The sequence below is a fragment of the Dendrobates tinctorius genome, unplaced genomic scaffold, assembly GCF_039654945.1.
Source record: "Dendrobates tinctorius isolate UK_male_01 unplaced genomic scaffold, ASM3965494v1 ptg000070l, whole genome shotgun sequence".
Taxonomy (NCBI): domain Eukaryota; kingdom Metazoa; phylum Chordata; class Amphibia; order Anura; family Dendrobatidae; genus Dendrobates; species Dendrobates tinctorius.
In genome coordinates, this window is record NW_027361738.1 from 17,522,502 (window position 1) to 17,810,859 (window position 288,358).

The window sequence follows — 288,358 nt, forward strand, 5'->3', positions numbered from 1 at the left end:
ATTTCTCAGCAACAAGGCAACTGTTATGAGACACACAGGAGTTACTGTTTTCAGCAACCTGTATGCCCATAATAATACTTTAGATAAAGGGTATCAGTCACCACATTTGACCTAAGATGTAATTAAGTGATGGGTCCAGCACATGGGCAGGTAGAGGCAGCATCATCTTCTGTTTTGCTGCATCTTCTTTCCATTTTCAGTGCCGACACAGAAGAGGGAGGTAGTGATGGGGATAAGTAATAATGTTCGTTGCGTAATTGTGGTGGTTCTGTATAATGCTCTGGATGTCCTGCACAGTGGCACACGGCTTTTTTGCTTCTCTCTGAGTGATCTTGCTTTTAGGCCGGTTTCACACGTCAGTGTCTCCGGGACGTTTGGTGACACTTACACACGTAAACTCATTCAAATGAATGGGTCTATGTACATGTCCGCATGTTATTATTATTATTATTATTATTTTTTATTGTTATAGCGCCATTTATTCCATGGCGCTTTACATGTAAGGAGGAGTATACATAAAAACAAGTACAATAATCTTAAACAATACAAGTCACGGACAATGTTTTCACGGACTTTGTGTCCATGTGCAATACACGCTGACATGTCCATTTTTGAGTAACAGCACGAATCACACAGACCCATACAAGTCAATGGGTCCGTGTAAACACGTACCGCACACGGATGGTGTCTATGTGCCGTCCATGTGCGTTTTAAAAGTCATAGGGTTAATGTTGAAACAAATTGTTTCAATACACGGACAGCATACGAACAGCACACGGATCACACACGGATGGTACACACAGACACACGGATGCCACACGAATGTGACAAATTGATACACAGACACACGGACATCTCCGGTACCGGTTTTTCCGTTTGTGAAACCAGCCTTAGATTTCCTTCTCCCACAGTTTCGATTACCTGTCTTCTCCTTCCCTCTTCCTTTTTGGCAGTTGATATGTTTCTTCTTTAATACACAGCTAAATGCCGCCCTCTGCAGACAAGAGAGGAATTCTGCAGCACTTTGTTACATTTAATATTGGCTTTGTAGTTACTGCTTTGTTGAGAAGTTGTCGTCACAGTGAAGTTTTCTGCCAAAGCCACAAAAAAAGCACCTTACAGCACTGGAGCTTTATTGCGATCGCTGCATGCAAAACCACACACTGCGGCCACCATGTGAATACAGGCTAATAAATGTAAAGTCTAGTATCTTTGTTATCTTACATATTTTGTTGCTCATTTTATTTTTAGTGACTTTTCACCCTGCAGAGCAGAGAAATAATTCTACTGCAAAATTTCAGGCAACCTTCTGAATCTTTTTAGAGTCATCATATTTTTAGATTCAATACGATTTCAGCACAGCAGATTGTATGTTAAAGAGATTTTCTCACAATGGACACAGGATTGCCAACCTTACAGAAATTCCTGGACTGTTCATAAAAAAATAGGGCACTTTTTTTGCCCTGTCTGTGAAAACAAAAATGAGGCATACATGATGTTTTTTTTAAGCAGAAGAAACGTATTCAAATTATTTTGACTAATTATGATCATGCTACCATTTACAGTGAATGCATCTGATGTCCTCATATTACAATTATGGGCTGTAGACACATTTAACTTAGAATTTTTATGATTACGGTTTTCCAATGTGTTCCTTAAAAAATATTAACTGTCAGTGAGTTTTGGATAAGCTCTCCATAAAAAATAAAAAGCCAAGTTGAGAGCCCCGAATGGACATGTTTGACCACTGGGTCCCATTACAGACATGCTTGATCACTGGGCCCCATTACAGACATGCCTGATCACTGGGCCCCATTACAGACATGCCTGATCACTGTGTCCCATTACAGACATGCCTGATCACTGGGCCCCATTACAGAAATGCCTGATCACTGTGTCCCATTACAGACATGCCTGATCACTGTGTCCCATTACAGACATGCCTGATCACTGGGCCCCATTACAGAAATGCCTGATCACTGGGTCCCATTACAGACATGCCTGATCACTGGGTCCCATTACAGACATGCCTGATCACTGGGTCCCATTACAGACATGCCTGATCACTGGGTCCCATTACAGATATGCCTGATCACCGGGTCCCATTACAGACATGCCTGATCACTGTGTCCCATTACAGACATGCCTGATCACCGGGTCCCATTACAGACATGCCTGATCACCGGGTCCCATTACAGACATGCCTGATCACTGGATCCCATTACAGACATGCCTGATCACTGTGTCCCATTACAGACATACCTGATCACCGTGTCCCATTACAGATATGCCTGATCACCGGGTCCCATTACAGACATGCCTGATCACTGGATCCCATTACAGACATGCCTGATCACTGTGTCCCATTACAGACATGCCTGATCACTGTGTCCCATTACAGACATGCCTGATCACTGTGTCCCATTACAGACATGCCTGATCACTGTGTCCCATTACAGACATGCCTGATCACTGTGTCCCATTACAGATATGCCTGATCACCGGGTCCCATTACAGACATGCCTGATCACCGGGTCCCATTACAGACATGCCTGATCACTGTGTCCCATTACAGACATGCCTGATCACTGTGTCCCATTACAGACATGCATGATCACTGTGTCCCATTACAGACATGCCTGATCACTGGGTCCCATTACAGACATGCCTGATCACTGGGTCCCATTACAGATATGCCTGATCACCGTGTCCCATTACAGATATGCCTGATCACCGGGTCCCATTACAGACATGCCTGATCACTGGATCCCATTACAGACATGCCTGATCACTGTGTCCCATTACAGACATGCATGATCAATGTGTCCCATTACAGACAGGCCTGATCAATGTGTCCCATTACAGACATGCATGATCACTGTGTCCCATTACAGACATGCCTGATCACTGGGTCCCATTACAGACATGCCTGATCACTGGGTCCCATTACAGATATGCCTGATCACCGTGTCCCATTACAGATATGCCTGATCACCGGGTCCCATTACAGACATGCCTGATCACTGGATCCCATTACAGACATGCCTGATCACTGTGTCCCATTACAGACATGCATGATCACTGGGCCCCATTACAGACATGCATGATCACTGTGTCCCATTACAGACAGGCCTGATCAATGTGTCCCATTACAGACAGGCCTGATCACTGGGCCCCATTACAGACATGCCTGATCACTGGGTCCCATTACAGACATGCCTGATCACTGGGTCCCATTACAGACATGCCTGGTCACTGGGTCCTATTACAGACATGCCTGATCACTGGGTCCCATTACAGACATGCCTGGTCACTGGGTCCCATTACAGACATGCATGATCACTGGGTCCTTTACAGACATGCATGATCACTTACAGATATGCCTGATCACTGGGTCCCATTACAGACATGCCTGATCACTGTGTCCCATTACAGACATGACTGATCACTGGGCCCCATTAAAGACATGCCTGATCACTGTGTCCCATTACAGACATGCCTGATCACTGTGTCCCATTACAGACATGCCTGATCACTGGATCCCATTACAGACATGCCTGATCACTGGGTCCCATTACAGACATGCCTGATCACTGGATCCCATTACAGACATGCCTGATCACTGTGTCCCATTACAGACATGCCTGATCAATGTGTCCCATTACAGACATGCCTGATCACTGTGTCCCATTACAGACATGCCTGATCACCGTGTCCCATTACAGACATGCCTGATCACCGTGTCCCATTACAGACATGCCTGATCACTGTGTCCCATTACAGACATGCCTGATCACTGGGTCCCATTACAGACATGCCTGATCACTGGGTCCCATTACAGACATGCCTGATCAATGTGTCCCATTACAGACATGCCTGATCACTGTGTCCCATTACAGACATGCCTGATTACTGTGTCCCATTACAGACATGCCTGATCACTGTGTCCCATTACAGACATGCCTGATCACTGGATCCCATTACAGATATGCCTGATCACTGTGTCCCATTACAGACATGCCTGATCAATGTGTCCCATTACAGACATGCCTGATCACTGTGTCCCATTACAGACATGCCTGATTACTGTGTCCCATTACAGACATGCCTGATCACTGTGTCCCATTACAGACATGCCTGATCACTGTGTCCCATTACAGACATGCCTGATCACCGGGTCCCATTACAGACATGCCTGATCACCGGGTCCCATTACAGATATGCCTGATCACCATGTCCCATTACAGATATGCCTGATCACCGGGTCCCATTACAGACATGCCTGATCACTGGATCCCATTACAGACATGCCTGATCACTGTGTCCCATTACAGACATGCCTGATCACTGTGTCCCATTACAGACATGCCTGATCACTGTGTCCCATTACAGACATGCCTGATCACTGTGTCCCATTACAGACATGCATGATCACTTTGTCCCATTACAGATATGCCTGATCACCGTGTCCCATTACAGATATGCCTGATCACCGGGTCCCATTACAGACATGCCTGATCACTGGATCCCATTACAGACATGCCTGATCACTGTGTCCCATTACAGACATGCCTGATCACTGTGTCCCATTACAGACATGCCTGATCACTGTGTCCCATTACAGACATGCATGATCACTGGGTCCCATTACAGATATGCCTGATCACCGTGTCCCATTACAGATATGCCTGATCACCGGGTCCCATTACAGACATGCATGATCACTGTGTCCCATTACAGACAGGCCTGATCAATGTGTCCCATTACAGACATGCCTGATCACTGGGCCCCATTACAGACATGCCTGATCACTGGGTCCCATTACAGACATGCCTGATCACTGGGTCCCATTACAGACATGCCTGGTCACTGGGTCCTATTACAGACATGCCTGATCACTGGGTCCCATTACAGACATGCCTGATCACTGGGTCCCATTACAGACATGCCTGATCACTGGGTCCCATTACAGACATGCGTGATCACTGGGCCCCATTACAGACATGCCTGATCACTGGGTCCCATTACAGACATGCCTGATCACTGGGTCCCATTACAGACATGCCTGGTCACTGGGTCCCATTACAGACATGCATGATCACTGGGTCTTTTACAGACATGCATGATCACTTACAGATATGCCTGATCACTGGGTCCCATTACAGACATGCCTGATCACTGTGTCCCATTACAGACATGACTGATCACTGGGCCCCATTAAAGACATGCCTGATCACTGTGTCCCATTACAGACATGCCTGATCACTGTGTCCCATTACAGACATGCCTGATCACTGGATCCCATTACAGACATGCCTGATCACTGGGTCCCATTACAGACATGCCTGATCACTGGATCCCATTACAGACATGCCTGATCACTGTGTCCCATTACAGACATGCCTGATCACTGTGTCCCATTACAGACATGCCTGATCACTGTGTCCCATTACAGACATGCCTGATCACTGGATCCCATTACAGACATGCCTGATCACTGTGTCCCATTACAGACATGCCTGATCACTGGGCCCCATTAAAGACATGCCTGATCACTGTGTCCCATTACAGACATGCATGACCAATGTGTCCCATTACAGACATGCCTGATCACTGGGCCCCATTACAGACATGCCTGATCACTGTGTCCCATTACAGACATGCCTGATCACTGTGTCCCATTACAGACATGCCTGATCACTTGGTCCCATTACAGACATGCCTGATCATTGGGTCCCATTACAGATTTGCCTGATCACTGGGTCCCATTACAGACATGCCTGATCACTGTGTCCCATTACAGACATGCCTGATCACTGGGTCCCATTACAGACATGCATGATCACTGGGTCCCATTACAGACATGCATGATCACTGGGTCCCATAACAGACATGCATGATCACTGTGTCCCATTACAGACATGCATGATCACCGTGTCCCATTACAGACATGCCTGATCACTGTGTCCTATTACAGACATGCATGATCACTGTGTCCTATTAAAGACATGCCTGATCACTGTGTCCCATTACAGACATGCATGATCATTGGGTCCCATTACAGATATGCCTGATCACTGGGTCCCATTACAGACATGCCTGATCACTGGTTCCCATTACAGACATGCATGATCACTGGTTCCCATTACAGACATGCATGATCACTGTGTCCCATTACAGACATGCCTGATCACTGGGCCCCATTAAAGACATGCCTGATCACTGTGTCCCATTACAGACATGCCTGATCACTGGGTCCCATTACAGACATGCCTGATCACTGTGTCCCATTACAGACATGCCTGATCACTGTGTCCTATTACAGACATGCATGATCACTGTGTCCTATTACAGACATGCCTGATCACTGTGTCCCATTACAGACATGCCTGATCACTGGGCCCCATTAAAGACATGCCTGATCACTGGGTCCCATTACAGACATGCATGATCACTGTGTCCCTTTACAGACATGCCTGATCACTGTGCCCCAATAAAGACATGCATGATCACTGTGTCCTATTACAGACATGCATGATCACTGTGTCCTATTACAGACATGCATGATCACTTACAGATATGCCTGATCACTGTGTCCCATTACAGACATGCCTGATCACTGGGTCCCATTACAGACATGCCTGATCACTGGGTCCCATTACAGACATGCCTGATCACTGTGTCCCTTTACAGACATGCCTGATCACTGTGCCCCATTACAGACATGCCTGATCACTGGGTCCCATTGCAGACATGCCTGATCACTGGGTCCCATTACAGACATGCCTGATCACTGGGTCCCATTACAGACATGCCTGATCACTGTGTCCCTTTACAGACATGCCTGATCACTGGGTCCCATTACAGACATGCCTGATCACTGGGTCCCATTACAGACATGCCTGATCACTGGGTCTCTTTACAGACATGCCTGATCACTGGGTCCCTTTACAGACATGCCTGATCACTGGGTCCCATTAAAGACATGCCTGATCACTGTGTCCCATTACAGACATGCCTGATCACTGTGTCCCATTACAGACATGCCTGATCACTGTGTCCCATTACAGACATGCCTGATCACTTGGTCCCATTACAGACATGCCTGATCATTGGGTCCCATTACAGATTTGCCTGATCACTGGGTCCCATTACAGACATGCCTGATCACTGTGTCCCATTACAGACATGCCTGATCACTGGGTCCCATTACAGACATGCATGATCACTGGGTCCCATAACAGACATGCATGATCACTGTGTCCCATTACAGACATGCATGATCACTGTGTCCCATTACAGACATGCCTGATCACTGTGTCCTATTACAGACATGCATGATCACTGTGTCCTATTAAAGACATGCCTGATCACTGTGTCCCATTACAGACATGCATGATCACTGGGTCCCATTACAGATATGCCTGATCACTGGGTCCCATTACAGACATGCCTGATCACTGGGTCCCATTACAGACATGCCTGATCACTGGGTCCCATTACAGACATGCCTGATCACTGGTTCCCATTACAGACATGCATGATCACTGTGTCCCATTACAGACATGCCTGATCACTGGGCCCCATTAAAGACATGCCTGATCACTGTGTCCCATTACAGACATGCCTGATCACTGGGTCCCATTACAGACATGCCTGATCACTGTGTCCCATTACAGACATGCATGATCACTGTGTCCCATTACAGACATGCCTGATCACTGTGTCCTATTACAGACATGCATGATCACTGTGTCCTATTACAGACATGCCTGATCACTGTGTCCCATTACAGACATGCCTGATCACTGGGCCCCATTAAAGACATGCCTGATCACTGGGTCCCATTACAGACATGCATGATCACTGTGTCCCTTTACAGACATGCCTGATCACTGTGCCCCAATAAAGACATGCATGATCACTGTGTCCTATTACAGACATGCATGATCACTGTGTCCTATTACAGACATGCATGATCACTTACAGATATGCCTGATCACTGTGTCCCATTACAGACATGCCTGATCACTGGGTCCCATTACAGACATGCCTGATCACTGGGTCCCATTACAGACATGCCTGATCACTGTGTCCCTTTACAGACATGCCTGATCACTGTGCCCCATTACAGACATGCCTGATCACTGGGTCCCATTGCAGACATGCCTGATCACTGGGTCCCATTACAGACATGCCTGATCACTGGGTCCCATTACAGACATGCCTGATCACTGTGTCCCTTTACAGACATGCCTGATCACTGGGTCCCATTACAGACATGCCTGATCACTGGGTCCCATTACAGACATGCCTGATCACTGGGTCCCATTACAGACATGCCTGATCACTGGGTCTCTTTACAGACATGCCTGATCACTGGGTCCCTTTACAGACATGCCTGATCACTGGGTCCCATTACAGACATGCCTGATCACTGGGTCCCATTACAGACATGCCTGATCACTGGGTCCCATTACAGACATGCCTGATCACTGTGTCCCATTACAGACATGCCTGATCACTGGGCCCCATTAAAGACATGCCTGATCACTGGGTCCCATTACAGACATGCCTGATCACTGGGTCCCATTACAGACATGCCTGGTCACTGGGTCCCATTACAGACATGCATGATCACTGGGTCCTATTACAGACATGCATGATCATTGGGTCCCATTACAGATATGCCTGGTCACTGGGTCCCATTACAGACATGCATGATCACTGTGTCCCATTACAGACATGCATGATCATTGGGTCCCATTACAGATATGCCTGATCACTGGGCCCCATTAAAGACATGCCTGATCACTGTGTCCCATTACAGACATGCCTGATCACTGGGTCCCATTACAGACATGCCTGATCACTGTGTCCCATTACAGACATGCATGATCACTGTGTCCCATTACAGACATGCCTGATCACTGTGTCCTATTACAGACATGCATGATCACTGTGTCCTATTACAGACATGCCTGATCACTGTGTCCCATTACAGACATGCCTGATCACTGGGCCCCATTAAAGACATGCCTGATCACTGGGTCCCATTACAGACATGCATGATCACTGTGTCCCTTTACAGACATGCCTGATCACTGTGCCCCAATAAAGACATGCATGATCACTGTGTCCTATTACAGACATGCATGATCACTGTGTCCTATTACAGACATGCATGATCACTTACAGATATGCCTGATCACTGTGTCCCATTACAGACATGCCTGATCACTGTGTCCCATTACATATATGCCTGATCACTGGGTCCCATTACAGACATGCCTGATCACTGGATCCCATTACAGACATGCCTGATGTAATGGACCCAGGCAACTATAGGCCGGTGAGTCTGACTTCTATACCAGGAAAGATCTTTGAACAAATTATTAAACAACATGTATGTCAATACCTGGATAAGAATGAAGTGATTAAACAGAGTCAGCATGGGACTGTAACTAATAAGTCATGTCAGACTAACTTAATTTCCTTCTATGACGGTATCACTGATTGGGTGGATCAAGGAAATGCTGTAGATATAGTATATCTTGACTTCAGCAAAGCATTTGACAAAGTCTCTCATACGATCCTTATTGAAAAAATGACTAAGTATGGAATGGACAAGGCAACTGTTAGGTGGATTCATAACTGGCTTAGTGATCGGACCCAAAGAGTGGTCGTAAATGGCTGCACATCCAGTTGGAAGAATGTCTCAAGTGGGGTACCACAGGGTTCTGTCCTGGGCCCTGTATTGTTCAACATCTTTATCAATGATTTAGATGAAGGAATTGAGGGTAAACTGATTAAATTTGCTGATGACACAAAGCTAGGAGGGATAGCTAATACTAGAGACGAGAGAGAGGATTCAAAAAGATTTAAATAAACTGGAGAAGTGGGCAGCAACTAACAGAATGGTTTTTAACAGGGAGAAATGCAAAGTACTACATCTGGGCAATAAAAATGAAAAAAGCATATATAGAATGGGAGGAATAGGGCTAAGTGACAGCACATGTGAAAAAGACTTGGGTATACTAATAGATCACAGACTGAATATGAGTCAATAGTGTAATGCAGCAGCAAAAAAGGCAAATGCAATTCTAGGATGTATTAACAGAAGCATACAGTCTAGATCACGTGAAGTCATTATTTCCCTCTACTCCTCTTTGGTCAGACCTCATCTGGAATATTGTGTCCAGTTTTGGGCACCACATTTTAAAAAAGACATCAACAAACTGGAGCAAGTTCAGAAAAGAGCGACCAGAATGGTGACCAGTCTGCAAACCCTGTCTTATGAGGAAAGGTTGCAGGATTTGGGAATGTTTAGTTTGCAAAAGAGAAGACTGAGAGGAGACTTAATAGCTGTCTACAAATATCTAAAGGGCTGTCACATTGTAGAAGGATCAACTTTATTTTCATTTGCACAAGGAAAGACTAGAAGCAATGGGATGAAACTGAATGGGAGGAGACACAAATTAGATATTAGAAAAAACTTTTTGACAGTTAGAGTGATCAATGAGTGGAACAGGCTGCCACGAGAAGTGGTGAGTTCTCCTTCAATGGAAGTCTTCAAACAGGCTGGACAGACATCTGACTGGGATGATTTAGCGAATCCTGCTTTGAGCAGGGGGTTGGACCAGATGGCCCAGGAGGTCCCTTCCAACTCTACGATTCTATGATTCTATGATCACTGTGTCCCATTACAGACATGCCTGATCACTGTGTCCCATTACAGACATGCCTGATCACTGTGTCCCATTACAGACATGCATGATCACTGTGTCCCATTACAGACATGCATGATCACTGTGTCCAATTACAGAAATGCCTGATCACTGGGTCCCATTACAGACATGCCTGATCATTGGGTCCCATTACAGACATGCATGATCACTGGGTCCCATTACAGACATGCATGATCACTGTGTCCCATTACAGACATGCCTGATCATTGGGTTCCATTACAGATATGCCTGATCACTGGGTCCCATTACAGACATGCCTGATCACTGTGTCCAATTACAGAAATGCCTGATCACTGGGTCTCATTACAGACATGCCTGATCACTGGGTCCCATTACAGACATGCATGATCACTGGGTCCCATTACAGACATGCATGATCACTGTGTCCCATTACAGACATGCCTGATCATTGGGTTCCATTACAGATATGCCTGATCACTGGGTCCCATTACAGACATGCCTGATCACTGTGTCCCATTACAGACATTCCTGATCATTGGGTTCCATTACAGAAATGCCTGATCACTGGGTCCCATTACAGACATTCCTGATCATTGGGTTCCATTACAGACATGCCTGATCACTGTGTCCCATTACAGACAGGCCTGATCACTGTGTCCCATTACAGACAGGCCTGATCACTGTGTCCCATTACAGACATGCCTGATCACTGTGTCCCATTACAGACATGCCTGATCACTGTGTCCCATTACAGACATGCCTGATCACTGTGTCCCATTACAGACAGGCCTGATCACTGTGTCCCATTACAGACAGGCCTGATCACTGTGTCCCATTACAGACAGGCCTGATCACTGTGTCCCATTACAGACATGCCTGATCACTGTGTCCCATTACAGACATGCCTGATCACTGTGTCCCATTACAGACATGCCTGATCACTGTGTCCCATTACAGACATGCATGATCACTGTGTCCCATTACAGACATGCATGATCACTGTGTCCAATTACAGAAATGCCTGATCACTGGGTCCCATTACAGACATGCCTGATCATTGGGTCCCATTACAGACATGCATGATCACTGGGTCCCATTACAGACATGCATGATCACTGTGTCCCATTACAGACATGCCTGATCATTGGGTTCCATTACAGATATGCCTGATCACTGGGTCCCATTACAGACATGCCTGATCACTGTGTCCAATTACAGAAATGCCTGATCACTGGGTCTCATTACAGACATGCCTGATCACTGGGTCCCATTACAGACATGCATGATCACTGGGTCCCATTACAGACATGCATGATCACTGTGTCCCATTACAGACATGCCTGATCATTGGGTTCCATTACAGATATGCCTGATCACTGGGTCCCATTACAGACATGCCTGATCACTGTGTCCCATTACAGACATGCCTGATCACTGTGTCCCATTACAGACATTCCTGATCATTGGGTTCCATTACAGAAATGCCTGATCACTGGGTCCCATTACAGACATTCCTGATCATTGGGTTCCATTACAGACATTCCTGATCATTGGGTTCCATTACAGACATGCCTGATCACTGTGTCCCATTACAGACAGGCCTGATCACTGTGTCCCATTACAGACAGGCCTGATCACTGTGTCCCATTACAGACAGGCCTGATCACTGTGTCCCATTACAGACATGCCTGATCACTGTGTCCCATTACAGACATGCATGATCACTGTGTCCCATTACAGACATGCATGATCACTGTGTCCAATTACAGAAATGCCTGATCACTGGGTCCCATTACAGACATGCCTGATCATTGGGTTCCATTACAGATATGCCTGATCACTGTGTCCCATTACAGACATGCCTGATCACTGTGTCCCATTACAGACATGCATGATCACTGTGTCCAATTACAGAAATGCCTGATCACTGGGTCCCATTACAGACATGCCTGATCATTGGGTTCCATTACAGACATGCCTGATCACTGGGTCCCATTACAGACATGCCTGATCACTGTGTCCCATTACAGACATGCCTGATCACTGTGTCCCATTACAGACATGCCTGATCACTGTGTCTCATTACAGACAGGCCTTATCACTGGGTCCCATTACAGACAGGCCTGATCACTGTGTCCTGTGTCCTATTACAGATATGCCTGATCACTGTGTCCTATTACAGACATGCCTGATCACTGGGTCCCATTACAGACATGCCTGATCACTGTGTCCTATTACAGACATGCCTGATCACTGGGTCCCATTACAGACATGCCTGATCATTGGGTCCCATTACAGATATGCCTGATCACTGGGTCCCATTATGGACATGCCTGATCACTGGGTCCCATTAAAGATATGTCTGGGAGTTTGGGGATATTGAGACACCATTTCTAGGGATGTCCGTATTGACCAGTACTCACATGAAGTAATTTCATAGCTTTAACTTGACAGCAGAACCATGAGTGAAGATTCCAGAAGTATATTTTCAAGTTGAATTCTTGTATTATGGACAATAATAACAGCAGCAGCAGTAATTGTGTAATCAGGTACGCGGACCCAACAGCACAGAGGATGCGGACATAGGGGTAACTTAACCAACAAATATTTATTTGATTAACACAAGTATAAGTGGTGCCTATGGCACAATTTAAAGAGTAAAGCAAAAGGTAGAAGGACTGTAAGTTGTGGAATAGAATGCAGCAATTCAACTATACAGATGAATCACTTTGAAACCAAGAAAATACCCCGGAAATTGGACAAAACGCAAAATAGGACAGAAAGCTAGTCACTTTGCAGACTCGTTAGGCTGGCCATCTTAATCCCCTGAAGCACCGCCATGGTCACCTGTGTACAGTACGTCTACACTGGAAGTCACAGCTAACACGAACATGCGTCTTCAACGGCCTGGTCATCTTTCTCAGCTCTGGCTCTGCTCCCACGGAAGTCTAAGCTTTGGTCTCTCGTCTCCAGTTCCGGCTATCGAATTCTGGTCCCTCATCCCCAATTCTGATGACTCAACTCTTCACTGGGGTTAAGTCATTAGATTCTTCACTCAAGTCTAGTCACTCGATTCTTCAGTCTGGTCTGGTCACTCAAAATGGTGGCCATAAGCCAACTTTGTGGTACCACGCATCTGTTCTGCTACAGGTTCAGGCGCTGACTTCCCCCCTTCTCTGCCCTCCTGGGCCTTTTATAATTATTAACTGTGCCACAGCTGTCACCTGACCTGGTGTCTCTTCAAATCTCATCCCCTCAGGAATCAGGCTCTTCATTATGCAGTTCCTGCTGATGCAATCATTTCCACTTTTTCTTTTTCTACATTCTTTGGCCAGTACAGTAGATGGTGATTCTGACTTGTCGATATTTAGTTATAAGTTAAAGGGAACCAGTTACCAGAAATAATGCTATTAACCTGCAGAAAAGCGCTAATGCTGTTATGCTGCCTGGCATCTGCATATAGCCTAACGGTGAAGGGAGAAAATTAACTTTATTCTCCCCGCCAGCATTTGGTTTCAGTCATGGAAGCGGCGCTGGTTCAGTCACTGCTCTGAGTATAGCCGGCCCTGATTGACAGTTGGCTGCGATACAGAGCTTGTGTCAGTCAGGACCAGGGGCATGGTTACAGCCACCAAGTGGTAACTGAACCGGCTTGAGCGCCACCCCCATGACTGAAACTGAATGCTGGTGGGGAGAGTAATGTTCATTACTCCTCACTGCATTCAGCTACGTGCAGGCACAGGGCAGCATAATAATGATATTAACCTGCAGATTAACCCCATATCTGCAGTATTCGTTCTGGTGACAAGTTCCCTTTAAGGCCGGAGTCACACTACCGTATAACACGGTCGAGTGCTGTGCATTAAAACATCCCATAGCATTCAGCCTAGTGTTATACTATGGGGCAGATCACATCTGCGATTATTTTCTCTTACAGATTTGGAATGAGAGAGCAATCACAGCACGTTGTGGTTGACAACGAGACTCAGCTCACACGCACCCATACAAGTCTACGGGTGCAAGTGAAACATCAGACTGCTCTCGGATGTCATCCCAATGCAGTCTGATATACGGTGAGTCAGGCCACGGAGGAGATGATGAAATTACTTTCTCTGACTCCTCCGCACCTGTACTGCAATTCTCTTATTCGAAAGGATCGGAGCACAGTAGCACTTACATTCGGATCACGCTCACAGCAGTGCTGGAGCCGAGGGTCATTAGAATATTGCATCGGATTCCATACGCTGGTGTGATTCCTGCCTGTGAAAATGTCCCCTTTGTCCATCTCTTTACAGTTGCAGTAGTTAAAAAGGCTATTCTGAACTGGGGATGTATATGTCACGGGGTTCCCGTGACAGAGAGGAGCCAGGAGACGGCAGCATCTGGTGGCTCCTACTCTGCCACTGAGAAGAAGCACTTCTCCAGTGTATTAAACATGTTTATTTCTTCCAGCAGCACAGGCAATGTTGGATATTACTGCATTCAGCTGTGCTCGGTTAGCCACTCCTTTTCCCTATAAAATCTGGGCTCGATTACCAAGTCCTCGTCTGAGTTAGCAATTGCTGAAAAGTCATAGCAGTGGGAGAAGGTGGTTTTGAGAAAGAGCTGGAGGAGTTTATTAGCGACTGTTGTCTGGTTTGTATGCTTGGTAATTCCTTAACCTTCCCTGTTTTGTTTTCTTCCCACTCCCTACACACCCTGGTGAATACCTCTGTTATATGTGAGGTGTCTTCGCCATCTGAAGTATCCCGGGGAACAGGGCGCCCCCTAGTGTTTGGGCCAGGAAAGGTGCCCTTGGTGCCAGGTCACTCGCCAGTCGAATCGCGGCAGAATAGTATCTTCAGACGAAGATGGCTGAAAAAACTGAGCACCGGAGGAAGACGGGAGGGATTACTGACATCAGAGCTAGACTACAAGGAAAGTGACAGGACAAACTTTAAAATGTTAAACTGCCTGCACAGCAGTATAACAAAATAATAAGAATACAATACTATATAATTCCCAAATTGTGGGACATGGCAGTACATGTCTGATCACTGGGTTCCACAATGTACATGTCAGATCACTGTAAATTCCTGTCACTACTCTTTTCAGTACTTTCTCTCTCAGCTCTGATCAGAAGTGACATCTCTTGCGGGAACGGCACTTGCCACTGCTCACTCTTTCTTTACTTACACTGTGCAATGACAGTGCGCTCTGTTGCTGGCTCATTACTTCTGGTCAGAGCCAGCGAAAGAGCGCATTGTCACAGTGCACTGAGAACAGTAGTGCAGAGTAACAGGAATCTATTGATCATCCGACAGAATTGGCAAACAACGCATGCTTAATAGAGCATGATCTAGCGCAGCACCTAAAACAGAGGTCACTGATGAAAGGCAGGGGTCAGCAGCTGCAGCAGTGACCACAGCCTCTGCCCCCTGACGACCTTTGTTTCAATATTCCAATCAATTCTGATACCACGCAGAATCCCAATCCATGCACCGTGAGTACACTAGGGGGATTCTTAAGTCTGCAGTCATACAAAGTGGCTGCAGACTTATCAATTTGGACCGGACAACCCCTTTGACCCTTTTCTGACATTGGGCTCCAGCGGTGAGCCCACATCTTTCCGGGCACATGTCAGCTGTTTTAAACAGCTGACAAGTGCCGGGAACAGCCACAGGTAGAATCTCGATCCACCTGCTGCTGTTAACCCGTTAAATGCCACTGTCAAACTCTGACAGTGGCATGTAACATGCGCTTCCAGCAATTGCAACAGAAATCCGCCCACCGGTGACATCCATCACATGATCGTGGGTCACCGATGGGGGTTGGCATGACAACTGGAGGTCTCCTGGAGACCTCTATGGTTGTCACTGCTGGCTTGCTTTGAGCGCCGCCCTGTGGACGGCACTCATAGCAAGTGAGAAATTCTACTACACAAAGGCAATGTGATCATCGCCTGTATGTAGCAGAGCTGATCGGGTTATGGCAGCTTCTAGTCTCCCAAAGAGACTATTGAAGCATGCCAAAAGCCCCCCTTTTTCCCCATTCAAAAAAAGCAAAAAAAAAAAAAATCAAATATACACATTTGGTATCGCCAGGTTCAGAATTGCCCGATCAATAAGAAATATGATTAACCTGATCGCTGAATGGTGTAGTGAGAAAAAAAAGTAAAAACGCCAGAATTACGTTTTTTTGGTCGCCACGACATTGCAGTAAAATGTAATAATGGGCGATCAAAAGAACGTATCTGCACCAAAATAGTATCATTAAAAACGTCAGCTCAGCAAGCAAAAAATAAGCCCTCGCCCAACCTGAGATCATGAAAAATGGAGACACTACGAGTATCGGAAAATGGCGCAATTTTCTTTTTTAGCAACGTTTGGAATTTTTGTTCACCACTTAGATAAAAAAAGAACCTAGACATGTTTGGTGTCTATGAACTAGTAATGACCTGGAGAATCATAATGGCAGGTCAGTTTTAGCGTTTAGTGAACCTAGTAAAAAAGCTAAACAAAAACAAGTGTGGGATTGCACTCTTTTTGCAATTTCACCGCACTTGGAAATTTTTTTCCCTGTTTTCTAGTACAAGACATGGTAAAACCAATGGTGTCGTTAAAAAGTACAACTCGTCCTGCAAAAATAAGCCCTCACATGGCCATATTGACGGAAAAATAAAAAAAAGTTATGGCTCTGAGAAGAAGTTGAGCGAAAAACGAAAATGCAAAACCGAAAAAACTCCGGGGTTAAGGGGTTAAAATTAAAATTTTTAAAAATTGTGACAGACATTTGTATACAATCCTCGGTAGTCTAAAACCACAAAGTAAAATCTTGAGTGACCTGGTAGTAGAACTGACGGATGTGGTGTTACGAGACCAATTAGTGACCGAGATGAGAAATGCGTTGCTTAAGCAGGCCCAGTGAGAACGTTTGAGCATGAACCCACATATGACCTTTGCAGAGGTGGAAAGCGAGGCACATGCAAGTTAACAGGAGCAGGGGGTGACAGTCCCGGCGGCGAAGGTCCGGAGTGGAGAGGCGGCCGTGAGTGCAGCTGCTGAACCAGGATCGGTGGAAGATTTACAGAAAGAGATCCAATCCATGAGGGAGGATCTGACCAAAACTAAAAGGAAGGTGACCTTGTTACGTACCCCGGAAGCAAAACCCTCTCCGAATCACGACGGGGTAGAAGAGGATCTCATCGAGAAGAGCCCCCAACGTGTTACCTCTGTGGAGAATCAGGACATATGCCCCGAGTCTGCCTGCAATGTGGGCGGCCACTACAGTGTCACCCGTTAAACTAAGGGGCTCCGAGGCTGTGGGATGCCGTCTGGAGCCAGAACAGCCCGAAAGGAGCACCAATAGTCCCACAAATTTAGTGTCAGTGAGTCCATTAGTATGGACCGAAATCGATGGACGGGCTGTACAAGAATAGAGGGAACACCACAACATTTTTTCTTTTATATGTTTCTTTAATAAATACATGTACAGTAAGCTACAAACTCATTGCGATAATTATCTCACTGATATATTTATTGCTATGGACAAGCGCTGGCTGGTGAATACTCTCATCAGCCACGCCTGCTCTCGCTGCTATCAGTGAGACCAGTCAGAGGATGGTGAGAATAGTACTTTTATCTGATGACACTTGTGACCAGCGGTAACGTTTTCACCCGCAGTCACAGCTGCTGGCTCACTTGCTGCGTGACAGCGTGAGAACCGCAGCGCTCTGACCAGCTTTAACGTCAAAGGTTACTGCTGATCAGAGCTGGTGTATCTCGTGCTATCACACAGATAACACTGTGGGAAATGCCAAATGTTTGGACCCCTCATTCATTTGAATGGGGTTCGGGTACTATTCTGGTACCCGAACCAAACTTTTTTTTTTTAAAGGTTTGGAAGAACCCGACAGACCAGAACATTCACGGGTCCACCCATCACTAGTGAGCAGTTGTTTGTTGGGTACTCCCAATAGAGAAATGCTTTACTGCTAGAGTGGAGCGACTTTGGTCGGATCAATTTCGTGAAACCCGACTGAAACAAAATTTGAATCGGAAGAAACTGGTCTGACTAGGGCAAAAAAAAAAGTCGGAGTTTCGTCCGAAACCCGACCCCAATGCAAGTCAATGGGGAATAAAAGTCGGCATTGAGCGGATGACATTCATCCACTCAATGCCGACTTTTATTCCCCATTGACTTAAGGTACTGTCACACTTAGCGATGCACCAGCGATCCCGACCAGCGATATGACACAGTCAGGATCGCTGGTGCATCGCTAAGTGGTCGCTAGTGAGCTGCCACACATGCAGATCTCACCAGCGACATCGCAGGGGTCGGGGGTCGCTACTTACCTGTCAGACACGGCGGTCCTGATGTCCTCCCGCCCGCGTCCACGCGTCACTCGTCTCCACAGCAGGAAGCTCAGCAGGAAGCTGACGACGAGAAACGGTCCAGGACGTTCTCACGCGATCAGCGATAACCAGCGGGGGAGCGGTCGGAGGTAAGTATCAGACATAGCGATACCGCTAGCAATATCACTATAACGTCACAAAAACCAGTGACGTTATAGCGATATTGCTAGCGATATCGCTTAGTGTGACAGGCCCTTTACATTGGGGTCGGGTTTCGGACAAAACTGACTTTTTTTTTGCCCTAGTCAGACCAGTTTCATCCGACTCAAATTTTGTTTGTCGGGCTTCACGAAACCCGATCCGACCAAAGTCGCTCAACTCTATTTACTGCATATGTTGCTGCTTTTGATTTTGAAGAAACAGATGTCACAGTGAATTTATTTTCCTTTTACATAGCAAAAAAGAGGCAAAAATTCCTTAATTTTTCAGGGTTACTAATTTGTGGGCAACTGGAATAGAATAACAGAAAAATCTAACATTTAATAGCTTGCTGTTCTGTAAAGGTTGAGCAAGAGCTAGTGAAAACGAGTGTGTAGGCTGTATGGTGGGATTACCAGCTATTTTTGATGGTAATTGTTTGTTTGAAAATAGCAGTAATGATGGCTTTGCATTTGTTAGGTAATTAGTCACTTACAAAAGAAAAAGCAGCCAAGCAATTAAATAAGGGCAATTATTTCAACAATATATAATTTCAAGTCTAAAAAGATGAGAAATACTGCCTGGGAAACAATACACTTTTCAAGTTTTGAAAGCAGAGTGACTTTATTACAGAAAGACCAAAACATCCCAGGTGCAAAAATTAAAGATGTGTCTGACAGGATATCAGGACTCTTCAGACCTACAGATGACTACCCATTCCTGCTACTACATGTGGGGACAAATGACACCGCAAGAAACGACCTGGAAACCATCTGCAGAGACTTTGAAGACTTAGGCAAGAAAGTGAAAGAACTGGGAGCGCAGGTGGTCTTCTCTTCCATCCTCCCAGTGGATGGCCATGGAACAAGGAGGTGGAATAAGATTCTTCAGGTGAACAACTGGCTACGTCGATGGTGCCGTCAGCAACGATTTGGATTTCTGGATCACGGAGTGAACTACTTATACGATGGACTACTTGCTAGAGATGGGGTGCACCTTACGAAGACTGGAAAGCATGTATTTGGAAGTCGCCTTGCTACACTTGTAAGGAGAGCTTTAAACTAGAACAACATGGGAAGGGAAGCAAAAGACCAGAAAAAGCCATACACCTGACAAATGCTATTGAGAACTCTGCTATTAGAAGTGGAAAGGAAGAACAAAGACGAAAGAATCTAATTAATAAAAATATTGGAGAAAGAGAAACCAATCACAAACTAAAATGTTTCTATACTAATGCACAAAGCATGGGCAACAAACAAGGAGAATTGGAACTACTAACACAGGAACAGAAATATGATGTCATTGGAATCACTGAAACTTGGTGGGACAATACACATGATTGGAATACAAGACTAGAAGGATACAACTTATTTGCAAGAAACAGACTTGATAAACAAGGAGGGGGTGTCGCATTGTATGTTCGAAACGCGTATATCTGCACAGAGATTGAAGCTTCAGAGACTGGGAGTTCTGTGGAAACTGTTTGGGTAAGAATACAAGGACAGAACAATGGAAAGGACACCATTGTAGGCATTTACTACAGGCCGCCTGTGCAAGCCGAAGATATAGATGAACTCTTTATGCATCAGATGGCCAAGTTCTCCAAAAAATATGACATAGTTGTCATGGGAGATTTCAACTATCCAGACATTTGTTGGGAATCTCACTCAGGCAAAACTAACAGGTCAAGGAAATTCTTATCCTCTCTTGCTGACAACTTTATCTTCCAAAAGGTAGGGGAGAAAACAAGGGGAACTGCTACCTTGGATCTAATCCTTATAAACAGGGAGGAAATGGTTGAGGAGGTAAAAGTGGCTGGGACCCTAGGAGGTAGCGACCATGCTATTTTAGAATTTTGGATTACTAGAGGTGGAAGACCTGTGAAGACTCAGACGTCAAGGTTAGATTTCAGAAAGGCAGATTTTAAGGGATTCAGAAAGAGAATTGGAGGGATCCAATGGCTGGATATCCTTAAAGACAAAAATGTCCAGGAAGGATGGGAAATCTTGAAAAATGAAATTCTCAAAGCACAGTTGTTAACAATTCCGAAAAGAGGGAAGAATAGGAAGCATTTAAGGAAACCAGGATGGATGAACACAGAACTTAAGCACATGCTAAAAAGGAAGAAAAAAATGTTTATAAAATGGAAAGAGGGAGGCATATCTAAAGAAGAATATAATGCTGTCTGCAGAACCTGCAGGGCACAAATCAGATTAGCTAAAGCTGAAAATGAACTGAGGCTTGCAAGAGATGTCAAAAGCAATAATAAAGGATTTTGGGGATATGTCAAAAGTAAAAGAAAAGTCAAAGATGCTATAGGATTTTTACAGGATGAAAATGATGAAATGGTAAGACAGGATGTTGAGAAGGCTGAACTTTTAAATTCCTATTTTGCATCTGTTTTCTCTCAGAAAGGAAATGCAACATCAACTGTTATTCACTGTCCCATTAAGGGAATAGAAGAATCCAGGATATCTATAAACAGAAAGATAGTGAGGAAACACTTAGCTAACCTAAATGAATTCAAGTCTCCAGGTCCCGATGAATTACACCCCAGAGTACTGAAGGAGATAGCAGAAGAAATTTTTGAACCCCTCTCCATAATCTTTGAAAATTCTTGGAGAACAGGAGAAGTGCCAGAAGACTGGAGAAGAGCAAATGTTGTTCCTATCTTCAAAAAGGGGAAGAAGGTGGACCCAGGCAACTATAGGCCGGTGAGTCTGACTTCTATACCAGGAAAGATCTTTGAACAAATTATTAAACAACATGTATGTCAATACCTGGATAAGAATGAAGTGATTAAACAGAGTCAGCATGGGTTTCTAACTAATAAGTCATGTCAGACTAACTTAATTTCCTTCTATGACGGTATCACTGATTGGGTGGATCAAGGAAATGCTGTAGATATAGTATATCTTGACTTCAGCAAAGCATTTGACAAAGTCTCTCATACAATCCTTATTGAAAAAATGACTAAGTATGGAATGGACAAGGCAACTGTTAGGTGGATTCATAACTGGCTTAGTGATCGGACCCAAAGAGTGGTCGTAAATGGCTGCACATCCAGTTGGAAGAATGTCTCAAGTGGGGTACCACAGGGCTCTGTCCTGGGCCCTGTATTGTTCAACATCTTTATCAACGATTTAGATGAAGGAATTGAGGGTAAACTGATTAAATTTGCTGATGACACAAAGCTAGGAGGGATAGCTAATACTAGAGAAGAGAGAGAGAGGATTCAAAAAGATTTAAATAAACTGGAGAAGTGGGCAGCAACTAACAGAATGGTTTTTAACAGGGAGAAATGCAAAGTACTACATCTGGGCAATAAAAATGAAAAAAGCATATATAGAATGGGAGGAATAGGGCTAAGTGACAGCACATGTGAAAAAGACTTGGGTATACTAATAGATCACAGACTGAATATGAGTCAACAGTGTGATGCAGCAGCAAAAAAGGCAAATGCAATTCTAGGATGTATTAACAGAAGCATACAGTCTAGATCACGTGAAGTCATTATTTCCCTCTACTCCTCTTTGGTCAGACCTCATCTGGAATATTGTGTCCAGTTTTGGGCACCACATTTTAAAAAAGACATCAACAAACTGGAGCAAGTTCAGAAAAGAGCGACCAGAATGGTGACCGGTCTGCAAACCCTGTCTTATGAGGAAAGGTTGCAGGATTTGGGAATGTTTAGTTTGCAAAAGAGAAGACTGAGAGGAGACTTAATAGCTGTCTACAAATATCTAAAGGGCTGTCACATTGTAGAAGGATCAACTTTATTCTCATTTGCACAAGGAAAGACTAGAAGCAATGGGATGAAACTGAATGGGAAGAGACACAGATTAGATATTAGAAAAAACTTTTTGACAGTTAGAGTGATCAATGAGTGGAACAGGCTGCCACGAGAAGTGGTGAGTTCTCCTTCAATGGAAGTCTTCAAACAGAGGCTGGACAGACATCTGACTGGGATGATTTAGCGAATCCTGCTTTGAGCAGGGGGTTGGACCAGATGGCCCAGGAGGTCCCTTCCAACTCTACGATTCTATGATTCTATGATTCTATGATTCTATGATCCCGACATTCCATCACACAAATGGTTTCCTCTCAGATTTTTCTCCTTGGAGCTCGTTTGTGTTTGATCTCATTAAACCGTATGCACATCTAATGACCTAATATTGTGCACCGAATCCCAAAACATGCAACGGGAGCAAAAGAAACATAAAACTGAACAAAAACGGGCAACGTAGGTAGGGTAATATTGTACAGGGTGGTAATAAATAGACCGCAACCAGGGCAGGTGCCCACCTTATGCGAGAGTCGCAACAACTGAAGCTGCTTGATGTAATTTCGGGTAAACTGCAGCAAGTGCCTTCGGGGAGATCTCCTCCATATAGAGAGAGACTCTGAGCGCTGTACAAATACTACCTCCTACCCAAAGATATTAGTAGGCGGTGTGGTAACCTCAATAAGTACTCCTCACTCTATGTGACTGCAGATATGAGAATCCTCACAAGACGCACATTGCCTGTTGTCAAGATTGTCCGGTGCTGGCTGCAAGGCCAAACGGTCACGTCACAGCAAGTATGCCACATTCCTACTGGATGCTGGAATTACGTCTTCCTACCTTTCCTTTGTGAATACTCATGTTGTATTTTAGTTTTTATAAAATTTTGATAAAACTAAGAGACCTGTGAATAAATGTTAAATGAGCCACATTATTTCCAAATATTCTTAGCCTTATAGTGAATGTAGTAATAGTCCAATAGTCTATGTTAGGGCTGAAGTCTGAAGATATCTGAAGTCTGGAGGTAATGAAGATAATAATTCAGTTTTTGGAAGGAATTTAATACAAATTAATGCTGTCAACAAAATTGCTGGGAACTTCTTTGACTTTTCCCAAAAGAATATCATTAGGAAGTAACAGAGAGAAGTTTTTCCTATAATTTATTTTTCTTGTGCCACAAAGTATATATTTTTTACTCATAATATTAACATCATTCCAGTTTTCCATATGAAACATATTAAACAGTGAAACCAAGATATTATTATTATCATCATCGTGATATGGAAAACTTAGACTAAGATTATCAGCGGGGTAACCACACTTAAAATAAGCAGTATGGGGAGTAGTTGAGTAAATAATATTGGTCACCAAAAATTGTATTTCTCAACCTAAACTAATAAAATTACAACTTGGTCATGTCAACAAAAATAGATCCTGCACAACCAAAGAGATGGACGATTCTGGTGAAATTTAAATTCTGCACAGTTGCTCACATTCGGATGGGAAATTCGAATTGCATTGAATGTATTTTATGCAAAAAGAATGTGCCTCGATTGCCATTAAAAAAGTTATTATGTTCTGCAGTCTCACAACTCATGCTAGATGGATGTACTAGGAAGGGGTTAAGAAATAAAACATCATGCTTATCTTGTCTCTCACCTTTCCTTGCCACTTGCTCCCTAAACCCCGACTATGTTTTTTTCTTCACTCTTCTCTAGATTCCAGAATTTACTCGGTCCTGATGTACGTTATTATGTGCGTCACAACATGCATTCGCATCAAGATCCTTTCAGTGCCAGAAGACTGGAGCTTAGGGACAAGTGAAGAATCGTCAAGGAGCTGCGGCAACAGGAACAGATGAGTGGCAAAGTGAGGCTGATGTTTTATCATTTTTAAGCCCTTTCCAGCCTATGAATACAGCATAATTGTGGTGGACTGGCAATCATTTTGCTAGATGTGCACAAATCGAATCACAAAAAATTTGGTCTCACTAAAATCTGACTTTTGGTAAATTCTAAAGGAATTTAATTAATTTTGAATCACTTTGCTGATCCTTAGTGCCAAAGTCACCTGTTTATATAGGATGCAAAATAAAAGTACTGCAGTATAAGAACATACAAGTGCTTCACACTAAATTAAAATAGCATCAAAAAGTTAATTTATTTTAGTTCTTCAATACAAAAAGTGAATCTCATATAGAGTCATTACAAGTCAGAGTGATCTATTTCAAGTGTTTATTTCTGTTAATGTTGATGATTATGGCTTACAGCCAATGAAAACCCAGAAGTCATTATCTCAGTAAATTAGAATACTTTATAACACCAGGTTGAAAAATGATTTTAAAATCTGAAATGTTGGCCTACTGAAATGCATGTTCAGTAAATGCACTCAATACTTGGTCGGGGCTCCTTTGGCATCAATTACTGCATCAATGTGGCGTGGCATGGAGGCAATCAGCCTGTGGCACTGCTGAGGTGCCTTCAGCTCACCTGCATAGTTGGGTCTGGTGTCTCTCATCTTCCTCTTGACAATACCCCATAGATTCTCTATGGGGTTAAGGTCAGGTGAGTTTGCTGGCCAATCAAGCACAGTGACACTGTTGTATTTAAACCAGGTATTGGTACTTTTGGCAGTGTGGACAGGTGCCAAGTCCTGCTGGTGAATGAAATTGCCATCTCCCAAAAGCTTGTTGGCAAAAATTTCCTGGTATATGACTGCCCTGACTTTGGTCTTTATAAAACACAGTGGGCCTACACCAGCAGATGACATGGCTCCCCAAACCATCACACTAGACCTCAAGCTGTTTGGATTGTGTGTCTCTCCACTCTTCCTCCTGACTCTGGGACCTTGATTTCCAAACGAAATGCAAAATTTACTTAAATCTGAAAACACCTTGGACCACTGAGCAACAGTCCTATTCTTTTTCTCCTTGGCCCAGGTAAGACACTTCTGGCGTTGTCTATTGGTCATGAGTGGCTTGACACAAGGAATGCAACACTTGTAGCCCATATCCTGGACACTTCTGTGTTTGCTTGCTCTTGAAGCAATGACTCCAGCAGCAGTCCACTCCTTGTGAATCTCTCCAGAATTTTTGAATGGCCTTTTCTTGGATGCAGCACTCTGAACAGCCAACTTCCTTAGCAATGACCTTTTATGGCTTACCCTCCTTGTGGAGTGTGTCAATGACTGCCTTCTGGACATCTGTCAAATCAGCAGTCTTCCCCATGATTGTGGAGCCTACTGAAACAGACTAAGGGACCTTTTTAAATGCTTAGGAAGCCTTTGCATGTGTTTTTTGTTAATTATTCTAATTTAATGAGAAAATGACTTTTGGGTTTTCATTGGCTGTAAGCCATAATATCATAAACAGAAATAAACCCTTGAAATAAAATAACTTTTTGACGATGTTCTAATTTTGTGAGACGCACCTGTATATATCATGATTGGGCCCAGGATAAGGGATATACAGAATCATATGAAAGTATTCACCTGCCTCTCCCTTGCATTGTTCATATTTTGCTACCTCGCAACCTAGAATTTCACTGTTTTCTTTTAGGTTTTGCATCAGTTCATGTAAAGAACATGCCTACAACTGTGAACATTTGTTTTTCTTTTTATTGTGAAGCAACAAATAAGACAAAATAACTGAAAACTTCAGTGTGCATACCTATTCAACCCCCTAAAGTCAGTACTTTGTAGAACCTCCTTTTGCGGCAATTACAGCTGTAAGTCATTTTGGATAAGTCTCTATGAGTTTTCCACATCTTGCCAATGGGATTTTTGCCCATTCCTAAAGGTAAAACTGCTCCAGCAAATTCAAGTTAGATGGTTGCCTCTGGTGAACAGCAATCTTCAAGTCTGATCACAAATTTTCAATTGGATTAAGGTCTGGGCTTTGACTAGACCACTTCAAAGCATTTACACATGTCCCCTTAAACCACTTGAGTGTTGCTTTAGCTGTTCCCTTTGGGTCATTGCCTTGTTGGAAGGTGAATCACCGCCCCAGTCTCAAATCACTGACAAACAGCTTTTGCTCAAGAATATCCCTGTATTTCGCACCATCCATCTTCCCCTCGACGAGGGCCATTTTCCCTATACCATCTGCCAAAACACTTCCTCACAGCATGATGCTACCACCACCATGTTTGTTTCTATGTGGGGATGGTGTTCTTGGGGTGATGAGCTGTGTTGGTTTGGCGCCAGACATAGCGTTTACTTTAGTGGCCAAAAAGTTCAATTTTGGTCTCATCTGACCACATCAGCTTCCTCCATACATTTTGCGAGTCTCCCACATGTCTGTTGGAAAACTCAAAACTAGCCTTACAATTTTTTGGGTGTAAGTAAAGGCTTGTTTTCTACCCACTCTTCCACTCTATGGAGTGTTTGACTTATTGTGGTCGTATGGACAGATACTCCAGTCTTTGCTTGGGAACTCAGCAGCTCCTTCAGGGCTACCTTTGGTCTCTGTGCTGCCTCTCTGCCCTCCTTGCCCGGTCTGAGAGTTTTACTGGGTGGCCCTCTCTTGGCAAGTTTGTTGTGGTACCATGTTCTTTGCCTATATTTTTCGCACTTCACCAACTTAGACTATTTAGTGCTGATGCTTCACACACAAGTCGGATTCCAAAAATATAGGTTGTAATGTAACAAAATAGGTAAAAATCCAAGGGGGGAGGGGGTGGTGAATACTTTTAAAAGCCACTGCATACCAGGATGGGGCCGCGATGAGGGACATATATATCAAGATGGGGAAGCCAGGTCCAAATCTTGCATTGGGTCCCATCAGACTCTAGTTACGCCACTGTGTTAGGGGTTCCATAATTTTGGCTAGGTCAGTTTCATTTTTTTTTTTTTTTTTTTCTGTTGAACCATACTTCAAAAGCAATGTCTGATTTTCATTAGTTGATATTCAGTAAATTTTAATTCAAAAATGCTTTTATAATTTTCTAGTTATTTCAATGACCATTGTGGATTTTTCTTACTTTAATAGGAGGGCGCTAAAAATATTTTTCCATGTCTGTAAGTGTTAAACTAACATGTAAAAACGTAATCCATTAATGGGATTTAAAAATGAAATTAAACAGTAAATAGTTAACCAAGTCTTTTATATAAAAACTATTATTTAGTGAAATTAACTGATAACTCTAAACAGGATTTTCAGTGTGTTAATTATAACTAAAAGCGAAATGTAGGTCTTTTTACACAAAGCAACATAATTATATGAATTCCGCAGAAATCTATTTGTACACTCAAACAGCACTAAACAAAAAAACACAAATTCTCCCCCCCCATACTGAGTGAAAAAAACTTATGGCTGCTGAAATGGAAGGAGGTAAAGATGAAAAAAAATGGCAATGAAAGCAACAAAATGTTTTAATGTACTCTAAACTTGCCACTAGGTGGCAATGTTACTCCTGAAATATCATTAATTGGAAACTAGAATTTTTTGGTTTTGTTCAGATTTTTCTGTCCTGAAAATAAAATCCAAGCATTAATGTGCAGCAACGTAATCATATAGCTCATAAAAAGCAGGAATAAAAAATAAAATTAACCTTTTAAATATACTATCTTGTGCAAAGAAATATCTGTACACTTAAAAGATATAGAATCGCGCGTAAAAAAAAACCATGAAAAATCTAAGAAAATATTGATGCTTGTGAAGAAGATCGCGCTTCTGCTGTAATGCATTAAAGGGAATCTGTCGCCCTTTTTTTCGGCTTGCAGCTGCCGGCATAGACATCGGGGGCTTACCGTATCTTCAGCATTCTGTAATGCTGTAGATATGCCTCCAAAACCTGACCTGTAACCTGAAAGAGAAGAAAAACACGTTATATTATACTCACCGGGGTGGGCGGTCCGGTCTGGTGGGCGTTGCGGTCTGGTCCGACGCCTCCCTTCTTCATGCGTTAACGTCCTCTTCTCCCGTCCTGTAATGGCTGCGGCGCAAGCGCACTGCTCTGCCCTGTTCCAGCATCATCACCTTGGCCAATGCAGATTTGCGATTCATCCCTGAATATGACTTCCATCCAGTCACCCACAGTCCACAATTGCTTTTCCTTAGCCTATTGTAAGGCTAGTTTCACACTAGCGTTTATTCCACGCAGCGCATGGCGCCGCTAAGCCCCGCCCCCTGCCAGCTCCCTGCCCGCCCCATCCGGTCATCGCCGCCTACAATCATACATGGACGCTTGCGATCTGCGCACCCTATCTTTAGCATAGGGTGCGCACATCGTGCGCTGGCCGTGCGCTAGTAGGATTTTGGCGTGCGCTGCGCATTTTTGAAGGTGCACCGAAATGCAACATGCTGCGTTCGGCGCACACGGGCGCACCTTCAAAAGTGCGCAGCGCACGCCAAAATCATACTAGCGCACGGCCAGCGCACGATCTGCACACCCTATGCTAAAGATAGGATGTGCAGATCGCAAGCGTCCATGTGCGATAGTAGGCGGCGATGACCGGATGGGGTGGGCAGGGAGCCGGCAGGGGGCAGGGCTTAGCGGCGCTGTGTGGAATAAACACTAGTGTGAAACTAGCCTAACCTTGTTTTTTTCTGTTTAGGTGTTAATGATAGCTTTTCTGTATGTAAATCCCACTTCCTTTAGGCAGTTTCTTACAGTTCGGTCACAGACGTTCACTCCAGTTTCCTCCCATTCACTCCTCTTTTGTTGTGCATTTCCAGTTTTGGAGACATATTGCTTTAAGTTTCAGGTCTTGACGCTTTGATGTCTTTCTTGGTCTACCAGTATGTTCGCCTTTAACAACCTTCCCATGTTGTTTGTATTTGGTCCAGATTTTAGATACAGCTGACTGTGAACAACCAACATCTTTTGCAACATTGTGTGATGATTTACCCTCTTTTAAGAGTTTGATAATCCTCTCCTTTGTTTCAATTGACATCTCCCATGTCAGAGCCATGATTCATGTCAGTCCACTTGGTGCAACAGCTCTCCAAGGTCTGCTCACTCCTTTTTAGATGCAGACTAACGAGCAGATCTAATTTGATGCAGGTGTTAGTTTTGGGAATGAAAATCTACAGGGTGATTCCATAATTATTTCCTCAGAATTGAGTGATTCCATAATTTTTCCTCTATGCTTAGTGTAAAAAAGTAACCATTACTACCACATTTTTTGTTCTTGATTTATTTTAGTGTTTCTTAAAGCCAGAAAGTTGCCATTTGAAATGACTTATGTTTTGTGCCATGTCTGTGATCTGTTTTTTTACAAAATTAAACAACTGAATGAACATCCTCCAAGGCCGGTGATTCCATAATTTTTGCCAGGTGTTGTATATACAGCACACACAGTAAGATGAGCGATTGCCGCTCGCCAGTATTTTCATAGCACATATTCAAAAGCAACAGTAACATGGAGGGCATTATTCAGCAGTACTGAACAGTGTAGCTGTGAATGCAGCTCTGGGGTGAGATAAACACTCAACAAATGCAGCAATGTGGAACACACTTTATAGCAATACCAAGCAGTGTAGGTTTAATTCCATAACAGGGGTAAGACAAAAAAATTATTAAAAATAGAAAATGCATAATGGACATTATATAGCAGTACTGAGAATTGTAAGGCTGTGTGCACACGTTGCAGATTTAGATGTGGAACCGCAGCGTTTTTGGCTGCACGGATTCACATAAAATCCGCAGTGTAGTGCACAGCCAAGCCAATGTTAATCTATGGGAAATGGAGGGAAATGGAGATTTGTTGTGCACATGCTGCGGAAAAATCCGAAAAGATTTGCAGAGTTTATTTTTCCGCAGCATGTCAATTCTTCTTGCAGATATGCAGCATTTCTGCACCCTTTGACTTCCATTGAGTCAGGCACATCCACAGCAAAACTGCAGATGTATGAAAGATCTGCAGATGTGGGTGCTAGAAACGCTGCAGATCGGGAGGAGGGAAGTATGTGGGCAGAGTGTGGGTGGAGACTGGGTGTGTGTCTCTGTGTGTAGGGGTCTGCTTGCATGTATGTGTGTGTCCTTGCGTGTGTCCCTGTGTGAGCGGGTCTGTGTCAGCAGCGATTGTCTGATGGGACTACTGCTCCCATCCAGCTATGAATGCTCACAGTGATAGCATTGCCAATGATGGGAAAGTAGTCGCATCAGACAATGCATGTGTTCAGTAGTAAAAAATAAAACATACAGTACATACTTATACACATACAGTACATACAACATATAACAGTACATACTCACCAATCAGCTAGTCCCCGAAGCCCTTGATCTCCTGTAATAAAAATAATAAACCAACCTATACTTACCTTTCCATCATACTCCAGTTAATAACGAGTGTCCCACGATGATCTTCCGTGTAGAACACTGACATGGGGTGATGTCAGTGCTCTACAGGGGCTCCCGCGATGAACTGACAGGCAGAGGTAATCCTCCGCATTGTATCCCTCCGCAGCCGGGAGAGGTCCCCTAACCCTAGTTCTTATGCAGCATTGCCGTTAAGTTAGAGGACGAACTCAGGTAATCTCTTCAGTGATGCACTGCAGGAGCCATTGCCTCCTGTCAGTGTGTCACTGGACTCCCTGTAGAGAGGTCACATCTCCTGATGTGACAACTCTATAGGGGAGATCATTGTGGGACACGTTATTAAATGGATTATATCGGAACAGGGAGTATTTGTTTATTTTTTTTTCAGGAGATCGATGGATTAGGCGTTTATTAAATATGGCAAATCTGTGTAGTGTTTTATTTCATTAAATGACTTTTTTCTGGCTGTGTGTGTGTGTTTATTTCACCCTTAACAACTATAGGATTCGTAATGGATAGGTGTCTTATTGACACCTCTCCATTACTAACCGGGCTTGATGTCACCTTACAATATAAAGGTGACATTAACCCCTTATCACCCCATATGCCACTGCTACAGGGCAGTGGGAAGAGAGAGGCTAAGTGCCGGAATTGGCGCATCTTACAGATGCGCCATTTCTGGGGCGACAGGGGTTTGTAACCGGTGGGGGGGCAACCAATAACCATTGTTCCTTCCTAGGCTATGAATATCTGCCCTCAGTTGTCGGATTTCTCTCTCTGGCGCAGAAAATTGCGTGGGAGCCCATGCCATTTTTTCCCCGTTTTTTGAAAAGAATTAAACATATTGTTCTTTAATAAACATCGGCCTTGGTATTATCTATCTATAGATCTATCTATATACAGATCTACTGTATCTACCGTATTTTTCACTTTATAAGACACACCTAAGATTTTGAGGTGAAAAATAGGAAAAAAAAACTTTTTTTAATAAGAAGGTGGTGCTTCTTATAATCCATGCGTCTTATTGCTTACCGGGGGTTGGCTGCGGTGAAGCCGGGTCCCAGGGTTGCTGCTGGAGGAAGCAGGAGTGGAATGTTGCCGCAGGCTGGGATGAGGGGGTGTTCCGATGTGCGGCGCGCCGCTGCGGGTGTCCAATGCTGCCCCTGTGCTCTGTCCCCGATGTTGCCAGGTTTTGCTGTCACCATTCTCTGTCCCCCGTGCTGCCGGGTGCTACCGCCGCGCTGTCCCTGGTGCTGCCTCCGTGCTCTGTCCCCCGATGCTTGCCGCCGCCACCGCTCTCTGTCCTGGGTGCTGTCTCCGCGCTCTGTCCCGTGCTACATGGGGGGCTCTGCTGTTCCATCCATGCTTTCCTGTGCGTGTGCGGTGGATTCCTTCCGGGAAAATAGACGCCGGGAGGCGGCGCATGCGCAGATGGAGATCTCGGCACTGAAATCTCGGGAGATGAGATTTCAGCTCTGAAATCTCATCTCCCGATATTTCTGTGCCGAGACCTCCATCTGCGCATGCGCCGCCTTCTGATGGCCATTCTCCCGGAAGAAGAGGTCAACATATTCCACAGCACTTTGCAATTAAGCTTGATGTACTAATGTTTTGGCACCGGCTGTGCTGAGATTCAACAGGCTCTTTCACCTCCCTATTTCACCATTTTATTCAACTGTATCCACATCCTGAAAAAGCATATACTGTTAAAAACGAAAAGCTGAGTAGGGGGAAGAGGTGGTCAGTGCCATTTTACACATTACCCACAACTCAAGCACGATAATGGCCGTATATTCTGCCATCATATACAAATCGCATACTTTTGCTTACATGACGGTCCACTCTTGCCACCGACAAGGGAAAATCCTAAAAGTGTGCAATCAATACGTAGTGAGAATTCAGAAGCCTGCAGTCACATAGAGTAACTGCAGACTTTCATCTCAGTCCTGGACAAGCCCTTTAATTCTAAAATGAAGCCCTGTAGCAAATCCTAACAGAGCGTAATATCCTCACTGTCAGGATTCAGCTCTGCTCGCTGGTTTCAGCAGTCATTACATGACCACTTCAGTCGTATGAGATTTTCATACTTGGGGTCTCAAGACAACAAGCTTCTGTTCCTGCTCTCTGTTTTTTTACTGAACATCGAGAGAGAATTAGAGAGAGTAGCTCCTCAGCACATGACAGTGTGCGAATCACATATGTGATTGGGGGTGCAAACTGAATTCTTGACCGTTGTGCGAGAAAACCTTGATACACCTCTGATTAGTTGGTCTCCGTGCCAGAGGAGAAGTATAACAGCTTATCTCATAGCCACAAGATGACAGCAGAAAGACATTGTAAACAGACCAGGGCCCCTGACCCTGTCAATTTGGGTGCCAGACAGTCTTGTGTGCTCTAGTATGATGTCTTTGTGTAAATCCAGACGTGGGAAACAGAACAGGCAATAGGGTGATAGCCTAGGGAGGGAGAGTAGGAGATTGCTGGTTTCGTTCACCTGATGGGGTTGTGACATGCGCAATTCCTATGTAGGTATGAAGTAGCCCTGTGGCTGGTGGATAAATCCTCCAGGAAATATTGGATCCAGTTGGATGAACATGTTGGTTGGCTGAGCTGCTGGAGAAAATCAATTCTTCAGAAATGACGATGAGGAAACGGCTTTTTAGTCCCAACACGTTTCAACACCATACCGGCGTCTTTTTCAAGTGAAAAAAGGCAAATTTTTATTTTTAACTTGAAAAAGATGCCGGTATGGCTTTGAAAAGTGAATAAAAAGCCTTTTCCTCATCATCATTTCTGAAGAATTGAATAGGTTCACCAGCGGAGCCCACTGACATGTTCATCCGACTGGATCCAGTATGGCGTCTTTGTAGAAATTAAATGCATAATGACAATGTGCGCAAACTGTAAAGCGCTGCGGAATATGTTAGCGCTATATAAAGATAAAGATTACTATTATTATAATGGGAACACAATGCTACAAAGGTACAGTAAATTACCAAAGAAGTCTACCTGAAGCTTATAAAAACAATCATATGCTCATGTGAACAAATAATTTCCAAAATCTATCTACTAGCTACACAAACTGGTTGCTTTTTATGTGCAGACCGAAGATTAACAACAAACCTCAAACTACAAAAGTGGAATAATATACCAAAGAACCCAGATATTTGCACAAAGGAAAGTGCAAGTCCATGAAAACAAAAAATATGTGCAAAGTACAAGAGTCTGTCTCCTTCTTGGGATTGTCCTCAAGGTGCTAAAACTTTTGCTTGTATGAATTTATGTAGCTGGATACTTGAACTCCAGATCAAAGGATCCTTCCATAGTGTGCTCTACGGTAACAACGAATTGTTTGCTGAACCAGAATGTGGAGTCTTTAGAGGGTGACAGAATGAAATGGAAGGCAAGTGACAAAGAACGGGGCAGAGCAGCTGTACAACATAATGGTTGTAACACTTAGCTCATTCTTATGATGTTCACCAAGTCTTTGTGTGACCCTTATCATTGACTGTGAGGAATTATTACATTATTGGCAAGTGGGAGAATGCAATAATAGGCTATTTTTTTGCATAATGTTCCCATGGCATTGAAGGGTTAATCTTGGAAAGATTTAGTTTAAAGAGCTATACACAGCTAAAATAATTGAACATATGCTGCCCGCTCACTGACGCCTACATGAGGACTCGTTTAATAAGATTGTCTAATAGGGAACAATCCCAGCGCAACAATGTTATAGGCAACAAGGCCATGATTTTTGCTAGTTTTGACAAATAATGGCCATTGCATAAGTGTTAAAAAGTAGCAGAAAATCATGGCGAGAATTCTGCCGTCATCCTTTGATGAATTGCACAGATTATCATAGTTATACCTTATATATTGGGTGAACAAAATCTTGGCAGATTTTGATTTAACCCCTTAGTGACAATTTGGTACTTAATGACCAAGCCAATTTTTAAAATTATGAACCGCTGGAGGAGGTTATAGCTCTGGAAAGCTTCAACGTGAGTTTGGGGGGTCAATATGACAGAAAATACCCAAAAGTGACACCATGCTAAAAACTGCACCGCTCAAGGTGCACAAAACCACATTCAAGAAGTTTATTAATCCTTCACTTGCTTCACGAGAACTAAAGCAATGTGGAAGGAAAAAATGAACATTTTACTTTTTTCAAGAAAAATTTACTTTGGAACCAAACTTTTTTATTTTCATAAGGGTAACAAGACAAAATGGACCACAATGTGGTACAAATGTTGTGAAATTTCTCCCGAGTACGCGGATAACCCGTATGTGGGGGAAAGCCACTGTTTGGGCGCATGGCAGGGCTCAGAGTGGAGCGAGCACCTTTTGAACGCAAAAAAAAATTGGCTGGAATCAATGGCGAGCGCCATTTCGCAGTTTGGAGACCCCTCGATGTACCTAAACAGTGGAAACTCCCCAATTCTAACTCCAGTCATGAAAACTAATATTGCTTAACTGAAATGGGGGCTGTTTGGTTTCAATTAAAAGGGGTGCAGCATTTGGCAGATACCCCTATGGAAGCTAAACAGACCCCATTTATAAAGAGATATGCACAGTGATTTTTATACCTGTCATGTAACATATACAGTTTGCAACAAAACTGATGGTGGTTCTGATGCCATATTCCTGTATGAATAGTGGTTCTGGGGATGTATTCATGCATTGATGGTGGTTCTAGTCTCATAATCCTGTACTGATGATGGCTGTGGTGACATTTTCATGTATTGAGGGCTGTTCTGGTGTATTCATAGATTGATGGCTCTGATGATGTATTCATGTTGTGATGATGGTTCTGTATGCATCACCAGAACCATCATCAGTACATGAACACAAAACCAAAATCAACATCAATACATGAAATACATCACCAGAGCCATCAACAGTACATAAAAACAGCAGCAGAAGCATAATCAGTAAATTAATAGGTCATTAGAGCTACCAACAGTAGATGAATACATCACCAGAACCACCATTGGTACATTAATGCATCCATGAGTACATGAATACATCACAAGAACCACTGACAGTAAAAACTCCATTACCATCATCAGTACATGAATACATCTCCAAACTTGGTACAGTAATCAACTGTAATGTCAGTTGAGTCAGTCACATATACATTTATATCTCCTGAACCTACAACTCCCAGTATGTCCTTAACAATAATAAGGAAATACTTGGAGTTGTTGTTATCAGTCATTATCAGATTGTGGACCATACAGGATCCACAGTACTGATGAGAGTTAGTCAGTATCAAGTAAACATTTACATACAGGTACCTTATAGGTGACTTCTTTTCTGATTGAGTAGTTTCTTTTTCGTCTTCATCTTGTCCAAATACCATGGCAATGTTTCACATCCACAGCTCTTCTCTGTAGACTACCCTCTTCTTTGGTCTTCTACAGCACATCACGAAACAGTGCCCTTAAAAATAAAGTGTTATTGAAATGCCCTATGCATAAAAATATCTGCCTAGATTATGACATAAATAAGCCTCCCCTTAATAGCTACACCTGCCACACTGTCAGCCTCAACGAGGTATAACTGCCCCACTATCTGACGTTATCATCTGTACCCACCACACTATCTGCCTCTGTGAACCACGGCCTATATCATGGCTGTCCCCTCTCCACAGGTTCCTCTATAAGTCCACACTGTCCCCCCACAATGCTAACCTCTCTCCATACTGTGCCCCTTTTTCACACTATGTCCTTATCTTGCCCATCACGTTATCCTCTCTAAACTTTACCCCATGCTCATACTGTCCTCCTACACAGTAAGATGGTTCTGGTCATCACAGCCGCCCGTAAAGTATAATAGCCACAACAGCCCCAAATATACACCATGATGTCTATCACAGCTCTCCATACATTATGATGCCAACCACAACCCCCCATTATATAATATGGCCACCCAGTCATCAATACAGTATAATGGCCCCACAGCACCTCAAACTGTATGATATCCACCACAGCCCTCAATATGCAATATAATATCCACACCAGCCCCCAATATAGACTAATGTCCAAAATCAAGCCCCCATGCAGTATGATGTTCACCATAGCCCCCCCCATTATATAGTATGATGGCCCCCACAGCACCCCATACAGTATTATGGCCCCTCAGACTGTGATACAATATAATGGCCCCACAGCCCCTTATATACAGTATAATGTCCCCCACAACAAACCACATCATATGATAGCCACTACAGCCCCCAAATTTACAGTATAATGTAAAAACAATTGGGGTTTTTTTTTTGCCATTTCATCAAATTTGGAATTTTTTCACACTTTCCAGTGCATCACATAATAAAATGGATGGTTACATTCAAAAGTTCAACTCGTCCCACAAAAAACACAAGCCCTCACATGTTTATGTTGATGGAAAAGTAAAAAGTTATGGCTTTTGTAATAAGGGGAGGACTAAACAGGACATACGGTAAATCACCCCAGACCTGTTCCGCCACTAGAGGCACACCATTTTATTTTAATTTAAAAACTAATATTTTATTTAACATGTCATTGATATGTATCCATCTAAAAACAATAATTTGCCTTTCAGGTCACATATCTTTCAAACTTCTAGACAAAGAAAATAAAAACACAAGCCGTCCTGTGATCAGCGATAACGCACTTCCTATGAAATAGTCTTGTGGCATGTGATACCGCGGTGTAAATTGAATGTGTTTACATTGCGTTCTGCCCAGGGCTTTTCAATGAATCCTTTTGTTGGGTAAAAATTGTTTCTAATCCAAAAACAACATCATTAGAGAATAGGAAAGACTTTCTGGCATTAACACTAGAACACTCGGGTTGTTCTGGACTATAGAGTCATGTTACCGCGACTCGGTGAGATAAGGCCGTGATAGCATTGCGACTCCAGCAAACTGCGCGACCTCACTAATTCTTTTGGCAAAGGACCCTAGAAAGGCTAAGCCATTGATAACAGCAGCTGTAATATATGTTCTCTGGACGTAGACAGCTGGAGGAAGCGAGAGCCAGTGACAAATTAAATTAAAAGGTGTAAAATGCACTGAGAAGAAAAACAAATTGAGATGGCGAAAACAGGTGCCAGTTGACTTTACTCAATACTTGGTCACACTTTTCTTCAATCCTATACGTGATTAGTAGTGGGACAGAATTAGGAGAGATTTCATGCTACTGTGACCTTTGTAGAGGAAGAAAGAGAAAACACCTGCAGCAAAACAGTTTCCCAAAGGGACATGATTACCTCGATGGCGTGGAGCTGTGCTGGTCACCGATAGCTGCCAAACAAGACTTTCAAAGAGCTGTCTTCTACCAAGAACCATAAATCATTATAGGACACACTGCTCATGGTCATAGAGTGAGGCCTCCTCAGACAAAGGGTAAAACATACTATAACTTTAGTACCATCTCATATTTTATGTTTAGCGCTTAGATTTGCTGAGTGTAAGAGGAAAAATTCTCCTCCACTATATATATAAAAAAAAAAAGAATAGGGCAAGACTAATAAAAACACACTATATGAACAGAAAGTAAAAATTTTATATGCAAACAAGCATTAGCCATGGAAAAATAGCATTAAAGGCATATATAATGCTGTTAGTTCAGGTCAAGAGGTGGAAATTGTGTCCCTAGTACGAACGAGATAACAATATGGTCATAGGAACCTTTGATAAGAATGTTGACGATGAAGGAAAACAAGAAACAAATGTAAGAGGAAGACTCAATGGGACAAGGATGTCTCCAATGAAAAAGCTACTCATGTACAACAGGACCCAAAAAGCTAGTTGTTATGTCTGTGTGCACAATGATAGCTTAATTAACAATGAAAATAATTATGCAGCCTATCAATACAGATGGCAATCACTGAGCTTTTTATTTAATGGGCCTGTAAATGCTTTAAAGGAACTTATTCACTGATTCATCCTGCCCCAACCATCGGCAGACGGCTATGTTTTACACTAAATTGTTGCGGCATGTCAGAGAAAACATGGTGTGCAAAGCCAAGCAGGGATTGTGTGTCTTGGATGACTAATCCACCGCAGGTTAAAGATGGCTTCTACATCAGGGCTGCCACTAGGAATTTTGGGGTCCCATGCTGGCAAATTTTTTTGGGCCCCCTTGAGACTCCACCCCAGCCCCGCCTCCAACCTTCGAACTGTCCACAGTGAATGAATACTAAAATACTGATCATTAATAAAAAACAATAAAATCGCCATAAGTGCCATTATACACAGGAGATCTGTACTTAGTATGCAGTGTCTGCATATAGGTAATACAGTGATCACCGGTGACATTATACACAGGAGCTCTGTATATAGTGTCAGTGTACAGGCAATACAGGGATCACCAATGACATTATACACAGGAGCTCTGTATATAGTGTCAGTGTACAGGTAATACAGGGATCACCAGTGACAATATACACAGGAGCTCTGTATATAGTGTCAGTGTACAGTAGGGTGACCGGATCTCATATGGGGGGAAAAAAATGTCGGAATCTTGTTCATCTGGACCCCACAAAACGATTCCCCTTTCCAGATATTGAGATAGCCAAAATTTGAGCTCGATCAAACGACGTTAACCCATGCCGCTCGTCGCTCAAAGTTTGAAAAAATCCAAATTGAGGTATTTTAAGATTTCGGTATTTTGCATAGTCTGTTAGACTATAAAGAATATGACAACATTGCAGAAATAGCCCTGACCAAATTTTCGAACCATTTGTGGCATTTGAATGCAGAGTTGGTGGGATTATCGTTTTTTGATCCCACCATTACAGACAATGAAAAGTTGTTAATGGCTAATAAATTGCTCAGTAGCACAGATGAACCATCAGAGCACGCTAACCTACATGAGTTGATAATTTTACATAGTTATCTTATCTATTCTATAGCTTTTGTTAAAGTAGTTTTTGAAACGTCAGAATATAATGCTCGGCATTTGCTTACAACTTGCAGGACATATTGCTTTTGTTCTTCATCTTTTGTCAGAAGGTCGTTAAAGTCGGTTACTTCCTACCTCTTTTAATTTTTCTTTCCTAACTTTTGGATTTACAACCCTAGCGTGCTCTGATGGTTCATCTGTGCTACTGAGCAATTTATTAGCCATTAACAACTTTTCATTGTCTGTAATGGTGGGATCAAAAAACGATAATCCCACCAACTCTGCATTCAAATACCACAAATGGTTCGAAAATTTGGTCAGGGCTATTTCTGCAATGCTGTTGTCACATTCTTTATAGTCTAACAGACTATGCAAAATACCTAAATCTTAAAATACCTCAATTTGGATTTTTTCAAACTTTGAGAGACGAGCGGCACGGGTTAACGTCGTTTGATCGAGCTCAAATTTTGGCTCTCTCAATATCTGGAAAGGGGAATCGTTTTGTGGGGTCCAGACGGACAAAATTGCGACATTGATTTTTTGCGGTCACCCTAGTGTACAGGCAATACAGGGATCACCAGTGACATTATACACAGGATCTCTGAATATAGTGTCAGTGTACAGGTAATACAGGGATCACCAGAGACAATATACACAGGAGCTCTGTATATAGTGTCAGTGTACAGGCAATACAAGGATCACCAGTGACATTATATACAGGAGCTCTGTATATAGTGTCAGTGTACAGGTAATACAGGGATCACCAGTGACAATATACACAGGAGCGCTGTATATAGTGTCAGTGTAAAGGTAATACAGTGATCACTGGTGACATTGTACACAGGACGCAGGTTCAGTTTCTGCACTGGCAGAATCCTGCCTCTGAGGCCCAATGAGCAGAAGATACAGGGCCTGATGAGGGCCCCCCTCTGCTCATCAGGCCCCATAAGCCAGTCAGTGCAGTAATGCCCTGATGGCGGCCCTGTTCTACATGCCCCAATATCCCTGATCTATCCCCCAGTCATAAGACAAGTGATGACTTACAGATCGCTCGGGAGTCAATCTCTGGAATCACCAGTGATCCCAAGAACGTAGAGCCCAAGATGGAATGGAGCAGATGTTTGCATGCTCAGGCTCTGCTCCATTCACTCACTATACTTAGCTTTCTCCAACAGTTCCAATAGACAATGAATGCAGGTTGGACATGTGTACCTTTGCTCCAATGAAAATGAGGCTCCCCTTTCTCAGGATCAAAAGCCCAGTTATCAGGATCCCAGCAGTCAGACCCTCATCTATCTATAAATTATTCCATAACTTTTGATATTTGAAATACATCTTTGGTTGTCCACTACTTCAACATTTGATGACCTATCCTCAGTCTAGGTCATCAATGTCTAACCGCTGTGGGTGTAACCCTCCCCCCCCCCATTTGCTGTTCTCTGTCTCTCCGGAGACCTGAAGTGCTCATTTACCGATAGTGGCTGTGACCAGGTACTGCACATCGCCCCCTATTCAATGCGGATGCAGATGTGCAGTACCCAGCCATGACCACTATCAGTAGATGGAGCAGCTCCATAACTTAGCACTTCCAGCTGCCACCGGCGCAGAGAACAGCTGATCGGCCAGGGGTAATGGCAATAGGTCAAGGTTAAAGTAGTGGACGACCTCTTTAAGGATTCTCCTTCTGTTTCCAACACTAGTATTTGTGGTTTTCCCCCTGGTTCTCTGGTTTCCTCCCACACTCCAAAGACATACTGTTAGGGAATGCAAATTGTGAGCCCCAATGGGGACAGTGCTGACAATGCCTGTTAAATCTTGTTGATAATAGCACTTTATAAGTATGCATAATAAACAGTATGGTAGATTTGAAATATAATATATATATTCATTCATATATGTAACTATTGACTTAGACAAAGGAGTATTTGACAGGCCATAGGTTAAGGATACCGGTATAGGAAACTGAGCTTTCATAACTTCTATTTACTTTCATCTCTATGGATTTTGTGTCACAGTATCGGTCCCTTTGTAATTTACCAATCTTATACCAATATATAACCAGCAGGTGGGAGTCTTGTACAACACATGAAGAAAGGAAGCCAGCGATTAGCCTAAAATATTTCTGCTAGAACCAATTTTGTAAGAAAAATGCGTAAAATAATTTTTACCATTGACTTTGGCCAAAATGTTTTGTAAAAATGCTTAAAACATAAAACAGAGCTAAAAAGTATTATAGTAACAAAATAAATGCTGGAAAATAAAGATAAACATTTGAACCTCATAAATCAATCCAATATACACACAAGGCTCACTTGATAAGTTGGTTAATACATTTTCCTGACTTCCAATGAATTTGCTATACTATTTATATTCAAATGCATTCAGAATTTTTATTTAATCTAATTATTGTAGTGCATACATTAAATTCACCTTCTCATTTTATTTATATATATATATATATATATATATATATTTCTATTATATATAAGAAGCAACGTCGCTCAGAATTTTAATTAATCCAAAATATTAAGATAATTATTTCAGCCCATACTGGCAAGGCACTTAACAAGGTGTTTTCATTTCAGCACTGGAGGAGAAATTACCGGTCATAAATTATACAGAAAGGTTTATGAGCAGTGGTTTCAAATGAAAACACTTCAAACAATTCGTAGAAAATCTGTTGTAACCATAAAACATATTTTTTTGGAAAAAAAAAAAAAGTTCTAACCTATTGTGGTGCAGTCAAGATCCCGCTCTGTGCTCTTCTATGCTGTGTTTATGGGTCCAATGGCTGGTGGGCCTTTTAACACTTCATATATATTTATTGTAACGTAACAAGTCACATGGACAAAGGGTGTTTCAGAAATACACTCCAAATTCTGCTACCCAAGGAATTTAGTGGTATATGCATAACTTCATTGCTTATCATTACTGCTATGTGAATATTCCATGAATGAATGGCGCAGGCCTGTTTATCTGTTTGCCCTTGTGTAATCAGCAAGATAATGGCAGTTAGTGGGTAGATTTGATGGATTCTGGCCCTATTGTTGATTTTTTTTTTTTTTTTACTTACCATCTAAGCTACCTTTCAGTGTACATTGTACTGGCCAAAAAGGGAACCTGTCTTGTATAAAAAAATAAAAAAAAAAAAAGCTAAATATTAATCTGCAGATAATTTTATTCCTCCCAGCAGTGTTCAGCTTTTAGTCAAGGGGCAGCGCCGGCGTGGCTTCAGTCACCGCTCTGTGCACCACCAGCACTGACTGACACGGAATGATGCGTACAGTGTATATAATGAGTCTACACACACCACTGTTAAAATGACACGTTTTTGTCATGTAAAAAAATCATACCAAGAAAATTCATTTTGGAACTTTTCACCTTTACCCTCACCCCATAATCTATGCTAATCCATCGAGGAAAAACTGAACTCATTTTGGGTGGAAAAAGAAAAATAAAAGAACTAAACAAAACTGGTTTCATAACTATGCACACCGCTTCAATGGAACTTGTCATGTCCCCAAATGCTACTAATCATCAGATAAGAGATAATTTGCAGGTTAATAGAATTTAGGAACATGACAAGTTCCCTATAAATTAATACTTTGTAGAGGTTATCTTTAAACTTATGATAGCAGTATTTTTGGGTAGGAATCTATCAGCATGACACATCTAGAATTGGCAATCTTTGTCCACTCTTCCTTGCAGTAGCGCTCCAAATCTGTCGGATTATAATGTCATATTCTTGTGTACAGCTCCCTCTTCAGATCAAGCCACAGATTTTTAATTGGATTCAGTCCAGGACTCTAGCTGGGTAATTCCAAAACTTTGATAATTTTCTGGCAAAGCTATCCTTTTGATGATTTGGAGGTATGCTTATGGTCATTTGTTGTGCTGAAAGGTGAAATTCCTCATCAATGGACTGACATTTGGAATTGTTCATAATTCCCTCCACCTTGACTAAAGCTCCATTTCCAGCTGTCAGAAAACAGCCCAAAACATATGGCTGCTTCCACCATGCTTCATTGTCAGCATGGTGACCTTTTGGTGAGGTGCAGTGCTGGCTTTGCACCAAACATACCTATTGGAATTACGTCCAAAAAGTTCAACCCAGGTCTTATCAGACCATAACAGGTCTCCCCATGTAGGTTTCAGAAAAGCACAGCCAGGTTTGGATGGTTTTATTTGTAAGAAAAGGATTTCATTTTAACACTATACCCCAGAGGCCAGACATATAAAGAATATGGGAGATAGTTTTCTCATGCAGCACACAACCAGTATTTGATAGAAATTCCTGCAGCTCCTTTTTTGTTACTTTAGGCCTCTTGCCAGCCTCCCATAATTTTCTTCTTGTCTTGTCTTTTTGAGATGTGTCCAGTTTTAGGTAATGTCACTGTTGTGCCAAATTTAAGTCATGTCTTGATGACCGTCGTCACAGTGTTCTATGGTATATCTAACACCTTGGAAGTTTTTTGTACTCAAGACTCTTGACTGATAACTTTCAACAATGAGATCCTTTTGCTGTGTTGTAAGCGGATTACGGACCATGGCTTTTGGCTGTAAGATGCAACTAAGAAAATATCAGGAAAATCTAATTAGAACAGGTAAATGTTATATGATTTAATCAGAATCACTGTAAATTATAGCAGTTGTGTACTGACTGCTATTGCAAATGAGTGAAAATGGGAAAAAGGTGGTCGCTCATGCAACCATATTATTTTAGTTTTGCTATTTTTAATCCCCCCAAAAAAATGACTTCAGTTTCTAGCTCAATGAATTTATACAGATTATGGGTGACACTAAAAGGTAGAACATTTTCTGAAATGATTTTGGCATTTTAACAATATTCATTATGCCTTGTCTTTCAATTCATAATGAGTGAATGGCAGCTATCACTATATTCATACTTATAAAGAGAAGGTTGCAAATCACTGATAAAATTTCATAATCAACCTCCAATTACAAGATGCGCTGGGATTTCAATAGTCAAATTTGAAAATCTCAAAAAATATGTTAAAAAAAGGCAACTTATTTATTTTACTCACTTATATAGCGCTATTAATTCCACAGCGCTTTACAGACATTATCAGCACTGTCCCCTTTGGGGCTCACAATTTAGATTTATCTACAAGTATGTTTTTGGAGTGTGAGGAGAACCCGGAGGAAACCCACTCAAACATGGGGAGAACATACAGACTCCTTTCAGATGTTGTCCTTGATGGGATTTGAACCCAGGACCCCAGTGCTGCAAGACTGCAGTGCTAACCACTGAACCATTGTGCTGCTAATCAGAGAATGTTTCAGAGGTGACACCTTAAAGTAGGCCTGCAAAACATATGGCCCATGGGCCCACATGCAGACCGCCAAAGTAGGTTGTGCAGACCAGAATGCAGCGCTCCTTCTTATATTGAAATGTATTCATGTCTTTTAGATGCAAATTCATGTGAACACTGTGGCACCAGGACAGGAGCAGCATAGTTCTCATCAGTCCTGGCCCCAATGTGCCACAGCGTGATGAGGTCAGCGCGCTGCTGACATCACACTGCTGCCGGAACTGAACTACCAACGCACTGCAGAGGAGAAGAGATGGAGCAACCAATGGTAAGCACTCCAACAAGGAGCCAAAGATTGCTTGCCTTATCATTGTGGATGAGGTGGGGAAGGGTGACAATATTACAGTAAGGGCACATAATGGGGGTGACAATTTTGAAAGGGGTATAGTTTTGTGAGAGGTGGTGGTAGGAGGTCATTCATAGGGTCAGTGTGCTGAGGATATTTTGCGGAGGGGCAGAGTGTGAGGACATTTTTTGAAAGACACAGTGTGGGGGGTATATTTTCCAGAGGGGCAGTTTGGGGTAGATATTTTCCAGAGGGGCAGTTTGGGGTAGATATTTTGCAGAGGGGCAGTGTGGAGGAGATATTTTAAAGATGAGTAGTGCGGAATGGATATTTTGCAGAGGGGCAGTGTGGAGGGGATATTTTGGAGATGAGCAGTGCGAAGGAGATATTTTGATGATGAGCAGTGCGGAATGGATATTTTGCAGATGGGCATGTGTGGGGGACATTTTGCAGAGGGGCAGTATGCAGGGATAATTTGCAGAGGGGCAGTGTGGGGTGATAATTTGGAGAGGGGGCAGTGTGGGGTGATAATTTGGAGAGGGGGCAGTGTGGGGTGATAATTTGGAGAGGGGGCAGTGTGGGGTGATATTTTGGAAAGGTAGTGTGCTGGGAACATTTTGCAGAGGGGCAGTGTGCGGGGCACAATTTACAGAAGTGCAGTGCTGGGGGATATTTTGCAGAGGGACAGAGTGAGGGGATATTTTGGAGAAGGGCAGTGTGAGGGATATTTTGGAAAGGTGGTGTGCGCTGGGAACATTTTGCAGAGGGGCAGTGTGCGGGGGACATTTTGCAGAGGGGCTGAGTGAGGGTATATTTTGGAGATAGGCAGTGTGGTGGGGATATTTTGGAGAAGGGCAGTGTGGGGGGATATTGTGGAGAAGAGCAGGGGGGGATATTGTGGAAAATAACAGTGAGGGGGGATATTTCGTAGAAGAGCAGCGTGGTGGGGATATTTGATGCAGGAAACACAGGCAATTATTTATTCAGTCACACAGCATGGGAGATATCCATTTTTAGGACAGTATAATGATACTTAATTTTTTAAGGGCATGTGTCGGGAATCGTTGCTCAAAATGGAGAGTCTGCAGAGACTAGCTCTGGGCGTGAAATCTCTTCATGGCGTCTGGAGATTTAAATACTGTATATACTCGAGTATAAGCCGACCCCCTTAATTTTGCCACAAAAAAACTGGGAAAAACTTATTGACTCGAGTATAAGCCTAGGGTGGAAAAGGCAGCAGCTACTGGTGAATTTAAAAATAGATACTAGTAAAAGTAAAATTAATTGAGACATCAGTAGGTTAAATGTTGTTGAATATCCATACTGAATCAGGAGCCCCACATAATGCTCCATACAGTTCATGATAGCCCCATAAGATGCTCCATACAAAATACACCCCATATAATGCTGCACAAAGGTTAATAATGGCCCCATAAGATGCTCCATAGATTATTCCCCCATATGCTGCCCCCATAGGATGCTCCATAGATTATGCCCCCATAAGATGCTCCATAGATTATGCCCCCATATGCTGCCCCCATAAGATGCTCCATAGATTATGCCCCCATATGCTGCCCCCATAAGATGCTCCATAGATTATGCCCCCATATGCTGCCCCCATAAGATGCTCCATAGATTATGCCCCATATGCTGCTCCCATAAGATGCTCCATAGATTATGCCCCTATAAGATGCTCCATAGATTATGCCCCCATATGCTGCCCCCATAAGATGCTCCATAGATTATGCCATGCGCTGCCGCTGCTGCATTTAAAAAAAAAATGACATACTCACCTCTCCATCGCTGGGGGCCAGGTGCCGGTGTCACCTGAGATATTCACCTGTCCCCCAGTCCATCGCTGCTTGCTGCTGTCTGGCACGTCATCTGTCAGTGACGTTCAGACTGCAAGGGGTGCGGTGCGCACTAACCACGTCATCGTGCCCTCTGCTGTCTGAACATCACTGACAGATGACGTGCCAGACAGCAGCAAGCAGCGATGGACCCCGGACAGGTGAATATCGCTGTACTTACCCGTCCTGGCGCGGTCTCTGCGTTCTCCCACGGTCTCCCTTCAGCGGTCACGTGGTACCGCTCATTAAACTCATGAATATGCACATATTCATGAGTTTAATGAACGGTACCATGTGACCGCTGAAGGAAGGGAGATCGCAGAGAAGCTGGGGGTTGCAGAGACTGCGCCAGGACGGGTAAGTATGACCTGACAACCCCGCCCCCCCTCCGACCCCCTGGTGTATGTGACTCGAGTATAAGCCGAGGGGGACTTTTAGCCCCCAAAAATGGGCTGAAAATCTCGGCTTATATTAGCGTATATACAGTATAAGGTATCTGGATGTAATTGTTAATTTGTGATAATGTCTATGTTTCATCAATACTGTGGTTCCTGTATGGTCCACAGTCTGATGATGACTTAACATTTTCCAGTATCTCCTACCCATTGTTAAAGGGTTACTGGGAGTTGTATGTTCATGCTATATAATTGTACAGGGGGCTGACCTGACATTGCAATTGATTGCTGTACTAAGCTTGGTGATTCATGCATGATGCATGTACTAATAGTGGTTCTACTGCTGCATTCATGTGCCGTCGGCGCTTCTGACAATACAGTCATGTGCAGGCAGTGCTTCTGACGATGCATTTATGTGCTGACTGTGCTTCTGATCTTGTATACATGTAGCAATCCAAAACTGACAACATAACTGTTAAAAATTATTATATGTACAAAAAACCTGACCAGCACCTCACAAGTGTGAATAGGTGCAAGCTAAAGTGACTGCAAAATATGTATAAAAAAAGCACAGCAGCACTGAAAGCAAGGACATATAGTGTCAATGTAAATAACTTCCAACTTAATCGTCCCTCAGAAAGATGTACTTACAAAAATCAAAAGTTCTTAGCGCATAAATTGGCCAATTCATGTGTGCCCATCAACCAAGCAAGGTGACACTTCTCTGATGGGTCCAATCATAACTCTTCCCTATCGTACTGTATGGCTAAAAAGTGTACAATAATGGACAACATGCCTCTTAGCTGCAAGCCTACAACTTGAATGGGCAAGTAGAATTGGGTGAGAATACTTGCAGGTCAATGGGAGGAGTGCAGTGTCAGAGCAGAGGGAGTCACACCCTCCAAACTAGCTATACAAAAAAAAAACCTGACCAGCAACTCCCAAGCGTGAATAGCCCGAAAGTGGCATGTACAGTAGGATAGGGAAGGGTTGCCGGCACCAGGCAAGAATACAAATTTTTTCCTATTGGTTCATTTTGATCACTGTGATAGACCTTATCACAGTCATCAAAATAAAAAAAAAATAGTAAAGCACACACCCCCTTATCACCCTTTAACTACAAATAATAAAATCAATTTTTTTTATTAATTTCTATTTTTTCATTAGGGTTATAGTTGGGCTAAAGTTAGGGTTAGGGCTAAAGATAGGGTTGTGGTTATGGTTGGGATTACGGCTAGGGTTGGTGTTAGGATTAAGGTTGGGATTAGGGTTGGAGTTAGAATTGGGAGGGTTTCCACTGTTTAGGAACATCAAGGGGTCTCCAAACCAGCCAGTTTTGTATTCAAAAAAACAAACTGTGCTCCCTCCCTTCTGAGCCCTGCCATGAGGCCAAACAGTGGCTTTTCCCCACATACGGGGTGTTGGCATACTCAGGAGAAATTGAACAACAAATTGTGTGGTCCATTTTCTACTGATACCATTGTGAAAATAAAAAAAATTGGTTCCAAAGTAAATTTTCTGTGAAAAAAGTAAAATGTTCATTTTTTCCTTCCACATTGCTTTAATTCTCATAAAAGCACTTAAAGGGTTAATAAGCTTCTTGAATGTGGTTTTGTGCACATTGAGCAGGGCAGTTTTTAGTATGGTGTCACTTTTGGGTATTTTCTGTTATTTTGACCCCCCCAGACTCCCTTCAAACGAGGTGGTCCCTAAAAAAAATGGTTTTGTAAATTTTGTTGGAAAAATAAAATTGCTGGTCAAATATTAAACCTTATAACGGCCTAACAAAAAAAAATTATGTTTACAAAATTGTGCTGATGTAAAGTAGACCTGTAGGAAATGTTATTAACTATTTTGTGTGACATCACTCTCTGCTTTAAGTGCATAAAAATTAAAAGTTTGAAAAATGCAAAATTTTCAAATTTTTTGCCAAATTTCCGTTACTTTGCACAAATAAATGCAATTTATTTCGAAGAAATTTTTACCACTAACATGAAGTACAATATGTCACGAAAAACGATCTCAGAATCAGTGGGATCCATTGAAGACTTCCGAAGCTATTACCTCAAAGTGACAGTGGTCAGAATTGTAAAAATTGGCTTGGTCATTAAGTACCAAATTGGCTCTGCCACTAAGTGGCTAAACCAATTGCAGCCACAAAACCCTCTTTTAGGGTTTGAAATGAGTGTATGGTTCCAAGTGATCTGATGCTAAATATTCCTCTTGCATAGGTATGGTGAACTTTTTTTTTTTTTTTTTTACAGTGGGAACATTTTTCTATACAAGACAGACTATTGTACATGGTTTATTTAAAAATGCTCTTATGTACAGCATTCTTAAAATATGGGTTCTTCTCTGTGAAAGGTGCTGCTCCTGCCATCTCAAGGGATCATGCACACAGGCACTGCATGTCAGGACGCGTCCTTGTTGTCATGTATACGGATGGAGCTCAAAATATTGCCTATGCCACAATAATCATCTCCGTAATACCGCATGGAAATATTTATCTGTAGTCTAGGGGGCAGTTAATTCTCTTGGGAGACCACCAAGCTTGAATAAGACCTATAGGCCAAGCAATGCTCCCTAAGAAAATGGTATGCAAATTACTACTCCAGGAGGACGAAAGCGGATTCTCAAATGCCAACTATTGGATGGGAGCAACCCCATAAGTCACTGTCTGACCTTTAATGAGCCGCGCCACATTCTAGTGCAGCGTGGAGAGAAGTGAATATTCATTTCACTTTAATAGTGGGCAATGTTAGCTGCAAGCTGCGGATAACACTGTCCATTATCAAGGCCTGTAGACCAAGGCCCCCGCTCCCCCAGCCCACGAGGCCGCTATGGGGCCATAAGTTGGGGGTTCCCAGAGCCACACCTCAGTGCACACCACATTCAACTGTATCGGCATCATAGATGACACTCCCTCTCCCATCATTCCCCTCTGCTGGGTAGTCTACCGAAGCAGAGCTGGAATCAGCGTGGGAATGAGGAGGAGAGAGTAGTATTGTGTATTTTTGTGCATGTGAATATAATATATAGACACACACTAATAATATATATATATATATATATATATATATATATATATATATATACACACACATACCACTACATCAAAACCCTGTCATTGAAAACCTCTGGAATGTAATCAAGAGGATGATGGATAGTCACAAGCCATCAAACAAAGAACTGCTTACATTTTTGCGCCAGAGGCAGTGTGAAAGACTGGTGGCAAGCATGCCAAGACGCATGAAAGCTGTGATTAAAAATCATGGTTATTCCACAAAATATTGATTTCTGAACTCTTCCTGAGTTAAAACATTAGTATTGTCGTTTCTAAATGATTATAAACTTGTTTCCTTTACATTATTTGAGGTCTGAAAGAGTTTTTTTTATTTTGTCCATTTCTCCTTTCCAGAAAAAAAAAAACCCCAAAATTTTAGTGCTTGGAAATTAGAAGACATGTTGTCAGAAGTTTATAGACTAAAAGAACAATTTACATTTTACTCAAAAATATACCTATAAAGAGAAAAATCAGACAAACTGGACATTTGGAAGTGGTCTCTTAGTGTTTGCTTATATATACACAGCTCTGGCAAAAATTATGAGGGTGGCTACATTATAACTTAAGAGGGCTGCATTGTACTCTGAGGGGGCTACATTATATTCTGCGGGGGGCTGCATTATACCCTATAAGGGGGCTGAATTATAATATATGTGGGCTACATTATATTCTGAGGGGGGGGGGCCACCCCAACCCCTGCCGTATAATTAAGACGTGTACTACCTTATATTAAACCCTAATATTAGCGCGTTTTACCACACAACTGGTGGTCTTGTATTTATTTCTATGTAGCTACATAGTGGGCCTCAAGAATGATTTTCTCTGGTCGGCCCAAGGTGCTCCAGTCAGACACTGGTTGCCATTACTAAGTATTGTGCAGAACACGGTCAGTGACATACAGAAATAGAGAAAATAAAGGATATAGTACAAAGCCAATTAATCAGCTTCTTAAACAGATGGGAAATATGGACATTAATGTCATACACAGATGTAATAAAAACAAATCACCAAATAAAGGAAAGTTCTGATCTGGGGACTAAAGGTGACAATAGCATTTTGAGAAGGAACTGCTGTACATGGGCCTATTGTTCATTTATTTTATGCAGGTGCAAAAATAAAAAGTATGGGGGATTATTTGTGTGGGATAAAAGCTTCCAAAACAATTTCCCCACAGGGAGTTTTCAGCACCAGTTTTCCCACAAAACGTGTTCGTTTTGATACTAATGAAAATACAAAGGGCAGACTTAAAGGGACAGGGCCTCACACCTGGCAGTAAGTAATAACATGAGCGATTAGAGAAAAATGAGCCAGGAAGGACTTGTGCGAGAGTGAAAGATTGCCATTAGGGAATGCAGTACACCCCCCCCCCCATAAAAAAAAAAAAAATTCACCATCCCGACAGGCTACTTTTTTGTGGCCGTGTTCCTACCAATTGCAGAAAGACCACATGACATACAGTTGTAGGTCTGCAATACAACACTAAATCCGATGAACGGACCCGGATGGAGGCCTGATGCTATTGCATCGGGAGGGTGGCAATGTCATGATGGGGGCAGGCTTTGCAGCGTTGACAATCTCTCCCCCCATGTGCTCACCCACCTATCCACTCTCTCTTTCCCCATGTGCTGACTTCTCCCGTCTGTGCTCTCTTCTTTGACCTGTCTAACCCATGTACTATCCCCCTTGTCTGCTCTCTCCTTCCTGTGCCGTGTTCTCCCCTCATATGCTGTCCCGTTTGAGCTCTCTCCCCCTGTGTCTGACCACGTACAGAACCTACCACAGCTCCTGGGCAGGGGAGGAAGCAAAAGACAATACTGACATTACAGTAGGAGAGTGCAGAGGATAAATTTTGTGAGGTAAAATATTGTTTAAAAACAGTCAGTGAAATATTTTACCTCACAAAATGAATCCTCTGTGATCCCCTGCTGTAATGTCAGTATTGTCTTTTGCTTCCTCCCCTGCCCAGGAGATGTGGCATGTTCCGTACACGGTCAGACACAGACGATTTTTAAAATGAACTTTCGTTCGTGGGAAAACCCCTTTAATGTGAGCGACTTCCTCTTCCTGTAGACACGTTGCGCATATGCTGCTGGGATCAGCTGAATGATTCACTGAGCCTGCGCAGAATTCGCGCAGGCGCAGTGCGACGGTGTTCCGCTGGTGGTACCGCGCAGGAGGCTGTGTGTGTGGTGCGTACAGCGTATAGAGTCTGTGTGTGGTGTGATGGTGTTCCCGCACAATAGGTTGGTACCAGCAACATGTTTCCATATTGGGTCACCCATTGCTTGGATGTCCCAATATGTCGGTCGGTGAACTTCCTCCGCTTGGAATTCTGGGATACGGTGACATCTGGACAGAACAGGAAATTAAAACATTACAAGGCAATTATATAAATACAGAATATGGCCCTGGAATGGCATGTGCAGTACTAGAACACTGGCCAGATTGCATCATGCAACAACATGAGCACATATTTACCAACAATTACACCTCAAAGACCACCCATGAATGCAACTGAAAACACCCACAACTTAACTAAGCCTGCCCTCTAGCATCCTGCTTATTAGGACCGACCACTCAAAATCTGGATGGTTGTCACATATTGGCAAGCCTTCTCGTGTAATGCCCTTTAGGATACTCCTGTATAATACCCTCTTCATGCAAAAGCATCTTAACAGCAGGATTTCCCAGCACTGTGCTTTTTGGTAGGCAGAATTTTTTTTTTTTTTTACCAGTAATGTACAGACAATTTTACACCAAATACATACATTTGACTCCTGAAGTATTTGGGAAGTGTTCGAGTTTGTGACTTAAAGGGTATTCTGTCATTAAGACCTCTTAAGCTCTCTATATGAGCATACAGGTCAAAGGAAGCTGAATAAAATGATACATTAATATATGCAATCTGATCTCTTATTCCGGAGAAATCTACGTTTTTCTTATAGGTAAATTAGCAATAAAAGGAAACATTATCAGTATGATGTGTAATGGCCGCTCTTTGTTCTCCTGATCTCACTGCAGAGCTGTGTGATTATACCTGCAGGTTCCGCTCAGCTTCAGCTTTCTTCTAACAGGCAGACAGGGTTGCAATACAGCAGAGCTGTGAGAGCTGCAGCTGCTGACGTGTTTGTTATGAGACAAAGTTCAGTTCTACTGTTGTGTTAGTTACTTGTCTCACACCGGTAACTTGCCCTTGTACTAAAAATAAAGGCAGATTCTCAGGTAGATCCATGTCCGGCCCACAGCCTTGGACAGTTGGACAGCTCATTTACATGTAAGAATAACGTAGATTCCTCTTGAATAAAAACATCAGATTGCAGATATCAAGGCATCATTTTATTCTGCTTCCTGTGGCTTGTTTGCCAATATAGACGGTTTAGAAGTGTTGACCCTACTGTCAGATACCCTTTTAAGGTTGCCTACAACTTTTTGGCTGAAATACTTCCACTTTTCAAAAATACCGCTCATTAATCAGAAAATAATTAAGAATAAAATTTCACTAACTGATTTGTTGCAGTTGTGGCATCTTATTACAGTACCACACTCGAATTCAGCTCCTTAGAACGGACCATTTTGTTTGTGAAGGAAAACTGCACGGCTAGGAGCTTAATTTTACCTAAGGCAATGGGACTGGATGAAAAACCTGAATTTATCATTCAAAAAGTATGTTCCAATACTTTTTGATATATAGGGTACATGTGCGCTTCAGTTGACCACAAGGAATTGTCTTCATGAGACAACTATGTTAAGGGGTATATCTGGGACTTTACAAGAAAAAAAAAAATGTGCCTAAGCACCAACACGCAGGTAATTGCAACGTACATACCTGTTGTGCACAGTGCAGTTCTACCCCGGCACAGAGCGGTTACAGACATCTTCTGCTAGGGATTCACTGTCTCTGCTGACAAGACGGGGCGGGACATCCGAGGTCATACTGATTGACAGCCAGATCCCTGCTGCCCAACTGGGGGAGCCGGCGGTCAATCAGAATGACCTTGGAAGTCCTGCCCCAACGTGTCAACAGAGGCAGCCAAATCCCCAGCAGAAGAGGTCTGTGATCACTCTGTGCTGGTGAAAACTGATGCACAACAGGCAGGTGAATTGCAATTACCTGCCTGTAAGTGCTTAGGTACATTTTTTGATTTTTGCAAAGTCCCGGATATACCATTAAACCTATGACAATCTTTGCTTATTTTTACAAAAGTTTGTATGAGAATCACACACAGGATGAAAACCAAGGCCTGCAAGTTTTCTGCCATTTGCTTTAGGTACAAGTAAGATTGTTCACCATTTTCATTCATTTCTGTCTAATGAGTACATTCCAACATAAAGAAGATTGGTTGAGCAAAGTTTCAAAGGGATCATGTTAGGTTCCTCACACAGTCCCATCTGTGGACAGCACATTATAGGGAAGGAGAAGCTGGTACATAATGAAAAAAAGGTATTTTTAGGAAAAGGTTCACTATAACTTGTGTTTTATTCATTGAAATCCCTGGTGTTTGCATGTGTATACGAGTTGTAGGAGTCCAGTGGGTGGTCACACTAGGGATTAACCGCCATCTCTGCATGCAGGCATACAGGTAAGACTGTCAATCCATAGGACCGCCCACTGGACTAATACATTCAAAACACCAAGGAACTCAAAGAATAAAATGCAAGGTTTACTGAAATCTTCCCCACAAAAAATGTCTATCAATCTGATCAGCTCCTCCTGCTATATAACATCCTGCCTGCATATCAAATGCTATGTGCAGCATGACTGGTTCCTTTTAACAAATTTTAATTGTAGATTGCTATGGAATATGTTGGTGCTATATAAATAAAATGATTAACATTGAAAATTGTTAAAGTTGGCCAAAAATAATTTTCTTCAAACAAGGGATTTTATTTTGAAATAATATTGCCAGAAAGATTGCCCCTCGCCATGTGTGACTGAATATGCAGAGTTTGAATGCCTCCCTACAATGACAGGGGGCTGCATCAGACACTCGGTCGCCTGTTGTGTGTTCAATCAACCAATTTCTATCCAATGTATAGCCAATTTACAGTAGTGTTCAAAATGGCAGCAGTCCAATATGGTGAACCAGATTAATCACTGGTTTTGGTATAGATTGTATTCCCACGTCACAATTTACCAGTTGGTGCAGTAGATTCTAAGAAAACCAACAGGCTCCGCATTCATGATCTGCAGGTTTTTGAGTGTGTACTAGATTAATCGAAGGGTGTTGTGTTAAAAAAAAAAAATAATAGCAGTGTGGCGTTCAACTAGTGAGGTCAATCATTCTGTGAAGAACCAGGTGTGAATCAGGTGGCCCTTATTTAAGGGTGAAACCAGGACTCATTATACATGCATTTCTCCTTGAATATGGGTCGTTCAAGACATCGTTCAGAAGAACAGCGCACTTTGAATAAAAAGTTGATTGGAGAGGGTGAAACTTATAAAGAAGTGCAGTCAATGATCGGCTGTTCAGCTGAAATGATCTCCAATGCTGTAAAATGGAAAACCAAACCAAAGAGACATGGAAGAAAACGGAAGACCACCATTAGAATGGATGGTAGAATAGCCAGAATGGGAAGGGTCAGCCAATGATCAGCTCCAGGATGATCAAAGACAGGCTCAAGTTAGGCTGGGTTCAATTACACATTTGGCAGTCCGTTAACGCTGTCATTCAGCCCCATTGTCAGGCGCAACGCGACGCATGCTATAAAGTGGCACACGTTCGTGGTGTGCCGTCATTCACTGACGGAGCCTCGGACACGGGCTGCAGCGTCTGAGGCTCCGTCACCGCTAGCACAGATGATTAATCTCCGCTAGCGGGTATAGCATAACGCGATAGCGTTATGCTATACCGTTAACGCAGCCCGTCAACGCTATGCTTTGAATGGGCTGCTTAACTTAATGTGAACCCAGCCTTACCTGTGACAGATAAAAGATGCCTGCGTGAAGCTAATCTCTTAACAAGAAGTCCTACTACAAAAAAAAACAAAAAAAAAAAAAACAAGAATGACATGGATACAGTTTGCCAAAGAACACATCAACAGGCCTAAAGAGAAATGGAGAAACATTTTGTGGACTGATAAAATTGTTATTTTTGGGTCCAAGGGCAGCAGAGTTCGTCAGACGACCCCCCAAACTCTGCATTCAAGCCACAGTGCACTCTGAAGACCGTGAAGCCTGGTGGTGCAAGCATCATGATACGGGCATGTTTCTCTTACTATGGTGCTGGACCTATTTACCGCATACCAAGCATCATGGACCAGTTTGCATATGATAAAATACTTCAAGAGGTCATGCTGCCTAAGGGGCCCATCACTTTTAGCAATGCACCTGCGATCCCGACCACAATACGACCCGATCAGGATCGCTGGTGCATCGCTAAATTGTCGCTAGTGAGCTGCCAAACAGGCAGATCTCACCAGCGACATAGCAGCGGTCATTACTTACCTGTTAGATGTAGCGATGAAGACGTCCTCCCGCCCGCGTCCACACGTTGTTCGTCGGTGCCAGCAGGAAGCCCAGCAGGAACCCGCCGACGAGAAATGGTCCAGGACGTTCTCGCGTGATCAGCGATAACCAGCAGGGGAGCTGGTCGGAGGTAAGTGTCACATATAGCGATATCGCTAGCAATATCGCTGCTGCGTCACAAAATCAGTGATGCTTAGTGTGACGGGGCCTTTACGCTGAAGAGGATATGGTCTTGAAAATCGGTGTTTCAGCAAGACAAGGACACTAAACACCAGTAAACTAGCAAAATCTTGGCTCCAGTCAAACAAAATTGAGGTTATGGAGTGGCCAGCCCAATATCGGGATCTTAATCCGATAGAACACGTGTGGGGTGACAAAAAATGCAGCTTCTGGGGCAAAGCCAACAAATGCCAAAAAATTATTGTGGTATGTAGTTCAAGCATCCTGGGCTTGAATAAGTTGACAGATGCAAGAAGTTGGTTGACTCTGCAACATACAGGTGCGTCTCACAAAATTAGAATATCAAAAAGTTACATTTATTTCAGCTCTTCAATACAAAAAGTGAAACTCGTATAGTCATTACAAGCTGTTATCTATTTCAAGTGTTTATTTCTGTTACGAGGGGCGTTCATTAAAGATTTCCTGACCCAATTTTATTTATCACAGGATGTTGAAACTGCACATGTGTAATGATATAAGTCTCTATAGGTTATGTGCCAATTTGCAACTCAGAACTGATAACGGTCTTAATTTTACAGGTGCTGAACTGGTGCGAGGTTTGAAAATGGACCCAGTGGAATACAAAGTTCCTTTACTTGAAATGCCGCACACAAAGGAGATGTTCGAGGATATGAAAGAGGTTTATGGTGATGATTCCCCATTATATGATGTAGTGAAGAACTAGCATCGTCAATTCAAATGTGGTCAGACTTCGGTGAAAACATTTCCAATTCTAGGGCGACCCCACTCTGCTATTCACGAACACACCATCCAGCAAGTGGAGGTCGCCATTTTGGAAAATCTTGTCATGTAACCATTCGCCACCTAGCCCAAGATTAGTGTGGGGTCCGTAGAAAAAAAATCATCCAAAGTCATCTTCATATACATAAGGTATACGCGCGCTTGGTTCCCCGGCTGCTCACATCTTTGCAGGAGCAGGAACGAGTCAAATGCTCTCAGGCTCAATTGACGATGTGCCATGGAAACCAGGAGGACTTTTTCAACAGACTGATCTCCCAGGATGAAAGCTGGGTCCATAATCGCTGCCAAAGCACGTGCCCAACCCTCGGCAGGCAAAGCCATGCTCACAGTATTTTGGGACCAGCACGGAGTAGTATTGATGGATTTCCTACCAAAGAGTACCTTGATCATGATCACTGGGGAATACTATGCTTCACTGCAGGGGAAATTGTGGGAGGCCATCAAAACCAAGAGACGTGGACGCTCACCAAAGGTGTCCGCCTTCTGCAAGACAATGCACCAGTTCACAACTTACATTTTGCTCAAAGGGAAGCAGGCTCCTGTGGCTTTGAAATTCTACCGCATCCCCCTTTCCATCTGACCTAGCACCATCTGCCTTCCACCTCTTTCCAACAATGAAGTTAATTTTCAAAGGCAAGCATTTTCCAGATGATGAGACTCTGATTTCCGAAGTCACAACGCAGCTTTTGGAGCAACCTGTCGACTTCTACAAGCGAGATTTACAATTGCTTAAAGAGATGGGAGAAGTGTGTGTCCTTAGGTGGCACCCATGTAGAGAAGGATTAATAACTGTGCCAAGTTTCATTGTTCTCAGTTCACAGGAAGTGGGTCAGGGGAAATCTTTAATGAACACCCATCGTAATGTTGATGATTATGGCTTACAGCCAATGAAAACCCAAAAGTCATTATCTCAGTAAATTAGAATATTTTAGAACACCAGCTTGAAAAAACGGTTTAAAAATCCGAAATGTTGGCCTACTTAAATGTATGTTCTGTAAATGCACACAATACTTGGTTGGGGCTCCTTTTGCATCAATTACTGTATTAAACATTAAAGCGGCGTGGCATCGAGGCGATAAGGGGTTATGGAAGCCCAGGTTGCTTTGATAGCAGCCTTCAGCTCGTCTGCATTGTTGGGTCTGGTGTCTCTCATCTTCCTTTAGATAATACCCCATAGATTCTCTATGTGGTTAAGGTCACACGAGTTTGCTGGCCAATCAAGCACAGTGGTGCTGTTGTTTGTAAACCAGGTATTGGTACTTTTGGCAGTGTGGACAGGTGCCAGGTCGTGCTGGAGAATGAAATTTCCATCTCCCGAAAGTTTGTCGGCAGAGGGAAGCATGAAGTGCTCTAAAATTTCCTGGTAGACGGCTGTGCCGTGTTTGGTCTTGATAAAACACAGTGGACCAACACCAGCAGATGACATGGCTCCCGAAACAATCAGATTGCGGAAACGCCACACTAGACCTCAAGCAGCTTGGATTGTGTGCTTCTCCACTCTTCCTCCAGACTCTGGGACCTTGATTTCCAAATAAAATGCAATATTTATTTTCCTTGTGGAGTGTGTCAGTGCCTTCTGAACACCTGTCAAGTCAGCAGTCTTCCCCATGATTGTGGAGCTTACTTAGACTAAGGGACCTTTGCAGGCTTTTTTTTGTTAATTATTCTAATTTATTGAGATAAGGACTTTTGGGTTTTCATTGGCTGTAAGCCATAATCATCAACATTAACAGAAATAAACGTTGAAATGGACCACCCTGATGGTAATGACTATGAGTTTCACTTTTTGTATTGAACAACTGAAATAAATGAACTTTTTATGATATTCTAATTTTGTGAGAAGCACCTGTAGATGTGAACCAGTTCTAAGCAACTCTGAGTAACAACTAAATGTTAGGTTAGTGATTCACAGGAATGCAAAATCATAAAAAATAGTACATTTTGTGAGTTTGTAAAGATAAATGCAGACACTATTTTTTAGAACAGCCCAATGTACATTTTTCGCTTTTTTCTGTAAAGTAGTTACAAATTATATACTTTTCTCTGTTTTGAATTAGAAAACCGTGTGCAAAAACTAGTATAAAGGTTTTAAGATTAACTCATGTTTTTAAATACTTGGCTATTATTTTGAACACTACTGTATGTTGCGTGAACAGTAGTAATCCTGATTTATACTGTAGGAACGAGAGAAGCGCAAATAGGGTCTTATCCGATGATAAAATATATACAATTAGACAATATCCACTCACCCGCTGCAGGAGAGATAAAGCATGTAGGATATGGTCCAAGGGCCAAACCAGTGACCGCCGATATATAAAACCTAAAGGAACTTTTATGGACTTTGTGCGCTGCCAAACAATGGACACAATTCCAGTTAAGATGAAAGATTGTTTTATTCCCAACGCGTTTCGAAGTAATAGTTACTTCTTCCTCAGGGGATGTCTCATCGCCTGAGGAAGAAGTAACTATTACTTCGAAACGCGTTGGGAATAAAACAATAATCTTTCATCTTAACTGGAATTGTGTCCATCGTTTGGCAGAGCACGAAGTCCATAAACAAAGTTCCATTAGGTTTTATATATCAGTAGTAATCCTGTACATTCGTGACTGGAGGACCCATCTGGTGACTTACCTGATGGATTGCACATCCATGACTTAAGGGCCTGTCACACTAAGCGATATCGCTAACAATATCGCTATAACTTGTGATGTTATAGCGATATTGCTAGCGACATCGCTGTGTCTGATACTTACCTACGACCCGCTCCCCCGCTGGTTATCGCTGATCGCGCGAGAACGTCTAGGACGGTTTCTCGTCGTCAGCTTCCTGCGGCGCTTCCTGTGGAGAGACAAGCAACGAGCGTGGAGCCGGGCGGGAGGACGCAGGATCGCCTAGTGCGACAGGTAAGTAGCGACCTCCGTCCCCAGTGATGTCGCTGGTGAGATCTGCCTTTGTGGCAGCTCACTAGCGACCACTTAGCGATGCACCAGCGATCCTGACCGCGTCATATCGCTGGTCGGGATCGCTGGTACATTGCTAAGTGTGACAGTACCTTTAGAGGACCCAGGCTACTATCTGGTTAGAAGTGACTTTAGGAAGAAAGACTCGCGAACTGTACAACAGCTTCTGTTAATACTTTATTAGTGTTACCAGTATTCCAGCTTCTCATTTAAACAAAAACAATGAAAAAAAAAATGTTCCTTTCAACCCTATAAAATAGCTGTAACATTCTGCTTTGCTCAAGAGAAAGAAAAAAAAAAAAGACAAAAGAAAAAAAAAAAAAAGTGAAAATAGCTTTCATAAAATAATGCACAAAAACAATTACTGTACATGATATGCACAATTCATATTAAAACAGTTATAGTCATGACATAGGCAATATAAATATTTGCTAAGGACAGTAGGACACTAAGAGAACCTGGAGTGACAACTGAGACTTATAAAACAAGTCATTAATGTGTACCCATAATCTATACTCTGTGGCGGCAGACATTTGTAGCAGGGAGTCAAAACGCATGAGAATTCAGCCTATCAGTCCGCTAAGAACTAGGGGCCCATCTTTGTATTCTCTGCTTTGTCCAGGTACGGCGGCAATAGAGCTATGCAGGTAGAAAAAAAGAATGTATCTCCTATTATTGAATCGAATTCACTCTATGATTAGATTTTGCCGCTATTTCACGCACCAAGCAGTTTTCATGTAGAAACCGATGAGAATCATTCTACATCATCTTAGAATAAAAAAAAAAAAAAAAAAAAATCAAGCGACTGGTAAAATAGTCCAAATGATATGCAATTCAGGAGCGTTTAGACAGCCTCCTGCAACTGTGCGGACTCATCAACGATATGAGAAAATGAATCAAGTGCTGTTCCCATAGAAAGCTGGAAGAAAAAAAAGGGGCAATGTAATGGGACTGCAACACTAAATCCAGCCAATAAACAAGTGTGGCGCTAGTTTTGGAATAAAAAAAAAAACAAACTCTAAATCCGTAACATTAAATTTCACCCCGCATTAACCAGATGTTTGTCAAGAAGTATGCAAATATATTGGAAGTTTGTCAGCCAAGACTAAGCTAATCTGCCACTTGATTAACTGGGATAAAAGACACAGGATGTACATTTTTACCATCGTGAGCCAAAAAAACAAAAACAATTAAAGATAGCCTGTAAACGTTTACTCCTGATGTATCAGTTTCTGGAGCTTTTCTTAAAGGGGTTGTCAACTTCTCAAATAGGTCAAAATAAGCAATTTGGAACTTATTAAAAATCATCCCCACTCAAGAACAAAGGGATTTTTAAAATTATAGTTTACTGCTCATTGCCAGTTGCAAAAACGGCCTCGGACTGCAGCATGGGAGACGTACAGTTGAGCGGTGTGACTACTAAGTTTCTGGAATAAAATATCAATCTGCACCGCCCCTGCCCATTCAAGTCTCCGGTTCCGTGGAAATCATTGGACTGCACTTGGATGACATCCGAGTGCAGTCAGCTTTCAGCGAACTCACAATGGAGAAGATGGGAAATTTTGTTCTTCGTCTTCTCCTCTCAGTGTGCTACATTTCTGACCGTACTATGCTGACACTCGGCTGACACTCGGCTGGAACACTGATAACAGGCTGAGCAGAATGCTATTAGCATAATCGGCCAGATTCTCTTGTATCTATGGTCCTGTGACCCCGGCTTCACCTTATAGAATCAGTGCCAATATTTCCAGCTTTTGTAGGCACACACCTGACTGACGAGGAATAGTAACACAGTTATTAAATTATTCACATACCTCCATGTAGATAATAAAGAACTCAGATTAAGAATACATGCTCCCGAACAGTTATTTTATTGGAAATGTTAGTGTTAATGTAATGACTGAAAAAATCTTCTATAAGAATAAAAAACAAAAAAGACCATTATTCAGCCAAATTCTTTGGTTCTTTAAACACACACACCTCCCAAAATGCTACATTTCTCAACAATTCCTTACCATGCTTTTGCTGCCATCTCTGCTCATGTCCCCCACTTTTTTTTTTTTTTTTTTTTAAATATTAGATGACCTGGCGCTTGCCATAAATATGCAATATTTTTTACCTGGTGTTAATTCCGTTGTTCTCCTGAATCAATTTTTTTTTCCTGTGCCTGCCTGTTTCCGAGATATGGCCCTCTGCATGTCAGTCTAGTCTAACAACTGGGCGTGGTCCTCAAGAAGACTCCCATACAGGAGGGTTGAGGACCACACCCTCAGGACTACAAAAAACTAGATTAAATTACTGCAGGAACAAAGGGCCATAACTCAGGAACGGGAGAGGTGCAGACAGAAAAACGCCACCAGATTCAGAAAAGCTGCAGCACTTACACCAAGTAGTAGGTGCAAGGGTACATTTAGACATCCGTACAAATTGGTCCGAGAACGGACTGGCGGCAGGTCTCCGGATCCAAGCGTGACCACTTCTTAGAAATATAGGACACGGTCATGCTCCGGTTGGGAGACCGGCGGCCAGTCCAATCTTGGACTGATTTCTACTGATTTCTGAATACGCCCCCTAACTGTAATTTTATTACAAAAGATTTTTCAGTATAATGAACGATAGGAAGAACAAAAGAAAGAACGAAAGAAAGAACAAAAAAAAAAAAAAAGAAGCTAGACAGGAGATGCAAGGAGTCGTAATTTCCTCTAGTAAAGGTGTGTGTGTATATATATATATATATATATATATATATATATATATATATATATATATATATGATTAGCAGATATTTCTATCTAATTTGTAATCTAGATGGCATTAAGAAGTACCGGGAACGGCAGCACATTTAGGTGTCTCCCATGATGATGTAAACAGTTATGGGGGGACCCAGACAGCCTCAGAACAGAAATGGTAAGGAATTTTAGAATAGAAGCTAGTCCCACACATGCGCACTCGGCTGTGCATACATCTATTCTTTGAAGACATCTCCGGAAACAACTTGTCTGCTAGAGAGAACAACAGGACTGTGTTTAGTATCAAAACAGGTCACAGGCGCAGGAAGCGCCCCATCACACAAGGGCAGCGTTTGGGAGAACCGTCAGGGACTCACCAGTCTGACTAGTCTCCTGTGCGGCTTGGTCCCCAGGAGATAAAAATACCTAGCGGAGATGGATCGGGCAGTGGGCATCAGCTGACGGGATCCTTTTAAGAGCTATTTTACAAAATAATTATACGAGAGGTTTCCTCTAACATTTCATTTATTCCTAGGTAGCACTTTGCTTAGAAAACCAAACGAAAATGAGCCCTAGATGTTGCAGTACGGGGGTCTTAACCGGGTATTAAAGAAAACGCTACACAAAGCACCCAGACTTATACTGGTTAGACAGCTGAAAATATTGCACATTATTAAAAAAAAAAAATAATAAAAATAAAGCTACATTTTTCTGTTTTAAAACCTGGTGCACAAAATTACAGCATCACAAATGTTGAGGTTTATCGGACATCACAACTCTTGAGCCAATGTGTATCTACTACTCTTATCTTGATTTAAAAAAATATTAAGGCTAAAAAAAAAGTGCATTTGCTTTTGACAATGGCACGATACATTTACAGCGACGATCTGAAGGGCCGACCACTGAGCCCAGACACGAGAGCGCTCCGTTACGATTCCATATTGTACAATCAATTTGCAGGATTTTATGAGGATTAAAGGCAGAACTAGATTATGAACCGCTTCACAGTCTGGTTACAGCAGATATTGAGCAGCAGTCACAAACTAATGACAAATACCTAATTCAAGATAATAAAAATAATAAATTGATATCTGTTTTACTTCCGCTGGAACTTCTCTCACATAGAAAATGTAGACTGACACTATGCGGATTAACGTGCAGTGGTCGCATCATCGACAAACAGATCAGGACTCGCAACCGCTATATAGAAGTTATAAAAACCGGTCTCTCAGCCCAAAATTTACGAACGTGAGGCTACGAATGATAGCCTGCATTATATTATCACATGCTGCTGAGAAAAGGGGCAAAAGAAAGTGACAAAATGACCTTACCATCTGATTTGTATAGGACTTACTGTTTTTTTGCAGTCTAAGAAAAGTCTGCTGAATCGTGATAATGTGCAATGTGCACACTGTCACAATTCCCCTTTAGAGTGGGAAATTTGCATACTTGCAGTCACGTGTCGACTAGTCTCATCCAATTTCTCTCAACAAAAGAGAACTGAGGAGTCAGATAAGACTAGTCTGCAGACGACCTAGCGTTACACTTAGCGATGCACCAGCGATCCCAAAAACGATACGACCTGGTAGTGATCGCTGGTGCATCGCTAAATGGTCGCTAGTGAGCTGCTAAACAGTCAGATTTACCCAATGACGCAGCAACGATCCAGTGATCCGAATAACGACCTCGCCGGTCGTTGGGACCTTGTCACACAGCACCGATTCTGACGACCCCCCCTCTGTCCATGATTTCTGAGTCGCTAACGAGGTCGCTCATTGGTGTCAAACACAGCGATGCGCGCTGACCTGCGGGACACCAGCGATCAAGAAATGGCCCAGGACATTCGAGCACGATCAGCGACAACGCAGCGGGGGCCTGGTCGCTGCTAAGTGTCACACGTAACGAGATCGCTGGCGAGGTCGCTGTTGCATCACAAAATCGGTGACGCTTCAGCGATCTCGCTATGTGAGACGGGGCCTTAAGAAAATCACATACATATGGTAATGTGACCGCCCACTTGCATGGGGTAGACAGGAGAATATTGACAGTGTGCACATTGCACACTGTCACGATTCGGTGGTCTGTAGACTGCAGATTTTTTCTTACACCAGAAAATCCCTTTAATGTTAGACTTGTATTTATTATTTTCATTAAAACTGAAATATTGGTAGTTGATAAGAATCTGTGATACATCATCTAACCAAAACATAAAAAAGAAATCACAAATCATGACCCAAGTTACTCACAGACCTCCGAGCACAATATGCTTAACTGAAGGCAGCGCAAGACCACTGCAGCCCATCACTACAATGCTTGCAGTTATGAATAAAGGGGTTGTTTAATAAAAGTGGCTCAAGCTGGAGAGCTCTTGAAGGGCTGTCATGTAATACTACATTTCAGCTACAGCATTCATTAAGAAAAAAAAATATATAGCAAACCAATTCTCTGTTAAAATTAGCTGCATATGGTGTGGTGGGAGATCCTAGGTCACCACAAAGCTTCTGAAAAGACTTAGGCCCCGATTCATCAAAATCTTTTCACTTTGAAAAGTTATAAAATTGTGACCATTGGCATTTTGATGAAAGATTAGGACAGCTCCACTAAAGTGGGTCGTGTACGACCAGAACGGGACGTTGTGACGCCCAGCCCACCCAATAAATTTATCCAAAGTTGTGGTGTAATTTATGCCAGAAAGGTTGCTCCAGCCTCTAGAGTAACTTTTCTGGTGAAGTGCGCAAATGTATATGCCAGAGATAAGAGGCGCCTAATTCATTATGTGGTGTGTGCCTCTTCATCAATTAGACGCATGCCACTCCTACACACACATCATAAAGAATTGTGTGTTCAACCCCAGTCTTAATGACTCGGGCTCATAGTCGGCACGAGTCAACCTCTTGGAAGGGGTTGTCCCAACGTAATGAATTATCACCTATCCATATAACTGGCTTATCACTCATCCCACACATTCTGGGAACAGGGCTCTGACGTGCCTATCTGAATAGAGCAATGACTGTGCAGACAAACCATTGCTCAATTCACTGCCAGTGGGACTGCTGAACTCCGGCATCTACGATAGTCCCACGGACAATGAATGGTGCACATACATGGCTGTTGCTCATATAAAAGGGGCACATCAGAGACCCTTTCTTACAATTGGGGACCACCATACATTAGTAACTTGCCCCAATACTTTGTCCTGTTGAGAACCCCATTAAGAACCCAGCAGCAAATTTCTTGGTGTCTTGTAGGAAGTCATCACATGTACTTTATATAAATATATCTCCATATTGCTAACATATTGAGCATGACCACACTCCAAGCAGGACCTGAGGTAGTGTTGAGAACAGACTAGCTATACACTCCTCACCACAATGCTTCTCACCCAGAACCAGGTATCAAACTATTTTTTTTTAATCTGTTAAACCCCTTTCAAGAGACCAATTATGTAAATATTTTGTGTAAAAGAGGTGAAAAGAAACTAAAGAATTATCTTTCCGATTTAAAACACAAACATTGTGGTAAGAAATCTATAAAAAAACAAAACAAAAAAAGGTGATATCAGCCATCTCAATAGAGATATAGTTATAGAATAACAGTGTAACACTGCCATTGTGCTCATAAAAAAGCAACTATAAGACACCACCATCAATCACTTGTTGGTATATACCAATATTCGGGATAACGAGACATGCAATAAATGCACTGGGTACACGATTTAGGGGGTTACACCTCATTAAGCTAATATATTATACAGAATGACCCTGTTTGATGGGGGGGGATGTCTGATACTTAATCATGATGTTACCTTCTGCAAGCGGTTGCCATCTCAATGTATTAATGTAAGGATGAAAAAATTAAGACTGATTGCATATTCAGGAAAAAAAAATCAAACGAAAAGAACAAAAAACAAAAGAAAAAACACCCTACTCCCCAAAGTAATGCAGATCTGCACTCGGAGCATAAAAAGTTTGTCGCAAGACTCTAGTGATAATATCAAAAGTTACAGTCCGCGGTCCAGTGAGCCAATATTTCCGCAGATACTGAGTTCATGTATTACCCCATCCTTGCCATTTGCTACATGGGAATGTATGTCCTAACCAGTGACGCTGGGACCCCCGCCGCCATCATTGCACTATTCCCCAGCTTTAACTCAATCCTGTTGATCCTCCAGCGTAGCAATGTGTTTGTGCTTGATATTAATGTAGAAAAATACAATCTGGCACCTATACGACCAATGGAAAGGTCCCGTCATGCTCTTCTATGCCCGAATCCAGACGGTACCACCATCTCTGGTCCTTCAGAGTGATTCAAGTGCACCAATTTAAGACACAGTCCCGATTGATTGATGGTTGCACAGCAGGTAGGATGAGTGGAGCCACACAGCTTATGGATGCTTCGATAATCTATAGGACATGATATGTGACTGGTGAGGAAATATCAGTAGCCATTTTTGAGCCCGGATAATTATTCCCAAACAGCTATTCCGTTATTTCTGGCTAAAACACTGCAGAGTTTCTAGGACGGATTCTGACCGGCCCGAGTGTCACCTTTTCTGTAAGGCGGGTGCGTGATAAGATTGCGGTCTTTGTCTGTATTTCCTCATTCGCTCTGATCTGGAGTGCAGTTTGTTAAAAAGCTCATGGAATTTGCATTGTGAAAATAAGGTTTCCAAAAAACCCTCTAAAAAAACATACACAAGTCTCCTGTTCAGTTGGGTGTGCTGAAACATTTCAATGACCCGAAGGATTCCCTTTCTTGTGGTTTCTGCCCCAATGATGTGCTTCAGTTCATCTGAGGAAGGAGGGAAGAAAAGGCGATTTATGAGATACAGAATATTAAGCTAAAATACACATAAGAAAACACAAAATGGCGGCACGCAATCTACGGCAGAAAACAGCAGCATGGTTAGATAAACTTGTGGCAAAATAATATAATGATGAAATAATTGAAATGGGCTTTCCATCTACTAAAATAGTTTTTTATGGGCAGAAAAAGCAAGAAATAATAAAATCTGTAAAATATTCACTTCTCAATGACCCCCCAATTGACTATAGTAGCCAAATGCTAGCGGATCCGACAGTCTCCATGGATGACACGTTATTGCAGCGGACATTGATGGCTGCCACAGTTCAGTGCTATGGCCTGGGCCCACCGTATCAGTGCACAACAATGGTAGAAGAAACATTCGTGGAATCAGGTTTTGGACGGAGCTGGTGGTGAACCTAAACGCATAGTGCTATTATATTTTTCTCAATTATCTTACTCTGTAAAACATTTTTTTTTTTTTTTTGCCCAGGTTGGTAAACTCACACTGTATGATATGTACGATGAGTTAATTCTTTGGCGCTCGGAGCACTTTTGGCTTTTTGCTTATTTAAAGCAAGAATTTACTATATGTGAAATGTGTAACATTTTCAGACTTGATCTTGACCGCCAGATAAATCACCTCTCACAAATGGGGGCCCTAAATTCTTCTGAGAATTAAATTGCCTGAATCGATCTGGAAAAACGTGGATAAACTAGTGTGGACTTTATGATACATGAGAGAGCTCTAGGAGGCCCAAGCAGAACAGAAAATCTTGGATGTCTGCACTACACAAGTCTCATATGCAAAGAGGCCCAGCTCCAAGCTTTATAGCTCCTCCCGAATGCTCGTCCTTAGAGAGGTATGCACTGCACCATAATGAGACACATAGCAATAAACAATTCCAGGTAAGTCCTGGCTTCAGCTAGTAAGGACCGCACCATTATATTGCACCCTATGTGGGGAATGCAGGGCATGATGTTCTTCCTTTTCAGACTAGTATATGTCTTTGCAGAGCTCCGGAGTACAAGACATTTAAAAGAAACCTTCTACCAAGACAAACATGTCTTAATGTCAATAAGACACAACGTTGGCTAAATCTGGCCCTTGTGGTGACTTTATTTAACTTGTGACACTGGGAACTATGTGGGGCCCATTATACTGCATGAAGGCCAATGTGGGGCCCAGTATACTGCATGGAGGCCAATGTGGGGCCCAGTATACTGCATGGAGGCCAATGTGGGGCCCAGTATACTGCACAGGGGGACAATATGGGGCCCATTATACTGCATGGGGGACAACATCGGGCCCATTATACTGCACGGAGTACTATGTGGGCACATTATACTGCATGGAGGCCAATGTGGGGCCCAGTATACTGCACAGGGGGACAATATGGGGCCCATTATACTGCATGGGGGACAACATCGGGCCCATTATACTGCACGGAGTACTATGTGGGGCACATTATACTGCATGGAGGCCAATGTGGGGCCCGGTATACTGCATGGAGGCCAATGTGGGGCCCAGTATACTGAACAGGGGGACAATATGGGGCACATTATACTGCAAGGGGGACAACATCGGACCCATTATACTGCACGGAGTACTATGTGGGGCACATTATACTGCACGGGGGATAATATGGGGCACATTATACTGCACGGTGTATTATGTAGGGCACGTTATACTGTATGGGGGACCATATGGGGCCCATTATACTGCATGGGGGACAACATGGGGCCCATTTTACTGCATGGGGGACAACATGGGGCCCATTATACTGCACGGAGTACTATGTGGGGCACATTATACTGCACGGGGGATAATATGTGGCCCATTATACTGCACGGAGTACTATGTGGGGCACATTATACTGCCGGAGAACTATGTGGGACCATCTAAATCAATAATTGTTCATAAAAAGAATACCTCTGTCCAACACTTGACGTGCATTACATACAAACATGCCTTATACTACCTGGCATAATTTCCAGCAGCTTCGTTTTTGCAGCAACTCTCGTACGCATTCGTATGCTTCTGTCTCTGCGAGGAGCAGTCTCTGCCAATATCCCATTAGGCCAAAATGAGTCTCTGCAATCAACGCATCAATTAGTTATGTAGCTGAGCTTATCTAAAAATATTTGTACCATGCAAATAGAGAAAATTGTTGTTATGCAAGGAGCTCGAAATATTCCGTTTACTGCAAAGGTTTTAACATTATAAGCTAAACATACGGTAGCTTAGGAATAAAGAAAAAAAATATACATACACACACTATATAACAATTACACACACACACACAAATATACATCTCTGGCAAAAATTAAGAGACCACTGCAAAATGTTCAGTTTTAAAACATGATTTATCAAGGTAGGTACCATGAGAAATAAGAAGTGAGGTGAAAGCGTGAGTGAATTAAAAATATAATTTTTATTAATTACTAAATTTAAAACAATGATTACAGAAGTGCAAAAGGCACTATAGAAATGCAGCCTATTTCTAATATAAGGGGAAGGAAGGACCAATTATGGCAAGGAAAGCAGTGTTGAAAGACAATGAAAATTGTGATCAAATGTCCCTTATAAAAAGCCCAGTGTGCAGCAAGGTAGGGGGGAGTGTCACCAGCACCCACCATCCTGTGCACAAGCCCCGCAGTGTCTGTCCTGCACTCCCGATGCCAGATACAGGTAATTCATATCAAACTTTTTGGATAACTTTAATTACAATTCCTTGCTGCGCACTTTTGTCACTAAATTTAGCAACTATTGCAGTTGCTGTGTTTAATACCAGCCACATTGAAGGGCTTTCTAGGTACCATGGACCTCAAATAATTGGTTTATTCCTTTTGGCTATTTATGCACTGTGCACTTTACACTGAAGAATATATTCATCTAAACCTCCTCCCCCTTTAGGCCTGTTTCACACTTCCGTTTTTTGGCGTCAGTCAAAATCCGCCAATTTCCGTAAAAAACGGATCCGCCAAAAAGGGGGCAGATCCGTTTTTTTCCCCCCATAGATTACATTAGTGGCGGATCTTGACTGACGGTCATCCGTCACACCCGGTTTTTGACGGATCCGCCAAAATTTTATGGTCTCCCGGGCAGATGAGACGGAACTCTACAACTTTTTTTTGTCTTGACGGTCCGCTATTTTTAACTGCGCCTGCGCGGAAGCTTCGCTCCAGGAACACTTTTAACCCTGAAATGTCGTTCCGGGACCGGAAAAAAAAAAAAAAAAAACTCTCTCTCTCTCAGGCAGCGGTTCCTTTAAAGTTCAGCCTTTGCCGGATCCGTCAAAACAACGGTCCGGCGGCACACGGTGTGAAAACGGTGACGGTTCAGTTTTCCGCCATTTTCACGGATTGCAACTGACATCAAAAAACGTATGTGTGAAACAGGCCTTATTTGGAGACCATTTTGCCCTGTCTTTTTAATGTTGGATTAATCATTGTTTTAAATTTGGTAATTAATAAAAATTATATTTTTCATTTACTCACGCTTAAATCTCACTTCTTATTTAGCATGGTACCTACCATGATAAATCATATTTAAAAATGTTTGCTGAAGTGACCATAGCCTTTTGTAAGTAGGATTATGGGTAAAATTTTCAGTTTGTCTGATTTTTCTCTTTATAGGTATATTTTTGAGTAAAATGTAAATTGCTCTTTTATTCTATAAACTACTGACAACATGTCTTCGAATTTCCAAGCAATAAATTTTGTATTTATTTTCAAAAAATGAGAAATGATCAAAATAAAAAACTGCAGCGCTTTCAGGCCTCAAATAATGCTAAGAAACCAAGTTCATAATCATTTAGAAACAACAATACTAATGTTTTAATTCAGGCAGAGTTCAGAAATCAGTATTTTGTGGAATAACCATGATTGTTAATCACAGCTTTCCTGCATCTTACAGTAGCATGCTTTCCACCAGTCTTTCACACTGCTTTTGGGTGACCTTATGCCACTCCTGGTACAAAAATGTAAGCAGTTGTTCTTTGTTTAATGGCTTGTGACTATCCATCTTTCTCCTGATTACATTCCAGAGGTTTTCAGTGGGGTTCAGGTCTGGAGACTGGGCTGCCCATGACAGAGTTTTGATGTGGTGGTCCTTCATCCACACAATGATTGACCTAGCTGTGTGGCATGGTGCATTGTCCTGCTGGAAAAACCAGTCCTCAGTTGGGGAACATTGCCTCAGCAGAAGGAATCAACTGTTTTTCCAGGATAATCTTGTATGTGGCTTGACTCATACGTCCTTTGCAAAGATTAACCTGTCCAATTCCAGCCTTGCTGAAGCATCTCCAGATCATCACCGATCCTCCACCAAATTTCACAGTGGGTGCAAGACACTGTGCCTTGTACGCCTCTCCAAGTCTCCGTCTAATCATTAGACGACCAGGTGTTGGGCAAAGCTGAAATTTAGACTCATCAGAGAAGATTACCTTACTCCAGTCCTCTATGGTCCAATCCTTATGGTCTTTGGCAAACTTCAGCCTGGCTCTCCTTTGCTTCTCACTGATGAAAGGCTTTTTTCTAGCTTTACATGACTTGAGTCTTGCCTCTATGAGCCTGTTATGAATTGTCCTTGCCATGCACTTCACCCCATCTGCCATTCCTTTTGTAGGTCACTTGATGTCATCCTGCAGTTGCTGAGTAACATTCGAATAAGATGACTGTCATCCAGGTCAGTGGAGAGTCGTTTTCGCCCTCTGCCGGTGTGTAGCTTTGTTGTCCCCAATGTCTGCTGCTTGACCTCGTTGTAATGGATTGCCATCTAAGAAATTTTAAGGATAGAGGCAACATGACACTCACTGTATCCCTCTGCTAGTAAAGCCAGAATTGAGCCCTTCTTTTCTTCATTCAAGACAATTGTTTTCAAATCCTTTGGCATGGTTAAAAGTTATTTTTTCATTCAATTAGTTTTGGGACATTACTAGCACTTGTTTTGCCATCCAGCTTGTCCTATTGCAAAAGGATTGTGAACACAACAGCAGATTTTTTATTTTTTTTTATACTTTCCTTCATTAAATAAGTTTTGGTTCAGGTTATCACCTAATCAGAAGCACATTTAGTAGGATGAGGTGTACTCTGGTTGGAATTCAACTGACACTGGAATGGAATGGCTGCCAGACATGTAGAGAAACTATACACACACACACACAAAATATATATATATATATATATATATATATACACACACATACATACACATATTATATACATATACACACACATACACACGGTACAGACCAAAAGTTTGGACACACGTTCTCATTCAAAGAGTTTTCTTTATTTTCATGACAATGAAAATTGAAGATTCACTCTGAAGGCATCAATACAATGAATTAACGCATGTGGAATTGTATAATTAACAAAAAGTGTGAACCAACTGAAAATATGTCTTATATTCTAGATTCTTCAAAGTAGCCACCATTTGCTTTGATTTCTGCTTTGCACACTCTCGGCATTCTCTTGATGAACTTCAAGAGATAATCACCGGAAATGGTCTTCCAACAGTCTTGAAGGAGTTCCCAGAGATGCTTAGCACTTGTTGGCCCATTTGCCTTCACTCTGCGGTCCAGCTCACCCCAAACCATCTCGATTGGGTTTAGGTCTGGTGACTGTGAAGGTCAGATCATTTGGCGTAGCACCCCATCACTCTGCTCCTTGGTCAAATAGCAAGCCTTACACAGCCTGGAGGTGTGTTTGGGGTCATTGTCCTGTTGAATAATAAATTATGCTCCCACTAAATGCAAACCGGATGGAATAGCATGCCATTGCAAGATGCTGTGGTAGCCATGCTGGTTCAGTATGCCTTCAATTTTGAATAAATCCCCAAGTGTCACCAGCAAAGCACCCCCACACCATCACACCTCCTCCTCCATGCTTCACGGTGGGAACCAGGCATGTAGAGTCCATCCGTTCACCTTTTCTGCGTCGCACAAAGACACGGTGTTTGGAACCAAAGTTTCCAAATTTGGACTCATCAGACCAAAGCACAGATTTCCACTTGTGTAATGTCCATTCCTTGTGTTTAGCCCAAACAATTCTCTTCTGCTTGTTGCCTGTCCTTAGCAGTGGTTTCCTAGCAGTTATTTTACCATGAAGGCCTGCTGCACAAAGTCTCCTCTTAGCAGTTGTTGTAGAGATGTGTCTGCTGCTAGAACTCTGTGTGGCATTGACCTGGTCTCTAATCTGAGCTGCTGTTAACCTGCGATTTCTGAGGCTGGTGATTCGGATGAACTTATCCTCCACAGCAGAGGTGACTCTTGGTCTTCCTTTCCTTTGGCTGTCATCATGTGAGCCAGTTTCTTTGTAGCGCTTGATGGTTTTTGCCACTGCACTTGGGGACTCTCTCAAAGTTTTCCCAATTTTTCAGACTGACTGACCTTCATTTCTTAAAGTAATGATGGCCACTCGTTTTTCTTTACTTAGCTGCTTTTTCCTTGCCATAATACAAATTCTAACAGTCTATTCAGTAGGACTATCAGCTGTGTATCCACCTTCTGCACAACACAACTGATGGTCCCAATCCCATTTAGAAGGCAAGAAATTCCACTTATTAAACCTGACAGAGCACACCTGTGAAGTGAAAACCACTTCCGGTGACTACCTCTTGAAGCTCATCAAGAGAATGCCAAGAGTGTGCAAAGCAGTAATCAAAGCAAACGGTGGCTACTTTGAAGAACCTAGAATATAAGACATACAGTATTTTCAGTTGGTTCACACTTTGTTAATTATATAATTCCACATGTGTAAATTCATAGTTTTGATGCTTTCAGAGTGAATCTACAATTTTCATAGTTAGGAAAATAAAGAAAACTCTTTGAATGAGAAGGTGTGTCCAAACCAGGGCTGTGGAGTCGGAGTCGGAGCTCATTTTGGTGGAGTCGGAGTCGGAGTTGGTATAAAATGGACCGACTCCGACTCCTAAAATATATAATAAATTGGGTACAGTAATTCAATGAGGGATGTGCTGAATATTTTTTCATAGGAGTTTGGGAAAGTTATGAAATGTCCTATAAATGGCTGTTATATTCCTGATCTAAGGCTACATTCACACACAACGTTTTTCCTGTGTTTTTTGAGGATACGTTTTTCAGCTGCAAAAGCTGATCATCTTTTTAAAAAACTGCATCACCTGAAAGGTTTTTGAGCTCATAGATAATGTTTTCAATAGCAAAAGCAGATTAGAAATCTGCTCTATATATCCATTTATCCATATCTGTCTATCCATATCGTATCTGTACCAAAAAGAATGAAAACCGGGTAGTACACCAATATATATTCTGTTCTATCTAAACATCTTGATTATTGGATCATAAAAATGATTAAATGTCTGAGGTTCACATTGTACTACAATAAATTTTTCACTTAAATATAAGCAATACGTGTGGGAGTCGGAGTCGGAGTCGGTGTAAGGGAAATTGAGGAGTCGGAGTCGCAGGTTTGGCTTACCGACTCCACAGCCCTGGTCCAAACGTATGGTCTGTACTATATATAGAGAGAGAGAGAGATAGATAGATAGATAGATAGATAGATAGAGAGAGAGAGAGAGAGAGAGTGAGAGTGTGTGTATATATATATATATATATATATATATATATATATATATATATACACACACACCTGGCTTATTACACATGTATATAGCTTTAGACCTGCATGCTTTATATTATTATATATGTATATAGCTTTGTAGATGACATACCTGAAGTGCTTGACATGATCTGCTACTTGGTCAGGTGACGTCATGGACTCCACATGATCAACTATTTTTCTAGTAGCCAAGAGAAAAAAAATAAATATATTCATGTGACATCTAACCCTTCCGGCCACTTTTACCATGAGGCAGGTCTTTGTCAAACGGCTGACCGTCAACTCTCTCAGTCGACTTCTACCCCCCATTCACATGTTCTCAGACATTGTAGGGGAGGAAGCCTCTGCCACACAACTATGGCAGCAGCTTATTTCCCAGAAAATCAAGGTAGTGTGTTGAAAATAACAGGCCTAACAGAGTTAAGAAAGTAAAAAATAAAAAAAACTGCAGTACCCGGTTTAGACCTCAAGTTACCGCCCACAGATTTGCAGCAGCGGAACTCCGTAAAATCTGGTTGCAACAAAGGACTAGACCAGGGGTTGGAATTTGGGCTGCAAGTCTGTTTGCCGACTTCTAGTGTCAGACCCTTCTCAGATCTGATATACTCGGTGTGGGACAATTTGGAGTGGTGTGGGGGGAGGGGGGGCTCCAAACACAGAAGATGGTCAGGCGGTTCTGCCAACTATAATCTCGTGTACGGAGGCCTTTAGTTTATAGCTACAGAAGAAAAAAACATTTATTCTCATGACAAAGGATCTTTCCCACAGAGTATGTACGAAGCATTTACCTATTAATTGTGTCTCCATATGTTGCTCTAATGAGCTGCTGGAGAAGGCTGGTGATTTGTCTTCTTAACCACTGATTTCTCTCCTTCAGGTCAAAGACTTCATCCATGAGCAAAAGCATTACACGGAGAGGGATATTGTCATCAACCTAACAGGACGAGATTTATGGGATTTCTCAGTTAAGACATTCAATTACGACTGTCGATAGCAAGTCATCTTATACAAGAAATTACAGGTACAACATAGCTTCATTTAGTCCAATTAACCAATAGAAACTTTCCACAATCTTTAATTTACTTATCCCCCTTTTTTTTTTTCTTAAATGCGGCAATAACCATGATGGATTGCGGTATGTGACGCCCTATTCTAGTGATCTCTGGTGTACAACAATAGGAACATTTTAGAGAAGACACGTTATAAAACAAGTTACATGAAATATTTGGAAAAACACCAAACTGAAAGATCTCTGGGAATTCGGCAGTGTACACAGTAGGCAACAAGTACAGAAAAGATGGGAACTCTGAGCACGATGTGACGCACCTGACCCTTTTACAGCCATGACGAAGCAATCCAAAGTACTTAATACAAAGGCATTTATCAATGTGCTGGTAACACAGGGATGTTTAGGAAGACACACTGGAATGCTTTCATGTGACATATAAAAATTCACAGAGGAGGACAGGTGCAGATTTATGACGATGACCTATACCCATATAATTACCAATAATCTTTGGGCTGTAAGTTCAAGGCAAAGATAAAAGATTTCCTATCCCAAGTGGAGAACCTTCAAGGTTGTTTTATCCGTTATACATCTTTAGCAGCCTGGACTTCTGGAGGCACACACTATATTTTCTAAAGTTGCAAGCTAGGAATAAATGGTGGAGGCAAATCCCAAGTGTCGGTAATCTTACCAGTCAGCCAACGTCAATTATCTTTATGCAATATAATGTGAATATTGGACTCAACAAAAACATCTGGAGGATTAAAACTACAAGTGACCACAAGAGAACTGATCAAACATACGGCCGAAAATGTTAATCCACGCTATAGGGAACTTGTCAGATTGTCAAAAGTTTTTACATGATTTTAACCTGCTTCCAATGCACTTCCAGCCTAATTTTTTTCATGACTGGCACATTAAATGTACACAAATAGAAGTACATTTCTTATTGGGCACCATGCATCTATACAGCCATACCAATGCTTCCATATGTGTATAAAAACAAAAAACAAAAGGAGGCTGAAAGGTTCCCTTTAAAGACTAGAAGAATAATGACTAGGGGGTTTGTTACCATACATTATATGCCATCCCACAACATAATCCCAGGAGTAGAAATGGCAAGTTATTTCCTCGTCACAGTCTTCATGGTATTGCCCATGAGGTCTCCAGACCAATCTCCAGTTATCAATGCACCCAAGACAAAAGAAGGACTCATGCCACACTAGGTCTTCACTACAGAACTTCACACCTGGCCTCCTCCCGTAATTACTGCATGGTGTAATCTGCATTGCAGAACATTCCTCAGATAACCATTACCTCATTTACAGCAGCCAAGCCGTACAAGTGTGGAAACTTCTGAGCGTGGCACTCATACTTGATTCTGACAAAATATGAGATGTTTTGAAAATTCTGATTTCATTTTCTCATCATTTCCATATCATTAACATGTATATTCATTCTGCGATTTACATAACTGACTTTTCCTTCTTGGAAGGACCAATTTCAATATTGCGGAGTATTAAAATATACCCTACAGCAACTAATTCCACTGTACATGTTCTAAGTGACTAGGTGCTCACATTGTCATCCAGCTGTGCTGACACTCGGCAATGTTCAGGATCGGACTCAGGCTTTGGTACGAGGATTGGAGCCTTAATGGAAGAAGAAATAAATTAAAAGAAAAAAAAAAAATTATCCAGAATTGCAATTTTTACAGTTTCCTTTGCCCTTAGATAGTATGCTTCACCTATGACGGTATGTTCCCACGATCCGGTAGTAGCAGCGCATGTTCACTGTGTCCAAAGCGCTGCCTTCTATTGAATGCAGGCGACTCCGCATGTGATCACTGAACCGTGCGGATTCACCGCGTCCAACACATTCTATTGATGTCATTTCTCTTGCAGAGACTGGCGTCTCCGTACGATGATTCAACATGCTGCGGTCTGGAGACACGCGCCACACTTCCATCTCTGCGGGTGATGCGCAGGGGTCTGTGGACGCATAGTGGACATTGGATTTCTTGAAATCCCATCCACTATGCTGTAACATCTGGCCTCTGTGGGTTTGACGCTGCACAAATACGGATAATCAAACCCGCAGCAATTCCTGATCGTGGGCACGCAGCCTTAAGGAGTGACTGAAAATACATGAATGACGACAAATTTCTGTAAATTTGGCTGTAACATTGTCTGTAATACGGACACATGACTAGATGGGCAAGGGCGCGTATAGAATGCTTTAGCATTTCGTTAATACAATGGAGTTGAAATTTTATTTTTTGATTATGGTAATATTTTGAAGTTGCATATTTTTTAACCATCCCAAGTACTGTTTTTGTATTTATCATTAGCATTAAAAAAAAAAAAAAACAGATTAAAAGACCATAAAAAAGGATTAATCATCTTTATCTACTAATATGTATTATTTTTTTTTATATGACAATTCTTATCAAAATGGATAATTGACTGAGAGTCCCATAAACAAACCAATTAATATTAACTATTTAGCACACCATCTGGCGCTGCAGGATTGGCTAGGGGGATATATGAAAAAAGTTATAATATACAAGAGACAAAAAATGTAAACAATTTTCTATATCCAAATATATATTTTTTATCTTTCTCCCTATAGCGAACCTGCAGTGCCAGGGCCAAGTTAATGATGTGCTAGATCGTTTAGATCAATAGCCTTGTGCACAGGACAATTAGCTATTTATCCATTTCTGATCGGAACTGTTACATTTTGGACAACTTTAGGACTGATTATAAAATAAGAAGGAAGGCTGAAACTATCAGAACATGAACATCAATAATAAAAGCATGTGCATGAATCGCTCGCCCCTCACACGGCATCTGTCTGGAGTGTTCTTGTCGTATATGATATAATTTTACAACAACCAAAGAAGGAACAGACCTTAAAAAGAGATTGCTTTAGATCTTGTCCGATTTTTTCTGACATTTTGCCCACGTTGTCAGACATCTTATTCATCCCTTCAGCTAAGCTGTCTGGAATGGATTTCACGGCATTGGAGACATTTCTCATTGAATTGCGCAGTGGATTTACAATTGTATCCATCTACAAGGGAAAATATAGGAAGCCAACATTAGTGGTAAAAACTTTGCTGCTGTCAATTCACCTGGAATTGGTGTAGACAGAACGCATGAATATTAAAGGGCCACTGTACCATGGAGATGGTGATGCCAGGCTTCTAAAAGAAAAATATCTTCAAAGAATTAAAAAAAAATTATTATATATAATATTATATTATTTTAAAAAAAGCAGCGAGCCCTAATTTTTAATGTTAATATTTTGGGGTGCATATGAATATTTGATCACCTCCCCGTCTATCATGGTAACCCACAGGTACTCTGGGATCGAGTGCTGGATGATGGTGAGAAAACTTAGTCCCAATTGATAGTGGCGTCTAGGTGGTCACCCACAAGTGATGGGTTGCTGCCGAGTGCTGGCTGTCTAGCACAGCCAGCACCTGCTGTGTATACTGCGGGCTCAGTTCGGCTCTACACATGCGCACCTGACATCTGCCATACATGTACAGAAAGGGGGTTAACCATTACAATAGAATTACAGCTCAGTCATTTATTGATGTCCTCAGCAGTATTTTCTTTGCCTACTACAAATCTCAAACACATTTAGACCCATTAGCAAAGTTGTATAAGGTAAATTACAGATACTCTCTAACTAAACCACAATTCAGTACAATTTCAGTCAGAGCAAGTGTCAACCCTTCTAAAGAACAGCTCTCCAGAGAAGATATCCTTTCCAGATGCCGCAGAATTGCTGCCATTTCACATCAGGACCAAAGCAACTAAAGAGGTTGTCTACTACTTGGACGACCCCTCCATAAATGCATCGGTGCCTTACATACACTGTGTTCCAAATTATTATGCAAAAAGAGTGTAGGAGTGATAAGGTTAGAATTTTTTTGTTTGCCATTTAAACTCATTGATGGTGATGTGTGTCAGGGCTCTTTATAACACTGAAAGCAATTGCAGATACCTGTGCAGATTAGTTTGGCAGGTGTGTCCAAATAAAGGCAAGACTACTTAAGAAGGCTGTTCCACATTATTAAGCAGCCTACATTTTTTGCCAAAATGGGAAAGAAAAAGGATGTGTCGGCTGCTGAGAAGCAACAAATTGTGGAGTATTTAGGTCAAAGCATGACTACAATCAACATTGCCAAGACACTTCATCGTGATCATCGCACAATCAAGAAGTATGTAGCTGATTCCCAGCACACACGTGTGCGTGCTGATAAGGAAAGATTGAGGACTCTTTCCAACAGGCAATTGCGTCAGGTTAAAAGAGCAGCTGCAAAAATGCCTTGTCATAGCAGCAGACAAGTTTTTGAAGCTGCTGGTGCCTCCAACGTCCCCCGAACAAGATGCAGGGTCCTTCAGAGGTTTGCAGCTGTGCGTAAGCCATCCTGTCGACCACCTCTATCCACTGCACACAAGCAGAAACGGCTCCAGTGGGCCAAACTGTTTTGTTCACCGATGAGTGCCGTGCAACGCTCGATGGTCCAGATGGATGGAGTGGAGGATGGCTGGTTGATGGACACCCCATGAAAACACGGCTAAGGCGCCAACAAGGAAGAGGTGGAGTAATGTTTTGGGCTGGAAACATGGGGAGAGAGATTGTCGGCCCCTTTAGGATCCCTGAAGGGGTAAAGATGAACTCCATAATCTATGTGGAGTTTCTAAAACAGCACTTCCTGCCATGGTTCAAGAGGAAGAACCGTGCTTTCCGCAGCAAGATCATTTTCATGCATGATAATGCACCGTCTCATGCTGCAAATAACACAGCTGCATTTCTGGCTGCTATGGGCATAAAAGAGGACAAACTGATGGTGTGGCCACCATCTTCCCCTGACCTCAACCCCATTGAGAACATCTGGAGCATCATCAAAAAGGAGTGTCTATGATGGCGGGAGGCAGTTCACATCTAAGCAACAGCTCTGGGAGGGTATTCTGTCCACATGCAAAACAATTGAAGCACAAACCATCCAAAAACTGACAAATTCAATGGACGAGAGAGTTTAGAAGCTTCTTTCGAACAAGGGGTCCTATGTGCAAATGTAACATCACCTAGAATAAAGTTTTGACTTGAAAACTGTTTGATTTCATTTTGTAATAAGCTGATAATGCTTATAATTTCACAATTGACCATTTTTTTGCTCAAAATAAAAAGGTTGAAAACTCTGCTGTGCATAATAATTTGGAACATGCATTTTGAGTGTTTCTTATTTTTAAAAATATACTGTTTTCATAGGCAGTTTGTTCAAAAACATTGCAATTATACTAGAATGTTAGATGACTGGAAAATAACAATGACTGCAATTCATATAGGTAATTTAGAGAAAATATGAGGAAATATTTTTTGCATAATAATTTGGAACACAGTGTAAAAAGAAAACCCCACAAACTCACCCCCCACAACTGCGCCATTCCAACCTTGTCAGCACTGACTCTAGCTATATTATATATATACTAGATTATGGCCCGATGCTATCGCATCGGGAGGATGCGATAACATGGCAAGAGGTGTGATGCTAACCCTCAACACACACACTCCTCTCACCTTTCACCATCTCCACTCACTCTTTCACTCCACATACGACCCCTTCTCTCACTCCGTCTCTCATACTCACTCCGTCATCGCCGCTGCTCCACGATCCCCGACATCTTCTTCCGCCGGCGCCATCCTGGATCCAGACGTTGTCCACGCCGGCGACATGTTCTTGCGGCGACGCCATCTTGAGTATCGTGAAATCCCGCGATAGTCAAGATAGCGTCGCCGGAAGAACATGTCGCCGGCGTGGACGACGTCGGGATCCAAAATGGCGTCGGCGAAATCTCGCGAGGAGCAAGGCAGCAGTACTTATGACGGTAGAGGCAAATTGATCCTGTAATTAGACACCGGCAGAGGAGCAAGGCAGCAGTAGTTATGGCGGTAGAGGCAAATTGGCCCTGTAAATTAGACACCGGCAGAGGAGCAAGGCAGCAGTAGTTATGGCAGTAGAAGCAAATTGGCCCTGTAATTAGACACCGGCAGAGGAGCAAGGCAGCAGTAGTTATGGCGGTAGAGGCAAATTGGCCCTGTAATTAGACACCGGCAGAGGAGCAAGGCAGCAGTAGTTATGGCGGTAGAGGCAAATTGGCCCTGTAATTAGACACCGGCAGAGGAGCAAGGCAGCAGTAGTTATGGCGGTAGAGGCAAATTAGCCCTGTAATTAGACACCGGCAGAGGAGCAAGGCAGCAGTAGTTATGGCGGTAGAGGCAAATTGGCCCTGTAAATTAGACACCGGCAGAGGAGCAAGGCAGCAGTAGTTATGGCAGTAGAAGCAAATTGGCCCTGTAATTAGACACCGGCAGAGGAGCAAGGCAGCAGTAGTTATGGCGGTAGAGGCAAATTGGCCCTGTAATTAGACACCGGCAGAGGAGCAAGGCAGCAGTAGTTATGGCGGTAGAGGCAAATTGGCCCTGTAATTAGACACCGGCAGAGGAGCAAGGCAGCAGTAGTTATGGCGGTAGAGGCAAATTAGCCCTGTAATTAGACACCGGCAGAGGAGCAAGGCAGCAGTAGTTATGGCGGTATAGGCAAATTGGCCCTGTAATTAGACACCGGCAGAGGAGCAAGGCAGCAGTAGTTATGGCGGTAGAGGCAAATTAGCCCTGTAATTAGACACCGGCAGAGGAGCATGGCAGCAGTAGTTATGGCGGTAGAGGCAAATTAGCCCTGTAATTAGACACCGGCAGAGGAGCAAGGCAGCAGTAGTTATGGCGGTAGAGGCAAATTGGCCCTGTAATTAGACACCGGCAGAGGACAAAGGCAGCAGTAGTTATGGCGGTATAGGCAAATTGGTCCTGTAATTAGACACCGGCAGAGGAGCAAGGCAGCAGTAGTTATTGCGGTACAGGCAAATTGGTCCAGTAATTAGACACCGGCAGTAAACAGGCATAGGACCAAGGCAGCAGTAGTTATGGTGGTACAGGCAATGCCAAGCGTCCGCACAGCAAGTCGGCGTGAGGTAAATGACGCAATTTCACGAATGCAAGATGGCGTCGGCGAAATCTCGCGAGATTTCGCCGTCGTTAACACCTCTTGCCATGTTAACCCTCAACACACCACACCGCCTCAACACACACTCCTCTCACCTTTCACCTCCACTCATGTCCACTCACTCTTTCACTCCACATACGTTCCTTTCTCTCACTCCGTTTCTCATACTCACACAGTCATCGTCGCTGCCCCGACATCTTCCTCCGCCGCCGCGATCCAGGATCCAGACGTTCTCCAGGCCGCCGACATGTTCTTGCGGGACGCCATCTTGGATTTCGTGAAATCCCGCGATATTCAAGATAGCGTCGCCGCAACAACATGTCGCTGGTGTGGACGACATCGGGATCCAAAAAGATGGCGTCGAGGAAATCTCGCGAGATTACGCCGACGCCATTTTGGATCCCGATGTCGCCCACGCCAGCGACATATTCTTGCGGGACGCCATCTTGGATGTCGTGAAGTCCCGCGATATTCAAGATGGCGTCGCCGCAACATGTCGCTGGCATGGGCGACATCGGGATCCAAAATGACGTCGGCGTAATCTCGCGAGATTTCGCCGACGCCATCTTTTTGGATCCCGATGTCGTCCACGCCAGCGACATATTGTTGCGGCGACGCCATCTTGAATCTCGCGGGATTTCACGACATCCAAGATGGCGTCCCGCAAGAACATGTCGGCGGCCTGGAGAACGTCTGGATCCTGGATCGCGGCGGCGGAGGAAGATGTCGGGGCAGCGACCATGACGGTGTGAGTATGAGAAACGGAGTGAGAGAAAGGAACGTATGTGGAGTGAAAGAGTGAGTGGACATGAGTGGAGGTGAAAGGTGAGAGGAGTGTGTGTTGAGGGTTAACATGTGCGTGTGTGTGTGGTGACGTCACCGGTTACAACTGGACGGAAGTTGTTACAACCGGAAGCTGGTTAGGGCATTTATTATTATAGATTTTTATGCATGCTTACATTAACAATTTTTAATAATTTAAATATTTTAAAAATCAGATTTTTTTGTTCTGTAAATACAAACCTTACGTGCAAAGTCACCCTTCCCTTTATTGTAGGCTTTGTTCTCAAGAAAGTCAAATACACAAGGTGCGAGGGCAGGACAAGCCTTCAGTAACTCCGGGCTTAGTAATAACTATGAGGAATTACAAAAACACACAAATGATAAACCTTTCAAAAGAACAGAAATATTAAAAATAGACACCTTCCCCAATAAATGCCATATATCACTGACTCCTGGTTATAGCCACGTATGACTGACCATAAATCGCCATGGCATATGGTATATTACTGCCATAAAATAGAAGACTCCTTACCTGTAAATACGCGTTCAAATCATTTTTTCTTTTTTCCAAAAATTCCTTATCCATGTTGTTGAAAGTTTTCTTCCCTGGCAGCTTGAGGACACTGGCGAGATTTTCAAACTGAAAAAGGGCATCCGAAAAAAAAAAAAGAAAAAAAGAAAAACAGATGACAGATTAAAGTACTCCAATGCACAGGTGGACACTTGCTGCGTTTATGGCCAATAAAACAAAACAACTGCCCTAATGTTTTGTGACTAAGGATATGTTGAAGGTCATCATATGATCTGTTACTGAAAGATACAAGGACACGAGACATATGCCAATAAATATGTATGTAGAAGAACGTGCATGGCTGAGAAGTCCAGCCTAAATAGGCAACGGAGTGACAATAAGATGAACTTCTTCCTGATTAGCGCCAATAACCACCCTCTTTGGATGGCCTTAAAAGGGGTATTCCTCTCTTGTATGTTCTCCCTGTGTTTGTGTGGGTTTCCTCCGGGTTCTCTGGTACCCCCCCACACTCCAGAGACATAGTGATAGGGGATGTAGATTGTGAGCCCCGATGGGGACTGTGATGATGTCTATAAAGTGCTGAAAAACCATGTGAGTGCTACATAAGCAAGCACAATAAAAACCTTCATACCCCACGGTAAAAACATACATATAACGTGTATGCTACTGTAGTCACTGCGCTGTTCAGAGTGGAAACCCATGACAACGGGTAAAATATTTCACGTGGTAGGTTACAAGGTAATCGAGATAAAGTGTTAGGCTGATATTATACACTGCAGAACAAGTATTGAATTCAGTGGGTGGGAAACGCTGCTAAGCCTTGAGATCAGGAGTTTATGGACAGCTGGAAGGAGGATCTGTGTTCACATTGCCTCATCTACTATAACAATGGATCTGGAGAGGTCAGTTCAGGTTCAGAATACGTTTCTTAAGACTTGCCACTTAAGTCACTTCATTTTCTGCATGAAAGTCCAGCCTTGTGAGCAGGATAGAATACGTAAATGTCCCAAACAAGTTAAAACTTTTTCTTATAACTTCTCAGTCTGTGAGAATTCTAAACTCAATTATTGACTGGGATTTTATAACATCTGAAAACTAAACTGCTGAACACAATCCATCCCAACCAATCCATTACATACATGATGGAGATGTAATAAAGAGATGGGGCTATTCAGAAACTGACAGTCACATCCAAACATAGACTAGGTGTCTACAGGTTAGCCAACTCGCCAACTCATATACAATCAAATAAATAAAAAGGCAGCGCCATAGCTTGCAAACATGAAATATGAAAGTTGAACTGCATACCTGCATTAGAAATATGAAAAATTGAGAATGCTGGCAGTGTTAGGTCCTGGAAAATGAGAATCGCCCATGGCTTCCAGGTACACATGACTTGGCCAATTTATGCGCTAAGCATTCTTAATTTTTCATATTTCTAATGCAGTTAATGCAGTACGACTTTCATATTTCATGTTTGCAAGCTATGGTGCTAGAGTGCTGCCTTATTTGTTTCATTTTAGAACTCAATGAGACATTATTAACCACCAAAAAAAACATTTCCTTAATTCAGTCTTATTAGAAAACTAAATGGTCAATAGAACAGACTTCTTCTAAATTTTGCAAAATCTGGCCCGGATAGACAAAATTACTTTTCACTTACACTAAACTTCTTATTGCTTTACACTTTCTGGAGATTTAGGGCTACATTCATTTGTAGCAGTTGTATAGACATCTACTGGATGGACTTCTACTTTTCTTTCTACATTCGAAATCTGTACAAGTTACTTGTCATAATTGCAGCGACATGCGCAGCATGCCGTCCCCATAGCCTTCCCATTTCACACAAACATCCCCTACACATGGGGAAAAAAAACAAAAAAAAAAAAACACCACATACCTACCCTCAGTCCCGTTACCCTGCACTCTGCCTCCGGTGCACTGACTCTCCGCTATACACAGCCGATGCGATGAAATGACATCACAGCATCAGCTGTTTCACATGCTGATTGATGGAGGAAGTGACCGGAGGCTCCTCCTCCACCAATACAGTCAACACCTATGGAGACAATGGAGACAGCGAGCGGGCGGGCACGGTGCAGATCATGGGCCTCTGGGTTTCAGCCCATGGCTGTCTCGGTCTGCAAGCCAGACTGAGACAGCCGGATGTGGCCCGCGGGCCGCGCTTTGCCAAGGTCTGCTGTAGAGCATTTATCCAAATCCTTTTAAGATGGCTACCATTATAATAAATGTACTAAAAAGAGAATAGAGGAAAATCTACAACCCAAAATTAAGAACTGTCCAGGATTTATAAAGATTAACAATATTGAAGGATGCTACGAAAGAGCCTCAAAGATGTTTTCCCATGAACAAAGTACATTTTAATCAATAGATCTTGGAATAATTACAAGCTCCCCAATTGGAGGTGTTAAAAAGAATGTTCCTGTGCTGAGATAATCTTATAAATGTGCCACTGCTGTGTACTGTATAATGGCTCTGTGACCCTGCAAGAACAGGTCGGATATACCACAGCTCCTGGGAAGGGGTGGAAGCAAAAGAGAAGAAACAGACAGAACTGTACAAGATTGCAGCGGATTATTTCTGCAAGGTAAAATATCTCAATGCCTGCTCCCTTAGTGACACAGACAATTTTTTTAAGTCTGACCAGTGTCAATTTACGTGTTTATAACTCTGGAATGCTTCAACATATCCCAATGATTTTGAGACTGTTTTTTTGTGACATATTGTATTTTATGATAATGGTAAACTTACGTCGATATTTTCTGCATTTACTTATAAAAATATCAGAAATTTTACAAAAATGTCAAAAAAATTTGCAATTTTGAAATTTGATTGATTATCCCTTTAATCCAGATAGTCATGCCACACAAAAACATTAACAAACAACATTTCCCCCTCATGTCTGCTTTACATCAGCACCATTTGTAAAATGTTCTATTTTGTTAGAATTTTAGGTTTAAAAATGTACCAGGACTTTTTCATTTCTCCAAGAAAATTTACAAAACTTACTTTTTTTTAAGGGACCTATTAAGTTTTGAAATGACTGAGGGTCCTATATATTGGAAAACCTCAAAAGTGCCACCATTTTAAAATCCGCACCCCTCAATATATTCAAAATTGCTGTCAGCTAGTTTATTAACCCTTCAGGTGCTTTTCAGGAATTAATGCAAAGTGGCATAACGGAAATTGAGAAATTTTTAGCACCTAAATGTTTCTAACTTCTGAACAGGCCGCTATAGCAGGAAGACTTTAAGGCCGCTATTTGGCCATGATCTGCAATAGCAAACATCAGGACCACACACTATCAAGATTTCAGGGTGCCGGTGGGGTTAAAAAGGGAGCCCCTGCACACTGTTAACCATCTAGATGCTGTAGTCATTACTGACAGCAGCATTTAAGGGGCTAAACAGCTATAGTCGGTACCAACACAGATTGCGGCTGATGCAGAAAGTTGTCAGCTATGGTGGACAGCGGACAGTTGCTGATTATCCTTGGGGGGGGATGCTTGTCTCTTATATCGCAGGTCAGTAAAAAGACGTATTGGTGGCCATTAAGGGGATAAATAATGTTTTGCCTCAAAGAAAGAATCCGCTGCGATCCTGTCCTGTCTGTAACCTCTCTTTCGCAAACTTGGGAGAACTGTCCATCAACTAGCGCAGACTGGTCTCGTCTCTCCCTATAGTTCCCGGCCTATTTTTCAGACAAGCGTTTTAGAGAAACACACACTTTGCTGCACTCGTGCAGACTGGCTCCAGCTCGTTCTGCCTGTGGTTTGGGGAGCATGGAACAAATTACAGGTTCCTTTTAACTTTGAACAAACTACAGAAGACGGGATAAGCAGAAATCATCATCATGGTGACTCCTTACTTCAAATTCACAAGTTACAATTACTATACATGTGAACCATTTATAAGCATTTTTTGGTGGTACAAAGAAATGCTTACAGCTGTCTCCGCTCAGACCCCACAGAGCCCTACGCTGTCACCCAAAGCCTATGCACTCAATTCCCAAGCTTAGGTTTTCCACCCTAAGCCCTGTGACCAATCCAACAAATGATCTGAGCCACTGTTCCACAGCCATTCTTCTGCGCCTCTCAGCATTAGTCCAGAAATGATCTGGTTACTACATAAATAGGATTGAGCTTCAGTGCTGAGCTGCGGGGCGCAAAACAGCGAGAGAATAAGGCAGCAATATCAGCCACAGCAGAGAGAGACTTGTGCACAATGTCCACTGATATTAACACATCACTTACTTGATACGATCAAAAATGAATGTGATAAACTAAACACTAACTGAAATGATTACAACACAAAACCTGTTCTACAGTATGAGAGCACAACTCCTCAAGTCTCCTAGTGCTGCAATAGCCATGCTGGAGCGTCTGCCGCACACACATCACTTGTGCCAGGGAGAAACACCACAATTATAAAACCCATCGCAAAATCCCCCTCCACAAGTTTCACTGGTAAATCGGCTTCATCAGGGGGTAACATTACCGTGATGGTTGGTCATGACATCACTAGCTTAAAGTAGTATTCTCATTATACTAAATTCACAAAATGGTAAAAAGCGTGTAACATCAAGCAACTTTGCAATTTACTCATTAAAAATTCTCTGTGAAAGGAGGAAAATTTACAGTTTATGGTTTACTACTTGTTGATAAGGCTACCAGAAGTGGTCGGTCTCCTAGGCAAGGAGCACAGCGCTCGAGATGGTAAGCGCTGCTCTGAAGCTGGTTGGATTGCTGAATCCGGACAGTTTTGGTGTCCGTGCACTTCTCTTATGCTTCTGAAGAAATGCTGCCTCTGATGCAGATTGTTAATCAGGACCATTCCCTCCCCACTCACCAACAATCATGAAGCAGAGACTGGCCAGTAGTGTTGCACCCTTGAAGTCTGAACACGAGACAATCCCTTAGGTTTGCCAACTGCTCGCACGCTACTTGCCAGCCGCTCGCACGCTCTCCTTTTGCCAGCCGCTCACACGCTCTCCATTGGCCAGCCGCTCGCTCTCCATTGGCCAGCCGCCTGCACGCTCTGTTTTCCAGCCACTCGCAATGCTTTATTTGCCAGCCAGCCGCCTGCACGATGTTAGCCAGCCGCCTGCACGATGTTAGCCAGCCGCCTGCACGATGTTAGCCAGCCGCCTGCACGATGTTAGCCAGCCGCCTGCACGATGTTAGCCAGCCGCCTGCACGATGTTAGCCAGCCGCCTGCACGATGTTAGCCAGCCGCCTGCACGATGTTAGCCAGCCGCCTGCACGATGTTAGCCAGCCGCCTGCACGATGTTAGCCAGCCGCCTGCACGATGTTAGCCAGCCGCCTGCACGATGTTAGCCAGCCGCCTGCACGATGTTAGCCAGCCGCCTGCACGATGTTAGCCAGCCGCCTGCACGATGTTAGCCAGCCGCCTGCACGATGTTAGCCAGCCGCCTGCACGATGTTAGCCAGCCGCCTGCACGATGTTAGCCAGCCGCCTGCACGATGTTAGCCAGCCGCCTGCACGATGTTAGCCAGCCGCCTGCACGATGTTAGCCAGCCGCCTGCACGATGTTTGCCAGCCGCCTGCACGATGTTAGCCAGCCGCCTGCACGATGTTTGCCAGCCGCCTGCACGATGTTTGCCAGCCGCCTGCACGATGTTTGCCAGCCGCCTGCACGATGTTTGCCAGCCGCCTGCACGATGTTTGCCAGCCGCCTGCACGATGTTTGCCAGCCGCCTGCACGATGTTTGCCAGCCGCCTGCACGATGTTTGCCAGCCGCCTGCACGATGTTTGCCAGCCGCCTGCACGATGTTTGCCAGCCGCCTGCACGATGTTTGCCAGCCGCCTGCACGATGTTTGCCAGCCGCCTGCACGCTCTCCATTTGCCAGCCGCCTGCACGCTCTCCATTTGCCAGCCGCCTGCACGCTCTCCATTTGCCAGCCGCCTGCACGCTCTCTATTTGCCAGCCGCCTGCACGCTCTCTATTTGCCAGCCGCCTGCACGCTCTCTATTTGCCAGCCGCCTGCACGCTCTCTATTTGCCAGCCGCCTGCACGCTCTCTATTTGCCAGCCGCCGGCACGCTCTCTATTTGCCAGCCGCTGGCACGCTCTCTATTTGCCAGCCGCTGGCACGCTCTCTATTTGCCAGCCGCCTGCACGCTCTCTATTTGCCAGCCGCCTGCACGCTCTCTATTTGCCAGCCGCCTGCACGCTCTCTATTTGCCAGCCGCCTGCACGCTCTCTATTTGCCAGCCGCCTGCACGCTCTCTATTTGCCAGCCGCCGGCACGCTCTCTATTTGCCAGCCGCCGGCACGCTCTCTATTTGCCAGCCGCTGGCACGCTCTCTATTTGCCAGCCGCTGGCACGCTCTCTATTTGCCAGCCGCTGGCACGCTCTCTATTTGCCAGCCGCTGGCACGCTCTCTATTTGCCAGCCGCTGGCACGCTCTCTATTTGCCAGCCGCTGGCACGCTCTCTATTTGCCAGCCGCTGGCACGCTCTCTATTTGCTCTGGAGAGGGACTCTGCAGTTTCTTTAGCAAAACAGACTCCATGTCAGTAGACTCTCTTATATATCCAGTCAATATGCCATAACTATTTGTAGTGTGAAAACCCTTTACACAAACTATTCCTATATGGCAAATATTGAATAGTGTTAGAATGTGCATGGTCCCCTATAAATGACATTTAAATGCCTAATCCCATACCTGTTCAGTGATCCGCATGTGGAAGTCATGGAAGTCACTGTAACGGCGATAGGTTTTCCATATTTCTTCAAGGCCATCTAAGCCTCGCCGCTGGACAGTGATGGCGTACAGTGCATAGGTTTTCCCATGTTCATTACAAACTCCTGCCACAGCATATGGGTCACAGTCAACATGAACTGGTAGTATACAATGTACAGGGACAAGTGCACATACAAAGAGGGATAGAAGAAAGAGCATGAAATAGCGGGTGGAATGACCAGAAAACAAGCAAAATAAATGAAATCAGACAACAGTATGTTCCTAGTGTGTCTATTATCCAATGTGAATTGAGCCTAAGTGTACTGAAGAACGTGGGAGACCTTCCCATGGATATATACAGGGTTAATAAAGTGCGGAGGCTAAACATCCCAGAGAATATGCAATTTCCAGCATGTCGGGTGAACACTGGGAATGGTTCCCGTCTCGGGGGTCTGACACCCCATTTGGCGGAATGATTACATGAGCTGTAGCAGAACTTATCCTATTAGATCTGATCATGCACATTACATAGGAATGCAATAAATACATTAAGATCTTTACTAGTGGAAGGGGCATTTTTTAAAATTTTTTTAAAGAATTTGCTGTAAGACATTTCAAGAATGTTTTGGCGCGTCATCGGCTCAGACAGAACACACATACTTCACGTCAAGCTGCTGCTATCAACTTTCATGTGGAATTTGACTCGCCTATTAGAAGATTTAGAACGCAAGAAAACATTTAGCAATGTCAAGTGATCATAAAATCCCGGGATTTTGGCAGGACTGATGCTGGGGAATACCGGGCGAGACACTGAATAAAATATGTACGCCAAGTATCTTCAGCATTTCCCGCTTTTCTTCAGGGTAAAGTAATGGGGTCAGCTGAGGAGTATGTACCCCTGTGCAGTCAGAGGTAGCCACACAATAACAGATGTAGATACAATAACAGGATGAGGCTTCTAACAGAACTAGACTTTTGGAAAGTAATCGGAGGACAATATGAGGTAGGGGTTAAAACTCTGAACATAACGATGTGTCCCGTGTCCGGCTGTGTGCTGCCGTTTACTCACGCTGAAGCTTTAATCAGCTGGCGATCATCACTGATGTCACTAGCTGGCCGCGTGCTTACAAGTGTGACTCCGCCCCCCTGTGATAAGTAGCTCACTGTCTATAGCTATGTACACAGAGCCTGGTCAGTGCGGGGGCAGCTTTCTCAGCTCTGCTGCATTACCAAACATAAAAGCTCTGATTGTGTCAGAACGGCTGCACACAGTAATCTAAGTGATACATCATTGGATTCAGGGTCTCTCTACCAATTATACTGCTCTCAGATAACAAATACCTGCTTCCCTTTCAAAATCAATGTACCCAGGACATTCACTTAAAGGCATAGGGTGTGAATTGTGCTAATCTTATGTCGGAGGGCCCATTTACATGAACCAATTATGGCTGGAAATAAAACCGCTATTTGGCTACAGGCAAGGTGATCTGTTTAGACAGGCAGTAAGCTAGTCAGACAGTAAGGTTCCTGGCAGCTTCTACCAGCCGGATGCCCTGGATCGACAGGCATCTCCCTTTACGAGCACGTAGGCCGAGACCTGTCACTCCAGGGCAGTGGGTGGGGAGAAGCTGATGGGGACCCACCTGACCAAATAGTCTCTAGCACAGCTTGGTCCATGGCTATTCAAGTATGTTTTTTCTCTGAAATGTTCAGATTTTCAGAGTCAAACATACCTGGCTGACATTAAGCCAGTGCCAAAACGGGCAGCATGTATCAGCTGTCAGGTTCACCTTAAAGACAGCTCAAGTCTATGTGCCCACGTTGCGTTTAAATCCGGACACTGAAAACCGGACTCCTTCCCAGAAATCGCGCATTTTTTTCAGTGCGATTTTACTGCGATTATGTTCGCGATTTTGCTGTGATTTTCGCGTGCAATATTCAAGCACTTTCCAAGCGATCTGAAGCATCAAAAGCATCATAGCGTTTGACAAGTGTGACCAGGTTTTTACTATTGAGGCCGCCTATGCGGCATCAATAGTAAAAGAAAGAATGTAAAAGATAATTAAAAAATTAAAAAAAAAAAATCGGAGTATATTTACCTTCCGACGTCCCGCGCAGTCTCAGCGACGCTCCCGTTCCCAGCGATGCCTTGCGAGACCTGTGATGACATTGGTCTCGCGTTGCTATAGCGATCTCACGAGACCGCTAGAGTAACGCGAGACTACGTCATCACAGGACCTTGCCGCAAGGCATTACTGGGAACGCTGTGGCCCGGGAATGCAGCGCGGGACGTCGGAAGGTAAATATACCCCGATTTTTTATTATTTTTTTTTACAGGGGTATGGTACCCAGGGCCTGGAGGACAGTCTCCTCTCCTCCACACCGTGGGTACCAACCGCACATGAGACGCTTAACTTCGCGCATGGTGGGCATAGCCACATGCGGGAAGTAAGCGATTCTCATGCATTCCTATGGGTGCGGAATCGCGGCAATTCTTTGCGATTCCGCACAAAAGAATGAGCATGCTGCGATTTTTTCTGCAATGCGATTCCACCGCGGAAAAAAGCGCAGCATTAGCACAGCATGTGCGGAATGCAATAGGAATGCATGGGGTGCGTTCTGTACAAGATTTTTAAACGTTTTCGAGCCGAAAATCGCAGCAAATCGCTTAAAAATCGCATTGTGGGCACACAGCCTAAAAGTCACTGAAACTGACAAACGGCATTTTTTCGACTGGTCCCATTTAAACAGGCCAGCTAACAGGTTAGTTGGGAATAAGCGCTCTTACTGACATTCCCCAATTACCAACCCGTCTACATAGGCTTTTCGCACATCCTAGCTGCTCCTGCTGTAGAATCTGTTGCTCACTGCTATCAGGTATTTCAGAGTACATGGACTTATTGGCTTTTACATCACAGTGCGCCGTACCCTCATCCACAGTATCTGTCATGGTCCAGACATAGTGGAGATGCAGCCTGGTCACAGCCAGTCTACCTATCCAAGCTCTTCTCCATCTAATATCTGTGTCTACTTCGTCTGATCAGGGAGCGGGTTATTTATTCTCTCTCTGGTTCCAAACTGTGATAACGCATCTTTTGCACTTGAAGTAGGATTGTATTGATGGCGATATATAATTAACGATAAATTATAGAAACGTTGAAAGCATGACAGATGTGTGCGAAAAATTATAGAAGCAAAACAAAAACGTGCACCATGTGACAAACACAAGAGGGGACAATGAAGGAGGCAAGGATGAGGGCAAGGGGGGTAACAATCTCTCACCAGTGTCGGAAATAAAAGCATGGATTTGTACCAGCTCTTCAGTGGCGACATTTGACAGGTCGTCCAGGGACTAAAAAGAAACATTTGAAAAGAGAAAAGACATCTGATTATAAAAGAGAAAAACAGAGGAAAAGGTGAAAAAATAGAAATAAAATTATAAACAAAGAAAACCCCCTGATACATATACAAGTATACTGCAGAATGCGGAGACTGCAGGCGCTTAGTTAATTTTTAGGCCACTTTTCCTTTAAACTTTTTTTGAAAATTGTGCAAGTCGCTGACCTCCAGAATAACCTTTCCCCCCAATTCATTGCCTGCTCTGTTTATTGTAACAGAGTGACACAGGGGAGCGGTATTATTTGAGTAGGCATTTACTCCAGACATGGAGCCCGGCCAGAAACAACTAATCTGCTAGTGTTCAAACACCTGCAAAAGCACGGCCGTCCCAGAATAGCACTAAACATTGCACGCCGCCGAGAGGGAAGTCAGAGATTCCTTCATTGTTTCCCGGACCTCATACCAACACCAATGTTGTCTCACTCACTGAAAAGTTCCTTTCAACATTAACAAGCACAGGAATGCCATTCACTGGGGCGAGCGGACACTTTCCGTCACCAGAGGTCAGCTCCAACATCATGAGTGATGGATATCATTTTCCTACGGTCAACAGATCAGTCTACTCAAAAATCGGGCTTTTTCTCCAGCGCCTGCTGCGCCGGGCTCGGGAGCCACAGGTGCTGGGTTTTCAGCTTCCCTGCCTGTGGGAAGTTCACCGGCACTCTTCTGGAATAAAGATATGTTCAATCCTGGTGGCAGTGGCAAAAGTTAAATTTGGAAGGAAAAAAAAAAATGCATTTAACTACCACCAATCAAAAAACATTTTTTTTTTTTTTTCTAACTGCAGTTTTATGTACAAGGTCCAGACAGAGGTGGAGAACAGGTTTTTAGATTTTCTGAGGAAATTTTTTTTTTTTTTTTTTTTTTTTAAACTTGATGGATTTTCATTTAGGCATTGGTGCCAATTCTAAGCCTCCCTGTGGAGACACCGAGTCAGTCAGTGGGTGCTCACGTCTGCTGGCCCAGCTGTCTTTAGAAAGACAGCATGGCCCAGGACTCATCCCACTGAACGCCAACTCTTTCCCGTGGGCAGAATGATACACCTACAACACAGAGTGAGGGTACATGGCCAGGTGACCTGCTTGACCCTACTTGGCTTCTCCAAACATCTCCATGGGCCCATGGGCCCAGGTGACCAGAGGGTCCCAACCTGGTTTCTCCAACATCTCCATGGGTTCAGTGATGGTCAATGGAGTAGATATGAATTCCTTCAGCTAAGGCCATGGTCCCTAAAACTGGCATCATGTAGAATGTCACATCTGTATGCCTCTTGATGGAAAAATATAAGCAACCTGTGGCACAAAAGTAGGTAGACTTGTGAACCCTGTTCTGTTGTATACTAAAGAAAATAAAATATTAATTTTTCGCTTCACAAGTCTACCTACTTTTGTGCCACAGGTTGCTTATATTTTTAACTATTATTTTTCCTGTTGAAATGATACGGGGAACATTCCCTTTACTATACTGCCATTTCCTCTAGATGGAGCCACGGTACCTTGGCTGCTGATCTGTTGAGTATCATTGTAGAAGGATAGAGATCCTTGTCATACCCACAGCTGTCCTCAATGCCATCATCCACAGGTCAGGGGGAAGGTGGGATGAGATTAACTCTCATTATTTGAGTATTCAATCAATCTGCATAGTTTGTCCTTTACTGTTTTGCAGGTGAACAAGCTACTTGGACTTATACAATGGGTAATCAACATATTAGCAAACATTGATTGTTCAATGACCCTGCATCCATGTCCTCCAAAGTTAGCAACACAAACCGTAGGAGCTGATATAATAGGTAAACAGCAGACATTCAACAGTTCACAAACATCAATTCAAGAGTCAACGTTCAGACTCATATGAACAATAATCCATGTCTCCCTTGCCTACTGAAAATATAAATCTGGCATAATTAAGATTAAATACTGTGTCGTCACACTCCCATTAAACATGAAGTAATCAAGAGTTTTAAGAGGATATGGATTTGGAATGCATAACCTGTGGATACATGAGGCTCAGCAGTCAATCAGCGCCTGTTTCACCCTCGCCTCCATCAGATGAAATCGACACCTGGAAGAAGTGAGAATTGCTGCTGCTACTACCCAGCGTCTTTGGATGCCAGTTTTCTCTGAAGGAAGTGAGTGATGCAGCCGCTAAATGGATGTGAGGACCATGAATTACAATGCCACGTGAGCCACATAAGACCAGGCACCGACATAGCTGGGGAATAGCAATGGAAACTTTCCTTTTATACAAGGAAATATAGTGATTGAGAAGGGGGATATCTGAGTGACGGAAAACCTCTAACTTATTTTGGTGCCAGCAAATCTATAGAAGGCAACATTTGTAAAGAAAACCAACTGCAACATTAGTTTAGCCCCAAATATAAGCATTACAAAGTCCAGAACAATTTACAAGTCCTTTAATTGTTACAGGGTATTATAGCTGTGGACACCTAGTAAGTGCAGATTTGTTTTTTTCTGTATAATGTATGGACATGAAAATATATGTAAAACGTAGTCCGACTTAACTTTTAGAGCAGGAGCCTGGCAGATCGCCAAGAAATTCTTTAGACCGATGTCAGACACCCATACAGATTGCATTCTACATAACCCATGTACTAGGGAACTGCATATATTATGGCCAGGAAAGGTATATACTAAATATTACATAATCGTGGTGGATTTAAAGCAGTTCTTTCACCAGATTAACAATACAATCTGCATACATTATTGCGCAGATCTCCTAGCTCTAATGAGGCTGGTGTACTTAGTGTGAAAATTCGTATCAGAATAGCTGTGCATTTTTTTATTTCCCTTGCCTAATATGAAAATGAGCCAAATTGCACTTTAATTCCAGGATCATACCACTACTCTGACATGAGCTTTAATCAGGAGCTGTAACATCGCGTGTATCTGTGGGGAGAAAGTCCACTTTTTTCTTTGATTTCCATTGGCGTGCTGCTTCCATCTATTTTTTCAACATCTGGAGGCTTCTTGCTTGCAGAAGTATTGACCCCACAACATTAGGACTGTGCTGCCACTTTTCATTGTTACCATTCTAACATGGATTTTTAAAATAAATACACCAGCCTCATTAGGTCTAAAAGTTTAAAAAAAAAAAAAAAATGTTAAAGATATTTAATTGAGTTGGTCAGGTGCTGTTCATTTTCACACACTGGTGGGGTAATGTTTAGGTTTACACATTGTTCGGACAATTAATTGCTCAGGCAATCGTTTAAACCGATGGCAATGTTTTTGCTGTGCTCTTGCTGCTTTTTTTGCGGCCTACGGGTGAAAAAAAAAAAATGCTGCAAAAACGCTGAAAGAAAAATGCTGCAGCTTTCCCAATTCAGTCAGGAAAAGAAATCAATGTGTTGTGAGATTTCTGGACTCTCAGCTTTTGCAAGTACTGTAAAAAGCAGCTTTTAATTTGCATAAAAAAAATGCAGTAAAAAGGAAGTGTGTGATCATAGCCCAAAAGTCGTGTCTTTTTGTTTAACCATCTGTCGTGTTTTATCTACACAGAATCCTAATAAAGGCTCATTCATGTCAGTTTTTTTTTCACGTATTAGAAAATTGGACAGTTTCAAAAGATTTTCATTGGAGTCATCCGATTTTCATCAAGTTCTCGTATGGAAGCGGGCAATGAAAAAAAAAAAAAAAAAAAGGAAGGAAGAAGTTTCTTCACCTTCTCTAACAGTCTGTGAAAATTAGACTACACTCTGGGGGCATCGGAGCATGCTCAGATTTTTTTCCACAGACTTGCATTGTCGATTTTGAGCAGACACTCGGATAAATACTGGACATCTGCCTGCGATTTTGCGGGGAGCGCTCGGTCTGTGAAAAAGCACTGCGGTGTGAACGGCCACATTCACCAGCAGAAGTACGAGTGCTACCCATGAAAAACACAGATAACACTCACACAGAAAACCGAAGTGTGAATGAGGCCTTACGGGACAGCTTGCATCATAGTCTGATGTGAGAATACATTCTTGTACTTGGCTACAGAACAGGTGGCCGCTATAGTCACATTTATTCACAAGCAAAAAAATGCATATTTAAAAAATATATATATATAAATAAAAATTACATACCAAATTAATGCTGCCTGTTGGTGATCCATTAAAAGACTCTAAAAGGAAAGAGAAAAAAACCCCATGAGTCTCGGCATATAGAGGGTTAATCTCTCATTGAAGCCATCAGCTGAAGCGTGCAGAATGGCAGTATACAGCACAGACACCCAACACCACAGCCCAAACCCCCGACGTGGGAGCACCTGCAGCCAGGGAGGAGCAGGTCACGCCATAATCATCTGCCGGTCACATCTCCATGGGCCAAGCCATAACGAGAGGGCTCGGGTAGGACAGGCTCAGCACTTACCATCTTTGACACCTTCAGACCACAAGCAATTTTAGGTAAAAATTACATGAATCTAGTTTAGTAACTAAAAGGGGTTTTTCCGGTTTTGTGAAACCTCCGTCCCCTGACTTCACCTGGTAAAAAAAAAAAAAAAAAAAAAAAGACATCTGCAGCCAACAACTGAGTTTTGCAGCTCTGCCCAAGGTGACAGCATGAGCAGCTAAGCTCAATGACTGGCTGCAGCGCTGCAAAAAAATAAGACACCCAAAGCAGAGGCTCGGGGCTGGATGCAGGCAGGGCGAGGTGCAGGGTGTGCTCACACTGGCATAAATTCGCTCATGTGAGAATCGGGCTGATTATGCTAATGTCACCAGGATCAGAGTTTGATCTGAGTGTCACCACCGTGTGATCAGATGGTCTCGCATGAAAGAATTGCATCACAAGTGTGGAGGAGACTGAGCACCTAATTTCTCCATTGTCGCTGTGCACGTGCATTGGACTGCACTGGGATGACATCTGAGTGCAGTCCGATGTTTCACACCCCCCCAGACTTATATGGGTACGCACGGTCCGATTATTGGACACACCAGCACCATGTAGTTGCCCCATAGTGTAACATTAGGCCGAGCGCTATCAGATAAAACGTCAGAGAGCACCCAGTATTATATGCCAGTGTGAACGAGCCCAGAAGAAAAGAAAAGCAACAAATTGGAGACAGGGGGGTTTTCCATCATCCAAAAACTCCTTTAGGCTGTGTGCCCACGATGCGATTTTTAAGCGTTTTTGCCGCGATTTTCGGCGCGACAACGTTTAAAAATCTTGTACAGAACGCCCCCCATGCATTCCTATGGCATTCCGCACATGCTGTGCTAATGCTGCGCTTTTTTCCGCGGCGGAATCGCATTGCGGAAAAAATCGCAGCATGCTCATTCTTTTGTGCGGAATCGCAAAGAATTGCCGCAATTCCGCACCCATAGGAATGCATGAGAATCGCTTACTTCCCGCATGTGGCTATGCCCACCATGCGGGAAGTTAAGCGTCTCATGTGCGGTTGGTACCCACGGTGTGGAGGAGAGGAGACTGTCCTCCAGGCCCTGGGTACCATACCCCTGTAAGAAACAGAATAAAAAATAAAAAATCGGGATATATTTACCTTCCGGCGTCCCGCGCTGCCATCCCGGGCCTCAGCGTTCCCAGTAATGCCTTGCGGCAAGGTCCTGTGATGACGTGGTCTCGCGAGATCGCTATAGCAACGCGAGACTACGTCATCACAGGTCTCGCAAGGCATCGCTGGGAACGCTGAGGCCCGGGATGGCGGCGCGAGACCCTGGAAGGTAAATATACACTGATTTTTTATTTTTTTTTTAGCATTTTAACATTCTATCTTTTACTATTGATGCCGCATAGGCAGCCTCAATAGTGAAAATCTGCTCACACTTGTCAAACACTATGTTTGACGAGTGTGACCAATCTGTCAATCACATTCCAAGCGATGCTTCAAATCGCTTGGAAAGTGCTTGAATATCGCACACGAAAATCGCAGCAAAATCACGATCATAATCGCGGTGAAATCGCGCGGAAAAAAACGCGCGATTTCTGGGAAGGAGTCCGGTTTTCAGTGTCCGGAATAAAACGCTACGTGGGCACATAGCCTTAGGGAGATTTTTACGGTGGGTATAAACGACAGTGGGCGACGTGTGCTTTTCTAATCATTCTGCTGTATTGCAGTGTATTGTCTGCCTAAATGCTGACTTTTCCCCAGTCCCAACAGATGAGGGTGTAGGCCCAGCTCTCCGCTGCAGTAGGGCGGTCGTGGGATGGATGGCCCTCCATTACAGGGGGTTTCCATTTATGAGGAGACTCTTTTTTGCTGAAGAAAGTTTAAATACATGCCAATTGGAATTTTACTCTACGAAAGTGAGCACATAAGGAAATTCTCTATTGCTTAAGTAAGGCTTCTAAGTCACAGTGGAATTAAACAGATTTCGCAGTGGATGTATAATCACGATATTAATATGAACACTTCGTTATGTTTGGAGCTCAAGTCCTGAGTCATCATGATCAGTGAGAACGTCGTCAGTCTTGATGAGGGGTCGAGGGGGAGTCAGACGCTCCTTATACATTAAGACGCGCCTCAACCACTGATCTTACTCAAAAACGAGTGAAATTGGCCTCAATTTGCTACACAATTACTCCCGAATGCGGCAACACCCCAGCGGTGGTCATATACTGCCGTTTTGGCACAGAGCAGGGTCTCGGCAGGGAAGGAGTGATATTAGACTTTGGAAGCGCAGATTTTTCCTAGAATAACAGCAGGAACCCCCAAAGTGACCCCATTTTGGAAATTACACCCCTCTGGAAATTCCTCTGAGTGTAGTGACTATTTTGACTCCACAGACGTGTAACAGAAATAAGCCCTCAATGGATATTGCAGAGCGAAAATGGCTTATCCTCCAGCCTCGTGCCCAATACACAGTATCTAGCTTCAGCTTTTAGAGACAAGCACCCTGGAAATTGTTAGAGGGAATTTGTCACTAGGTTTTTTTGCCACCTAATACGAGAGCAGCATAATGTAGGGACATACACCCTGATTACAGCGATGTGTCACTTACTGGGCTGCTTGCTGTAGCTTTGATAAAATCACTGTTATCGGCAGGAGATCATCACGTAAGGCCCTGCTGCAACGTAGTTCTCCATATGTATGAGCTCTGTATAAAGCCCACCTGCACCATGATTGGCAGCTTTCTGCCTATGCACAGTGTACACAGAAAACAGCCAATCAGTGGTGTGGGCGGAGTTATACAGAGCTCCGCATTCAGAGAACTGGTAAATCTGCAGTGCATAAAATAGAGGTTTTATCAAAACTGCAGCGAGCAGCCCTGAAAGTGCAATCACTGGAATCAGGGTCTCTGTCCATACATCGTGTGCGCTCAAACACCCAAAGGGAGCAAAAATGTGATGACAGATTCTCTTTAACAGACTTCACATGCAAACGCCCCCTTTCATTTAAAACAAGACCTGGAGACGGATGCTCAGGGAAATCAGTGTCTGGCCCGTATAACTTAACAGCTTATTTACATAGTAAGAAAAACATACATTTCTCTGGAATAAGACATCTGATCACAGATATCAAGATATCATTTTATCCAGTCTCCTAGGTCCTACATGCCCATATAGACGGCTTACGAGGATCCTACTGACAGATTCACTTTAAGTTAACTTAAAAGAAAAACAAACTAAAAAATCTTTCAATATTCACTATGGACTAGTAAACTTCATATACTTCCTGCTTTGTACAAAAGACTTTCCTGAAGTCTCATTATCATCACAGACTGGACTGCAATGACAAATAACACCTCCATACACATTAATACAGGATCAACCATTCACAATAGGCAATGATCACAGCAAACTTTCTCCACCTCCCTGCACCTGTTTTCAAAACAAAGTGCACAGAAAAGCTATTCTGTATATCTCACTGAGTCAGATCTTGACTATTGCTGCTGATGTCCATGTGCCTTTCAACAAAGCTTGAGTCTAGTGGCCTGTGTGAAAACTGCAAGATTTTTTTTTAATTCATTTTTTTTTTTAAATATAGATGATATAAAAATATAAAATAAACGTACTTTAGAAGACGAAAATGTAACTAAAAAATATTGACTCAAAAGGGTGCCTGGTTCTACCACTTTGGGAATTCATAGCGACTATAGTTGGCCACTAGAGGGCATCATAATACAATGAAGATCTTCGCAGCCTGCCACTTTAGAGAAGGAGCCTCCTCCAGCTACAATGGATCCGTCAGTCAGTCGCTACAACTTACAGGCACACGGTCACTACACCAGATGGAACATTGTACCAATTAGTGTGCATCTTTTCATTATTTTCAGACAGAAGCAGATGCCCTAAGATTTTTCTTTAATGCTGGAATAAAAACCCTTTAAGTCATTAGGAAAATGTCAACATTTATCTCTTATTGCAAAGTATAGGAGATGCTTCTACTCCAGACCTGTGACAATAGATCAGAATCTTACTGGAGAAAATGATGCATGACGATCAATACAGCAACATTAATGGAGCTATGAATAATAAATGCTAAATAACTGAAGAATAAATCTGAACGCGGCGTTTTGTTATCTAACACGCTGTATGTGGCGAAGGAGAAGCTAGAAATAGCGCAACCACCTTAAACACGATGAGCTGCTTACTTACCACCGTCTCCATCATCGGACCCTTTAAAGCTCGGCTCTTTGAGCATGTCCAGCTCCGCCAGCATCCGTATGTAGAGAGCGTTATGTCGGAACGAGGGGTAGAAACGGTCATCCCGCAGCATGGTGTCATAAACCTGATTGTAAAGGGAAAAAAATTCAAATATAGAATGCTCAAACATAATGCAATGCATAGAAGGTACAGGCTGAGGATAAATCTACTTGGGATAGGAGGTAACTTTGTGATGGCTGAGGGTCTGCTCGCTGGGAAACCCTCTGATCCAGAGACTGGATGGACTTGTACTCTGCAATCTTCAGCATTTCCATAGACAATGACTGGAGTGGCCATAACTACATTATAAAGGGGCAATCTAGAGCGCCTTTCTCAGGATTTGCAGGGGTCCCTGTGATCTTCCCCCAACGATCAGCCATATTTCAACTTTATGACTGCTATGTGTTATCTGCGAATTGGCTAACATTCATAACGAAAGCTGTACTTGTGTCTGATACATACCCAACAAACCCTCCATTAGAGGATCATGGAAGGGGTCTGTAACTCTGAAGGCCAAAAAGAAAAAAAGTGTGTGCTGACCTATACTTCTTGGTAGAAGCTGAGAGATAAGAAAAAAACAACTAAGCAAACTGGAGCAAGTTCAGAAAAGAGCGACTAGAATGGTGACCGGTCTGCAAACCCTGTCTTATGAGGAAAGGTTGCAGGATTTGGGAATGTTTAGTTTGCAAAAGAGAAGACTGAGAGGAGACTTAATAGCTGTCTACAAATATCTCAAGGGCTGTCACATTGTAGAAGGATCAACTTTATTCTCATTTGCACAAGGAAAGACTAGAAGCAATGGGATGAAACTGAATGGGAAGAGACACAGATTAGATATTAGAAAAAACTTTTTGACAGTTAGAGTGATCAATGAGTGGAACAGGCTGCCACGAGAGGTGGTGAGTTCTCCTTCAATGGAAGTCTTCAAACAGTGGCTGGACAGGCATCTGACTGGGATGATTTAGCAAATCCTTCTTTGAGCAGGGGGTTGGACCAGATGGCCCAGGAGGTCCCTTCCAACTCTACGATTCTTTGATTTAATGGAGGCATATTTATAGTATACTTGTATAGTAGTGTAGATTGTGTAAAACACTACAAGAATCGACACACACAAAGATCTCCGGGATTAAACCAAAAGATTGACAGTACGCAGTTTAAAGGGGTATAGTCTGATAGAGAAGCGTCCCACCTCTGGGAGAACAGGGGTTACTCAGGAAAACTAAGTAGCTATCAGCATATGAGAAAGTGGGGGCACAAGGGCTTAACAGGCAACTGAAATCTATGGGAGTTAAGGTAACAGTCGATGGTGCTTTTGATCCAAGCCTATTCTCGTGGTATACTGGAGGATTGTTTTTTGCTATCAAGTGTTGTGTCATATAGACCGGAAGTGTGTTTAAAAAGCCAATCCAAAACGGAGAAGCCCACAAAAATAAAAACACAAAACACAACAAAACCCAATAACTCCTGATTGCCAATTTAAAGTGAAACTGTCAGATCTCCCAAGCTCCTTAAACTACCACCAATACATTATAAAGCCATATTCCATGCTTTCTTTCGTGTCCTTCACGTCCATGTAAAGTGTGGATAATTATGCAAAAAGCAGTTATATCAGGCACTGAGCAAACGCTACTGACTTTGCTCCAGTCTGGCAGGGTGAACAGTTGGAAACTGTAACGTGAGAGCTTGAGCTTGACGATTTGCTTCATTTGCCAAAGTCATCCTGACAATGAGGTCGGAAATAGTGATGGGCGGACCTGTGGATGTTCAGGTCCGTCGGGTTTGGCCGAACTTTTAAAAAAATAAACACAGTTTGGTTTGGGTACCAGAACTCGAACCCGGACCCCATTCAAAAGAATGGGTGGGCCCGAACATCCGGAGTTACCCACACTGCTGCCAGTAACCTTACAACGTTACCGCCAGTCACAGCACTGCATTTCCCAAGCTGTCACAGATGACAGCGTGTGAGACAGCAGCTGTGACTGGCGGTGAAAACTTTACAGCCGAGAGTACAACTTATCAGACTATGACTGGTCTCACTGATAGCAGCGAGAGCAGGAGATGCTGAGGAAAGTATTCAAAAGCCGGCACCTATCCATTTAGCTAAGAAAAAAAAATGGGGTGGAGTTCCCTCTAGTCTTCATAACCAGCACAGTTAAAGCAGACAGATGCGGGCTCTAGCCCCCAGCTGTCAGCTTTATCTTTGGCTGGTTATCAAAAAATAGAGGAGTCCACATGCAGTTTCTTTTTAAAATTTGTATCATTAAAAATACACCTGTGTGGTTTCCGCCCCCATTTTTGATAACCAGCCAAGTCAAAGCGTACATCTGGGGGCTGGTATTTTGAGATTGGGAAGGGACCATGGATATTGGCCCTCCCAAGCTTAAAAATCGCAGCCACTCCAGAAAAGAAGGCATTAGATGTGCCAATTTTGCTGCTTTGCCTGGCTTTTCTCACTTGCTCTGGTGCTGTGGCAAATAGGGCAATAGTTTTGGGGCTGTTGTCAGCTGAAAAATTTCTGCTGACATCAAACCCAGGGGTTATTAATTGAGAGGCATCTATCAGACACAACCGTTACTAAACCAGTTGTCAAATTTAATAAAGACACACAGAGAAAAGTACTTTAATTGAAATAAATAATCCCCAACCCTGTTTTACCCATTTAATAATGTAAAAATAAAAAATCCACGCTGATAAATCCATATGTCCCACAATGAGCTTCAACTCGTGACCAGCTCAAACTGAGCTGAGCACGAGACTGGCAGTGACGTCATGAAGGCTATCGCCGGTTACAGTGTCACATTCTCATGGACAGCACAGTGTGTTCTGGATGTCAGGCTGAGCGGTCAGGACTAAGCTTTGCAGCTTGAACCGCGAAGACCCATGTACTTTTATGATCACCCCCCCCCCTCCTTGTCTACCTTCCCTTTTATCTTATTTTTCTTTGGCATGTTTGTGTTCTTATAATTTTTTACTTTTTTTCTCATCAAAAGTCATGTTTTAACTCTGTATAATTAAGCGGATGCTGGAACCCCCTAGTTTTTCCACTGAGCGGTTGCATTACTTATGTCACTGCCGAGCAATGCATCCAGATGTAGTTGAGTTGGAGCTCATCGTGGGACATATGGATTATCAGAGAAGAGGTGAGTATAACTGATTTTTATTTTTCATTAATAAATGGGAAAAAGGTGGTCAGGGAGTGTATTTAAATTCAAGGACTTTTATCCATGTATGCCTTTATTAAATTTGCCAACGGGCTTGATGTCAGATGACATCAACCCTAAAAATATTACCCCGCTTACCACCATACCAGGGAAAGGGGGAAGAGCTGGGCAAAGCGCCAGAATTGATGCATGTAATGGATGCACCTTTTCTCGGTCTATTTTTAGGCTGTAGATGGCCAATATCTATGGCCTTTTCCATTTGAAAATACCAGCCCCAAAATGGGGGAAACCCACAACTATTTTTAAATTTATTTAAATAAAAAAACTGCATGGAGCCCCCTCTATTTTTGATAACCAGCCAAGATAAAGTTGACAGCTGTGGGCTGCAGTCCGCAGCTGTCCGCTTTAAATGCGCTGGTTAGCAAGACTAAGGAAGACCCTAGTCTAGGAAAAACAGGATTTTTGGGTTGCTTACCGTAAAATCTGTTTCTCGGAGCCTTCATTGGGGGACACAGAGACCATGGGTGTATGCTGCTGCCACTAGGAGGCTGACACTATGCACAAAAAAAAGGTTAGCTCCTCCTCCGCAGTGTACACCCCACCGACCGGCAGGGAATTCCTCAGTTAGTGAGAAAGCAGTAGGAGAAGTAACAGAACAGATTGAAAACAGAACAAACAACTCAACTGTAACCAATCAACCAAAGTAAGAACAGGAGTTGTAGAACATGGGAGGGTGCTGTGTCCCCCAATGAAGGCTCCGAGAAACAGATTTTACGGTAAGCAACCCAAAAATCCTGTTTTCTCGTTCGCCTTATTGGGGGACACAGAGACCATGGGACGTCCCAAAGCAGTCCCTGGGGTGGGAAACAAACTTCCATCAGGCCAGTGGACTCACCACCGCTGCCTGCAGAATCCTTCTACCTAGGCTGGCGTCCGCCGAAGCGTAGGTGTGGACCTGTAGAATTTCACAAACGTGTGAACCGAAGACCAGGTTGCAGCTTTGCAAAGCTGCAGCGCGGAGGCTCTGTGGCGTACCGTCCAGGAAGCACCCACTGCCCGGGTAGAGTGCGCTCTGATCCCCGGAGGGGCCACTCGATGCTTAACCCGGTAGGCCTCCAAAATTGCCGATCTGATCCAGCAAGCAATAGTAGCTTCGGAAGCCGGGTGACCTTTCCGCGCCCCATCTGGAATGACAAAAAGAGAGTCTGTCTTTCACAAGGAAGACGTACTAGACAGACTCTCATCGCCCTGACCAGATCCAGCTTGTTCAGGGACCGCTCCCGAGGGCGAGATGGACTCGGACAGAAGGACGGCAGAACAATATCCTCATTGAGGTGAAAGGAGGACACCACCTTCGGGAGAAAAGAGGGCGGAAGCCGCAGAACTACCTTGTCCTGGTGAAGTACCAGGAAAGGAGAGCGGCAAGAAAGAGCCGCCAATTCCGACACGCGCCGGATAGAGGTGATTGCCACCAGAAAGGCTACCTTCCAGGAGAGAAGGGAAAGGGCGACTTCTCTGAGAGGTTCAAAGGGAGAACCTTGCAGAACCTCAGAACCAGATTAAGATCCCATGGATCCACGGGCGCTCGATACGGAGGAGCCGTGTGAGCCGCGCCCTGAAGAAAGGTTTTGAGCTGAGGGCGGGAGGCCAAAGTCTTCTGAAATAAAATGGACAGCGCCGAAACTTGACCCTTCAAGGAACTGAGAGTAAGCCCCGCATCCAGCCCTGCCTGAAGAAACGCCAGAACTGAAGGGAGCGAAAAGCACATAGGCGCGATGTTATTGGCCTCACACCAAGTGAAATAGGCCTTCCAAGTACGGTAGTAAATTTTGGAAGATGATGGCTTCCTGGCTCGGATCATGGTATGGACTACTCGACCGGAGAATCCTGCTCGTTTCAAAACCTCGGTCTCAACAGCCACGCCGTTAAATTGAGCGGCTGAGAATTGGGGTGGCAAATCGGACCTTGAGACAGCAGATCTGCCCTGTCTAGAAGCTTCCAGGGGGCGTCCGCGAGAAGGTTGACAATGTCCGCGAACCAAGACCTTCTGGGCCAATTCGGGGCGATGAGAACGATTGGAATTCCTTCTGCTTTGATCTTCTTCAACAGCTTGAGAAGAAGAGGCAGGGGAGGAAACAGGTAGGGGAGCTCGAACTGTGACCAAAGAATGGCCAGAGCGTCGGCGCCCACTGCGAGAGGATCTCGAGCTCTGGATACAAACTGTGGGACCTTCCTGTTGAGGCAAGAAGCTAGCAGATCTACGTCCGGGGTTCCCCAACGACTGCAGAGCTGAAGAAATACCTCCGGATGTAGGGACCACTCTCCTGCCGCGAGACCCTCGCGGCTGAGAAAGTCGGCGGCCCAGTTGTCTACGCCGGGAATGTGTACCGCGGAGATTGTCGGTACCGAAATCTCTGCCCACTGAAGGATCTTGGACACTTCTGCCAGGGCTGAGACACTCCGTGTCCCTCCTTGGCGGTTGACATATGCCACCGCTGTGGCATTGTCTGTCTGAATCCGGACAGGCAGGCCCCTGAGGAGCCTCTCCCTGTGGACGAGAGCCAGATCGATCGCTCGTATCTAGGACGTTGATCGGCAGAGCAGATTCTTGAGTCGACCAACAACCCTGAACAGTGTGATTGCGGAACACTGCACCCCAGCCGAGGAGGCTGGCATCCGTTGTTACAATCTGCCAGTGAACAGGAAGAAAAGACCGCCCCAAGAGGATGAGAGGAGACGTCAACCACCAGTTGAGTGACCGCTTGATCCGGCATGAAAGACGAACAGGGCGATCCAGGGACAGAGCCGACCTGTTCCACCTCGACAGAATGGCGTGTTGGAGAGGTCTGGCGTGAAATTGGGCAAAGGGAACTGCCTCTATCGCCGCCACCATCTTTCCCAGGACCCTCATAGCTGTTCGGAGGGACGGAAATCGTGTGGTCTGCAGCGATCGTACAGCCTGCTGCAGGGAGAGAATCTTCTCTTGTGGGAGAAAGACCCTTGACCGACGAGTGTCATACAGTAGGCCCAGAAACACAAGACGTTGAGTAGGGACCAGACAGGACTTTTTCCTGTTGACGATCCACCCGAAATCGGAAAGAGTGTCCAGGACGATCGTCAAACTTAGGCGTGCCTGTTGGAAAGAGGGAGCTTTGATCAGAATATCGTCGAGGTACGGAAAAAGAACAAGACCTCTGATCCTCAACAAGGCCATCAATGCAGCCACGATCTTCGTGATGACTCTGGGAGCGGTGGCGAGACCGAAGGGCAGCGAGACGAACTGGTAATGTTCCTGGCGAACCGCAAAACGCAGGAACTTCTGATGTCCGGAGAATATTGGAACATGTAGATAGGCATCTTGGATGTCTATTGAACACATGAATTCCTGCTCCTCCATGGAAGCGATTATCGAACGAACCGACTCCATCCGGAAGTGGTGAAGACGGACTCTCTTGTTGAGCAGCTTGAGATCCAAGATGGGTCAGACCGCTCCGTCTTTTTTCGGCACGACAAACAGGTTTGAATAAAACCCTGTAAACCGCTCCGATTCTGGAAAGGGCACAATCACCCCGGAACTGAGGAGAGAGTCGATGGCCGTAAAGAACCCCGGGATCAAAGCTGGATCTTTTGGAGGACGGGATTCGAAGAAACGATCCCGTGGAAGAGAGACGAACTCTATCTTGTATCCTGACGATACAACCTCCCTGACCCAAGCGTCCTCTACTGAGGCCAGCCAGACGTCCTTGAAGAACAGGAGTCGACCTCCCAATTGGAAGGGACCCTGGGGAATCTGAGGATAGTCATGCTGATGTGGGCCGTCCAGATCCGGATCTAGATGGTCTGCCCTGCGAAGAGTGGGAGCGCCAGGAGGGAGTGGGTCTGAAGGAAACTTTCTTCCTATCTTGGCGTGCCTGCGGTCTTTGTTGGTTGGAGGAGGTCTCCGCCGTATTGAAACGGCGGTAAGCCCGAAAGGGTCGAAACTGACGCCTCAGTGGGGGTCTGCGAGGCTTGGACTGAGGCAGGAGAGAACTCGTGCCTCCGGTGGCATCCTTAATAATTTGGTCCAATTGGGATCCAAAGAGGCGCCCTCCCTGAAAAGGCAGATTAGTAAGCGACTTTTTAGAAGACGGGTCCGCCTGCCAGGCCTTGAGCCAAATTGTACGTCGGATTGCCACAACATTACTTGACGCCTGAACTGCGCAGGATGCGGCATCCAAAGAAGCAGAAAGCAGATAATCCCCCGCATGGGAAATCTGATTGGCAAAATCGGCCAATCGATCTGGTTGTGCTTTCTCTAGGATGCCCTGACGAAGATCCTCTGCCCAAGTGTCTATGGCTTTTGCTGCCCAAGATGAAGCAAAAATCGGGTATACCGCCGTCGAAGCCGCTTCGAAGGCAGACTTCGCTAGGGATTCTATCATTAGAATCCTTTAGAGACGCCACGCCTGAAAGCGGGAGAACTGTGTTATTAGAAAGCCTGGACACGGGCGGATCGACCGAGGGAGAGGCAGACCAGTTGTCCGTGAGCTCTTTAGCAAACGGGTACAGAACGCCGAGACGCTTCCCTCGTTGAAAGCGTCTGGTCGCATCCCCTCTTTCCCTGGTAAAAATCTTTCCAAACTCGGAATGTAAAGGGAATACCCTGGAGGGTGTTTCCTCCCGTCTGAACGAAACCTCGTGATCTGAGGATTTCGCAGGGGGGTCAGCAATGTCAAAGGTCTGATGGATCGCTGCAATGAGGTTCTGCACAGTAACCCTCATGTTCGCATCCTGGTCCGAATCCAGCTCTAAGATCCCCTCAGCTGACCTGTCCGAGAGCGCTTCACCTGACTCGGGAGAGGAGGCCCGGGAGGGAGGCTGCCGAGAAGGACTATGTGGTGACATGGGGCAAGGAGAGGATTCCGGCTGGAGATCCTGCCTGGGTCTTTTGCGACTAACGCTGGCCGACTCAGATGGGACCTCTTGAGGCCTGCTGGACCCTGTAGAGGTGTCCAAGGGCAACTTATCCAGGACGGCTACTAGGGACTGAGACACCCTGGTGAGGTCTGCCACTGACTGTGAAAGAGACGAGGCCCAGCCAGGCATGGGGGGGGTTCACTCTCGCCTGGGGCCCTAGATGGCTCCTGGGCGGCGTCAGGTTGAATAGGATTGCTACAATCCAGGCAGAGGGAGGTGGACTGACCTGAGAGAAGTTTGTGATTGCAAGAAGAGCATGCAAAGAACTTGACGAGAGTACAGGAGGGAGCCGCATGGCGGTTACGGTCAGATTTGGAGTTAGACATAGTGAAACCTGAGGTAGTGCCAGAAGGTTGGGGGACAGGGTGCAGAGAAGGGTGTCAACCTGCAGATGCAGAGCTACTCACGGTCCGGTGACCCCAGAGACGAAGGTATCCACCTCTCTGCAGCTGCAGGTCAGAGCGATATCCGGCTGACAGGCCCAGGGAGCGATATCCGGCTGACAGGGGCGTCCGGCTGTGCGGCTGCAAGATGGCGACCGCCTGAGAGGAATCAGGGAAAAACGCGCTCCCAGGGGAAGGAGGGCGGGGCTAACCGCCTGCTGAAAACAGCACCGCCCCTGGCCAGGAACAGGCTGAGAAGAGCAGTGGGAGGGCCTGGAACGGGCGGGAGAGAAGCCCGCTTAGTAGAAAGGGGCGGGGGGCGTGGCCGCGATACAAGAGTAGGCCCGAACTGAAGCCGGGGCCTAAATTAATCGCGGGGGCCGCCTGTCAGCACAGGGGCGGCGCGGAGGAACCGCAACATGAGCGCTGCCGGGGAAAAGACCCCTGTCCGGCATAGGGACAGCGGCTGACCACAAAAAAGGCAGCCTGGAGGTGCGGGACGGCCACGGAGACCCGCAGTGCTACCGCATCCTAGCTCCAAGGGAATCTCTCCTGACCAAGTCCAGAGACGAGTGGGGATCTAATACTCACCCTGTCCCGGGCCCGAACCCTGAAAATAAAGGTACCTTCTGATTGAAGCTTGTCTGCGTCTCATCCGAACGACAGGCTCTTGCAGGCGAGTGGGTGGGAGACAGACGACCAGGACTCTCAGAAAAGCCGACACGTACACATGTTGGCGTCCGCCCGGAAGGCTGCTGGTCCTGGTGCAGAGAGCTGCGAGGATACGGGGCGGCAGTACGCGCCGTACTCGCAGCCTCTTCGTGGGACTACAGAGGTGACTATTCACCCTGTATCCCTCCGGAGAAACCCGAAAAGGAACGACGCACATCGAGGTAGATATGGGTCTAATGAAAGACCCGTGTCCACCTCCTACTGACACTAAGCTAAACTGAGGAATTCCCTGCCAGTCGGTGGGGTGTATACTGAGGAGGAGGAGCTAACCTTTTTTTGTGCATAGTGTCAGCCTCCTAGTGGCAGCAGCATACACCCATGGTCTCTGTGTCCCCCAATAAGGCGAACGAGAAAACCCTTTTCTATTATTTTATTTTTTTCACATGACTCGACGGCCAATCACAGCCATGTCAATACTTGACATGACTGAGCCAGACGTGCCCAAACAGGAAAGGCTTGTTGATTGGATGCCGATCCCGAACTGTAACAAGGACTTCCCGGAGAAGACAGTGTTCGGGGTCCTTGCACGGACTGTAGGTGTCTGGTATGGACCCTGAACTTTACCGTTTGGGTTCGCCCATCTCTAGTGAGAACGCCAAGCAACTATGGGAACAGTGTCTGAGCGCAGGCTATCAGCATATGCAGAGACTATAATAAAGGCGTTGTGCACATTTATCCATATATGACTGACAGCAAGATATGAATTGTGGAATTGGGCTCTATAAAGTAATAGTGGCAGTTTGAGACACTTGGAGGAACCTGAAGGGTTCCCTTTAAGATACTTGCCTTTTTCTGAACCTCATCAAAGATCTCAGGTGTTGGGTCTTCATTGTTTACCCCTTCTTCAAGTCTTGCTAACAAATAATCATCAATTTCAACTCTTGGTGATGCCTGCAAAGCAAATCCACAACCAGAAATACTGATAAATGATTACAGACCTAAAACTCTGTATTCGCACACAACTATTTACAAAGAGGTGTCCAACACAAAGCACCATATGGATTGCTGGAAAAAAAGGGGGTCTTCAAGTTTCCATATAAATATTACTTACTAATTCAGGTGCCATTATAAGTTTATAAAATTGTTGCGTTCATCATCGTTTACTATACAAACCGAATATTGTAATACCTTTTCTGATAAGTACTGGTCAAACACGCCAACGGCAGCCGCTCTTAACAGCCCCTTAGTTTGATTGGTTTGGTGTTTCCCATCACGTTGCCGGCTGCGCAGCACCTCCAGCTGTTGCTGTGCCGTCACCCGGTACCCCTCCACTGTGAGCCAGAAGAAGAGATGTGCTTGGCCCCCAGTTTGCTGCATAAAATCTAAGGGAACAAGAAACCTCGTGAGAAAATGGACACGTACATTTTTTATTCATAAATAACACAAACGCCTCTGATGCCCACTGAATACATGCACACTGGATCGTGCATACGTTCTGAATGGCACCAGGATAGTAAGCCTATGCTTCACACATCCGGCTGGAGTTTTTCTTGCTTGAGAAAAAAAAAAAACCCATGCATTTCTTTTTTCGCTTTTTTTACTTCTTCAATTCAACAAATAGGAAAAATGTTGGTCATTTAAAGCTTTATATTTTGTGTTAATATCAAAAAGGAAAAAAAAAAAAAAAGTTTCAACTTTTGTGACCCACTAACGGGACATTAACCTTCATAACTTGCTACTAGAAAACGCTGCAATACCTACCGTATATTTCAGAGTACCTTCTTATCAGTACAGTACTTTACAATTAATCCAAGCATGTGGCAAAGTACAAAGACAGTAAGGTAGGGAGCATTTAATTAGGCTCTTAGCTGACAGTACCAACAAATCGGCACGCAATGATCATGCGGCAAGTGGGGAAACAGGGTAAAATGTTTGCCACACGTCAGTAGATAGTGATGAGACCCTAAACAACAATTGCCACTAAAGAGCCACAGCCCAAATCTTAAAACGCCACCAGGGAAAGTAGCTCAACCACCTACAACTGAATATCTAAAGACAGAATGTGAAAAATACCCGACTGCTCAAGTCTGGCGTTGTACACACTAGTCCAAATGAAGATGTATGATGGTGAAGAGGCGCACGCCACTTACTGCATCTGGCGGACAAGTGGCCTATGCCGCCACTAGAAATGTTTCTACAGACAGGGCCTGCCAAGATTTCTGGAGTAAGGAACATTACGTTTGGGCAAGAATCAGAATGGCGGGTTATTCCACATACACTTCCCAACACTGCACCAACTTTGGTGGAGCTGACCGGGGCTGGCGCACAAATGCCAAAAGTCGCAAACATTTTTGCAACTTTACACAAAAAAAAAAAAAAGTCAAAAAAACAACTGTCGGCCTCAAACTTTTCAGAGGAACTTCTAGGCTATAGGCTTTGCTCCTACTAAACATTAGCAAAGTTTCTAAGCTATTACAAGGATCAGTCCTCCAACAGGGAGGAGACGGCACTGCGGATGGTGACGGCGGCACAGATATTGCTCTAGGTAATTACACAGAAGTGAAACTGGGCTTTTTTAAAATTGCTCAAGTGATTGTGCATTATGCTGAAAACAAGACTTTCTGTCATGGGTAATGTGCGCTACAGATCAGGAGTAACTATCTGTCTGGGAACACAAAGACATCTTTATGGCAATGATCATGTTTATGTAACAATCTGAATATAACAGCGCTGAGGAAGGGAGAGCACATGAGACGCGGTGGGGTTTGTGCACTACGCTTTTACTTTTGACATCATTTTCTACTTTGCACAAATCACAGGCAATAGCTTCATTACGTAACCGCGTAATGTGAATTTGGTGCTATAAGTGAGCTGAACTATAACCCTTTCACTGCCGAGGTCAAATGTAATATGGCAGGCCTACGGGAGCCCTCCATACCCAATGTCAGACTGGTTGGAGGAGAATGCCAGAGGTACACCAAGTACAGCGCAATTTTAATAAATCAATATTGATTTAACTATCTACTACTAAGTTACTGTACAATTTAAGAAAAACCTTAAGATGTACAGTCATCCTAACTCCTATTTTTGCAGATTTGTTAATTGGAGAACAACAATATGATATGAAGGATTTTCACTCACCCATAAAAAACTGTAGTGCAACATTGTGTACAAGAATTCTGTCCAGCGGGACTGTGCAAAGTTTTCCAAAGCTTGCAGCCAACTTCACAGTGTCAATTTCCTGTAAGAAACGTGGAACATTGTATTACGCTTCCAGGAGATCTCCGCAGAACTACAGACAAGATTTACGAAGCTTGCCACAAAAGCCATTTTGTACCCGCCTTGGACCTCATTGATCATTTCTTTTGGTCTGACCGTTGAGGAGCGCAGCCTAGTAAACGATGAGGCGACGTCATGAGAAAAGGAGACATGACTTAAAGGGATTGTCCGACCTTAGGCTATAAGTCAGCAGTCACCAAGTGCAGTCTTGTGAATCCTCACCGTGCACACTGGGCGCTTTGAGGATTCTCCGGTGGCGGGAGTTGCAGGCACACGACCACAAGTATGTGATTTTCATACAAGTGGTCACGTGCATGGTGTAAATGGTCGCTCTCCACCTGTTTCTTCAGCAGCACGTTGCTGCACAGTGTCACTGCCTTGCTGTGGGGAGGGGGCACGCCTTCTTTGATCAGATACATTTTTATTGAGCATTTTACAAATAATTCAAGCAAAGGAGTGATAAAAATGTATAACAATGAGCATCTCATATCCTGTTAAAACAAAAAGACCCCCCCCCCCCAACTCTGTTCCTGAGGATAGTCCCACACAACATCTAGTCAATTAAGTCATGGAAAAGTCTCGTCCTTTACAGGTGGTTTGTTTCACACATGGTCGCACAGAATTAAGAACTGAAACCAGACAGGCATAAATAAGCATTTTGAACATTCACCGTATAGCGCTACAACTACATTTCTTCAGATTTTTAAAAGGATTACAGTCAACGCTCCGGTGGGCTCTCCACTACATGATCGGCATTGTCTGGGGTCAGTCTTGAGATTGAACATGTACAGCTCTACTGCGTATTGGGAAGTATACTGACCATTTATAAGCTTTATTGACCGAATGAAGGGGATAATAGTCTAGGCCTGGTCAGGGTCAGATGGGTATGACCAGGGGAGTCTAGACATGGAGCCCACCCACAATTTTTAAAACTTTTGCAGGGGTAGCCCCTTTTTTTGAAATACAAATGTCTCAATGTGAAGCAAGTTTTTAACCCTGGGAATAAATCCAAAGGGAAGTCGATTGAGGTGAGCAGCTAACTATTCTATAGAACTTAATGATCTGGAGAGACAAAGCTGAGATTTCAGGAGAGAAATTCTCAGCCTGAAATGTAACTCCAGGCTCTATTTGCCAAGCTACTTGGCAGCCAGCTTTATACTATGTAAGATACAAGCTCTAATAACAGCATATAGATGCGTTTATTTGACGCACTCATCCGCATGCGCATGAATGCGCATAGATTTTTGCCGCTTCCAAAAATCCAACATGACGCGTTCGCCAGTCCCCGCCGCACACCGAAAAACAACGCATGCGTACGCTGACGCATGCGAACTGATGCAAACGCATACCCCTGCGTACACCATGTTAAAGATAGGGAAACATGACGCATAAGGATTGCTGCGGATGAAACGCTGCGCAAACAAACGCAAATGTGAAGCGAGCCTTAGGCTGCGTTCACCCGTTGCAGTTTTTTACGAGCGATTTTGCCACAAAAACACAAAAAAACAGCATCCCATGCAATCCTATGGGATTCCGCAATGCTGTGCTAATGCTGCGGATTTTCCCACGGCGGAATCGCATCGCGGAAAAATACGCAGCATACTCATTAATTTTGCGGAATCGCGGTGATTCCGCCCACATAGGAATGCATTGTTCTGCTTACTTTCTGCTACAGTATCGCGAGACCGCTACGTCATCAAAAGTTTCGCAAGGCATTACTGGGAACGGGAGCATTGCGATGATCGGGAATGCTGCGCAGGACATTGGAAGGTGAGAAAAACACGTTTTTTTAATTATTTTTAACATTAGATCTTTTTACTACTGATGCTGCATAGGCAGCCTCAATAGTAAAAAGTTAGTCACACTTGTCAAACACTGTTTGACGAGTGTGACCAACCTGTCAATCAGTTCTCCAAGCGATGCTACAGATCGCTTGGAAAACGCTAGCATTCTTAAAGCTAATTCCGCTTGCAAATCGCTAGTTTTTCCGCAGGAATTTAAAATGCAGTTTTCCCACAGAATGGAATTCCCACGGTAATTTCCGCAGGAGTTCCGCAACGTGTGCACATAGCCTTAGGATGACTAATTGACGAGTCTCCTCAGTTAGCAGTTCGGTAACGTACCATACATACAGCAGGGCCCGAGAGAAAGTACAACCAAAATGCCTCGATGATGAGGTTCAGCACTACCAACCTAAAATCTAAGCCTGGAGCAACCCCACATCACATGAAATAAATCAGCGTTAGGAAGCTTACAAAGTGTAACAAAATGAGTTAGGTTTGTACCTCGATATTGTATAACCGGGGAGAGTACAATATGCTCCAGGGATCACATAGTTGTGACAACCTTTGTGTTTTGCTCATGGACACCATGGGGACCAACCAAAGGATATTCACCCATTTGTCATAGATTGAGACCACCTCCTGTTCTCGTTTACACTTTTAATGTGCACTCTAAGGACCTGCTCCATCAGGCACTTAAAGCAAAATTATCCCTTGATTTGGCATTCTCTTTCCGCATGTTCTCGTCCTCTTCTTGGTGTCATCTTGTGTCTCACACGCCATTCCCCTGCTTGCTTTCACTCTCTTCATAGCAGACGGAGAGTCTCCTACAGAGCTACCCGGAGTGTCACAGGATGTCGGGGGAGGTATTGGCAGCTGTTTGGCCCATTCGCTAGGTAATTAGTTCAGCAATAGAAGGATAAACCCATGATCACTACAAAGAGCTCATTAGGTATGATTCAGCTCACATCTTGCAGTAGCCACGTCCTCTGGGGTGCACTACTCCTTGAGTGACAGTTCTGGTTCAGTAGCTTCGGCCTAATGAGATATTGCTTGTTGATTGGATACATAAATTCTACCAGCGCTTGTTCTCAAGTCTACACCACTACATATTTATATGCAAATAAAGGGATAACAAAGTCTTTTAACATACAGTACTCATGGCTAGGGAACGTGAGAGCAGCGATTTGGAGAACTGCTCTGGAAACTGCTGATGGCGGGGCCTTTTGATATTGTAGGCCTAATAACAGGTCAGGAGATGACAGGGAAGTGGATGGAGGTGAGCAGCTAACTATTCTATAGAACTTAATGATCTGGAGAGACAAAGCTGGGATTTCAGGAGTGAAATTCTCAGCCTGAAATGTAACTCCAGGCTCTATTTGCCAAGCTACTTGGCAGCCAGCTTTACACTATGTAAGATACAAGCTCTAATGACAGCATATTGAAAAAGCAAATCAATTGCAAACCTACCTAAATTTTGATAACATGAAAATACCACTTTAAGCTTTGGAAACCCCCCTTTAATATTGGATTAACTGCTCCAGTAAGCTATATCCAGAATGTGCAGGTTTCCAACAATAACCAGGAGAAGACGATCACACAGAGAGCTCAAGCTACACATCAGCACGTAACATCTGAATGTAAACAGCGGTCATGAGGATTAGGTCTCAAAACGCTTACATAATTCACAAGGAATGGAATGTTAATGTGCTCTTAAAAGAGAAGGTTATCTCTTAATGTCTAGGCCAACTCTTTAGAGACACATTTACTTCGAAATGTACAAATATCTGGTGTTGCCATGGCAACAATCTAATCATCATGTTAGTGATGACCATACAAAAACAATACAATGAGTACAATTATAGATTATACATTATAATAAGTTACGTACAGGACAATGCTGGGAAAAAGATGGTAATTATAATAAATACGGCCATCACCACCATTCTGGTGTAATGTACGGCCAAATACTGGTGTGGGTGCAGTACATCAAGGGAAACACTCGGCTCCGAGTCACGCGTGAACAGGATTTCTAAAACTGCATGCGTAAATTTATTACATTAAAGGGATTGTCTAGGATTAGGAAAAAAGGGTCTGCTTTCTTTCCCTGACCAGGCATCTCCATTTTCCATGGGTCTTGTTTCTGGTACCACAGCATTTCACTGGGAAACCTGCCGTACCCGACACGTTCCACGGACAAGACTACTGCCATTTCTGTAGAGACGTCCCTACTTTTATAATCCAAAATAAGCCCTTTATTACTATTTTTCAAATTTACACGAACAAAACATTTTGGCCCTTAAAGGGCCGTTCACATTGCAGTTTGCCTCTTGTCTGGTGTTTTGTCTGAATCTCCACAAAATGTGATTCAGACAGAAATCTACGATGACAATGGAGGCAACGAGAAAATTGGTATTCACATGGATTGTGTTTGCACTGTTGTTTCCAGCAATGTACATTTTTCAGATCTTTTGATTTTCTTCACTGATGCTTTTATGTAAAGTGGTTTGTGTTTTTTAAAGTTTTTCAGGATATAAAATGCAGGGTTTCTTTTGCATTACATGCAGCAGGCTCTTTTCTGTGCTTCTCAAAACACCCATATTACATTTGCTCAAAAGGGAAATTTTACTTTATTTCATTTAATAATTGGAAAACCAGTATCTTCCAACAGAACGTCTCCAGGCAGATGCTCATCTAAGCGCTGTTACCCTAAAAAATGGATTACCAGAAGAGATGAGCGAATATGTTCGGAAACTATCTCCGAATCCAGATTTGCCATATTGGTACCCTATTTGTGCCGAATTTATGTTTGACGATCGTTTCCGAACATATTTACTCATTTATCCTCCTCCCATTGACTCCAATGCAAATACAATATTTGCTGACGATCGTAATCTGAACCGAATATTGAAAAATTCGCTCAACTGTAATTACCAGGTCAGAACTGAGGGTCTTTGATAGACCTTGCGCTGATCTCAGGGCTAACTTCTTAAAACGTTTAGGGGCAGATTCATCATTCATGAGGGTTTTTTTTTTTTTTGAATCGTGAATTGGGCTCTGATCTCTTTTACTCCAAATTCATCAAAACAGTGCATGTGATTCACGAATTTAACAAAAGGCCCAAATGGTCTAACTGTTTCTGCAACTCTACAACGGGAAATGTGGTTTGTTTTGCAAACAGAAAATCACTCCAGGGGGAGAACAAGAGTAGAGTCGAGCCAAATTTGTGACTTTTAAAACGTCACAATTCATAAATCCGTTTAAAACTTCTGGAAAAGGCACAATGACTTAAAAATTTAAAAACCAATGAAATCACAAAAAAGACAAATAGAAAAAAAAGGTGCAAATTGTTTAATACGTTTGTTGAAAATCAAAAATTGACAAAGGCATTCACGCCAAACAACCAGCCTAAATAAAATGGTGAATGAGGTCCTCAGCCTTTGCAATCATCATCCCCAGGACTAGCCATCAGGTGAAGAGGAGACAACATCCTTCTTTTGCAATGCCACTGTAGGGTCGGTGGGCCGAGCAGGGGGGTGGTCCCTCTGTATACCGCGCAGTAACGTACAGACACAAGCTGGAGGCAATTTTCGGGTGCAACAGGTCCAAGTTTATTCTCTTGCCGTCCACACGACGGCCTCACAGTACACCACAATCCTGTTCCAGGCTCTCCGGTTACAGAACACTTTAACGTACAGTACTCTCAACAGGGACGTATATATACGTGTTGTCCCTTTGACGCTCTGACAGCTCCGTCACTGTGGCTGCCGTAGGCCTGTACACCAACAGTAATTTTACTGGTCATACGTTGTTCCAAATACGATGTCCTACACCCGGTGCCTCGTCTATACTGCGGTACTTCTGGTCAGGACCACCCCCCTGACTTTCTCTCTCCTCAGTCCCCCTGGTTAGGTTTTCCTCACAGTGCCACAACTGTCACAGTGTCCTTATCACTTGAGCTCCCCCTGGGGACTGGAACTTTCTGGAACCCTCCTTCAAATTTATATCTTTCCCGATTCCCTATAACTCCGCCCCCCATGACCAACGGTTTCTTAAGCCCTAAGCTGATGTCAAGTCCTATGCTCACACTCCTCCATTGCCCTCTAATGGTCAACCCAAGGTACTGCACGTCCTCTACACTTTCCTAGCTGTTTCCCCACTGTAATAACTTTTTGGATAGAATATTTAGGCTTACTGTGCGCTGCTGAAACCAGGATAAATTCACCACATGAGAAACTTTTTAACTCTTTATTCCCAACGCGTTTCAAAGTGGAAAATCACTTCTTCAGGGGATGACATCCCCTGAAGAAGTGATTTTCCACTTTGAAACGCGTTGGGAATAAAGAGTTAAAAAGTTTCTCATGTGGTGACTTTATCCTGGTTTCAGCAGCGCACAGTAAGCCTAAATATTCTATCCAAAAGGATCTTTAACTGTGGTCACGGACGTGAACCTCGGGCGTGCAGCAGGCTGACATTGACTTATATGCTTTAATCTATCTTGGAAAAGGTGAGTGGATTCCCTTGAATTTATTTCATCTGTTACCCAGATAAGACCCTATTGCGCTCTTTCTTTCCCCAGTTTTATCTTGCCCACTGTAATAACTGACACCTGTCTAAACTGTGAAAACCTTCCTTTCTCTATACTGACAAGTCCGTCCATCCGTCAGGTCAGCTTCCCTACACCACAATCCAGCATTAGAAGTCAAACAGCTGGGATCAGAGATGTCGCCAATCCCAACAGTGGGCTGGCAGCTGACAATTGCAGAAGATCCCCACCCACATGTGATCAGGAAGGAAAACAAAAACCACAGCATCAAATATTACTAGCTTTCAGCCACACACATTTACTGCAAGTTGCCAAGGGGTTAAAGACCTTCTGGCCCATCATCAGCTTGGAGCTGGAGAGTCACGTAGACCCCGCAGACAGGACCGACATACACGTTACACAGGGTCAATACATAAACTTACTTTTCCAGACTGCAATCTCTGTATTCGTGTTTCACATACTTTCTTTACAAACAGCAAACTGTTTATCTGGTTTTTTATAGTGTTGATATCTAAAAGACAAAAAGTACGATAAGGATATTTCCAAGGCCGGTGAAGTCACAGATTTACACACTGCGGACTGCTTTTATTACTGTGGACAACAAATGTACAAAACTGACATTTGTGGTAACTGATTTCAGAAGGTTCCTCCAGATTTTTTTAAGACATAGGTAAACCACCTCCTATTGGTTTGAATAGGGGGCGGACGTGCAGTACCCGTCCACGGCCACTATACAGTCGATGGAGCTGTGCAGCTCTGCAACTGAGCAATTAAGGCCACTGCAGACACTGGGAACAGCTGATTGGTTGGGTGCCGCACCCCACCGATCAGACACTCATGACCCATCTTAAGGACAGGCCATCAATGTTAAAGTCCATTAAGAACCAAAACTACACAATCTACAAACGGCCAAAATCAAAAGGCAACAGGAACACCACAGCATTTACGTAAACCCCCCAAAATATGACATCGGGGAATGCTACGAGACCATGAACAAAAGGTAATGACGGGCTGTGATAAAATGGACAACACCTGTATACAACATGGGCCACGGCACACAGTCATCCACACACAGAGAACCAAACAAACAGGTTTTAATTTTGCATATTACTCAGCATCCCTGTTGACGTCATGATCTTACTCACTAGGTTTGGGAGGGATATTTGATGAAACAGATACAAAAAGGCGCCTGCCAGCTGTTCTAGCCTCCCTAAACTACCACCCTGTATGTAAAGCAACCTTTTCCTACTTCCTGACAAGCTCCTTTATGTGGCTTAGTAATTGCTGAATTAATGTAAAATTAATTTTGATGTTGCGTTTGCGCTATTCAAATTAGCGACTTACTGGTCAGGGGGGATGTTGATTACCCCAGATAAATCCTCCTAATTATGTAAGCGCACCATTGTGGGAGCGAGCGACAACTTGCAAGAGTAACCTCATCCCCGGCTCCATGCGCTAGGCAGCCAGGTGTGCCTCTTCGGCTACTATAGGCTCACTGTGCCTGCCCAGAAGGCAGCAGTGGAGCGTTAACGGAAAGAAACAACAAGGTTTTTGAACGCCTCAAAAAATAAAATAAAAAAAATAAACTCTGGCCACTTTATTAATAATGATTTTTAAGTGAGAAGTTTAGGGATCCAGCAAGTTATTGAGAAAGCTCACAAGACCATGTATACTCATTCTCTGCTGACAGAGATGCAGCATGTCCTGAGCAGTGTATGACTTGAGCAGGGAGGAGGGACACTGAACCTATCAGGCAAGATGGGAGGAGACAGATTAAACGTTGAAAGGACAATAGTTATTCTAAAATTGATTTTCAAAGCAAGGACACCAGCCTCATCAGTTATAAGATCTATATAATAAGGTATATGCTGCCTGTTTTGTTAAATGTTGTAGCAGATCTGCTTTTCAGGAGGATCGATCAGCTCTCTGTTTCCACAGCTACTAAAATGTGGAATGGATATGATAAAAGCTATGACTCTGCTTGGTTCAAACTGCCAAGACTGCACCCCAAAAGAAAAATAACATGATTAAATAGACAGAATAGGTTAGGGGTGTGCAGACAGACCAGATAAAATGTGTTGTATGCAAGGACGGCTCCAAGATTAAAAGAATGCCGGCACAAAGAAATAATCGGCTCTGTTCTACTGACCTTCTCCTACGGTGTCTAATGAACGGAGATACTGTAATTCTTCAGCAGCTTTGTCCCTCACAGCTTCCAACTCTCCAATATTGTCACTTAACTTAATGACATTCATGAAGGCCTCATAATTGCAATTGGAATCACGAATCTGAAACAAAAATTCTGTTAATTACACTTAGTTAGGGAAGCGCAAGAGGAATAGCAGTCAATACACCTCCTGATAGTCACAGACTTTATATATGGAGGCTTCAGCAAGAAAAAGAGCAAACGGCAGAAGGCACTTCCACCGCTCCACACAAGGTGGAAACTGTATCTTTAAGCCTATCATTGACAATAACGGTGGCTGAAGTCACGTATAGCCACGGACGCCTTCCAACTTTTCCAGAGAGGATCATGTTGGGTACTTTAAATATATATGCACAATCTTTCTTCTCCCCCTGGAGATAAGCTGCCCCCAGAGTTGGCTGACAGCAGTACAGTCCTCTCCCCATATACATCACATGCAGACTAAATGCATAGGAGGGAGAGATGCCCATCAGGACAAAAGAGCTTTCGGCAGATGGATATGGCCACTCTTAAGCAGATATTGGCATATGGGGCAGAGGATGATCACCTACATAAATGGAACAGGTTCAGATTGCACCAGCTATGGGGACCTGAACCAAAATCCCATGAAGGGGAACATCGCCACACACTCTGTACCTTGTCCTACATAAACTCCTCTACAAAGTCTGGATTTCTCCCATATTTCAGTATACTAATTAACTCTCTATAGAACAGAGTTGTGTGTGTCTGGGTTTTGGGAAAATTAGACTGAAAGCACCACTGGAGATGGAAGAATTGATGACAATCTGTAGAAAATGTTCAGCGTACCACCACCAACACAAACATTCTGCTTGGGGGCTTTTGCTTATACTTTATCATTTTTATAACGTACCATTTATATGGGAGATGACACGATTTGCACAGCACAGAGCCCTCTACATGGCATTCCTCTGCACTTCTCCCTAAAGCAACATGTCAAGCTATAAAGTCTTTGTACGTGACTCTAGAATTTAAGGCGCCATTCAAGATGGTGCAAATTGCTCATTTCTGCTCACAATAGTCTCATGCTACACCTTCATACGCAGACATAACACTTGCTGAACTAAACCTTTTTCTTTTTAAAACTTTACAAAGCATGCGTAATAAACGATTTATAAAAGGTCATTAAGGAGCTCACCATCCAAATGATATATTGATTAATATAATCAGGATCACTGAGCTGGTTTATTAGAGGAAGAAGAATTCCTCGTGATAGGATTTCCTAAAGGGAAAATCAGAAAACCTTGAGTCAGTCATTAACATCAGAAAAATCTGGTTACTTATAATATCTGCTCTCTTCTCACCCGCGCAAAGTATCGCATGATCTTGTTCTGGAAGTCTCCAGGAGGTAGCAATAAATACAGTAAAACTTCACATAAATCCTTCAGGAACCCTAAAGACACAAACAAAGTTATGACATGTGGACGTGGCTTCTAACTTACACCGGGTAGGAGGAACCTAAAGAGGTCATATTGGTAAATTACGGTACTAATTACTGAAAGAGCCTAAATAATTGTTTGTTTTTTTACTAAAGTTGGTGTGAATCAATTCACAGGACCCATCCCTGCAACCAACTCCACAATTGGAGGATGATGGATGGAAGCCCAGAGAATCATCCTCAGACCCGCCAGCATCCACGGCTCTTATTTTCAATAGCTGAACTGGCGAGACATCATAGGTGTGTCACACTTTGATCACGGCGCACCAGACCGGCTAATTGAAAGAGGAGCAGCAGATTCCATCACGTAAATAGGTGGTTCACAGGACTCCCATTCAGCATCCACAGATAAAAGGGGTTGCCTGGCCTTAACCTACAGGTCTGCAGTCACTATATAACTCCTGACTTGTGAATCCTCACGTTGTGTGCACTGCAAGGATTCTCCAGTGCTGAGAGCGGGTGACCATGTGACGGCAAGTATGTGATATGCATACTACTGGTCTCATTCAGAGTAGACTGTTTCTGGCCTTGCTCAATACACTTGCATTGAACGAGGCTGTGCCCGTTTAGTCAGATTCTGGCCAGGAGCATGCATATAATTTACTTGCAGTTACCATATTTTGTGTTTTATAAGACGCACTGGATTATAAGACGCACCCCAAATTTTGAGGAGAAAAATAGTAAAAAAAAAAAAAAAAAAAAGAAAAACACCTTTAATAAGCTGGTGGTGTTTCTTACAAACCACGAGTCTTACTACTTACCGGGTGTGGTGGCTGCGATGGAACGGGGTCGCAGGGTCACTGCTGGCGGAGGCAGGAGTGGGGCGATGCTGCAGACCACAGACTGGGAGAAATGGGTGTTCGGATGTGCGACGCTGCACCGACATTTTGTGAAAGCCCGGAGCCCCCATACTTCCATGGTTTACTTTGCAGTGGACTCTGGGAAAATGGCCGACAGGAGGCGGCGCATGCGCAGATGAAGATTTTGACGCTGAGATCTCATCTCCCGAGATCTTGGTGCCGAGATCTCCATCTGTGCATGTGCTTTCTCCAGCAACCATTTTCCCGGAGTCCACCGCAATGTAAACCCAGGGAAAGTGAGGGGCTCCCGGGCTTTCACAAAATGTTGGTGGAGCCCCCGCACCACCGAAAACCCGCAGTGTCACACCTCCCAACACCCCCTCATCCCAACTTTTGGCTTGTAGCAACACGCAACTCTTGCCGCCTCCAGCAGCAACCCTGGGACCCTGCTCCACCGCGGCCAGACAGGTATTTTTGTATTATAAGATGCACCCCCATTTTCCCCCCAAATTTTTTGGGGAACACCACCATGGTTACTTACCGGTAGCCGGTTTTTCCGGAACCCATGACAGCACACCTGAGAGAGGGATCTGCCCCGCCAGGACAGTAACCTACTGAGATATAAGGGGCGGCACCTCTCCCCCACTTCAGTTGGTTACAGAGCATTGAGAGGACTTCCCGGTTAGTTACATGTTAATCCAACACCACATCACACAAATACATCCTACTAACGTGCGCAACCATACGGTGAAAAGGGGGGGAATATACGGGTGCTGTCATGGGTTCCGGAAAAAACGGCTACCTGTAAGTAACCATGGTGGCTTTCCCTTCACCCATGACAGCACACCTGAGAGATTTTTGGAGACTTCGAAACACCTTAAGGGCATGTCACACTAAGAGATATCGCTAGCAATATCGCTATAACTAGTGACGTTATAGCGATATTGCTAGCGATATCGCTATGTCTGATACTTACCAACGACCGGCTCCCCCGCTGGTAATCGCTGATCGCGCGAGAACGTTCAGGACTGTTTCTCGTCGTCAGCTTCCTGCAGCGCTTCCTGCTGTGAAGACGAGCGACACGTGGAGCCGGGCGGGAGGACGCAGGATCGCCTGGTGTGACAGGTAAGTAGCGATCCCCGTCCCCAGCGATGTCGCTAGTGAGATCTGCCTATGTGGCAGCTCACTAGCGACCACTTAGCGATGTACCAGCGATCCTGACCGCATCATATCGCTGGTCGGGATTGCTGGTACATCGCTAAGTGTGACAGTACCTTTAGGGAGGGACCACCGCTTGCAGCACCCTTCTACCAAAGGTTAAGTCAGCAGAGGAGGATAGATTCAATCTATAGTGCTTAAAGAAGGTTGAAGGTGAGGCCCAAGTAGCGGCCTTAGAAATCTGTTCAATCGATCTCTGCCTTTTCAGCCCAGGAGGTCGCCACGGCTCTGGTGGAATGAGCCTTGATGCCGTCAGGAATCGGAACAGCACAAGCTGAGTAGGCTACACTAATGGCCTCCCTAATCCATCTGGCAATAGTCCCTTTTGAAACCCTATAGCCTTTCCTGGCACCCTGAAAGGCTACGAATAGGGACTGGGACCTCCTCCACTGGCTAGTGACAGATATGTAATCTAGCATGGCTCTCTTAACGTCCAAACTATGGAATTTTTCCTCCCCTGAGTTCTTTGGATTCTCGCAAAAGGATGGAAGGATAATTTCCTGACCTCGATGGAAATCTGATGCTACCTTAGGCAGATTAGCGGGGTCTGTTCTTAATATCACCCTATCCTGAAAAAATTGTGTATAGAGTGGATTCACCGCGAGAGCCTGCAAGTCACTTACTCTACGGGCTGATGTAAGGGCCATAAAATGATCGCTTTTAGGGTAAGATATTTTATGGGTAGTTGTTGTATAGGCTCATATGGTTCTTTTGTAAGGGCCTCTAGTACCAGGTTTAAATCCCACGGGGCTATTCTCGGTATTGGGATAGGCTTAGACTTATGGCAGGACTTGATAAATCTGGCTACCCATCTATTTGCTGCCAAGTTGCAGTTATAGAGCGCCCCCAGTGCATATAACAACTTTAAGAGTGTTTACCGCTAACCCCAGCTGGAATCCTGACTGTAAAAACTCCAAGATGGCACTAATCGGGGGTTCTTGTTCTAGCGGCTTACCTAGGAATTGCTGGAATTTATTCCATGTTCTTCCGTAGATATTGGTCGTCACCAGTTTCCTACTCTTTAGCAGGGTGGCCACCAAATCGGGAGATAACCCTCTATCCATTAGAAGCGACCTTTCAAATTCCACGCCGTCAGATGGAATCCTTTGACCTGAGCGTGGAGTATTGGACCTTGAGCTAGTAGGTCCGGGATTTCTGGCAGAACCCATGGATCGGAGAGAGGGACATCATTCGTAGCAGAGTGAACCAGGGCCTTTTTGGCCAAAATGGGGCTATTAGGATCACCCTAGCTTGATCGTTCCTGATCTTTCTGACTACTGTTGGGATCAGGGCCACTGTGGGGGGGAACGCATAGGCTAGCCGCTTTTTCTTCCTGTATGCCCATTGTTGTTCTAATGGCCTTCAGGAGAGCATCCGTGTCTTCTACCGGAAAACATGGCTTACCCCCTGTGTCACTGTCTGAGGAATCTGAGGTGGATAGCTGTTTAGTTTGAGACAAGGCCGAAGAGGAGTTTGACGAAGAACTAGGGGGATTCTTTCTACCTTTCCTACCTTTTTTTCAACAAGGTCTTAGTTGAACCCTTCATTTCTGATCTGAGGGCCGATATAAGGTTAGCTGCGAAACTAGGCGCTGCTTCTGCCATGGTTCGCTGAATGCAACTGGCGCAGAGGTCTTTCTGCCAGTCTCTTGCTAAGGGGCTTTTACATATGGCACAGTCCCTATTATTCTTACTTCCCGCTTTTTTAAGGCTTTTCCTACGGGTTTAAACATACAACAGGGAACCCCTATTAACATATTGCTAGCATTCACGAAGATCACTCACCACCTGTAATAAAGGGTACCGGACTCGGAGGCTGCGTCGGAGCTCGTGACCTGTGCTCTCTGGATCTTGAAGAGTCCCCCGACCTGCGGCTGGGGCGACTACTGCTTGAACGGCTTCCATGTTTGCGGCCGGAGGGCTGTGAGGGAGGCAGAGACAGCGATCGCTCCTGCTCTGACTGCATCTCTGAACCGCCCGCTATGCCGCTCTTCCTTGCTTAAATAATGCGCCTCCATCCTGGTGAGTATCTCTTCCCCTACCCCCTGCGACCGCCGGCCGACCGCTTCAGAAAGCTGGCTTCGCACCCGGCGCCATGACACCGTCGCCTTGCTGACGTCAGTCGGCGCGCCCATGATCCTCTGCGCCGCTGACGTCAGCGGCCGGAAGACAACCGCGGCTCCCCTGCTAGGTGCTCTGGGGGAGCGACATCGCGGGACCGCGCGAGGGGAGGGCGGCGCAGTGGGGCCTCCAGGAGCCACCAGGAGCCGCCACCAGCGCCCACACGAAAGCAGAGCCCAAGGGGTCACTGGGGACTGTGCATCCAGGACCCGACGGCTTGCGCTACAGGTGAGACCCCTGTTCTTCCCGCGTCGGGACGGGCCTAGGACTTTTTTTTTTTTCCTTTTTCTCTTCGCCCATGATAGGCACCGCCAACAGTGGGATTCCTTTCCAGGACAGGAACCCAACTGAAGTGGGGGAGAGGTGCCGTCCCTTATATCTCAGTAGGTTCATGTCCTGGCAGGGCGGATCCCTCTCTCAGGTGTGCTGTCATGGGAAAAGGGAAAAAGGGCGTCTTATAATCAGAAAAATACAGTATATGGAAGCTCGCTTCCAGCACAGGAGAATCCTCACGGAGCGTGCGATGTGAGGATTCACAAGTCTGCAGATACAGAGAGACCGCAGACTTGTATGGTAAGGCCGGACAAGCCCTTTAAATTTGGTGAAAGGTTCTCTTTTTAGATTATATAGTACCAAGAAATTACAGACAAGAATGATCAAAAAGACAAACGGTGAAACAAACCTTCCTCATCTTTGGAAGAAGTGCAGACGAGGTCACGGCAGACCAATTTCTCCATTTCAACCTCAACCTCAAAAAAAGTATCTACAAAATCTTCTGCTGTGTCTGTAAGACAATTAACGGTTAACACACTGATTAATTTGGCAGTAATTATATGCAAGGTCTGCATTGTTATAATATGTAGCGTTCATGCTTCTATACAAAAATCTCACAAAACACACAATTCACAGTAAACTAATAGGAAACAAAAAGAGAAACCCATTATCTGCTGACAATGTAATAAATCAATGCAAACCTAATGGAAGTCTAATTAATAAAACATTCCCTAAATAGACTGCAGAAGAATAAACCACAGTAGAATAGCAAGATACTTGGAAAGCATCAAACACTGTACACATTTGTTTTGTGTGTCAGCAACTACTCTTTTACCATCCTCCCATAAGACAAAAAAAAAAAAATCACTAAAAATGAAGAGTACAAATGGTCCTCTTGGAATCAGAGTGTACATAATATAAAGCTTATTACATTTGCATCCATACCCCATGTTTGCACTGCACTATGGATGAGCTAATATTTTCTTGTTCTATGAAGACCATGCTGTGTTTTGCCGTAGTGGAAATGAATGGAGTATTTCAGACAAATAAAAATGGGGGTTGGGTTGGATTGGTTTCAATGTGCGGCACGGTGGCTCAGTGGTTAGCACTGCAGTCTTGTAGCGCTGGGGTCCTGGGTTCAAATCCCACCAAGGACAACATCTGCAAGGAGTTTGTATGTTCTCGCCATGTTTGTGTGGGTTTCCTCCCATACTCCAAAGTTTCCTTGACCCAGAAGTGAAAAGGTCTAGCTTCACTAGTGCCCCAAGCCAGAAAACCAGCTTTTTTCTACCCATCAGTAGGAAGGAAGATCTCTCCCACGTCACAACCAAAGGAAAGAGAGCTGTAGGGACTCGCATTTACATTTGTAAAATCAATTATTATAAAGTTGAAAACAATCCAAACACTTTTTTACATCGCTCCGATCTTCCATCAATTACTGATGGGGCCTAATTGCCTTGATCCCCAGTAATAATTTGAGCTCCCTCTTGTTCCTCACTGCTCTAGGACCACAACTCCGCCACATTCACCAACATGGAGGGTGTTACAGATCTATATAGGGAAGGCGGCCAAGAGTTTGAAAGGTCGAGTTACCTTTCTTTTGATCTTCCTTCTCTGCCATCCTCTGCTGAGTTTTTCTGAACACTCGGAGGTGAGTAGCAAAGTCATCTACTAATCGGGTGGTAAAATAAGGCTGCCAGTCAATTTCTTTAGACCTGAAAGAGAGAAATTGCTTTTAATACAACACATTAATGTCTGAAAACATAAGAGTTATTACATCACCTTAGAGACCAAAAGGTCCATGTTATTAGTACAGTTTACACCCATTTAGATGATAAAATGACTTAATTTTTATTGAAGGGTTATTCCAAAGTCTGCAAGTTACTACCTCTGCACTTCAATGCTACCTGATTATGATCGGTCAGCGCCATAAAGGAGGCAGAAGTACTCGTCCCCAGTGAAAAGTATGCCCCAACACCCACTTGGACTTAAAACTTAATTTATTAGTTGCCAATACTTTGATTGCCAATACATCTATAACGAAAAGACATAATAACTTAAAAAAACAAAACAAAAAAAACACAACATATTTTACACGCTTTGTAGCCACGAATACATGGTGTGGCCGCTTCAACATGAACAATTTGGTGAAAGGTCCACTTTATGGGGTTTTCCGGTCCAGGGATCATTTCCATTAGGAAAAACACAAAAATTGAGCTTGGTTAGAGTTGGTATACATGCAGCACATAAACCCATGTTCACATCGGCCATAAATTTTCATTAGGATTCAGCATGATACAGAATGAATCGGTGTGCAATATACACACAGGTAGGATTCTAATTGGCTTGTCTGGTTGAGCAGTTGCCACGTGACAGCATATATGAGATTTGCATTTTTGCAATCACAAACAGACCAGCTTATCTTTCTGCTGCTCTTACTAAGCAATCAGGAATAGCAGCCAGTCAGTACGTGCGTGACTGCAAGAATGCAAATAACTTATGAGCAGTCACATGGTGACCACTCCAACCAGCAAGTAAAGCCCAATCTTAACCATGAGTATATTACACAGTGATAGAATTCTGCTGGACACAGTTCCAACTGATAAAGTTAACCCAAGCGCAGAAAAACCTATTAAAAAAAAAAAAAATATTAAGAGGCGACTGAAGATTGTTCTCCTGAAAAAGTCTACATTTAAAGGGATTGTTCAAGGCATGAGGTTTAAGTCTGCAGTCATTCTCTATGACTGCAGAGTTTTCAATCCTCATAGCGTACACACCGCATGTTGTGAGAGTTGTCCAAAGCAGAGAGTGGGAGGCCACACGACTGCAAGTATGAAATTTGCATACTTTTTGCTACATCCCAACTAGAAGTGCCCAGATTTACTCAATACACTTCTACTAAGCAAGGTCACACATGTCTATTTGGCATGTGCCTGCAGACTTTAATCTGAAGCCTGAACAACCCCTTCAAGTTCCTTAAGACTGTGGTGCACGTTAGACTGATATGTGTAGGTAAGTACCCTCTGCCTCCGTGCAGCCATCTTTCTTACTCAATAAGATCAGGAGGTTTTCACTCTTTGGCTTCATATCCAACTAAAGCTTTTAGTTTCTCTGAACATCTTAAGGAACAGAAGAGAACAGATGGGACAGATGGGAAATCAATTCTCCAAATGCTAACAGATTTCACAGCAGTTTGTGTGTCTGACAGCATTAGAGCCAGGTCACAATAAGGTTTTACTTTGGCTTCCAAAGAAGAAACTCCGATGACTCATCTTTCCTCTGGATCATAAGACATGAAACAAAAAGGAACAAATAAAACATATACTCCCAAGTATCAATTTACTTATCGCAATCAGAAAGCATCTGATAATTTTCTGCCATTGTTTCTTTACAGCAAAGTACGAGGACGGGAGACACAAATGCAGAGCATATATTTAGTTCCCAGAAGATTGCCCAGACCCGGATTTAACACTGTAGAAAACTCTGATGTGTTTGACAGAAAGTATTTAAAACCATTCAGCAACAGAAAAACTTACCCTAAATTAAAAAAAAAAAAAAAAAAAAAAAAAAAAATTAAAAAAAAATGAATAAAAAAAGGACTATAGTGCTTTTGGCCAATCACACTGACTGCATTTTTTTCTGCTGCAAAATCATCCAGCAAAATCCAGCTTGTGAACAAGCTCCACATTTAATATTTTTATTCAACTGACCATAAAAATATCTTTACGCCAAGTTACAACTTGACAATGAAAAAAAAAAAAAAAAGTTTCTCCAAAAGTCAAAAGAAAGCACGTGCAGGAAAGGCTGCGCCACGTTCTCAGTCACAGCAAAAGCAGGGCTGTGGAGTCGGAGTCGTGGAGTCGGTGCTCATTTTGTTGGAGTCGGTATAAAATGGACCGACTCCGACTCCTAAAATATATAATAAATTGGGTACAGTAATTCAATGCAGGATGTGCTGAATATTTTTTCATAGGAGTTTGGGAAAGTTATGAAATGTCCTATAAATGGCTGTTCTATTCCTGATCTAAGGCTACATTCACACACAGCGTTTTTCCTGTGTTTTTTGAGGATACGTTTTTCAGCTGCAAAAGCTGATCATCTTTTTAAAAAACCGCATCACCTGAAAGGTTTTTGAGCTCATAGATAATGTTTTCAATAGCAAAAGCAGATTAGAAATCTGCTCTATCCATTTATCCATATCTGTCTATCCATATCGTATCTGTACCAAAAAGAATGAAAACCGGGTAGTACACCAATATATATTCTGTTCTATCTAAATATCTTGATTATTGGATCATAAAAATGATTAAATGTCTGAGGTTCACATTGTACTACAATAAATTTTTCACTTAAATATAAGCAATATGTGTGGGAGTCGGAGTCGTGGAGTCGGAGTCGGAGTTGGAGTCGGTGTAAGGGAAATTGAGGAGTCGGAGTCGCAGGTTTGGCTTACCGACTCCACAGCCCTGCAAAAGATCACGATTAAACAGTTTACTTACCGGGTGGAAAATTGAACAAGTGCATTTTGAACAGTCTGACGGATTTCAAGGAGAAATGATTCGTCCTCACTTAGCGTGTAATACCAATATTGGATATAGTCCCTCAAAGAAAACTGTATCACCTAAAACACACAGAAAACCAGTCTGGAGGTTTGTCAAAGTCATAAGCAGCGGCAGAAATGCAATAATACACACTGTCTGGCCACAAATCTAAGGAAGACGCCATATGACACAAAACACTTGTGTTCCACTGCCACCAAGCTCGATGACGGCCTGTAGGAGGTCTAGTGGTGGCCATATTGGCCATCGCTCAACTTTCCAAGATACAACTTACAAAACAAATTAGAGTACACATAAGACGGATGATATACGCGCTCTATAATTTCAGGAGAAAATTTGATTGATATAACTCGCACCTTCCTGCTGACATCACAGTAATGGAGGGTTACCCTACAATGAGCTGCCGGCGGCAGAGAATTAAGCTATGGGGGTATAACTGTGGCAGTCAGCGACTGTCTGCTGCAATCACGTGGAGAAGGACAACATATCATGAGAACTGCTCAATACAGAGTTGCCATTGGTGGGAGACAGGCTCCACGCTGATTTAGGATTTTATGGCATATACAAACATTACACTTTGTGTCACAGATGTGTCAGAGGCTGTAGACCATTGCACTGGATCTGTCTGCGGAAGGTCTCAGTAGTTTGCTTTGCAGACAAGTGGCCACCTCCCCCGATGCCAATGGCCACACCTGGACCTGAGTGTTGATATACTTCCTGCTGGCAAGCGCGGTTGATATTTGCACTTCCCTGTTGAGGGCTGGAGCTGTAGCAGTCGGCTAGCATCCTCTTTGGAGTTTGAAGGATTACGGTGTTTCTCTTCGAGTCTACTCAAGCTAAATGTTCTCTTGTTTTGTGAATCCTAGCTGTCTTTAGTGGTAGTGGGGATTGACTAGTGCAAATCCTGTCCTTCCCGCAGGGCTTAATGTCAGGGTCAGGCAGGGATTAGGATCCTACTCGGCGATAGGTGCGGAACCTATATAGGGACGAGAGGGCAGACAGTGATGTTATATCTGTCTAGGGGTCTCCACTCACCCCTTCCCTAGTGTTTGGATCCCTTTCCCTTATACTTTTGTGTTGCACTTAGTCTGTCCTACATTGTGGGTGACAATTTGTGGTTGGAATGCTTCTTTACCTAAATCTTCATCTTAGGGTCAAAATAACATTTTTTCTTGAGTAGCAATGCAGCATGGTCCCATTAAAAGAGTTCTTCAGGACTTAGAGGGCTTTTCCATCTCACACATTTGTGGCATATGGCTTTATATGCATGGTAGATTGGGGTCTTCGGCCTCCAATATTGGCTGCAGTGATTGGAAAGAGATTTTTTTTCCATAAAATTGCTCAAAAGTAGTAAATGGAGAAGATCCAGGCCTGTGTGGCAACCTCTCCATTACATGGCATGGTAACAATACAATATATTTGTATGGAGATTTGTAGGTAACACTCATAGTAGACATAAGGAAGCAGAAACAATTTGTAGTTTCCATGTCTTTGGGTCATCGGCCTTGATTTCTAGAATAATTCACTCCAGATCAGTGCCAGCTGCAGAGGCAATCTTTATAGTAGTGATTGTAGGTTGCATGGGTCTTCCTTTGGCAGCAGCAATCTAGTTTGGCAACATAATTGGCTCCTTCTGCACCTACTGTAATATTATACTGCGGTCAGAAGACAAAAAAGGAAAGTGGAGAGAAACTGAACACTAGCATAGTCTTCCACTATAGGTGGGGAGGCCCTGACATTGCCTCTTTCTGGGGAGAGGCTCCAGTTGATAAAGTTTCAGACGCCCCCTCTCTAGGTGACTAACGCTGACTAGCGGAGATATATTAGGAGTGTGGCCGCTCGGGTGATGAGTGCTGACAGCGTGTATGTGTTTGTGTCCTCAGCAGATTATTATTGCAGAATTTCCTTTCCATTGTCTGTGTGAGAAGTCACTTCCTTTCTGCTGTAGAGCGCAGGTGAGCGGCGGCACAATGCAGAGCACAAACACAGCGAGCGCGCAGCGTCATCCGAGTGATGTTACACTGCGAGAAAAGCGCTGCACCGCATGCTCCCCGCGTACCGCAAGGATAGACCCTCCCAGGTGATCGCAAAGGCCTGTCAGCGCAGCCACTGTCAGTTACAGAAAATACCTGCATCTATTAAAGAGGTTGCCACTACTATATCATTGATGGCCTATCCTTAAAATGGGTTATCAATGGCTGATTGTGGGGTGCAACACCTGGCACCCCCGACGCTCAGCTTGTGTCGGTGGCGGAAGTGCTCAGTTACGGAGTTGCTCCATCTACGGACAGTGGCAGCCGGCCGGGCACTGCACACCCGTCCCATATTTCATTTCAGTCATTAATTCCCTTGTCTATTGTCCAAGAGGAATGGTTATGTCCAGATATCAATATCAGCAGGAATAATAGAGGGACAGTGCAACAAAAAGATCTAAGAGAAGGCACTCTATTTTCACTCTTACCACATGATACTGCTATTCACACTAGTTGACTTTTTTTTACTACTTTTCTTGTCTTGAAATGAAAAGATAAAAGAAAAAAAAAAAAAAAAAAAAACACATTCAGACTTTTTTGATGTAAACAAGAATAAACAGTGTTTTTCTTCAGTGGAATTCAATTTTCATCGATTTTTGGTCCGAGAGTCCAAGTGCACTGTCAGTTTTTTTTTTTCTTTCCATCTCGGACCTAAAGAGTTTCATTGATCTACACACAGATCTGTTTTAAAGTTGGATCAGTGTCTCCGATCTGCCAGATTCAGAGAGGGTCCTATTGTGATCTATTGTGCGGATCAGACTCGGCTATTAAAGTCTATGAGCCTCCATGTAACACTGATGACACGCAGACGACACTTTACTCCGTCTGCATTTCATCCGTTTTTAACTACTACATTACCAAGTCAATAGATGAGAAAATTAAGACTTGTACAAGAAAACAAGGCCATGTTAAATGCTTACTTGCTGCAGGGGTTCATCGATCATATTGGCACCGGTGACCCTTCGGTCAATCTTGATGGGTTTAGCTTCACGTTTCATTTCTTCTAAAACCTTAAAAAAATAAAATAAAAACATTGCCTATAGTTATTATGAGATTTTCAGCATCACTATTTGGCAAGAACAGCTTTTCTTCATATTTTCTTCTCATCTGGCACCTTTATATAAGAAAACTAACCTTGGAAGGCCAAGTTCACAGTAGGCATTTTTGCTGCATTTTGCATGCCAAAAAAACATACAAAAAAAGCTGCAAAAAACAAGGAAAACATGTTTTTTCCCTGCAGCTTCTTTCCTGCAAAAAGATCAGGTTTTGCTCTAATAGAAGAGTGCTGTGGGCATGCTCTGTACCGCATGCAGAGGTGACTGCGGAGGAGGTGGAGGAGCGAGCAGAGCTGTCCCCGTCACCCATACCGGTAATGGTGTGATCATTATCGCCAGCTTTACAACAAATGGTGTGACATATGATAACATAAGCGCAGGTTTCCTCTCCATGGATTCCCTGTGTGCAGGGCACCAGACATTATACAGATAATGGGCAGCCTTGTGTCTTCTATGGAGATTACCCCAGGAAAGACCCCTTACTGTACTAGCCCCCATCCGTGGCAACCACTGCTGTCAAGGTCTGCACAATCTTGCTGTTGTATGGCAGGAGATTGGTCTTAGACAGTCAAACTTCCTCATGGACAATTTGCCAAGGAAAATTCCACTGTACACTTGAATTTATCAATGTCTTATCATTGGCTCAGGGAAAAATAAGTTTCCTCACGTTAGCCGTCTCATTGGGATGCCAACCCTATAAGCCAGGAGACGTTTCCATGCTTATATTACGGAAAATCTCTCCCAGCAGTGCCAGCGCGGGTTTATGAGGCACCGGCCGATCAGATTAGCCTTTACGAGAGGTAAATCATAAACCTGACCTTGGTGAGGCTGTACATTTAGTAGATGTGGATTTGTAAAGGCCCGAGAATTGCTTTTTGCGTTAATTTATTGAACTTTTAAAGTGAAAAAGTCACAAAATACAATGAAAACTGACCCCGGTCATCCCCTGCCATCCTGTCCTAATTCTGCCATGGTCCTCCGTCAGGCTCCATTCTTACCATATGGCTAGGCATTTGTCTGCTTCAGACAATTACTGTCTCCAGCTGTGAACACTTCACCGATGTGATCAGTAATTGGCTGCAGCGGTCACGTGTCCACCCAAATGGACCAGGAAGCAGACTGGCGGGAGATCCAGGGAAGCGGAGTGTGTCAGATTGCAGAGCATGCCCACAACACTCTGCCAATGAAGTTTATAGGGTGTTTTCTGACTGTGGTTAATGCAATACATCCCATTAAAAGGGACTGTCCGCACAGAACGACTGTTCAAACCAAGCACAGGTGCCAATCATTTATATACACCTTCACATCTGCTTGGTTTCAGTCTATCTCCACCCTTCTGTCTCTATGGAGCTGTCAAAGAAGAGGGAGTGTAGACTGAAGGAAAACAGGCGGCAGGACTTAGTTTGAACAGTCATTCTGTGCTGACAAAGTCCCTCTAAAGGTATAATGAAGAAAAAAAAAAAAGAAAAACTTCACTGAATAAAGAACATTGTTTAATATTATAAGAAGTCAAATATATTATTAATCCAATATGATAATTGGGATACAGAACACAAACATCTGGATGAATAAATAATGGCGATTTCGAGGGAAAATTATGTTTAAAAGGTTCATACAAAGTTTAGAAGTTCTTCCCTCGCCTAGGCATAAGGGCTAACTTACTAATTGATAGGGGTCTGACCCTGGGATCCCAAGCAATTCTGAGAATGTGGCTTTCTGGAGCCTCATCTCAACGAAGGAGAGCAGATCAGCTAAAGAAAGGAGTGGAGGTCAAGCATGTGCTCCCCGCGCCATTCAGGCAGGACTCTAGAGACCTACAATCTTTACATCAGACTGCCAGCAATCAATAAAAGTGCATTGGCGCCACCTGATTTTCTGGCGTAAATTGACCGCTGATCAGTAAGTATTTATTGATTGGCAGCTATGTACACTCACTGGCCACTTTATTAGGTACACCATGCTAGTAAGGGGTTGGACCCCCTTTTGCCTTCAGAACTGCCTCAATTCTTCGTGGCAGAGATTCAACAAGGTGCTGGAAGCATTCCTCAGATTTTGGACCATATTGACATGATGGCATCACACAGTTGGCGCAGATTTGTCGGCTGCACATCCCTGATGCGAATCTCCCGTTCCACCACATCCCAAAGATGCTCTATTGGATTGAGATCTGGTGACTGAGGAGGCCATTTGAGTACAGTAAACTCATTGTCATGTTCAAGAAACCAATCTGAGATGATTCGAGCTTTATGACATGGCGCATTATCCTGCTGAAAGTAGCCATCAGATGTTGGGTACATTGTGGTCATAAAGGGATGGACATGGTCAGCAACAATACTCAGGTAGGCTGTGGCGTTGCAACGATGCTCAATTGGTACCAAGGGGCCCAAAGAGTGCCCAGAAAAAATTCCACACACCATGACACCACCACCACCAGCCTGAACCGTTGATACAAGGCAGGATGGATCCATGCTTTCATGTTGTTTACGCCAAATTCTGACCCTACCATCCGAATGTCGCAGCAGAAATCGAGACTCATCAGACCAGGCAACGTTTTTCCAATCTTCTACTGTCCAATTTCGATGAGCTTGTGCAAATTGTAGCCTCAGTTTCCTGTTCTTAGCTGAGAGGAGTGGTACCCAGTGTGGTCTTCTGCTGCTGTAGCCCATCTGCCTCAAAGTTCGACGCACTGTGCGTTCAGAGATGCTCTTCTGCCTACCTTGGTTGTAACGGGTGGCAATTTGAGTCACTGTTGCCTTTCTATCAGCTCGAACCAGTCTGCCCATTCTCCTCTGACCTCTGGCATCAACATGGCATTTCCGGCCACAGAACTGCCGCTCACTGGATTTTTTTTCTTTTTCGGACCATTCTCTGTAAACCCTAGAGATGGTTGTGCGTGAAAATCCCAGTAGATCAGCAGTTTCTGAAATTCTCAGACCAGCCCTTCTGGCACCAACAATCATGCCACGTTCAAAGGCACTCAAATCACCTTTCTTCCCCATACTGATGCTCGGTTTGAACTGCAGGAGATTGTCTTGACCATGTCTACATGCCTAAATGCACTGAGTTGCCGCCATGTGATTGGCTGATTAGAAATTAAGTCTTAACACACAGTTGGACAGGTGTACCTAATAAAGTGGCCAGTGAGTGTAATTGCCCGTTTTACACTGGCAGTCCACACGTTTGCTGAACTGTTCATTCAGTGCGCATAGGTTATCATTGTTCTCGGCAGCACAAGTTCTGTCTACACAGGATGATGTGCTGCTGAGAACGTTCATCTTTTGTGCAGCTAATTCGTCAGGTGATCAGCAGCTGGTTACACAGCACCATTATTGGGAAAAGACCGCTCCTCGGAATGATTGTTTACGATAATCGTGGATTAAATGGGCATGAAAGGGGTTATCCGGAACGTTAGATTGTTGGATTTTTTTCCTGTGGGGCCCAAGAACCTATAAGCAGGTTCTTGCCGACTACCTGCCTGTTCTGGCCTGCAACAATCTCCCGGCTCAGAGAGGTCACAGAGTGCTCCTGACAGCGATTCTCCGCTGACAGTGCAGCTCTTTCTCTTTCTGTCTGCTCTGTCGAAACTGTGTCACTGTGGACGTCATGTTTATTGACGCCAAATCCCCGCTGCCTGACTGCGGGACGCCAGCTGTGAATCAGTCTCATGTCAGCAGTGATCCGGTTGACAGATCAGACAGGAAGAGAAAGAGCAGCACTGCCGACATGACATCATGGGAAGAAATATAAATGCTGCCTGAGCAGGAAGCAGTAGGTGCAGGGTAGAATAGGCAGGTAGTTAGCAGCTACCTGCCGGTAACATCTTGGAGAGGAGAAATTAAAACAAACCATGTTTTATTCAGATCATCATGATGTAGCCAGTTTAGCAAGTAAAATGTGGTGAAAGGTCCCATCTAAAGAGGAGTCGAGGTGCAAGGTCAACTAGGGATAGGTGATGCTGCCATACACATCAAATAGAAGATCAGACAAACGAGCATGGGGTCAGCACCACAGTCAGGCAATAGCTGAGGTCAGAGGGAGAGGGCTAAAATACCACAATACCCAATCCCATGCTCCTGTCCACATTCAGTATATTCATCTCCATTAAAGTAACCAAGTGTGCTCACGAGAGCAGAGCATGCATGCTTATAGGGAGGACGGAGAGGTGGCTGTCAGATGGTTACAGTTATCTTTATTGATACATGTAATGTGTTATAAATTTACAAAGGAAGGATAAAACATGCAACAAATAATGTCGCTAAATTATAAAATGAATGGTAGCGATTAGGATCATGAAAAGAATACGAGGAAACATGAAGAAATCATCCAGCAAAGCAGATTACTGCTAGCAGACACCATCATGAAGTCAGATAACCGGGGCACGCCGACTGGGAATATATACCAGAACTTATGTGTGCATGTTACCGTCGCTGATTCCTATGCTGGCACATGGCCAGTATCCTGGCAGCGTATGGGCGCGGTAAACCCACACAGTACTGAAGTAAAGCATGACCGCAATATAATGATCACACCCACCATAACCAGGGCAGCGAGGCCACACGGAGGTCACCATGCAAGTAATCCATTCATTATCTCCTAAGTGACTGACTCCAAGGAATACCACCATGGTTACTTACCGGTAGCCGGTTTTTCCGGAACCCATGACAGCACCACATGAGAGAGGGATCCGCCCCGCCAGGACAGGAACCTACTGAGACATAAGGGGCGGCACCTCTCCCCCGCTTCAGTTGGGTTACAGAGCATTGAGAGGACTTCCCGGTTAGTTACATGTTTATCCAACACCACAACACTCAAAACACCCTACTAATTGTGCACACCATACAGTGAAAAAGGGGGGGAATGTACGGGTGCTGTCATGGGTTCCGGAAAAACCGGCTACCGGTAAGTAACCATGGTGGTTTTCCCTTCACCCATGACAGCACCACATGAGAGATTTTTGGAGACTTCGAAACACCTTAGGGAGGGACCACCGCTTGCAGCACCCTTCTACCAAAGGTTAAGTCAGCAGAGGAGGATAGATTTAATCTATAGTGCTTAAAGAAGGTTGAAGGTGAGGCCCAGGTAGCGGCCTTACAAATTTGTTCGATTGATACCTCTGCCTTTTCAGCCCAGGAGGTCGCCACGGCTCTGGTGGAATGAGCTTTGATGCCGTCAGGAATCGGGATACCACTAGCTGAATAGGCTACACTAATGGCTTCCCTGATCCATCTAGCAATAGTCCCTTTTGAAACCCCATAGCCTTTCCTGGCACCCTGAAAAGCTACGAATAGGGACTGTGACCTCCTCCACTGGCTAGTGGCAGATATATATTCTACAAGAGCTCTTTTAACATCCAGACTATGGAATTTTTCCTCCCCCAGATTTTTTGGATTTTCGCAAAAGGATGGAAGAACAATTTCCTGACCCCGATGGAAATCTGACACTACCTTGGGCAGATAACTGGGGTCTGTTCTTAACACTACCCTATCCTGAAAGACTTGCGTATAAGGAGGATTTACTGAGAGAGCCTGTAAGTCGCTTATCCTGCGGGCTGATGTGAGGGCTACTAACAGGATCGTTTTTAGGGTCAAAAACTTTAGGGGTAGCTGATGTAATGGCTCATACGGTTCTTTTGTAAGGGCTTCTAACACCAGGTTTAAATCCCAGGGGGCTATTCTAGGTATTGGAATAGGTCTAGCTCTATGGCAGGATTTAATAAATCTGGCTATCCACCTATCTGATGCCAGTTTGCAATTGTAGAGCGCCCCTAGTGCCGACACCTGAACCTTAAGTGTGTTTACTGCTAACCCCATCTGCAACCCAGATTGTAAGAACTCTAGGATGTCACTAATCGGAGGTTCTTTCCCTAACGGCTTACCCAAGAACTGTAGGAACTTATCCCATGTTCTGCCGTAGATGTTAGTAGTCACCGGTTTCCTGCTTTTTTGCAGAGTGGCCACCAGCCCAGGGGAGAACCCCCTATCTATTAAAAGCGACCTTTCAAATTCCACGCCGTCAGATGGAATCCTTTGACCTGAGCGTGTAATATTGGACCCTGAGCTAGTAGGTCCGGGATTTCTGGCAGAACCCAAGGATCGGAGAGGGACATCTTCCGTAGCAGAGCGAACCAGGGCCTTTTTGGCCAAAATGGAGCTATTAGAATCACCCTGGCTTGATCGTTTCTGATTTTTCTTACCACAGTCGGGATCAGAGCTACTGGGGGGAACGCGTAAGCCAGTCTGAAGTTCCACTGGATGTGCAATGAGTCCACTGCCCATGGGTTTTCCCTTGGGTTTAGAGAGCAGAACCTGTTTGCCTGTTGTGCTTGTTTGCAAAGAGGTCTATCACCGGTTCCCCCCAAAGCTGAATTAACTTTTGAAAAATGGATCGGTTTAGTGCCCATTCTCCTTGCCTCAGGGTATTGCGACTCAGGAAATCTGCCTCTATGTTTTCTGCCCCTTTTATGTGTAGGGCTGTCACGGAGTGTAGGTGATCCTCTGCCCTGCTCAGAATGTTTGTTGCTGCTTCCATTAAGGAGTGTGATCTTGTCCCTCCTTGGTGGTTGATGTATGCCACTGCTACCTTGTTGTCTGACATGATGCGTACATCTTGACCCTGGAGTAGCGGAATGAAGTGGTTTAGGGCCTTGCCCACTGCACACAGTTCTCTCAGGTTGGAGGATGCCTTCCTTTCTTGAGGTGTCCAGGAACCCTGACCTATGAGGCCCCTTAGGTGTGCCCCCCACCCCGAGGAGCTTGCATCTGTTAAAATTATATCTGTCGCCTGTCTGTCCCATGGTATTCCTAAGGTCAGATTTGTCTCGTTCAACCACCAGTTGAGAGAGTCTCTGGTTTTTAAGGAAAGCTCCAGCTTTCCTTCCAAACGCCCTCTTAGCGATCTTTGTGCTCTTAGTATCTCCCACTGGAGTTGCCGGGTGTGAAACTGAGCCCACCTGACCGCCGGAATACAGGATGTTAGGGTACCTAGCAGGGACATTGCTTTTCTTAATGTCATACATGGTTGGTTTCGGCCTGCCAAGGCCAGATTTTGCACCTTCTCTATCTTGGACTCTGGGAGCAGACACTCTTGCCTTTCTGAGTCCAGTATAAATCCTAGGAAGGTCTGTTTCTTTAGGGGTTGTAATTTTGATTTTTTGAAATTGACTATCCACCCTAACTCTTGCAAGGTGTTGATCACCTGAGTCAGCTGTGCTGTACAGTGGTCCTCTGAACTGCCCACTATAAGAAAATCGTCCAGGTATGGTATTATGACCGTATCGTGAATCCGGAGAAAGGCTGTCACTTCCACTATGACCTTGGTGAAGACCCTCGGGGCTATGGATATGCCAAACGGAAGAGCCCTGAACTGAAAGTGCCTTAGTGTGCCCTGAATATAAAGCGCTACCCTCAGGTATTTCTGGTAATCTGGATGGATAGGGATGTGGTAATACGCATCCTTTAAATCGACTACGGCCATGAAGCAATCTTGATGTAGCAGCTTCACTGCCGTAGTTACTGATTCCATCTTGAAGGTCGGGTTCTTTATCCATAGATTGAGGCGTCTGAGATTTATGATTGTCCTGAACGACTGATCCGGTTTTTTTATTAGGAAAAGGGGTGAATAAAACCCCTTTCCTTCCTGTAAGCGTGGCACCTCGGACAGTACCCGCTTGTCTATCAGGCTCAGGATTTCTGTTTCTAAGGCCAGTTGTTCTTCGGTCATCTTCCTGATAGGTGTGATGACGACCACGGATTTTGGCTGACGAATAAAGGGGATTTTCAGGCCTTCTTTTAGGATGCTCAGAATCCAGGTGTTGGAGGAGATCTTTTCCCAGGCCTGGAAAAAGAGTGCCAATCTCGCTCCTACTGGAATACTGGCGTCACCGTGGTGACTTTTTGGAGGTGGAGGTGCCTCCACCAAACATAAACCCTGATTCTTTCTTCTTTTTATCCTCCCATCTTCTCCTGTCAGCGGGAGGACGTCCTCTATTGAATCTTCCCCTCCGAAAGGGCTGTCTCCTCTGATCCATAGGGAATCTGGGGAAGCCTTTTTTCTTATCGCCTGCTTTCTCCAGAATATCATCCAAGTTTTTGCCGAACAGGAATCGGCCATCGCAGGGGAGAGAGCACAATTTGGTCTTGGACTGAAGGTCACCCGGACAGCCTTTAAGCCATAACGCGCGTCTAGCAGCATTTGATAGTGAAGCTGCTCTGGCTGTTAATCGCATAGAGTCCGCCGAGGTATCTGCCAGAAAAGCCGCTGCCCCGTGCAAGAGATACATGTCTGATAAGATCTTCTCTCTTGGGACCCTTGACGCCAGCTTCTCTTCTAACTGCTGCAGCCAGATCATGAGGGAGCGTGCCGTGCAGGTGCCCGCTATCGCCGGCTTAAGACCTCCTGCTGTTGCTTCCCATGCGTGCCTCAAATATGAGTCCGCTTTTTTGTCTAGCGGGTCTCTAAGAACCCCTGCGTCTTCCAAGGGCAGGGCCGACCTTTTGGAAGACCTGGACACCGCTGCATCTATTTTTGGGACTTTGTCCCATATTTCCGTATCCTTGTATTCAAAGGGGTATCGCCTCTTAGAAGCGGATGGAAGGGCCCCCGATTTTTCAGGCTTTTTCCACTCCTTCTCAATAAGCGCCTGGATTTTCGCGTTTACTGGGAAGGTTCGTTTTTTCCTCTCCTGAAGCCCCCCAAACATGACGTCCTCTAGGGTTTTGGCCGCCCTTTCTTCCTGTAGGCCCATTGTGGTTCTAATGGCCTTTAGGAGGGCATCTGTATCTTCTACAGGGAAACATGGCTTACCCCTTGTGTCACTATCTGAGGAGTCTGAGGAGGATGATTTTTCCGCCTGAGATGATACTGATGCGGAATCTGAGGGGGAACTAGGGAAATCCTTCCTGCTTTTTTTCCCTTTTTTCAATAAGGACTTAATTGAGCCTTCCATTTCTGACCTGAGGGCAGATATTAGATTGGCTGCGAAACTAGGTGCTTCCTCCGCCATAGTTCGTTGAATGCACGAAGCACAGAGATCTCTTTGCCAGTCTCTTGCTAGGGGAGATTTACATATAGCACAATCCCTATTGTTCTTCTTGCTTCCTGCTTTTCTGGGCCTTTCCTACAGGGTGAAGCATACAATAGAAAAACCCCCTATTAACATACTGCTGACATTCACGAAGATCACTCACCACCCGTAATCAAGGGTACCGGATTTGGAGGCTGCGTCGGAGCACCTGACCCGCGCTCTTTGGACCTTGAGTAGTGCCCCGACCTGCGGCTGGGGCGACTGCTGCTTGAATGGCTTCCATGCTTTCTGCCAGAGGGCTGTGAGGGAGGCAGGGACGCTGAACGTTCCTGCTCGGACTCCATCTTGCACCGCCGATCTACCGCTGTCTTCCCCTTTAAATCTGCATGCCTCCGCCTGGTGAGCGTCTTCCTCCCCTCCCCCCTGCGACCGCCGGCCCAGCGCTTCAGAAAGCCGGCCGGCGTCGCACCCGGCGCCATTACACCGTCGCCTTCTGCTGACGTCAGCCGGCGCACCCAGCATTCCAAGCGCCGCTGACGTCAGCGGCCGGAAGACGCCAGCGTCTCTCCCCTGCCACGGGGATCGAGATGCGGCGTGCGCGAGGGGAGGGCGGCGCGGTGGGGGCTTCCCGGAGCCACCGGGATCCCATCCACGCCCGCACGAACCCGGAGCCCCAGGGACCCCGGGGACTGCGCTTCCAGGACCCGACGGCCGGCGCTACAGGTAAGCTACCTGTTCTTCCCGCGCCGGGACGGGCCTGGGTCTTCTTTCTCTTCGCCCATGACAGGCACCGCCACAGTGGGATTCCTTCCAGGACAGGAACCCAACTGAAGCGGGGGAGAGGTGCCGCCCCTTATGTCTCAGTAGGTTCCTGTCCTGGCGGGGCGGATCCCTCTCTCATGTGGTGCTGTCATGGGTGAAGGGAAAAACATGATGAACATGCCAGAAGGCTAATGTAACGCTTCCTGCAGAATGCCGAAGAGTCAGTAAGAAAACCCTAAAAGCTGTGCGCCCCTCCAGCACACCCCTGTTTTTTGGAGCATTTAAGTAAACGGTCCCGGGTACAGAAACGCATTTCTCCCACATTATACGTGGGGCTGATAATGGACCAGAGATCGACAGCCTCCGAGGTTCTCCAGGATGTTTTCTATTCAGGTCTTTTAATTAATAAAACCACATGAAAACACAACACAAAGTAACACAGAAATCGGGCGTGATCAATTCCAGTAATGATGAAGAACCCACGTCTTAAGTTGTCTTTTTTGAGGATTCCCAGATGTGATTTAAAATAAAAATGAATACCCAAAAAAACTTGTATTAACAAAATATTTAAAGAAAATAGGAAAATCTGTGATCCCATTTTGTTTATATCCACTTGTAACAAGTAAGGGTACCGTTACACTTAGTGATGCACCAGCGATCCCGACAACGATATGGATCGCTGGTGCATCGCTAAGTGGTCGCTAGTGAGCTGCCACACAGGCAGATCTCACCAGCGACATAGGAGGGGTCGGGGGTCGCTACTTACCTGTCAGACGCGGCGATCCTGACGTCCTCCCGCCAGCTTCCACGCGTCGCTCGTCGGCGCCACAGGAAGCCCAGCAGGAAGCGCCCGACGAGAAATGATCCAGGACCTTCTCGCGCGATCAGCGATGAGCAGCGGTGGGGGGGGGAACGGTCGGAGGTAAGTATCACACATAGCAATATCGCTATAACGTCACAAAATCGGTGATGTTACAGTGATATTGCCAGCGATATCGCTATGTGTAACGGGGGCTTTACATAGAATCAGATGTTACGTCACACTGACCTACCCTTGAGATTCCAGCAGAAGTTTGAGGAAGAAAGGAGAGCTCACATTTCTCGAGGTACTTCTCGGAGGTTATCTTTCCAAACAGAAGCGTGACCACAAAACCCCTAAGTGGAAAAAAATAAAATTAACATTGCGCATGTGAGTTACCTTTTTTGGTTCTAAAATTAAAGTAAAAAGTATCTTTGTGATTTTGTGCTAAGTAAAATTAAGCAACTTAATGCACTTAGATGCAAACTTTAACGATGTTACTACCAGGGTTCTCCAACACTTTAGCATGCCAAATACCCATCTTGTGTTCCTACGATTAGAGTTGGATAGACTGACATAGGAAGAAGCTGCAAAAACCTGTGAAGGTATGTGCAGAAGTCAGGAATTGGCAGCGCTTTGGCCGCAGCACATGTCCGCTCCGTCCATAGCGCTGCCGGCTACTGAACGCAGGTGAATCCGCATGTTATCACTAAACAGTTCAGAATCACCGCGTCCAATACATTGCACGGGTGAAATTTATTTTGTGGCGACTCGCGTTTGCAAGATAAATTCACATGCTGTGGGGTCTGGAAAGACGTGGCACATGTCCGGCTCCGCAGCTGAGCAACGGGTGTCTCAGGAAGCATAGTGGGCATGGGATTTCTTGAAGGCTCATCCACTCTGCTGTAACATCTGGACGCTGCACAAGTACACAACGTTCAACTCGCAGCGTTTACTGATCGTATGCACATACCCTCAGGCTAAAAGCACAAGTAGCAAGTTTCCTGCAGATTAGCTATGAAGGTTGTGGAGCAGCAAATATATAGTATAATACAGAACCAGCGGTATAGCAGATATTTAAAGGGTTTATCCAGAAACAAACATTTTTTTCTGTGGGCCCAAGAACTAACCAGATGTCTGTTCTGCCTAACACAGATTTCTGCAAGCACAAAGTGGTCACTGACCGCTCCTGCCACGTCAACAGAGCAGCTCTTCTTCGGGGGCTGCTCTATCAACGGGGCATGACTGTCAACGTCACGGTGATTGACAGCCGCCTTCTCTCAGTTATGCAGAGGAGAGCCGGCTGTAAATCATCATTACTTCAGCCGTCATGCTCCATCCATCAATTGAGTGGCCAAGAAGAAGAGCAGCAGGATCGCCCACAGGAGCAGTCAGTGACCATTCTGAGCTGGCGCCGAAAAGAACAAGCAGGTACAGTATCTGACTTTTTTCTTTTTTTTTTTACTAGGAGCCAAACTTGACTCTAAATTGGTGGCCCATTGCAAGATAGGTATAGTCAGGTTGGGGACTCCCATGAAAGTGGTGGCCATTGACTCTACGCCCCTCACCAAGGACACGATTAATTTTGTTTCTGAGGAGTTCATCCTCAAGGTGGGGCCCGTACACCAGGAGCATACATCTTGTTTAATTTTGGACAATTTTCCTGCAGGGTTGGTGTTCCCCTGGTTGCAACTCCATAACCCATTGACTGGGAATTCTGTGAGATTTTGAGATGGGGTGCTAATTGTGTAAAAAAAATGTTTGATTTCTGTGTCTGTATCGTCCGTTGGTTTGAAGGGTATTCTGGAGTACCTGAAGGACTACGAAGACTTCTCCGAAAAGGAGGCTGGGTTTTTGCCACCGCACCGCCAATTGAATTGTGCTATTGACTTGGTTCCAAGTGCTAAATTGCCCAAGGCCTGCTTGTAAAATCTCTCTGGTCCTGAGTGGGCTGCTATGAAAGAATACATCTCCAAGAGTCTCCACAAAAGGGCACATTCGTCCTTCTGTTTCTCCTGTGGCTGCGTTTTTTTTTTTTTTTTTTTAAACAAAAAAGGGAAGGTGGTCTACGCCCATGGCTCGACTTTCGGGAGCTGAATAAGATCACGGTGAAAAATTCTTACCCTCTCCCACTTATTCCCGATCTGTATAATCAGTTGTCTGGGGCTAGGCTGTTTTCTAAATTGGACCTGCGAGGGGCCGGGAGGGCGATGAGTGGAAAACCGCTTTTCTCACTACTGAGGGGCTGTTCGAAAATTTGGTCATGCCTTTCGGTCTGACTAATGCTCCAGCAGTCTTCAAGAATTTCATCAATCATGAGTTCTCTGACTTTATTGGGCGTTTTATGTTTTTTTTATTTGGACAACATACTTGTCTACTCGCTCGATAAGCAGGCTCACATTGGTCATCTGTGGGCAGTTCTACAAAGGCTCGGGGAGAATTCTCTCTTCGCTAAGTTAGAGAAATGTTCATTCTTTGTTCAGGAACTGTTTTTTCTGGGGTTTATTGTGTCTGCTGAGGGGTTTCGTATGGATCCTAAAAAGGTTCAGGCCATTGTCGACTGGGTTCAACCACGAGATTTGAAATGTCTGCAGTGTTTCTTAGGATTTGCTAATTATTATCGCAAGTTTATAAGGCAGTTCTCAGGTAGTCAAACCTTTCCTGGCGCCTGCGCACTGCAGTACTCTGCTCTGCCCTCAACAGTGCGCCTGCGCAGGAGCCACGACGGGAAGCAAAGAGGACATCACCGTTAGAAGATGGGAGGACCCGGACCGCGACACCCATCGGACCAAAACCGGACCGCCCCCCGGTGAGTATAATATAACTCATTTTTCTTATCTTTCAGGTTGCATCGGGGGCTTAACTACAGCATTACAGAATGATGTAGATAAGCCCCTGATGGCGGTGCCGGCAGCTGATACTTGAAAAAATAGGTGACAGATTCCCTTTAACCCCTTTACCCCAGGCGATTTTCCGTTTTTTTTTTTTTTGGTTTTTTTTTAATTTTTTCCTCCCCTTCTTCCAAGAGCCTAAACTTTTTTATTTTTCCTTCCATACACAGCAGAATGAGTGCTTGTTATTTTGTGGGACAAGTTGTACTTTTGAATGGCACCATTCATTTTATCATGTTATGCACTGGAAAGCGAGAAAAGTGTTCCAAGTGTGTTGAAATTGCAAAAAAAAAAAAAAATGGAATTTCACAATTTTAGGAAGGGTTTTATTTACCATTTCACTATATGGTAAAACTGACCTAGCAATAGGATTCTCCAGGTCATTACAGTTATGAAGATATCAAACATGTATAGTTGTTTGCTTGTGTCGCCATTTTCTGAGAGCTGTAACGCTTTACATTTTAGGGATACAGTGCTGTGCAATGGCTTATCTTTAGCAACCCGATCTGCTGTTTTTACCGATATTTTGGAGTAGATACAAAATATAGATCGCCTTTTACTGCAAGGTTGCGACAGCCAAAAAAATAAAAATGTGCAATTCTTGCTTTTTGATTTATTTTCTTGTTACGCTGTTTACCAATTGGATGAATTTAATTTACTTTACGCTTTGAAAGATCGAACTATTATGAACGCAGCAGCAATGGACGAGCCAATGGGCACGTGGAATGACATGCCCTCCTGTCGGCGCGTGTAAAATGCCGCTGTCAGAAATGGACGGCAGCATTTAAACAGGTTAATAGCTGCTGGCTCCTCTCCGCTGGTGGCTGTTAAAAGGCACATGAGGGCTGATTAAATCAGCCATTATCTTCTGGGAAAGATGTGAGCTCTGCGTGCAAGCCCACATCAAAGGCAGGGACATGAAACAGGATGTAAATGTACATCATAAGTCGTGTAGGGGTTAATAAGTAAGACACACTTGTTTTGACTAGGAAAGTAACCTTTATGGAATGAAAATGGTCGACCAGCGTCCAAGTGTACCCAACTCGGGATGGTCCTAACCTCCAGTATTAAAGCCTTGCCACGTATCAAAATGATGTAAATGTGAATAAGGGCCAAGCAGGACCTGGTCCAGAATATGGATCCCCAACATCAGGTCAAATACATCTTTTTTATTAATTGTGGTAGATCGGCTCATTCGGCTGCACATAGATCGACACAGGAACCGTTTCTATTTAAAGTCTGGATGGTTTATTGCAATCCTCAAACCACATCACCAGAAACAGTAAATACAGCCTTTGTCTGGCATAAGGTAAAATAAAAAAGTAACAAGTCTGTAAAATAATGCTGGTTAGCCCACCTGGCTTAGAGACCACATTCTTAGTCCTTTTTGCAAAGACATTCAAATCCAGGAGATCAGACAGCTCCAAGCAAACCCACCACCGAATGACTGAGAAGGCTATTTACCTTCTAACCCCCAACCTGGGGAGGCGATATGCTGAGCAGCTGGTCACTTAAAGACCTCACAGTTAAAATGGCCAATTAACCCCTCTCAGCACTTAGTGCGCTGGAGCAATTTCTCTAGGTTCGTATCACTGAAGCAACAACCTCGGTGATACACATCTCCCATCCATCACATAAGACATACAGTTTATATTGTGAAATCAGGGGAGAGTTGCACTTAAAAGAAGGGATCCCTATCAGTTTTGACCCTGGTGAAACATTAGGAAAAGAGATGACATTGCAAACCTTCAGCCATTAATATTTCACTGTACTATATTGGCCCTCTAGACGTCTGCTTCCTCAGGCCGTTCCAGGCACTCAGCTCTTACATCATATGGGCACTGTTTGTGTGATTTGGATTTATCTGCAGCACTGGATGTTGTACAAAAACGATTAAAAAAAAAAAAAAAAAAAAAAGAGCCAGGAAATTTATTCCACAGAGGTTGCGTGCTAGAAATAACTCGTACAACCTCTTAGGATCGTAAACTCCCATAAACTTAGACGACCGCAGCAAACAGATGTGGAATTGCAGATGACAATAGCGGAAATGCACCGACCTTGTAAATGATCAGCTTTCTTATTGATAAGGTTCATGAACCCGAGCACAGATGAGACCTATCTCAGTCATATCAACAGAAGCACCCGCCAACAATATCAAGGCGTGCACAGAATTCCAGGAAACAGCAGAGCACAGCGAGCATCCACAAGGAGAAAGCAGATAAGGATTGTGTAATATCAGTAGGTCAGGAATACGGAAGATCATACGCAGCCGGTGCCTCTTAGGCCTGTTTCACACATCCGTTTTTCCCCATCAGTTTTAATCTGCCATTTTACTTGGCGGATCCGTTTTTTTCCCCATTGACTTGTATTAACGGCGGATCTTGACGGATGGTCATCCGTTCGATCCGTTATTTTACGGATCCGCCAAGATTTTGCCGTCCGCTGAGCGGACAGGACGGACAATGACACGTTTTTTCCCCCCCCGGCTGGATCCGCATTTTCTATTGCGCCTGCCCAGGAGAAATGCCTGTGTCGGAAATTTAACCCTAAACTCAGTTCTGTCGTCTGAAAAAAATTCTCTCTCCCCCCCCCCCCCCCCCCCAGGCAGCAGTTCCTTTAAAATTCCTCCTTCAACGGATCCGTTAAAACAACGGTCCGGTGCCAACCAATGTGGTCAGTACAGGAAAGGATCAATTGTCTGCCATTTTAGCGGATTTTAATTGACGAAAAAAACTGATGTGCGAAACAGGCCTTACCCACAGGTTACTGAACATGGGCACAGTGTGGGTTTTACCTTACGTGCGTTGTCATGATAATGTGAATTTCTCACTATGGTAAATCCAATATATGGTTCAAGATTTAAGTCACAACTAAACCATTAGGGTATATGCACATGCTGTTTTTTTTGTGTTTTTTTCCCCCAAAACTTGAAAAAAAATTTAGTACTAGCAAAGTAAATGAGAATCCTAAGTGTCACCCACACATTGCTTAATTTCTCCTTGAAGGAGATTTAATTCTGCAGCGTGTAAATTTTTGATAGCATGCATTTTTGCTACAGGATTCCCCTGTAAAAGCAACAAAAATGAGCTTATGTAAGGCAGTGCTTGTTCCTGCCAACACATCAACATTTGCAGCAGAATTTTCGGCAGCAAATAATGAATGTGTGAACATACCCTTCCAGGGCTTCCTCATATGTCAGTGCCCTACAATATATTTCCAAGCAGATCGGTTGTAATCCAGATCTCGAGACCATCACGATCACTCCACACCCAGCTTTCCTCTCCTGCCTGAGCGCACACAGAATATACAGGGTGGGCCATTTATATGGATACACCTAAATAAAACGGGAATGGCTGGTGATATCAACTTCCTGCTTGTGGCACATTACTATATGGGAGGGGGGAAAATTTTTCAAGATGGGTGGTGACCATGGCGGCCATTTTGAAGTCAGCCATTTTTGATCCAACTTTTCAAATGGCCAACCCTGTAGTACAAAGTCAATAGAAAACGGACTAAAGCAGAGCAATCCGGTCCCCCAGTGATCGGTGGGAGTCTCAGAATCCAGGCCCCAGCCAATATACCTGTAATTAAGAGGGAACTGAAATGTGAAAAAAAAAACAACTTAGGGTTTTAAATACACAAAAATTCATGTCCGAACAGTAGTTACAGGTCTTCGCTGTGTCCTGACACATCACTGTCCCTAACCCTGGTTTCGTCAGAAAAAAACAGAGGCACAATCTTAGACCTCCAAAGTTACTGACGCTACTCCTCTACTTCCTTAGACCACTAGGATCGTTTTCATGAGTAAGACTTTTTTTTTTTTTTTGTATTTTCCGCTCTCTAAACCTCCCATAGTCAGAAAAATCTGGAAGCTTCTCAACAGAGGACAGCAGATCCGTCACTCGGTCCTTCATAGATCAGACTGACAAAATGACGTGTAAAGCATCAGCGTCTGATAATCCGAGTGAATGGTGAACACGCGACGCGTCTCCTGCTGTGACTCACAACGCTGACATCTGTGAGAGTGAGACAAACCCAATAACCAAACCGGCACCTCATCCATCACTAACATACCAGCACCAGATCACCATGTACACAACCTTACACACTTTCTGCAGAGACTGGCTCTTCTCTCTCTCTCATACGTTATGTCAGGCAGCAGTAAGGCAGGAAAGTGACTGCGACAATTACGGCTTTATAGTCCGATATCACCGTGTCTAATAATGACAGTAAACTGCATGGTAGCAACTGTGAAAACTGCTCACGGGGTCCTGTGTTCTATCAGTAAGTAGTGAGTAATCAGCCTGAAACCATTAAAGTGTCTGTTTATTGGGGGTGCATTCAAGAAAGGCATAAACTACAGGATCCTATAAAAGACTGCAGAGAAGCCGAGATGTAACCGTAATAATGGTAATAAGCACAATACTGACATACTACATATTATCCTTCATTGTCTACATGCCCGCCAGGGTTTATGCAGAATCAGAGTGATCATTTTATCAATACAAGTTGGCTTCTGTAACGTATAATATATATACACACACACACTACATACATACACACGTGTGCAGAATTATTAGGCAAATTAGTATTTTGATCACATCATCCTTTTTACACATGTTGTCCTACTCCAAGCTGTATAGGCTTGAAAACCAACTGCCAATTATGTAAATCAGGTGATTTGCATCTCTGTAATGAGGAGGGGTGTGGTCTAATGACATCAACACCCTATATAAGGTGTGCTTAATTATTAGGCAACTTCCTTTCCTTTGGCAAAATGGGTCAGAAGATAGATTTGACGGACTCTGAAAAGTCAAAAATTGTGAGATGTCTTGAAGAGGGATGCAGCAGTCTTGAAATTGCCAAACTTTTGAAGCGCGATCACCGAACAATCAAGCGTTTCATGGCAAATAGCCAACAGGGTCGCAAGAAGCATATTGATAAAAAAAAGGCGCAAAATAACTGCCCAAAAATTGAGGAAAATAAAACGTCAAGCTGCCAAGATGCCATTTGCCACCAGTTTGGCCATATTTCAGAGCTGCAACGTTACTGGATTATCAAAAAGCACAAGGTGTGCCACACTCAGGGACATGGCCAAGGTAAGGAAGGCTGAAAAATGACCACCTTTCGACAAGATACATAAGATAAAACGTCAAGACTGGGCCAAGAAATATCTTAAGACTGATTTTTGTAAGGTTTTATGGACTGATGAAATGAGAGTGACTCTTGATAGGCGCCAGATGGATGGGCCCGAGGCTGGATCAGTAAAGGGCAGAGAGCTCCACTCCGACTCAGACGCCAGCAAGGTGGAGGTGGGGTACTGGTATGGGCTGGTATCATCAAAGATGAACTTGTGGGACCTTTTTGGGTTGAGGATGGAGTGAAGCTCAACTCCCAGACCTACTGCCAGTTTCTGGAAGACACCTTCTTCAAGCAGTGGTGCAGGAAGAAGTCGGTATCGTTCAAGAAAAACATGATTTTCATGCAGGACAATGCTCCATCACATGCATCCAAATACTCCACAGCGTGGCTGCCCAGTAAAGGTCTAAAAAAAGAAAAAATAATGACATGGCCCTCTTTTTCACCTGATCTGAACCCCATAGAGAACCTGTGGTCCCTCATAAAATGTGAGATCTACAGGGAGGGAAAACAGTACACCTCTCGGAACAGTGTCAAGGAGGCTGTGGTGATCGTAAACAGATCAAGCAACAGACAGAATTCTATGGATGGAAGGCTTTTGAGTGTCATCGTAAAGAAAGGTGGCTATATTGGTCACTGATTTGTTTTTGAATGTCAGAAATGTTTATTTCTAAATTTTGTGTTGTTATATTGGTTTACCTGGTGAAAATAAACAAGTGAGATGGATATATATTTTGTTTTTATTACAGTCATATGTTAAAGTTTGGGCACCCCTATTAATGTTAACCTTTTTTCTTTATAACAATTTTGGTTTTTTGCAACAGCTATTTCAGTTTCATATATCTAATAACTGATGGACTCAGTTATATTTCTGGATTCAAATGAGGTTTATTGTACTAACAGAAAATGTGCAATCTGCATTTAAACAAAATTTGACGCTGCAAAAGTATGGGCACCCTTATCATTTTCTTGATTTGAACACTCCTAACTACTTTTTACTGACTTCCTGAAGCACTAAATTGGTTTTGTAACCTCATTGAGCTTTGAACTTCATAGCCAGGTGTATCAAATCATGAGAAAAGGTATTTAAGGTGGCCACTTGCAAGTAGTTCTCCTATTTAATTCTCCTATGAAGAGTGGCATCATGGGCTCCTCAAAACAACTCTCAAATGATCTGAAATCAAAGATTATTCAACATAGCTTTTCAGGAGAAGGATACAAAAAGTTGTCTCAGAGATTTAACCTGTCAGTTTCCACTGTGAGGAGCATAGTAAGGAAATGGAAGAACACAGGTACAGTTCTTGTTAAGCCCAGAAGTGGCCGGCCAAGAAAAATATCAGAAAGGCAGAGAAGAAGAATGGTGAGAACAGTCAAGGACAATCCACAGACCACCTCCAAAGACCTGCAGCTTCATCTTGCTGAAGATGGTGTCACTGTGCATCGGTCAACAATACAGCGCACTTTGCACAAGGAGAAGCTGTATGGGAGAGTGATGTGAAAGAAGCAGTTTCTGCAAGCACGCCACAAACAGAGTCGCCTGAGGTATGCAAAAGCACATTTGGACAAGCCAGTTACATTTTTTAAGAAGGTCCTGTGGACTGATGAAACAAAGATTGAGCTGTTTGGTCATACAAAAAGGCGTTATGCATGGAGGCTAAAAAACACAGCATTCCAAGAAAAACACTTGCTACCCACAGTAAAATTTGGTGGAGGTTCCATCATGCTTTGGGGCTGTGTGTCCAATGCCGGCACCGGAAATCTTGTTAAAGTTGAGGGTCGCATGGATTCAACTCAGTATCAGCAGATTCTTGACAATAATGTGCAAGAATCAGTGACGAAGTTGAAGTTACGCAGGGGCTGGATATTTCAGCAAGACAATGATCCAAAACAACGCTCCAAATCTACTCAGGCATTCATGCAGAGGAACAATTACAATGTTCTGGAATGGCCATCCCAGTCCCCAGACCTGAATATCATTGAACATCTGTGGGATGATTTGAAGCGGGCTGTCCATGCTCGGCGACTATCAAACTTAACTGAACTGGAATTGTTTTGTAAACAGGAATGGTCACAAATACCTTCATCCAGGATACAGGAACTCATTAATAGCTACAGGAAGCAACTAGAGGCTGTTATTTTTGCAAAGGGAGGATCTACGAAATATTAATATCACTTTTATGTTGAGGTGCCCATACTTTTGCACCGGTCAAATTTTGTTTAAATGCAGATTGCACATTTTCTGTTAGTACAATAAACCTCATTTGAATCCAGAAATATAACTGAGTCCATCAGTTATTAGATATATGAAACTGAAATAGCTGTTGTAAAAACCAAAATTGTTATAAAGAAAAAAGGTTAACATTAATAGGGGTGCCCAAACTTTAACATATGACTGTACGTTGCCTAATAATTCTGCACAGTCAGTTACCGGCACAAACAGATATCCTCCTAAGGCTGGTTTCACATTAGCGTTGAAACAACGCTGCGCACTGCGTCGGTAAGCCCCGCCCCCTGCCCTCCCCATCCGGGATCACCGCCTACTTTTGCATTTGCACGCATGTGATCGGCGCACCCTATCTTTAGCATAGGGTGCGCAGATCATGCGCTGCCAGTGTGAAAGTAGCGAGCTGCGCACTTTTGACGGTGCGCCGTGCACGCCGAAATGCAACGTTGCATTTCGGCGCGCACGGCGCACCGTCAAAAGTGCGCAGCACGCTACTTTCACACTGGCAGCGCATGATCTGCGCACCCTATGCTAAAGATAGGGTGCGCCGATCGCATGCGTGCAAATGCGAAAGTAGGCGGTGATCCCGGATGGGGCGGGCAGGGAGCCGGATCGGGGCAGGCTTACCGACGCAGCGCGCAGCGTTGTTTCAACGCTAATGTGAAACCAGCCATAGATAGCAAAATCTAAAAAAAATCCACTCCAACTTCCAAAAATATTAAGCTTTAATAATTATGAGTTTTTTGGGTTGATTGAGAACATAGTTGTTGTTCAATAATAAAAAGAATCCTCTGAAATACAACTTGCCTAATAATTCTGCATACAGTGTAAATATACACACACGTACATATTGCAGACCGCAGTGTCTCTATACGCTAAACGGCCGTCATTTCTCTGATAAGATGTTGCACAGTTTCTTCTGTTCGCTTATGGAAAGTGTTGAAATGACGGTGGCCATATACATTTATATACCCCTGACGGTGGCCATATACCTTTACATACCCCTGACGGTGGCCATATACATTTACATACCCCTGACGGTGGCCATATACATTTATATACCCCTGACAGTGGCCATATACATTTATATACCCCTGACAGTGGCCATATACATTTATATACCCCTGACGGTGGCCATATACATTTACATACCCCTGACGGTGGCCATATACATTTACATACCCCTGACGGTGGCCATATACATTTACATACCCCTGACGGTGACCATATACATTTACATACCCCTGACGGTGACCATATACATTTATATACCCCTGACGGTGACCATATACATTTACATACCCCTGACGGTGACCATATACATTTATATACCTCTGACAGTGACCATATACATTTATATGCCCCTGACGGTGACATACACATTTATATACCCCTTGAAAGCTCTTCAGTGATTTCTGCAGATCTCTTGGTTTATTCACAAGGACATGTCAGTAAGAGAGGACGGCGTGCAGCGGCTCATACAAACATATATCTCCTGTAAAACGCATAGTACTTACCCACCCACGAAGCAGAGGATATAAAAGGCAAAGTAAAATATAGCAAAGGGTCCAAATGTTATGAGGAAGAGCACGCCACCGAGACTACCCCAACCCCATATGGAAAGACTGGCCTGCAGAAAAAGAGGAGAAAACAAGATATTACACAATTGTGACTGAAGCAGGAGATTATTAAAGTAGTAAATTTACCATATTTAAGAAATTAAAATAAGCATTTTAGGAGTCCTCCACCGACCCACCCAGCCTGACAGCTGCAGCTTGTACTGAGCAGTGTGAGGCCTCAGGATGAAGGATGACACTGAGGCGCTCTCAATCAGGCTGGAGAGGATATGGAGTTACAACTTTTAAGAAGAATTATAAAAGTTCTAGAAAAAAAAAAAAAAAAAAATGGTTCAGTATTGCTATGAAGACATTTTTCAAAAGGAGAACCTCCTTAAGAAAGAAAAACACAAGTGAAACATCATTAGCACAGCCAAAGCATTTCTGTGCTTGCATTAAAGACATCTGTCCAGACTTGACCAAGGATCTGATGACCATATAGATGTGATACAGTCAGTTTGAACCCTCAGACCAGGTCCTGATGTAACCTCGGGTCTAATGAACAGCATATTGGGAGTCTATGATGCCATCAGTTTGGGTCAGCAGAGCAGAGGTCAGATCAGGACTTGTATCAGCACTATGAGGACAGAAATGCACCCAAACTACACTTCCGTAACCCTGGTCCAATTCTGTGAGTCGCCAATGGCCAGGTTCACATTGAACCTTGACTTTAATCATGTCCTACGTCGAAGTTGCAATCCTGATCTTGAACGCATCCCAAAACGTGTAGCATACCGCATGTACAATTCTGTCTCAGACCAATCATCTATTAGCGGCAAGGAGACGGCATTGACCAGTGCCGAGAAGAGGGGAAAAAGAATTGTGGAAACAAAACGTAGAAGCATTTACGGTAATTTCTCTTCCATGACGTCCATATAAACTGGAACTTCATCTTCCGGAATAACTAAACCGGATCGGGAAGTGGAGGTAATTTGGGAAAGGAGAAGAAAAAGAGGTGGACTGTCAAAAATTATTGCAAAAGGAAGAGTGGAGAAAGTATGAAAGCGGAACCAATACTGAATGACAATATGTAATCATACCATATACAGCGGGTACGGAAAGTTTTTGTTTAATAAAAATTTGCAAAAATGTCTACATTTCTGTTTTGTTTTTTTTCAGTGAAGGTAGGGGGTGCAGAGTGTACAATAATGAGAAAAAAAATTAACATTTTTGAATTTATCAAATGGCTGCAATGAAACAAAGAGAAAAGTGTAAAGGGGTCTGAATACTTTCGGTACCCACTGTATTAAGGGTTTTCAGCTACCACTTTACAAGGGAGATAGATAGCAGGACGGAACCTGAGATTTTTCTGAGTAACCGATCCTCACTGGACCAAAATATCATGAAATAAAAATAATTTTTAAAGATGCTTTTCCCTGTTTGATGACCGAACTTCCCAGATTAGAGTTTTCTGACCTACAATAAAAACAAAACAAGCATATACCTTGCAGTAATATAATAGTACATGTAAATAATATATGGCAATTCGTTAATGTTTTGATAAAAATAAAAAAAACACGTAAAAGCCATCCCACCACGACAAGGTGTACCCAATTGGGAAGGTCTTATCTCCAGTATTAGTAACTATCGGCGTCTCCTGATGAAACCACAGGGAAGTGGTGAAACGCGCGTCGAGGCTTAGCATGCCCTACGTGTCTCCTGCATACAGAAATACAGCATCATGTCCGAAGGCAATTAACCCTACCCTCACTTATTAGGCTGATATGCCCCTATGTTGTGCAATAGATTAGAGCCTCTGCTTCACCATGAGATTGTATAATTCTGCACTATCTGAGACTATCCTCTATAGCACTATGTCTGAAGGTAATTAACCCTATCCTTACCTATAAGGCTGATATCCAACAGAGAGTCTCTGCTTAACTATGAGACTACATGGCTTTCTGTATCATTTGAGAGACTCTTATGGTCAGATCTTACATTAAGACTACATAGAGGCATTTACTGTGCTGTTATTATCAGCTCACAATCATTGCGGTTTTGTATGTGTAGGTCACTCAGTGGGACATCTTTTTCTCTGTCCAGGTGTATTAGATATTTTTCATCTGATCACTGCACCTGTGATCTTCCTTTGGGTCTCATAAATAGAGTATATGAAAATTGAATTTATTAATCTATGTTATAATCATCTGGCAATTGTTGAGACACTGACTCTGTATTTGTAGTGCATTTTGATCAACTGGATATTTTCATCTCCACACCCTCTCTCTCTCCCTCTCCTCATTCTGAAGCCCTATTGTATCCGTATACCCACGCACATTGCTGTCACTTGTATATTTTGTGATTAATAAACGTTATTATATTCTTTGATACATTACTATCCTCTATTGTCTTGTTTTGGGATTCTTTTTCTGAATACCCTCATATTTCTTAGTGACAAGTCACCTATGAATTCTAAAAAAGTAGGTTTGAATATTATCTATTATTATAACTAATTGTCACGCATAATAATTTGAATCCCTATTTTTGTTTTTGTTTTGTCATATATGTTAGATGCCAACCCAGTAACTGTGCCCGGGCCGATCAGAAGGATCTCCTGCTCTTTTCCTGTCATCAGAAAATACAAGCTTTTCTAAAAAAAAAAAAGAAAAAAAAAAAAGTTTACTTATTAGTACGCTCCAATTAATTTGGTCACTAATTACTGATGTTGGAGTGAAGCTCCCTCTGTATTGATACAATAGCCATCATTGCGGGAGTGAAGCAAAATGAAAACTGTAATCTTACCATCATCTTATATAGTTATATAAGGTTTCTGTCTCTACACTAGAATAAATTCAGCATTTTTTTTTTTCTTTTAAACAGTGTGCTGGATCTGGTTTCCATGTACTTTGGTCCTTGTGTGCACTTTTACTATCAGTGTGGCATCTGTTTTTCTTGTATGCAAAAATTATTTCCAAGGTTCTCCTGCCAGCAAACAGGAAAAAACAGACAGCACTAAGATGACAAACACATCTCCATGTTTTGCTTTATTTTATCCGTTTTAAATGGAATCCGTCATCATGTTTTGCCACCTGATCTGAGAGCGGCATAATGTAGAGACAGAGACCCTGATTCCAGCAATGTATCAATTACTGGACTGGTTGTTGTAGTTTTGATAAAACCACTGATTTATCAGCAGGAGATCACTAGAGGACTAATAAATTTGCTAGAATGTAGTCCTTTATATTCATGAGTAGAGATGGGCGAATTTGATCGGGTCAGGGCTTATTCGGCACACTATAGCGCTTACTGAATAAGCTGCAGAGGGAACCCGGCTGTCAGGATCCTGTCAGTGCCGGTGTGCAGCCTCCGCTGAGCAGTGACTCACCCGCACTGTAGGGGGGCCCGGGGTCAAGTACAGCCGGAAAGTACAGATACACAGGACCTGTGGACGCTGAAGTTCAACAAGCAGACACGGGACCTACGGTCATGTGACTGCAAGGGGGCGGGGCTTAGCGTCCTGCTTTCAGAGATGGCAGGACACTATACAGAAATACTCAGAGTCAGGCAAAACGGAGGTCATACACAGAGATAGCAGTAAAGTACCAGGGATGAGACAGAACGGATAGTCAGGACCAAGCTGAAGTCAAAACCAAACAGACCCAAACAGACATAGAAGATACCATGCAGAATCCAAAGCAATATCCAGAGAACAGACCGAGTCGTACACATAGAATCAAGCAACCAGAACACAGCACAAACACACTCAGGGGTCACAACACAATGCCAAGGGCGAAAGTAAAACTGACGGGGATGGGATCGTCCAGAGGCTATAAGAAGCCTCTCCCAGAACCAGGGAGAGGCCACAATCATAGCCCCAGGTATGAAGGTAAGAGAGTGCACTGAGATCACAACCTTTAACCCCAGAAATGCCAGTCGTCAGCACTGGTTCCAGACATTAACCCCACGTGTGCGAGTCAAACCTGCACTGAGATCATGACAGTACCCCCCTCTCAACGGGGGGCCTCTGGACCCCCAGGCTTGCCCGGGTACTTAGCATGGAAAGCCCGCACCTGGCGATCAGCATGCATCAACCGGGCCAGTACCCAGGACCTGTCTTCCGGTCCATACTCCTTCCAATGAACCAGGTACAGTAACGACCGCCGTACCAACCTGGAATCTACGATATGACCAACCTCGTACTCCACCAGCCCCTCGAACAAAACAGGAGGAGCAGCGGACTCGAAGTCTCCCTGGACTGCTTCAAAAGGTTTCAGTAGAGATTTGTGGAAGACGTTAGGGATCTTGAAAGAGGGTGGAAGGCACAGCCTATACGCCACAGGATTGATTTTTTCCACAATCCTGTATGGGCCAATGAATTTGGGCCCCAACTTGGCTGAAGGAACCTTCAACTTAATGTTTCGCATGGAGAGCCAAACCTAGTCTCCAACCTGAAACGTGGGCCCTGGTGTTCATTTCCTGTCCGCAAAAACTTATACCTGCCCTGAGACCTAGATATACTCCGCTGAACTTCTGCCCACGTATTCTGTAATCGCTGAACAGAGCCCTCAGCCCCGGGACACCCCGAGTCCAGACGAGAAAACTCACCAAAATGAGGACTGAACCCATAATTGATCAAAAAAGGAGTCACACCCGTGGATTGACTCACCCGTCTATTGAAGGCAAATTCAGCCAATGGCAGTGCATCGCACCAATCATTCTGTCTAGCAGAGGTTAGACACCCGAGGATCTGTTCCAGGGACTGGTTAGTGCGCTCTGTCTGACCATTGCTCTCAGGATGGTATGCAGCCGAAAAGGACAGACATCCCAAATTTTTTGCAGAAAGCACGCCAAAACTTAGCCACAAACTGCACACCACGATCAGACACCACATTCAGGTGTACCCCATGCAACCGGATGCACAAACAACCTGGACAACGTCTCAGCGACGGTAGTGCGGACAGGGGTACAAAATGAGCCTGCTTAGTAAACCTGTCCACCACTACCCATACCACTGTATTACCCTTAGATGGAGGGAGATTGGTAACAAATTCCATGGATAAGTGAGTCCATGGTCTTTCGGGCACTGCCAAGGGCATCAGCTCCCCTGCCGGACGGCTATGAGAGCTTTTAGAACGAGCGCAGACCCCACAACCAGCAATGAATTTTTTTATGTCCGAACCAAGGGTAGGCCACCAAAAGATCCTAGCCACCCCCAGATGCGTGGCTGAAATACCAGGGTGAGCACTCAGCTTGGATTCATGGAACTCCTGCAAGAGTTTCAGGCGAAGTTGCTCTGGGACAAACAACTTCCCCTCCGGCTTGGGCGCCGGGGCCCACAACTGGGCCCCCTGAATCTCCCGTTCCAATTCAGACGAGACCTCTGCTATCACAACCCCAGGGTGAAGAATGGAGGATGGTTGCTCAGGGGGCGACATCGGCTGAAAACTGCGCGATAAGGCGTCAGCCTTGACAGTCTTAGACCCTGGACGAAATGTAATCGTAAACTGAAAACGGGGGAAAAAAAAAAAAAAAAAAGTGACCAATGGGCCTGTCTGGGCATTAGTCTTTTAGCAGACTCAATGTATGACAAATTTTTGTGATCCGTGATCACCGTAACCGGGTGACTGGCCCCCTCCAAAAAGTGCCTCCATTCTTCAAACGCCAATTTGAGCGCAAGAAGCTCTCTATTGCCTACGTCGTAATTTCTTTCCGCAGCAGAGAACTTCTTGGAAAAGAAAGCACATGGCCTGAGGTTGGTTAGAGTGGCAGGCCCTTGGGACAACACCGCCCCCACCCCCACCTCAGAGGCGTCCACTTCCACGACGAATGGTTTGGACGGATCTGGCTGTACTAACACGGGAGCAGACATAAAGCTTCTTTTCAGGGTCGCAAAGGCCTCTTTTGCGAGCGAGGACCAGTTTCTCACATCCGCACCTTTACAAGTAAGATCTGTGAGTGGTTTGACCACCTGTGAAAACCCCCGAATAAATTTGTGGTAAAACTTGGCGAACCCCAAGCAGCGCTGAAGACCCTTAAGGTCTCGGGTTTGCACCCAATCCGCAATGGCCTGCACCTTCTTGGGGTCCATGCGAAAACCCTCACAGGACACAATTAATCCCAAAAAAGACAATTCTTGAAGAAAAAAAACACACATTTCTCCAATTTGGCATACAGATGATTTTCCCTCAGTCTTTGGAGAACGGTTCGTACATGATTCAGATGAGAGTGACTGTCGGGAGAGTATATCAGAATAGGGTCTAAGTAAATAAAAACAAAACGACCAATGAGATCCGAGAATACCACGTTGATGAAATTCTGAAATATGGCTGGGGCATTAGTAAGACCAAACGGCATGACTAAATTTTCAAACATTTCCTCGGTCGTGAGGAACGCGATTTTCCATTAATCCCCCTCCCGGACCCTTATCAAATTATATGCCCCCCGAAGATCCAGTTTGGAGAACCATTTTGCCCCTGAAAGTTGATTACACAAAATCGGGAATCAACGGAAGGAGGTACGTATTTCATACAGTAATCTTGTTGAGCTCACGAAAATCAAGGCAGGGACGTAAACCACCATCTTTTTTCTTTACAAAAAAAACCCTGCCGCCACAAGTGAGACTGAGGGACGTATGTGTCCTTTGCGAAGACTCTCAGCAATATAATCTTTCATGGCCAAGCGCTCAGGGCCAGATAAATTAAACAGATGGGCTTTAGGCAATTTAGCCCCCGGGACTAACTCGATAGCGCAGTCAAAGGGTCTATGTGGCGGCAACGTCTCGGCCTCGCTTTCAGAGAACACATCTTCGAATTCTTTCAGGTACTCCAGAAAACCTTCCAGCTCGACAGATGACACAGATACAGATTTAACAGGTTCAACCAATAGTGCAGACTTATCACATAATATCGAATCATTAAACCCCCACTGAACAATCTCCCCCGTTTTCCAGTTAATGACTGGGTTATGGTGTTGTAACCAGGGCATGCCCAACATCAATCCTGCTGGTAGATTGTCCAGAACCAAACAACTTAATTTTTCCACATGGGTAGCGCCCACTTTGAGAGAAAACAAGTCAGACAAAGAGAATTCCCTCTTTAGTGAGGGGGGAGGATTCAATGGCCACCACTTTGATCGGAACCTTAAGTCTAACTGTCCCTATCTTACAGCGTGTGACCAATTGGGAGTCAATGAGATTGATGGATGATCCGCAGTCCATGAAAGCTGTAGAGAGAAAACAATCGTCCACTAACAGTTCCATATGAAGCAACACCTTAGAAAACGAGGAAAAGGGTACCTGAGGGTCTGAGTAGTCTCCCCGCTGACTACCCAGACCTAGTCGTTTCCCGTCGACCGGGTTGAGGATGGACAATCAGGACACTCCCTTTTCCAATGTCCCGTTTTACCACAGTAGAAGCATAACTGCTTTTCTCTCCGGCGTTCTCTCCTTTTCCTTCAGGGAGAGAGCCCCTATGTCCATGTGCACATAAACAGTCTCTTTTCCACTAGGGAACAATGTAGTCTCCGCCTGCATCACCCCCCCCCCCCGGCCCGCAGCCTGCGGTCCATCCGGACGACCTGGGTCATGGCATCCTCGAGTGAGTTAGGTGGGGGATGTAATGCCAAGGCGTCCTGTAACCGCTCGGACAAGCCTCTGCGAAAGAGTCCTCGGAGTGCGGCATCGTCCCAAGAGACCTCTGCGGCCCAGCGGCGGAATTCTGTACAAAACCACTGAGCCGAGTGTTTCCCCTGACAGACAGTCCTCACCATGTCATCTGCCAATCGCACTTGGTCCGGCTCATCATATATGTGCCCGAGGGCCTCAAAAAACGCATTCACAGACACTCTCTCAGGGGCAGTGGGAGGAAGGGAGATAGCCCAAGCTTGTGGGGACCCTCTTAACAGAGACATAATGACCCCAACTTTCTGACTTTCGTCCCCAGAGGAACGTGGCTTCAAACTAAAGAAGAGTTTGCACCCCTCCATGAAGACCCTGAACTCCTTTTTGTTCCCAGAAAAGAAGTCAGGCAGTTTAACAGGTGGTTCTGGGGACACCAAAACAACATCACTCGCCCCAGCCCCCAGAGACCCAGCAGCTAAAGCCCCCCGCACTGTCTCAGAAACCTGCTGCTGAGAACGAGCCAGAGCTTGCTGCTCCAGGAATAAACCCTGAAACATCTGACTCAGATTTTTCATTTGCTCAGCATGAGATTGTATGGGATCCATATTTCTCAGCAGAGAAAGAAAAAAAAAACCCAAAAACTTAACGGTCAGTTATAATGTCAGGATCCTGTCAGCGCCAGCATGCAGCCTCCGCTGAGCAGGGACTCACCCGCACTGTAGGGGGGCCCGGGGTCAGGTACAACCGGAAAGTACAGATACACAGGACCTGTGGACGCTGAAGTTTAGCAAGCAGTCACAGGACCTATGGTCATGTGACTGCAAGGGGGCGTGGCTTAGCGTCCTGCTTTCAGAGATGGCAGGATACTATACAGAAATACTCAGTAAGGCAAAACGGAGGTCATACACAGAGATAGCAGTAAAGTACCAGGGATGAGACAGAACGGATAGTCATGGCCAAGTAAAAGTCAAAACCAGACATAGAAGGTACCAAGCAGAATCCAAAGCAATATCCAGAGAACAGACCGAGTCATACACAGAGAATCAAGCAACCAGAACACAGCACAAACACACTCAGGGGTCACCACACAATGCCAAGGGCGAAAGTATAACTGACGGGGATGGGAGCGTCTTGAGGCTATAAGAAGCCTCTCCCAGAACCAGGGAGAGGCCACAATCATAGCCCCAGGTGTGCAGGTAAGCCTGCACTGGGATCACAACCTTTAACCCCAGAAATGCCAGTCATCAGCACTGGTTCCAGACATTAACCCCACGTGTGCAAGTCAAACCCGCACTGAGATCATGACACCGGCTACCTGGATTGCTCCTGCTGATCAGCTGCTCCACTCCACAGCTGCATGTGTCCCTGCTGTGTGACAGTCCCAGCAAACAGGCTCTCCATGCATGTGTCGTGCCTGTCACACAGCTGCGACGCATGCAGCTGCGGAGCCGAACAGCTGATCAGCCGGCACGATTGAGGAAGCCGGGTTCCCTCTGCTTATTATTCGGTAAGCACTATAGTTTGCTGAATAAGCCCTGACCTGATCAAATTCGCTCATCTCTATTCATGAGCTCTGTATAACGCCACCCCCACCTATTGGCAGATTTCAGTGTACACTGTGCATAGGCAGATATCTGCCTATTAGTGGTACTGGCAGAGTTATACAAAGCTCTGCATTCAGAGAACTACCGGGTAGATCTGCAGCAGATAAGCTAGTAATTTATGAAAAGGACAACAAGCAGCCTAGCAAGTGATACATCACTGTCATGAGGGTCTCTGTCTCTTCATTATACTGCTGTCAGATGAAGTACAAACACATGATGATAGATGCTCTCTAAAAGGCAATCAGTATGTAAAAATGGACATTTGCATGACTTAGAAATATCTTTTAAAGGAGAGGTTTTAATTTCTCTTTAGAGTCAAACAGTTTTACCAAATAAAGGGGTTGTCTGGTCCAAACTGATAAGTCTGCAGGCACTCTGCGTGACTGCAGACTTATGAATCCCCCAGCGCTCGCACTTTGCGCGGGAGGGGGGGGGATTCTCCAATCTCTCAGTTGGGACCGGAGGGCATGTATGGGTTATACATACTCCTGCCTGAGCCCATCCAGTGACTTAAGACATGTAATGAACATGCTGGGAAAAATATCTGCTGTGCAACTGACAAAAATCATCCACAGCATGGCGATTTTGTGCTGCGCATACAAGTTATCGCAATATATGGCTTCCCAGAACCTCACTCACAATGACATCCACAGCAGTAAATACCGCTGCCGGGCATCACTACCGGACCCAAGTGGCGCAAATAACCACTTCTATAACACATGGCTATATACAAAAGCTAGAAAAGCACTGCAAGCTCAGAAACTAATGCTGAAGCATAACTGCTTAGTCGCGGACACTCCAGTCTTCCTTTACACTAGCTCTGGAAGCTTCTTCCAGGACTCTGGTGCCATTAGCACTTTTACCATCTACACTGCCGACACGACTCGTTCTATGTACAGATTTGCCTTCTGTTCACATGTTCAGTATTTATTTGCATTTTTTGGTTCCCTTTTGCAATCATAAAACAAATACAATGATCCAGTATAGCACGCATTCATCCAAATGGGGATGGAAGGGTCTTCTGCGTCTCCTTTCCAGCAGCGATCCTTTACCACAGCTCCATTTGTACCAGTTCTTTTGGATCTGCTACACCGTGACAACTGGACATGATGAGCCTTACACAATAACATGCTCTTCAGCCGAGACATCAAAACCAGACGGAAGAGGAACCAGACGGAAGAAGAGACCCCTCCGCTCACGAACGACGTGCGAGCGTCTTCACGCTTCCCTGCAGCCGAGGGGGCTAAACATAGAGGCGACGTACACCGCGAAACTTGTGAAATCAAGTGACAAAGCGACTTCTGAAAATATCTTACCACTTACAATGTGCTTAGCAGCGAAAATAATACAGATGTGTCAGAATGTAGATAGCAAAGCGACACCGTCATCATTTAACCCTTGTACACCCAAGGGAACCAGGGCTAATTTACTCTTTACGGATTAAAAAAAAAAAAAAAAGAAAATATCTTTATTCCTTAGAATATTTATTCCTTAGATCATTTAAAAAAAATACAGAAAAGTTCAACATCTAAGGGCTTTAGTGATGTGGAGGCTAGATCTAACATTAGTGCGGTAATATAACACTTCTGGCTGGAACGCCACTTTATCTTCCCATGGATGCATTCTAATATCTGACATTAGGGTGCTCTGGGTGTTTGCATTGAGGCTGCAGTTATGTCGTTTTTTTTTTGTTTTTGTTTTTTTTTTTAATATTTGTAATTTATTTTTTCTTTTTCAGTGTTTTTTCCTTTTAATAGACTTAAGAGTATCATGGCAGGCAGATGCCAGGCGTAAAATGTGGCTGGCAAATACCTGTAAAACTGGTGCATGTGCGGTCACAGGCGATCATGGGAAAACAGTGGGCTGTTACGGAAGCCAGTGACCTTCTGAAGGCCCCCCGTCGCCATCTTGGTCTTCTATATACTATGGCAGAGGTCTCAAATACGCAGCCCGCATGTGGCCCCTTAGGCAGGCATCTGCGGCCCGCAGTGCACCACATGTCTCACTCCATGAGGCAGGTAGAAGGTGGAAGGCCGGTGCGCATTCAGGAGCGCGCAATGGCTGTTCTGTGTGCACAGGACCTGGGATGAGGTCACAAGAGGGGGAGGAGTCAGGGGTCACATGATCAGGGGCCTCAGTGTATGCAGGACGCTGCTGTCTTTGCTGGTTGCCATGGTGCTAGATGAAGGTAAGTTTATGTGTGGGTTCAGGAGGGCTTTTCAGCGTGGATGTAGCAGAGCCGCGTGTGTACAAGGTGTACGGAGTGGAGATGTGCGTGTACGAGGTGTGCGGAGCCACATGTGTACGAGGTGCACGGAGCGAAAATGTGCATGTATTTTGGCATGGGGGGCCCCATTTGAAAGTTCGCACAAGGGCTCATAACTTTGTAGTTACGCCACTGCTCACGCTAGAAGAGAGGAGGAGTGTGCCGCTCCATAGTGGCTGTGGCCTCTGCGTGATGACATCCCTCTGGCGCTGTGTAATGACATCACGCCAGCACGCAGAGAGCGGAGGCGTGACTTTCCCCCCATTGCTGGATTTTGCAGGCGACTGTGGCTGTGCGTGCACAGCGAGATGTTAGCGCCATATCACATGCAGAGCTGACACGATCATCCGCTGAGGTAAGCTGTACATCACAGCTGACAACCTATTTGAACAGCCAAGATCGGTATTAGCACAGATCGCGGCCGTTTAACCCCTTAGATAATACAGTCACAATTGATAGCGGTAAGAGTCTGAAACTGAATGAGGCCCACCAGCTTAAAATTTTTTTTATGCAAGGCCCATTTACTCTGCCGAGTTTGAGACCCCTGTACTATAGTACTGGAATATAGTCTGAGCCTGTAATCGTCTGGATTGCTCATATCACCTAATAAAACTTAAAAGGGGTTGTCTGGTCTAAAACGAACCCTTCCAGCGCACGCACTGGGCGCTGCGAGGATTTGCCACTGTCTGCAGCGGGAATGGTGGTCAAGCAGACAATATGCATACTCCAAGCAAGAACCGTTCTGTTGGGCATGGCCTTGCTCAATACACTTGTATTGAAAGAGGCTGCGCCCACTAGGTGGGCTCTGCTCGGGGGTATGCATATCACCTACTTGGCAGTCACATATAGGGAATTAAAACGGCCAAATTGAATTTTTTTGGTAACTGCAGCAACACATACAAAAAGCAATCAAAACATTGCGTCAACCCTTAATTATCAATCTAAAAAAAAACAAAAAAACAAAAGCTTTTCATACAAAAAAAAAACAAACCCTCATACAACTCCATTGATGGAAAAGTGAAAACAGGGGTCATAAAAAAAAAAAAAAGTTTTCACCACTTAAATAAAAGACAGACTATACAAGTTTGGCATCGCAGTGAACTGTAGAATTATTGCTCTAGGTCATTTTTACAGTACAACAAAAAAAATTGGGGAATTGTGTATTTTTTTTGTTTAGTTTCAACACATTTGGATTTTTCTCAGTCTTCAAGTACATTAGATAGCAAAATTAAGGCTTCCATTTAAAACTACAACTTAAAAAAACACTAAGCCCCCATATTGGCTATGTGGAGGGGGGTAGTTGTTGCTCCTGGATGAAGGGAATAAAAGTATGAAAACAGAAAAATTAAAGAAAAAAAAAAAAATTGCTCAGTCGAGAAGGGGTTAAAAATCCATCCCTGGTCTGAGGATCATAGAATGTCCTAGTCTCATCAATTTTGCTGATCAGACCCGGCAATTATAGTTTAAGGGCATCTGTGTAAATCAGGCAATAGAATAAAGGCATACCGTACTTTGCACTGCAGTTTTACCAATTTTTATATATTAAAAGGGAATTAGTCACCAAGTTTTTGCCCCCTAATCTGAGAGCAGCACAATGTCGGGGCCAAGGCCCTGATTCCAGCGGTGTGTCACTTACAGGGTTGCAAGTTATAGTTTCAATTAAAAATAGTTTTATCAGCAGGAGATCATCACTAGAGGACTAGTAAACCTTCTGCCATGTAGTCATGAGCTCAGTATAACCCCACCCCCACCAATGATTGGCAGCTCTGTGTGCACAGTGCATAGGCAGAAAGCTATAAGTGGTGTGGGCGAGGTTATACAAGAGCTCAGCATTAGAGAACTACTAGATGTGCAGCAGGTAAAACAGGGACTGCATCAAGCAACTCAAGAAGTAACATTGCTGCAATCCGGGTCACTCAATGATTATGGAAAAATTAGAAAAAACAAAACCGTATTTCTTAGTTCACATTACCTCTTGGTTGGCTTACTTTGACAAAATTATATTATACACCATGCCCCATAAACTTAGATATAACACCGCCTCTTGAAATGAGCAGAGAATCTTTTAGACACAATTAATAGAGCTTCTAAAATCAGATCAGTGCCCTACACTTGTAGCAGTCACTTGTCGGGCTATGTAACTGCGGAGTCAGCATTTCTACAGATCGATCACCTGGGAGGAGAAGCATCGGATCTAGGGTCAGCCCTCCCGTAAAGATCATCTCTAAGCATTTACAAATAAATGCAACAATGGAAAAAGATAAAATAAAACACAGAGCACTGAACTAAACTATCTGGACTACTGTACGGAGTAATGACAACGCACCTTATAATCTCAGGACAGTGACAAATGCAAACTGTGGATGAGAACGTCCCTGGGTGTAAAATGGAGCAGACTGGCTCACGCTGCCATTTTTCACGCGCACTGACGGCCTGGTTACACATAGCAGAAATTTTCTACTTTGGATTTGGCTGCAAATCCTGCAAAAAGTTGAGACCTTCTGGAGTAAAACATTAAGGCTGTGTGCATACGCTGCAGCAATAACGCGTCATTTCTGTACACGTTTTGGTTATGTGGCCACAAGGAATGAGTGCAGTCTAGGGATTTCATTAGTATTTAGGCTGAAGTCCCCATTAAATCGCCTAACATTAGCCGTGTGAATAGACATTTTTACAACCGTTTTCAAGCTCTGCAGAGAATCCAGGCTTATTTTTATCCACGATTCCGAAAAAAAAAATAAAACACATTTACTGGAGGAACAAGCAGGTTTATTCTTCCATAGGATTCCACATGAAAGTGTTGCAGATCAGCTCCATGGAATGGGGGCTAATCCGAATACGGATATGGGGCACATCAATTGTAGAAATCAGGGTCAGCCTCGGATTTCGGGGGGATGCTCTTTTAGTAACATGTTACTCTGTGCTCATACGTGTACCATGTGTGATCCTGATGGCCATGTCTAGCCAGCAAGCCTTTCAGATCTTTGCTTAATGCGTCAGAAAAGTCCCCAGGAGACCTTGCTCAGAATGATACTTTAATGCCACGTAGCGGATTTTAAACTTCTTGCTCCGACCACGAGACAGATCCCTGAATGCAAATGATAAGAGAAGCAAGAAGGCCACGCTGAGAGCGAACAACAAACGTATTCCTGGAACTGGCACACGGGTCCGTCCTGACCGCGAGGCTGGCACATTGTTATGCAGCAAACCTTCCATGTGGTAGGGACGGGTGCATGAGGACACAAGCTCTGGGGCCCGATTGTGCGTCACCGGGAATATAAAGGTGACTGTGTAAAGATCTCTATTCATTTGTAAGAGTTCTGTATATGGCTGGCCAATATTCAGAAGCCCTATACAAGTAGATGGAGAGCGATGCACGGTCAGCCTTCCTGACCCGGCAGCCCATGACTGATACCATTCCCTAGATTCATGCAGGTCTATGGGGTGGGACACATCTTGAGATTAAAAGCACATCTCTTACAGATTTTCACAATAAAATCCACAACGTACAAACCAAAGGGTTGAATGCGCCACAAGCAACGATGTGGAATTTATCCGAAATTTTCAAATTAAATCTCCGTTGTACAGTCTTCTACCAAGCACTACAGCTTTACAGGAATGACCTGAAGACCAGAGATGAAGAAGAGCCGACGGACACAGACCTCCCTGCAGTCACCTAACCACAACCCTATTAAACATTTACAGGGTACTTAAAGCGTGAGAAAGCCAAGCATTGTGTTACATCATAGGATACTCTTCGGAACATCCACACGGTTGTGATAACTTTGTTCATCAAGATTTCCACCAACTGTGGGATCAACGCTGGTGCCAACAAACAGCGCCATTGTGTGCACTTCTGTAACCTGTTGCTTATAGCACAAATGCATCCAAAATAAGAAAAACAGCCTTCAAAGCATCCTGCCATTCACTGTATACAGAACTGTGTGTCCATAATTACAGACAAACCTTGATTCTATGTGTTAGGGTCCCATTACACTAAACGACGCACCAGCGATCCCAACAACGATACGACCTGGTCAGGATCGCTGGTGACCTGTCAAACAGGCAGACTCACCAGCGATCAGGACCAGCAAAGACGCTGGTATCCAGGGTAAATAGCGGGTAACAAAGCATGCGCTTCGCTTAGTTACCCGCTATTTACCCTGGATACCAGCTCCCAGCGTCTGCTTACAGCGCTGGGAGCTCGCTGATCGTTGATCTCCCGCTGCCACATGTGATGCGTGCTGGCCAGCGGGAGACCAACGATCAAAAAATGGCCCAGGACATTCCTCCACGATCAGAGATACCCAGCGGGGGGGCCGGTCGCTGATGCGTGCCACACACAGCGAGATCGCTGGCGTGTCACAAATCGGTGACACATCAGCAATCTCGCTTAGTGTGAAGTATCCATTACTCTTAGCCTCCTTCACGCTGACAGTTGTACGGGAGGCAGAAGGAAAGGAGTAACAGATAAAGGCAGAATTATGCTAGGCAGAGGATATTTGTAAATCGTAAGCACGGGGACACATTGGCCTACATAGAAGCTGCACAATACGGTTTCATTTTCTACTTTAGATGCATTTCAATAAGTGTGCAATATGGACAGAGTCAGGATTCAGTTGATGTTGTCACATGACCGATCATCTGCAATTTGCACACTTGTGGTCATGTGCAGACTAGATTCTCATCCTACGTATTTCAATAGAACACTAAAAGAAGCAAGAAAAGAAAATATTCGGCCCGTGAGTATCGACTTGACTACTGCTCCAGCGGGCACACAGCAGAATCCTGACAGTATGTATACTGCACACTAGTCAGATTGAATGCCGAAAAAAAAAAAAAAAACATGCCAGGCCGGGGAAAACTTTTTACAAACAGGTTGTCATTCACAAAATATCAGATAATCCATTAACAAGGAAATGCAAAAGCAACTCTAACAAAGGAAAAGCAAAGCTAGAAACTGTCATCACAAATCCCAGCTCCTAAAGAGTTCAAAGTAGTGCAATTGTTCCGTAATACATGAACAATAAACGAACATTTCCTGCTCAAAGGGGTTTTCCTGATCTTGGAATGTGAAGAAATGTAGCTGAAAAAGATGCCTTCCTTCCATTCCTGATCTGAGCAGTTCTGAACTCTAGGATCCCTACCATGTTTAGAGATGGCGTTCTCTACAGGACAACCCCAGCTTAATGCAGGGCCCCATGGAGAAGAAAACAGACGAATACACACCTCCAGCAGCGGAATAGATGATGATCAGTTCGCTCGGTCCCCCACTGATCAGCAAATTATCACCTATGCTGTGGATAGGCAATAAAGGGCCCTTTACACATAGCAATATCGCTAAAGCGTCACCGATTTTGTGACGCAGCAGCGATATCACTAGCGATATCGCTATGTGTGATACTTACCTCCGACCGGCTCCCCCGCTGGCTATCGCTGATCGCGCAAGATCGGCGTGGTCCATTTCTCGTTGGGCGCTTCCTGCTGGCGCCGATTAGCGAGCCATGGACGCAGGTGGAAGACTGTCACCCTCGCCGCGTCTGACAGGTGAGTACGACCGCCGACCGCTGCTGCATCGCTAGTGACATCTGCCTGTTTGGCAGCTCACTAGCGACCATTTAGAGATGCACCAGGGATCCTGACCGGGTCATATCATGGTTGGGATCACTGGTGCATCGCTAAATGTAACGGGGCCTTAGCTGGTTTTCACTGGAAACCCCATTAAATGTTTGCCCAATATAGGCATGATAGAAGAGTGGAGAATCCTGCAAATAAGATCAAGATCTCCCACATGAATCCGCACAATTACAGCAATCGTTAATCCAATCAAGTGAGAGGAACGCGGCCACAGCGGTTAGTAGAAGTCCCATAAGGAGCCTCATAATGTAGATTAATGGTGCGGGGATCATACATTAATTATATATAATAGCAATGTAATCAAACTGCTAATATCAGCAAGATCTTGTAGTGGTAGAAAAAAATCTCAAACGCTTTATTAGAAGGCATCTCCAACAGCAGAATTGTGGCAGGACCGTTTGCTTATTCAATGCATGAGACCAATCACCTGCAGACAAGTGTCAAGTGCTCCACCGGGACATCTAGCACTACAGGGAGAGGTCATGCAAAGAGTTAAACGGCAAACTAAGGGTATGTGGATCCGCTGCGGATTTGGCCCTGTGGGTCCGCAGCAGTTTCTGCTGTATTGTACAGTACCATTATAATTTATGAAAAACAAAAAACGCTGTGCACATGCTGCGGATTTTTCCGCGCGGATTTGCTGCAGTTTCAAACCCGCAGCGTGTCAATTCTTTGTGCGGAATCCGCAGCGGTTTCACACCTGCTCCATTGTAGAGGTGTGAAACCACAGGGCTAAAGTGCAGGCTAATCCACAGGTCTTTTGACCTGCGGATTTACCTGTGGATTTTGCAAAATCCGCGCAGAAACATCCACAGACCAATCCGCCGCAGCGTGTGCACATAGCCTAAGCCAACTTACTTATTACTCACTTTAGTAAAAAAAAGCACAACACACAAAGAAGCCATATCGACCATAAGTCCCAAGATTAAAATATAAATTTTATTAATATAGAAGGATAAAAAAAATTAAGTCAAGCATCAATGTATGATATAAATTCTTTTGTATATGCAGAAACAAAGGGGCAATACTATCCAATTTATAGGGGCATACCAATGCAACCAATAGTGCTAAAAAAATATGTATTTCAAAATGGGAAACACGCTGCTGTGCAGTGCATGAAAAAATTAAAGAATGAATAACTAAAACAAAGTGAAACATACATAAGTGTACATCATGAAAAATCTTAAATATACATAAGGTGCACCGAAAGGTATTTACCTGTACAATAAAGTGCAGTGTTCGGGCATAATAGACAACCAGTAGGTGTCACTGCATTTGTATGCCACAAAGACAATGAGGGTAATACTAAGACACCAAAAGGTGTCAGTATGCAAATTTCTTGTCTGCAGACCAGGATGAATCAACAGAACAACATAAATTAAAAAAAGTGAGGCGAGTGTGGAGTAGTGACTTACAGTATATAATCTGCTCCTGGCCTTCTTGCATAGACGCCTTCCCCAAAGCGGGTTTCGGCACGTTGCCCGTCTTTGTGTGTCCCAATAATTTACATTTACGTGTCCAGTTAGCGTGCTAGCAGCAAACACTACTTGATTTGGATATTTATTCATAATTGTGGCTGCTGGCTCCTTTTTTGTGTGGTTATATATTGCTCACTTTAGTGCAAAGTATTGATTGCTTTTATTTTCTATGGGGTGCAGAATTACCGTAAGTAGGGATTTTCCAGCAGTGGACAAATCCTTTAAGAAAGGATCTCAGTACTGTTTATTGCATGGGACTGTGCTTCCGTTCACGGCATGGGCAGTAGTAGACATGTGCTGTGTCCAAAGTGCTGTCAATTCCTGCACATACCCTTAGGCTGGCGGATAATGCCTCTAGACGATGGATTTCTTTGATTTTATCGAGCCATTCCCTCGTGCTCGGAGGAGTGCTCTGTTTCCACTTTAAAGCAATTAGGTGTTTTGCAGCTCCCAGTAGTAGTGGGAGCAGGTCATGTTTTTTAGGTTTATGATTCAAGGGAGTGACAAAAGAACCTCCTGTGCGGTCAAGTCTGATTTTGTGGCCCCCATCACCTTTAATATATTATTGACTTTCTGCCAAAAAGGGTTTAATATTGGGCATGACCAGAAGATATGTGTTAGCGATCCTCTCAGGTTTCCACATCTCCAGCACATTGCCTTTTCTCTCCTGGTTGGGTAGAGTTAACGTAATTAAATCATACATTTTCCCTAAAATCTTTTTTTTGTATTGGATATGGTGCCAATCTCCTTGCCATCTCTATTCCCATGTCCGCTTTCTTAAGATTTGGGCCCTCTGGGTTGAGTGGGGGTGGAGGGGATTAGGTTATTCTAGGTTGTTTTAGTTTTTCTTATTGGTCTGGTGACGGCGTGGGGTCCGCGGTGGTGGAGCTCTCCTGGGGGGGGGGGGACCCCCTTGTCCTTATAAGGGGGGGGATGTCTGCCTTCATCAAAGGTCAGCCCTATGATTCATTATATAATGACTTTTCTTCTGGGCACATGAAAGTATCTTTACTTAATTAGGCATTTATTGACCAGTTGTCGATTGTTTCATTCAGATTTTGTTGCACATACCTGCTTTAATGTTTATACTAGCTTATTACAGTTAATCTTTTACAAGAAACTGTATTCACACTAGTATACATGCATATGATGATATACTCTATTGTTGTGAATCACAAGTTGTCTTTGTTACTATAAAATTTATAAAGAATTAAAAAAAAAAAAAAAGTTATTCTCCTTCAAGGTACAGTAACAATCAGCGCTCACTGCACAGACAGGGCACCGATATCACCCTCCCTGCATCGCTGTCTGGCCAGTATACAGCTACATACTGGCTAGTGCCTTGGGAATATCTAAATGTTACAGGTAGGACCCAAGTGTAGGCCTTGCCTTGAAAAATCCACATCTGTCAGCTGCAGTGAACGCTCAGCACTTTATAACTGGGGTAAAAGCAAAAACAGAACAGAGAAACAGAGTATAACTCGGGAGGTGCAAGATTAGGACACTAGCTTTACAGTCCACTGGACAGTCCCACGAAACCACAGGTTCTCTAACGTGACGCACAAAGCAGAAGATGGGGAACTGGAAACAAAACAGGGTTTGTGCAAACTTCTGAAATTATCCCACTTCTATAGGACATGTGATAGGTTAATGATCACTGGGGGTCCAGGACTAACACAGATACAGAGAACAAGCGTGTGTGAATGGAGCGGTGGTGGAGCGTGCACACGACGTTGTATTCATTGCTGTACTCGGCAATCTCCAGCCGTCCCAAAGACAATGAATGGAGCAAAGACTTGAGCATGTGAACTGCCGCGTAATTCAGAAGCAGCTCTGCTGAAACCCTTTTTCAGGATCAGAGGAAGATCCAAACAGTTGGACCCCCAAGAACACGACGATATCACTTGAATTAGTTGGCACAAAGCTTCTAAATATGGTTTTCTGACTTTAGTTTATTTTAGCTTTTCTTTTGGAAAGTAAATACGCCATCAGAGGTTCCCGCTGCCAAAAGGTTTAAAAGAAAAGTCAAAGATACTATAGGATTTTTACAGGATGAAAATGATGAAATGGTAAGCCAGGATGTTGAGAAGGCCGAACTTTTAAATTCCTATTTTGCATCTGTTTTCTCTCAGAAAGGAAATGTAACATCAACTGTTCTTCACTGTCCTATTAAGGGAATAGAAGAATCCAGGATATCTAAAACAGATAGTGAGGAAACACTTAGCTAACCTAAATGAATTCAAGTCTCCAGGTCCAGATGAATTACACCCGAGTGCTGAAGGAGATAGCAGAAGAAATTTTTGAACCCCTCTCCATAATCTTTGAAAATTCTTGGAGAACAGGAGAAGTCCCAGAAGACTGGAGAAGAGCAAATGTTGTTCCTATCTTCAAAAAGGGGAAGAAAGTGGACCCAGGCAACTATAGGCTGGTGAGTCTGACCTCTATACCAGGAAAGATCTTTGAACAAATTATTAAACAACATGTATGTAAGTACCTCGATAAGAATGAAGTGATTAAACAGAGTCAGCATGGGTTTGTAACTAATAAGTAATGTCAGACTAACTTAATTTCCTTCTATGACAGAATCACTGATTGGGTGGAACAGGGAAATGCTGTAGATACAGTATATCTTGACTTCAGCAAAGCAATTGACAAAGTATCTCACACAATCGTTATTGAAAAAATGACTAAGTATGGAATGGACAAGGCAACTGTTAGGTGGATTCATAACTGGCTTAGTGATCGGACCCAAAGAGTGGTCGTAAATGGTTGCACATCCAGTTGGATGTCTCAAATGGGGTACCACAGGGCTCTGTCCTGGGCCCTGTATTGTTCAACATCTTTATCAACGATTTAAATCATCTAAATCGTTGATTAAGATGTTGAACAATACAGGCCCCAGGACTTGAGGGTAAACTGATTAAATTTGCTGATGACACAAATCTAGGAGCGATAGCTAATACTAGAGAAGAGAGAGGATTCAAAAAGATATAAATAAACTGGAGCAGTGGGCAGCAACTAACAGAATGGTTTTTAACAGGGAAAAATGCAAAGTACTACATCTGGGCAATAAAAATGAAAAATGCATATACAGAATGGGAGGAATAGGGCTATGCAACAGCACATGTGAAAAAGACTGGGGTATACTAATAGATCACAGACTGAATATGAGTCAATAGTGTGATGCAGCAGCAAAAAAGGCAAATGCAATTCTAGGATGTATTAACAGAAGCATACAGTCTAGATCACGTGAAGTCATTATTTCCCTCTACTCCTCTTTGGTCAGACCTCATCTGGAATACTGTGTCCAGTTTTGGGCGCCACATTTTAAAAAAAGACATCAAACTGGAGCAAGTTCAGAAAAGAGCGACCAGAATGGTGACCAGTCTGCAAACCCTGTCTTATGAGGAAAGGTTGCAGGATTTGGGAATGTTTAGCTTGCAAAAGAGAAGACTGAGAGGAGACTTAATAGCTGTCTACAAATAGCTCAAGGGCTGTCACATTGTAGAAGGATCATCTTTATTCATTTGCACAAGGAAAGACTAGAAGCACTGGGATGAAACTGAATGGGAAGAGACAGATTAGATATTAGAAAAAACTTTTTGACGGTTAGGGAACAGGCTGCGATGAGAGGTGGCGAGTTCTCCTTCAATAGAAGTTTTCAAACAGAGGCTGGACAGACATCTGTCTGGGATGATTTAGCGAATCCAGCTTTGAGCAGGGGGTTGGACCAGATGGCCCAGGAGGTCCCTTCCAACTCTACGATTCTATGATTCAAACATGACAAAGACATCAGCTTCAGCTGGCACCCTGTGTGAGGCAGCAGGTGAATGGGCAGCCCTCCGCACCCGCTTCAGTACAGGGTGTGTGTATAATATAATTACACATATGCAAACACACAACTTGTATTTTTGATGATTAATTTCATTATTGAACAACTACTGTGCTATCGGTCAATCCTATAGGTTAAGAAACTTGAATCCTTAATATGTCTTTTTTAGAAGATCTGTGTGCACAATAATTGGACAACTGTTAGTGTGCAGAATTATTATGCCATTAAATGAAAAACAAGTTCTCATCTCAGTTTATTTTCATCTATTCAAGTGAGAATAATCACTAAACAAGTCAAAATCTAAAAAAATTACATTTAAAAAAATATCAGCGACCAACACAGCCGCCATTCTTCTCATTAACAGCCATAAGCCCTATAGCCATGGAGTTCGTCAGCTTCTTAACCGGTGTTGGTCTTTTTGGGCAGCACTAACCACAGCCTCCAGACACTGCTCAGAGAGGTGACCATTTTCTTCCAGACACTTCTCCCTTGTAAGTTTTCAGTCACACGTTCAGCATTTTACCTCAGTATTTGTGAGCCAAAACCAGGTGGAGGAACCATTAGAGGAAAAGTATAATAGAAACACGTCACCACTTCTGTATTTATCACCCACTCCTGGTTTTGGCTTACAGATACTGACGTGAAATACTGACCAAATACTGATAGCGTGACTGCAGCCTAAGAAGGGCTCACAAGTTCTCCATAGGGTTTAGGTCAGGGGAGGAAAGGGCCATGTATTAAAGATGATTAAGCAATGACCTTTACTGGCAGCCAGCAGTAGAGAGTTTAATGCTGCGATGGAGCATCGCCCTCCATAAAAATGATGGTTTTCTTGAAAGATGCAGACTTTTTCCTGCAGCACTACTGGAAGAAAGTGTCTTCTCAGAAGAGGCAGTAGGTTTGGGAGTTGATTTTAAAATCATTTTCAAATAGAAAAAAAGGTCCAATTACCTCATTTGTAATAAACCCATAGAAGTGCCTCACCTCCGTCTTGCTGGCATTTGAACGCAAATAGATATCAGTGGCCACTAAGGATCCAGCCACGGACCCACTGATCTAGTCCATCATGAGTCACTCATCTCTTCAGTTCATAAAGACCTTTGAAAAATCAGTCTTCAGATATTTCTTGACCCAGTCATGACGTTTCACCTTCTGTGTCTTCATCAGTGGTGGTGAGGTTTCAGCCCTCCTCACCTCGGCCGTGTCTCCAACCACTGAAAACCTTGTACTTCTTGGCCGCCAGGGAGGCTGCCGTTCTAGAGTATGACAGCACTGGAGGATAATGGCCTTCTGGTCGCCTCACATTTGATTCTTCTCAAATCTGATACGTTTTTTGCGTCCCTGTTGACTATTTGCAACATAACTTTTGCTGGTTCTGTGATCACACCCCAATACCTTAGAGATTTCAAGAGTGCTGCATCCCTTCATAAGACTCATGACAACCTTTTACTTTTCAATCAGTTAAATCTCTGTTAGACCTATTTTTCCTGAGGAAAACAAGCCGCCTAATAATTCTGCACACCTTGATAAAGGTGCTGTATTTTTTAGGCCTCACCCTCCCACTTTACACAATTAGGCACAACCTAGTCTGCTTCATCCAATAAGCACTCTAGTTTATACAGCTTGGATTTGGAATATCAGCGGAAAATGCTCAGCTACTTACCGGTAGCAGTGTTTTTCAGGAGCCCATGACAGCACCACGAGAGAAGGGATCCGCCCTACGGGGACAGGAAACCTACAGACATAAAAAGGGCGGCCCTCTCTCCCACCTCAGTTGGATTACAGAGCATGAGAGGACCTCCCTGGTTAGTAGCAATTCATATATACACAGTCAAAGTAAATATTTTTCACCCCTGTGACTAACGTTTAACTGAAAGAAAAGGTGCTGATCCAAGACGTGAGAGCAGAGGGAGGGAATGTAAAGGTGCTGTCATGGGCTCCTGAAAAACACCGCTACCGGTAAGTAGCTGAGCATTTATTCAGTCGCCATGACAGCACCACGAGAGAATTACAGAGATGAAGAGAACTTAGGGAGGGATAGCTGCCTCAAGCACCTTTCTCCCAAACGTGAGGTCGGCGCACCCGCCTAAATCCAATCTATAGTGGTTAAAAAACGTGGATGGAGAGGACCACGTGGCTGCCTTACATATGTCCTCGATGGATACTTCCGATCTATCTGCCCAGGATGTTGCCACGGCCCGAGTAGAGTGCACCCAAAGGCCTTCCGGAATCTCCAGCCGACCTGCTGTATAAGCAAAAGAAATCGCCTCCCTAATCCACCTAGCTAGGGTGTTTTTGGACACTCTAAGTCCTTTCCTAGCTCCCTGAAAAGATACAAATAGGGCATTGTCCCTTCTCCATGGTTCTGTGGCTGAAATGTAACTATGGAGGCACAGTCTTACATCTAGGGAATGGAGCTTCTGCTCGGTCGGGTTAGTGGGGTTCGGGCAGAAGGATGGGTGGACTATTTCCTGTAGTCTGTGGAACTTTGAGGCAACCTTGGGCAAATACAAGGGGTCTGGCTTTAAAGTGACCCTATCTTCTCTTAACTGGGTGTATGGAGGTATCGTAGAGAGGGCTTGTAGATCACTAACCCTCCTGGCTGACGTTAGGGCAACCAACAGGGTTTTTCTGGGGATAGAATCAATAGACTCAAAGGGGGGGGTTCTGTTAGAGCTGATAAAACTAAGTTGAGGTCCCATGGAACCAGCTTATGTTTAATGATGGGTCTGGATCTCGCTGCTGCTTTAATGAATCTTGCCACCCAGTAATTGTTTGCTAGATTGCAGTTGTAAAATGCCCCTAGAGCCGAAACCTGGACTCTAAGCGTATTTGTGGCTAGACCCATCTCCAGCCCTTTCTGAAGAAATTCCAATATCTGGTCAATGCGGATCTTCTGACCAACCTCCGCCCGAGACTGATAAGAATCTTCTCCAGACTCTGGCGTAGATATTTGTCGTGGAGGCTTTCCTGCATATTAATAGGGTGTTGACTAGCCCCCGGGAAAACCCCCTCCCCCTTAGCAGTTCCCCCTCAAACTCCACGCCGCTAGGTGTAAGTTGGAAACCCGTGGGTGATACACTGGACCCTGGGACAGAAGGTCCGGGAGCTCTGGGAGAATCTATGGCTGGGACACAGACATCTCCCTCAGCCAAGGAAACCATGGCCTTCTGGGCCAGAATGGGGCTACTAAGATAACGTGAGCCCTGTCCTCCCAGATCTTCCTCAGTACCATTGGAATCAGATTCAGTGGGGGGGGGGGCATACGCCAGGTCAAAGTTCCACAGGATCAGGAGAGCGTCCACTGCATATGGGTTTTCTCTGGGATCCAGAGAACAAAACAGGGAGTTGTCTGTTCCTTCTGCTGGCGAACAACTATTTCTGGGAGTCCCCATCTGTGTACGATCTGTCCGAAGATGGCCCTCTTAGTGCCCACTCTCCCTGTTTGAGCCTGTTGCGACTTAGGAAATCGGCTGTTAAATTTTGTTTTCCTTTTATATGGAGGGCTGTAAGGGATAGAAGGTGAACCTCGGCGATCTGAAAGATACGATTCGCCACATCCATTAAGGACCTGGACCGGGTTCCCCCCTGGTGGTTAATGTAGGCTACAGTTACCTGGTTGTCTGAGAATATTCTGACGTGTTCGCCCTGTAGGGACATAAGGAAAGCACTTACAGCCCGCTCCGCGGCTAACAGCTCCTTAAGGTTAGAGGAAAATATCTGTTCTGACGGTGTCCACGTTCCCTGGACCCACCTATCCCCCATATGAGCTCCCCAGCCCCTGGGGCTAGCATCTGTGGTTAGAATTCGGGAGATCTGGTTTACCCAGGGAACTCCCCTACGCAGATGTGGAATTAGTGACCACCAACGTAGGGACTGAATGGTATCGTTGGATAAGGTAACTCTACCCTCGAGGCGACCTTCTAGCTGACGGGTATTGTGTAAAATGTCCCACTGCAGGGTTCTGGTGTGGAATTGGGCCCAGAGTACTGCTGGTATACACGCCGTAAGTGAGCTCAACAGTGAAATTGCCCCTCTAAGAGTAATTGATGGATTGTCTATTACCCTGAGTATCTGACGCTGAATGTTGAATACTTTAGATTCTGGTAACCGACACTCTTGAATATCAGAGTCTAGGATAAGGCCGAGGAACTGTTGTACTTTTAGGGGCTGCAGACGTGACTTCTTAAAATGAATGATCCAACCTAGACCCTGAAGGCTGGATATTACCCTCCCTAATTGGGTGGTGCAGTGAGATTCCGAGTGCCCCACAATTAGTAGATCGTCTAGATAGGGGATCATGAGAATGTCTTGTTCGTGCAAATGAGCCATAACCTCCGCCATTATCTTTGTGAAGACCCGGGGTGCCACCGCCGCCCCGAAGGGAAGTGCCCTGTATTGAAAATGGCCTATAACTCCGCCCACTGAAACAGCCACCCTTAGGAATTGCTGATGACCTGCGTGTATCGGGACATGATAATAAGCATCTTTAAGGTCTAAGACTACCGTAAAGCACCCACTGAATAGCAATTTAATCGCCGATTTCACAGACTCCATTTTGAAAGAGTGAATTTCAATGAATTTATTGAGGCTTCTGAGATTAATAATGGTGTGGAAGGAGCAGTCTGGCTTCTTAACTAGAAAGAGGGGGGAGTAGAACCCCTTACCTCTTCATACCTCAGGAACCTTCACCAAGACACCTTTCTGGAGAAGAACCTGGATCTCCACCTCCAACGCCTTCTGTTCTGTACATGAAGAACAGCTGGGGGTTAGAAGAAACTTCTCACAAGGAGCCTGCTGGAACTCAAACCTCAGTCCTGTTTTGATGATGCTCCGTATCCAAGGACTGTTTAAAATACATGACCAGGCTGGGTAGAAGGACAACAAACTCCCCCCACCTGATCAGGCAGTCATTTCGGATCGCTGCGGTCCCGAGGGGTATTAAACATATACCCCCTACCTTTTCTCCTGGTGTCATATCTGGGTCTCTCTCTTGTTCTCCTACGGTCAAACTACCTTCTGGAGAAGTCTCTTCTGTAAGGCGGTCTTCCTAAATAGGGAAAGCGTTTCTTGCTGTCGCCAGCTTTCTCTAAAAGTTCATCTAGCACTTTACCAAATAAGTAAACCCCTTCGCATGGGATACCACATAACTTTGATCTGGCCTGCATGTCACCTGGCCAACATTTGAGCCACAAGGCCCTACGGGCGGCATTGGAGAGGGCCGCGGATCTGGCTGCTAACGTCACAGAGTCTGCTGACGTATCTGAGAGGAAGGCCGCCGCTCCCTGGGCTGTAGAGAGGGAGGAAAGAATGTCCTGTCTTGGGACCTTATCTCTAAGCTGCCCTTCCAACTGGGCCAACCATACCATTAAGGACCTGGCGGTGCACGTGGCAGCGATCGCTGGCCGTAGGGCTCCAGATGATGTTTCCCAGGTTCCCTTGAGGAAAACATCCGCCTTCCTGTCCAGCGGGTCCTTTAAGCTACCAAGGTCCTCAAAAGGTAGGGACGTCTTTTTGCACGCTTTGGCGATAGCCACGTCCAGTTTTGGGGCTTTGTCCCATGAGGATGAAGCTGTTTCCTCAAATGGATACCTTCTTCTGAAAGCAGGGAGCCTTTCCTCTCGGGCTTCTTCCACTCCCATGTAATAAGGGCACTAATTTTGTCTACCAACGGGAAGGGCCTACGATTTCTTCGGTCGAATCCTCGAAACATCGAATCCTGTACCGACTTCTCTGTCGGGGTCTCCTCAATCCTCATTGTGGTGTTTACCGCCTTTACTAGATGATTGACTTGTTCTAGTGGAAAACAGGAGTGGCCCGATCTGGCTTCAGATGATGAGGATGAATCTGATTTAAACCCCTGCGATTCGCTATCGGAGACAAGAATGGGGGATCTAGGGGATTTCTCCCTGAACCCCGTGTTCGGAGATAGGGATCTAACCGAACCCCTAACCTCCTGCCTGACTATCTCAGTATACTGGAGGTAAAGTCAGCGGTCTCTTCTGTGACAAGGCGCTGTATGCAGGGTCTACATAGCTTCCTTCCCTGACCGTCCGGGAGGGGAACCCCGCATTCAGCACACACTCTGTGCTTGCTCTTCCCAGAGCACTTTTCCCCCTGACAGAATGGAGAGAGGGAACAGAAAATCACCAAAGTGAACTTCCTCGTAGCTCACTTACCCTGGTTCATAGCAGCGCAGTACCGGGTTCTGTGGGGGGTCCATTGGAGCCGCCGATCCTTTAGGGCTCATGGATTTTTCTGGTTTCGCCTTCTGAGTAGACCTATGTTTCTCAGAGCGACTGCTGCTGCTAGACCGCTGCTGGGGTCTTTCTGAAGGCTGAGGCTGCATCTGTGGATGCTCGTCCAGAGGCTCTGCCCGCTCCTGCGACGCCAATCTCAAACACAGGGCCAGAAGCGCCTCGCAGCTGATCTGAGGCAGCTAAGTAGCCGGCCAACCCCCGGAACCGCCCCCTATGGGGCTCACAGGTGTCCCTCATCCAGGCCTGCCGAGTACCCCCTGGTGTCCGACTCTTCCTCCCCCTGACCGAGCCCGCGGCGGGGACCGTAAACACCCGACCAGGCGCGCGCCACCCCGGGCACGCCGGCCGCCCAGCCTCCCCAGAGGCGCACACCCCTGACGTCACAGCCTCAGCCCACTGCGCCCGTCCGGCGCGTCATACAGCGCGACCAGGCCGCGTCACCGGTCCGCGCCCGCGAGCCAGCGGCCCCCACCTCCGGCGGAAGCAGACGCCCCGGGCCACGCGGCGGATGCCCCCGGGCCCGCGCCCCCCGCCGAAGGCGACCGCCGCCCCCCAGGGACCGGACGAGGAGGGACTGCCCGGACCTACCTACCGGGTACTGGCGTCGGGCTTCCAGAAGCAGGCTCTCCCCCTGAAGGCCTCTTCCACCTGCACCAACAGTCCCCCTGCCGTGCGGCGCTTCCAGTACTCCGGACAGACCAAGGCAGGGGACCTCCGCTGCCTGAATCGTCCAACCGGGTATGGGATTTCATCCGGTCTCCTGAAGAGGTATGTCTGAAGGGATCCCCTGTCAGGGACAGGAAACCAACTGAGGCGTGAGAGAGGGCCGCCCTTTTTATGTCTGTAGGTTTCCTGTCCCCGAAGGGCGGATCCTCTCTCTCGTGGTGCTGTCATGGCAACTGAATAAAATACTGATATGATCAAAGTATTAACGTGCCTAATAATTCTGCACACATAGGCATGTCAATGATATGCAAACATCTTGATTTATTAAGTATCGAGTATGACAGCCACATGAAGAAATACACACACTAACACCTCGGCTGCCATCTTTTCCCATCGAGCACATCATTAGTCGGCAGTTTCACAGGAGCTGCCAGCAGCGGATCTTGATGATTTGCCCGCATGCATTCAGTGCAGAACATTCCTCAGACAACCATTAATAACCTCACTGATAGCAGCCGAGGTGTAAGTGCCAGGATTTCTGCATGTGGCGCTCATACTTGATAGTGAGTAATTGAGATATTTTGAATAAACTTTCTATTTTTCATCACTTGCCTATCAGGAATTTGTCCATCCTGTGATTTCCATAATTCCACAACTTTTCCTTCGTGTTACAATTTTGATGTTGCTTTGTGTAGTGTATATACACAGATTTCACATAGGTGTGCTTAGAATACAATTCACCAGTAGTAATTCGCAGTCACTACTTTCACAAAAGATTTCGACACAAAGATCAAACAAAGCTACAAAAACTAGAAAACCCTGTTCCGATTAGTAGAATAGTGATGGCTCAACAAGTCACACTCCATCAAAAGCAGCTCTCCTCTTCACACGTCACATCAGGACCTGGGAACCACAATGACGACATTAGGACAATACACATGAAGGATTATGATAAATGCTCTCGAACAGCACCGAGACCCTGCCAGCAAGCTGTATGCAGAGATTTAATTCATATGGACATGACGAGAGTAATCCCCCCCATACCACCTATGTGATTTCACCTACTGTGTCCCCCCATTTCCTTGTAGATTGTAAGCTTGCGAGCAGGGACCTCACTCCTAATGTCACTGTTTGAATTGTCTTAACTTGTATTGAATTTATTGTCTGTACATGTCCCCGCTTAATTGTAAAGTGCTGCGGAATATGTTGGCGCTATATAAATAAAAATTATTATTATTATTATTATACCACCTGCTCACACGACCAAGGTCAGAACTTATGGCTGCCATCTGATAAATTGGTTGTTCTCACAGGACAAACCTTGTGTTTAGGTCTTATTAGGAGATAAGGTGCCCAGAAAGCTACAACTGCTGTGGAAAGGCGCTGGATCAGTGACCTGTTTCTCTTTGGTTAGGAGCATGTGTACTCAGTGGGTAAAAAGGAATAAGCTGCTGCAAGACGCAGGAAAGCGGCTTATCTACCTCAAATAGGGAAACCATTCTTTGCTGACATCTGCCTTTAAAGTGGTCATCACAAAATAGCCTGGTTAAATCAGGTTATTGTGCAAAGTGCATTTTTTTTCAATTTGTCATTTCCCCCCCAAAATATCACAATCTTTACTACGGACAAAAATAAAAATCTTGCAATTTTCACACTGGTAACAGGAGCTCTTTTAGACTAGAACTTCCTATTGTTTCAGGAAACAACACATGTACATGGTCATAGATCAGACTCCGATCCTAGCTTTTGATTTAAACATCTAATGAATGTGTGCAAAATTCATTGTACAGGGAGGAAGAGGAGGGTCAGGTGTAACATTGCCCATTGTGATAGGTGGATCCTCTGTTATTAGCAGAGTATAGCGGTGTTATCAGCCACTATAAGGGCGCAGTCAGACAGCCAGATAAACCAGAGCGCACGGACTGGCTGGCGGCTGTCCTAACCGAGTGGGACAGCTGTACAGAAATACATGAATGTGTCACACTAGGGTCGGGAGAGCCACCGGCCAGTCTGTGCGTTGCAGCCAGATCAGTCCGATTTATACTGTTGTCTCACTGTGCCATAATCCTACCTCTTCTGATAAGCAACCTTGCCCTAAACTGTCCTTGAAAGGACAGGAAGGATGAGTCCAAAATACCCCAGTGGCAAATCGGAAAATTGCAGATTACCAATTTTATTTTTAAAATAAAGACTGACAGTGCAATAACTTTGTCAATTGCATATAAAATATAAGTTGTTTTCTCAACTATTAAAATGTACACTCACGTATGATTTTAAAAAGGGCAATGTCCCTTTATGACTGGTTACGGTAAGTACTGTAACATGCAGTTGGGGGTGACCGACTGCGTCTAAGGCTATGTGCACACGTAGTTTTAGGTGCTGCGGATTTGTCCCTGCAGATTTGGGAAAATCCGCAGGTCAAAAGACCTGCGGTTTACCTGCGGTTTCACATCTCTACAATGGAGAAGGTGTAAAACCGCAGCGGAATCCACACAAAGAATTGACATGCTGCGGCGGATTTGAACCTGCAGCAATCCACGCAGAAAAATCCGGCAGCATGTGCACAGCGTTTTCCAGTTTACCATTGAAAACAATGGTACTGTACAACGCAGCTAAATCTGCTGCGGAACCGCAGAGCCTGAAACACTGCGGATCCGCAGCAAAATCTGCACCGTGTGCACATGGCCTAAGAAAGCTGCTGAAATGTCAAGATTTTAATTCCAGTCCAGGGGCCAAGAAGCTCGTCACAGACAGGTAGGAAGCGTTCTTCTGTGTCAATGCAGATTTAAAGAGAGAGAGCTACCCGCACCCCGGGTCCGGCACAGCAAGCTTCAGATCGGAGCACCCCTCTTATATACAGAACAGCAGGAAGATTCATTTTTGCACCTGGAGCAACATTTTCTCTAACTGGACATCTCCATTTTGTAAAAAAAAAAAAAAAAACGGTACACAAGCCAAAATGTGTATGGTCATTAGTAGTGACCAAAAAGTCACAAGATTACCCATAAGGAAATACACAGCTTAAAGAAGATCCAGCATGAAGCAATAAAATAGTCACCTTTGTGCCCGGTAAGAGTTCACTCATCTAGATGTCATCTGTAGAGTCAGTAACTCTTCCCATAATCTCGATCTTTGCTGATGAAGGTTCAATGCCATCATTTGATATTCTCCAACCTACCCAAATGCCTCTTCTAGCAAGAAACTGTCCTAATGTCTCCAAAATATGCCCCCTCTTCTGACGGTTACACCTGCTGTAACAATTATCACCTACTCACTGATCATGTTTGGACAGCAGATTTATTGCGCTTTACAAGTGTCTGTCCCATTCATCTGAATTGGGGCTTGCAGAAAACCCCTGTACTGCAGGAACATGCCTTTTCAGACATATGAAGCCAATTCTTACATTGCACAATAAGGCTATGTGGACACGGTGCCGATCCTCAAGCAGATTTTTCTGCACGTATTTTACTAAATCCACAGGTAAAATGACCTGCATGTTTCCTGCGGATTTAGTGCATTTTTTTGCGGTTTTACTGCAGTTTTTGTGCGGTTTTCCACTGCAGTTTTCCACCTGCGGATTTGTAGAATGGAGCAGGTGGAAAACTGCAGCAAAACCGCACAAAAGTCACATGCTGCTTCTTTTATTCCGCACGAAATCCGCGAGGAAAAATCTGCAGCATGTGCATAGCGTTTTTTTACATAGGCTATAATGGTACTGTACATCACCTGCAGTTCTGCTGCGGATCCGCAGGGCCAAATCCGCTGCAGAATCCGCACCGTGTGCACAGAGCCTAAAACCGCATGTGCCACATTAAACTTTTATATTTTACTCACAGGATTGTCAGGACAGAACTTCTCAGATGTGAGAAATGCCAATTTCAGTCAGTCATACAAGGCAACATCCACTGACTGTAAACCTTTATCTATAAAGGTGAGGGATGAGACCACACGACGATGCTAGAGCACTTTTCATTTTACGATGACAGACAACCTGTTGATCGGTGCTGTCTCCAAACGCACCGATTGGAATAACTGTACCCTTTTATCGCTAGAATGGAGCAAGAGTGCACGTGAGACATGTGCTCCATTCATTCCCTATGGGGTCACCAAGTGCTTGATTCAGGATTTTCCCATACAGAATAAATGGAGCGGTGATCGTTAGCACAACATGCGACACACATTTTGGAACCGGGATAAAAATTCCCCCAACGTCCGATGAGTGCGGGCCCCAGTACTGGGAGACCCACCGATCAGCAAGTAATCACCTATCCTGTAGTAAGGTCAAAACTCGTGTTCACTGGCCAACCCCTTCAAGGTCCATTTAGACTGCAAGATAACAATAATCACAATCATCTTGCAGTGTAAACAGGTTTCCAATCAACGGATGATGAGCAAAATGCTCATTCCTCAGCACAGCTTAAACAGCCACCACTTGGTACTTACCGATCGGCAAACGCTTAAAGGGAATCTGTCACCTCATTTTTCCGATATGAGATGCGGCCACTGCCACCTGGGGCTTATCTACATCATTCTGTAATGCTGTAGGTAAGCCCCCGATGTAACCTGAAAGAAAAACGAGTTATATTATACTCACCCGGGGGTCCGGTCCAGTCCGATGGGCGCCGCGGTCCAGCGCCTCCCATCTTCTAGCGATGACGTCCTCCTCCTTACTTTTGCCCTGGCTCCTGCGCGGGCATACTATATCTGCTCTATTGAGGGCAGTGTAAAGTACTGCAGTGCGCAGACGCGGGACCTCTCTGACCTTTCCCGGTGCCTGCGCACTGCAGTACTCTGCTCTGCCCTCAATAGGACAGATATAGTACGCCTGTGCAGGAGCCGCGGCAGAAGTAAGGAGGAGGACGTCATCGCTAGAAGATGGGAGGAGCCGGACCGCAACACCCATCGGACTGGACCCCCGGGTGAGTATAATTAACTCGTTTTTCTTATCTTTCAGGTTACGTCGGGGGCTTATCTACAGCATTACAGAATGCTGTAGATAAGCCCCTAATGGCGGTGGCCGCACCTCACATCGGAAAAATGAGGTGACAGATTCCCTTTAACGCCCAAGTTGTGTTTTGTAAATACTTGTGTATATGTTTGCTGCATTAAAATTATCGTAAAACAATATTTCCTAGGAACGGTCATCTCACGATAAGCAGCATATACGCTGCAAAAATTTAAATAGGTATTCTCAAGTTGTCTGTAGAGCAGCACACAGTGTTCCAGTTTCTTTCACATCCTGGTTTCTATCAGGGCGAGCTCCCCTCCTTGTGCGGCAGCTCTGGTGAGAAGCAGAACTATAAAGCTCAGCACAAGCTCTGCTGTAACACATTCAGCTGTCATTGGTTTGTTCTGAGTTGACATGGCTCTCCCTGTATCTACACACAGATAAGGCATATGGACAAGCACGAAGCGATGTCCTGTATACTGTACCTGATGTCTGCATACAACTACTGGACTCATATGCCAAAAGACTGCTGCGGCCACTAACTGGCTGAAGCAGGCACAAGGGCCATACTGGCTGTAAACAGAGGACAAGCAGGGGGCATCAGGGCTTTGGTGCTGGAACGGCGGGGAGTAAAAGGGGTGATTATATAATTATTTTACATCTACACTGTGTTCCAAATTATTATGCAAAAAATATTTCCTCATATTTTCTCTAAATTACCTATATGAATTGCAGTCATTGTTATTTTCCAGTCATCTAACATTCTAGTATAATTGCAATGTTTTTGAACAAACTGCCTATGAAAACAGTATATTTTTAAAAATAAGAAACACTCAAAATGCATGTTCCAAATTATTATGCACAGCAGAGTTTTCAACCTTTTTATTTTGAACAAAAAAATGGTCAATTGTGAAATTATAAGCATTATCAGCTTATTACAAAATGAAATCAAACAGTTTTCAAGTCAAAACTTTATTCTAGGTGATGTTACATTTGCACATAGGACCCCTTGTTCGAAAGAAGCTTCTGAACTCTCTCGTCCATTGAATTTGTCAGTTTTTGGATGGTTTGTGCATCAATTGTTTTGCATGTGGACAGAATACCCTCCCAGAGCTGTTGCTTAGATGTGAACTGCCTCCCGCCATCATAGGCACTCCTTTTGATGATGCTCCAGAGGTTCTCAATGGGGTTGAGGTCAAGGGAAGATGGTGGCCACACCATAAGTTTGTCCTCTTTTATGCCCATAGCAGCCAGAGATGCAAATGTGTTATTTGCAGCATGAGACGGTGCATTATCATGCATGAAAATGCTCTTGCTGCGGAAAGCACGGTTCTTCCTCTTGAACCATGGCAGGAAGTGCTGTTTTAGAAACTCCAAATAGATTATGGAGTTCATTTTTACCCCTTCAGGCATCCTAAAGGGGCCAACAATCAATCTCCCCATGATTTCAGCCCAAAGCATTACTCCACCTCCTCCTTGTTGGCGCCTTAGCTGTGTTTTCATGGGGTGTCTATCAACCAGCCATCCTCCACTCCATCCATCTGGACCATCGAGCGTTGCACGGCACTCATCGGTGAACAAAACAGTTTGGAAGTCAGTCTTCATGTATCGTTTGGCCCACTGGAGCCGTTTCTGCTTGTGTGCAGTGGATAGAGGTGGTCGACAGGATGGCTTACGCATAGCTGCAAACCTCTGAAGGACCCTGCATCTTGTCCGTGAGACGTTGGAGGCACCAGTAGCTTCAAAAACTTGTCTGCTGCTATGACAAGGCCTTTTTGGCAGCTGCTCTTTTAACCTGACGCAATTGCCTGTTGGAAAGAGTCCTCAATTTTTCCTTATCAGCATGCACACGTGTGTGCTGGGAATCAGCTACATACTTCTTGATTGTACGATGATCACGATGAAGTGTCTTGGCAATGTTGATTGTAGTCATGCCTTGACCTAAATACTCCACAATTTGTTGCTTCTCAGCAGCCGACACATCCTTTTTCTTTCCCATTTTGGCAAAAAATGTAGGCTGCTTAATAATGTGGAACAGCCTTCTTAAGTAGTCTTGCCTTTATTTGGACACACCGGCCAAACTAATTTGCACAGGTATCTGCAATTGCTTTCAGTGATATAAAGAGCCCTGACACACATCACCATCAATGAGTTTAAATGACAAACAAAAAAATTCTAACCTTATCACTCCTAAACTCTTTTTGCATAATAATTTGGAACACAGTGTATTCCTGTCCGTTTGTAGCTTTTTACTATCTTGGACAACTCATTTAACTAAAACGGAACACTGATGAAACGAGAAAATGGAAACAAAAACAGTAAATAGAAGAACGATACACTGTAGCAAACCACAAGTAAAGTAACATTGAATGTGGTAACACTGCCACAACACAAGTCAGCAGAAATGTACAGCTGCGGGATTTCTGCACCATACACTCACTGCCATAAGTTATGATATAGAGACCAACGCTGGAAAATCTCTTCGCATAAAACTGGGAAACCTCTTGGAATGTAACAGACTTTGGACACGTCACGGAGATTCACACCTGTCACTATAATACACAGGCAGCATGCAGTGCCTGAGCCAGCGTAAGGGGGGCATGGATCAGCTGATTTGTTGTAGAAATCGGCTGGGTCTCCGGGTCTGAACCCCCACTGATATAAACTTCTGTCACCGAGACCGGTCAGTGCCTGGACCAGGGAGGCTGCGACTACACACAGGCTTTATCATGTGCAGCCCCATGTGCAGGAGCTATCACAAGTAGGACAAGGTCAAAGTGGAGTAATGGTGCACAGCACCAAGAGGAGCAGGTCTCATGAGATTTGGGAAATGCCCTGCTTTTCATTTTCACAAATTTACTCCAATGAACTATGTGCCATCAAAAGTCTGTGTGAAATGCCAGCTTACCCGGAAAGGTCATGGTGCCCTGCCTATAGTAGTGGAGCAAATCACAGTCTGCTTCAGGAATCGTCCTCTTTATGACGAGCGGTGATTCAGGTAATAGTAACTCCTCTCCTCCCTGCTGCTCTCCACACCTCTATATGCAGAGTACAGGCCCTGAGCGTGCCTTCTGAATGGAGAGGGGGAGACCCATATATATATATATATATATATATATATATATATATATGCACAGCCATCATAATAGCCAACCAACGCCACAAATGATGCCTATATTATTCATGGTGACAGTAAAGGATGCCCCAGCAAAACTGATGGGAACCGAGATCCTGCTGACATAAGGTTTCTCCACTTGTGACCGGAAAACATTTGCCCTGGATAAGAGGATTGGCATCGAAGGGGTTAAACGGACGAGCTCCAAGCTAGCCCCTAAAATAGCAGCTGCCACCTGCCAGGTATGAAGCGGGCTCAGTGCATGAGCCCACCACCACACACAAATCCTACAGACTTCATCTGTACACACACATCAGATGTGGCGAAAAGTGAGCGGACTCATTTTGTAACGGGCCCACCTGCTCACAAGCCCCATGGTAGTCACGTGGCCGGCCAGCATGGGTGGTCCCACAACCGTACAGCTACGGGCAGAAATTAATGGAAAAATCTATAACAAATCCACAAGGAAACACATGAATATGCAGGTCTCACCCAATGCAGAGCCCTGTGGGGGCGCAGGAGGGGTGTACGGCGCTGCACTGAAGGCGCCATTCTCTGCACAGAGACAATACAGATCTGCAGCGCTATTAAGGCTCCACATCCATCCAATATGGCTGAAACCATGTATCACACATGTTCACTAAAGATCAGCTGCAAACTTTTTTTTTTCCATAAATGGATGGAGACATTCTTTATCCGCTACGTTTTACAGTTACGACCTCAGTCTACAGCAGATAAAGCACAAGATTCCCATACGTTGTCCTACATAGCCGTCACCATTATTCCATGAGGCAGACAGCACAGCGTCAGCTCCGAGCATTGCCTGCGCAGACAGGGCGACTACATGATCCTCTCGTTTCAGGAGTCTTTATTGCTGTCTGGCGATATTGATCACAGCAATAGCAACAAACAGAAACACACAAGACCCCCGGAGCTTATTATATCCACTGGTGCTCACAAGTCACTTGTCTCTTCATCCGACTGACATCACAGCAGGGACCGCCGACAGGTGTCCTCAGTGTGACCGATGTAGCACCGTGCAGGGGCGTCCTGTCACCTGGGCTTACGGCCGGGCACAAGCACAACCGGCTCATACATCACCAGTGAGCCCTCCACAGCCCAGACCTCAGCTTGTGGGAAAGTCACACCAGTCACGTGAGCGCCGGTCATCCCGAAAATAACACACTGGCAACCAGGAACACCACACAGTGCCATAGTCTAAGGGACAAGACCACCTTACTGATCCACAATCTAATCCCTATCCTGCTGCAAAACCCCTAAACTGCTGTCATTTGTCCCCCATTACTACAGCCCCCAACACTCTGCTGTCCCCCATCACTACATCCCCCAACACTCTGCTGTCCCCCATCACTACAGCTCCCTTCACTATAAGGCCAGAGACCCCACTGGCCTCCATCACTACAACCACAAACAGTGCTGTCACATTAGTACAATTCTAAATGCCCTGTTGTCCTCGACACTACACCTCGCTGTCTTTGCCTGCCCCCCCTCCCCGGACACATTGTGCGTCACTACACCTTTATGACCCGTTCCCCCTGTCGCACCATCACTACACCCCTCTCTCCCAGTCCCCCCCATCACTACACCCCTCTACCAGTCCCCATTCCCCCCATGACTACGCCCCACTGTCCCTGTTCCCCCCAGTCACTACAACTTTCTGCCCCCGTCCCTACACCCCTCTGTACCCATCCCCCATCACAACACCCCAGTCCCTGATCCCCCATGACTGCACCCAACTGTGCCTGACCCCCCCGTCACTACACCCCAGTCCCCCCATCTCTACACACCACTGTCCCCCCCACCACACCTCTGTCTCCCGATCACTACACCCCACTGTTCCCCCCACCACTACACCCCACTGCCCCCCCCACCACACCTGTCTCGCCATCACTACACCCCACAGTCCCCCACCACACCTGTCTCCCCATCACTACACCCCACAGTCCCCCCGTCACCACACCCCACAGTCCCCCCCACCACTACACCCCACAGTCCCCCCCACCACTACACCCCACAGTCCCCCCCACCACTACACCCCAGTCCCCCCCCACCACTACACCCCACAGTCCCCCCCACCACTACACCCCACAGTCCCCCCCCACCACTACACCCCACAGTCCCCCCCCACCACTACACCCCACAGTCCCCCCCCCACCACTACACCCCACAGTCCCCCCCACCACTACACCCCACAGTCCCCCCCACCACTACACCCCACAGTCGTCCCCCCCCAACTCTACATCCCAGGACACACTGTGCGGTATCTCGCCCTCCTGCAGACATGCCCCGTCACCGCTCGGACCTGCTCTCCGCTGGCCCCGGTACTGTGTGCGCCCCTCACCGCAGCGCCAGGTGACCAGTGCAGCGCCCCCTCCAGGGCGGCTTAGCCCATGACTGCCCCAGGTATTAGTCTTACCTTTGGGGTCATGATTGGCGCCGGCCGAGCCGCTCCTCTATTCCCGCAGCATTATACACGCGTGCACAGCAGCCCAGAGCCTGCCCGGCCCCGTATATCCCAGTCCTCCGGTAGCTCCACAGACCGACCCACCCCTACCCTCCGGCCGCCTCCGGAAGAGCCGCCATGTTGTGGAGGGAGGGGCGGTCACATGGAGCTGCGGGGCAGGACTGAGCGATGGGCGGGGCTAATCACTCTACGCTCCCGCCCCACATAGGCTCCGCCCACCCTGTATTCTCCGGCTCTGGCTCTGCCTCAATGATTGAGGAGCGCCCGCCCATACATAACACACAGGTCTGCCGGGCATCGTCCACGTTAGAGGCGGTGCCAGGTGGTGATGTGAGGGCGTGGCCATAGAGCTGAGGGGATATAAGCCGCAGCGCTCGCGCAGCTTGGTACTGGTAGGACTACCACTGTTGGGACATTACAGGATAAAATGGACTTCGGCGCTTTACACTGGCAGATTCGGGTGTGAACAAAATAGTTTATCAGGAGATGCTCTAGGTTTAGGGTTTTTTTCTTGAAGCTTTTTTTTTTTTTCCCCTCAGCATTGTGACCTGATGTCAGTCAAGTTTGGAGCAGAAATCCACCTCAAAGAAAGGACATGCACTCTGAGAAAAAAATGCACGTTTTGTGTGGCGTGTGTTGGACCCTTATTCAGACGTCCGTGTTGCTTGTATGCATTGTAGCCTTTTTTTCATTTCTGTGTTCTTCGCTGTGTCCTTGCGGGACCCCTCAGAGACGTGCGTGTTTATCTGGCGGCACGGATGACAAGGGCCAATACAAGTCTATGGGGCCGTGAGAAACTCGCATAGCACACGGATGGCAGCAGCGTCCAGTCTGTGTGCAACCCTGCAAAGTGGAAGAGAAGCCTTGGAATTTACAGCTGTGAATTAGGGCCCCGTCACACATAGCGATGCACCAGCGATCCCGACAACAATATGATCGTGTCAGGATCGCTGGTGTGTCGCTACATGATCGCTGGTGAGCTGCCAAATGGGCAGCATCACCAGCGACGACGAGCGCTCGCGTCGCTGTGTACCTTATTTACCTGGGAGCTGGTAATCAAGGTAAACAGCAGGTTTCTAAGCGACAAAAAAAGTCCTGGCCATTCCAGCACGATCAGCGATACCCGGCAGGGGGGCCGGTCGCTGATCGCTGTCACACACAGCGATCCCGCTGGTGAGATCGCTGTTGCGTCACAAAACTTGTGACTCAGCAGCAATCTCGCTGTGTGTGACGGGGGCTTTACACAGATGATGTCAGTCCCATTTTTTCACAGATGTGTTTACATAAGGGTGTGTGAATGAGGCCTTAAAGGGATGCTGTCAGCACAATTGTGCACAGTCACTTAACTCTCATGTCTTCTTTATCCCACAACCCCAAATAATTATTCAACACTTTTGACTCCCTCCTCCACTGGCCCTACAACCGCTCTCATTTCTGCAGAAGACTTTCCTGCACATTTTAAAAAGATCGACCAAATCAGGCAAGTCTTTAGTAATCAACCACTGCAAAATCTATTTATAACAAACCACTGCCCTTCTCCCATAACCTTCCTCTCCACCATCACTGAAGTAGAACTTACTTATCTTCTCTCCAAATCACACCTCTCCACTTGTGCACTTGTCTCCATCTCACCTCCTCATCAACCTTGCCACCATGCTTATGTCAGCCCTAGCCAGTCTCTTCAATCTATTAATTTCTGGTACTGTAACAAGGTGGCACGGGGTGGTAGTCATGGCTGAGTTTACTAGGACACAGTCGGTGAGCACCCTGGCCCCTTGCACATGCAGAGACAAGAGAAGTCCCAGTCCTGCAGTACAGTCAGTTAACTTCTTCACTCGCTCACTTCAGCTGCTTAGGATTGAGCACACAGGAAAACACCACAGGCACAGTTCTGTCCCAATGGGAAAACTTTACTCTAGACAATATAGTGCTTCCTGCTCTGTCCCAGCAACTTCGTGAGCCTGTCCAGCAGCACTAGCTCCTATCCAAGTCTAGCAGCCACAAAAAGGCCTTCTGGGGATGGTCCCACAACAGTAGGGCACGTCCACACTGCCTGGTAGTCCTTGGCAGCATGTATCCCCCCCCAACCGGGGTACCCTCTGCTCAGGGCTGTGAAGAGCCTGACTGGGCTCTGCTGCAGGAACAGGAAATTTCTTCCCTGTCAGTTTGCTGTACTGGCCCCTTTATTAACTCCTTCTATTCAGAAGCTATCTTTATACAATGACATAGAATATATAATACATTGCACTGTACACATTACAGGGCAATATAAGGACATTGAAGAACCACACATAACAGTAATAAAACAGCAATAAACACCAGGGTGCCCCATGGAACACACACATAATGCATACCTCCCAACTTTTGAAGAAGGGAAAGAGGGACAAAGACTGCAGTGCACTGCAGCAAATTTTAGGCCACACCCTGACCACACCCATTTCACAACTAGTCACACCCAAGTCCACGCCCCTACCAACTGCACCTATTTAGCACTGCTGATCACACTGACTGGTACTGAGGGCTCAGTGGCTGGCATTGTTGGAACATTGACTGATACTGAGGAAAAGAAAGAACAGAGAGAGAGAAAAGAAAACAGAGAAAGAACAGAAAAAGAAAGATGGGAAAGAGAGAACAGAGAAAGAGAAAGAAAGAGGGGAAAGAAAGAACAGAGAGAAGAAAGAAAGAAGCAGAGAGAAAGAAAGAGGGGACAGAGAAAAAGAACAGAGAGAAATAAAGAAAGAGGGGAAAGAAAGGAAGTACAGACAGAAAAAGAAAAAGGGGACAGAAAAAGAACAGAGAGAGAAAGAAAGGAAAAAGAAAGAACAGAGAAAGAAAGAGGGGAAAGAAAGAGAAAGAACAGAGAAAGAAGGAAAGAAAGAGAACAGACAGAAAGAACAGAGAGAGGGAAAGAAAGAGAAAGAAATAGCAAAAAAAAGAACAAAGAGAAAGAGGGGAAAGAAGGAACAGGAAAAAACAAAGAGAAAGAAAGAGTGGACAGAAAAAAAGAACAGAGGAAAAAAAGGGGGAAAGAAAGAACAGAGAGGCAAAGAGAAAGAAAGAGGGGAAAGAACAGAGACTAAGAAAGAAAGAACAGAGAGAGAAAGGAAAGAAAGAACAGAGAGAGAAAGGAAAGAAAGAACAGAAAGAGAAAGGAAGAAAGATTAGAGAGAAAAAGAAAGGGGAAAGAAAGAAGGAACAGAGAGGGAGAAAGGAAGAGAAGAAAGAAAGAAGAGAGAGAAAGAAAATAAGATTCTATAAAGGTACTATAGCAGCCCGGCTCCCATTGAAGTGCCCACCTGAGCCTCTCAGTGAAGGACATATCATGATCTGCTCACATGGCCAACATCCCCGAGTCCAAGGCGATCCCGCTGTCCATGCTGTCGGAGGAGGACACGGTGATGGATCTGAAGCATTCCCTGAAATGCCTCCATGGTTCTGTCACAATCTTCTCCCGAAATTACCTCATTTCCGGTCAGTTTCCAGCACATCACTTCTGGTGGAACGTCACGTGCAAATTTTAAAGTGCTCCTCAGGGCTCCGCCGTGTACTCCTGTGTCTGCGGGAAAAGTAACCTCCCGACCATTGCAGTTGGGCACACTCAAAATCGGGACTGTCCTGCTGGATCCGGGATGGTTGGGAGGTATGAATGCTCCCCACCATACACCTTGTACACGCATGGCTCCGCACACCTCATATACACACGGTTCCGCTTTGTATGTCTCATACACACATGGCTCCGCTCCGTACACCTCGCACACACACATGGCTCCGCTCCGTAAACCCCGTACACACACAGCCACGCTCTGTGCACCTTGCACACACATGGCTCCGCTCCGTAAACCTTGCACACATGTGGCTTTGCTCCGTACAAGCGCGGCTCCGCTCCGTACACCTCATACACGCGCGGCTCTGCACCGTACACAAACGGCTCCACTCCGTACACCAAGTACACACGCGGCTCCGCTCCGTTCACCTCGTACACACGCGGCTCCGCTCCGTACACCTCGTACACGCGCGGCTCTGCACACAAACAGCTTTGCTCCGTATACCTCGTACACACACGTCTCCGCAACATACACCTTGTACACAAACGGCTCCGCTCCGTACACACACCGCTCCACACACACGCGGCTCTGCTCCTTACACCTCGTACACACACGCGGCTCCGCTCCGTACGCCTCGTACACACACGCAGCTCCGTACACCTCGTACACACACGCGGCTCCGCTCCGTACACCTCATACACACATGACTCTGCTACATCCACCCTGTAAACCCCTCCTGACCCCACACATAAACTTCCCTCATCCAGCAACATGACGACTAGCACAGCAGAGTCCTGCAGAGGCTCCTGATCGTGTGACCCCTGACTCCTCCCCTCCTGTGCTCATCACAGGTCTTGTGCACACAGAAGAGAGAACAGCCTAGCAACGTGATTGCTGGCTGTGAGGGTCTGCGGACGCGGTGGGTGTTATGATTGAGTCACCGTAGGAGGCAGACACAAAAATAGAAGCTACGTCCAGAAAACCAGAGAAGTTGGCAACTATCAGATTGCAGACCCCTGAACCTATCAACACAACTAGCAGTAGCCGTGGGGGGTTCCTACGATGCCCTAGACCCCTCGATCACAGCCGGAGAGCTAAATAGCCTAAAGACAGAAAAGGAAATCTAAACTGCCCCAGAGCAGACCCCAAAGTAAAGGCAGCCCCCAACATATAATGACGGTGAAGCAAGATGAAAAAACACATATAGAAAGATAGGCTGAGCAAACGATGGGGCCCAAGCTAACTAAACAGAACAGGAAAGGAAGGATGCTGTCTGCAATCTGCCAAAACCCTATCAAAGACATAAGCCAACAAGCTGATATGGAAAAAGACCCTGAAGCAGCTAGGCTTCAAAAACTAAATCAGCACTCAGGTATTTTCAGAAGACAGAGCTAAAGGAATTCAGCACACCCCAGCATGGAATGGCAGAAATCCAGAAAAACAAAGCAAAACAAAGTCAAAGCACAAATGCAAAAAGCCGAGCAGAAAACTTAGCTTTAGAAGAGCAGGAATTCAGACTGGTCTCCAAGGATCCCACAGAGAAATCACCCGCAGGGCAGAAGGGCGTCGGCAGCCTTATATCCAGTCAGTAACTCCACTCAGCCAGTCATCATCATCAGGTTCAGGTGTTTGATAATCAGGCTCACTACCTTTCTTTACCAGAAGAGGGAGTTCCTCGGGCCTCAGTAGTGAAGGGGAAAATGAACTCACAACAGGTGGGTATCTGGGAGGGCGAAGATGGGGGGGCGTGCAGCTCATCTCCCTGCAGTGCGGGAAAAATAGAGTCCCGGGCGGGACAACGGGTGGGCATGGCAAAAATGGGACTGTCCCGCGGAATCCGGGACGGTTGGGAGCTATGCATAATGTTCAGGAGAGAGGAGGTTCATGAGGGTCCCCATAACCTCCTTACAGTACCTTCCCTTCAGCTTTCAAACATGCCAAAATCACACCTATCCTGAAGAAGCCATCCCTTGACCTAACCTCTACATTCAGCTATTGTCCCATATCACTGCTTCCGTTCACCTCCAAAACTCTCAAACAGCATGTCCATGATGAAGTTTCCACTCACCTCTCATCTAACTCACTCTTCGACAACCTACTGTAGTGTTTTGTCTAGTGTGCCCTGGGCTTATATCTAGCGAGGAAATGGTGGTAGTGCTACTGGGCTGGCAAGGCTCTGTTTCACTGGTGCTAGTGAAAGTGGTCTCTCAACCTGTCAAGGTTGCAAGCAAGTGTTGTGCCATGCTGACGGTCACATGGGCCACCCTCTCTCACTTCCCATGAGTCTGGCAATAGAAGATCAGAATGTCTGAATTCAGACCACAAAGCACAGAGAACACACCACACTGAACTGAAAGCTACGAATGGTAGCTATCTGGAGCTGACAGTTTACTTAAGTAGCTGGGTAATCACTTGGAACAGGTAACACTTGAAGGAAGCTCATCAAATCTCAATCCCAAATTTGGATCGCTGAGCTGTCAATCAAAATACTGACAGCTCAATATGTGCCTGCACTAGATTGGTTGACTGAGCTGTCAACAAGGCCGGACTGGGACTAAAAATCACCTCTGGCACTCAAACCGCACCAGCCTACATACCAAATCACCCCCCACACACTTGGATCCCAAAAAATGGTAACACCACTCCCTTAAAAGGAGTTTGTCACCACCAACATGCACATTAAGTTAGCTATACAGTGATATAAGTGACTAAAGGCCCCTTTACATTTAGCAATGCGCCAGCGATCCCGACAACGATACGACCCGGTCAGGATCGCTGGTGCATCGCTAAATGTTCGCTAGTGAGCTGCCACACAGGCAGATCTCACAGCGATGTAGCGACGCAGCAGCGGTCGTTACTTACCTTTCAGACGCGGCGATCCTGAGGTCCTCCCGCACGCATCCACGAGGCGCTCGTCGGCACCAGCAGGAAGCCCAGCAGGAAGCGCCCGACGAGAAATGGAGCTGCGCGATCAGCGACAGACAGCGGGGGAGCCGGTCGGAGGTAAGTATCACACATAGCGATATCGCTAGCGATATTGCTGCTGCGTCATAAAATCGGTGATGTGTAAAGGCCCCTTTACTGTAGTTCCTTTGAAAATCTTATCAGCACTGTACATTTTATTGACATGGGCCTGAGAAAATGATTTTTTATTCAAATGCAAATGGGGGAATTTCAGTGCATCTCTGTACATATGTAGAGGTTTCATATATATATATATATATATATTAGGTATCATATATTTGGTAATACATCAGGATCATTGGTGGCAGTCGTGATAATCACCTATTCAGTGATCAAAGGAGTCCAGGAGCCACACATATAAAAAAATGTTCTCCGCCATTTCCTTCTCTCTGGAGGAGAATAATGGTGCATTGAGATTTTGGCCATGCCAATAGTGAACTAAATACCCCTCATTTACATTTTAATTAAAAGTAATTTTTTTCAGGCATTGTACCCCTAAAATATAATGCTCAAGCATGATTTTTATAGGGGCCAAATCCTTTACATGACTATTTACCTACTTTAATTTGACTTGCTTTAACTCCTTACTGACTGCTGACGGGATAGTACGTCAGCGGTCAGTATCCCCTGCTTTGAGGTGGGCTCCGGCGGTGAGCCCACCTCAATGCCGCGACATATCAGCTGTTATAAACAGCAGACATGTTCCTGCAATAGGCGCAAGCGGAATTGTTATCCGCCCGCACCTATTAACTAGTTAAATCCCGCTGTCAAACGCTGACAACGGGCATTTAACTAGTACTTCCGGCGCGCGGCTGGAAATAAGCGTATCGCCAACTCCCGTCGCGTGATCGGGGGTCAGCGACGCATTGCCATGACAACCAGAGGTTGAGATCTGAGCATCGCCTATATGTAGCAGAGCCGATCAAGTATGGGATGCTTCTAGACTCCCATGGAGGCTATTGAAGCATGCCAAAAGTAAAAAAAAAAAAAAAAAAAAAAAAGGTGAAAAAGGTGTGTATAAAAATAAAAAAAACATAAAAGTTTAAATCACCCCCCTTTCACCCAATCAAAATAAAACAATTAAAAAAAATCAAACCTAAACATATTAGGTATCGCCGCGTTCAGAATCGCCCGATCTATCAATAAAAAAAGGATTAATCTGATTGCTAAACGGTGCAGTGAGAAAAAAAATCAAAACGCCAGAATTACGTTTTTTTGGTCACCACGACATTGCATTAAAATGCAATAACGGGCAATCAAAAGAACATATCTGCACAAAAGTGGTATCATTAAAAATATCAGCTTGACACACAAAAAATAAGCCCTCACCCGACCCCAGGTCACGACAAATGGAGACGCTACGGGTCTCAGAAAATGGCGCAATTTTTTTTTTTTTTTTAGCAAACTTTGGAATTTTTTTCACCACTTAGATAAAAGAGAACCTAGACATGTTTGGTGTCTATGAACTCATAGTGACCTGGAGAATCATAATGGCCGGTCAGTTTTAGTATTTAGCGAACCTAGCAAAAAAGCCAAACAAAAAACAAGTGTGGGATTGCACTTTTTTTTGCAATTTCACCGTACTTGGAATTCTTTTCCCTTTTTCGAGTACACTACATGGTAAAACCAATGGTATCGTTCAAAAGTACAACTCATCCTGCAAAAAATAAGCCCCACATGACCATATTGATGGAAAAATAAAAAAGTTATGGCTCTGGGAAGAAGGGGAGCAAACAACGAAAATGCAAAACCGAAAAAAGCTCCGGTCATTAAGGTTTTTTTTTAAAATATATTACCCACACCATCTCCACAAGAAGAAAAGTAAATCTGGAGTACACTAGTTCATTTATTTCGCTGAAATACTTATCCCATTTGGGACACTTATGACAAATTGAAAGGATCTGCCATATAGTCTATGTCCGATTATCGGACAGTGGTGGCATTCAGAAAAGAAATGGTGACAGAACATATGCGTCTCTCTCCATTCAATTCCATAGGAACTTGGGAAATTTCTGAATGATCCTGGTGGGACCTTTAAGTGTGGAACATAGATGATATATCCCATCAACATGCCATAAATGTACCCAGGGTTGGCTCCACGCTTTCGTGGGCCCCAGGCAAAAGAGTCTTAGTGGGCCCCTTTAACACATACCAAGATTCATAATGTACAGATAAAAATATAGGTGTAGTATAATGCCAAAGATTTCACTTCTTACATTACATGAGTTATATATATTGTAAATTCTACAATAGCTCATAAACTGGTGAATCCTCACAGCACACAGTGACTGCAGACTTATCATTTTAGACCGGACAGTATGTCCTCCATACAGTATTATGGGCACCACATAGTCCTCCATACAGTATTGTGGGCACCACATAGTCCTCCATACAGTATTATGGGCACCACATAGTCCTCCATACAGTATTATGGGCACATCATAGTCCTCCATACAGTATTATGGGCACCACATAGTCCTCCATACAGTATTATGTGGACCACATAGTCCTCCATACAGTATTATGGACACCACATAGTCCTCCAAACAGTATTATGGGCACCACATAGTCCTCCATACAGTATTATGTGGACCATATAGTCTTCCATACAGTATTATGGGCACCACATAGTCCTCCATACAGTTTTATGGGCACCACATAGTCCTCCATACAGTATTAAGGGCACCACATGAATTGCTCCATACAGTTTAATGGCCCCATATATTGCGCCTGTTAGCAACGGCGTAACGCACTAAATAAAAAACTAATAAAGTGCGTTCACCGCTCGGGATCCACCGTGCAGTAGGTGATATAACCGCTGCTAAGTGGTGGCAGAAGCAATATGGCGGTATTGTGCACAGGGTTAACCGTCAGGCCGGGGTCACACTATCCGACGCAAAATACGGTCCGTAGTTTACATGCGTAATATGGATGAATGACCCCTAAATAGTGCTCCGTATGTCATCCGTAAGCAAGGAGTGGTCGCGTATTTTACGCATGTCAGCATCCGTGTATAATCCGTATGGAATCCGTATTGCGAGATTTTCTCGCCGGCTTGCAAAATGGACATTTAACGGTTTTGAGGCCTGCTAACTATTTAAATCATTAGCCTCCACCCTATTTATTGCCTCAGGAACAGGTGGCTGCCTCCATTCTGTCCATTTGTGACCTTGCCTTCACTAGGTGTGTTGGTGTTGTATGCGCAACATGGCAGACAGTCTGAGTTTCAACACAACTGAGCAGGTTCTCTTCCACTGGCTTTTGTCACGCCGCTTTAGTCACCCATACCCAGTGATAGTGGATCCGCGGAGGAAGAGACGCATGTGGGTACATCCACTTTTGAGGCAATGACTCACAAGAGGTCATTTTCACCGCCTCTATTCTTCTCTGCGGGAGCATCCTGCAAAATTCTACCAATACTGTCGCATGAGCCTTGCAACATTTGATCAACTCTTGGAGACAGTGCGCCCTGGGATAACCTTTCAGCACACAAGGATGCGCAAAGCTATATCTGCAGAGGAGCGACTTCTACTCACATTACGGTACTCGTATGTACTACACAACCACATTCTCTATGTTCATGATGTGTTGGCCAAAGTATGTATTAATTGCTTCATGGACTAATTGTAATGCCCTCATCTTATTCCAGATATGTTGAAACTTACAGACCAGAATGTTATGTGTAATATGTACTGAATATCACTTAGTCATTGTGCGACCAAATATGTGTGTGTTAGTAGATATGAAATCCTAACAAGTTTGGTATGTATGTACCTGTTTTTTGGATAATTTGTGAAGTCTAAAATGTTCTTTTTCTGTTTTTCTTCAGCTTCCTGTCCACTGGCCTGTCTTATGCGGCCCTCCACCATGAGTTTCTGATTGGAAGATCTACCATTTCTGGCATAGTCAGGTCGACATGTAGTGAAATATGGTCAAGACTACATCAACTCGTCATGCCTGAGCCCAGGATGGAAGACTGGTTGAGGATATCAAGGGACTTTGAGGAAGAATGCCAGTTTCCTAATTGTATTAGGGCCCTTGATGGCAAACATATCCGGGTGCGTAAGCCGCCGACCTCTGGCTCCCAATTCTTCAATTATAAACAATACTTTTCTGTTGTATTGTTGGCTTTGGTCGACCCTCAATACAAGTTTATAATTGTTGACATTGGGGCCTATTGAAGGACGGGAGACTCTAGAGTTTTCAATAATTCCATTATGGCTCAGCGGCTACGCACCAACCAGTTGGATCTACCACCACCATGCCAGCTACCAGGCTCCACTCAAGAATCTGTCCCTTATGTACTTGTGGCAGATGAGGCGTTTCAGTTAACGTGCAATGTCATGAGGCCATATCCCCGGCGCAACCTTGACCACCGGTGCAGAATTTTTAACTTGCGCCTATCACGTGCTCAGCGACTTTAGCATTCTTTGTGCAAAATGGCGGGTACTCCAGTCTGCCATTCAGCTGAGTGAACAAAATGTTAATGAAGTAGTAAAAGCCTGTGTGGTTCTTCATAACTTCACCAGGATACATGATTGTTCCTCCTCTGCTGGTGTTGTGCGTGGGTTGGACAATGTGCCTAGGGCGAGACCACCTATCAACCCTCAACGTAGACTGCTCTCTGGCCTCAAAGTGCACGATATTTTCACAAATTACTTTATGTCACCTGAGGGGGAAACTTCTTAGCAAGAGCATGCTGTGTCTATGTTATAATATTTTGGTTTCTGTGTGTCTAAATATATATATTTCTTCCCCTTCTGATTCTATGACTGTTGAATTGCATTGGTAAGCGTATGTTATTATGCTGACATGGTTTTTTAGAATTGAGACAGAGACGTAAAATGTAGTAGACAAATGTTTACTTTTGCCTTTTTTTTTTTTTTTTTAAAGCAAAACATATTCTTGCCATATCAGAAATGTGGCAATGGGCCAAACTGGCCTTTTTGCAGATGACAACATTGTGTGACAATAACATTTTCACACATAGAAAACAACAAAAATAACATTAGGCAATAAAAAAATGGAAATATTATAAATGTTGGTACGTTGGGGGAGGAGAAGGCGGAAGACCAGCCTGTGTTTGCTGCTGGCTACTTTGCCCAACTTGCCCATCGCCCTGTGTGGGGGCATACTGTTGCCCATGATGTGGATAGTGTACTGCCTCCTGGGATTGGGCTTGGTACTGGCCAGAGTGATAATGAACAGGGGCATCTTGGGTCGGGTAGGCCCGTGTCTCATACCCACCAATATAGCCATGTCGTCCCCAACCAGGTTGGGACCAGCCTCCAACACTGGGTGGGAAAAAGTGGTCATATTGGTGAGGTTGGCTAGAGGCAGACATATGTGGCTGCTGTTGGAAAGGTTGGGTAAGGGGAGGAAGGGGGTGAGGTGTAGGCCCACGTATTTGAGGATCCTCAGAGCCTGCTTGAGCAAGCATGTGTGTGGGTGGTCTAAGGCGCATTAGATTTCTTGGTGAAAGCTGCCACCTCTCCAGATATTCAAGTAACTCATATGGGGTATTTGGGTGTGTGCTTGCATCAAGCAGGATCTGAAAACATCCTCGAATACGGAGCCTCACCTCACGGGAAAGGGCACGAAGATAAAGGGCCAGGCTGCGTGAGTATGCCTCCTCGCCATCCTCATTATTCACTCTAGACAGATAGTTGAGGACCCCTGTGTCCACATTGATACCGGTATCTTGGGCAGGGATATGGCGCCTTCTTCTTCCTCGCCGGGATGGTCCAGCAGGCTGTGGGGATCCCCGGATCTGGGCAGTTGGGCTGCTGCTCATGTTACGCTGCTCCTCCTGTATGGCTGATGGGGCAGCAGACGGTCCTGGTTGTGGATGTGGTCCTGGTGGTGGGGTTTGTGGCACAGGCAATGGGTTTTCCTGAGAGGATTCTTCACCCATGCTTCTTGTTGGGGGAGAAGATGGGCCAGCCACCTCATCCCCTACAGGATCAATGATGGGCTCTGTATCTGAGCCAGTTCCTAAGGTTGGACTGAGTTCTGTTATGAAATAGAGCAGAGCCAAAAATAAATCAATATTTTTGGCCCTGTAAAATATCTGTGTAATGTGGTATGAGGTATCTACTTATGGTCTCAGATCCAGAATAGGGGCGAGGAAGGAGAGGCGGTCATAATATATGTATTTCGTATTTAGGTGGCCCGCATCACCACTCCTGGACCGCTGCTGACGTTCCCGCCTGTATTGGTCGCAGATGCTGCGCCAGCATCTCATCACATCTTCCACTGCAATGTGACAGGAAATATTCTCAATTTCACATATTTGATAGGTCAAATTTGCTACCAGTAGCCTAGGCATGTGGCCTTCTGGGGTGTGCTTTCTACCCAGGGAGGCATATCTAATTGGACCATCCAGGCCAGATACACAGGGTCACAATATTTCAGGTATGAAGTAACTACACTTAATAACTTGGTTGGCTAGGTGATGAGGAGCTTGTGGCCTGTGTCAAATGATGGCAGTGTTAAACCATGGGTCACATCAAAATCTACCCGCCTCATGAGGAAAAAAGTACAAGCACAGTGAGGGGGGGGCTGATTCTATATGCATTTTTGATGTGAGGTATTTTTAAACAGTTTTTGGGTTGTACTTACTCAGTTGCTGCTGCTCCTCACGTGGGCGATCACCAAAATCATGGAACATCTGGTGACATATGCGCCTCCATGACGCCTCCTTTCTTGCCCGGTTGGCATAATGGGCATCACGTTGGTCCCAGAGTTCTGGCCGCTCCTACACTAACACAATCAACATCTCCACATTCGGAAAATATGGCGCCATGACGCTGATGTACTCCGTGGAGGCGTACTTCCTGGATGTCTGGAGCGCTTTTTGAGCTCATTTGCATGTCTAAGCTTCCAGATGATGGATTGGCCCATTTCCTGTCACCAGCCAAAAGACCTGCGTATTTCTCGCAAGTCACATGTGTGGTCCGTGTGTAATCCGTATTTTTTGCGCACCCATAGACTTGCATTGGCGTACTACGGGCATAGTACGCTGACAATCGCAGCATGCTGCGATTGGCAAGGTCCGTAGAATACGGGCGAGAATTATACGGCTGTTGGGAGCAAACCCATAGAGAATCATTTGTCCATGTGTAATGCGTGCTTTTAACGCCTCACACTCGTCCGTATTCCTCTCTAGTGTGACCCCCGGCCTCACCCAAGTGCACAGAGCAATTGCTGTTAAATCACAGAGATGCCTACGAACATAAACAAATACAATAGGGCTGAGCCTGTTAAAGTCACAGTGCTCAGAATAGTTACACACACGGTATAAGGTCACAGGAATAGCCAAAGATGGCGGTACTAAGTCCTTCTAGACCTACCGTGTGTGTAGCGTCGCAGCCGCGAACGCTTAAGTGTGCTGCTACTGCAGTGCGGCGAAGGACACTGCCGCTAAACGACAATGCTAGACGCAAGCACAATGTCGGACGCTAGCAGCTGTGGACAATGAAGCAGAGATGCGCTGGTACTCAACTCAATCCCTCACACAAGCGTAATAACAAAGGGTAGGGGTTTCAAATGAGTCATTCACCAAAATCATGCATTCATCATCATTCACACAGCAGTAAGTATGGTCTATACTAGCGCATGGCGGATCAGCCATGTGTGCCTTTTATAGCAGCTGGGACCTTCCGGAAGCCTCCAGGTCTCCAAGCTGGACCAATGAGATTTGAAGCAGGACCTGAGCACATGACTCCCGATCCCCAATGGGAGATCGTCTCATGAGCATGCTCAGAAGATGGACAGAAGGACTGATCCTCTGGAGAAATTTGCTGCAAGGCAATCTCCTCTGCAATCTCCTCTGCAGTAGATAAACAGCTGGAGACTGCAGAATGTGAGGGTCTGGATTCCTGCAGAGCCAACGCAGGAATCTGACGCCTAACAGCGCCATACAGTATAATGGCCCCATATAATGCTACATACAATATAGTGGTCCCATATATTACTCAATAAAGAATTATGGCCCCCATATATTGCTCCATACAATATAAAGGGTCCCATATATTGCACCGTACAGTATAATGGGCCCCATACAGTATAATGGGCCTCATATAGTACTCCATATAGTATAATAGGCCCCTGATATTACTCCATATGAGATAAAGGGCCCCACATAGTGCTCCATACAGTATAGTGGCCCCATATATTACTCCATACAGTATAATGGGTCCCATATAATGCTCCATACAGTATAATGGGCCACATATATTTCTCCATACAGTGTAAGGGGCCCCAAATAATGCCACATACAGTATAATGGGCCCCATATATTGCTCCATACAGTATAACGGGCCCTATATGATGCTATGTACAGTATAGTGACCCTATCTATTGCTCCAATAAAGAAAAATGGCGCAAAATATTTTGCTTCATACAGTATAATGGGCCCCATATAATGCTTCATACAGTATAATGGGCCCCATATAATGCTCCATACAGTATAATTGGCCCCATATAATGCTTCATACAGTATTAACGGTCCAATATATTGCTCCATACAGTATTATAGGTCCCATATATTGCTACATTCAGTATAATGGGTCCCATATATTGCTCCATAGTTTAATAGGCCGCTTATATTACTCCATACAGTATAATGGCCCCATATATTGCTCCATACAGTATAATGGGACCCATATTATTCTCCATACAGTATAATAGCCTCATATATTGCTCCATAGAGTATAATGGGCCTGGTATAATGCTACATACAGTATAATGGGTGCCATATATTACTCCATACTGTATAATGGACCTCATATAATGCTCCATACAGTATAGCGGGCCCCATATAATGCTCCATACAGTATAATGGGCCCCATACAATGCCACATGCAGTGTAGCTTTCCCATATATTGCTCCATACAATATTATGGGACCCATATATTGCTCCATACAGTATAATGGGTCCAATGTAATACTCCATACAGTTTAATCGCCCTATATATTGCTCCATACAGTATATAATGGCCCCCTATAATGCTCCATACAGTATCATGGGCCCCATATAATTCTCCGTACAGCATAATGACCCCATATAATGCTCCATACAGTATAATGAGCTGCGGATATTGCTCCATAGAGTATATTATTGTCCCCATATAATGCTCCATACAGTATAATGGGTCCCCTATATTGCTCCATACAGTAAAATGGGTCCAATGTAATGCTCCATGCAGTTTAATTGCCCTATATTTTGCTCCATACAGTATATAATGGCCCCCTATAATGCTCCTTACAGTATATGTCCCATATAATTATCCATACAGTATAATTACCCCATATAATGCTCCATACAGTATAATGGGCCCCATATATTACTCCATGCAGTATAATGGGCTCATATAAAGCTCTATACAGCATAATGGCCTCACGTATTGTATATATTTACAGTTAGTAAATGGCACAGTGATATGGTGACCTTCATTCTTTCTGTGTATAGCACCACTTTAAGCTGTACTTTTCTCAGTGCCCACTACCCTTCCTTCCACTTCTTGGGAACCATGTAAAGATAATCCTCTGGCTGTTACCTTACTGAGTTTGCCCCCACACTTGCTGACTCTGTCTCTGTTGGACCTGCAACCTCCAAGGCCTTGCCGACACTAGTCCGGACTCTAACAAATTTCTGGCTATACGTTCCCCCCAACCAGCATGTTGAACACTAGACCACTGCCACTGATTGCTTTCGCTTGATCTCTTTCTTTCTGCTTTCTACTTTCTTCGTCACATCACACACTCGATGATCACCTATTTTCTGATGGTGTTCTTTATTCTTTCTCTTTCTCTGTTCACTCTCTAACTAACTACTGAAACTCTAGCTAACTCACAGGTCCCTATTACTTCTTCCCACCATGGGCTGGCCTTACAGTTAACCCTAGTGACGCCTTACCAGCAGGAACTGCAGTCCAACATGAGGATAACAATAAAGCACAATCATTTTCATAAATTTAAACATCAGGCGTTGTCATAGAGGTGGAACGCCATACTCTACACCCACACCGGTGTATAACAAAGGTGCTGGATGTGTTTTGCTGCGGCGGAGGCTTCTTGACACTCAGAGGCTTTCTGGCACCCGGGGCAAGAATTTGGTTCGGCACCCCCCCCCAAGTACATATGCGACTTGCACAGTTAGTCATGTACCCACGAGCTGCTCTCCCTAATGCTCTCAATGTTCAGTAAAAAACTGAAAGCAGGAAGAGAAGCTCGTTGTCACAAGACCATAACTATGAAAGTCGCATATGAGTGATGTGTCCATATGATGACTACTGGAACCTGCAGAGCTTAGTCCTGACATTGCAGCTTCTGAATTCTCACAACGAATGCACGGCACACATTTAGGATTCTCCCTTGCCGATATACAGTCATGTCAGCACAAGTATGTGATTTATATACTTCTGGCCACACTCCGTCTAGACGTGCCCGGCCTCGCTCCGTTCATTATCATTGAGTGAGGCCACACATGTCTAGTCAGCATGTGACCGTATGTATGTAAATTACCGGCAAGAGAGAATCCTGACAGCGTTCAGTGAGCACTGTGAGAATTCAGAAGTCTGCAGTCACATAGAATGTCTGCAGACTCAGCACAAACCTGGAAAACCCCTGTAATGCTCCTAACAAATAAAAACATGAGAATTAGTCAGTATCACAAATATTTACATCCAGGTACCTTATAGATGACATCATCTCTGGAGTCATTCTCCTTTTCTTCTTCTTGTCCAGACCCCATGATGAGTTTTCTCATCCACAGCCGTCTCTGCAGACTTCCATCTTCTCCGGTCTTCTGCAGCAAATCCCCACACGATGCCCTTAAAGATAGAAGTGTCATTATAATGCTCCTAAATAAAAATATCTGCAATATACTGTCACCTCACACTATTCCCCTCCCTCCTCATACTGTCTCCTCATATATTTACCCCTTCACTCTCTATACTGTCTGCTCACACATATCCCCGACTCCCCATACTGTGTGTGTCCACATGCATTCACCCGGTCGCACCCCTTACTGTCTGCACCTATCCCCCATACTGTTTCCTCATACATACTCTTCATTTTGTATCCTCAAATCTCCCCACACACATTAAATACCATCCCCACTCCAAATCCCCCCACACATTATGTACCCCCACTCCAAATCCCCCCACACATTAAGTACCCCCATCCCCACTCCAAATCCCCCACACACATTAAGTACCCCCCATCCCCACTCCAAATCCCCCCACACATTATGTACCCCCACTCCAAATCCCCCCACACATTATGTACTCCCACACACATTAAGTACCCCCATCCCCACTCATTAACCCCTCCACACATTAACCCCCATTTCCACTCATTAATCCCCCATCTCCACTCATTAACCCCCACACATTAACCCCCATCTCCACACATTAACCCCCACTCATTAACCCCCATCCCCACATTAACCCCCACACATTAACCCCCATCCCCACATTAACCCCCATCCCCACATTAAGCCCCATCTCCGCTCATTAACCCCCATCCCCACATTAACCCCCATCTCCACTCATTAACCCCCCATCTCCACTCATTAACCCCCATTCCCACATTAACCCCCATCCCCATACATTAACTTCCCCCATCTCCCATCTTCGGTGGTTCTTCAGCTCCACAGTGGAGCACACTTACCACCAGCGTTCGCTCTGGGCGCCGGGAGTGACGTCAGCAGCGTGATCACATGACCTGATCACGCTGCTGACGTCGCTCTGACCCGGCAGTCAGAGCTTCAATTGTACTGGCGTCTGTATAGACGCCAGTACAATTGCTGCCTGGGAGTCGGCGCGGCCTCCTTCTCTGCGTCGGCTGTCAGCTTGACAGCCGACATAGAGAACCGCCGACTCCCAGGACTGGTAGCGGCTGAACACACCCGCCGGGGGGGGAGACACTGCGGACCGCTGCATTAGGCGGCCGGGCGGCCCGACTGCGCCCCCCTGCTCCCTGCGCCAGGGGCAACTGCCCCGGCTGCTCCCCCTGGATACGCCTCTGTTGACACTGGTAACATAGCAACAGAGTAACATAGTTTTGAAGGCTGAAGGAAGACCTTATGTCCCTCTAGTTCAGCCTATTTTTAGTGCAGCTGTTCTGCATTGTTGATCCTGGGGAAGGCAAAAAAAACCCCACAGAGTAGAAGCCAATTTTCTCCATAGGGAAAAAAATTCCTTCCCCTAAGCTGGGTCAACCATCTACCTATGATATTCTGTTATTCGTAACCTTCTATACTCACAAGAAAAGCATCCATTCCTTTCTTAAATTCATTCAGTGAGTTGGCCATCACCACTTCCTCAGGAAGAGAATTCCAGAGCCGCACTGCTCTTACCGTGAAGAACCCTCTTCCATGCTGGTGCAGAAATTGTCTTTCCTCCAAACGAAGAGAATGCCCCTTTGTTCTTGTCACAGTCCTTGGTACAAACAGTTCATTGGAGAGATCTCTGTATTGCCCTCTGATATACTTGTACATATATATTAAGTCTCCCCTAAGTCTTCTCTTTTCTGGAGTAAATAGACCTAATTTTGATAACCTTTCTGGGTATTGTAGTGAACCAACTCCATTTCTCATTTTAGTAGCCCGCCTTTGAACCCTTTCAAGTTCAGTAATGTCTTTCTTGAGCAGCGGAGTCCAAAATTGCACACAATACTCCAAGTGTGGTCTGACGAGTGATTTGTACAGAGGGAGAATTATGTTTTCATCTCGTGTCCCCAGACCTCTTCTAATGCATCACATGACCCTATTGGCTTTGGTGGCAGCTGCCTGACACTGGGCACTCCAATTTAGCTTCTTATTGACTAAAATGCCTAAGTCTTTTTCCATGTCTTTTCCCCAGCAGTTTCCCATTTAGTAAGTAATTATAGCATCTGTTTCTCCTTCCCATGTGAATAACCTTACACTTATCTGTGTTAAACCTCATTAAACCTCATTTGCCATTTTTCAGCCCAATTCTCCAATTTACTCAAATCTGTCTGTAGTTGCAAACTGTCCTCCTTTGTGTTAACTACCTTACATAGTTTTGTATCATCTGCAAATACTGATATTTTACTGTGTAAGCGATCCACTAGATCATTAATAAATATATTAAATAGTAGGGGGCCCAATACAGAACCCTGTGGTACCCCACTAGTAACCCTGGCCCAATCTGAATATGCACCATTAATAACCACTCTTTGCTTTCTATCACTAAGCCAGCTACCTACCCATCTACACACATTTTCCCCTAGCCCAAGCTTTCTCATCTTACTTACCAATCTTTTATGTTGGACAGTGTCAAATCCTTTAGAGAAGTCGAGATAAATGACATCCAATGATTCTCCTTGGTCCATTTGAGAGCTTACATCCTCATAGAAGCTGATCAGGTTAGTTTGACAGGAGTTTGACAGGACCGATCCTTCATAAATCCATGTTGATATAGAGTTAAACATTTATTAACATTGAGATATTCCATAATGGAATCCCTTAGAAACACTTCAAAAATTTTACCCACAAGAGATGTTAAGCCTACCGGCCTATAGTTTCCAGGTTCCCTTTTACACCCCTTTTTGAATATTGGTACCATATTTGCTTGCCGCCAATCAAAAGGAGCAGACCCTGTTTCTATAGAGTCTTTAAATATAACACATTACTTATCTATCACATTACTTAACTCCCTTAATACCCGAGGGTGAATGCCATCAGGGCCTGTTGTTTTGTCAATTTTAATCTTACTAAGGCGGTTCTGCACTTCTTCCTGGGTTAGGCAGGTAATACTTAATGGGGAGTTTACATTATCACTCTGCATTTCCCCTGGCAAGTCCTTTTCCTGTGTGAACACTGTTGAGAAAAAAGTATTTAAAACATTTGCTTTTCCCACATCGCTCTCTATGATTTCACCCTCATTGTTCTTTAAAGGGCCGACACCATCAAAGTAAGTGATGTTTCATGTTTTCAAAGAATTTATTGTTTGCAATTCAAGCTTATCATACAACCTCAGGGAATAGGATTTTGCTTTTTCAAACGGGAAACATTTTGCAAGTTATGGGGGAAGCTGTCAGGATGCCAAAAAACATTCAATAGTGTGGTCAGCAGTCTGTCCAGCTACAGATTTCACAGAAGTCATCTTACTATCTACGGAAAATATTGTCCTTGTCATCCCCATTAATGTAATACCCAGAGCTGACCAGGAGATAGATAGTCCAGGGTGAAAGGATGGGTTCACACAGAATAAACCCACATAGGCCCCGATTCACCAATAGTTGTTTTTGTACTTCAGTGTTGATGAAGTGTGTGCTCGCGTAACATGCATTATATGTATAAATAGGCATGTGCTTCTGAATTAATTTGAGTACATTTGCGTCAGATTTTAAACCACAATTGTGGCATAAATTATGACAAATCTGTCAGCTGCAACTGTTGACTTATAATGAACACTAAAGATCGCTAAACAGACAAGGAAGTTTCCTTTACAGTTTCACTTGTGCATATTTTGCTGCTGGACCTCCTTTTCCCTGTATTTGTGCATGTGTAGTGGAAATATCAGCACTGACACTTTATATTGGCACCAAAACATTCAAAAGGATAAAGCGAGTTTCTATATTGTTGTGACACAGCACTGCCATGATATCATAGAGGGAGGACATCTCCTTGAAGGGGTTGCCCAGTGTAAATTGTAAAGCTGACAGTCACTCTATGTGACTACAGACTTAATAACCCCAGCGCATGCACTGTGCACTTCGGGGATTCAACGGTTTCTGAGTTGGGACCAGAAGGTACGTATGCATTATACATACTCCCGGCCAGAACCCAACTAGTGGGAGCGGCCTCGGTCCATACACTTGTGTAGAGCGAGACCGCGACCACTGGATGGCCACGTTACTAGTCGGGGCATGCCAGTGGCAGACTGGGGTGCCAAGGGCCCACCAGTAACAATGACTTTGGAGGGGCCCACTTTACTTGCATACAAATATTACACTACCCTCATTCACAAATTTTACCTATATCTCTATATAATAATAAACTAGGTAGTTTGGTTAATGAATGGTGAGAAGCTTCTTTTTTCTCTGCAGAGTAAATCATGTGAATTATGCCAAGTACTACCCATATAGTGGGTCTGCACATGGGCCCACCGGGGGATTCCCCTGTTCCCCTACGGGCCAGTCCGAGCCTAGGGTGTGGCCTCCCTCATTACATGTATGGAGCAAGGCAATGCCTACTAGACAGGCTCTGGACGGCAGTATGTATAACGCATCCGTACCATCTGGTACCGGCTCAGAAACCAACGAATCCCCACAGCACACAGTGCATGCACTGGGGGGGATTCATAAGTCTGCAGTCACACAGAGTGACTGCAGACTTATCGATTTAGACTGGACAACCCCATTAAAAAGGTTGTCCGGTTATCTAGTAAAAGTCTGCAGTCACCCTATGTGACTGCAGACCTCTGAATCCTTGCAGTGCACACACCGCACACTGTCAAGAGTCTCTAGCATTGCTGGCGACATTGGGTGGTCACGTGACTGTACGTATGTTATCTGAATACATACAATCTCATTATGACTAGATGTGGCTCATTCTCCCTCAATTTGCTTATATTTAGTGAGGTGGAGCACGTCTAGTTGGAATGGGATCGCATGTATGCAAATCACGTACTTACAGTTACATCACCTCTCGCATACCTCCCAATTTTTGAAGAACAGGAAGAGGGACAGATCATGTGGCTAATTTTGTCCATGCTCTGGCCACACCCAATCCACACCCATTTGCGATTTCTTTCTATTCTGGCAGGAGGAGATGTCAGAGGAGTGGTGGTAGAGAGGGAAATTCAGCAGACGCCCGAGATTGCAGGACAAAGACCCATATCAGGGACTGTCCACTGTATCCAGAACAGTTGGGACTAGAGATGAGCAGATGGATTCACGGATCTCTGGTCCAGCGTGCAAGTCAGTGCTACCTGGCAGATTGACAGTAAGCAAATCTGTAACCTTCCAAGGTTCCCGTTGCGGCTTTATATTAGCTAGAGCTGGTGGGACATCATCTGTGCATCCTTCTCATCTCTAGTTGAGACCTGTGGATTTAATTTTTGTACCTTCATTCACAGTTGAAGCGGTCAGAACGGTCTGATCTTTATGTAGCTTCACTATATGACATCTGGCGTATTCACACATTGCAAAAGTATTGCATTTTTTGTTTTCTGCTGATTTCCTTTCTAAACTACACAATAACAATCTTCTCCTTATTTGATGTGTTTCTGGGCAGATGTGATGCTGCGTTTTTAATATACCGTAGTTTTTTATAGTACAGAAAAGCTTTGATTCTGCACTTAAAAAAGTAACTGCAGTTTTTTCCTTGCATTTTTTTAGGCTCCACATTGAAGACAAGAAAGAAAAAAATACACCAAAACTGCACAGTTCAGCAGCGTCTTTATACCACAGGGGGCGCAGGTTTCATGAAATCACATCCACTTTGTTGGACGGTTAAACACAGCAGAAATTGTGTGCAAAAAAAGCAGCAGAAAATACTGAGCATTTACCCTACATGTGAACACGGTCTAAATTTTGAAAGGAAAGTAATTGTGATTCCATGAAATCTACGCCCTCTGTGGTCTGAAGACGCTGCTGAACTCTGCAGTTTTGGTGCATTTATTCTCTATAGGCTTGAAATGCATGAAAAAACAAAACACTTGAATTTTTCAAGCACAGAATCAAAGATTTTATGTACTATTAAAAAAAAACTGTGCTTCATATCTGTCCCAATATCACATCAAATAAGTGGAAAAACACTTAAAAGAAACACAGCAAACACGCAATAATCAGAGAAGATTGTAACTGCGTTGTGTAGTGCGGACACCTGCAGGAAAAAAAAGCAGAAAGAACGCAGCATTTAGGCTACGTGTGAACTCGGCCTCAGCATTACAATTTTATTACATTTTTTATGGGTTTAAACCCTTTACCCCCTTGGGTTATTCCATTTTTGCATTTGTGTTTTTTGCTCCCCTTCTTCCCAGAGCCATAACTTTTTTATTTTTCCATAAATATGGCCATGGGAAGGCTTGTTTTTTTTGGGGCGAGTTGTACTTTTGAAAATAACGTTGGTTGTACTGGAAAACAGCTTGTTTTACACAATGTATCTCTATGGACATGTATAACTTGCTTCTGAGTTCACTATCTGCAATAGAGGTCAAGGTGACCAAATTCTCCTGTCTATAGAGGGCAACAGCCTGTGAATAGAGTTGAGTGAAACAGGTTGGTCAATAGCCGACTTTAGTTAAAGTCGGGTTTCGCCTATCGAAACCCGACCATAGCGTGAGGTCGGCCATGAGGTCGCCGATCAGAGCGCCAAAGTCGCGTTTCAAATAATGCTTCCAGCGCCTTTTCTCAGCCAATGATGGAGGACGCACACTGTGGGCAACGCGATGACATGGCAGCGGCCACCACCATCTTAGAGAAGGGCATTGAAGTGATTGGCTGGCTTTGTGTGGCGTCACAGTGGGTATTAAAGGCTGTGCCCGCTGACCGCCATCTTACTTCTGCCGATCTTAGCATAGGGAGAGGTTGATGCTGCCGATTCTGAAAAAGGGAGAGCGTTAGGCAGGGAAGAAGAAAAAAAAACTGCTTCTGCTGATAGAGCTTTTCACTGGACAGTTAATGTGCAGTGAAAGGGGAGGAGTTTAGCTTTTGTGCAGCAGCGCTGGTGGTGATTAGGCTGCCTTTTAAGGCTACCTGCTAGCTGCATTGCTGTGTGCACACTGCTGTTCAAGCTTCTTTTTTCAAAGCACTCCAGCTTTTATTATTTTGTCCTGGTGAGTTACTGAGCATTCATTTTTTCACACACCGTATAGCGGTGTACGTTCCTCACACACTACCATGTATCGGCTGGTATCACGGACAAATAGAAGCTAACTGTGTGTGACTCTGGAAAAAAAAAGCCGAGGAGTTTTTCCGTTTTTCCAGACCTACACCTTAGAGTGAGTGCTGTCCGTTTTTCAAACAGTTTCGTATATCTGCTGTTTGATGATGGTCAAAACTAGACAGAGACAGCGTGTGTCAGTCCCTATACAAATAGACAGAGATTGACAATTTTTAATACACACACCGTATAGAGCTGTCTGATTCTCAAACAGTATTGTATATCTGCAGTTCGCATTACAGTCACATCTATACAGTCAGCGTGTGTGTGTAACACTCCGTAAATACATATACGGAGATTGTTAGTTACACAAAAAACGTATACAGCTGTACACTTCTGATACAGTTCCGTATATCTGCTTGTTGAATTACGGTCCAATACATACTGTGAGAGCATCTGTGACTAGCAAAATATATACGTAGATTTAATTTTTTTAATACACCTTACACAGCTGGACGCTCCTCATACAGTACCATCTCTCTGCTGGTATTTTTTTGTACATTTTCCCAAACATGAGGAAGTATGGTGGAAGAGTCCGCGGACATGGGCAGGGAGGTGCAGCTGGTACTGATGGTGGTGGTGCATCGGCTGGTTCTGGCAAAAGCACAATAGCAGCTAAGGCAGGAGGTGTTGAGCCTGCGTCATCATCTGGCCCAAGAAGGCCTGTAAGTGAAAACAAACCAAAAGGAGCAACAACCAAATTGCAGGAAAGCCACCCACAAACACAATCTTAGTGGGAATTAAATCAGGCACCCTAAAGGACACTCCTAAATACAATTGAAAACCAAAAGGAACAACACTGGAGTACAAAGTTCTTAATTAAAAATGTATAGATATTTTATTAATGATTAAAATGACCTTGAAAATGTCCGCACCTTGAAAAAGAGTGGGCGAAACGCGCGTCGGTTGCGGTGGCTTGTGGTCACATACAGCTCATTATGTGTAAGCACTTTGTCTAATTACGCTTTATACCTCTGACTACTATTTATTTGTTGTGTTAATTACTTATATTGGGATGAGGTGTTAGCATGGTTATTCTCATATGATGCTTGTATTTTGAGGCAACATTGCTTTAATCTTACTTTTTGACCCCTGCCATTATTGCCTGATCTATATACTATATATGAAATCTTGTCATTATTGTGATTGTCATTTTAATCATTAATAAAATTTCTATACATTTTTAATTATGGACTTTGTACTCCAGTGTTGTTCCTTTTGGTTTTCAAGAAGGCCTGTAAGGTTGCCTTTTCTTGGAGTAGGAAAACCGCTTTTAAAGCCGGAGCATCAGGAACAGGTTTTGGCGTACATTGCCGAAACAGCCACCAGCTCTATTGCCTCCTCTTCTGAACGTTCGAAACCTGCAAGCACTGAGTCGTAAGTGCAGGCTTCTGGTCAGGAGCAACCACTTTCCTTGTTTCCTTCACCCCCACCAAAGGTTAAGGATGCGGCAGTTCTCACTTCAGATTACTCTATGGAGCTCTTTTCACATACCATGCCTGGGTTATCCAGTCAAATCCAGAATTCCCCAGTCCAAGATGAATCTGACATGGAGTGCACTGATTCACAGCCACTGCTAGATTATTCTGCTGGTATATCGACCCAGAGCACTACATTGCCCTCGCAGTCTATTGAGCCAGAATCTGACCCTGATGAAACTCAGGTGCCCCTTCCCGCATACTATACCACCTTACACAGTGACACAGAGGAAGGTGCAGATGACTTTGAAGAGGAGGTGATGGATGACCCAGTTCTTGACCCGGATTGGCATCCATTGGGGGAGGAGGGTGGCGCTGGCAATAGTTCAGATAAGGAGAAGGATCCACAGCAGGCATTGACATCGCAGCAGCGGTTATCTGCCAGGCCCATAGCTGTCCAAAAACGTGGAACAAAAACTAAAAGAGTTGCAGGACAGCTTGGCCAGATGGTCAACTTAGCACAGCGTGCAAGGCCAGAAAATGTATACCATAGTAGGAAGAGTGCAGTGTGGCACTTCTTTGTCCAAAATCCTACTGATGAGGCAAAGGTTACCTGTAAGAAGTGTGGAAGGACCTTTAGCCAAGGTAAACAACTCAGAAATTTGAATACCAGTTGCATGCTTAGACATTTAATCAACATGCACTTGCAAGCGTGGACGGACTACAAAACCTCAGGTAGCATGTGTGCACCTGCTCCAACTGAAGGTAGCCAGCAACGCTCCATCGCTTCCCTCATTGTAAAACCACTGCCACCGTTAAGCACACCACCAGCACTAAATGTGTAGGTGTTGTCGCAAGGCCAAAGCACTCAGGGAATCACAATGGTTTTGCAACACAACACTGAATCTAGGCCATCACCACCAATACCATCACACACCCCCTCTCACTCCATCCAGACCACCGCTACTTCCCCCATATGCAGCTCTCCAGTCCAGCTCACCCTACCAGACACTCTGAGTAGGACAAGAAAGTACTCATCCTCTCATCCGCGTACACTTTGTTTGAATGCCTACATTGCCAAACTAATCTCATTAGAAATTATGCCCTACCATTTGGTTGAAAGCGAAGCTTTCCGTGACCTCATGGCCTACGCTGTCCCACGCTATGACCTACCCAGTTGGCACTTCTTTTCACGAAAAGCCATCCCTGCCCTCCACCGGCATGTGAAAGACCGCATTGTCCATGCACTAAAACAGTCATTGAGTGGAAAGGTGCACCTAACAACAGATGCATGGACCAGTAGGCATGGCCAGGGCTGTTACGTGTCCATCACTGTGCACTGGGTTAATGTGGTGGATGCAGGCTCCACTGGGGACAGCGGCGGTGGAACAGTGCTGCCTAGCACACGGTATAGGAAACAGTTGGCTGTAGGCTTTTGATCCTCCTCCTCCTCTATCAGCGAAAGCTCATCCACAGAGCGTAGTCACACGAGCATTCCATCCGCAGCTGGCAGTGTTGCACACGAGGTGTCCCACTATGGAACAGCTAGTGGTAAGCGTCAGCAGGCTGTGTTAAAGATGATGTCTTTGGGCGACAACAGACACACCATGGAGGTACTGGCCGACTACTTGCAGCGACAAACAGAGTCATGGCTGGGCAATCTACATCTTGAGGCAGGCAAGGTAGTCAGTGATAACGGCCGTAATTTTGTGGCAGCCATAGCCTGTGCAAAACTCACACACATACCTTGCCTGGCTCACACTTTGAACCTGGTGGTGCAGTGCTTCCATAATAATTATCCGGAGTTAACATCCCTGCTCCATAAGGTGCGAAGACTGTGCTCGCACATCCGTCGCTCGGCCGTACACTCCACTCGTATGCAGAAGCTGCAGCAATTGCTCCACCTCCCCAAGCACCGCCTAATCATAGACGTTGCAACAAGGTGGAACTCCACCCTGCACATGGTAGAGAGGCTGTGCGAACAGAGGCAGGCTGTAATGCATTTGTGGGAGGATACACGGGCAGGCAGTTTGAGGGAAGACATGGAATTGTCGGGTGTGCAGTGGTCAAAGCTGAAAGACCTCTGTAAAGTCCTTCAGTGTTTTGAGGAATGCACACGGCTGGTAAGCGCAGACGACGCCATCATAAGCCTGAGCATCCCACTTATGCGTCTGCTCATGTAAAGTTTGACGCACATTAAGGATCAGGCATCTGCAGCGGAGGAGGAGGGAAGCCTTGACAACAGTCAGCCATTGTCTGGTCAGGGATCTGTCCTTGTCGAGGTGGAGGAAGAAGTGGAAGAGGAGAAGGATGATTATTTTGGGCAAGAGGATGCTTCTCAGGGGGCAAGAGAAAATGTTGGCGTTCCAAGGTCAGGTACAGCGTTTGTGCATGACTGTAGGGATGTGGATTTGCCAGAAAGTGCTCCTCCACCCACCCCTGGCAGTGCATCATTGACACCTGGAACATTGGCCCACATGTGCGATTATGCTTTGCGGATCCTAAAAAGGGACCCCCGCATTTCCAAAATGATGAGAGATGACGACTACTGGCTGACCAGCATCCTCGATCCACGCTACAAAGGCAAATTGCACAACATCATGCCACAGGAGAACCTAGAGATAATATTGACAAACAAACAAGCAACTCTGGTAAACAGGTTGTTTGAGGCTTTCCCAGCACACAGCAGCGGTGCTGTTTCTCCCACGAGCCGTAGTGGGCACAATGGAAGAGGTGTTCGTGGTGCACACAGCCAAAGTGGTGTTGGGGACAGGGGTTTAATGACCATGTTGTGGAATGATTTCTCAAGTACCGCTCACACGATTGCTAATACTGCATCGATTAAAAGTGACAGGAGGCAGCAGTTGCCAACTATCGTTACAACCTACTTCTCCTCCCATATCAATGTTCTCCCTCACAAGTCATTCCCCTTTGACTATTGGGCGTCTAAACTGGATGCCTGACCTGAATTGGCACAATATGCCTTACAGGAGCTCGCTTGCCCTGCTGCTAGTGTGTTATCTGTCTACCCAAAATGTGGATGATCTAACCTTCATTAAAATGAACCATGCATGGGTTGCAAAGGATTTTGTCCCACCTTCCCCTGATGACACATAGGTTCCCAGAAAACTGTCTCGCTTTTGTCCTCCTCTTCCTCGGAATTGCCCAATTCCGCCCTTTGCAGCAGCTGAATGTCTAGTCAACACATCAGCATATGCCATTTTTTAAACCTCCCTTAGTGGGCTGCCCACCCCCCCAATGGCTGGGGTCAACACCTGGCGCACCCGGGCAAGTGCTGTTGCTCTGAACAGGTGGATGGGCTCACAGATTGCCGACGGCACTGGCACAGGGCCCCTCATAGTACAATACAGTGTCTCTGACGGTGGGGGGCCCACTCGCCATCAGACACACCAGCGTACTATGAGGGGCCCTGTGCCAGTACCGTCGACCTTGAGTGTGCCCCCCCGCTTGGTCATGGCCACAGCACTTGCAAGTTGCAATACTTACCTCTCCCTGCTCCACCGCTGTGTAGTCTGGGTAGTTAAATCCTTCACAGAGACGGCCACTAGAAATTTGGTGTATTGATCGATGATGATTAAGATGTAGCTATGCCATGTCCTGCTGGCCTCTACCTTCAGATGATCAATGGCTACCATTTGTAATGAACGTCAACTTACTAGCGGATGCAGTGGTGCTTTATGATCACCTTTCACAGTTATGATATGGACGTCGACTCACAATGAGATGTAGTGGTGGTTTATCATCAGCTTTCACGGTTTTCCTACTCACAGACATGTGACATTCCTGCCACCATTTTTCAATGTCTCCTCTCATGCCAATCCAATAGAATCACCTACGGCCTGTGGCTTCTGTCTTTGGCACTCCAAAATGACCAGACACATCATGATAGGCAGTGAGGACCATGTCTACATCTCTCCCTGTGATCACAGTTTGATGGAGACGAGTAACGATGATGTGATCCACGCTACTGCGATAAAGCAATCCTTTCTTCACAAAGAACCGCTTTCGCTGTCTCAACAGACACAGTAATTGAGGGTCTGCATCGCCTCTGCAGCATCTACCGGGAGGTTTTCCCACGATGAGTAATTCCCAAATTTCTGCTAACACTCAACTTTCCGTCTGTACTTGTATCCATGTAGTTTCCAGTAGCGGAGAGTCTGGACTGGCTTACTGAGATTGAAATATATACGAAGATTTAAAAGTACCACAACACTGTATACTGTTGTGCGCTATGACTACCTTTCCCTTTTTCTGTTTGTTAAATTCTGGTGTAATACATAGTGAGCCTGTTAGTGTCTGTGTCTGACTCCGGAAGTATAGACGGAAATTTACAATTACCCCTAGACTGGATACTCCTGGTATGTGCTGATACAGTACCTTTGTTCCAAATTTTGTATTACGGTATCATCCATAGTGAGTGAGCGTGTGTGGTTTACGCCTTCTATATATATGGTGAACTGGAGATACCAATTTTTACCCTACACTCGATACAGCTTGTATCTTGATTACGGTCAAATCCATACTGGGTAAGCGTCTGAGACTGACTACGAGACTATGTATACGGAGATTTCAATTGTACCCTATAATATATATATACTTGCTATCTTGTTATCCAGTACCTTTTTTGCAACATTTTTATTTATGGTCAAACCCTGACTAAGTGAGCGTCTGAGGGTGACTCCGGAAATATATACTGAGATTTCAAATTTGGCCAACACTGTATACAGCTGTACGCTTGTGTTACATTACCCATTTACAGCTTTTCATATTCTTGTGTAATCCATACTGGTCCTGAAAGCGTTTGTGTCTGCCTCCTGAAATGTATACGGAGATTTAGAATGTTTACACTGTACTATATATACACCTTGTATCTGGTGATACTGTACCCTTTTTCACCTTTTTATTTTATTGGGTAATCCATACTGAGCCTGTGAGCATCTGTATGACTCATGAAATATATACGGAGATTTACTGTTATCCCTAGACTGTATAGAGCTGTACGCTTCTGATACAGTACCATATATCTGCTGATATTTTGGGTCAATTTTCTAAAACATGAGGAAGTATGTTGGAAGAGGATGCAGATGTGGGCATGGGGGGCCACCTGGTACTGATGGTAGTGGTGGTGGTGCATCTGCTGGTAGTGTCAGTGTCATGGTGTAGCTCTGGAAGGCCTGTAAGGCTCCGTTTTCTGGGAGTAGGTAGACTGCTTTTAAAGCCGGACCATCAGGAACTGTTTTTGGCTTACATTGCTGAAACAGCCTCCAGCTCTATCGCCTCCTCTTCTGAAGCTTAAAAAAATGCAAGCACTGAGTCCAAAGTGCAGGCTTCTGGTCAGGAGCAACCACTTTCCTTGTGTCCTTCACCCCCACCAAAAGTTAAGGATGCGGCAGCCCACACTTCAGATTACTCTATGGAGCTCTTTTCACATACCATGCCTGGGTTAATTAAAAATGGGGCCCATCATATCCTGGAGCATTCAAAATGGGGCACATCAGACACTGGAGCAGCATTTACGGGTCCCTTTATACACTGGAGCATTACAAATGGAGCCCATTATATATTGAGCATTATTAGGGCCCATCATACACTGGAGCATCATCCATGAGGCCCATCATATACTGGAGCATTCCAAATGGGGGACATCAGACACTGGAGCAGCATTTACGGGGCCCTTTATACACTGGAGAATTAGAAATGGAGCCCATTATATGTGGAGCATTATTTGGGCCCATAACACACTGGAGCATCGTCCATGGGGACCATCAAATACTGTAGCATTATGTGGAGCTCATCATATACTGTATGGAACATTATATGTGGCCAATTATTCTGTATGGAGAAATATATGGGGCTCATTATTCTGTATGGCGCACAATGTGGTGGCCATAATACTGTATGGAGTAATATACTGTCCTTTTTTTGAGCTATTGTACAATTTAAAATAGATCAGTCATGTCATGTAAGCAGTGAAGTATTTGTCATTGTACTATACCTATATTTCTGTGGCGTATCGGAGCATCATGAGTTGTGGTATGTGTTAAAGGGGCGCACTGACACTCTTTGGCCCAGGGCACACGAAAACCTGGAGCCAGCCCTACCCCCCCACAACTTTAGCCTAATAACCCCCTGTTTTCAATGTGTTACTATTATTATGAAATAAATTAAGGTTGACAAGCTTCAATAATAAGAATTGATGTTTTTGGCATTGAAATGGGCACTGTAGGTGTGTTTCCTGTCCTCCACTCCATGCCGACTTTGCTTCCCCATTGACTTGCATTGGGTTTCGTGTTTCAGTCGGCCTCCAACTTTTCCCTATAGTCGGCCGTTTCGTTCGAGCCGACTTTTGAGAAAGTCAGGTTTCATGAAACCCGACTCGACCCGAAAAAAGGAAAACTCGCTCATCTCTACCTGTGAACATGGAGATGTGAGCTTGAGTACTGGGGAGACCCAATCACAGGAGGGGGAAGAAGTGAGTAATGTATTTAATTTATGCACTGATCAAAGAGCCGACCTACCCTCCGAGGAGGCATGAAGAGAGGTGAGTATAGAAGCCGTGACAATAGGTCTGACATGATGGGACAGTCCTGCTGAATCCGGGATGTTTGGGAGCTATGCCTCCCGCTGTAACTGGCAACATCGGAGAATCCTGACAGTGTGCAGTGCATGTGCTGTAAGGATTCAGAAATCTACAGTGACATGTATGAGTGAATGCAGACTTCATCAGAACACCGGCCAACCCGTTGAAAGCTAGGTCAACACGGTGACATTTGGCACGCCACAGCAATTCTCAGAAAAGTCACTGGCCTAAAACATTTGTGCGACTTTCTGTCACGCAAATATTTTAGCGTTGTGATTTTGGTGTACAATTAAATAGTTAAGTCGCAATAAGTCCACTTGTTGCATGTGGCTAGCGACTTGTGACTTGCATCAAAATCTATGGCAAGTGAGTCTAATGCGAAAATCCAACTCATTTGGAAGCATTCTGAGTCGCAAGATGTCGCGATGCAACACCATGAGAAATCATTAGATACAACGTCGCAATGCAAGACTGCGATTTCAGTGCCACCCCACAAATGTGTAGCCCTAGCCTAGATCTTGTCCTGTCAAATTTTTTTCACAGCAAATCTGTAAGGACGAAGACCGGGCTGTACTGATCTGGGTCCGGAATGGTCGAGGCTGCGCTCCATGTTGCTTAGGGGAAGGAATAGGGGACCAGACAGGTCCTATAACCCGGAAGGAGGAGGCCCGGATGAACTGGAAACCAGGGGAAAAGCACACGAAGTGAGGCAGATTACAGCAGGTTGAGCAGCACGCTCCGCACCCCAAGCACCAGCGCTGTGACGGACTGCAGTTGACGGCTCTCGGTACCACTAGCGAGACAGTGATAGTAAAGAGCGCCGTGTGTCCAGTGACTGTGAGTACCACGCACATGCGGAGAAGTGAGGACCGGGTAAAGGACAGTGTCTTGTGGCCCTCTCTGCCATCTGTTACACATCAGTCCACGCTTAACACCGGGATTGCTGTGGCCTTTTTTGCTTTGGCTGCACAGGCTCATGGACTAGGGGCTCAACGGGTAAAACCGGAGACCGCCCGTTGCTGCCAGAAGACAGATCATCATTCGAGCGACCCCATTTATGAAAATCTCCCCGGTCATTGCTGGTGCTACAACCCCCCAAAGGATCATCTGCGATGGAGGAACATAAAGGACACAATAAATTTGATAATTGGACTATTATTTCTCACCTGCTTTTCACCATTTATCTCCCTGTGAGAAGTTTATCTACCCTGTTATTAAATTGCTAAATTTGTTAACCCTTACTCTGCCTCCTTTGCGTCACTGCATCCTGCAACCTGCTTACAAATACAAAAAATGTTTAGTAAAGATCTTGTTACTTCATGGGATAACTTGTATGCAATTTTTGTAAGTCTAGGCGCCCCCTGGTGGGAAGATTATCTTGTTTTTAATTTTTAAACTTACTTTTCCATTGAATATAAATATTTTTGGATACATGACATTGGCTTGTGGGCACTTAACGACCCTTCTCTACTGCAATTTGATTCTTTCATTTCATTAACTCGTGTTGCTGTAAGTTTGATATTCATAGGATCTATTCATCAGAAGTATTGGTCTAATTGGGGAAGCAAATAGACTCATTGCTATACATCTAGGGCCTGATTCATTATTGCGTTTATGCATACACTATGCTTAGTTTTTTGAGTTCAAGGCCTCATTTAGATGTCCGTGTTTGATAACATACACAGAAAAAAAATATTCTTATGTGTTGGTCAGTGTGTCAGTTTTACCATCCGTGTGTCATCAGTGATTTTCACAGATGGAAAAAAAATGAATAAATAAATTACAAAGCATCTCCATTCCATTACAATGTTAATCATAGATAACACATTGATAGTGCCCACAGAGTCAAAAAATCAATGGGGTTTCAGCTGAGACCCTGAAGAACACAATCAATGAATAACATCAATCACGTAAAAGAAAAGTGAGATCCGGTGTAAAAATCATTTCTCTCTCCTGTGAAATGATATACAGTAACATGTCAGAGGCGAGAAAAATTGTGTCCCCAAGCCCCCCATGGTACCTTAGCACCGGATCCGTCATCCCCCGGCGCTCCTCCTCCCTTTCATGAAGCAAAATGGCAGGCACATGCACAGTGCACCTGCTTAGATCTGCCATCCGGCAACCGTAGCAATTTTTGATATTGGTTCCTGACTTTTGGTCACTGCGATCGACCCTATCACATTGATCAAAGGCCTAATATTTAGTAAATAGGACAGAATTTCGGCTGTCCTATTTACTATTTCTTTATTTCTTTGCCATTAGGGTATGGCTTAGGGTTACGATTAGGGTTACAGGTAGGCTTAGGTTTTTTTTGAAAAGTTAAAAAAATGATGATGATGATATGACGAAATATTCAATATGACGACCTAATTTTATCAAATTCTGTGTAGTACCTGCCTGTTCAAATGCGCACTATACCCCTGGATAAAATCCTTGAGTGATGTAGTTACCAAAATGTGTCTCTTGTGGGGTGTTCCTGCTGTTTATGCACCTTAGGGTCCCTGCAAATGCGTCCTGGTTCCCGTCGTCTCCTTCAGCTAAATTTCAAAATATTGCCCATTCCGCTCCGAGCCCTGTTGTTTGTCCAAATAGAACTTTTTGACTACATGTGGGGTATCACCGTCCTCGTAAGAAAATAGGTAACCATCTGTGGGATCCACTTTTTGGTATTAACTTTGGCAAGAGTGAGAAATTTGGGGCTAAAGCCACATTTTTGTGAAAAACATTAACATGTTCAATATAACAACCTAATGTCATCAAATTCTGTGTAGTACTTGCGAGTTCAAAATCGTCACTATACCTATAGATAAAATCCTTGAGGGGTGTAGTTTCTAAAATTTGGTCACTCCTGGGGCGTTTCTGCTGTTTAGGCACCTTAGGGGCCCTGCAAATGCGACCTGGTGCCCGCTATCTCCTTCAGCCGAATTTGTGTTCCCAAATTCAAATATTGCCCCTTCTGCTCCGTGCTTTGCTGTTTGTACAAACAGAACTTTTTCACTACATGTGGGGTATCGCCGCGCTCATAAGAAAGTGGGTAACAAACTGTGGGGTCCACTATTTGGTGTCACCTCTTGCAAAAGTGAAAAAATTGGGGCTAAAGCAACATTTTAGAGGTAAAATTATTATTGTTCTCATTACACTTTGCATCAATTCTTGTGTAGCACCTGATGAGTTAAAAAAATGTTGACAGCCGTTTTGAAGTATTTGAAGGGTGTGGTTTTTAAAATGGTGACACTTTTGGGGAGTTTCCAATATATAGGTCTCTCAAAGTCCACTGAAATCCTGAACAGGTCCCTAAAGAAACAGGTTTTGTTGATTTGTTGAAAAAATTAGAAATCGCTGCTAAACTTTTGACCCTTCTAACATCCTAACGAAAAAAAAAAAAAAGATGTTTGAAAAATGATGGTGATGTAAAGTAGACGTGTGGTTGTTTTTTTGATTATTTTGTACAGTGTGACTAACTGGTTTAAGGATATAAAGATTGAAAGTTTCAAAAATTGCGACTTAAAAAAAAATATTACCAAAATTGCAATATTTTCACAAATAAACGCAAGTCATATCGAACATATTTTACCACTATCATGAAGAACAATAGGTCACGAAAAAAAAACATTCTCAGACTCACTGGGATCCGATGAAGTGTTCCAGAGTTATTGCCACGTAAAATGACAGTGGTCAGATTTCTAAAATTTGGCCTGGTCACTAAGGGGCGCATGAGAGAAAACTGTATGCACTGTGTTCCAAATTATTATGCAAATGATATTTTTCTATGATTTTCCTAAATAGTCGGTACAAATGACAGTCAGTCTAATAAAAGTCATCACCGGTTAGAGTATGCATCGAATTTTATTGAAGAAACCTCCCAATGATAACAGTATAATCTCCAAAATGAATAAAAACTCAAATTGCACTGTTCCAAATTATTAGGCACATTAGAATTTCTAAACATTTGATATGTTTTAAAGAACTGAAAATGCTCATTTGTGGAATTTGCAGCATTAGGAGGTCACATTCACTGAACAAAAAAGCTATTTAACTCCAAAACATCCTAACAGGCCAAGTTACATGTTAACATAGGAACCCTTCTGTGACATCACCTTCACAATTCTTGCATCCATTGAACTTGGGAGTTTTTGGGGAGTTTCTGCTTGGATTTCTTTGCATGAAGTCAGAATAGCCTCCCAGAGCTGCTGTCTTGATGTGAACTGCCTCCCACCCTCATAGATCTTTTGCTTGATGATACTCCAAAGGTTCTCTATAGGGTTGAGGTCAGGGGAAGATGGTGGCCAACCATGAGTTTATCTCCTTTTATGCCTATAGCAGTCAATGACTCAGAGGTATTCTTTGCAGCATGAGATGGTGCATTGTCATGCATGAAAATGATTTTGCTCCTGAAGGCATGTTTCTGCTTCTTATACCATGGAAGACAGCTGTCAGTCAGAAACTCGATATACTTTACAGAGGTCATTTTCACACCTTCAGGAACCTTAAAGAGCCCTACCAGCTGTTTCCCCATGATTCCGGCCCAAAACATGACTCTTCCGCCTCCTTGATGATGTCGCAGCCTTGTTGGGACATGGTGGCCATCCCCCAACCATCCACTACTCCATCCATCTGGACCATCCAGGGTTGCTCGACACTCATCAGTAAACAAGACTGTATGAAAATTAGTCTTCATGTATGTCTGGGCCCACTGCAACCATTTCTGCTTGTGAACACTGTTTAGGGGTGGCCGAATAGTAGATTTATGCACCACAGCCAGCCTTTGAAGGATCCTACACCTTGAGGTTCGAGGGACTCCAGAGGCACTAGCAGCTTTAAATATCTGTTTGCTGATTTGTAATGGCTTTTTAGCAGCCGCTCTCTTAATCCGATGAACTTGCCTGGCAGAAACCTTCCTCATTCTGCCTTTATCAGCACAAACATGTCTGTGCTCAAAATCAACCACAAATCTCTTAACAGTACGATGATCACGTTTACATTTTTGGGAAATATCTAATGTTTTCATTTCTTGACCAAGGCATTGCACTATTTGATGCTTTTCAGCAGCAGAGAGATCCTTTTTATTTCCTAAATTCCTTGAAACCTGTGCCCTGCTTAATAATGTGGAACATCATTCTTAAGTAGTTTTCTTTTAATTGAGCTCACCTGGTAAACTAATTATCACAGGCATTTGAGATTGATTTCAGTGATCCAAAGAGCCCTGATACACAATACCATCTATGAGTTTATTTGAAAAAACAAAAAATTACATCTTTATGACACTTAAATCCAATTTGCATAATAATTTGGAACACAGTGTAGAAACATGTAACTTCACACCCTGGGGCAGTGAACTTTTCTCATATGCACCTAGAAACTTCTAGCACTTATGTTAAACACATCCATAGATCCCATTTAACTGATGGAGACTAGGTTGACAGAATACTTTAGGGTTTTCTTTTCAGGTACATTCAGTGAAAATGTATACAAAGAAAAAGTAACATCTTTTACAACATGTTACAAGCTTCTGTGAAATGTATACAGTAATTTAGCTTTATGTAATTATGCTTGTTTTAAAGGGAATCTGTCAGCAGGTATTTGCTATGTAATCTGAGAACAGGTAGGGGTTAAAACCCTGAACTCAAGGATGTGTCCCATATACAGCTGTGTGCTGCTGTTTACTTAGACTGAAAGATTAATCATCTGGTGATTGTCATTGCGGTGACTAGCTGGCCACCAGCTTACAAGTCTGACTCCGACCCTCTTATATGATAAGCGACTCACTGTCTATAGCTATGTACACAGAGCCTGGTGTGGGCGGTGTTCGCTTTCTCAGCCCTGCTTCATGCTAAATCTATGGCCATGTGCACACGATGCATTTTTCCTGTGGATCCGCAGCGGATTTTACCGCGCAGAAACGCTGCGGATCCGCAAAGTGATTTACAGTACAATGTAAATCAATTAAAAAAAAAACCGCTGTGCAGACGCTGCGTTTTTTTCCGCACGGTTTTTGTGCGGTACAAAAAATGCAGCATGTCACTTCTTTTGTGCGGTTTTCCACCTGCTCCATTCTCCAAATCCGCAGGGGGAAAACCGCAGTGGAAAACCGCACAAAAACCGCAAGAAAACTGCCCCAAAACAGGAAGAAATCCGCAGGAAAAATGCAGGTCATTTGACCTGCAGACTTCTTCAAATCTGCGCGGAAAAATCCGCAGGAGGAAAATCCACGTGTACACTTAGCTTTAAAGCTCTGATTGCGTCAGAACGGCTGCCCCCTGTAATCTAAGTGACACATCCTTGGATTCAGGATCACTTTGCTTACATCATGCTCCTCTCAGATAAGGTAGCAAATACCAAATCACAGTGTCACCATTTTTTGTCACCTAATCTGAGAGTAGCATGATGTATAGAAAGAGATCCTGAATCCAACGATGCGTCACTTACTCGGCTGATTATTGTAATTTTGATAAAATCACTGTTGTATCAGTAGGAGATTATCATCACTAGAAGACTAGTAAACCTGCTGCCAGGTGTTCCTCCATATTCATTAGTTCTGTAAATCCCCACCACTGATTGGCAACTTTCTGCCTATGCACAGTGTACACCGAAAGCTGCCATTAAGTGGTTTGGGTGGGGTTATACAGAGCTCAGCATTCAGCAAACTCGTAGATCTGCAGCAGGTAAAACAGTGATCAAAACTGCAGCAAGCAGCCCAGAATGTGATATATTGTTGGAATCAGGATCTCTGCCAACATATCATGTTGCTTTCAGATGGGGTAGCTACTGTATTATCTGGTGACAGAGTCCCTTAAAGTGGTTGTCCACTACTCGGACAACTCCTTCTCAGACCCTATGCTTCTCACTTGTAAGTTAGGGTCACACAAGCGTTGATTCTCTCATCTAAGAGAATCGGATTAATTATGTTAATAACACTTTGATCAAACTGATCCACGTTTGCTCAGAGTGTCAGCATAATGTGATCTGATTCTCTCAGATGAGGACTTGTAGCACACTATGAGGAAAAGATGGAGAACAAAATTTCTCCATCTTCCTTATTGTGTCAGTGTGTGGAAAGCGGAGTGCACTCAGATGTCATCTGAGTGCAGTCCAATGTTTTCCATGCATCCAAGACTGGGTGAGAGTTTTTTTTTATCATTACAGAGTGATCTACTTCAAGTGTTTAGTTCTGTTAATGTTGATGATTATGGCTTACAGCCCATGAAAACCCAAAAGTCATTATCTCAGTGAATTAGATTAACAAGAAACTTAGCAAAGGCTTCCTAAGCATTTAAAAAGATCCTTTAGTCTGTTTCTGTAGGCTCCACAATCATGGAGACACTGACAGATGTCCAGAAGGCAGTCATGGACACACTCCACAAGGAGGCTAAGCCACAAAATGTCTTTGCTAAAGAAACTCGCTGTTCACAGAGTGCTGTGTCCAAGCATATTAATGGAAAGTTGCATGGAAGGAAAAAGTGTGGTAAGGTGCACATGCAACCGGGATAACCGTAGCCTTGAAAGGATTGTTAAGAAGAGGTCATTCAAAAATTTGTACTGAAGAACTAAAATAAATTAGCTTTTTGGTGATATTCTAATTTTGTGAGAAGCACCTGTATATTTGTCTATAGAGCGGTGGAGTTTCGGTCAGGAGACCGGCGGCCGCACCAAACGCTGCAGTATGGACTCAGGCCTTGAATGTTGAAACTAGACTCATACATAGGGATTTTCCAAAGTGGACCTGCCCTTGTACACATTAGGTAATGGTCGTCCAAATATGCCGATTTCATTAGACGATATAATGTGTATGGCGGTCTCCCTCTCAATGATAAAAGTTTAAATTCAACCCCCGATTTTTTTGAGGTGTCTAGATGCAGCTTTTTCCTCCTCTCCCCTTCCAGAATACATGAACTGAGCTTATATGTGACGGAGAGTTGAGCGCTATCCAAGGACGGCCGCTTTTCCCTTCTTAAGGGTAGAACGTGGGTCTTGTATTTCATCAGTTGCACTAGATGGATTATGTAGGGTGCAATGATAAATTTGGTGCTATTTCAGCCCAATTATTTTTTCTTTTTATAGTGTTATCACACTATTGATCCAGTGGAAATACACTTGAAAGTGTCTGTTATCAGCTCTTGGGCCAGATTTTAAAGGGAACCTGTCAGCAGGATTGTGCACAGTAACCTACACACAGTGTCAGGTCGGCGCCGTTATACTGATTATAATAATACCTTGGTTGATGAAATCCGTCTTGTGGTTGTTGTTTAATCTTTATTTTCAGTTTTGCGTTAATGATATGCCCGTGCTCTGGGGAGGGTCTGGAGGGGGGCTTCATGTGGTGCTATGATTCTATATTCATAATGCCGCCTGCTGACAGGTCACTGATCCCTCACTGACCGGCCCCTATTTTACATACATTTTACTGTGCACAATCCTGCTGACACATTCCCTTTTAGACCATGCATGATAGCAGGTGTTTGAATATGTGTGTAGACATATTTCCATTACATCGTCTACCACAGGAACCAGGAATACTTCATAGAAAGTTCTAAATGATGGATGTGCAACTCGCCTATTACAAATGCAGATAGTAGAATACTATTGAACACTAGGGGGCAGCCAACACCTTCTTTACCTAATAATGCAGCCGTCAATAGGGAATACACAACTGCCAGACTTACATGGTCTATTATACATTAACTTATAATAGTAGGAACATTTTCAAAATAAAATATGCCTTTATTATCACCAGGGAAAACTGCCAAATAATTGATCTAATGGCAGTACTGCTGTAAGGCTTTCTGTTTTATATTCAATTCTGAGTTCATTATTCTTTCCCTGCGCAGAAATCAATGTGAAGGGTCTTTAGGTAGCTACAATATTTGGGACCCTTGTTCTACAGAACAATGGGTCCATGAAAAATCAGCTTCTGCACCTGAAGGATCACTAGGGAAGTACTTTTACACCCTATTCCTGTGAGATGACCATAGTTAAGATTTAATGGTATGTGCAGGATGGGGTTAAAAGTGTTGGCTTGCATCGCTGGGGCCTTGGGTTCAAATCCCACCAAGGACAACATCTGCAAGGAGTTTGTATGTTCTCCCCGTGTTTGCGTGGGTTTCCTCTGGGGTCTCCGGTTTCTTCCCACATTCCAAAGACATTCCGATAAGGGATCTAGATTGTGAGCCCCATCGGGGACAGCGATGATACCAATATACAGGGATGTTGGTGCCAACGATGTCTGAACGGTTTTATAATAAGTTTATGTTGCTGATTAAGAATATGACTTCGGTTTTGCCAGATTTGCTTTAGTTTCTGAGATATTTAATAGGTAATTAAAGTACAATTTTGGCTTTAACAAGTTGATTTATAGCCTTGTAAGCTGACTAATTGAAATGCAAAATAGTTATATGAGATATTTCATTACCTAAGACATTGATAGAGTCAAAAGACCAAAAGCTATTGCATTTGTGGTCACACACAGGTCGCATTGGGGGAATGTATTATTTTCATGGATGAATTACCGTATCTCAAAAACTAGAACTAATTCAGCAAAAGTAATGGGATTTTTTTAATTTGGCACCCTCAAAAAATCCTAAATCCATTCAAAAAACCTTACCAGCTGGTTTTCGAAGACCTTGGTAATGTATGTAAAGTGCTGTGGGATATGATGGTGCTATATAAGGAATACATAATAATAATATATTTATAATGTGTGTTTCCCAGGCATCACCCAACCCGAGATCACGAAAAATGGAGATGCAACGGGTCTCAGAAAAGGACTCAATTGTTTTTTACCACTTAAGTAAAAAACAACCTAGACATGTTTGGTGTATATGAACTTGTAATGACCTGGAGAATCATAATGTCAGGTCAGTTTTAGCATTTGGTGAACACGGTAAAAAAAAATCCCCAAAAAGTTGTGGAATTGCACTTTTTTGCAATTTCACCGCAATTGGAATTTTTTTTTCCGTTTTTGAGTGCACAATATGGTAATAACAATGGTGTCGTTCAAACGTACAATTTGTCCCACAAAAAACAAGCCCTAACATGACCATATTAACGGAAAAATAAAGTTATGGCTCTGGGAAGAAGGGGAGGGAAAAACAGAAATGCAAAAACGAAAAAGGGCTCCATCTCAAAGGGGTTAAAATAATCTCTGGAGGCAGATTCTCAGGGAGATCTAAGTCCAGCCCATAGATCTTAATAGTTTATTTACATATTAGGAAAATTGTGCCTTTCTATGGAATATACAAATTGTCTCTTCAGAGAGGAAGAGGCCTAGAACTCTAGCACCTCCTATAGGAAGCAGCAATCCTAAAAGTCAATATTGACTCTGGCGAACCTTGTCACAAGCCTTGTTTATGACAAGCTTGTTAGAGAGCCGATATTGACTTTTAGGATTTCTGCCTCCTATAGGAGGCGCTAGAGTTCTAGGCCTCTTCCTCTCTGAAGAGACAATTTGCATATTTCCCAGAGGCTTAAGGCTGTGTGCCCACGTAAGCATTTTTTGGGGGTTTTTAAGCGTTTTTACCGGCAAAAATGCTTAAAAATCACTCAAAAGAAGCATCCCATTCATTTTAAAGCATTTTGCACTTTTTGTGCATATTGATGCGTTTTTTTCTGCGAAAAAACTGCTTCGCGGTAAAAAACGCAGCATGCTTATTAATTTTGCGGAAAAGTCAGCGTTTTTAGCTATTTTCTATGAGACTGGGTACGCGCGGAAAAAAACATAAAAAAGTGCGGTTTTTGCACAGAAAACCCGCAAAAAACGTGCGGGAAAAAAACGCGTTTCCTGGGAAGGAGTCCGGTTTTCATGCAGAAATTTTCTGCATATGTGGGCACACAGCCTAAAAGTCTCCCCATCTTGGCATGTCAGGCTTGACATGTTACTCCCTGTAAGGCGAAACACTTTACCCCTTGGATCTTTCTCTGGAATAAGACATCGGATCGCAGATATCACTTTTTTCAGCTTCCTATGACCTACATGCCCATATAGTTGGCTTAGGAGGGTTGATTTTACTGACATATACCTTATAATACATATTATCACAGTGCAGTTTCTCCTATGAAACAAGGGTGAAAAAAGAACCGCAAACTGATTGCACCCGGATGCTGTACAAGTTTTTCACGGACCCATAGGCTTACATTGGTGAGTATGAACCTTGATTTGTGCAAAAATTACAAATGTGACCACTCAGTCCACAAAGAAACTCAGACATGTGAACAGCGCCATAGAATATAATAGGTAAAAGTTCTAAACTGGTGTCTGGGACTTAAAACTATTCCAAGCGTGCAGCAATGTGTCCGCAGAACGCGCGTCAGGGCACTGTCAGTCTGTAAAGCAATTAATGCTCAGCAAGTGAACCTGCAACCCAATCACAATGTAGCGCACCGTGCAAACAACAGACTTTGCTAATTGCTATTTGAGTTTTCTCCGTAACTCATTGAAGGTTATTTTACTTGCATATATTAAATGTCTTCATTGTTGAATATAAGTTCAGCTAATTATTCACAATTGTTCTGCAATTTGCTCAATAACCTTGGGTATTATCCGCACTGTGATTCCAATTATGAGGCTTGGATCTCAAGAGGACACTAAAAATGGTCAAGGTCGCATGGAAACAAGTGTATCATATTGCTTCTTTGTATCTAGGCAATTGTTTTACATGTTATGTACTGAAGTTGTACCAAACTCAGATTGCTATATAAATTGGTGTAACCCTTTCCTGATGAGGAAACTTATTTAATCTTTGCTCTTTTGTTTATTTTTTTCCTCCCCTTCTTCTAAGAATAATAGCTTTTTTATGGTTCTGTGGAGATTGACGAGTTTTATGGTTATACAGCATCATTCGCTTGATTATATATTATACTGGAAAACAGCAAAAAAAAATTCCAAGTGCGGTGAAAAGGTGAAAAATATAAACAGAATTCTGACACTGTTTTTTGGGTTTCAATTTTGTAGTGATAATTGTGCATTAAAAATAGCCTGATTTTTCAAGTCATTACAAACCTGGACATATCATAGCGGTATGATTTTCTCTTATATTTTAGTGGTTAAAAATTTCTGAACTTTGTAAAAACAAAAATTTGGTTTGTCTTATTTTCCATAACTTTTTTTTTATTTACCAGTCATTGGAGCTATGCTAGAGCTTGTTTCCTGCATTGCGAGCTGTAGCTTTGATTCATATAATTTTGGGGTACATAAAATACTGATCGCTTTTCAGTGCTTTTTTTTAACCCATTCACAACTTATGACGCATAGGTCCGTCATAGGTCGCCTCCCTTTGTTTGATGACGCTCCGACGCTAAGCCTGCAGCACATGACAGCTGTTTTCATCAGCTGTCATGTACCTCTAACAGCCGTGATTGTAATTGCGATCTATCTATTTATCAATATCTATCAATTATCTATCCATCCCCATCCATATCTATATCTATCCATATCTATCTATCCATAGCTATTATCTATCTATCTATCTATCTATCTATCTGTAGAAAAGAAGACCGGGCTGCTTGTGCTGACAGGATGCCGGATCCGGAACTGCTGGGGCAGAACCTATTGTTGCAGGGAGAAGGAGATTGGAGACGGAGCAGACTCTTAACCTATGTTGAAGGGGTGTGGCGGGCCAGGTAGGTATAAAAGGTTTGCGCGGGAAAAAAGGGGGCTTCCTGCCAGAGAGAGGAGTCAGAGCCGTCCAGTGCCGAACTGCGGGGAAAGATAGGCCATATAGTAGTGATCAAGGCTGGGTGCAGCAAGGACTCCCAGGGTTCGGCAAGCGTGTGCTGGAACGCACATCAAGTGGAGGATTACAGTGGACTCCACTCTGCTGCGCTGCAGCATAATGGACTAGGGCTTGGCAGGTAAGACCGGTGACCGCACGCTGCTGCCAGAAGTGAGGCAGACTTGTTAGGCGGGAAAGCCAGAAGAACTCAACACCAGCCTCATCCGGCAGTCAGCCAACCATCTGACTCAGGAGAAGAAACGGACAACCGAGTCACGCTAAATGAAATTAATATATAGACTGCCATTCTGAATGACTCTTTCCCTGTTTACCCCTCATCTGTTTATTTTGTGTTGTTCCATGCGAGGAGGTTACCCCAGTATTGATAAAATGAGTAATTGTTAACCCCCGCTCTGTGCTTCTGTGTCACTGCATCCCAATACCTGTGTTACATATCTATTATCTATCTGTTATTTATCTATCTAAATTGGTAATTTCTAATCCAGCACGTGTCACATGGATGGACACATGCCCCAAAATCTTGCAGCCAAAAAAAAAGTCTGCATACGCAGTGTTTTTCTGTTGGAGTTTTTGCAGTGTTTGATACCAGTGGTGTTTTTATGAAAATACAGCTCTCTCTAGCTATAGCGTTTTTCGTTTCTTTTATCCATATTCAAAAGCACAAGGAAAAACTCTTGTACAGCAGTCACACAAACTAATGAAAACCACCAAAAATGCCATAAAACATACATGACGCACATACTAATTTTTCCATTCATCTCAAAACAAATGAAAAAGGCAGCTGGAGTGCAATATTGTACGTCTACAATTTGTTTATTATTTAGGATAACCCATTGCAGATGGGTTACACACATAGTAATGTGCAAAAGTTTTAGACAGGTGTGGAAAAAATGTGGAAAAGTAAGAATGCTTTAAAAATAGAAGTGGTAATCATTTATTTTTATTAATTAACAAAATGCAAAATTAATAAACAAAGTATAAATCTATATTCAAACAACTTTTGGTGTGACCACCTTTTAACTTTAAACCCTTTCCGATGATGGGCTTAATAGTATGCCCACATCTGAATCCCTCCCTTTGATCTTTCACGGCACATGTCAGCTGTTTTGAACAGCTGACATGTGCCCCTAACAGTCGCAAGTGGAATTGCAATCCACCCGCAGCTGTTAACCTTTTAAATGCCACTGTCAATCTCTGACAGCGGCATTTAACTCACGTTTACCGTAAGCGCGCCAGAAATCTTGCCCACCGGTGACCCCGTCACATGATTGCAGTTCACCGATGGGTTGGCATGACAACAAGAGGTCTGCAGCAGACCTCTATGGTTGTCCTAGCCGGATTGCTATGAGCGTCGCCCAGTGGTCGGCGCTCATAGCATGTGAGCATTTCTGTGACACACAGGCGATTTGATCATGTGTGTAGCACAGACGATCAAAAAACTGCAGCTTCTAATCTCCAATGGAGACTATTGAAGCTTGCAAAGAGTAAAAAAAAATTAAAAATTATTTTAAAAATATAAAAGTTCAAATCACCCCCCTTTAGCCCCATTCAAAATAAAATAATAATAAAAAACATCAAACATAGACATATTTAGTATCGCCACGCTCATAATCACCCAATCAATATAAAAAAAAATTAACCCAACTGGTAAACGGCATAATGAAAAAAAATTCAAAGCGCCAGAATTATGTTTCTTTAGTTTCCCTTACATTGCAATAAATTGCAATAATGGGCGATCAAAAGATCGTATCTGCACCAAAATTGTATCAATAAAAACGTCAGCTCATCTCACAAAAAATAAGCCCTCGCTCAGCCCCAAATCATGAAAAATGGAGACACTACAGGTCTTGGAATATGGCACTTTTTTACCAAAGTTTGGATTTTTTTGACCACTTAAATGAAAAAGAAAATCGATATTTCTTGTGTCTATATACTCGTAATGACCTTGAGAATCATAATGGTAAGTCAGTTTTAGCATTTAGTTAACATGGTAAAAAAAACCTCCCAAAAACAACTGTGGAATTGCACTTTTTTGCAATTTCACCGCACTTAGAATTTTTTTCCCATTTTCCAGTACACAGTATGTTAAAAGCAATAGTATCCTTCAAAAGTACAACTTCTCCTGCAAAAAAAACAAGCCCCCACTTGGCCATTTTTACCAAAAATAAAGTTATGGCTCTGGGAGGTAGGGGAGCAAAAACCGACAATACTTCCGGTCATTAAGGGGTTAAAACAGCACCAAATCATTAATTCTTCTAGGTTCACTTGCACACTGTATTGGAACTTGGCAGAAAGATTACTCAAAACATCTTTGCGAGCCAATCACAGATCTTCTGTGGATGTCACTTGTGCAAATCCTTCTGTCTCTCCATATAATCCTAAACAGTGGATCATGTTGAGATCTGGAGTCTGTGGGGCTCATATAACCACTTCCAGGACTTCTTGTTCTTCTTTAGAGATGAGCGAATTTGATCGGGTCAAGGCTTATTCAGCAAGCTATAGCGCTTACCAATTAAGCTGCAGAGGGAACCCGGCTTCCTGGATCACTCTGGCTGATCAGCTGTTCAGCTCCGCAGCTGCATGTGTTGGTGCTGTGTGACAGGCACGACGCATGCCTGGATAGCCCAACAAACAGGATCTCCATGCATGTGTCATGCCTGTCACACAGCCGCGACACATGCAACTATGATACCGAACAGCTGATCAGCTGGAGCAATACAGGAAGCCTGGCTCCCTCTGCAGCTTATTCGGTAAGTGCTGTAGCTGGCCGAATAAGCCCTGACCCGATCAAATTCACTCATCTCTATTCTTGTTTACCCTGAAGATATTTCGTAATGACATTAGCTGTATGTTTGGAGCTGTTGTCCTTCTGTAGAACAGATTTGGAGCCAATCATACTGTTCCCTGATGGTATAGCATGGTGTACAAGTATCTGATTGTATTTCTCTGCATTGAGGACACAATTAACCTTGGGACCAAATCCCCAACTCCATTTGCTGAAATGCAACCTAAAACTTGCATGTAACCTCCACCACTGTTACCTGTAGACACTCATTTTTGTACCATTCTTCAGCCATTTCCTTGTCAAATGTATGGCTTTTTGCTCACAATTTTTCCATGAAGACGACTGGTTAACAGATTTCTCTGAACAGTAAATACATGTTGCTGGATCTTACTGGTTGCGGCGAAATCTGAGCTGAATGCAATGCTGAACATCTTCCAATTTTGAAGAAAAGTAAGTATGATTTGTGTCATCTGCTGCACTAAGTTTCATTGGCTGACCCTTGCAACTGTGCTCCTCAACATTTCTTGGTGCTTCTTCAAAAGAGCTTGAATAGCACATATTGAAATCCCAGTACACTTGACAATCTTTGCCTCTGAGAGACCTCACTGATGCCGCATAACCACCTTTTTTGTTGTTGCTGCACTCCAATAGCTGAGACTCTGGAGATTTCCCGATGCTGGGGGGGGCGCAATACACTTATTTCTCAGTGCCGTTAAAAAGCGGCAGTGAGGAATAACTACCCTTAACTGCCGCTTTTAAAAGGTGTATCGGCAGTCGTTAATATGCAGAAGATACAACATTGATAGCAACAAGCGTCGATGGAATGAAGGATTATTACAGAGTGTCAAGTTGGAAAGCTCAAACATGGGACTCCTACTCAATACAAAGATGGCAAAGATATTGACTACTACCATCAGATATGACCAAAACGCATTTGAGATGGACTTTAACCTATTTGGATTGATAATCACTCAAGATGCAGCGATGACATTGCACGTCAATAGCAGAATAGCCATAGGCAATTCAACACTGAAGTCACTGGACAAGGTCTTCAAATCGAGGAACATTTCACTGATGATGAAAACATGGCTCTTACATAGTCTGGACTCTTAACATACAAATGCAAAACCTGGATGATAAAGAAACAAGACAGAAGTAGAAAAGCAGGAACAAGACAAAGAGGAAGACCAGCAACCCGATGGCTTGATACTATCAAGATTACGACGGAGAAGACCCTGGTGGACCTATCTAGGCTTCTTAGAGATCGCTCATCCATCAAGTTGCCATGGCTAGAGATCAAGCCAAAGGTATTTTTCACTAGTGTTTGTATGCCAAAACCAGGAGAGGAACTTATAAGAAAACTATAGTTGACAGATTGACACCTGTTATGTGTTTTGCAGAAGCTCCTGGTTTTGGCATACAAATACTGATCAAAAAATACTGATGCGTGAACAATGCCTAACACACAGCAAATACAATAGACTGTAGATTTTTTATTACATTTTGTAATACATTGTCAAAAGGAACACCTTACCTTTAATCTTATATTTTATTTCAGTGAGAGAATCCACACATAAAAATGTAATGTAATTAAAAAAAAAAAAAAGAGTGTGCCATCTCACATACTAGTGAAATATATAGAAAAGTGCCTAGGGTCTGACAGCAAATACAAGGGAACAAATTACATTTCCATTATGTCTAATCCTTGGAATGGGTATTTGTGCATATTATGGGTCTACGAATAGTTAGTCTCATTGTGATTGCCACTGAAGGTGCACGGTGTCTTTTACAGGCAAACTCAGCCTGTAATCTTCCTGAAAAAGTACCAAAAAAGGGCCCAATAAAATGAAATTAATGCACAGTAAAGTCAAGACGACATTGCTGTGCACGTGTTCCGTCTTATGTTATTAAACCTGAAGTGGTTAAAAGAAGTAGCGTGCTCATTCTTCAGGCATCTTCCAAGCTTGTCTATGCAATCTTCTTCCGACTTCTCTATAATTGCTAGTAGAGAATAATCAACTTTGGCAGCGGAGCCGCCGCAAGAATGTCAAAATCGCTGGTAATGCAGCTTCAGGAAAGCATCTATTGGTTTTCCTGAAGCTTCTTTGCCTGGGAAAAGTCGGCAAGTGTGCCAACGTTTAAAATACACCATGTGCACATAAACTGAAGTGATTTGGTTGAAGATTTTGAAGCATTTCTTAATTTATTTTGAAGTGCTTTCCCAATGTGTTGTTTGCAGCCTGTATACTTGTTGGTGTCAAGCATGGAATGTCACTTCTTATTCTACCTTGAAGATGTTTTTAAAACTTCCCTAAAAAACCTCTCCGTGTGAACAGTAATGAGGATTTCTAAAAGAAATAGACAGGAAGAGTATTCATGGAGTATTTGAAACTAATTTTTATTTTGGAAGGGTTCCACTTCAGAATTCATGAAAAAAAAAAAAAAGAAAACTTTGTGTGAATATATAAGGTATTTGCACATGTTGAATATTTGCAGCAGATTTTTCTGCACCAAAAATCATAATATTGGCAGGAAAAACACTGCATAAAACAGGTGTCTTTTTGACGTGTTTTGACTTGCGATTTTTCCCATTCGGGGAAAAAACGCAGTAAAAACACTGAAAGAATTGAAATGCTGCAGAATTGAAATATGCAAAGAAAAATAAGCAGCATTTCAGAAATCATTCGCTTCTGTAAAGTGAGGCGTTTTTTACCCTCGAAAAACATGCGGGGAAAAAAAGTGGCAAAACTTGCCCTTGCTGTCATTCCCAGGGTTGAACTTTTCATTTACACAACACCAAAGGGGATCTCCAACACCAAAATACATTTTAAAAGTGCTCCGACAACAATATTTAGCAATGGACATGCAGCTGTAATTGACAGTAAAGTATCAGTAAAGTGAAGGTCTAAGTGGCTATGAGTAGAGTTGAGCGAAACGGGTCTAAAAATTTCAAAAGTCGCCGACTTTTGGCAAAGTCGGGTTTCATGAAACGAAACCCGACCCTAGGATGAGGTCGGCCACGAGGTCGTCGACTTACGCGCCAAAGTCGCGTTTCAAAAGTTTGTTTTGCGCTCTTTTTCAGCCAATCAGGATCCACGGACACTGTGGGCAACGTGATGACATAGGCAGGGGTCACCACCATCTTTCAGAAGGGCATGCAAGTGATTGGCTTGCTTTGGTGGGCGTCACAGGGGGTATAAAAGGGCGTGCACGCCGACCGCCATCTTACTTCTGCCGATCTCAGTATAGGGAGAGGTTGCTGCTGATTCTGTAGGGAGAGCGTTAGGCAGAGAAGAAGACAAAAAAACTGCTTCTGCTGCTAGCGATTTGGCCTGCACAACACACCAGTCACTATGTGTGCAGTGCAAGGGGAGGCTATATAGTGGTGTATCAGTGGTGTTGGTTGTTGGGCTGCCTTCTAAGGCTTCCTGACATTCCTGCATTGCTGTTTACCCACTGCTCCGCAAACTGCTTTTTTAAAAGCAATCCCAATTTTTTTTTTTTGTCCTGCTGAGAAGAAAAAAAAACTGCTTCTGCTGCTAGCGATTTGGCCTGTACAACACACCAGTCACTGTGTGTGCAGTGCAAGGGGAGGCTATATAGTGGTGTATCAGTGGTGTTGGTTGTTGGGCTGCCTTCTAAGGCTTCCTGACATTCCTGCATTGCTGTTTACCCACTGCTCCGCAAACTGCTTTTTTAAAAGCAATCCCATTTTTTTTTTTTGTCCTGCTGAGAAGAAAAAAAAACTGCTTCTGCTGCTAGCGATTTGGCCTGCACAACACACCAGTCACTGTGTGTGCAGTGCAAGGGGAGGCTATATTGTGGTGTATCAGTGGTGTTGGTTGTTGGGCTGCCTTTTAAGGCTTCCTGACAGGCTGGCATTGCTGTTTACCCACTGCTCTGCAAACTGCTTTTTTAAAAGCAATCCAATCTCCCTTATCCTCTAGTCACTTTTGTCACAGCTGTGCCATCAAGCCTGTGACATAGCGCTCAGATATCAGTGGGCCTCACACAATCCAAAAGTGTCCAGTGTCCACAAGTGTGTGCAGAAATTCAAAATCTCCTTTATCCTCTAGTCACTTTGGTCACAGCTGTGCCATCGAGCCTGTCACATAGCGCTCAGATATTCATTGGGCCTCACACAATCCAAAAGTGTCCAGTGTCCACAAGTGTGTGCAGAAATTCAAAATCTCCCTTATCCTCTCGTCACTTTTGTCACAGCTGTGCCATCGAGCCTGTGACATAGCGCTCAGATATCAGTGGGCCTCACACAATCCAAAAGTGTCCAGTGTCCACAAGTGTGTGCAGAAATTCAAAATCTCCCTTATCCTCTAGTCACTTTGGTCACAGCTGTGCCATCGAGCCTGTCACATAGCGCTCAGATATCAGTGGACCTCACACAATCCAAAAGTGTCCAGTGTCCACAAGTGTCTGCAGAAATTCAAAATCTCCCTTATCCTCTCGTCACTTTTGTCACAGCTGTGCCATCGAGCCTGTCACATAGCGCTCAGATATTCATTGGGCCTCACACAATCCAAAAGTGTCCAGTGTCCACAAGTGTCTGCAGAAATTCAAAATCTCCCCTGTCCTATAGACACCTTGTACCTTGTTTTACATTACTATATAGTTTGTTGGATTTTGTCTACATTTCTACCAAAAATGAGGAAAGCTGGTGGAAGAGGCCGTGGAATTGGGCGGGGGTTGGCAGCTGGTAATGATGGTGTTGATGGTGAATCTGATGGTAGTGGCAAGAGCAAAATAGGACCGAATGCAGGAGGTGTTGAGCCTGCATCATCGTCTGGCTACATAAGGCCTCGAACGCTTAGTTTTCTAGGAGTTGGCAAACCGCTTTTAAAGCCAGAGCATCAGGAAAAAGTTTTGTCTTACATTGCTGACTCAGCCTCCAGCTCTATCGCCTCCTCTTCTTCAGTTGTAAAAAGTAAAAGCACTGAGTCGTCATTGGAGGCTCATGTTCATGAACCACACCTTTCCTTGTGTCCTTCACCCCAACCAAGATTGAAGGATGACGCAGGCCATACTACTGATTACTCCATGGAGCTGTTTTCACATACCATGCCTGGATTATCAAGTCAAATGGTGAATTACCCAGGCCAAGATGAATCTGACATGGAGTGCACTGATGCACAGCCGCTGATGGATGATTCTGCTGGTACATTCACTCAGAGCACTACATTGTCCTCGCAGTGTACAGAGCCAGATTCTGACCCTGATGAGACTCAGGTGCCCCTTCCCGCACACTATACCACCATACACGGTGACACAGAGGAAGGTGCACATGACATAGAAGAGGAGCTGATGGATGACCCAGTTGTTGACCCAGATTGGCATCCATTGGGGGAAGAGGGTGCTGCTTCCAATAGCTCAGATGAGGAGCATCCACAGCAGACATTGACATCGCAACAGCTGTTATCTGGCAGGCCCGGAGCACTCCAAAGACAGGTTCCAAACATCAAAAGAGTTGCTGGACAGCTTGTCCAGAGGGTCAAAAGATCACAGCGTGCTAGGCTGCAAAATGTCTGCCAAAGTAGGAAGAGTGCAGTGTGGCACTTTTTTGACCAAAATCCTCATGATCAGGCCAAGGTTATCTGTAAGAAGTGCGCAAAGACCTTTAGCCGAGGGAAAAATCTGAAAAATTTGAATACCAGTTGCATGCTTAGACATTTAACCAGCATGCACTTGCAAGCGTGGACACAACACCAAACCTCAAGTGCCACATGTGCAACTGATCACAACAAAGGTAGTCAGCAACGCTACATTGTTTCCCCCACTGTAAGCCCACCGGTTAGCACAGCAGCAAATGTTGAGGTGTCGTTGCAAGGCCACAGCAGTCAGGGAATCCCACTGTTATATCAACGAAAGACTGATTCTAGGCCATCAGAAAGAACACCAACTCCATCACCATCATCAACCCTCTCTCAGTCCGCCCTGTCCACCGCTACTTCCACCATATGCAGCTCTCAAGTCCAGCTCACCCTCCCAGACACTATGAGTAGGTCAAGAAAGTACTCAGTCTCTCATCCGCGTACACTGGGTTTGAACGCCCACATTGCCAAACTAATCTCGTTTGAGATGATGCCCTTTTGGTTGGTGGAAAGCACAGCTTTCCGCGAACTCATGGCCTATGCAGTACCACGCTATGACCTACCCAGTCGCCACTTCTCTCGCAAAGCCATCCCAGCCCTCCACCATCATGTGAAAGACCGCATTGTCCATGCACTCAAGCAGTCGGTGAGCGGAAAGGTGCACCTCACAACTGATGCATGGTCCAGTCGGCATGGCCAGGGCCGTTACGTGTCCATCACTGCGCACTGGGTTAATGTGGTGGATGCAGGGTCCACAGGGGACAGCGGTGGTGGGACAGTGCTGCCTAGCCCACGGTATAGGAAACAGTTGGCTGTAGGCGTTCGACCCTCCTCCTCCTCCTCCTCCAGAAGCGAAAGCTCGTCCACAGAGCGCAGTCGTACGAGCACTCCATCTGCAGCTGCCACTGTTGCACACGATGTGTCCCCCTATCGAGCAGCTAGTGGAAAGCGTCAGCAGGCTGTGTTGCAGATGATGTGTTTGGGCAACAGACACACCGCCGAGGTGCTGGCCGAGTACTTGAAGCGACAAACTGAGTCATGGCTGGGCAGTGTACATCTTGAGGCAGGCAAGGTAGTTAGTGATAACGGCCGTAATTTTGTGGCAGCCATAGCCCTTTCAAAACTCAGCCATATACCTTGCTTGGCTCACACCTTGAACCTGGTGGTGCAGTGCTTCCTCAAAAATTATCCGGAGTTAACAGCCTTGCTCCAGAAGGTGCGAAGACTGTGCGCGCACATCCGCCGGTCGCCTGTACACTCCGTTCGTATGCAGAAGCTGCAGCGATTGCTCCACCTTCCCAACCACCGCCTCATTATTGACATTGAAACAAGGTGGAACTCCACCCTGCACATGGTGGAGCGGCTGTGCGAGCAGAGGCAGGCCATAATGCATTTGTGGGAGGATACACGGCCAGGCACTTTGAGAGCAGACATGGAGTTGACAGGTGTGCAGTGGTCGAAGCTGAAAGACCTCTGTAAAGTCCTTCAGTGTTTTGAGGAATGCACACGGCTGGTAAGCGCAGACGACGCCATCCTAAGCATGAGCATCCCACTTATGTGTCTGCTCATGCAAACTTTGACGCACCTTAAGGAGCAGGCGTCTGCAGCCAATGTTGATGAGGAGGAGGGAATCCTTGATGACATTCAGCCATTGTCTGCTCAGGGACCTCTCCTGGACGAGGTGGAGGAAGAAGAGGAGGAGGAGGAGGATGATGGGGATGATTACTTAGGGGAGGAGGATGCATCTCGTGGGGCAAGTGAAAATGTTGGCGTGGCAAGGTCTGGTACAGGGTTTGTGCGTGACTGGAGGGATGTGGATTTGCCAGAAAGTGCTCCTCCACCCAGCACTCGCAGTGCATCATTGACACCGGGAACATTGGCCCACATGTCAGATTATGCCTTGCAGATCCTAAAAAGGGACCCACGCATTGCCAAAATGATGAACGATGACGACTACTGGTTGGCCAGCATCCTGGATCCACGCTATAAAGGCAAATTACAAAACATCATGCCACAGGAGAACCTTGACCTAATATTGGCTAATAAACAAGCAACTCTGGTAAATCGGTTGCTTGAGACATTCCCAGCACACAGCAGCGGTGATGGTTCTCACACGAGCCGTACGGGCCGGGGGCAGCTTGGCAGAGGTGTTCGTGGTGCACACAGCAGAAGTGGCGTTGGAGACAGGGGTTTCATGACAATGTTGTGGACTGATTTTTCAAATACCGCTCACACAACTGGTAATACTGCATCGATGGAAAGTGACAGGAGACAGCAGTTGTCAACTATGGTTACAAACTACTTTTCCTCCCATATCGATGTTCTCCCACACAGGTCATTCCCCTTTGACTATTGGGCCGCTAAACTGGACACCTGGCCTGAATTGGCCCAATATGCCTTACAGGAGCTCGCTTGCCCAGCTGCAAGTGTGCTATCGGAAAGAGTCTTCAGTGCAGCTGGATCAATCCTGACAGAAAAAAGGACCCGTCTGTCAACCCAAAATGTGGATGATCTAACCTTCATTAAAATGAACCACGCGTGGGTTTCCAAGGATTTTGTCCCACCTTCCCCTGATGACACATAGGGTGACAGAAAAATGGCTTGCTTTGGTCCACCTCTTCCTGGGACTTCACCTATTTCGCCTTTTGCATCAGCTGAATGTCCAACATCAACATATGCCACTTTCTAAAACTCCCTAACTGTGCTGCCTCCCCCCCCCATGGCCGGGGTTACCACCTAGCGCACGACACCGTGCGAGTGCCGTTGCCCTGGACAGGTGGGTAGGCCGACTCTTGGGTGCGGGCACTGGCACAGGGTCCCTCATAGTGCAATCAAGTGTCTCTGACGGTGGTGGTGCACACCCGCCGTCAGACACACCGCCGTACTATGAGGGGCCCAGTGCCAGTACCGACGCCCACGAGTGGGCCCCCCTTGCTTGGGCAGGGCCCCAGCATTTGCAATCTTTACCTCTCCCTGCTCCTCCACTGTGTAATCGGGGCCGTCAAATCCATACTGTGCCTGACACCGTCTGAGCCTGCCTCCTGATGTACAGACATATATTTTGAATGTGTACGCTATCCATACATGTTATCCGGGGATACGGTACCCTTTCTAACCTTTGTGCAATCACGTGCAATCCATACTGGGCCTAACACCGTCTGAGCCTGCTTCCTGATGTACAGACATATATTTTGAATGTGTACGCTATCCATACATGTTATCCAGGGATACGGTACCCTTTCTAACCTTTGTGCAATCACGTGCAATCCATACTGGGCCTAACACCGTCTGAGCCTGCCTCCTGATGTACAGACATATATTTTGAATGTGTACGCTATCCATACATGTTATCCGGGGATACGGTACCCTTTCTAACGTTTGTGCAATCACGTGCAATCCATACTGGGCCTAACACCGTCTGAGCCTGCCTCCTGATGTATAGACATATATTTTGAATGTGTACGCTATCCATACATGTTATCCAGGGATACGGTACCCTTTCTAACCTTTGTGCAATCACGTGCAATCCATACTGGGCCTAACACCGTCTGAGCCTGCCTCCTGATGTACAGACATATATTTTGAATGTGTACGCTATCCATACATGTTATCCGGGGATACGGTACCCTTTCTAACCTTTGTGCAATCACGTGCAATCCATACTGGGCCTAACACCGTCTGAGCCTGCTTCCTGATGTACAGACATATATTTTGAATGTGTACGCTATCCATACATGTTATCCAGGGATACGGTACCCTTTCTAACCTTTGTGCAATCACGTGCAATCCATACTGGGCCTAACACCGTCTGAGCCTGCCTCCTGATGTACAGACATATATTTTGAATGTGTACGCTATCCATACATGTTATCCGGGGATACGGTACCCTTTCTAACCTTTGTGCAATCACGTGCAATCCATACTGGGCCTAACACCGTCTGAGCCTGCCTCCTGATGTATAGACATATATTTTGAATGTGTACGCTATCCATACATGTTATCCAGGGATACGGTACCCTTTCTAACCTTTGTGCAATCACGTGCAATCCATACTGGGCCTAACACCGTCTGAGCCTGCCTCCTGATGTACAGACATATATTTTGAATGTGTATGCTATCCATACATGTTATCCGGGGATACGGTACCCTTTCTAACCTTTGTGCAATCACGTGCAATCCATACTGGGCCTAACACCGTCTGAGCCTGCCTCCTGATGTATAGACATATATTTTGAATGTGTACGCTATCCATACATGTTATCAGGGATACGGTACCCTTTCTAACCTTTGTGCAATCACGTGCAATCCATACTGGGCCTAACACCGTCTGAGCCTGCCTCCTGATGTATAGACATATATTTTGAATGTGTACGCTATCCATACATGTTATCCGGGGATACGGTACCCTTTCTAACCTTTGTGCAATCACGTGCAATCCATACTGGGCCTAACACCGTCTGAGCCTGCCTCCTGATGTACAGACATATTTTGAATGTGTACGCTATCCATACATGTTATCTGGGGATACGGTACCCTTTCTAACCTTTGTGCAATCACGTGCAATCCATACTGGGCCTAACACCGTCTGAGCCTGTCTCCTGATGTATAGACATATATTTTGAATGTGTACGCTATCCATACATGTTATCCAGGGATACGGTACCCTTTCTAACCTTTGTGCAATCACGTGCAATCCATACTGGGCCTAACACTGTCTGAGCCTGCCTCCTGATGTATAGACATATATTTTGAATGTGTACGCTATCCATACATGTTATCCGGGGATACGGTACCCTTTCTAACCTTTGTGCAATCACGTGCAATCCATACTGGGCGTGAGAACGGCTGGCGAGCTGTTAAGCAAGCTACAGCACCTGTGGTTTGCACACGCAAGTTTTTCATTTTTTCAGGAATGACGGTTAGGCCTAATTCCGGAACTGCGGTTGACCTGCACTTACTGGGAAATCATTGTTCGCGGGTAATAATTGTCATCAGTGATCCCCATCACTAACGTTGTTCAGCGGGTTATCTGCACCTGTAAGCGACAAACGCTAGCCTTTTCAGTGTAGCGCACATGCAGCCACGGACATGTAATGGCATGACACACCAGTTATTGGCCAATCTCATGTGCCAGAGCCTCACGTGTCCCTCTAGTAAGCCGGACTCGGACCGCGGGGCATGACGGAGTCTCGTTCGTTAACAGAATTAAGCTTGCAATGTGTGCATCTGTTCTGTAGCTGGCATGGTTGAGGTTTCCCAGGTGGAGTCGAATTTAACCGTAGGCTCCACTCCTGGTGATGCCCTTCTGGACATTCCTTTAAGGTTCAGCTTTGCAACCATACTGCCCACGTAAAACAAACACTTTGCCTTCATGAACGCTGTTTGGAGGGTCATGACTCGTGGGAATAACGCCGCCCAATCAGTTAACCTGCTAGAGAGATCGTTCGTTGCTCCCAAGCATGACATCACACTCCCTAGGAAGAAGGTAATGCCACTGTGGCGACCGTACTCCTGGGGGCGACACAAGTGCACTGATGCCCAGCCACTGCTCGATGAATCTGCTGGTACATTGACCCAGACCACTACATTCCCCTCGCACGCTACTCGGCCTGAATCTGACCCAGATGAAACTCAGGTTACCCTTCCCATATACAGTTCCATCTTACACGGTGACAAAGAGGAAGCTGCAGATGAAAGTGCAAGTTCGGCCCACCCGCCATCAGACACACCACCGTACTATCAGGGGCCCTGTGCCAGTGCCGTCGCCAACGAGTGGGCCCCCCCCCTGCTTGCTCAGGATCACAGCACTTGCAAAGTTGAAATACTGTGCAGTGAGATGGAAGATGGGGACGACGAGGAGTCCAGACAAGTACAGGGATTCCCTAGCGAGGAGACTTATTTGATTGTTTTCAATGTTGGGACAGCAATTTTTGGGGAGCACTATACTCTGGAGAATGATAGATGGTGCCCACCATACACTGGAACATTCCAAAGGTGGACATCAGACACTGGAGCAGCATTTACAGGGCCCATTATACACTAGAGCAGTAGAAATGGGGCCCATTATGTTTGGAGCATTATTTGGGCCCATAAGACAGTGGAGCTTCATCCATGGGGACCAACATATACTGTAGCATTATGTGGAGCTCATCATATACTGTTTCAAACATTATATGGGACCAATGATTCTGTATGGAGAAATAGATGGGCCTCGTCATGAGATGTAAAAAGTGAAGTATTTTTCATTGTACTATACCGCTATTTCTCTGCCGTATCGGAGCATGATGAGTTGTGGTATGTGTTAAAGGGGCGCTCTTTCGTCCAGGGCACATGAAAACCTGGAGCCAGCCCTACTCCCCCACAACTTTAGCCAAATAACCCCCATTTTTCAGTGCGTAACTTGTATTATGAAGTTAATTAAGGTTGACAAGCTTAAGTAAGAAGAATTGATGCTTTTGTCATTCAAATGGGCACTGTAGGTGTGTTTCCTGTCCTCCTCTCACTGCCGACTTTTATTCCCCATTGACTTACATTGGGTTTCGTGTTTCGGGACGACCCCGACTTTTCCCTATAATCGGACGATCTTGCTCGACCCGACTTTTGGAAAAGTCGGGTTTCACGAAACGAAACGCGACCCTAAAAAACCAAAAGTCGCTCAACTCTAGCTATGAGTGATCATTGCCTTCCGGAGCAGAGCTCACTGACAGAATGCTGGTGAGAACAGAAAACACACGGAGTATGAGTCGGAATAGAAAGCGGCACATGCTCAGTCAGATCGGACCATCCCCTAATGCGGAAGTAACAGATGATGTCCCATTTCAGGGTAGAAAGGGATGTAATACCAGGAGGAAGGACCACAGATCACAGGAACAGCCAGGAGAGCGAATATCAGCGTAGACATTCTGGTTGAGATTGCCCTGTGCAAGCTGGGAGCTTCAAACACAACAAATGCAAAAAAAAAAAAATAAGAAAGTGGCGCTAGCACTAGGGAATGGTAGTATGTTGTAAATAAATGTCAATCAGGAAGCATCTTTGTTTTATAAAAAATAGTTGGTTAAAGGGAACCTGTTATGATTGGGTCACCAAGGAGGAGAACAAGACCAAGCTAAGTCACAGAAAACCAGAGAGGTGGGTAATTAAGCAGATTGCAGATCCCTGATCCTATCCACACAACTAGCAGTAGCCGTGGAGCGTACCTACGATGATCCTAGACGCCTCAACACAGCCGGAGAGCTAAATAAGCCTAAAGTAAGAAAGGGGAAATCTAAACTGCCCCAGAGCAGACCCCAAAGCAATAGATAGCCCCCAAACATATATTGTTGGTGAGACAAGATGAAAACACAAATGCAGGTAGGAAAATAGACTGAGCAAACGATGGGGCCCACACTAACTAGACAGGACAGGAAAGGAAATACACTGTTTGCAATCATGCAAAAAACCCTGCAAAAAATGTCCTACACGTCTGATAGAAAGATACTGAAGTCGCACGACTTCGCCCACTATATCAGCACTCTGGTATATTCTGAAAACAGAGCAAAAAGAGGCCAATCTAATAAGGGACAAAAACAAACTGGCACAAGCAGTAAAATATGGATGGAGATTCAGCACAGCCCCAGCTCCTTCTCCGGATTTGATTGGTCCATCTCAGAGATCTGGAAGGTCCCGGAAGCGCACGGCTATAAAAGGCCCGCATGGCCGCTCGGCCATGCTCTAGTATAGTCTCTAGTTGCTACTGTGTGAATGATGATGGATGTATGCTACTGGGCCCAGATTGGGGGGTGGTCCACTGCTTACCGCGACCAGACAACACAAACACGAGACGGAAACAGATTTCAGGTACAACAGGTCCGAATTTATTGGCCATCCTCCTGACGACCGTAGCCATACACCGCAGCTCCTTTACAGCTCTCCGTATTCAGGCCCGGGTACCTTCACCTTTCCTTCAGTCGTCGTGACGTTCCTCGCGGATCTTTCGCTGGGGCTGCCCTAGGCCTATCTACCGCCAGTGCTTCACCAGTCCGAGGTAGTCGTCAGTTTGGTACCCCCGGGGCCTTGTCTGTTCTGCGGTTCCTCATGTCAGAGCCACCCCCCTGACTGTCTCTTCTTCTCCCTCCCTTGGTCATGCTCTCCACCGCTGTCCGTTCTCCTGACTGTCTCTTCTCCTCCTGAGCTCCTCCCGGGACGGGAACCCTCTCCTGTCCTATTTATCTCCCTCCTCGGGAATTTCCCTCCTGGGTTCCTATCTCCCCGCCCCCCATGACTAAGCGTTTTCGTAGCCCTAAGCTGCTGTAAAGTCCTGTTCTCACGCTCCCCCCTGCCATCTTGTGGTAAAACTAAGGTACTGCACTCCTTTTCCATATTCCCCAGCTGTTTCCCTTCTCTCATTACAAACATCTGTCTACAGTGCACAAACCGTCCCTTCTCCCTACAGACAAGTCCGTCCGTCAGGTCACCTTCCCTACAGATGCATGAACCTGCGAATGACTCATTAAGATCCCCTTCCTCTGATATTACGAGTGTGTATAGGGACTTAAGTTTAGAGTCTATGCCAGCCAGTGGCAAGCTGCAAGCCACAACAGCATCCTCCACAGTGCTAGCTTCCGACAGTGCACCTGCTACCGGGCATTGTCCATTAGCGGCAGTGTCTGTCGCCGCGCTGCAGTCTGCAGCACCTCTTGGCGCCCGCAGTTGCGACGCCGCACGCACGGTAGGTCTAGATGGACTCTGACCCTCTGCCTAGGGCCCAGCTCCTGTGACCATATATCGTGCGTGTACTTATCTGAGACCTGTGAGTCCAACAGGCTCAGTATTTATGTTAATTCCTTAGGCATCTCTGTGAAGCTAACAGAGTACGCCCAGCGCACACCGGGTGACGTCTAACTCGCGTGCAATATATCGCCACATAGAGCGTCTGCCATTATCTAGCAGCGGTTTAACAGCTACTGCACGGTGGACCCCGAGCTGCGAAAGCACTTTATTATTTATTTAGTGCGTTCCGCCATTCCTAACATTATACTAGCGCCAGGATCTGGCTAGTAATGGCGGACCAGCAGCAGCTACTGCAGTACATTCGGCAGCTGGAGGGCAGGTTGGCTACTCTCTAGAGTGCCACCTCAGCTGCGAAGTTTACCGAGGCTGCTGCCCAGGCAGTCGCAGAGGCTGTCTCACGTGTGTCCACGTCCACGCCTGTGCCGACAGTTTCCCGCCTCCTGTCACCCGATAAATTTTCTGGCGATAGCGCTTCCTGCAGGGGATTCGTGAGCCAGTGCTCTATCCAGCTTGAGTTACTGGCTGCGTGAGTCCCTACGGAATGGGCTAAGGTGGGGTTTATCGTTTTCCTTCTGTCGGGCAGGGCGTTGGAGTGGGCCACACCACTGTGGGAGCGTGGTGACCCAGAGGTTCGGACCTCTGCTCAGTTCTTAACATCCCTAAAGCAGGTCTTCTTGGGGCCACGGGTCACCCACAACACCTCTCTCCAGCTACTAGCGTTAACTCAGGGATCACTCTTGGTCAGCCAGTACACCGTCCGTTTCCAGACACTGGCTTCCGAGCTGAAATAGTCTGATAAAACCCTCATCCCTGTGTTCTGGAGAGGTTTGGCGGAGCATGTTAAGTATGCTCCACCAGAGAGGTTCCCGTAAGTCTGGAAGAGCTGATTGCCATTTCCACCCGCAACGATCTCTGTTTTTCAGAGAGCGGGCTGGAGCGTGCTCAATCCAGAGGGAAGGTTAGCTTGGCTCCCAACCTCTTTGAACCTCTAGGACCACCCGAGCCGGAGAGTTTACCTCCAAAGCCCATGGAGGTGTCCCGCGCGGGTCTCAAGATTCGTCCGGCACAAAGCTCCACACGCTGTTACCAGTGTCGACAGTCTGGTCACCTGGCTAACAGGTGTTCGCAGCAGCCGAAAAAACAATCGCATCCACTGGTTATTGGTGGGGGTCTATTCGCTATGGAGACCTTCTCTCTCAAACCGACGCTCCAAGGGATGTTAGATAGTGGTGATTCCTCTTGGGAGGTACGGGTCACGGTGGATTCCGGGGCAGAAGGGAACTTTGTCTTCCTCCTTCGCCCAACAGCACGCTATCCCGTTGTTACCACTTCCTCGCCCAGTGCCCATCAGGGTAGTCAACGGGGAGACCTTATCATCCCAGATTACCCACCAAACCCCTTAGGCTCTCAATTTCACAGTCTCACCAGGAGACGCTTTCCCTGCTCATTATGCCTGAGAGCATCGATCAGATGCTCCTCAGGGTTCCCTGGCTCCGTTGCCATTCCCCTCATATAGAGTGGTCCTTAGGGAGAATACTGGGATGGAGCAAAAACTGTGTTGGAAGGTGCATGGGGGAATGCATCCAAGTAGCCTCTGCGGAGGTGCCTGCGTATCTTTCTGCACCCCCTACTGGGAGTCTGAAGACCGTGACTCCGGTCGTCCTCGAGTCAGTGCCGCCGGGCAAGACCTTTGTCCCGTCTCACTTACGGTCCAAGGTTCTCGCGTGGGCACACGCATCCAGGGTGGGTGGTCACTTTGGCTACAAGCAGACCACAAAGCTCCTGGCAAGGTCTTATTGGTGGCCGCACAGGGCTCGGGATACTAAAAAATACATTCAGGCATACGCCTGTTGTGCTCGGAGCAGCTCCTCTAAACAGAGGTCAGCTGGGTTACTGTATCCCTTGCCGGTGGCAGACCGGGCAGTGGAGGTTCGCGACAGTTTGAGTCGCACCCCGCATGCTACTCAAGCCTCTAAAGTGAGAATGAAGACACCCGCCGACACACATCGGCGCTCCGCTCCAACTTCTGCTCCTGGCAACTTAGCCATCCCTGACGCCTTCTTCTTGAGGGCTCAGGGGGGAGGGGGCCCTAGGAGGGGGGCTAAGGCTAAGTCCTCTCGTCGCGCTACTGGGCATGCTCACAATACAATTTCCCATTGGAGATCTTGAGTCACATGCTCAGGTCCTTCTCCGGATCTGATTGGTCCATCTCAGAGATCTGGAAGGTCCCGGCTATAAAAGGCCCGCATGGCCACTCGGCCATACGCTAGTATAGTCTCTAGTTGCTACAGTGTGAATAATGATGGATGCATGAACCTGCGAATGACTCATTAAGATCCCATTCCTCTGATATTACGAGTGTGTACAGGGACTTAAGTTTAGAGTCTGCGCCAGCCAGTGGCAAGCTGCAAGTCACAACAGCATCCTCCACAGTGCTAGCGTCCGACAGTGTGCCTGCTACCGGGCATTGTTGATTAGCGGCAGTGTCTGTCGCCGCGCTGCAGTCTGCAGCACCTCTTGGCGTCCGCAATATGCAAAAGAACATCTCAACAAACCTGATTAAGTTTGGAAACAAGTCCTGTGGACCAATAGTACAGCTGAAAAAAGAGGCATCACCACTTACCTGCCCAGGTCTTCGAGCAGATGCACTACAGGATGCAGCCAGCCCATATAGCAAAGATGTTGCAAAACACAGGTGAAAAATACTAAATAGACAGCCACTCACCACCTACCCATTCACGGAGGGGGTGACTGCTTAGCATACATTTGCACAATAGAGGGCGCTGTTCATATGCAGGTAATGCATAGTTTCTGGTTCTCAACCTATTAGTCACGCCCCTACTATTCGATTAGGCAGGCTGGCCAGCACTCTCTACATGCATCCCATGTGAACACCCCTGTATACAAGACCCAAAGTGCTGGGCTTGGCTGCTTGTAGTGCATTTGTTCAAAAACCTGGACAGGTAAATGGTGCTGCCACTTTTTTCAGCTGTATTTTTTAATTTTTGGAGGATTTTTAGTCCTCTTTTGTGGCTTTGCTATTAATTTAGTTTCCTGTGGACTAGAGTTGAGCGAAACAGGTCGGCCAGATTCATAAGTCGCCGACTTATGGCAAAGTCGGGTTTCGTCGACCGAAACCCGACCACAGCATGAAGTCGGCCATGCGGTCGGCAAAACGAGCGCCAGTTGGATTTCCCAGAATGCTTGCACATGATTTTTTTCAGCCACTGAGCAAGGACGTACACTGTGGGCAACAAGATGACATGTGCAGCATCGAGAGAGAGATTTTGCGCACTTTAAAAAAGCGTTCCGACATGTAGGTGTGTTTACTGACCTCCACTTCCTGCCGACTTTGCTTCCCCATTGACTTGCATTGGGTTTCGTGTTTCAGTCGGACCTTCGACTTTTCCCGATAGTCGGCCGATTTCGTTCGACTTGACTTTTGAGAGAGTCGGGTTTCATGAAACCCAACTCGACACTAAAAAAGGCAAAGTCGCTCATCTCTACTGTGGACCAATGAGGTTAAAACAGAACTCTTTGGTTAGGCCAGTTTCACATTTGCGCTTTATGGCGCAGCGACAGCCTGCGCATGGCTGCCGCTAAGCCCCGCCCCTGCCGACTCCCTGCCCGCCCCATCCGGTCATCGCCGCCTACTAGCGCATGTGGACGCTTGCGATCTGCACACCCTATCTTTAGCATAGGGTGCGCAGATCGTGCGCTAGCAGGATTTTGCCGTGCGCTGTGCAATTTTGAAGGTGTGCCCGTGTGCGCCGAACACAGCATGTTGCATTCAAAAGAGTTAGGCTTCAAGGCAAAAAATAATTTACAATTATTTTTGAAATTCAAAAATTTAGACCGATCCCCAAAAAACACATCAGGAGTAGGGATCTTTGGTTTAGCAGCATGTGAATGAGCAAGGTAGGTGGAAATTCCCCGCACTTCCGCAGCGAGCTGCTCCACACGATCAGACAATTGCTTTATCTCCATTGAGAGAAAAAAAAATTCCCCCTACGGCCTAGATATAGAGGAAAAAATATACACACTTTTTTTTTTTTTTTTACAATTCTTTCCTGCTATTGAGTACCCTAGGATCTGCGGTATGGCTGGTGATTATGTTATGAATGAGTCACCGTAGGAGGCAAAAACAGAAATACTAGCTAAGTCCAGAAAACCAGAGAAGTTGGCAGCTATCGGATTGCAGACCCCTGAACCTATCAACAACAACTAGCAGTAGCCGTGGAGGGCTCCTACGGTGCCCTAGACCCCTCGATCACAGCCGGAGAACTACATAGCCTAAAGAAAGAAAGGGAAATCTAAACTGCCCCAGAGCAGACCCCAAAGCAATAGGCAGCCCCCAACATATAATGACGGTGAAGCAAGATGAAAAAACACTCACACAGATAGAAAGATAGGCTGAGCAAATGATGGGGCCCAAGCTAACTAGATAGGACAGGATAGAAAAGCTGCTGTCTGTAATCCGCCAAAACCCTATCAAAACAAGAGCCAACAGCTGATAGGGAAAAAAGCCCTGAAGACGCTAGGCCTCAAAAAGACTATATCAGCACTCAGGTATTTTCTGAAGACAGAGCAAAAAGGAATTCAGCTCACCCCAGCAGGGAATGGCAGAAATCAAGGAAAACAATGCAAAACAAAACCAAAACACAAATGCAAAAGGTAGAGCAGAAAACTTAGCTTTTGAGGAGCAGGAATCAGACTGGTCTCCTAGAATCCCTCAGAGAGATCACCAGCAAGGCAGAAGGGCATCGGCTGCCTTATATCCAGTCAGTAACTCCCGTCACCCAGTCATCATCATCCTGCCCAGGTGCCTGGCAATCAGCCTCACTACCCTCCTTCACCAGAAGACGGAGTTCATCAGACCTCAACGGTGAAGGGGAAAATGAACTCACAACAGTACCTCCCCCTTGAGGAGGGGTCACCGAACCCTCATCCACGCCACCAGGGCGATCAGGTTGAGCCCGATGAAAGGCACGCACCAATCTTTTGGCATGAATATCAGAGGCAGAGACCCAGGAATTATCCTCCTGACCATAACCCTTCCACTTAACCAAATACTGGAGTCTCCGTCTAGCCAGACGGGAATCCAGTATCTTCTCTACCTCATATTCCATGTTACCTTCAACCAATACAGGGTCCGGAGGTGCCACCCCAGGAACTACTGGTTCAACAAACCTCTTCAACAAGGACTTATGAAACACATTATGGATTTTAAATGTAACAGGAAGAGACAAACGAAAAGAGACCGGATTAATAATCTCCAAAATCTTGTAAGGTCCAATAAATCTAGGCTTAAACTTAGGTGAAGCCACCTTCATAGCGATATTTTTTGATGATAACCAAGCCATATCACCAACCTTAAACTGGGGACCACTGGTCCTATGTCGGTTGGAAAACCGCTGGGCCTTTTCCTGGGAGAGAGATAACTTATCCACCACTTGGTGCCAGATCTGGTGCATTCTCTCCACCACAGTGTCAACACCTGGGCAGGCAGAAGGCTCCACCTGCCCTGAAGAAAATCGAGGATGAAACCCAAATTTACAAAAAAAGGTGACATCAAAGTGGCAGAACTAGCTCTATTATTTAAAGCAAATTCGGCCAAGGGCAAAAATGAAACCCAATCATCCTGATCAGCGGAAATAAAACATCTCAAATACGACTCCAAGGTCTGGTTTGTTCTCTCCGTCTGCCCATTGGTCTGAGGGTGAAAAGCAGAGGAGAAGGACAACTGAATTCCCAGCTTGGAACAGAAAGTCCTCCAAAATCTAGACACAAACTGAACTCCTCTGTCAGATACAATGTTCTCAGGAATCCTGTGCAAGCGAACCACCTGTTGCAAAAACAGGGGCACCAACTCAGAGGAAGATGGCAACTTAGGGAGTGGTACAAGATGAACCATCTTAGAGAACCTATCACAAATCACCCAAATAACAGTCATTCTCTGAGAGACAGGCATATCAGAGATGAAATCCATTGAAATATGGGTCCATGGCCTCCTGGGAACCAGCAAAGGCATCAACAACCCACTAGAGCGAGAACAAGATTTAGACCGGGAGCAAATCCCACAGGACTGCACAAAATTCCTGACATCACGAGACAAGGCGGGCCACCAAAAAGACCGACTCACCAGATCTCTAGTACCAAAAATACCTGGATGACCAGCCAATGCAGAGCAATGAACTTCAGACATTACTATCTTCTTCCACTGGTCAGGAACATACAACTTTCCACTGGGACAACGCTCAGGTTTGTCCTCCTGGAACTCTTCCAGAGCACGTCTCAAATCGGGCGAGATGGCAGAAAGAACTACCCCTTCGCCTAAGATGGTAGCAGGCTTGGTCACCACAGGAGAATCAGCAAAGAAGCTCCTAGAGAGAGCGTCAGCCTTGACATTCTAAGTGCCAGGAAGAAAAGAGACCACAAAATCAAAACGTGTAAAAAACAAGGCCCACATAGCCTGTCTAGGGTTCAAGCGTTTGGCCGACTCCAGGTAAATCAAATTCTTGTGGTCAGTGAGGACCATGACTTGATGTTTAGCTCCCTCCAACCAATGTCTCCACTCCTCAAATGCCCATTTCATGGCTAACAGTTCCCGATTCCCCACATCATAGTTAAGTTCAGATGGAGAGAACTTTCGGGAAAAGAAAGCACAGGGATTCATTTTAGATGCTACAGGATCCTTTTGGGACAAAACAGCTCCTGCACCAGTCTCAGAAGCGTCCACCTCTAGATGGAACGGGAGTGAGACATCAGGTTGCCGCAAAACCGGGGCAGAAGTGAATCTTCGCTTCAGCTCCTGAAAGGAAGAAACAGCCTCCGGAGACCAATTCAACACATCAGCACCCTTCTTAGTCAGATCAGTCAATGGCTTGGCAATACTAGAAAATTTTGCTATAAATTTCCGATAAAAATTAGCAAAACCCAAAAACTTCTGGAGGGCCTTCAAAGAAGTGGGCTGAACCCAATCATAAATGGCCTGTACCTTGGCCGGGTCCATTTCAATAGTTGACGGAGACAAAATAAATCCCAAAAAAGAAATCCTCTGTACCCCAAAAAGGCATTTCGATCCTTTGACATACAGGGAATTCTCCCTCAAGATCCGGAACACAGTCCGAACATGTTCCACATGAGAATCCCAATCCTTGGAGAAGATCAAAATATCATCCAGATAGATAATCAAAAATTTATCCACAAAGTCTCGGAAAATATCGTTCATGAAGCACTGGAAGACAGAAGGGGCATTAGTGAGCCCAAAAGGCATCACCAGGTACTCAAAATGTCCCTCCGGAGTATTAAACGCCGTCTTCCATTCATCCCCATGCTTAATGCGGATAAGATTATATGCCCCCCTGAGGTCAAGCTTGGTAAACCAGCAAGCACCTTTAACTCTGGAGAATAGATCCGAAATCAGGGGTAACGGATACTGATATTTAATAGTAATTTTGTTGAGGGCACGATAATCAATACAAGGCCTTAATGAACCATCCTTTTTGGCCACGAAAAAAAACCCAGCACCTAAGGGTGAAGAGGATGGTCTAATATGACCCTTCTCCAACGCCTCCTTAATATAGGATCGCATAGCCTCGTGCTCGGGTACAGATAAATTGAAGAGCCGACCCTTGGGAAATTTACACCCCGGGCTCAGTTCAATTGCACAGTCATAACTCCTATGAGGAGGCAAAGACGCAGACTCATTCTCACTAAATACATCATAAAAATCCGCCAAATAGTCAGGAACATCATGCGACTGAGGAGAGGTGGAAAAAACCGGAGCCTCACTAAGGGCACACCGACAACCCCAACTCGCCACAGACACAGATTTCCAATCCAAAACTGGATTATGAATTTGCAACCAGGGAAACCCCAGAACAATGGTATCATGCAAATTATGCAACACTAAAAATCTGCAATTTTCTTGATGGTCTGGGGCGACCCGCATTACCACCTGGGTCCAAAACTGAGGTTTATTTTTCGCCAAAGGAGTAGCATCAATCCCCCTCAAAGGGATAGGCGTCCGCAGAGGTGTCAAAGGAAATCCACAACGTTTAGCAAAATCCAAGTCCACTAGGTTCAGGGCTGCTCCCGAATCCACAAAAGCCTTGGCGGAAAATGTGGACAGGGAGCAGATCAGAGTAATTGTCAGAAGAAACTTAGGTTGAACACCACCCACAGAAAACGTGTGAGCAAAACGTTTCTCTCGTTTAGGACAGACAGAAATAATATGCGAGGCATCTCCACAAAAAAAACACAGCTTATTACGCCTTCTGAACTCCTTATGTTGCTCCCTGGACAAAACTCTATCACATTGCATAGGTTCAGACATTTGTTCAACAGGTGGCAACACCTCTCGTGCAGTCCTGCGTTCACGTAAACGCCGATCAACCTGAATGGCTAATGACATAGAATCGTCAAGACCAGAGGGAACAGGAAATCCCACCATAGTATCTTTTACGGCTTCTGACAAACCCTTCCGAAAGAGAGCTGCCAAGGCATTGTCATTCCAGGTAGTAAGGACCGCCCACTTTCGGAAATTTTGACAGTACAATTCTGCAGAATCTCGACCCTGGCTCAATGCCAACAGGGTCTTTTCAGCCTGATCAATAGCATTAGGTTCGTCATACAACAACCCCAAGGCTTGAAAAAATGCGTTCACATTAGTCAGAATAGGATCATCTGGTTTCAAAGAAAACGCCCAATCCTGGGGATCGCCACGCAGCAAAGAGAAGACAATTTTAACCTGCTGCGCGGAGCTCCCTGAAGAGTTAGGCTTCAAGGCAAAAAATAATTTACAATTATTTTTAAAATTCAAAAATTTAGACCGATCCCCAAAAAACACATCAGGAGTAGGGATCTTTGGTTCAGCAGCATGTGAATGAGCAAGGTAGGTGGAAATTCCCCGCACTTCCACAGCGAGCTGCTTCACACGATCAGACAATTGCTTTATCTCCATTGAGAGAAAAAAAAATTCCCCCTACGGCCTCAGAGATATAGAGGAAAAAATATACACACTTTTTTTTTTTTTTTACAATTCTTTCCTGCTATTGAGTACCCTAGGATCTGCGGTATGGCTGGTGATTATGTTATGAATGAGTCACCGTAGGAGGCAAAAACAGAAATACTAGCTAAGTCCAGAAAACCAGAGAAGTTGGCAGCTATCGGATTGCAGACCCCTGAACCCATCAACAACAACTAGCAGTAGCCGTGGAGGGTTCCTACGGTGCCCTAGACCCCTCGATCACAGCCGGAGAACTACATAGCCTAAAGAAAGAAAGGGAAATCTAAACTGCCCCAGAGCAGACCCCAAAGCAGTAGGCAGCCCCCGACATATAATGACGGTGAAGCAAGATGAAAAAACACTCACACAGATAGAAAGATAGGCTGAGCAAATGATGGGGCCCAAGCTAACTAGATAGGACAGGATAGAAAAGCTGCTGTCTGTAATCCGCCAAAACCCTATCAAAACAAGAGCCAACAGCTGATAGGGAAAAAAGCCCTGAAGACGCTAGGCCTCAAAAAGACTATATCAGTACTCAGGTATTTTCTGAAGACAGAGCAAAAAGGAATTCAGCTCACCCCAGCAGGGAATGGCAGAAATCAAGGAAAACAATGCAAAACAAAACCAAAACACAAATGCAAAAGGTAGAGCAGAAAACTTAGCTTTTGAGGAGCAGGAATCAGACTGGTCTCCTAGAATCCCTCAGAGAGATCACCAGCAAGGCAGAAGGGCGTCGGCTGCCTTATATCCAGTCAGTAACTCCCGTCACCCTGTCATCATCATCCTGCCCAGGTGCCTGGCAATCAGCCTCACTACCCTCCTTCACCAGAAGACGGAGTTCATCAGACCTCAACGGTGAAGGGGAAAATGAACTCACAACACACAGATCTGAGTGGAACGGTCCTAACGTCCATACCAGGGATCCCTTTAAGAGAGCCCTGGGGTCAAAACCAAAGCCCTGGATGGATTTGCTCTGACTTACATACCAATGATCCCTTTAAGAGGGAAGATATGCCTACGGGATGGAGGATGTGTGATGGGTATATAGGCACAGGAGGGGGGATTTATTTCTGTCATGTGCTCTCTGATCCTTTCTGTGGGGCAGTTAATGACTGGGAGCTTATGTTCCCAGGGATGCTAGATTTCTTCCACCATGTCAGTGTCTGCTGAGGTGTTTTCAAGTGAGAAAACTTGCTCATAGCAACCAATCACAGCTCAGCTTCCTTTAACCAGCTCTGGTGAAATGAAAGATGCTTCTTGATTGGTTGGTGATACACACATACAGTACATACATTCAGTTATATATATGTATATATACACACCATCTGTATGGAGTTCTGCCACATTGTAAATGATGACAAGCAGCAAATGAAGAAATAATGAACAGTTCATCACTTATCAGATGGTATACCAGTACATGGAAAAGAACCTAGTCTCATTGAATGATCAGTCAAGATAGGCGTAGTCATGAGCATAACTAGAACTCATAAGTAGCGCTAGAGTTCTTGTCCTGATTTATGGTTATTAATATATTCAAGTTCCTGAGGAGCATTGCCGGATGACAACTTGGCACTTTCTGCAAGAAAAAACTTCCCCCTTAAACCCGATGTTTTGAAGAAGGGCACAGTATTTCCTAATCCTGTGTAATATTTAGACAGTGTAAACTTAACGTTAAATTGCACCAAATGTATCACAGATGTTTATGACAAATTATAAATTTGGTGCAGCTACAGACAATTTTCTTGGCTTAGTGTCCGGCAAATTTTTGACACTACATTTTGTCAGGTGACAAAAAAAAAAATGTAAGAAACCCTCAAAAGTGGTGCAATGCTTATACACCAGTTTTGGAGCAAACTGAAGCATAATCCTTTGCACTTATCTTAGTAAATCTCAGCATGCAAATTTCCAGTCTCTATAAGTATTAAGTCCCAAATGTCATACCCATACCTTTCCAATTTCATGCTTGATTATAAGGATTCTGAGACCAATCTGCATCTGTAGTTACCTTGGAGACAAAAAGCTCCAAACTGTCAAATTTTGATAGTAATGGAAATTGATTCATACTTTGCTCAGAAAAGAAGAATGTTAATGAACGTAAAATATTCAGCAAAAACCCTTCTAACACATGAAAGGAAGCACCTCACTATTTATTTGCATTGTGAGATTTCAAGTCTTAGGTGGATTCAACTTCGTTAAATCATTTTCTTTTTGCCAGAAATATGTAAAAATGATTGGAAGTGATATACAAAGAAAACACCTTTCCAGGATCCAAATAAGTTTATAGTTAGTGAAAATGTGAATCTTGTTGGAATTAAAGACTTAAAGTGTACCTTTCATTTGCCCCATGACGAGAGTAAAAGCATTCTTATCCTATTATCAGTATGATACAGCTATTCTGACATGGATTTTCAAAGTAAGTATATCGGCACCATAAGGTCTGGTGGCAGATCAGCTTTAATCCCTTCCAGAAATGTGATGTGCATGTACGTCATTCATTGGGTACCAGTGTATGAATCTTGCTGCAGTAGCAGCAAAGGAAATAGAACTTTCTCTGATTGCTGATGTTTAACCATTTAAATGCAGCTGTCAATCACTGACAGCAGCAAATAAATGGCGTGATGATTGCATATATTGGCTTCCATCAGCCCCCTGAGATGCAACCACAAGCCGAATGGCTTGTCAAAGGAGCCGGGCACCTGCTGAAGGTTTCCATGGCTGCCATATTATTTTCCTAAGAAGACCAGTCTGAGGCTAGGCTTCTTAGGATGATGCCATTTTGCAATAGTATTGCATTATATAGAACCTTCGATCAAAAGATCAAAGGTTGAAGTCAACTAAAGGAATTAAAATAAAAGTTAATTATGAAAAAAGTTTAAATACATATCAAAATAATTAAAAATCTAAAAATTTAAATCAATCAAGCCCCCTCCTTTCTTTATTAGAACTAAAGATATACGTATATACTCGTTGTGATACAGTGACCCCAGTGAGAGCTAGGGGGCGCTGTATGGGCTGCCCGGGACGTGCATGCAGGCATTCCCTTTGTTATTCCCAACATTTGTTGGGAATCTCTCTCAGGCAAAACTAACAGGTCAAGGAAATTCTTATCCTCTCTTGCTGACAACTTTATCTTCCAAAAGGTAAAGGAGAAAACAAGGGGAACTGCTACCTTGGATCTAATCCTTATAAACAGGGAGGAAATGGTTGAGGAGGTAAAAGTGACTGGGACCCTAGGAGGTAGCGACCATGCTATTTTAGAATTTTGGATAACTAGAGGCGGAAAACCTATGAAGACTCAGACGTCAAGGTTAGATTTCAGAAAGGCAGATTTTAAGGGATTCAGAAAGAGAATTGGAGGGATCCAATGGCTGGATATCCTTAAAGACAAAAATGTCCAGGAAGGATGGGAAATCTTGAAAAATGAAATTCTCAAAGCACAGTTGTTAACAATTCCGAAAAGAGGGAAGAATAGGAAGCATTTAAGGAAACCAGGATGGATGAACACAGAACTTAAGCACATGCTAAAAAGGAAGCAAAAAATGTTTATAAAATGGAAAGAGGGAGGCATATCTAAAGAAGAATATAATGCTGTCTGCAGAACCTGCAAGGCACAAATCAGATTATTAAAGCTGAAAATGAATTGAGGCTTGCAAGAGATGTCAAAAGCAATAATAAAGGATTTTGGGGATATGTCAAAAGTAAAAGAAAAGTCAAAGATGCTATAGGATTTTTACAGGATGAAAATGATGAAATGGTAAGACAGGATGTTGAGAAGGCTGAACTTTTAAATTCCTATTTTGCATCTGTTTTCTCTCAGAAAGGAAATGTAACATCAACTGTTATTCACTGTCCTATTAAGGGAATAGAAGAATCCAGGATATCTATAAACAGAAAGATAGTGAGGAAACACTTAGCTAACCTAAATGTATTCAAGTCTCCAGGTCCAGATGAATTACACCCCAGAGTACTGAAGGAGATAGCAGAAGAAATTTTTGAACCCCTCTCCATAATCTTTGAAAATTCTTGGAGAACAGGAGAAGTGCCAGAAGACTGGAGAAGAGCAAATGTTGTTCCTATCTTCAAAAAGGGGAAGAAAGTGGACCCAGGCAACTATAGGCCGGTGAGTCTGACTTCTATACCAGGAAAGATCTTTGAACAAATTATTAAACAACATGTATGTCAATACCTGGATAAGAATGAAGTGATTAAACAGAGTCAGCATGGGTTTGTAACTAATAAGTCATGTCAGACTAATTTAATTTCCTTCTATGATGGTATTACTGATTGGGTGGATCAAGGAAATGCTGTAGATATAGTATATCTTGACTTCAGCAAAGCATTTGACAAAGTCTCTCATACAATCCTTATTGAAAAAATGACTAAGTATGGAATGGACAAGGCAACTGTTAGGTGGATTCATAACTGGCTTAGTGATCGGACCCAAAGAGTGGTCGTAAATGGCTGCACATCCAGTTGGAAGAATGTCTCAAGTGGGGTACCACAGGGCTCTGTCCTGGGCCCTGTATTGTTCAACATCTTTATCAACGATTTAGATGAAGGAATTGAGGGTAAACTGATTAAATTTGCTGATGACACAAAGCTAGGAGGGATAGCTAATACTAGAGAAGAGAGAGAGAGGATTCAAAAAGATTTAAATAAACTGGAGAAGTGGGCAGCAACTAACAGAATGGTTTTTAACAGGGAGAAATGCAAAGTACTACATCTGGGCAATAAAAATGAAAAAAGCATATATAGAATGGGAGGAATAGGGCTAAGTGACAGCACATGTGAAAAAGACTTGGGTATACTAATAGATCACAGACTGAATATGAGTCAACAGTGTGATGCAGCAGCAAAAAAGGCAAATGCAATTCTAGGATGTATTAACAGAAGCATACAGTCTAGATCACGTGAAGTCATTATTTCCCTCTACTCCTCTTTGGTCAGACCTCATCTGGAATATTGTGTCCAATTTTGGGCACCACATTTTAAAAAAGACATCAACAAACTGGAGCAAGTTCAGAAAAGAGCGACCAGAATGGTGACCGGTCTGCAAACCCTGTCTTATGAGGAAAGGTTGCAGGATTTGGGAATGTTTAGTTTGCAAAAGAGAAGACTGAGAGGAGACTTAATAGCTGTCTACAAATATCTAAAGGGCTGTCACATTGTAGAAGGATCAACTTTATTCTCATTTGCACAAGGAAAGACTAGAAGCAATGGGATGAAGCTGAATGGGAGGAGACACAGATTAGATATTAGAAAAAACTTTTTGACAGTTAGAGTGATCAATGAGTGGAACAGGCTGCCACGAGAAGTGGTGAGTTCTCCTTCAATGGAAGTCTTCAAACAGAGGCTGGACAGACATCTAACTGGGATGATTTAGCGAATCCTGCTTTGAGCAGGGGGTTGGACCAGATGGCCCAGGAGGTCCCTTCCAACTCTACGATTCTATGATTCTATGATTCTATGATGGGAAAATGGTGAGCGGCAGGATTATAAATGGCCGCTATGTATCACAGGAGTGGGTGCCTTGTGATGGAAGCTGGATATGTTTTAATCAGCAGAGATATACTGCTGAGGATATGTTGCTGTGTATCAGGGACGCTTCCAGGTGACTTGGTGAGATGGGTGGGACCAGCCACCTACAAACCCACCCAGGGGCATGTGTCTGAACGCCCAATGTAAAGCCTGTGTGTGTATGGCTGGGTGTGTTGAAAGGACCTGCAATGTGGTCATGAGCCATGTGATCCATACCTCACCTGTGGGTGTGGATATGTACCAAATAATGTGCCTGAGGTCCGGTCACATGAGAGAGTGTGTGTACCTGAGTGTTTCAGCGTGCAAGGTCCTGGAGGGTCAGTGTTGGGAGATTCTGCTAGAAGGATCGGATCCCTGGAGCACATGCTGCGACCTTGGACCTGGTGAGGCGTGAGTGTTGGACGGTATCAGGAGGGGACGGACATCCTGAATAGCACCCTCTGAGACCCTGGACCTGGTGGCCGGTGTGTTGGGAGACCCTGGGAAGAGGGTTGGATCCCTGAATAGCACCCGGTGAGGCCTGTGTGTTGGACGGTTCCAAAGTGGGGACGGACATCCTGAATAGCACACAGACAGGTCACGTGTGTTTGCAGAGTCAGTGACGGCACTGCATTGGGGGAGCTACTGTCCGTCTGTGGATCTGGACTGTTGGGTGGCCTGGTGAGCAAGGCGTTGTCCGAGATGGTGATACCAGTTCGGCAGCTTCCCTAAGAGAGAGGACTACCAATGAGTCGGCATCTGAAGCAGGAGCTCCTAAGAGGTAACCCCGGACAAGGGGAAATAACCTGCTGGTGCTTGTGAGGTTCTATGAACGTTAATGAACTGTTTGACACGCGGTCGCCCACGGTCACTGGACAGAGAGGTCCAGCATGTTTAGGGACTGCAAGGAAAAGCCATAACCTGTAAATGTTCTGGACTATGTGGTAAGCCTGTGAAGTATAACATGGCTTACGGTGCGGTTTTGATGCTTGAATAAACCAAAATGGACTGTTTTAAGTTAAAGTGTTCCGGTGTGCATCAATATCGCAGCCAAGTAAGTGTTCCCCAACACTAACAATAAGCGCTACCTTACATCGTCTATAAGCAGAGTTTTCAGCACTTTTTTGTGCTGAAAATGTCCCCCTAGGCTTATACACGAGTCATTGTCCCATTGTCATTGTGGGGGAGGGGAAGCGGAGGAGCAGCGGGTGAAAGAGGGCAGAAGCCTGTGCTGCTAAAAAGAAATGAAAATATTCATGGCACTTGCAGTGAACATTCATTTCTCTTATAGCGCGTGCCCCGACTTTAGCCACAGCAGCCGACTTTTGCCTCCTGTCACGCGCTGCACGCATTGACTTCCAGCAGCCGGGCTAGCACGGGTGACCGCTCATTAAGGTAATGAATATTCACCTCTCTCCACTCATATAAGCATGGAGAGAGGTGAATATTCATTACCTTAATGAGCTGGGACACATGAACGAAACAAGATGCTGAGAGGGAGTGCAGGAAAGGTAAGTAGGATGGTTTGCTTTGTTTTTCTCATGGGGGCCATACGTACAAGGATAGGGGTGAGGAGCAGTACATACAAGGATGGGGATAAAGAACCATGCAGACAAGGATGGGGATAATTGCATGCAAAGAGGAAGGCAGAGCAAATGGGTGAATAGAGTAAAAAATCATCTTTATTATTTAAATAGACACAAGTAAGATTGCAGGTGATAATAGATAAAAACATGAAAAGACATAGCCACAGGGTGAAACACAAAAGACCCCCAAGGAAACAACTCAGCCACCCTGCATAAGGTGGCACTGAAGTGTGTGATAATAAACAGTAGGTACACGCCACTTAGATCCATCCACCAATGATTGAATACATCGTCATATGTAGAGAATCTAATGCTCCAAAAGCGTTAAATGCGCTTCCCCACCTGGCCCTGAGTCCACTCAGTTCCTGCTTCCATCCCCGGTAAGATACCGCTCCTTATAATTGGCGCATTTAACGCTTTTGGAGCATTAGATTCTCTACATATGACGATGTATTCAATCCTTGGTGGATGGATCTAAGTGGCGTGTACCTACTGTTTATTATCACACACTTCAGTGCCACCTTATGCAGGGTGGCTGAGTTGTTTCCTTGGGGGTCTTTTGTGTTTTACCCTGTGGCTATGTCTTTTCATGTTTTTATCTATTATCACCTGCAATCTTACTTGTGTCTATTTAAATAATAAAGATGATTTTTTACTCTATTCACCCATTTGCTCTGCCTTCCTCTTTGCAAGCAATAGTTGATTTTGTAGTGGGTGCCTTTGGCTTCTCTGCTTAAGGAGGGCTGTTTTTACAGCCTTATCCTTTTTGGACATTTATAATGTCACTGAGGTTTATGCTTATAAGGATGGGGACAAGGAGCCATGCAGACAAGGATGGGGATAAGGAGCCATGCAGACAAGGATGGGGATGAGGAGACAATGCATACCCAGCTTATACTCGAGTCAATAATTTTACCAGTTTTTCAAGGCAAAATTATGTGCCTTGGCTTATATTCAAGTCGGCTTATACACGAGTATATACAGTATATTTAGTTAGGTCCAGAAATATTTGCAAAGTGACAAGTTTTGACATTTTAGCTGTTTATGAAAACATATTCAAGATAATTATATAATCAATATGGACTTAAAGTGCAGACTCTCAGCTTTAATTTGAGACTATTCACATAGTGTTTGGAATAAGGGTTCTTTAATTTGTAGCTGCCTCTTTTTCAAGGGAGCAAAAGTAATTGGATAATTATCTCAAAAGTTCTTTAATGGGCTTCTTGGGCTATTCCCTCAATAATTCTTCATCAATTAAGCAGATTCCAGGTGTGGAATTTTTATTTGGAAGCTATTACTGTGAACCTACACCATGCGGTGAGAGGAGCTCTCATTGACAGAGAAACAGACCATCATTAGGCTGAAAAATAGACAAAATCCGCCAGAGAACATAGAAATGTTAGGAGTGGCTAAATCAACAGTGTGATACATTCTGCAAAAAAGAGCACACTGGTGAGCTTGGGAACTCAAAAAGACTGGGATGGCCATGGAAGACAACAGTGATGGATGATTGCAGAATCCTTTCCATGGTGAAGAATAATCCCTTCACAACATCCACCCAAGTGAAGTACACTCTCCATGAAGTATGTGTTTCAATATCCAAGTCTACCACAAAGAGAAGACTTCATAAGAAGAAATACAGAGGGTTTACCCCAAGGTGAAAACCATTAATCAGCCATAAAAAAGCCATCTAATCAAGCCAGCCCAGTTCTGGAAAAGCATTCCTTGGACAGATAAAATGAAGATCAATCTGTCCCAAAATAATGGAAGTAGAAAGTATGGGAAAGCCTTAGAACGGCTCATAATCCAAAGCACACCACACACCACATCCTCTGTAAAACATGGTGGAGGCAGCATGATGACATGGGCATGCATGGCTTCCACTGGCACTGGGTCATTAGTGTGTATTAATGATGTGACTGAAGACATAAGCAGCCGGATGAATTCTGACGTGTACAGGACGATACTTTCTGCTCAGATTCAACCAAATGCAACAAGGTTGATTGTACAGTGCTTCTCCATACAGATGAACAATTACCCAAAACATACTGTTCAATTTGATTCTCTACAAAGTGTTAACAATAAACATGTCATTTATGGTAAAGTTATTTTGTCCAATTACTTTTGAGACCCTGAGATGTGGAGGCTTTATAGAAAAATGGTTTTAATTTCTTCAAGTTTCACAAGATATTTTTGTTTAATCCCTTTAATGAAATCTGAAAGTCTACACTTCAATTGCATCTCAGATGTTTCATTACAAATCCAAATTTAGTGGAATGCTGAGCTGAAATCATGGAGATTCCGTCACTTTCCAAAAACAGTGGGTACGGAAAGTATTCAGACCCCTTTAAATGTTTTACTCTGTTTCATTGCAGCCATTTGGTAAATTCAAAAAGTTCATTTTTTCCTCATTAATGTACACTCTGCATTCCGTCTTGACTGAAAAAACCCAAAACAGAAATGTAGAAATTTTTGCAAATTTAGTAAAAAAGAAAAACTGAAATATCACTGTCATGGAATGCCTAGGTTACTTTAGGCTAAAACCCCGGGAGCCCTGTGGTGTCCCTCAGACTAGGGAAAACCCTGTCTGTCCCTCAACCCAGGGTTTACACTGAAGGTGTGCCTGCCTGGGCCTCCACCCTGTCCCTGTCTCCTGTCCAGCCCTAAGCTGAACCCCCCACCCTCCACCCAGTGAGGGGACCAGACACCAGACCCCACAAATACGTATGGACAGGGGTAAAAGAAACACCACACCGTTAATACACAAGGGAATACAATAATGTGCAAGGGCAACCAAATATATATATATATATAACAGATAGAACAACTGAGAGATATACTGCACCAAATATCAGACACTCCAAAACCACCACTGCTGACCGGTATTGCTAGCACTAGGCAAAAGCTATAGTCGGCGACGCCCATAGTCAGGACGGACTATTTAAAGACCAAGGGCGTGGCCCAGCCCTCAGCCAGCATGACAACCTGGTTAACCCTATCCCGACTGGAACAGAATACCCAACAAAGTCCCTGAGCATACTGTAGTGGAATAGGGTATTACCGCTGTCTGCCGGACACCCTGGTGTGAACAGTGTCCGACATGACAATACTGTAGTGGAACAGGGTATTACCGCTGTCTGCCGGACACCCTGGTGTGAACAGTGTCCGACATGACAATCACATGGTCATAAGTATTCAGACCCTTTGCTCAGTAATGAGTAGAAGCACCTTTTGAGCTAGTACAGCCATGAGTCTTCTTGGGAATGATGCAACAAGTTTTTCACACCAGGATTTGGGGATCCTCTGCCATTCTTCCTTGCAGATCCTCTCCAGTTCCATCAGGTTGGATGGTGAAGTAAGGGAGTGAGACCGAATTACCTCCTTGCTTCCCTTTCTCTAACTGTCTTCCATCTGTTGATGTTTACATATGCTAATGTTGATAATGTCTATGATAGATATTTGCGGTACTGCTACATAGTCAGATGTATTATCGCTCACATTTATGGTACTACCACATTCATATATGTGTTACCATTCTTTAGAGAACTATTATATTGTGTTGTGTTCTTTTAGTGTAATATTGTATATAATATATGTGATGTGTACTAATGTTCATGTACAGTTTAGGGAAAGTAAGGTGCATCCTTTTGGGACATTAGAGGAGGGCACCTTAGTATTATAGTTCTTATAGGCTAGGGTAAGTGTAGTTCCTTTATGGGCCACTAGATGGGGCATACTAGTGTGCACTGGAGGTATAGTTTATAGGATGGTAATAGAGTGTTAAGTGTAGGAGGGGCTGCTGGGTGGTAAGACAGGAGTTTCTAGGAAGTTAGGTCAGACGGGGCCAGGGTGCCCAAGTGTCCACATGGGCTATAGGCCTGGACAGCTCTGCAACCATGCAGCATTAAATCACTGCAGCCCACATTATCCACGGCAACTGTGCATCATAGCAGTGGACCAGAACAGGGAAGGAAAGATGTGTTGACCCATTGCCTGGGTGGATGCCTTTAGGGCAGGAGTTGGTTGGACTGAGGAGATGAAGAAAGTTGGAGCTTCGACGAGATCAGTACAGACGCTTTACTAGAGGCAACCAAACCTGGTGGCTGATGATTTTGAGTCTTGGGTGAAACAGGCAGAAGGAATTTTGATCATGGTGCGGTTAGGCCAGGAAGGAACTGGGGAGCAGTCTAGGACTGTCCTGTGCAGTACACACCCGGACCGAAGCAACAGCAACTCAGGGAAAGATAAGGAAACAAGTGAATTCCATGATGTGCCAACTGTGAATGTAACGTGTGAAGTATTAAGTAAAGAGAATGTTCAAGGTATCCTGTACTGTGTCTCCATTACTGGGGGTCGCCTGAAAGAGGGACCGTCGTCGCCTGGGAAGTGCCCGGGGGAGACCTGAAGTTGGAGATGCAAGTATGCTGAGAAGAATACAGTTTTCTGCAGGGGAAGGTCGGGACACAGATGCTGCGTTATCACGACTACAGTCCTACCCTCACCTTACAGTGAATGTTGGTGGACAGCCATTTTCAGGTCTTTCCAGAGATGCTCAGTTGAGTTTAGGTCAGGGCTCTGGCTGGGCAAGTCAAGAATGGTCACAGAGTTAATCTGAAGCCACGCCTTTGTTATTTTAGCTGTGAACTTTTTTGAATTTACCAAATGGCTGCAATGAAACTAAGAGTGAAAAATTAAAAGGGGTCTGGATACTTTCTGTACCCACTGCACTGTATTTCTGGACATAACAGTGTATGTGTATGTGTGTGTGTTACAGTTTTATATATATGTGGTGCCCCCAGGAGTACGGTCGCCACAGTGGCATTACCTTCCTCCTAGGGAGTGTGATGTCATGCTTGGAAGCAATGATAGGTCTCTCTATCAGACAAATACAGCACACAGCACAGTTCCCACTCTGGGCCAGCAGAGGGAGCTCTGAACCAAGCTGGGGGAGGAGCTGCTTTCTGTGGCCAGGAAAGGGAAGTTAGTTCAGTTCATGTTGAGTGGGAAAAGTGTGTGGATGGAGGGAGAGGAGCTGGAGTATTGAGCAAAATTCAGGCTCACTTCTAGCTGTAGCGCATGGTCTGGAGTCCTGTATCCGAGGTTGTATGGATGCTGATGGTCCTGCAGCAGAAACCGGAGGAACAAGAGGCTGTAAATGCTCTGTTCCCAGCTAAGACTCGGAGGCACAGCAGCAACTTGTGTGAGCCAGAAAAAGGAGGTTACAGCTGTCTGCCATACGAGGGGAGTTCTAAAGACAGCAAGCAAGGGGAACTTCAGTGTAACTCAGTACTGCAAGTGCCTCAGATAAGTGCTAGAAAGGAGACTACACAACCCATATGCATAGAGATTCCTAAGTTGCTCTCAGGCTGATCAACTCCTGTTCCATCTGTAATCTGGATCCTGGACTGCATTGCCTGTTGTGTCATTGCCTTCTTCCTGCAACCCCTTCAGCACTGCTACATCTCTGTGCCTAACACTGCACCCTCTTCCTCAACACCTATTACTACTGCCCTGGGACTACAGCTCTACCTGTGGGGAGCTCTTACATCTTGCTGCCTTATACCATCTGTCCCAGAGGATCTGCCTGCAGCGTCGGCTTAACCCCTTCATTGCCGAGCACCACAGGTGGCGTCACGTATCATCTACCTATAAACTTTATTCAGCTACATTTCACCCCTTTTGCATGGATGCCCAGGGCCACGGACCAGGTCACCGCCACCGTGACACATCCCTCTGAGACACCGGCCCGGTACCGAATAACCCCATTGCCCTGGCGGGCGATCCATATATATATATATATATATATATATATATATATTAAAAAAATTTAAAATTTTACATTTTTTAAATAGGAAACCATGACGTCATTAAATTTTAAGTTTTTTTTTTTTACATTTTACTGTACATTGTAAGGTAGAATTAAAAGTGTCAATCAAAGCTACAACTTTTCTCTATAAAAAGCTCTCACATGAGTATTTTAATGTAAAAAAAAAATACTTTTGGGAAAAGGGGAGTGTAAAAACTAAAATGCAAAAACGCAAAACTTGCCTGGTCGGGAATAAGTTAACTGAAGTTCTTTGTGCCCAGAATTGAATGATTCTTTGCACCTCTCATAGGACATATTCTTTAATGCTGTGATAAGGAGATGAACACCATACCCCGACGTGGTAGTATGGGATCAGTGGTTTATCTTTAGCACATACAGTACTGTATATAAAAAATATGCAAAGGAGAATATTCACTATAGAAGTATAAATGTGTGATGCCAATCACTTACCGTCGCACATGGTCTTCTCACATACATTCTTAATATATCCTTGTTAAGTGGTTTAAGCATTCTGTAGAAATTCATGTTACTGAAACAATGATCTCTGTGGAGAGACTTGAAATTCTGCGTTGTGTAACAGAATGGAAAGTCGTTGCCTTTATTCACACATTAACAGGATTAAGAAACACAATCTTGAGGGACAGGTATCTTGTGTCTTGCTTTAAGGTCAGCTAGACACCATGTCAGAACTTAATGGCTGAGCACTATTGCATGAGATATATACAGTGCCTTAAAAATTGATGTTCACGGACGCCTCCATCTAATCTCACTGGCTTAGTTTGCAAAGAAGAATGGGCAAATATTTCAGCCTCTGGATGTGCAAAGCTGGTAGAGACATCCCCCAAAATAGGTGCAACAATAATTGCAGCTGGTCCTACAAAATATTAACTCAGGGGGACTGAATACAAATGCACTGTAAGGTTGCGCTGTCATTCAGGTAGGGGATACTAGCTTGGCAGCCAAATAATCAGATCCGGCATGGGTTTTCCATAAAACAATCACAGTCCATGCGGTTTATTCAGGCATCATAAACCATGACCAGCAACATAAAGTTCATATAAACAGCATAGCGTCCATGACAGAGCTTCACACTGTTATCCCTGTGGTCACACAGGCTTTGCTTCATCCAGCCAACAGGCTATCCAGTCTCTTAGTAACACTCCCGTGTCTGGGTTACCTCATAGTTGCTTCACCACGCTGTAGGCGTCCATTCCCTCTCCCTGGGAACTCTCAGACACGTGCAGCCATTATACACACAGGCACTCAGGAAGGCTTACACATCCTCCAGCGAGACCTTCCAAACGGACCAATCGGGTCCCAGCATTCACTCATGTGACCTACCCTGGCCACCTTATATGGTCTGTAGCCATGGCTATGACCTCATCACAGGTCCTACAAGCATTCATACATTTTTTAGTATGGCGTTCTAGACCCACCCCTGGGTGGATTTGTAGGTAGCTCTCCCTAACACATTGGCACGAAAGATCAGCTCTGCTGATCAGCACATAATCAAGCCTTCATCCCGAGGCCACCCACCTTGAGATACATTACGATCATTCAGCATCCTATTCCTATCAGGACACTGGAAATGCTTATACGCCTGTCCTGGGACATCCGCACAGCGCCCCCTAGTGGACACAGTGGTGACTAGACCACAGCACATAACAATTTTCAGATTTAGGTGATTAAATAATTAGAAAACCATGTATCATTTCCTTTACACTTCACAAAATACTTGCTACTTTGTGTTGGTATAACACAAAATCCCAATAAAATACATTAAAGTTTGTGGGTGTATCGGGAAAAAAATGTGGAAAAGTTCACAGGTATGAATACTTTTTAAAGGCACTGTAAGTATACGGAGGTCTACAGCATTTTTTGTGCTTGATGTTATTAGCACATACACCTGCATTAGAGGTAGCCGGCCCATTCATACTTTTTGGTTAGATGTCAGAACTTATACACCTTTTATTGCAGTAGGTTTTATCATGAAAACAAATTAACCTTTAATGGTACAATTAAACTATTATCCTATGTACTCTTGGACAAACATATACATAAAACCCCAAAACCTTGTTTCTGATCTCACAGTAAGTTTTTAACCCCTTCATAACTGATGACGAATATTTACGTTATCGGCAATGTCCCTGCCTTTGATGCGGCTCTGGCGCAATTTAATCAGCCATCAAGTGTCTCTAATAGTTGCGGGTGGATCTCAGATTCACTGATTGCTTTTAACAATCACTCCCTGACAGCGGCATTAAACACGCGCCAGCAGAAAGTGTCACAAATCCTGCTCATTGGTGCCCCTAAGATATAACAAGAGAACATAGAATGGCAGATTTGCAAAAATTCTCTGCAGCCAAAAATATGGCAGTAATCAGCAAGTGCTGAAGAACAAATACAGGGTATTTAGTCGATACTTTTTTTGCAAAAAAAGTATACCAAGCTGCCTCACCAACGTCAAGGTAACCCGTGTCGAAGCAGTCCATATCTAATGTAT

General features: G+C 44.5%; 1 protein-coding gene across 2 annotated transcripts; it reads right to left on the reverse strand.

Annotated features, from left to right (window-relative positions):
- Positions 1-61,673: 61,673 nt before the first annotated feature.
- On the reverse strand, positions 61,674-201,757 carry SNX13 (sorting nexin 13). 2 transcript variants are annotated; one of them, XM_073581437.1, is made up of 26 exons: positions 201,538-201,757; positions 161,638-161,750; positions 150,120-150,222; positions 139,149-139,238; positions 136,136-136,257; positions 133,230-133,351; positions 132,046-132,147; positions 127,092-127,180; positions 126,926-127,009; positions 125,713-125,851; positions 123,986-124,074; positions 117,099-117,198; positions 115,146-115,339; positions 114,804-114,908; positions 104,738-104,870; positions 100,264-100,301; positions 96,060-96,129; positions 92,760-92,935; positions 86,049-86,156; positions 85,757-85,867; positions 80,566-80,727; positions 79,233-79,304; positions 77,435-77,580; positions 76,759-76,827; positions 71,024-71,136; positions 61,674-69,029 (listed from the first exon to the last, which is right to left on the reverse strand). In XM_073581437.1, exons 1-26 carry the CDS (start codon positions 201,547-201,549, stop codon positions 68,782-68,784), a joined length of 2,910 nt encoding a protein of 969 aa, XP_073437538.1. In that variant the 5' UTR covers positions 201,550-201,757; the 3' UTR covers positions 61,674-68,781. The 2 variants fall into 2 exon arrangements, with proteins under 2 accessions (XP_073437538.1, XP_073437539.1); XM_073581438.1 differs by having other exon boundaries at positions 92,760-92,902; positions 201,538-201,756.
- Between the last annotated feature and the right edge of the window lie 86,601 nt (positions 201,758-288,358).

Bases quoted from the DNA above. Each gene is read 5' to 3' on its own strand.
- SNX13 (XM_073581437.1), bottom strand. The intron at 127,010-127,091 runs GTGAGAAGAGAG...TTTTCCCTTTAG, and splicing joins TCATGCGATACTTTGCGCGG to GAAATCCTATCACGAGGAAT. The intron at 115,340-117,098 runs GTGAGTGAAAAT...TTGTTCCCTTAG, and splicing joins TGCACTACAGTTTTTTATGG to ATTTTATGCAGCAAACTGGG.